Source organism: Oncorhynchus gorbuscha, linkage group LG01, assembly GCF_021184085.1.
Source record: "Oncorhynchus gorbuscha isolate QuinsamMale2020 ecotype Even-year linkage group LG01, OgorEven_v1.0, whole genome shotgun sequence".
Lineage (NCBI taxonomy): Eukaryota > Metazoa > Chordata > Actinopteri > Salmoniformes > Salmonidae > Oncorhynchus > Oncorhynchus gorbuscha.
Window position 1 is genome coordinate 73,140,332 of NC_060173.1, and position 288,358 is coordinate 73,428,689.

Consider the following 288,358-nt stretch of genomic DNA (forward strand, 5'->3'; position numbering starts at 1 on the left):
TAATTATTGTGTCAGGATCAAAGAATCCTCGTCAGGTCTGAGCTGTGCTGAGCCTGAGCTCTCAGATAAACGATATCAGGGTTATTTCTTCAGATGACTCCCCATACCCTCTCCATTCTTCTCCACCTTTCTGCTACTTTCCATTCCCTCCAAGTCAATATGAAGTGTTTAATTCCAAAATGCTTTATATCCATTAATAGAAACGGTGGTAATTAGCATTTATTGTTTAAAGAAATTATGAAAGAAATTGTTGTGTTTTTTCACTATCGTATCATGGCATGGGGTTGTTCAATGATAGACATAATTATTTCAAATCTAGCACTTGATGGATTCATTTCAGAGACAAATAATCATGTTTTTTTTGTTGCAAAATGCAATATATCCTCCTCGCACTCAGAGAAAAAAGTAGTAGTGTTTTACCCCGTCAAATGAAATAACTACATTTTGAATAAAGAACTCTACAGATGATGCATTTGTGACATCTGTATACAGTTGAAGTCGGAGGTTTACATCCACTTGGTTGGAGTTGTTTTTCAACCACTCCACAAATTTCTTGTTAACAAACTATAGTTTTGGCAAATTGGTTAGGACATCTACTTTGTGCATGACACAAGTCATTTTTCCAACAATTGTTTACAGACAGATTATTTCAATTATAATTCACAGTATCACAATTCCAGTGGGTCAGAAGTTTACATTCACTAAATTGACTGTGTTTTTAAACAGCTTGGAAATTCCAGAAAATTATGTCATGGCTTTAGAAGCTTCTGATAGGCTAATTGACATCATTTGAGTCAATTGGAGGTGGACCTGTGGATGTATTTCAAGGCCTACCTTCAAACTCAGTGCCTATTTGCTTGACATCATGGGAAAATCAAAAGAAATCAGCCAAGACCTCAGATTCTTTTTTTGTAGACATCCACAAGTCTGGTTCATCATTGGAAGCAATTTCCAAATGCCTGAAGGTACCACATTCATCTGTACAAACAATAGTATGCAAGTATAAACACCATGGGGCCACGCAGCCATCATACCGCTCAGGAAGGAGACGCCTTCTGTCTCCTAGAGATTAACGTACTTTGGTGCGAAAAGAGCTAATCAATCCCAGAACAACAGCAAAGGACCTTGTGAAGATGCTGGAGGAAACAGGTACAAAAGTATCTATATCCACAGTTAAACGAGTCCTATATCGACATAACCCGAAAGGCCGCTCAGCAAGGAAGAAGCCACTGCTCCAAAACCGCCATAAAAAATCCAGACTCCGGTTTGCAACTGCACATGGGGACAAAGATTGTACTTTTTGGAGAAACCCCCTCTGGTCTGAAAATAAAACTGTTTGGCCATAATGACCATCTTTATGTTTGGAGGAAAAAGGGGGAGGCTTGCAAGCCTGAAGAACACCAACCCAACCGTGAAGCATGGGGGTGGCAACATCATGTTGTGGGGGTGCTTTGCTGCAGGAGGTACTGGTGCACTTCACAAAATATATGGCATCATGAGGAAGGAAAATTATGTGGATATATTGAAGCAACATCTCAAGACCTCAGTTAGGAAGTTAAAGCTTGGTCGCAAATGTGTCTTCCAAATAGACAATGACCCCAAGCATGCTTCCAAAGTTGTGGCAAAATGGCTTAAGGACAACAAAGTCAAGGTATTGGAGTGTCCATCACAAAGCCCTGATCTCAATCCTTTAGAACATTTTTGGGCAGAACTGAATAAGCATGTGCGAGCAAGGATGCCTACAAACCTGACTCAGTTACACCAAGCTCTGTCAGGAGGAATGGGCCAAGATTGACCCAACTTATTGTGGGAAGCTCGTGGAAGGCTACCTGAAACGTTTGACCCAAGTTAAACATTTGAAAGGCATTGCTACTAAATACTAATTGAGTGTATGTTAACTTCTGACCCACTGGGAATATGATGAAAGAAATTAAAGCTGAAATAAATTATTCTCTCTCCTAATATTCTGACATTTCACATTCTTAAAATAAAGTGGTGATCCTAACTGACCAAAGACAGGGAATTTTAACCAGGATTAAATGTCAGGAACTGTGAAAAACTGAGTTTAACTGTATTTGGCTAAGGTGTATGTAAACTTCCGACTTCAACTGTATATAAATATATAAATACAGTAATATAAGATCTGTGTGTAAATTATTTAAATTACATTTTTGCCATTTAGCAGATGCTCTTTTTCTCCAGAGTGACATACAATAAGCGTGTTCATCTGTCTACACTCTTACAAAAAAGAGTTACAAAACGGTTCTTCGGCTGTCACAAAAGGGTTCTACCTGGGACCAGAAAGAGTTTTCCTATGAGGACAGCCAAAGAACCCTTTTAGCTTCTAGATACCACCTTATTTTCTAAGAGTCTAGGTGAGACAACCACATGTCACAGTCAAAGATATAGGATACAAACATTTCATTCCAGCTAAACAATGGATCTATAGTGTTTTAAAAACAACAACATTTTCATACACATCTAAAATCGATGAATAAAAAAATCTGAGAACAGTAATATTTTACACAGACATGAAGGTACCCATAAGCAATCATTTCTGATAAGAAAAAAGTGAAACCTCACTCAAACTCTCTCTCACACACACACACACACACACACACACACACACACACACACACACACACACACACACACACACACACACACACACACACACACACACACACACACACACACACACACACACACACACACACACACACACACACACACACACACACACACACAAGGTCGCTGGGAATCCTAACTAATGAATAACAGAAAGAGGGGTGGAGCTGGGAAGCAGAGGAGAGAGCAGGTCTGCGATGTGACTCGCCACATACATCAAGTCTGCTGAGCAGAAAATGGAAATGTGGGCCGTGAGTGAGTGTAGGTTGCTTCCATTGTCCCCTGGACGAAATCCAATGATTTATCATTTCTCTCAGGGGCATCGGTGCCCTCTCACACAATCATACACTGTTGTATAATTTATTGAAATGAAAGATTACACTGAATACGATGAGGACATTCCACAAAAGATCACTGATATTACATTATCGAGGCAAACATATTTAATTAGCTCAATTAGCCTTTGATGTCTCTGGACAAAACATTCTCAGACACAGGGGAAACAACCACAAAATCACAGGGCAAACTACCCCCCCTGGCCAGGTATAAATATTCAGTCCAGTCCCCATGTCCCAAACTTAATGTAGCAAGGCTAAGTCACTGTGGTCAGGGTCAATGTGGACATGATGGAGGAGGGGAACGCAAGAGTCCAGGAAGAACCAACACACCTCCCACACCATATACTCCCCTCCATATGTATTTGGAAGTGAATGGTGAATAATGTATTTTACAACCTATGTTGTGATAATTGCGTTGTTTGCTCTATCACCCACTCATTCATACACCACCGTGACATACAATAAGGCTGTGACAACAAAAAGACATCTGTCACACAGTGGCGGAATAAATTCAACTACACATAGGTTTGTTTCATTACAAACCCGGAAAGACTGACCTAGACTGACCAACTTGACACAACTCAACTGTGGGAAGCATTGGAGTCAACATGGGCCAGCATCCCTGTGTCCATGCCCTGACGACTTGAGGCTGTTCTGAAGGCAGAGGGTGCAACTCAATATTAGACAGCTTATTAGGTACGCCCATCTAGTACCGGGTTGGATCCCCCTTTACCTCCAGAACGGCCGGCCGGAATTCTTCGGAACATGGCTTCTACAAGTCAGAAACGTTCCACAGGGATGTTAGTCCATACTGAGGCGATGGTATCACACAGTTGCTGCAGATTGGACAGCGGAACACCACCGTTGACACGTACCGTTGACACCTGGCAGGCTGGGTCCATGGACTCATGCTGCTTACGCCAAATCCTGACTCTGCCATCAGCATGACACAACAGGAATTGGGATTCGTCAGATCATGCAGTGTTTTTCCATTCCTCTATCGTCCAACTCCAGCTTGTCCCCTGGAGTTGCTTCTTCATGTTTTTAGCTGATATGAGTGGAACCCGGTGTGGTCGTCTGCTGCAATAGCCATTCCGTGGAAAGGATCAATGAGTTGTGCGTTCCTATATGCCGTTCTGCACACAAACTGTTTGTGGCCCGCCTGTTAGCTTACAGGCTTCTTAAGTCTCCTTCAACCTCTCTCATCGACTATCTGTTTTCGCCCACAGGACTGCGGCTGACTGGATGTTTTTTGTTTGTCGCACCATTCTTGGGAATGGTCACCACCCTGACCAAGGCCCCTCTACCCCGATTGCTTAGTTTGGCTGGGCGGCCAGCTCTAGGAAGAGTCTTGGGAAACCCTATATACACTGTCATGCATGAAAAGCCCAGGAGGGTCGGCTATTTCTGAGATACTGTATTAGTTAACTATTTTGATATTGATTACCGCACTGTTGTCACGCCTTGGTCTTAGTATTTTGTGTCTTCTTTAATTATTTGTTCAGGCCAGGGTGTGACATGGGGTTATTGTATTGTTCGTATTGGGGTTTGTAGTATTTGGGATCGAGGCTGAGTAGGGGTGTTGTATAGGCTTGGCTGCCTGAGGCGGGTCTCAATCAGAGTCAGGTGATTCTTGTTGTCTCTGATTGGGAACCGTATTTAGGTAGCCTGGTTTCGCTTTGTATTTCGTGGGTGATTGTTCCTGTCTCTGTGTAGTGTTCACCAGATAGGCTGTAATAGGTTTCACGTTCCGTTTGTTGTTTTGTATTTTGTATATTACGTTATTTTCATGTATCGTCATTTCATTCATTAAAGAACATGAGTAACAACCACGCAGCATTTCGGTCCGACTCTCTTTCGACAAACGAAGAACGACGTTACAGAATCACCCACCACACACGGATTGAGTGGCAGTGGCGTGGTTACAGGCAGCGACAGCAGGAGCAGAAAAAGGAGGACGTTATGGACAGCAATGGCATGGAGTATACGACGTGGGAAGAAATAGACAGGTGGGCGGCCGACCCAGAGAGAGTGCAGGAGCCCGCCTGGGATTCGCTAGAGCAGTGCGAAGAGGGCTATAGGCGAATGGAGTCGAAAAGAAAGACACGGCGGTGCAGAGCAAAAACCAAAAGTAATGATATTAGACGGAAAAGGACCCTGGGCGCAGCCGGGAGAATATCGCAGCAGCACGGCGACACGGATGGAAGCCTGAAAAGCAGCCCCCAAAAATGATTGGGGGGGGGCTTAATGGGAGTATGGCTATGCCAGGTAGGAGACCTGCGCAAACTCCCTGTGCTCACCGGTGGGCTAGAGAGACCGGGCAGACACCGTGTTATGTTATGGAGCTGCAGGTGCATAGCCCGGTGCGGTTCATACCAGCCCTTCCTATTGGCCGGGCTAGAGTGGGCATCGAGCCAGGTAAGCTTGGGCAGGCTCGGTGCTCAAGAGCTCCAGAGCCTTCCTTCCCTCCTGCGCTACTGGAGTCTCCTGTCTGTTCAGCGCTATCAGAGCCTTCATTCCCTCCTGCGCTGTCGGAGTCTCCCGGCTGCCTGGAAAATGTAAATAAAATGTAAATATTTCCTTTAACATTCTGTGTTTTGTCCGTATTATTTTTTATCATTGAGGGATGTTAATAAATGCTTTATAAAGGCTTAATGGATGATCAAATATAAATGACATTACATTGACTGCATAGAATTCATGTACAGGGCATTCGGAAAGTATTCAGACCACTTGACGTTTTCCACATTTTGCTACGTTACAGCCTTATTCTGCCATGGATTAAATTGTCATCAATGTACAAACGATACCCCATAATGACAAAGCAAAAGCAAAAACAGGTTTTTAGAAATGTTTGCAAATGTATAAAAAATTGAAAACTGAAATATCACATTTACATAAGTATGTATACCCTTTACTCAGTACTTTGTTGAATCACCTTTGGCAGCGATTACAGCCTTGAGTCTTCTTGGGTATGACGCTACAAGCTTGGCACACCTGTATTTGGGGAGTTTATCCCATTCTTCTTTGCAGATCCTCTCAAGCTCTGTCAGGTTGGATGGGGAGAGTTGCTGCACAGCTATTTTCAGGTCTCTTCAGAAATGTTTGATCGGGTTCAAGTCTGGGCTCTGGCTTGGCCACTCAAGGACAAGTCTGATGTCCTGAGCACTCAGGAGTAGGCTTAATCAAGGATCTCTCTGTATTTTGCTCCATCCATCTTTCCATGAATCCTGACTAGTCTTCCGGTCCCTGCTGCTGAAAAACATCCCCATAGCATGATGCTGCCACCCCCATGCTTCACCGTAGGGATGGTGCCAGATTTCCTCCAGACATATCCTTGGTTTCATCAGAGCAGAGAATCTTGTTTCTTATTGGTCTGAGAGTCCTTTAGGTGCCTTTTGGCAAACTCCAAGTGGGCTGTCATGTGCCTTTTACTGAGGATTGGCTCCCATCTGGCTACTTTACCATAAAGGCTTGATTGGTGGGGTGCTGCAGAGATGATTGTCCTTCTGGAGCTCAGTCAGAGTGACCATCGGGTTCTTGGTCACCTCCCTGACCAAGGCTCTTCTACTCCGATTGTTCAGTTTGGCCGGGCGCCCAACTCTAGGAAGAGTCTTGGTGGTTCCAAACCTCTTCCTTTTCAGAATGATGGAGGCCCCTGTGTTCTTGGGGACCTTCAATGCTGCAGAAATGTTTTGGTAACCTTCCCCAGATCTGTGCCTCGACACAATCCTGTCTTGGAGCTTTATGGACAATTCCTTCGACCTCATGTCTTGGTTTTTGCTTGGACATGCACTGTCAACTGTGGGACCTTATATAGACAGGTGTGTGCCTTTCCAAATCATGTCCAATCAATTTAATTTACCACAGGTGGACTCCAATCAAGATGTAGAAACATCTCAAGGATGATCAATGGAAACAGGATGCACCTAAGCTCAATTTTGAGTCTCATAGCAAAGGGTCTGAATACTTTTTAATTTGCAAACATTTCAAACTATCTGTTTTTCGCTTTGTCTTTATGGGGTATTGTGTGTAGATTGACGAGGAAAAATGGTTATTCAATCGATTTTAGAATAAGGCTGTAACATAACAAAATGTGGAAAAAGTCAGGGGGTCTGAATACTTTCCAAATGCACTGTATAGACCGTTAATGTTGGTATTATAGATCAGTGTAGCAAACGGCAGTTAATTACCATGTAGTGCTTAGCTATAAATGCTTCATGAATGGGAAAAATAGACTTGACTTTACATTGACTGCATGGAATTCATACATAGACCCATCATGTGTGGGTTATAGACCAGTACGGCCATCTTAAATGTCGTGTGTAGGAGGGCTTGTTAATGAGTTACAAAACAGTTATGATATGACCCACAACTACATGATTTGATCTGTTAAATGTAACCTGAGGATTCATCCCTCTGGGGATCTTCATGAAGCATTGACCTTAGTGAGAAGAAGAAGTTAAGTCACAGGTGTATACTGGCCAGAGGGGGAAACGGGGCTGGTACAGGCTATATATCAGCATACATTTATTTTGACGTATTCACTAATACTGGTATGGCAGAAGCACTCTTTTGAGAACAGCCGTAATGATGACACTGCGCTGTCATTGTAATGATGCATCTATTAAGATAGACCTAAATATGTCCTCTTACATAGCATGACATGAATGTGCTACAGATATGCTTTGGATACATTTCATAAATCTTTAATATGCGGTTGGGACCTGTTATAACACATTCATAAAATGCCTATAGATGTGTAATGAATGCATTATGGAACATTTGATCTCATGAAACCTTCAAAGTCACTTCCTGGAGTAGCTCAAACTGCACATGTTATGTTTCTCTTGAACGTGCCGTCCTTGGTCAGCTCTCCCGCTATCTCTCTCAGAATGACCTTCTTGATCCAAATCAGTCAGGTTTCAAGACTAGTCATTCAACTGAGACTGCTCTTCTCTGTATCACGGAGGCGCTCCGCACCGCTAAAGCTAACTCTCTCTCCTCTGCTCTCATCCTTCTAGACCTATCGGCTGCCTTCGATACTGTGAACCATCAGATCCTCCTCTCCACCCTCTCCGAGTTGGGCATCTCCGGCGCGGCCCACGCTTGGATTGCGTCCTACCTGACAGGTCGCTCCTACCAGGTGGCGTGGCGAGAATCTGTCTCCTCACCACGCGCTCTCACCACTGGTGTCCCCCAGGGCTCTGTTCTAGGCCCTCTCCTATTCTCGCTATACACCAAGTCACTTGGCTCTGTCATAACCTCACATGGTCTCTCCTATCATTGCTATGCAGACGACACACAATTAATCTTCTCCTTTCCCCCTTCTGATGACCAGGTGGCGAATCGCATCTCTGCATGTCTGGCAGACATATCAGTGTGGATGACGGATCACCACCTCAAGCTGAACTTCGGCAAGACGGAGCTGCTCTTCCTCCCGGGAAGGACTGCCCGTTCCATGATCTCGCCATCACGGTTGACAACTCCATTGTGTCCTCCTCCCAGAGCGCTAAGAACCTTGGCGTGATCCTGGACAACAAACTGTCGTTCTCAACTAACATCAAGGCGGTGGCCCGTTCCTGTAGGTTCATGCTCTACAACATCCGCAGAGTACGACCCTGCCTCACACAGGAAGCGGCGCAGGTCCTAATCCAGGCACTTGTCATCTCCCGTCTGGATTACTGCAACTCGCTGTTGGCTGGGCTCCCTGCCTGTGCCATTAAACCCCTACAACTCATCCAGAACGCCGCAGCCCGTCTAGTGTTCAACCTTCCCAAGTTCTCTCACGTCACCCCGCTCCTCCGCTCTCTCCACTGGCTTCCAGTTGAAGCTCGCATCCGCTACAAGACCATGGTGCTTGCCTACGGAGCTGTGAGGGGAACGGCACCTCAGTACCTCCAGGCTCTGATCAGGCCCTACACCCAAATAAGGGCACTGCGTTCATCCACCTCTGGCCTGCTCGCCTCCCTACCACTGAGGAAGTACAGTTCCCGCTCAGCTCAGTCAAAACTGTTCGCTGCTCTGGCTCCCCAATGGTGGAACAAACTCCCTCATGACGCCAGGACAGCGGAGTCAATCACCACCTTCCGGAGACACCTGAAACCCCACCTCTTTAAGGAATACCTAGGATAGGATAAAGTAATCCTTCTCACCCCCCCTCCCTCCCCTTAAAATATTTAGATGCACTATTGTAAAGTGGTTGTTCCACTGGATGTCATAAGGTGAATGCACCAATTTGTAAGTCGCTCTGGATAAGAGCGTCTGCTAAATGACTTAAATGTAATGTAAATAACAACGAATAAATATCAAAGAATAACAACAAAAAATATCTAGTTAACAGAAGAAAGGAAGACAAAATAAGGATAAAAGAAGGACAGAAGAAAAAGGAAAAGAAAGAGGACAACAAAGTGAAACAGTCAGCACTTCTATTGCAACTTCGTATTTCGTCGTCCTAACGTAGTCTACACTGCTATCTGCCCAGCAGCTAGCCAGCTAGCAAACGTCCACCGTCTACCGAATAGCAGCACTGTAGAAACTATTACACTCAACTGAACGACTTGATTAGTGTAGTGTTAGCTAGCTACATAGTTGTCTTTGCTGTCTTCGTATCCAAGATAATTGTGTAGTTTAGAGCGTGTAGTCTTAGAGTGATTATCTTAATTTACCGAGGTTAGCTAGCCAGCTATTTGTCGTCCTTAACGTAGGAGACTCTGCTAGCTAGCCAACAGCTAGCCAACGTCTACTGAATAGAACTTCCGCACTCAACAACCCGGTCGCATTCCGCTTCGCTCCACAGGTAGTATCACATTTTTCATTTCATTTCTTTACAGCACAACGGTTTGATTTGTTTGATCGTAGCTAGCTACATAGCTAGCTACATAGCCGTCTGTGTATCAAAGATAATTGTGTAGTCTAGAGCGATTTTCTAGGTTAGCTAGCCAGCTATTGTCGTTCTTTTAACGCAACGTAACGTAATCAACACTGCTAGCTAGCCAGCTAGCCCCGAATAGCAGCACTGTAGAAACTATTACACTCAACGGAACGACTTGATTAGTGTAGTGTCAACAACGCAGCCACTGCCAGCTAGCCTACAAAGTCAACAACGCAGCCACTGCCAGCTAGCCTACTTCAGCAGTACTGTATCATTTTAATCATTTTAGTCAATAAGATTCTTGCTACGTAAGCTTAACTTTCTGAACATTCGAGACGTGTAGTCCACTTGTCATTCCAATCTCCTTGCATTAGCGTAGCCTCTTCTGTAGCCTGTCAACTATGTGTCTGTCTATCCCTGTTCTCTCCTCTCTGCACAGACCATACAAACGCTCCACACCGCGTGGCCGCTGCCACCCTAATCTGGTGGTCCCAGCGCGCACGACCCACGTGGAGTTCCAGGTCTCCGGTAGCCTCTGGAACTGCCGATCTGCGGCCAACAAGGCAGAGTTCATCTCAGCCTATGCCTCCCTCCAGTCCCTCGACTTCTTGGCACTGACAGAAACATGGATCACCACAGATAACACTGCTACTCCTACTGCTCTCTCTTCGTCTGCCCACGTGTTCTCGCACACCCCGAGAGCTTCTGGTCAGCGGGGTGGTGGCATCGGGATCCTTATCTCTCCCAAGTGGTCATTCTCTCTTTCTCCCCTTACCCATCTGTCTATCGGCTCCTTTGAATTTCATGCTGTCACAGTTACCAGCCCTTTCAAGCTTAACATCCTTATCATTTATCGCCCTCCAGGTCCCCTCGGAGAGTTCATCAATGAGCTTGATGCATTGATAAGCTCCTTTCCTGAGGACGGCTCACCTCTCACAGTTCTGGGCGACTTTAACCTCCCCACGTCTACCTTTGACTCATTCCTCTCTGCCTCCTTCTTTCCACTCCTCTCCTCTTTTGACCTCACCCTCTCACCTTCCCCCCTACTCACAAGGCAGGCAATACGCTCGACCTCATCTTTACTAGATGCTGTTCTTCCACTAACCTCATTGCAACTCCCCTCCAAGTCTCCGACCACTACCTTGTATCCTTTTCCCTCTCGCTCTCATCCAACACTTCCCACACTGCCCCTACTCGGATGGTATCGCGCCGTCCCAACCTTCGCTCTCTCTCCCCCGCTACTCTCTCCTCTTCCATCCTATCATCTCTTCCCTCTGCTCAAACCTTCTCCAACCTATCTCCTGATTCTGCCTCCTCAACCCTCCTCTCCTCCCTTTCTGCATCCTTTGACTCTCTATGTCCCCTATCTTCCAGGCCGGCTCGGTCCTCCCCTCCCGCTCCGTGGCTTGACGACTCATTGCGAGCTCACAGAACAGGGCTCCGGGCAGCCGAGCGGAAATGGAGGAAAACTCGCCTCCCTGCGGACCTGGCATCCTTTCGCTCCCTCCTCTCTACATTTTCCTCCTCTGTCTCTGCTGCTAAAACCACTTTCTACCACTCTAAATTTCAAGCATCTGCCTCTAACCCTAGGAAGCTCTTTGCCACCTTCTCCTCCCTCCTGAATCCTCCTCCCCCTCCCCCCTCCTCCCTCTCTGCAGATGACTTCGTCAACCATTTTGAAAAGAAGGTCGACGACATCCGATCCTCGTTTGCTAAGTCAAACGACACTGCTGGTTCTGCTCACACTGCCCTACCCTGTGCTCTGACCTCTTTCTCCCCTCTCTCTCCAGATGAAATCTCGTGTCTTGTGACGGCCGGCCGCCCAACAACCTGCCCGCTCGACCCTATCCCCTCCTCTCTTCTCCAGACCATTTCCGGAGACCTTCTCCCTTACCTCACCTCGCTCATCAACTTATCCCTGACCGCTGGCTACGTCCCTTCCATCTTCAAGAGAGCGAGAGTTGCACCCCTTCTGAAAAAACCTACACTCGATCCCTCCGATGTTAACAACTACAGACCAGTATCCCTTCTTTCTTTTCTCTCCAAAACTCTTGAACGTGCCGTCCTTGGTCAGCTCTCCCGCTATCTCTCTCAGAATGACCTTCTTGATCCAAATCAGTCAGGTTTCAAGACTAGTCATTCAACTGAGACTGCTCTTCTCTGTATCACGGAGGCGCTCCGCACCGCTAAAGCTAACTCTCTCTCCTCTGCGCTCATCCTTCTAGACCTATCGGCTGCCTTCGATACTGTGAACCATCAGATCCTCCTCTCCACTCTCTCCGAGTTGGGCATCTCTGGCGCGGCCCACGCTTGGATTGCGTCCTACCTGACAGGTCGCTCCTACCAGGTGGCGTGGCGAGAATCTGTCTCCTCACCACGCGCTCTCACCACTGGTGTCCCCCAGGGCTCTGTTCTTGGCCCTCTCCTATTCTCGCTATACACCAAGTCACTTGGCTCTGTCATAACCTCACATGGTCTCTCCTATCATTGCTATGCAGACGACACACAATTAATCTTCTCCTTTCCCCCTTCTGATGACCAGGTGGCGAATCGCATCTCTGCATGTCTGGCAGACATATCAGTGTGGATGACTGATCACCACCTCAAGCTGAACTTCGGCAAGACGGAGCTGCTCTTCCTCCCGGGGAAGGACTGCCCGTTCCATGATCTCGCCATCACGGTTGACAACTCCATTGTGTCCTCCTCCCAGAGCGCTAAGAACCTTGGCGTGATCCTGGACAACACCCTGTCGTTCTCAACTAACATCAAGGCGGTGGCCCGTTCCTGTAGGTTCATGCTCTACAACATCCGCAGATTACGACCCTGCCTCACACAGGAAGCGGCGCAGGTCCTAATCCAGGCACTTGTCATCTCCCGTCTGGATTACTGCAACTCGCTGTTGGCTGGGCTCCCTGCCTGTGCCATTAAACCCCTACAACTCATCCAGAACGCCGCAGCCCGTCTAGTGTTCAACCTTCCCAAGTTCTCTCACGTCACCCCGCTCCTCCGCTCTCTCCACTGGCTTCCAGTTGAAGCTCGCATCCGCTACAAGACCATGGTGCTTGCCTACGGAGCTGTGAGGGGAACGGCACCTCAGTACCTCCAGGCTCTGATCAGGCCCTACACCCAAATAAGGGCACTGCGTTCATCCACCTCTGGCCTGCTCGTCTCCCTACCACTGAGGAAGTACAGTTCCCGCTCAGCCCAGTCAAAACTGTTCGCTGCTCTGGCTCCCCAATGGTGGAACAAACTCCCTCACGACGCCAGGACAGCGGAGTCAATCACCACCTTCCGGAGACACCTGAAACCCCACCTCTTTAAGGAATACTTAGGATAGGATAAAGTAATCCTTCTCACCCCCCCCCCCCTTAAAATATTTAGATGCACTATTGTAAAGTGGCTGTTCCACTGGATGTCATAAGGTGAATGCACCAATTTGTAAGTCGCTCTGGATAAGAGCGTCTGCTAAATGACTTAAATGTAAATGTAAATGTAAAATGTAAATGTTTCCACGTGACATCATTTTAAAGGCCTTTGCAGACTGTGCGTCTTTTACGATTATCACGTCACATTGTTCGATGTTACCAAATACAAATCTTGATAACAACTTGGCCAGATTGTACGATTTGCTTCAGTTCTGTCGTCACATTCTGCGATTGGCTTGCGAGGCTACTTCAACTGCAGTGGTGTATTTGATCTGCGTATGTGCCAGCTCCAGCAGCGCAATCGTCAATTGATGCTTATGCTCTGGTGAAGTGTGTTTCGAAAAGCTGAACGTAGCAATGCATCTTAGAATTAGTTTTCACATACAAACCTTATATGTCCGAACTCAAATAGACTTCAGCAAAATATTTGTTTTATTTTGTTTGCTGATTTTGTGCATTTATCAAAATCCACCCAATCCCATCAGGAAGCCTGTTTTCAGATATGTCATCGAACTAATATATTCATCTGACTATTCACGGTAATAATATTATTGATCCGTCACAGGGATCGGCTCAGAACACCAGCCAACACTACACAATTAAGTCAAAACAAATGTTACACTCCCAGAACTTTGTCGGAGCCAATGACTGCACATAGTGGTACTTAGACCTTGTCACAACTGAATTGTTTACAACCTAAGAATTTGCAGACAACGTGGACATTTTGTCTGGGATGGCATAATCGTGCAACAAAACGGTTAAAATCATAGTCAGCAAAGGCCATAACTGACTTAATTTGGCTTCATTGAGTCTTCACACAGGAATCGTGTCACGTGATCGATGGCTTTGTCCATTCACATAAAACGCATGCAGCAAAAGGATACCCAGAGCTAAACTATTACCCTCCTTACACCAACTGCAGCTATGTTCCCTTCAATCGCTTGCTGATGGAAGAAATTGATGTTATATCAGAGACTTGGTCACACAGTTCAGGAGGGGTTTGGGGACACTAACAGCATTCCAACAAAACAAAAAACAGCCTTGATGACAAAGAAGTCAACCACAATGTTACCAATGTAAGTATAGGTTTTAGGTCAAGGATTATTTAACCCAAATTTCACTCCTAGCCACTGCTACCTTTGAGAGAGTAATTTTTAATTGATTTGATCAGATCCTAGTCCTAAATAATGGAGGACAGGAAGTTTCCTTTAGGCTACTCGTGTACACTGCCTTGGCTCGTCATTAGGCATGTTTTGATCGGCTTTCACATGCTCAGTAAGAATTTGATATTTGTGTTTTATATGATCCTGAAAATCATATCCCACACACCCACAACAAGTATTGATGCTGATTTTCATATCAATGTTTTTTTTTTTACCCTGTTGATTTTATTACAGGACAACATTGATTTGGAGTTGTTCTTTGGAGGAACCGAACGCAATTCAGAAACACACCTTTAGCTTCTCCACCGGCCACTGCAGGGGCTTCAAGGTCACACACACACACACACACACACACAGACACACAGACACACAGACACAGACAGACAGACAGACAGACAGACAGACAGACAGACAGACAGACAGACAAGACAAGACAGACAGACAGACATCATACACACCTAGTCGTCACAGCATCACCTTTTGATGGCCTTGCCTTACCTCCAGAGCTATTTGTAGGTAAAACATGAAAGTGGAAGGAAAGCCCATGTCCACTAATCCCGTTGAACCTTGAGATTGACAGACCGACTGACGACAGATTAACACCTAACAATACCGTCTCTCTTTACAATGTTCTATGTGAAAATATAGCGCTTGTTTTAGATCTTGCCGTGGTTTCTTCTCGGCGTGGGATGGTGCAGAAAGATAAGGGCTAGATGGGAGGCTGCTTGCTGATAAGGAGTCTGTGTGTTTCATGGGCTCAATACGTTCCACACAACAACAGTATACAACCACGCACACGTCGCAAAGAATGACACAACAACCGCGAAAGAAAGTAAACTATGGTCTCCTTTATTTATTTTTTGCTCATTTTAATATATCTATTTATCCGTTATTTTTCTACATACGAGTCCTTTAAAAGTATGTCGTCATGCTTTAGGTGCAGCTTCAGAGTGGGAGCACATGCAAGATGGTGGTCCGGGTACAGGTTGCACAGCGGACGTGGGGTGAGGAGGGTGGAGGAGTTCTCTGACCACCCGAGTGGACCACATAGGGACCACTTAACAGTCACCACGCGGTCAGGGCGGCCGACCGTCTTGACCAAACGACCGACGGGGGACTATAGACCACGGGGACCACTAGGTTATAGGGTTGCAGTTCAGCTTCTTGGAAATAGTTTCGACCTGTCCATTTTGGGGGACGGTTTGTGTCATGACATCATCGATTGACATCTTTAGTGCAGTCCAAAAAAATAAGGAACATACTATAGAGAAGCAGGCAGTCTTTAAAGAAAGTTTCAGACAGTCAGTTTATAAAGAGATTACGACAAGGGGGGGAAACAGAGGGGGAGGGGAGCCATTCTTTTTGCTCCCGTTCCTGGTTGGGCCTCATTAAAAGGGGCGTTGGGGGTTATATTGCTTGTGACCTTGATCCAGTTCTCTTGGCTGAGGCCTGCATCGTGGCATGGTTCCCCCTCTGTCGGTGGGGGTAGGGGGGACGTACATGATTCCGAACATACATTTGTATCACAAGGACACGGCAACACAGGACATTTGACTTTTGCTCTACAAGGACTAGCAAATCTCTGGCCGTTGCAGTGAAAGAACCTGACTAGCTTTTTTTAAAGAGTAAAGGACAAAAACAAATCAAATACATCCCAGCAGTTTCATGGGGGGGAGAACAAGAACTAGACAGTGAAGGAAGAATAGTTGCCCAGGCATCACATTTTTAACCAGTATTAATCCTATCCCCATCATTCCACAGCAATATAACATCAGAGAGGTTCACAATATTTACACCTTGGTAATCAACAGCTACAGATATACTGAAAGAGCCCGACAAGTAAGATTCCATCACGAAGCTGGAATTACAACAGAACACAAACCCATTGTTCTATACAAATCAAATAAATTGGTCAAATGAAAGTACAATAACTAAAACATTGTAATATTTTTTATCAGCAATTTGTGTGTGAGAAACACAGGTGTTAAAAAAATAATTCCCATTTAAAAAAAAAATTGTAGCTCAAAAGAAAATTGTGGGAAAACACAAGGACATAATCTTTGGTGAAGATTCCACAGCAATCTCTAATATCCTGTTATGACGTTTATCGAGCTGTGTCATGCGCACACACACACTCACCTCACTCTAGACATACACACACACACACTCACCTCACTCTAGACATACACACACACACTCACCTCACTCTAGACATACACACACACACACTCACCTCACTCTAGACATACACACACACACTCACCTCACTCTAGACATACACACACACACTCACCTCACTCTAGACATACACACACACACTCACCTCACTCTAGACATACACACACACACTCACCTCACTCTAGACATACACACACACACTCACCTCACTCTAGACATACACACACACACTCACCTCACTCTAGACATACACACACACACTCACCTCACTCTAGACATACACACACACACTCACCTCACTCTAGACATACACACACACACACACTCACCTCACTCTAGACATACACACACACACACTCACCTCACTCTAGACATACACACACACACACTCACCTCACTCTAGACATACACACACACACTCACCTCACTCTAGACATACACACACACACTCACCTCACTCTAGACATACACACACACACTCACCTCACTCTAGACATACACACACACACGACAGACACAATGCTGGGACTCAAACCAAACACCTCCCCCTGCTGTTTTGAACCAAATATATTGGATATAAAAATACACTAAGTAAAGAATATCTCATAATATCAATCCCTTTGCAGCGTATCGGTTCAAATTGTGGTTTGTCACTGGCCATCAAGTGCAGCGCACAACGTTCAATAATAAACAAATGTACAATGCTGATATTACAGGTATATGACCAAGTTGTCATTACTGGCATCCAGAGTTTATCACGTTGTAGAAATAGTTGAAATAGAAAAGATTAGCACACGGCAGACAGTGGAGAACAGGGCTTATAGAATACCCAGGTATATGGACCAATAGGACTTGGAGCGAGCATACACAGATTGGTCATTTGGTGGGTGGGTGGTACCAAACTCAACTTTGTAAAAACTCTCATGCGTTTCTTTGTGTTCCCTTGGAAGTTTACTCACACAATGAGCAATCAGCATTCGTGTTGCCTTTAAAGGCCCAGTGCAGTTTTTCCTGTGTTTTATATCATTGTGTACAACAGCTGATTAAACTAACACTAGAAAAGTGTGAAACAATGTTGATCAGTGTTATTTCCTGATAGTTGCTGGTTGAAAATACAATCTACACAGGATTTTTTAATCAGCAGGTTTGCATGGGTGGGAGTTTTGGCTTTCCAAGGTGACATCACATGCTGTAAATTGGTTAATAGACCAATAACAAAGAAAGTTCCACACCTCTCTGCCAATAACAGCTAGTTTACTCCCAGAAAGTCCAACAAAATTCTTGCTTTTTGTTTAAAAAAAAATCGTTACAGTAAGGTACTTAATTGTTACCCGGAAATGATTTGATATTGATGTAAAAACGGCTGCATTGGGCCTTTAAAAGGTGTTTAAATGATGACATAAGCTCTTCCCAGCTCTCTATGAATGACATGACATTTGGACTACTTTACACCTTCATAACAACCCCAGATTGACACAAGATGTGTTATGTCACCTTGCTTGTAATTGTGTTGCATGACCATGACATTTCAAACTGAGGTTGTTAACATAAGCATTTATAAATGCCCAGGGCATGGATGCATAATGTCCATGAGGCTCATGCTTATGAAGGTGTAATGTAGCTCCTATGCAGTGTCATTGATGGAAAGACTTCATTCCTGTCATTATTCAGTTACAGTGCAATCCTTCAATCCTCACACAAAAAAAAGAGTCAAAAGTTTCAATTCTAAAAACAAAGCCCCTCCCTCCCCAAAAACAAACACAAACAAAGAGAGAAAAAAGATTTGAAGCTGCCTGTGCAGAAATAAGATGCTGGCATTCAAAATTCACTCGAGGAGATCCTGGTGGTTCCCTGCCAAATCAGCTCTGCAGACCTCGGAGACAGTTCCCATGCAAAGCCATGGCTTAAGTCAATAAGAAAAAACGTGCAGCGCCTCCCCTAAACTCTCTAGGCCAAAGGACTCGAGGGGAATCATCAACAGCCTCCACCAGGGCCCCTGTTCAAGTATGGAATAGGAATGGGAATGGTTTCAATGACCAACATCGTCATCAAATAAATAAATAAGCGTAAAATGTTCACAAGAGAATATTTCAAATGAATGATGATTCAATGACTGTAACCACCATTTTGGATGAGTATTTAGCATCATGTCCTATGTGCTTTTAATACAGGGGCAAGAATGTAACAAAATAGGAAAAGAAAAGGTCAAATCTCACAATACGTAAAAAAATATACCATGAAGTCATACGGCATTTGGGTTTCCTAGTGAAATTACATTTAACTGAATGACAGAAATGGAATCAGGCCAATCATTGTACATTCTAGTTACAGAAGTACTTATTTAGTAACTACATGGTATATGGACAACCTCATGTAAAATCTTACAAAAAACTTTAAAAAACTAAAAAGGATTCCAGTTTAAAATACCATACATTTTTATTGCCATAAGGACATAAAAAGGTATTTGAATTTTATGTGGTTTAAAACAAACAGACAGACACAGCAAGTGATGACGTCACAGCGATGAGGAATGAGAGCAGAGTGATTGGGGTCGGAGGGAGGAGGCCAGAACCACGTGCATTATTTCTCATACACACACTCAGACAGACATACACACACACACACGCATGTTCGCACACACACACGCATGCACACGCACACACGTGAAGTCTCAGTGGCTGGTAGATTCGAAGAGCCTCTCTCAGGTCTAGAGAGGGGGGTTGGGGTGCGTTGGGTTGAGTGAAGAGGTTCCCCCCTAATCGCCCGATCAGGAGTTGAGGGAGAACTGGTCCTGCTCGATAGGCTTCTTCACCCAGGCCCCCAGGCCCGACTTGTGGAAGACCTTGATCAGCGTCTGCTTGGCGTTGTGGTACTCTACAGCCGCCTCCTTGGCGTCGTGGTACGAGCTGGGCTTGGACACCTTGATCCTCAGTGTGGATGACAACTGGCGTGGGGAGGGGAGCAAAACAGATGTTGAGATACACAGAAGACTACTTTGAATAGGATATTGAGGAGCAACTTGTACAGTGCATAAACGTACAACCACTTGATCTGTGCTTCAGCTGGTCTTAATGCTGCCCACACCCTCTGTGAGTAGTGCTGATCGTCATAAACACTAGTTCAAGGAGAGCCGTTGTGGTGTGTGTGTGTGTGTGTGTCGAACCATTCCGTACCTTGGAGTGCAGGCGAATAAAGCGGCTGTAGAGGGCGTGCTTGCAGAGGCGCGAGGCGCGCCCCATGTCGTCTTTGCCCGTGGTGGCGTTGATGACCTCCAGCGCCTGGTCGCCCACTGCCCAGTTCACGCTGAAGTTGGGCGCCTTGCCCGGCTGCCTCGCCTCTGCGTTGCTGATGCCTGGAATCACAGATAGCCACTCACTCAGCAGCTCTAACTCCACCTTCTAACAGTGAGCATGCAAGGCTGAGCCAATGGGATTCAATGACGAGCCCAGGCATTAACTCTGAAAGTTAACTCCCCTTTCTAAAAGCAAGCACGCAAGTCTAACCAACCGCAAACGTGACTCATGCCCACTTTATCCTTCTGAGAGCAAGGCATTCGCTCTGAATGAAAGCATATGACTCTTCAGGTTTTGGTGAAGGCTTCTCATCATGGTTAACCCGAGCCTTTGCTCCACAAGCGAGGGCACGACGGGTCAAAGTCGCGAGTCTTTGTACAGTCTTTGTTCTAGCAGCATCTGTCAGAGATAGCGTTAACAAAATACCCATCAAAACATGATGCTACAATGTCCACCTAGTGTGTTTGGGATAAAGCCTCTATTACAGTACATGTGCTCCTCCAAGCAGAGGCCTAGAGAGAAGATAGATTGGAGGCATAAATCCTTCTTTCAGTGGAGGGTGTTAAACGCCTCGGTTCCTTTCTCTTCTGCAGTGCACTGGGCTGCCTGGCTGTGGGGATTATGATTTAAAGGGCTAAATGCTGAGCGTCCACAGCGCAAAGCTCCTTCACGGCAAAACTCCCTAAAGCGGAAAAAAAGTTAATAACTCTCCCATTATCTCTTTACCTGCAGTTCAGGGAGTCATCGGAGGGGACAGAGAGGAGGAGGAAGAGGAGAGAGGGTAAGGTAGGCGGGAAGGAAGTTGAGCGCACCAGTCGGGACAGCTATTGCATTGTGTGAGATCTGGATGGAGATCAGGGCCATGTTCATTCAGGCACACCGTAGAAACACATTTCAAAGCACCGTGCAATGGAAAATAAAGGACAATATGCTGTTACCCTCACCCTGCCTTAGCCCCTAACCTGACAACAGGTGTAGGAGGTGGTTTGGACAGTGGGAGGGAAGTGGGAATGCACTTTATTTTAGCTGTATGTGCTATAGAACGCGTAGCCGGTTCCAAATGCCCCAAAACAACTTGACAAAGGGATATATAATGAAATATCACAAAGAAAAATCCCGGAGTCAAATAAACATTTTGAGAGTATCTAAACAGATCTGACCTTATTACAAATGGCTGCATGGATTCCACCGATTTGGCACAAAGGGCATGAAGTTATCCAAACTCACACAGGAAGGGTAAGTAAATGTCACCTCAGATGACAACTGCAGTGTTTCAATAAGACTACGGTAGGTGACCCATCTATGTGATTACCCACGGTCCTGCTGGGTATTTACCGCAGACATTTATACATGATTGGTGTTTACCCTTGTGCCTACTGTGGGTTTGCCCATGGAGTCACAGTGTCCGGTTGCATTGGTCTTCACAGAGAAAGCGTGAGGAAACAGACAAGAGGCCAACTAAGCCTCCTCCTAGCCACCTAAGCAAAGTGTTGAAAGTATTGGAGTGTTTGAACGTGCATGCGGTGGCACTTGAGGTAGTCTAGCGTGGTGTGTTCTTTGGCATGAGAGTCTACGCCCGTGTCATGGGCATTAACCACCAAACGGGTGAAAAACGGGGAGGGACTGAAACAGGAAGGGACGACCTTCGACTCGTTTTTTTTGTTTTCTGTGGCAAAGCGTTTTAAAACATGTTCTGTTGCGTCCCCCAAAATGAACACGACCCTGAGCGCATGAGAGAGTCTAGGCGCTAGAGTATTGGGGGCGGGGGGCAAAGAAGTAAAGGAGTCAAAGTGTAAAGGTGAAGGGTACTGACCGCTCAGTAGAGGCCTGTTGAGGCTGAACTGTTGGGGCAGGTCCTCGATGTCGGCGATGCGCTGGTACATAGCCCGGGAGAGGTGGTCGGCGTGGTACAGGCTGCCCAGGATGATGCTGGAGAAGTAGATGGGCTCCGTGAAGTAGCTCATCAGAGATCCCTGGATGCCCAGCACGTTCCATCTGCAGCAGAGGGACACACACGCATAAGTACACACACACACACACACACACACACACACACACATACACACATGCGTATGTACAAGTGCGCAAGCATAAAGACACAAAAACGTACTCGCACACAAATGCGCATCCACAGACACAAACACTTCTGCACAAACACACACATAGGGATGGCTCCTCTGACTCGGAACTATCCAATTGCATTTATTTCATCCTACATTCTATGTTGTTACATTAGCCGTCCCATCTTTCCCATACATTTCCTTCCACACGCTCTATGAAGCTATACCAATTGCCTTGGCGAGCGACGACTTCGAAGAGGACACACGCGGGCAGACCATTACCAGATGACAGAAACAAGACCCTGACAAACAGCTTTGATAACTGCCGCTCCTGCCTCCTTCTGACCCGAGGCAGTGTGTGTGTGAGAGTGTGTGTGTGTGTGTGTGTGTGAGAGTGTGTGAAATTAAGCCACCGACTAGAATCGCAGTCAAGACATGAGTCTCGGAGACCACTCGTTTTCCAGTAGCCCCCGGCATGGACGTCTTCCATATGCGAAGGGGGGGTTGATAGTTGGACTGTATCGTTACTGCTGTTCAGTCCATCCACCTCATTTGATTTACGTGATTTTGCCCCTTGTGATAGCAGCTAAACTCAGTGGCCATGGAGGCTTAATCAGACAAAACATACCACTGTTCTTGGTATACCACCACCTCTTTTCCAAAAACACGCATGCACACTTACACACACACCCCACTCCCCCACACACACACTCCCCCACCAACGCACCACACACACACACCCCACTCCCCCACCAACGCACCACACACACACACACACACACACACACACACACACACACACACACACACACACACACACACACACACACACACACACACACACACACACACACACACACACACACACACACACACACACACACACACACACACACACACACACACACACACACACTTCAGTGTTCTAAAGGGAGAGTGGCGATCAAGCTCAAGTGATTGGGGCATTTGAGGGCCTTCACAATCAGTTGCTTTATCAGAGAAAAAGCAACTCTGGAGAGTAACACTTCTAATGAGCCAGGAGCAGGAGGGAAGGAGCCGTAAACTAGACCTCCATCACCTTAGCGCCGCCGGGCAGGCCATGTAATCCAAGGAGAAAGGTGTAAAAAAAACACACTGAAATTGCAGGGCTAAGTCAAACAGCGCTAGTGCATTTAGGTAAATAGCCATCGCCGAGTCATTAATCATTCGTACAGGAAGAGATGGCAGGAGGGGCATTTTTTCTCCACCTCACCATTTAGTTGCAATGGTCAGGTTAGGAGAGGACCTGTTGTGTAGAGAACAAGTGTAGGGTAGTCTGTCCTGTGCTGTAAAGTGGTGACACTTTCTATGCCTTGCTCTAATCGGGCTATGAGCTAGGTTAGCTGTTAGTGCACATGCTACCTGTATACTGTCATCTCGAGTTACATAGTATAATAGCAAGGCCATTAATGCTCAAAAACATTAGGTGTGTGACATTCCTGTTGGAGGAAGGGACAAGGAGGGAGAGTTACGGAGTAGATTGCATCGTACATTAATGGGGAGGACAGTGGACAGTGAGCAGGGTCATGGGCTGACTGCGAAAACACCTGGGTTGGACCCCATCAGCTGCCCCTGATATAGCCTGAACCCAATAAGACTGGGCCTGAACAAAGTGGGATGTACAGGATAACTACTAGAAACTAAGTGCTATCACCTACAGTACCAGTCAAGAGTTTAGACACACCTAATCATGCCAGGGGTTTTCTTTATTTCAATTTTTTTTTTGTATTGTAGAATAATAGTGAAGACATCAAAACCATTAAATAATACATATGGAATCATGTAGTAACCAAAAAAAAGTGTTAAACAAATCAAAATAGATTTAATATTTGAGATTCTTCAAAGTAGCCACCCTTTGCCTTGATGACAGCTCTGCACACTTTTGGCATTCTCTCAACCAGCTTCATGAGGTACAGTAGTCACCTGGAATGCATTTCAATTAATAGGTGTGCCTTGTTAAGTCAATTTGTGGAATTACTTTCCTTCTTAATGTGTTCGCGTCAATCAGTTGTGTTGTGACATGGTAGGGGTGGTATACAGAAGATAGCCCTATTTGGTAAAAGACCAAGTCCATATTATGGCAAGAACAGTTCAAATAAGCAAAGAGAAATGACAGTCCATCATAACTTTAAAACATGAAGGTCAGTCAACTTTGAAAGTTTCTTCAAGTGCAGTCACAAAAACCATCATGCGCTATGATGAAACTGGTTCTCATGAGGCCCGCCACAGGAAAGGAAGACCCAGAGTTACCTCTGCTGCAGAGGATAAGTTCATTAAAGTTACCAGCCTCAGATTGCAGCCCAAATAAAGAGTTCAAATAACAGACACATTTCAAAATCAACTGTTCAGAGGAGACTGTGTGAATCAGGTCTTCACGAATTTCTGCAAAGAAACCACTACTAAAGGACACCAATAATAAGAAGAGACTTGCTTTGGCCAAGAAACACGAGCATTATACATTAGACTGGTGGAAATCTGTCCTTTGGTCTGAGGAATCCAAATTTGAGATTTTTGCTTCCAACCACCATGTCCTTGCGAGACGCAGAGTAGGTGAATGGATGATCTCCGCGTGTGTGGTTTCCAACGTGAAGCATGGAGGAGGAAGTGTGATGGTGTGTGTGGGGGGGCTTTGCTGGTGACATTGTCAGGGATTTATTTAGAATTCAAGGCACACTTTACCAGCATGGCTACCACAGCGTTCTGCAGCGATACGCCATCCCATCTGGTTTGCGCTTAGTGGGACTATCATTTGTTTTTCAACAGGACAATGACCCAAAACACAACTCCAGGCTGTGTAAGGGCTATTTTTATTTACTTAACTAGGCAAGTCAGTTCAGATCAAATTCTTATTTACAATGACGGCCTATATCGGCCAAACCCGAACGACGCGGTGCCAATTGTGCACCGCCCTATGGGACTCCCAATCACGGCCGGTTGTGATACAGCCTGGATTCAAACCAGGGTATCTGTAGTGACGCCTCTAGCACTGAAATGCAGTGCCTTAGACCGCTGTGCCACTCGTGGGCCCTATTTGACCAAGAAGGAGAGTGATGGAGTGCTGCATCAGATGACCTGGACTCCACAGTCACGTCGGGTGACTTGAGGTTGGGTGACTGTGGTTTGGGATTAGTTAGAACCGCAGAGAGAAGGAAAAGCAGCCAAAAAGTGCTCAGCATATGTGGGAACTCCTTCAAGACTGTTGGAAAATATTTCTTCATGCTGGTTGAGAGAATGACAAGAGTGTGAAAAGTTGTCATCAAGGCAAAGGGTGGCTACTTCGAAGAATCTCAAATCTAAAATATATTTGGATTTGTTTAACATATTTTTTGGTTACTACATTTGTGTTATTTCATAGTTGTGTTGTCTTCACTATTATTCTACAATGTAGAAAATAGTAAAAATAAAGAAAAACCCTTGAATAAGTAGGTGTGTCCAAACTTTTGACTGGTACTGTATAAAACAACTAACTGCTCTAGAAAACCAGGCCACTACACAACTCTGCAAATCCTCCATGAATCATTTGTACAATATTATTGTTGTACTTGGATGTAATGTCTGCACTCTATCATAGGCCAATCTAAACAAAACTCGCTGAAAACACACTAAATGATTGCAATTACAGAAGTACATCAATAACGAGTTTGACCAAACCGTTATTAATCAAGCATTAAGCTTTTCCTATCAATGATTTCTATGTACACTAGATGACTCTCAGAGGGCGCTGTTTTAAAGCCATCGTGCCTCCATCTTGACACATCCCCACCATCGTAAAAAAAATATTTTGGAAGCTATTTATTAATGTACCATTTGTTTTTGCCACTTTTATTCTATTACAGACACCTTAATGCATAATTATATTTATTATGTGAGCTAACATAAAAATAAAAGATTAAGAAATACATACAAATATTTTCCTTAAAGTATAATTTGTTGAAAGTACTAATGTTACTGTCTCCACTAAAACAAAAACATACTTAAATAATGTAATTTTGTCCTTGAAACATTTAATTGAAATACTGTAGAATTCCATTCAAAACCTGCTCCTTGGTTTTGTCTAGAAGCTATACAGCTTTTGTCAAAATGGACTTTTCGTAGCAGGATTCGGAGAACTTACACAGAAGGTTAGGAGAATTAACGTTGCCGGTAAGGATAATTAGGTTAACGTTAGGAAAAGGGTTAGGGTTATCGAAAATATAAAAATTATTAAACTTATGACGTCAAATTTGACAAAAGCTGTATGCGATGTAGGCATGACCCAACTTCTTCTGGGGAGTGCCAATACGGCCGAGAGGTGGCTTCAAAGCCTCTCACTGGCCATTACATAGAATCAGCAATACAGGGTTAATATACATCAGTGATTCATATGCATTAAAGAGGCAACGCTGAGTCTGCTATATGGGTGGAAGTGGCTGATAGATACTCTATGTCAATGCATGATATGTGTGCATGTGTTTGCTTGTGTGTGTGTAGGTGAAGTTCTTTGGGGTAGCGGGTAGATATGCCAGAGCCCGCTGTCACAGCATACTGAAGGAAGACGGAGTGTGTGTGTGTGTGTGTGTGTGTGTGTGTGTGTGTGTGTGTGTGTGTGTGTGTGTGTGTGTGTGTGAAGTTCTTTGGGGTAGCGGGTAGATATGCCAGAGCCCGCTGTCACAGCATACTGAAGGAAGACAGAGTGTGTGTGTGTGTGTGTGTGTGTGTGTGTGTGTGTGTGTGTGTGTGTGTGTGTGTGTGTGTGTGTGTGTGTGTAGGTGAAGTTCTTTGGGGTAGCGGATAGATATGCCAGAGCCCGCTGTCACAGCATACTGAAGGAAGAGAGTGTGTGTGTGTTTTATAAGTCTTGACACCTCTTTATCTGTCTATTTCCGTGACATTACCACGGCACACATTGGCAGACATCACCGTAACTTTATGGGTGAATCCGCACTAATATCGACTTAACGGACACCTTAACACAGACACCAATAGCCTGGTTATATACTGCAGCTGTATCTACCACAACAGCAGCTTACTGACTGTAAGGATTCCACTTCCAAGTGCAAATACTGGGCAAGAATTAGAGTCAAATTCAATATAAACTCTGTTCAATGTCCAATTAAATTGTTGAATTGAAACACACCACTTTTACGTGGTGTCTCACAATCTTGCCGGCTTTGGAGGAGGATATGTGAGGAAAAGGATACCAAAAAGGGCACACAAAGCCATGTTACCTTGCGATCTTGTCACTGCAGGACATGGTGAGCAGCCTCTCTCCCTGCAGCACCCCGTCCCATGTCTGGATGGTGTTGCTGGTCCTCACAGGGATGGTCCCCTCCCCAGACTCTATCTTGGTCCTCAGCTGGCCCCGTGCCTTCCGGTTGGGGTGGCGGTCTCCTTGGTCTGTGGGAGGGGGACAAGGAGAAGACAGATGGATGAATGGATTAACTCTAAACCAGTTTCTGTCAGTTTCTATATTTTCTTTGAAATGTATCACATAAAATCATGAATGCGGTCAATAAGCCATTAATGATCAGCACCAGCAATATATAAGCAATCCTGGCCGCCTGTACACTCTTAACACAGCAGATTTAATTTAATTTGACAATATAAAATGCATAAAATATTACACCAGGCAAAAGATGCATATACCAAAATTGTTGAGGATACATACACAAAAAAAGTCAAGATACTTGTTTCCATTGTGGTCTTCTAGGGCATGTGACACCAAATCATCTCGACAGTGCGAAGGGTACAAAAGACAATAACTTTAAATACAACGTCATTGTTATTAATCACAGCATTTCTACATGTTGGAAAGTAATTCAAAAGGCTAACAAGCCTAATCAATCCACTGGCTAATTGTACAAGGGTATTTCCTTTTGTGTTTTTGCGTATGCCGGGAAACAATGTGACAGAAGCATTTATATGTGACATATAAAGAGGGTGAGTAATCAGAGAGAGCGAGAGAGAGAGAGCGAGCGAGAGAGGGAGCGAGAGAGGGAGCGAGAGAGAGAGCGAGAGAGCGAGAGAGCGAGAGAGCGAGAGAGCGAGAGAGAGAGAGAGAGAGAGAGAGAGAGAGAGAGAGAGAGAGAGAGGGAGCGAGAGAGGGAGAGAGAGAGAGAGAGAGAGAGAGAGAGAGAGAGAGGAGAGAGAGGGAGAGAGAGAGAGGGAGAGAGAGAGAGAGAGAGAGAGAGAGGGAGAGAGAGGGAGAGAGAGAGAGGGAGAGAGAGAGAGAGAGAGAGAGAGAGAGAGAGAGAGAGAGAGAGAGAGAGAGAGAGAGAGAGAGAGAGAGAGAGAGAGAGAGAGAGAGAGAGAGAGAGAGAGAGAGAGAGAGGGAGCGAGAGAGAGAGAGAGAGAGAGAGAGAGAGAGAGAGAGAGAGAGAGAGAGAGAGAGAGAGAGAGAGAGAGAGAGGGAGCGAGAGAGGGAGAGAGAGAGGGAGAGAGAGAGAGAGAGAGAGAGAGAGAGAGAGAGAGAGAGAGAGAGAAAGAGAGGAAACATGAACAAATATTCACTAATTAATAGACTTGTTGAAATGGGTTTGTAATACGCATTTGGACATTCAAAATGAAATACTAATTAAATGAAACCAGGCATAAGAGGAAAACATACTGGAGTTAATTGAATAAAATAAACAAGCTCTGATATGGAATTCTCAACAAGCGTAAGATTAAATAAGAAAATGTGTCAGCCAGCTAAGTGAGGGGAATGGAGACTGAGCTGACGTGGGGGTTGATTGAGTCTGGCTGTCACATGGGACAAGGTCACTAAAGATGGCATGCCACCAAAACTAATGGGACGGCCCTATATGTACATGTTCACTTAGCGTCAAAATTTAAGCCATTGACATTATAAGCTTACAGTCATATGGAATCAATGAGTGAATCACAATAAGTCTTTAGCATTTAAGAGATAGTTCAGCAAATTGCATTCGGTTAAGAGCAAGAAGAGTATGGTCAGAAATGTTTTATTTTACTGCCTGTTCAGGAGCAGAACGACAGATTTGTACCTTGTCAGCTTGGGGATTTGAACTTGCAACCTTCCGTTCACTAGTCCAACGCTCTAACCACTAGGCTACCCTGCCGCCCGGGAAATAAAGTTAAGGGCAGAACGCATTCACATCGAAAAGCATTGTGCAGGCGCTGGATAGCCTGACATATGCACCTGATGAAGAAGGCAGGAATTATGCCATCATTGTACATTGTGGCACAGAAGGGTCAGCAAGAGGTTTGGTAACATCTACTACTGTCACAGGTAAGCGGGGAGGAGGGTGCACCTCGTACCTTCCATGCCGGCCTCATGCGGCGAGAAGATGCGTGCGTCTCCGCAGGGCGAGGTGCTGATGTAGAGGTGGAACTGGACGTTGTCCTTTAGCCGGTAGCCACGCTTGTCACAGCGCATGAAAATAGACTTCTGCTGCTCCTCCTTGTTGTTGCTAGGAGACAGAGGGTGAAAGGGGGGAGGGGTGCAAAGTGTTGTCAGTGGCTCCAAATGTCACAGAATATAAAAACAACTAAAAGAAATCAGCTTAACGCAAGAACAAAAAAGGAATGCCATGCTGCAAATGAAGTAGCATTTGCAACAGTGAACTCAATTTTACGACTAAATACAAATTCATCTTTTACTAGAACTTCATGATCCACTGAAGGCTTCAACAAACAAGACTAATCAAAATGAGAGCCATTTTGTGTGTTTGTGTTTTCAATGGCCAAACTTCTCACCTTAGGAAGTGCTCTAGCTGGGCGTAGAGGTACCGGATGAGCGAGCGGCGGGCGATAATCTCTGCGTGGCAGTCGTTGAGTGCCAGGCCGCGGTCGCTCATGTACTCGCCATTGATGCACTTGGTGCCCGTGGAGACGCAGATCACTTGGGCCTCTTTCACGTCTGTGCCTGGGGGTGGGGATCAGGGAGGTTCAAAGTTCACCTTTACATTCAATACAAAGCCATTTGTGTTTATTGTTTATACTTTTCTATCATTATTCCATTTCATTGACATTTTATTGTATTTTTGATAAGGGACATGTAGGTTTTTAGAAATATGTGCACGTGTGTACTCGTGAAATTACATTTTTTTGTAAATTGTATGGGGTAAATTAGGCTTACATAGCCAATGATAAACAGCAGCACCAGTCATGGACATGGACCCCTCAAAAGGAAGATTTTGATGTGCACCCTGATTGACAGGTGATGCTAAGAAGATGAATTTCCTCCCATCTACACACATTAGCCTCCTGCTGACAGTATGGCTGGGGTTTTATGGCCTGTACAAATCTAGTGGTGTACTGTTCGGCGGACACAGCAACGCTCCGAGGGTGGAGAACGGCAAGTTTTCCCATTAGGCGGAGTGATAAAGCGTACCTGTTGTCATGACAACTCCCGCCAGGACTTTCCGTCGCGCGTGGGGCGAGGTGAAGTTGTCCGTCAGCTCGCTGAACTTGTCCACCACCAGGCGAGAGACGGCGTCGGCGAGAACCTGCAGAGGTGAGACACGCAACACAACGAGCACAGGCTTCAGGTACAGGCTGCCTGTTTGGAAATAGTTTATCCTTCCCAAATCCTTAAACATCAAAGCTCTAACTTAAAGCTAAGACCAGCATCTAGGGGCAACTTCATCATATTCCACCACACGCACACATGCCAGAGTCAGCCATGTGGACTTACTAAGCAGAGTAGATATTATAGACCCTCAAGCACTAGTCTTCACCTGTCAGTGTATTCACATACACTATATACAAAAAAGTATGTGGAAACCTCTTGAATTAGTGGATTCGGCTTTGCTGACAGGTGTATAAAATCAAGCACACAGCCATGCAATCTCCACAGACAGACATTATTGAAAACTTTCAGTGACTTTTAACGTGGCACCCACCGTCATAGGCTGCCACCTTTCCAACAAGTCAGTTTAAAAAAAAATCTGCCGTGCTAGAGCTGCCTCCTCTGTCCTTGGTTGCAACACTCACTACCAAGTTCCAAACCAAATTCCAAACGTCAGCACAAGAACTGTTTGTCGGGAGCTTCATGAAATGGATTTCCATGGCCAGGCAGCATCACACAAGCCTAAGGCCACCATGTGCAATGCCAAGCATCGGCTGGAGTGGTGAAAAGCTTGCCGCCATTGGAGTCTAGAGCAGTGAAAAAGCGTTCTCTGAAGTGATGAATCACACGATCTGGCAGTCCGACAGACGAATCAGGTTTGGCAGATGACAGGAGAACGCTACCTGCCCCAATGCATAGTGCCAACTGTAAAGTTTGGTGGATGAGGAATAAAGGTCTGGGGCTGTTTTTCATGGTTCGGGCTAGGCCCCGGTGGAAAATTGGAGGGGAAATCTTAACACTACAACATGCAATGACATTCTGGACGATTCTGTGCTTCCAACCTTGTAGCAACAGTTTGGAGAAGGCCCTTTCCTCTTTCAGCATGACAATGCACCTGTGAACAAAGCCAGGTCCATACATAAATGGTTTGTTGACATCGATGTGGAAGAACTTGACTGGTCTGCACAGAGCCCTGACCTCAACCCCATCGAACACCTTTGGGATGAATTGGAAAGCCGACTGCGAGCCAGGCCTAATCGCCCAACATCAGTGCCCGACCTCACAAATGCTCTTGTAGCTGAATGGAAGCAAGTCCCTGCTTCAATGTTCCAACATCTAGTGGAAAGCCTTCCGAGAAGAGCGGAGGCTGTTTTAGCAGCAAAAGTGGGACCAACTCCATATTAATGCTCATGATTTTGGAATGAGATGTTCGACGAGCAGCTGTCTACATAGAATATTAAGAATATTAAGGATAGAAATGTGAGTTGTCCTCATTTGAGCCAAAAGTCTTATACAGTCGGCATATATAGAATCGAATCTCAGCAGGAACCTCGAATGGACTTAATGCATCTCTTTTCCTTGACAGTGGCCGTTCCTTTTGCTCGCTTTTATCCATTTACTAATACAGAGGAAAATGATTACAGCCAAGGAGAGGCGACGGCTGAATAGGCACAAATTAAAAAGATTAGTCCAAATATTACTTCCCCAGTACTTCAGAGTCACCCAGTTGGAGTGGGATAATTTGACTTCTGGGAATTGGTTGCAGGCAGCACTGAAACGCGTGGACGTCTGTGTTATCCGTTGTGGAACAAAACAGCCAGCCAAAAACAGTGAAACAATTCCATTCTGGCAATAAAAAAAGTACTCTATCACTCATGTTTTCCTGATTTTCCAATTAGCCCCCGTCCATATGGAGCGACCGCTTCAGCTGGGCTGAAGGTACATTTAATAAATATTAACCGACAGAGAATTAATAGACCAATTAGCGGGTGCAGCATCGTTGACACGAGCTGCCTGGGTTGAAGGAAGCAGACCGATGACAAGTGGAGGGAGAGTAAAGAAAGAAAGTGGGGGGGGACAATTGAAGCTGTTGACAGTGTGCCCCACAAGCTGCTTTCCTGTCCAGACGGCACTATCTCTGCACGCACTGGCACGACTTTGACAAGTCACTTCTGTGATGAAAAATCCCAAACCAATCCCCATCCTCACTCCCCAATTCATATACAACTGAACCAGCGCTAGGATATTGACAGCCTTTGGAAAGGGAGACCTTCTTTGAGCACCTTTACACCTGGGTTTACACTGCACCAAGCATTCCAAGTAGCAAAACTCAGTGTGGAGCCCTCAGTGTGAAAGTCGCAAAGTGGTTACGGAGCACACCTAGTGGAGTGCAAATCCAGCCTGAGGGAGGGCGTGGATCTAGATGCAGTCTGACTTCCAGCCACAACACCCCAATAAACCGTTACTGAGCCCTAGCCCTAACCACGGTCGTCATATTACATTTGAAGCACAATCACATTCGACATCGAAAGTGTTTCTCTTATACAAGAGTGTTAAAAACAACATCTTCAGAAACAGTGCTTTTATTTAGGCTAAACAAGTGATGTAAAACACGACTTAACTAAAATCATTGTATTTCAAGTTTCTTATGGAATTAACCCCAACTCTAAACTCTGAGAAGCCCTGACAGTGCTTCAACTTAAATAGGTCCCACATCTAGGTACGAAATAGCCTGGACAGTCAATATTGTATTTTTCCGACACAACTAAAAAAACTTAAAAAAAAGCGATGCTAAATGAGATAGAGGTGTTATCTCAGCTGCCGATTAGGGGAGCCCAATTAGGAGATGTGCAAATAGATGTCTCACATGTATACACAACCGTTTCACCACTGAAGCACCGCACATTTTCATATCCTGTCTCATCTTCTATCATCATCATGAATGTCAAATCCAGCGATGATTGGCAAGAGAACTGAACCTTCCAGTGGGGACTTTCATGAAGAGAATATTTCAAGATATGAGCTCGTAAAGGCATGCGACTGACACTGGGATTCTTTAGATTCGCTCGAACGCATTGCGATTAAAAAGGCTTCCAGATGTTGTCGTTTGTAATATCTAGAAAGGATATCTAACTGAAATCAACAAGAGAGGGATATTGTTAATTCCAGTAGTGAAAATACCTCTGTGTCCTCAGAGCTTTCAAACTACATAAGCCTATTGTACATTTTCCCAGTTTAAAGTATGACATAAGAACGATTCTCAAACACTGAAATTCACAGCAGATTGCTTTCTTTGACCAAAACATATCCAGATATTCCTAAATGTGTAATGCACTCCCATTAAAAAAAAATCCCAAATCACAACAGTGTTTGAGAAAGCCTTGCATAAGTGTTTTGGCTTCTGGGGAAGCTCTGATGCCTTTGCTCGGTGCCTGTCAGTGACTGCAGATTCTATGTTCTATGTCCTGTTTTAAAAGGGCCTTGACTGGGGGCAGAGTTGGCTTGTTCAGAGGGACCTAGGTTTGGGAACTTACCTGGGGTAGGTGGAGCTGCAGTCCCTCTCTGGGGATGGGCTGTCGGGAGGGTGTCTGGTCCAGCTGCATGTTGAAGAGGGCTGAGAGGGCTGCCTGGGCGGCCCGGGCCTTGGCCAGCTTCTTGTTTCGTCCAGAGCCCTCAAACTGCTGTGAGTCCACCGACACCTGCATGACAAAGTTCTTGGCGTGGCTCTCACCGCTCTCCGACACAAAGTCGTACTTGAGGCCCGGCCTCAGCTCGTTGAGGATCATGACGGGATTCTTTCCGCTCGAGTTTGAGGTGAAGGAGGAGGGAGGGGGCAACGGTGCCTGGGCAAGGTTAGCACCTGGCGTGGAGGGCAGGGGATACTCTCCCAGCGAGTTTAAGGAGCCGCTGCCATTGGATCCCAGGTAAAAGGAGTCCTCGGGTGGTGCGGGCGTCTCAAACCCATTGAAGAGCATGTCTGGGAAGTCGGCCTGATCGGATGTGAAGTCCGTGTTGACTGTCAGTGTCCGGCCCATAGCCAGGTGCGCCTCGGAGGCGTTGGGGAACTGGACAAAGGAGCGCAGGGCCTTTTCTGCCGCATTCAGCTTGGCCTTCTTCTTAGTCGGACCTGAGCCCTCGAACAGTTGACCGTTGACCTCAACGGTCATGACAAACACGGGAGCATGGACCGGACCTGTTTGAGACAGCAGCTTATACTGTAGCCCCGGCTTGATTTCATTCAGCTGCATAAGTGCATTTTTTGGTAGGACCGGGCCCGGTGTTTTCTTACGCTTCTTGGCCCGGAACTTGGACAGCGTGTGGCCATTGTTGCCCTCTTCTAGGGGACGCTTCCTGCTGCCCCCGCCACTGCCATTGGGGAGCTGCTCGCCTACAGCTGCCCCCTCTTTGGAGGAGACGTTGTCCAGGTTACGGTTTTCCTTAACGTCGGTGCTGCTCGAACCTGCGGTGCCCAGAAAGAGTAACTTACAACGCCTTCGTTGCAGGATCTTGTAAATGTAAAATTTATAGATTCCTATATCACTCTTTGGAACTGACCTGGTGATGTGTGTTATCGTTATTTGGTAGTGAGGCTTAACTGATAATGCATTTAACGCAAAGGATCAAACATATATCTTAAAGGAAAATCCATTTAGAAATGACATTTGAGAAAAATAGCCTGAAGCACATGTCATAAATATAAATTGTAATATTGATAGGACAGTACATTATTGGATGTTATAACATGGCAAGAGGGATTTCCATCTATACAATACATGCAATTATTACATCAATGGGGAAATCAGTGATGCGGAAATATTGTAAGAATCAGGCCAGCTTAACAACATAAACAGTGAGTTCCTCCCTCTACATAAGAGAGAACTATTTGCGTTTCCTGGCCTTTTTGTCAGGGAGGGTTTTGGTTAATATTTGTCAGTTTAGGGAGGGGTCAGGCGGAAAGATGTGGAAGAGTTGGGGTACGCACACACGCATATGCACACACTGATCTTTACTTTATGGGCAGATGTTTTGACCTGTTCTTTCTGCCTTAATGATAGATTGGCGCTATATCCTAGAGTGCTGAGCTAGTGCTTTAGCGCTCATTATAGTGGAATTGCAGCTGGAGAATATTGTAAGGAGCACACATCACCAGGTCCTGTTGGCAAAGCGGAGGGAATGTTGGCAAAATTTTCATTTATAACATCCTCCAGCAAAGGCTTGATAGGTTACTCCTTTCGGAACTCAGGGGAGAGAGAACCGGCAGTGCAAATGAAAGGGTTTAGTTGGAGGATGGAGGGTGCAGGGAAGAGTGCAAGGTGGAGTTTGGGTATCATAAGATGCAGGCAGAAAGGAAAGAAAAGGAGGGAGAAAGAAATAAAAACAGCAAGGAAAAAGGACACATTCCCGCAAAGGCCAACAAAGTCTGACGAGGATGGCAGGGTCCAACCTGAGATTTGGTGCCAGTATCAGAACGCTTTTAGATCCACTCATGTCATCTTTATACAACCTCATTTCTATGATATCTGTTACTCGCCTCTTGGGAACACAGAGCTCTACTTAAGAAAATCAAAGTATAAACCAAAATATATTATATTAATGCATTTTCAAACGAGATGAACTACATAAGAGGCTAAAGGTTTCTGAAATTGTGAGTCTCTGTCGGGGTTTCCGACGACTCCTGAACAACACAGAATCCTTAGCTTCTGACAGGTGGCGATGTTCGTCAAGTTTCTGCACACTAAAATGCATCCCAGAAACAAGACAAAACATAGCAATCCTGCTCTCACATGATTCCCAATTATCTTCTATATATAGACTAATATATATCCTCCTTATAATGTGTGCCACTCAAAATGCAATGTGTCCACATATGTGCGTTAATATATACAGTTGAAGTCGGAAGTTTACATACACCGTAGCCAAATACATGTATACTCTGTTTTTCACAATTCCTGACATTTAATCCTAGTAAAAATTCCCTATCTTAGGTAAGTTAGGATCATCACTTCATTTTAAGAATGTGAAATGTCAGAAAAATAGTAGAGAGAATGATTTACTTCAGCTTTTATTTCTTTCATCACATTCCCAGTGGGTCAGAAGTTAACATACACTCAATTAGTATTTGGTAGCATTGCCTTGAAATTGTTTAATAAGTTGGGTGAATTGTGACCCATTAAGTTGGGTGAATGTTGTCCCATTCCTCCTGACAGAGCTGGTGTAAATGAGTCAGGTTTGTAGGCCTCCTTGCTCAAACACACTTTTTCAGTTCTGCCCACACATTTTCTACAGGATTGAGGTCAGAGCTTTGTGATGGCCACTCCACTACCTTGACTTTGTTGTCCTTAAGTCATTTTGCCACAACTTTGGAAGTATGCTTGGGGTCATTGTCCATTTGGAAGACCCATTTGCGACCAAGCTTTAACTTCCTGACTGATGACTTGAGATGTTGCTTCAATACATCCACATAATTTTCCTACCTCATGATGCCATCTATTTTGTGAAGTGCACCAGTCCCTCCTGCAGCAAAGCAGACCCACAACATGATGCTGCCACCCCTTTTACTTCCAAACATAACGATGGTCATTATGGCCAAAAAGTTATATTTCTGTTTCATCAGACCAGAGGACATTTCTCCAAAAAGTACAATCTTTGTCCACATGTGCAGTTTCAAACCGTAGTCTGGATTTTTATGGCGGTTTTGGAGCAGTGGCTTCTTCCTTGCTGAGTGGCCTTTCAGGTTATGTCAATATAGGTCTCGTTTTACTGTGGATGTAGATATTTTTGTACCAGTTTTCTCCAGCATCTTCACAAGGTCCTTTGCTGTTGTTCTGGGATTGATTTGCACTTTTCGCACCAAAGTACGTTCATCTCTAGGAGACAGAAGGCGTCTCCTTCCTGAGCGGTATGACGGCAGCGTGGTCCCATGGTGTTTATACTTGCGTACTATTGTTTGTACAGATGAAGGTGGTACCTTCAGGCATTTGGAAATTGCTCCCAAGGATGAATCAGACTTGTGGAGGTCTACAACTGATTTCTTTTGATTTTCCCATGATGTCAAGCAAATAGGCACAGAGTTTGAAGGTAGACCTTGATATACATCCACAGGTACACCTCCAAATGACTCAAATTATGTCAATTAGCCTATCAGTAGCGTCTAAAGCCATGACATAATTTTCTGGAATTTTCCAAGCTGTTTAAAGGCACAGTCAACTTAGTGTATGTAAACTTCTGACCCATTGGAATTGTAATAGTTGCGAATTATAATTGAAATAATCTGTCTGTAAACAATTGTTGGAAAAATGATTTGTGTCATGCACAAAGTAGATGTCCTAACGGACTTGCCAAAACTATAGTTCGTAAACAAGACATTTTTGGAGTGGTTGAAAAACGAGTTTTAATGACTCCAATGTAAGTACATGCAAACTTCCGACTTCAACTATATATTAGTGTAACATGGATGTGTTTGCGTGGGAGGAGGTCTTGAAGTGGGGAGTATCATTGTCACATACAGAATACATACAGTACAGAATAATGGACTCTGGGTTAACCATGCACAAGCCAGGCAGGAAGGAATCTTAACAAGGGTGTGTGTGGGATGGTTGTGGAAACAAGTACAAAGGAGAATGACCAAAGGCATGAATACTGTAAAATGAAGAAGTGGCTTTTGCCATTTTCTAAAAAGAAGGGAATTTGATAGGAGCGGGTTGTGAAAATGATCACATGAAAATATAGCATGGAGAGGAGACATTCTCATCAATTTTGATGGATGGATTAATTTCAGAGAATTATTCAAAGAATAGTTCATAGTAAGATTGGCAGTGGTAAAAGGAGTGGTCATGGGATTACATGAAATTGCTGACTTGATGAGTCAATTAATATTTAATGACTTTTATTGCAGTATAGCTACAGAAGACTGAAGCGTCTCGTCGATTTCAGTGGAGTACTTTCATAATCTTTTTAGGCTTATGCCTCTCTCAATGTACAGTATCCTGAAAATGTCAGCGAGAATATCCATGGGTATGTTTGGAAGACTGTTTTTCAAACTGGCATGCAGCTGGTACGAATGTGAGCATAGACTGAGTATACAAAAATAGATGAACTGCTCTTGGTGTTCAAGTAAATGACACATTTCCATTGCTCAGAGAAATATTTCTGTGTACACGTAGCTATCTTGAAAGTGTCTCACAAGTCTGGAGATAAATAGTGCAACAGCAGTTCCAGAATCAGAACTCCATGAAATGTTCACCTCTGCCTCGAGTCAGTTGCTGGAGCTTTGGAAAAATGTCCCCTAAGAGTTGGATTGATATTGAACTTCATTGCATACCTGCTTATCAGGGGAAATCTAAATACGGAAATGGGTCGATTGTAATGAAGGATCTTAAGGTTACATTGTCAGAGGTCTTCAGCGTGAAACCGGTGAGTGACTACAATGGTAACCATCCATTTAATCATGGGATTAGGGCAGGCAGCCATTTTGTTCTGTCTGTTCAGAGTGGTGGGGATGTAGGGACACACTCTCTCAATTCATAGGCTTGGCTGCTGGAGCTCAGGGCTCAGATTCCTTCAAAAATGTCCAATTAAATTTGAATATGTGAGGGAGGCTGAAAGTTTTTAAGGGTGTGCATAGAGCAATATAAGTTGAATCCAAGGACATTTATTAAAGTTTTTGTGGTGGGAATATCGAGTTCTGCAGTTTTGTATATGCACTGTGTGTGTGTCCTTCGTGTGTGTGTGTCCTTTGTATGTGTGTGTGTCTAGGCAGGGGATCAGGTAAGGGAACAAATGGACAGCCAGACAGACAATTTGACAAAGAGACAGACAGACTCACTCATGTTCTCCTCTTCATCCACGTCCATGGTGAAGAGCTTCTGCTGGGCCCGGGGCTGCCGAGCTCCGGCTCCACCTGAGAACAACACGAGAGGAAGGGACGGCCAGTCAAACTCAACCTACTGTAGATGTCTCTACCACAACTAACACACGGGCCCATGTGCACACACAAACAAGTATAACTATAATAGAGGGGACCAAATGTTGGGGAAATGTCAGGGTCTCTTCCTTACGGGCAAGGGCTGCTGAAAGTGTATAAAAATCTAAATATTCATATGTACGTACACACACACACACACACACACACACACACACACACACACACACACACACACACACACACACACACACACACACACACACACACACACACACACACACACACACACACACACACACACACACACACACACACACACACACACACACGGTGTGTTGAGATGAAAATAACACAGCCAGGTTAAGCTTACGATGAGTGTATAAATATTCAGAGGTGGAAACTAATCTGGACGAGAGAGGAGAGGGGGCCCGGCTCGGTGCTGACAGGTCGTAATAGTCGGGAGCAGTCTATTGTGACTTTAATATCCGTCCGATTAGACCTCATTTCCAGCTGCCTGCCGGGAGATATACAGCTATTGACATGGACAGGCCTTTTAGTTGGGCGTGACACACACAGCCATTTATCCTCCAGTAGAAAATGCACTACAGTACACAGACAGTTGTACAGTACAGCAAAGCCAATGGATTTCTAGCCGAGCAGAATTGGGTTCATGCACTTGGTATTTGTGCGAGATGGTTCTCTGCAGGTGAATGCAGCTTCTGGCAATCAGTCATCAAGGAAAGACCTGGAATCTATACACAGATCTTTACTGAGATCATACTGAAATCTTTATGTCACTGATCAAGAATACGCAGTAGAACGGAAGGGTGACCTGTGAGCACTAAATATCTCAAGAGGAACATGATCTACTATCAGCAGTCATTATTTATTTCTATGAGGACATTCAAAAACGAAGAAAAACTACAATTTCAGAACCTTTTAAATAAATTGACGTAGCATTTGTTATAAGGTTGTTTATTAACAAATTTGATGATTTATTTTATTATATTAAATATATGACCAAAATATTACCACAAAGTTTACATCAATAAAATTTGGAAACAACCTTCCAATTCCAGTCTTACATGATGTAGTGTTGATCTTGAACATAGCCCCGATCCAGGCCCAGATGTGAACATCCAAGGGAGTGGTTAGTTTGTCTCTGGTCTAGAAAACAATGCTCTTTGTGAAAATCCCATTCTCTTATGGGAATTGTTTTCTTCTGTAACCTAGTTTGTTTTCCCCAAGTCCAACAAGTTTCCCCCAGTCCAACAAGTTTACCCCCAGTCCAACACGTTTCCCCCCCAGTCCAAAACGTTTCCCCCCAGTCCAACACGTTTCCCCCCAGTCCAACGAGTTTTCCCCCAGTCCAACAAGTTTCCCACGTCCAACAAGTTTCCCACGTCCAACAAGTTTCCCCCCAGTACAACAAGATTCCCCCCAGTACAAGTTTTCTCCAGTCCAATGTGCTAGTTGTCAGTCTTGGGGCATCTATGTAACCTAAGGGGGAAATTCTGTGTACCACACATTTAGAACAGTTGTCCTTCCATGGAACCACTTGGACTAGAACTTCAACGACTAGAAAATATCATAGAAGAGTTGATATTATCCATTTAGTCATTTTGAGTCAATACAAATGTTTCTTTTAAAATGACTCCGTATCTGACTTTTTCGGAATCGTTAGTTCGGCGGACTTCTGCGCTTGTGTATATTCACTACTTTACGTTTAGAGAACAAGTTACTGAGTCGAATGGTGCTTGTTAAATAAAGTTAGATCAAAGCTAAATCAATGTCTGCAAGATCACATAATGATAGTAGTCCACATAACAGAACCAAGTATAATAGCAAAGTATAACGTTATCGTAAGACAAAAACACCACTGCATTTCTCTCTCAATTGGCCAAAACTCAACATTGCGCGCAACTAGGCAAAATACACAGGGAGGCTATGCTACAGGTAACGCCTACTCTTAACATTCGCTCACTGTACATCATTCAATACAACACTGTAGGCTACAATGAAACAACCCTGTATCTCAAGAATATTTACAATGCATATCCCCATGAAACGGATTGAGATCAAATGGCTGCAGATGCTGCATGGACGTTTCACCAGTAAAACTTGAAGGATTATCAATCACGATTGAATGAGGTGCATTTTTGGCATTCTGTTACGTAGAAAACTATCATTATGTGATCTTGCAGACATTGATTCAGCTTTGATCTAACTTTATTAAATAAGCACCATTCACCCGAGTAGCCAGTTCTCCAAGAGTATACTATGAAATATACAAATACGCAGAACCTTGCACAGACACAGGCCTTTAAAATAACTCCCTCGTAGTCAAGAGGTGAGTGGAACCGGAAACACACATACGCACATGATCGGCAGTCTAAGATCACAGTCACTCTGAAATCACAGACAAGAACAGCTGAGAGACAAGAAAAGTGAAGCAGGTGTGCCGAAATCATGACGAACCCCGAGGAGAGAGAGCGAGCTGTGATGAAGTATGACAGGGAGAAGACTGTGCTGAATCTAGCTCTCTGCCTTGGTCCCATGCACCATTCCTCACAGCGGACGCTTTCTTAAGCTAAACTAAATGGCCTAATTAATCTTGGCTTATGGTGGGTGACAGCAAATGGGCTAGCACAAATATTACCCTATTAAAGAGTCATATTCCGCCCATAATTGAAAATGAAAAGGGGGGGGTTAGTTGGGGGGAGGGGAGTTAGTTGGGGGGGGGGGGGGGGGGGGGGGTCGTTTGTCTCAGGTAGCCTAGCCAAACTACAGCCACGTGTCCATCCTTCACCCAATGATCCCCCTTGCTTCCGGCACCTCCCCACCATCTATTCTATTCCACTCGAAGGTCTAAGCGCTAAATGCCTATTTGGATATTACAGGTTGGTAGATTTGCCCATTTAGGCTGGCTCGTGCACCCGTCGCTTTTGATTTGAGGTCGTGGAGCCGTCTCGCCTCTTGGCTCATGAATCGGTTAGCAGTCAAGAGATCGGAGCCAATCTACGAGCGGTGCATCTACAGCGTTCACAAAAACCTGGCTGTGGGAAAGGGAGGATGAAATTCAGTGGTGAGTTAGGGCTGTGTGATCACCAAGGCAGAACCAGAAGCCTGTCTGGTCAGTGGTCATTGAGACTCACTAACTAATTAGTCAACCTGCAGATGATCTGAGGGAAACGTCTGTTAGGACATTGGCAGCGCCTCTTCATGCCTCAGTAGCCAGCTGAAGGTTGCCAGGCCAGGGTAGCAGTGTGCTAACTGGTCAGCTCGGCCCTGGATAGAGCCAGTACTGGCACAGCTGTGTTTGCCCACAGTCAAATCACAGAGGCTGCATTTAACCAGCTGCTTTTCTTTCCGCTCCACACAGATCAGCGGCTATTAAAGCCATTGAAATAGAGAGGGGTATCCTGACCAGGTCTCAACTCCCATACCAGATTTAAACAGCAACTGCCCTTAAAAAGCAACAAATCCCTTTGAAAATGGCCCATGTGGCATCAATATAAGTCAGAAGCAGTTATTCTAGTGTCAAAACTGACTACAAAGTGTAAATAGGATGAATTTGGTCATAAAATTAGTCATCCATACGGCACAACGGGTAAATGAAAGTTGAGTTTTGATTTGATGATGTCCATTTTCCATTAACATGATGTGAACAGCTGCAGTGATTGGTCTCTATCCAATAGCATATATAGTGAGATAAACCTGCCCAGCAGCACAGACGTTTACACAAGACAACACGTCACACATTTTTTTACTTGAGAAATACAGCACCAAACAACCTTAGTTAGATGTAAAATTGTGCAACTAAAACATCCTCGGCAAAAACCACAAAATGAACTACAGATTTCTTAATTTATCTTAGATTCATTCTGGGTATTTTGAAAAAGTTAAATAGGCTTCGGTGTCTACAGTGTCTCATGGGGGACAAACATCATGAACCAAACGCGGAATCGGTCAGGAAACACACCTCCGAGACTGAAATCTTGTTTTTCTAATGAGCAACAAAAACACACACGTGCCAATCGGTGTTGTTCAGTGGCTCTTTTAAAGAGAGATTCCTTCCAAAGTTCTACAATTCAATGGAATGTTCTTTAGCATTCAAATTAGTGTCAGTAATTATCCTGTCATGTAAATGTTCCACTCTGGCTGTGGGAAATAAGGGAGGAGAGTCATTGATGCAATAATTGACGACACAACTAGAACTATTGCCATAACAATTTAGGTAAAGAACTATGTTAACGTCAGTGAAAATACCCTTCAGTCTCAACGCGAAAGATGTGCGGCTGACCAAGTAGATCCATTATGCAGTCGGGTTTGAGTTCTTGCGTTACATTGTGCTCCTCTTTGTTTTTAATCCTCATGCCCAAACGATACCCAATCCCACAAGTTGTGAATGTGGCTGGTTTCAGACGTATTTCAGAGTGGATGGTTGGGCCAAGGGAGGGAGAGAAAAGATGAGAAAACTCAAATTCAATCTCGACAGCGAGAGGGGAACTGAGGGAAATAAGGTGTTTTGATTTGTCTTTCAGCCTTCGCTCTCTCTGCGGTGGAGTGATAGCATGGCGCTTCCGTGGAGGGAGCCCCGGCCGCCTGAACAGACGAGAGGGTAAGGGGGGATGGAGAAGAGGGGTGGGAGGGAGCCCCGGCCGCCTGAACAGACGAGAGGGTAAGGGGGGATGGAGAAGAGGGGTGGGAGGGAGCCCCGGCCGCCTGAACAGACGAGAGGGTAAGGGGGGATGGAGAAGAGGGGTGGGAGGGAGCCCCGGCCGCCTGAACAGACGAGAGGGTAAGGGGGATGGAGAAGAGGGGTGGGAGGGAGTGAGGGAAGAGAAATAGAAAATGCAATCCTATTCCCGGTAAAAGAGAATCATTATCTCTCCTAAAACAGCGAGTGCAGGACTGGCCTGTCGCTGATAGAAAGTGGGAGGCAAACAGTCCAGCCAAACACTGATGGAGGTTGAGTGATGGGGGATTGAGAGGAGGAGTAACTTAATAGGAAGAGAGCATGAAGGCTGAGGTTCATGAAAAGAAGTTAATTTCTGTCCGGTAAAACCAACTTCCTTCATACCTTAAGGCAACAGGCAAAGAGGTCCAACAAGTTTGCAATTCACATCTACAGTACCATCCATAATGGAAAAAGCTAAATGTATACATTTATATGGGCATATTTACAGGAGAAAAAAAGGTCTGCAACCTGTAACCACAAAGCAGAACATTATTTACAGCCTTACAGGAGCATTGGCAGTGGCATAGGGGTAAATGGTCCAATGAAAGGGTGTTTTTTGATTGATCCACTGACAAGGTGATGGCTTGTGATTGGTCAACTGACAATTTGATTGTTTTTTATTGGTCCAATGACAGGAAAGCTCAGGTCAGGGGCTCTCTCCATGAAGCACCACATTGTAATTCACCCTAAATGGCTTGCTCTTTATTTTGATTGAGCAACGAGGCACATAGCACTTAGGTAACGCCACCGTTTACCTGGATTCCATCGCCTCTCTATCTAACTGTAATTTCCTGTAGGCTAAATCAAAACAACCTTTATGAGGAAAAAAAAACACAGAAGACAGAAGAAACTAGCAGAATTCTGACAAATGTCTCCAAACATAAGCCACTTTCAAAGATCCTGCTCTGCCACAGCTTTTTGTTGGAGAGGAGAATTCTTCTCTGAAGGCGGCAACGCGGCCTAGAGGTTAAGAGGATTGGGCCAGTAACTGAAAGGTCGCTTGTTTGCATCCCCGAGCCAACTAGGTGAAAAATCTGTTGATGTGCCCTAGAGCAAGGCACTTAACCCTAATTGCTCATGTAAGTCGCTCTGGATAATAGCATCTGCTAAATCACTCAAATGTAAGTGGACTTCTTGACGGGCTCCCCCAGGTGGTAAGGGTAGGCAACAAGACATCTGCCACACTGATCCTCATCACTGGGGCCCCTTAGGGGTGTGTACTTAGTCCCCTCCTGTACTCCCTGTTCACCCACGACTGCGTGGCCAAACAACACCATCATTAAGTTTGCTGACGACACAACAGTGGTAGGCTTGATCATGGTCCAAACACCATCATGGTCCAAACACATCAAGACAATCATGGTCCAAACACATCAAGACAGTCGTGAAGAGGGCACGACAAAACCTTTTCCCCCTCAGGAGACTGAAAAGATTTGGCATGGTCCCCAGATCCTCAAAAGGTTCTACAGCTGCACCATCGAGAGCATCCTGACCGGTTGCGTCACTGCCTGGTATGGCAACTGCTCGGCATCTGACCGTAAGGCGCTACAGAGGGTAGTGTGTACGGCCCAGTACATCACTGGGGCCAAGCTTCCTGCAATCCAGGACCTATATAATAGGTGGTGTCAGAGGAAAGCCCATAAAATTGTCAGAGACCCAAGTCATTCACTGTTTTCTCTGCTACCGTACAGCAAACGGTTCTGGAGCGCCAAGTCTAGAACCAAAAGGCTCCTTAACAGCTTCTACCACTAAGAAATAAGACTGCAGAACTATTAAGCAAATGGCCACCGACCCCCCCCCATTTGTTTTGTACACCGCTGCTACTCGCTGTTTATTATCTATGCATAGTACCTCAACTAACCTGTACCCCCGCACACTGACTCGGTACCGGTAACCCCTGTATATATTAGAGGTCGACCGATTATGATTTTTCAACGCCGATACCGAGTCCGATTATTGGAGGACCCCCCAAAAAAGCCGATACCGATTAATCGGCTGATTTAAAGAAAATGTATTTGTAATAATGACAATTACAACAATACGAATTAACACTTATTTTAACTTAGTATAATACATCAATGCAAATCAATTTAGCCTCAAATATATAATGAAACATGTTCAATTTGGTTTATATAATGCAAAACAAAGTGTTGGAGAAGAAAGTAAAAGTGCAATATGTGCCATGTAAAAAAGCTAACGTTTGAGTTCCTTGCTCAGAACATGACAACATATGAAAGTTGGTGGTTCCTTTTAACATGAGACCTCAATATTCCAAGGTAAGAGGTTTTAGGTTGTAGTTAATATAGTATTTATAGGACTATTTCTCTCTATACCATTTGTATGTCATATACATTTGACTATTGGATGTTCTTATAGTCACTTTAGTATTGCCAGTGTAACAGTATAGCTTCCGTCCCTCTCCTCACCCCTACCTGGGCTCGAACCAGGAACACATCGACAACAGCCACACTCGAAGCAGCGTTACCCATCGCTCCACAAAAGCCGCGGCCCTTGCAGAGCAAGGGGAATAACTACTAAGTCTCAGAGCGAGTGACCTTTGAAACGCTATTAGCGCGCACCCCGCAAACTAGCTAGCCATTTCACAACGGTTACACCAGCCATTTGGCTGATAGGCTTGAAGTCATAAACAGTGCTGTGCTTGCGAAGAGCTGCTGGCAAAACGCACGAAAGTGCTGTTTGAATGAATGCTTACGAGCCTGCTGCTGCCTTCCATCGCTCAATCAGACTGCTCTATCAAATATCTAATCGTAGACTTAATTATAACATAACACACAAAAATATGAGCCTTTGGTCATTAATATGGTAGAATCAGGAAACTATCATTTCGAAAACAAAACGTTTCTTATTTCAGTGAAATGTGGAACCGTTCGGTATTTTATCTAACGGGTGGCATCCCTAAGTCTAAATATTCTTGTTACATTGTACAACCTTCAATGTTATGTCATAATTACGTAAAATTCTGGCAAATTAGTTTGCAATGAGCCAGGCTGCCCAAACACTGCCCAAATACACTGACTCTGCGTGCAATGAACGCAAGAGAAGTGACACAATTTCACCTGGTTAATATCGCCTGCTAACCTGGATTTATTTTAGCTAAATATGCAGGTTTAAAAATATATACTTCTGTGTATTGATTTTAAGAAAAGGCATTGGCGTTTATGGTTAGGTACAGTCGTGCAACGATTGTGCTTTTTTCGCAAATGCGCTTTTGTTAAATCATCCCCCAGCGTTGCATCGATTATATGCAACGCAGGACACACTAGATAAACTAGTAATATCATCAACCATGTTTAGTTAACTAGTGATTATGATTGATTGATTATTTTTTATAAGATAAGTTTAATGCTAGCTAGCAACTTACCCGTGCTTCTACTGCCTTCTCGTAACAGGCAGGCTCCTCGTGGAGTGCAATGAGAGGCAGGTGGTTCGAGCGTTGGACTAGTTAACCATAAGGTTGCAAGATTGAATCCCAGAGCTGACAAGGTAAAAATCTGTAATTCTGCCCCTGAACAAGGCAGTTAACCCACTGTTCCTAGGCCATCATTGAAAATAAGAATGTGTTCTTAACTGACTTGCCTAGTTAAATAAAGATGTATAATTATTTATTTTTTAATCGGCGTCCAAAAATACAGATTTCCGATTGTTATGAAAACTTGAAATTGGCCCTAATTAATCGGCCATTCCGATTAATCGGTCGACCTCTAGTATATATATAGCCTTGTTATTGTTATGTTATTGTGTTTCTTTTTATTATTAGTTTATTTGATATTTTCTTAACTCTGTTGGTTAAGGGCTTGTAAGTAAGCATTTCATGGTAAGGTCTACACTTGTTGTATTCGGTGTATGTGACAAATGAAGTTTGATTTGAACTTTCATGTTTGCTGCATTTCACAGTTGTTTCCAGGTCGCTCCGCAGCAGAGAGACTTGACACCGCAGGGATCCTCTCTAACACACAGACAGAATTGGTCTTTGGCAGCTCTGGGTCTATCAAATACAGAAACTATTTTTTGATTTCATATTAACTGGGCAAGTCATTTAAAAACAAATTCTTATTTTCAATGATGGCCTAGGAACAGTGGCTTAACTGCCTTGTCTTAATTTTTTGGGGCTTTTTACCTTATCAGCTCGGGGATTCGATCTTGCAACCTTTCGGTTACTAGTCCAACGCTGTAACCACTAGGCTACCTGCCACCACAATGTGCAAACAAACATGCACACAAATGACAATGTTTACTGCACACCCGACCAGGCTAACGGAACAGGACAGAGACACAACGATACAGACTGCTCTACACAAACGTACCACTACCACATGTGAAAACCAGTAGAATACACTAGAGTACACTATTCAATCCAAATCTCTATCGGTGAGTTTCCGGTAATAAAGGGAAACAACTTTCTTCCCACAAGAAAGACATCCAAATGTGAGTTCTTACAGCAAAATAAAAATCTCAGGATAGAGGTTTGTGTTTTTAGAGCACCGCAATCTATGATTGAAATGCTTCTAGTAGACAGTGAAGCGCTAAAAGCAGGAGGTCCGCTTAGAAGATATGGAGGTGAAGAGGATTAGACTGCCTTTTATTGTGTTCTAGACTTTAATATTAGACAGTGGGCAGTACATCACCAGGGTGCTGATGTGGAGGACTTGGAGGTGGATAGATGGGGAGAGAGAGACAGACACAGACAGAGTATCAATATGAATTTTTTATTTGATGGTTTTATGTGAGATTGCCTTTCAGAGGGCCGCTGGAGTGGCGGGTCAGGAGAGAGAGCAGGTTAGAATGGGAGTGAAAAATATGGTGCGGGCGCACACACACACACACACACACACACACACACACACACACACACACACACACACACACACACACACACACACACACACACACACACACACACACACACACACACACACACACACACACACACACACACACACACACACACACACACACCTCTCTCTTATTAACACACACGCGCACCCTCCCCCTTTCAGTTTTATGAACTTTTCTCATGTGTTCTCATTCTAACACACACACACACACACACACACACACACACACACACACACACACACACACACACACACACACACACACACACACACACACACACACACACACACACACACACACACACACACACACACACACACACACACACACACACACACACACACACACACACACACACACACACACACCTCTCTTATTAACACACACGCGCACCCTCCCCCTTTCAGTTTTATAAACTTTTCTCATGTGTTCTCATTCTAACATACATACACACACACACACACACACACACACACACACACACACACACACCCTCTCTCTCTCCCTCCCCCCCTCTGCTTTCCTTCAGGTGTAGTCATAAATCAGCCGCGTGCGGGGACATGAAATCCCCCAGCCTGGCAGGCTGGGCCAGTAAATGGCCCCTCGCTACCTCCCAGAGTCCATCAAGGCAAGGACGAGTGACCGACCGCCCAGCACCTGCTGACACGCCGGGGACGATGACAGCCGCCACCCCGCTCCCCTTCCCTCCTGCCCACCTCACCTGTACCCAACCCTCACCTCCCCCTCATAACATCTCCTCACTTTTTTTTATAGACAAGATTTTCACCCTCCCCCCTTCAATCCCTCCCTATCCACGTCCAGCCCCCGCATCCATATACTCATTATTTGTCTGTCAGGCCAGCGGACCATTTAAGCTGTGAAATATGCGGATAGGTAGTGCTGAGCTGCTGGCAGAAGCCCTTGTAGCTAGCTGGTGGCTGAGCTGAGTGTTGATGCTCCGTCACCCTGGATGCTTCTGTAGCACAACTACACCTTTCTTTCCCACGCACAGACTAGAGCTCATCCACTGGATTCAAAATATACAGTAGATGGGTCCCTACTGTAAAAAGCTTGACAAAGCAGTGAAATGCTAGGGACGTGTAAACAGACTTGACAAAACAGTGAAATGCTAGGGACGTGTAAACAGACTTGACAAAACAGTTAAATGCTAGGGACGTGTAAACAGACTTGACAAAACAGTGAAATGCTAGGGACGTGTAAACAGACTTGACAAAACAGTGAAATGCTAGGGACGTGTAAACAGACTTGACAAAGCAGTGAAATGCTAGGGATGTGTAAACAGACTTGACAAAGCAGTGCGATACTAGGGATGTGTAAACAGACTTGACAAAGCAGTGAAATGCTAGGGATGTGTAAACAGACTTGACAAAGCAGTGAAATGCTAGGGATGTGTAAACAGACTTGACAAAGCAGTGAAATGCTAGGGACGTGTAAACAGACTTGACAAAGCAGTGAGGTACTAGAGGCAGCATGACACAGCCTTGGGAGGATGGGAAGTACACTTCATCTAGGAGTTAAGGTCCCCTTCCCTGGAGGTCACAGACTACCAAGAGCCACTGGGAGTCATGATTGAATGAGCCAGTCAGTGAGGGGGAAAGGGGGGGGAATGAAAAGAGAGAGAGAGCGAGAATATGAATCCATATGAGGGGGAGAGAGTGAGAAAGAGAATAAAAACAATATGAGGGAGAGAAAGTGAGAGAGAGAAAATAGACAGAACGGTGAGAGCAGTGTGGAGCAGAAGACAAGGGAGGCTGACAGGGAGCAAGAGGAAGAAATGAGAAGACAAGGGAGGCTGACAGGGAGCAAGAGGAAGAAATGAGAAGACAAGGGAGGCTGACAGGGAGCAAGAGGAAGAAATGAGAAGACAAGGGAGGCTGACAGGGAGCAAGAGGAAGAAATGAGAAGACAAGGGAGGCTGACAGGGAGCAAGAGGAAGAAATGAGAGTGAAAATGAGAAGAGAGAGCAAAAAAGGAGAGAGAAAGTCGACTGTGATGAATGGCTATAGGAAAGAGGGAACCGGGTGACGGGGTGGTCTGTCACCAATGCTCTCAGAGGGCCTAACACAGACAGATAGGTGCAGTGGTCAGTGCATGCATTCCATTCCAACCCAGACCATACCATAACTCTCCAGCTCCTCTCACCGAATTTATATTTGCGGTTTGAGCCCTTATAGTGTACTACTTTTGACCAGGAACTGTAGGGCTCTGGTTAAAACTAGTGTGCACTATATAATGAATATGGTGCCATTTGGGACATATCCCTGATGTTGATGGAGGATAGTTACAACAACAGATGCAAAAGACAAGAGGGCTTCTAAAAAATAGGATCTCTTTTCAGGTCATTCTGGTTCAACAGTTGAACTGGACATTCAAGGGAATTTTGCAATTGAGTTTACATTTTACAATTACACTTTGGGATTGACTGGGAAGGAAATGAATTTGACCCCGATTGTAAGGCTGCGTGAACATCCGGTCCGGTCTCCTCAGTCCTTACTATGGCACCTGGAGCAGGTTAGAACTGGAGTGGAGAGACCCTACAGTCTGGGTCAAAAGCTTGACATCAGGAGTACTTGAAATGCAGTCTTCCTTTCTAAAACCACAGCTGGAGAGAGACACAGACTGACATAGAGAGTTAATAGCCTAAAATGAACCAACCGTTCAAATGAATTAAGAAACTGTTGCACACTTCTAAAAATGCATCCTTACAAAAAGGGGCTTGGGTTAAGGTGGTAGACGTGGCAGGGGCGGCTGAATTTCAGAGAACATTTTAGAGGCCCCCATATTGGCGGTGTAGTGACATTTTTGCATTTTTAAGACAACTTCCTGCAATTTGACACATTTCTTTATGGATCTGAGAGAAATGTTTGCAGTTTTATAGCTAATTTCCAGCAATTCTACACTTTTTAGCATGTAGTTGAGATAAACATTTGCAGTTTTAAAGCTAATTTCCTGCATTTTGGCATGGCTAACGCTGTGTTCTTTTGCTCAAAATCTCTAGTCCTAAATGTGTTGTTTTTGGAAAGATCAATTCTCCATGAGTCAAACTTTTATTTTGGTGATTGTCAGTTATCAAAGATGTTATTAAATAATATCCATGATCTTTTATACATAGACACTACCTGTCAAAGGTTTTTAGAACACCTACTCATTCAAGGGTTTTTCTGTATGTTTACTATTTTCTACATTGTAGAAAAATAGTGAGAACATAAAAACTATGAAATAACACATGGAATCATGCTGTAACCAAAAAAGTGTTAAACAAATCAAAATATATTTTATATTTGAGATTCTTCAAATAGCCATCCTTTGTCTTAATGACAGATTTGCAAACGCTTGGCATTCTGTGCCTTCTTAAAAGTTAATTTGTGGAATTTCTTTCCTTCTTAATGCGTTTGAGCCAATCAGTTGTGTTGTGACAACGTAGGGGGATAAACAGAAGATAGCCCTATTTGGTAAAAGACCAAGTCCATATTATGGCAAGAACAGCTCAAATAAGCAAAGAGAAACGACCTTTGTCCCCATGTGCAGTTTCAAACCGTAGTCTGGCTTTTTATGGTGGTTCTGGAGCAGTGGCTTCTTCCTTGCTGAGCAGCCTTTCAGGTTATGTCGATATAGGACTCGTTTTACTGTGGATATAGATACTTTTGTACCGGTTTCCTCCAGCATCTTCATAAGGACCTTTGCTGTTGTTCTGGGATTGATTTGCACTTTTTGCACCAAAGTACGTTCATCTCTAAGAGACAGAATGCGTCTCCTTTCTTATCGGTATGACAGCTGCGTGGTCCCATGGTGTTTATACTTGCATACTATTGATAGATGAACGTGGTACCTCCAGGCGTTTGGAAATTGCTCCAAAGGATGAACCAGACATGTGGAGGTCTAAATTTTTCCCCCTGAGGTCTTGGCACTGAGTTTGAAGGTAGGCCTTGAAATACAACCGCAGGTACACCTCCAATTAACTCAAATGATGTCAATTAGCCTATCAGAAGCTTCTAAAGCCATGACATAATTGTCTGGAATTTACCAAGCTGTTTAAAGGCACAGTCAACTTAGTGTATGTAAAGTTCTGACTTCTGAAATGTGATACAGTAGATTATAAGTGAATTGTTGGAAAAATGACTTGTATCATGCACAAAGTAGATGTCCTAACCGACTTGCCAAAACTATAGTTTGTTAACAAGACATTTGTGGAGTGGTTGAAAAACTAACTTTAAAGACTCCAACCTAAGTGTATGTAAACTTCCGACTTCAACTGTATGTGATATTGGATAGGCATTAGGCAACGGCAATGTTTCTAGATTCTCTACAATGTATTTTCACATATCAAACCATGACAGATCAGTGATTACTTTGAGAAGGAAAGGAAGTTTTGAATAATTAGATGTGAACCAGACAGGGCGTTGTAATGTCCGAGCCCATCTTTTTTTCTTTGCTGTCCAGTTTCCTGGTGGCGGTACCCAGGTAATGCACCATAATGGGGTACACGTGTGGGGCCACCAGCGGCCTAATGGACTGGGGTCCTCGCGGACAGGGAGGCCTTTCTTTTTGCCTGATTGAAACTGATGGGCCGGGGAATGGGAGGAGAGGAGCGTGGCCGCCTAACATCGCCCCTGCCGTGCCCCCTTCACAGACACACACCGTGCCTCCACACAAATCTCCATCTCAGACTCCATTATTCATTTGGTTTCTTTAATACTGTACCCCCACGCAAATCTCCATCTCAGACTCCATTATTCAATTTGATTTTTCTAATGACCAATAACTGGTTGGAATTAGATTGCCAAGACCAATTTCACTTCAGTATGAGCAGACTTCTCCATGTCTTTAGGAGTCTCTGTTACAAGCTCGGGGTGCCAGCTGGATATTCGGATCTTACTAAGTGTCCCATAGAGACGGAGCAGAAATGAATACCCCTCATCATTCTCAGTGATGTAAGGATTTTTCTTTTAAAGGTTGAAAATTCAACACTGTAGCTACGTTTAGTTTTGCAACATTCCCATATGCAAGACAATGCAATAAGAGGATACCATTATTCAAACACGGGACAGAAGTAATAGTTGAGGGCAGAAAATAAACAGTACTGTATGATACCTCATAGGGATGCTTAGTCATCTGGCAAAACAGACATGGCTAAAATGTTGTCAGGTACCTCGCTCAAGAGGGTGTAATGCAGTATCAATCACTTCCCCGCATTTGTGGACTTGGCGTATGCCTTAAAGATTACACACCAGGGCTGTGGTGTAAATTATTATGTATTTATTTATTTTCACTTTTTTTTTTTTTTAACTATGCAAGTCAGTTAAGAACAATTTCTTATTTACAATGAAGGCCTACCAAAAGGCAAAAGGCCTCCTGCGGGGACGGGGGCTGGGATTCAAAAATAATCATAAATACAATAGAAAAATTACACAAAACACACATCACAAGCGAAACAACACAACACTATATAAAGAGAGATCTAGACAACAACATAGCAAGGCAGCAACACATGACAACACAGCATGGTAGCAACACAAAACATGGTACAAACATGATTGGGCACAGACAACAGCACAAAGGGCAAGAAGGTAGAGGCAACAATACATCACAGAAAGCAGCCACAACTGTCAGTAAGAGTGTCTATGATTGAGTCTTTGATTGAAGAGATCGAGATACAACTGTCCAGTTTGAGTGTTTGTTGCAGCTCGTTCCAGTCGCTAGCTGCAGCGAACTAAAAAGAGGACCGACCCAGGGATGTGTGTGCTTTAGGGACCTTTAACAGAATGTGAATGGCAGAATGGGTGCTGTACGTGGAGGATGAGGGCTGCAGTAGATCTCTCAAATAAGGGGAGTGAGGCCTAAGAGGTTTTTATAAATAAGCATCAACCAGTGGGTCTTGCGACGGGTACACAGAGATGACCAGTTTACAGAGGAGTATAGAGTGCAGTGATGTGTCCTATAAGGAGCATTGGAGAAAAACCAGACGGCCAAATAGTAAAGAACATCTAGCAGCTCGAGAGCACCCTTACCTGCCAATTTATAAATTATGTCTCCGTAATCTAGCATGGGTAGGATTGTCATCTGAATCAGGGTTAGTTTGGCAGCTGGGACGAAAGAGGATAAATTACAATAGAGGAAACCAAGTCTAGATGTAACTTTAGCCTGCAGCTTTGATATGTGCTGAGAGAAGGACAGTGCACTGTCTAGCCATACTCCCAAGTACTTGTATGAGGTGACTACCTCAAGCTCTAAGCCCTCAAGAGGTAGTAAACCCACTTGTGGGGAGAGGGGCATTCTTCTTCCCAAACCACATTACATTTGTTTTGGAGGTGTTCAGAACAAGGTTAAGGGTAGAGAAAGCTTGTTGGACAGGAAGAAAGCTTTGCTGTAGAACATGTATATTCAGATGATACAGTATAAAACTGTATTATCTGCTTATAAATGGATGAGAGAGCTTCCTACTGCCGGAGCCATGTTGTTGATGTAAATTGAGAAGAGCGTGGGGCCTAGGTTAGAGCCTTGGGGTACTCCCTGGGTGACAGGCGGAGGCTGAGACAGCAGATTTTTTGACGTTATATACTGCAATCTTTGAGAGAGGTAGATAGCAAACCAGGCCAAAGACCTCTCTGAGACACCAAGCCGGCCCACAAGAATGGAATGGTCTACCATATCAAAAGCTTTGCCGAGTCAATACAAATAGCAGCACGATATTGCTTAGAATCAAGGGCAATTGTAACCTTGAGGACTTTTAAGGCTGCAGTGACACATCCATAACCTGAACAGAAACCAGATTGCATACCAGAAAGAATAGTATAGACATAAAGAAAGCCAGTCAGTCAGTTGATTATTGACCATTTTTCCAACCCTTTTGATAAACAGGGCAAAATAGAAACAGGCCTATAACAGTTAGGATCAGCTTGATCGCTCCCTTTAAATAAATGAAGAAATGTGGCTGCCTTCCAAGCAATGTGAACCTCCCCAGAAAGGAGAGACAGGTTAAAAAGGTTGGAAATAGGCTTGGCGATAATAGGGGCAGCAACCTTAAAGAAGAAAGGGTCTAAACCATCTGACCCAGATGTTTTTTTGGGGGTCAAGTTTAAGGAGCTCCTTTAGCACCTTGGACTCAGTGACTGCCTGCAGGGAGAAACTTTGTAGTGGCGCAGGGGAAAAAGAGGGAGAGGCATCAGGGATAGTCGCATTAGAAGGGGTGGGAGATGAGGAAATGTTGGACGGGCAAGGAGGCATGGCTGAGTCAAATAGGAATCCTGACTTAATGAAGTGGTGAATAAAGAGCTCAGCCATGTGCTTCTTGTCAGTAACAACCACATCATCAACATTAAGGGACATGGGCAGCTGTGAGGAGGAGGGTTTATTCTTTAGTCTTTAGTCTTTAACCGTTTCCCAGAACATCTTGGGATTAGACCCACAGAGAGAGAACTGTTCCTTAAAGTAAGTCACTTTGGCCTTCCGGGTAGCCTGAGTTCACTTATTTCTCATTTGCCTGAACGAGAGCCAGTCAGCTTGAGTATGCGTGTGCCAAGCCTTTCACCAAATGCAATTCTTGAGGTGGAGTAACTCTGCAAGATCACGGTCGAACCAGGGGCTTAATAAACCTGTTTTTAATTCTCATTTTCTTATGGGGGTGTGTTTGTTAACAGTACTACTGAAAATATATTTTTTTTAAAGGTCCATGCGTCATCGACAGAGGGGGATCAAGCTGATTGCGATACCATTTTACAGAGGTCAGTTTATGAAGGAAGGCTTGCTCATGTCACGTCCTGGCCTTTGTATTTTGCGTTTTCGTTATTATTTTGGTTAGGCCAGGGTGTGACATCGGGATTTATGTGTTTTGTTTTGTCTGGGGTTGTTTGTAGTTATGGGATTGTGGCTAGAGTAGTACTCTAGGTAAGTCTATGGTTGCCTAGAGTGGTTCTCAATCAGAGGCAGGTGTTTATCTATGTCTCTGATTGGGAACCATATTTAAGCAGCCATATTCTTTAGGTCTCTTGTGGGTGATTGTTCCTGTCTCTGTGTTTGTGGCACCAGATAGGACTGGTTTGGTTTTGTCACATTTCTTGTTGTGTAGATTGTTGTATTTTCATCTTTATTAAAGATGTACAAAACCAACCACGCTGCATTTTGGTCCGCCTCTCTTTCACCAGAAGAAAACCGTTACAACTCATTAAAGATTTTTAGCAAGTGTCTATGGCAAATCAGGACAGGTCGTTTCATTGAGCAGCCATTATGAACGCATGCTGTAAAACAGTGATCACCAAGGTCATTACAGAAAACACCAGACTGATGATACCTATCAGGATTATTTGTGTGGATAACATCAAGGAGAGTAGCCTGTTCTGGGTGTTTGGAGTCATACCTTGTGGGATTGGTAATAATCTGAGAAAGATTTAGGGAGTCCCATTGCTTTAGGACTTGGTCAGGTGGTTTAAGCATGTCCCAGTTTAGGTCTCCTAGCAGGACAAATTCAGACTTAGTGTAAGGGGCCAGAAGAAAGTTTAGGGCAGGTAGGGTAGAGGCCGGTGCTGATGGAGGACGATAGCACCCAGCGACAGTTAACAAAGAGCTTTTTGAAAGTTTAATGCTTAAAACCAGGAAATCAAATTTTGGGGGACAGACTTGGTGGAGTCAACCAATCACTAAAGGTGATCCTTGGTAAAGATTGCCACTCCCCCACCTTTGGAAGATCTGTCTTGCCGAAAAAGGTTATAACCAGAAAGATTAACATCAGTATTCAAAACACTCTTCCTTAACCACGTCTCAGTAATAACCAACACATTTGGATTGGAGCTGTGAATCCACTCTGTCAATTGATCCATTTTTGATAATAAGCTTCTAGTGTTAACGTGCAGAAAGCCCAGGCTTTTACGGGAGCAGAAATCCGTGAAGCAGATATCAGAGCACAATTGGGGCTAGCAACCGTAGATGGGCCAGGGTGTACATGCACATTTCCAGATATCATCAACAGTAATACAATCAAGGCACGGCAGAGGACAGGGAGAGCTCTGCAGTGCTGATTTATGACATCTGAATGTTCATCAGATGGCAACAAGATCATATTGTACAGCAATTTCATCAGGTAACATGAATACAAAGCCGGCGAGAGGTACTAAGTACTTATGTAAAAATACTTTAAAGTACTACTTTACTAAAAGTAAAGTACTAAAAGTCGTTTTATCTGTACTTTACTTTAGCATTTATATGTTTGTCAACTTTTTATTTTGCTTCACTACATTCCTAAAAAAAGAATGTACATTTTCCCTGACACTCAAAAATACTCATTACATTTTGAATGCTTAGCAGGACAGGAAAACGGTCGAATTCATGCACTTATCGAGTGAACATCCCTGGTCATCCTTATTGCCTCTGATCTGGTGGACTCACTAAAGACACATGCTTGGTTTGTAAATATGTCTGTGTTGGAGTGTGACCCTGTCAATCGGTAAATAAAAGAAAGAAGAAAAGTAAATGGTGCCACCTGGTTTGCTTAATATGAAGAAATGATTTATACTTTTACTTTGATATTAAAGTACATTTAAAACCAAATACTTTTCTTTGGGTGACTCACTTTTACTTGAGTCATTTTCTATTAAGGTATCTTTACTTTTACTGAAGTATGACAATTGGGTACTTTTCCCACCACTGTCTAGGACACAGGCCAACAGAGCTAATATAGGCGGTTCAATAAAAACATACTATTTCTCTCCCTCTCTTTCTCCCTCCTCCCTCTCTCTTCAAGGGCGCTGAGTGGTCGCCGCCGTCCCTTTCGCCTTTTCAGAGGAACCTGTAAAATCTGTGTGACAGCTATGATTTATGATATACGCACTGTGTGCCTGTGGGGGCAGGTGTGTAAGGTCTGATAGTTCTCCTTAGTTCTCCACGGACCATAGCCAGAGGTATCAGAGGTCACTGTTCAGTGACCCCAGTCACACACAGGAGACACGGAGAGGGTGTGTGTGTGTGTGCCTAGGAGTGTGAGTTGGGCTGCATGACATGATGCAAGAATAAAAACCAGAAACTGGTCACAAAAAAGTTTACAACAAAGATGAACTAAGACATGCGCTGACAGTTGGTTAGAGGCAACGGGTCAGCTGCCGTGTGCATATGAGAGTGTGTATGAATGTGTGTATGAGAGTGTGTATGGCCTCATTCTCTCACATCGTATTTTGAAGTGCTGCGGGCTGACCTGCTGGTATCAGCATAGTCTCTGCCTCTCTCTCTCCAACTATCTATTTCCATTGCCCTCTCTCTTTGCCCCCCCCTCTTCCCATTTTCCTCGCCTCAATACCCCTGCTGCTCGCAATGTGCACTGTACTTCATATTCAAGGCCGTGTCAGGCAATCCAGTATCCTCACGTTGGTGCGCGCATGTTTTTTCCCCCCACATGTGTGTGTGTAAACATGCACTTTCTATTTGTGCAGATGCACATGTGTTTGGAACGGGGAGTGTGTGTGTGTGTGTGTGTGTGTGTGTGTGTGTGTGTGTGTGTGTGTGTGTGTGTGTGTGTGTGTGTGTGTGTGTGTGTGTGTGTGTGTGTGTGTGTGTGTGTGTGTGTGTGTGTGTGTGTGTGTGTGTGAGAGGGGGTAGAGAAGTGGAATTTCACACCTCCTGCCTCCGTTATTACCAGGTTATGAGTTAATGTTGATGGACAGTTGGGAGCGGAGAGGGTCTCACTCTGAAAGGTCACAGACAGATAAGGCTTGTCTTGACAGTAGAGCGGGAACAGGAGAGAGAACGGGAGAGAGGGAGAGTCTGCAGCACATTAAGGACAAGTGTGGGAGTGATGGGTGCAGGGTTACAGAGGGAGGGAGAGGTAGAAAAATTAATATAGGGAGGGAACAGAGAGACAGACAAAGAGTTGAGATGGATAAAGTGAGGTGGGAGCAAAGTAGAGAGGGAAGAGGGAGGGAAGAAAGGAAGACAACCAGACAAGTAAAGAATAGAGTTTCAGCTACCCCTTATACTTAAGCTCTTGTCCTCAAATTGTCACTAGTTGCTGTTAGTGTGCATATACGAATGAATGCAACACATAGCCATAGCATCATTATAGCCCTAGCAGCCATACAATGCTTGTAAATGAGTTATTGTACCATCCACACACATTATGCTACCTTGGGCTGGGAATTGCCAGGGACCTCACGATACGTATATGTAGTGCGATTCTCATGATTCTATATGTATAGCGATTTCAACGCTGTGATTTCATTGAGGTCATTGAGGGTCCAAACATAATTGCTCACCTCTGCTGCAGAGGGACAAGAGACATAAAAGTGACGAAAACAAATTGTCTCCCTATCTAAAAAGAAGATGGAGACAATCTATGAAGGAAAAACACTGGAATTTTGGTGCAGGTACAGCCAACTAGCGCAAAAATAATATTGCAATATCGTCAAAAGGATACGATATACCGTCAAAAATACCCCCCCCCCTCCCCCATCACTAATGCTGGCCCACGTCCATGGGAAATGAGGCATACTGTAGGTAGCGGCGTTGACACCTAAGAGCCGACCAACCCTCCTCAGAGTCACAGGAACGGCGTCCTCCCTGGCTGAACACACGTTAGCGCTGCTCCGGCAACACGGCTTCCTCCTCTATCACAGGCTGACAACCATTAGCCGAATGCTAATCGGGGCTAATTACACACGGTTCACTCCTAGACGGCGTGAGCCAGCTCATTTCTTATCATGACAGAGTGTTTGCATTGTGGGGCCCCCGGCGACGAGATTACGTTGACAAAAGGCAGTCGTCAACTTGGTGTCTTAATAAAAGTGCTTTGGCGTTTGGTTTTCAATGAATAAATGTCAAATAAGGTCTCTTTTCCGACTGTTGTTGTTGGATGCTGTTTGATGTTGTTCGATATTGTGTCTGCCGAGGCTGGAGCAGACTTTTCCTGCAGCAGCCAATTCGTTGCTGCTTTGTGACTGTATTGAGGTAGTTGCTGTCATTTGTGATTTCCAGACAGAAAATGGCACACTTTCCTGAATGCTTTGTTAATTCGCTGTCGTTGAGTGCAGTGCTTTGAGTGCAGTGGAAATCGGAAACCCTGTTAATCTAGCATGGAAGCCCTTTAAATCTATAATGCGTTTGCTTACTTCGATTCAAAGGCTCTATTCAGATCCTTTTTTCAATCTTAATATCCTTTCAAAAGCATTGGAGGTCTCTGATAGCTAACCTCGTTGTAATTTGCTGTTGTGGAGTAGGTGGGGTGTTGTATAAGAACTCTCACAGAAAAAGGGCTGAATGGTTTCTGGCTAACAGAACTGAATGAAACAGCCTGTTCTCCTAAGCAATGGATCCACAGTGTGGAGACACGGCATATCTCCCTCCCACTCCATCTCCAAAAGCTCATTTTGAAGATTCTGCAGGCTCTGCACAAAATCCTGGGTCCCATTTTCCATATTTCATATACGGACCATTGGAGAGGCATTGCCTTATGAGTGTCCTCCTCGCTACAACGTATTGTGGGGGCGATACATTGACGCTTCCTCTGTTGGAAAATGTGCTGTTGTGTGGTGTTCCTAGACTCAATTGAAAGTAGCCATGCGACTAAGTGGTTTGCAATGGATGAGGCCATTCACATGTCTATGTATCTGGTCAATGTCATTGACACACACCGATCAGCCAAAAAATATGAGCAAAAGGCACTGTTGATGTTTTCAATTCAGCAACTTTGCTTATCTTTGGGAAATGTGAATGAAGCTCACAGAAGAGTGCAAACACCTGACTGTTGCCTCCTCCATTAATGTAAGCCTCTGCGAGGCTAACTGGCTGGGTAGCTGGTCTGACAGACAGAAAGGCTGGGATAAGCCCAGGCCACGCCATCAGTTAGTGTTAACGTAGCGTAGCTGCTGATCACCAAGGAGGCAAACACAATGGCCTAACACTCTGGGGACTCATCATGGCTTCCGCTCACTGAGGGAATTTTTGCCAGCTGTGATGGGGTTAGTGGAATAGCATTACCCAAATGTCACCCTTAAGCCTTCTCCTCTCTGGGGTTAGTGCAAAGTGGCGCTGTCATTTCCGGAGCGATAACGAGGAAGAGATGGAGACGGACACCAGCGAAGCTGACAGACAAAAAGTCTGTCTTAAGTTTTGGTTGTTCGCGACTCGCGCGGCTAAAACGCAACTTCAGCAGTGGCGGGTTTACTCGGATGAACAGGCTCGGGTTTGACAATTCGCAGTGGGAGTGGGTGGGTGGGTGGGTGGGAGGCAGGCAGGCAGGAGTTGCGGGATATATCAAAGCAAATAGCTGACATCCCTAATACCGCTACTGAGAGGGAGCATCTAAAAAATTACTACTTCCCCGGCCTGTTGGGCTAATCCCTAGAGCAGGGGAGAAGCTTAGAGTCCCAGAGGAGCCAAGTCAGTCTACTTCACTTACAGAGAGAGAAGTCTCACTCACACACAGAGGTCTATCTTACTCTCCGAGACAGAGGAGGCTGCCTTATTCACAAAGAGAGGGTTCTGTATCACTCACAGGGATAGTCCTGTCTCACTCACAGAGATAGGCCTGTCTCACACACAGAGATAGGCCTGTCTCACACACAGAGATAGGCCTGTCTCACCCACAGAGATAGGCCTGTCTCACCCACAGAGATAGGCCTGTCTCACCCACAGAGAGATAGGCCTGTCTCACCCAAAGAGAGATAGGCCTGTCTCACCCAAAGAGAGATAGGCCTGTCTCACCCACAGAGAGATAGGCCTGTCTCACCCACAGAGAGATAGGCCTGTCTCACCCACAGAGAGATAGGCCTGTCTCACCCACAGAGAGATAGGCCTGTCTCACCCACAGAGAGATAGGCCTGTCTCACCCACAGAGAGATAGGCCTGTCTTACTTACAGAGAGGTCTGTCTCATTCCCAGATTGAGAGCTCGGTGTCATTCACACAGATTGGTCTTTCTTACTCACAGGTCTGTCTAACTACAGAGAGGTACGTCTTTCTCACAGAAAGGCCTCTCAGTAACAGAGCGATAAGTCTGTCTCACTCACAGAGTGTTGGGATTGGTTACTTGAAATTGAGAAAAAAAAATCTCAAAATCGTTTGTTTGACTGTTTGAGGGAGCAAGGCGAGCCACGCGCACTCTACCAAAGATAGGCTACTTACTAACTTAGGTTTGATCACTAGTTTCTCTTTCCATCTGTGGCGCTGCTTTCTTGTGCTAGTCTACAGGACTTATTCCACATTTTGTTGTCTTACAGCCTGAATTCAAAACGGATTACATTAGATTTATTTCTCACCCATCTACCCACAATACCCCATAATGACAAAGTGGCAACACGTTTTTATGAATTTTAACACATTTATTGAAAATTAAATACAGAAACATCTCATTGCAAAATAAATGCGTTGCAAAATAAATGTACGCATACATGTTATTCAATCATTTTATCCAAACTGTTTGCACGCGTCAATGAGCATCTGCGTAGCCAACACGGATGTTCTAGCTTTGTCTGAATCCTGGCTTAGGAAGGACACCAAAAATCCTGAAATTTACATCCCTAACTATAACTTTATCTGACAAGATAGAACTGCCAAAGGGGGTGGAGTTGCAATCTATTGCAGAGATAGCCTGCAGAGTTCTGTCCTGTCTGTGCCCAAGCAATCCGAGCTTCTTCTTTTAAAAATCCACATTTCCAGAAACAAGTCTCTCACTGTTGCTGCTTGATATAGACCCCGTTCTAGACCCCCCAGCTGTGCCCTGGACACCATATGTGAATTTAACTGTTAGGTGACTCTGGGATTTGCTTAACACCCCGGCCATCCTAAAATCTAAACTAGATGCCCTCAATCTCACACAAATTATCAAGGACCTTACCAGGTACAACCCAACATCCGTAACCATGGGCACCCTCTTAGATATCATCCAGATCAACTTGCCCTCTAAATACACCTCTGCTGTCTTCATCCAGGATCTCAGCAATCACTGCCTCATTGCCTGCATGCGTAATGGGTCCGCAGTCAAACGACCACCCCTCATCACTGTCAAACGCTTCCTAAAACACTTCCGCGAGCAGGTCTTTCTAATCGACCTGGCCCAGGTATCCTGGAAGGATATTGACCTCATCCCGTCAAAAGAGGATGCCTGGTTGCTCTTCAAAATAAATAAGCATGCCCAATTCAAATGTTGAACTAAGAACCCCGCCTTATATCAGCTCACCGGTCACCATAGCATCACCCACCCGTAGCACGCGCTCCAGCAGGTATATTGCACTGGTCATCTCCAAAGGCAACACTTCCTTTGGCCGCCTTTCCTTCCAGTTCTCTGCTGCCAATGACTGGAACGAATTGCAAAAATCTCTGAAGCTGGATTCTTACATCTCCCTCTCTAACTTTAAGCATCAGCTGACAGATCAGCTTACCGATCACTGTACCTGTACACAGCCAATCTGTAAATAGCGCACCCAACTACCTCATCCCCATATCTCTACTTGAATATCATCATCTACACATCTATCACTCCATTTTTAATGCTAAATTGTAATTATTTTCACCTCTTAGGCCTATTTATTGCCTACCTCCCTACTCTTCTACATTGGCACACACTGTACATAGATCTTTCTCATTTAAAAAAAAAATGTTTTACATTGTTTTATTTGTTACAGTTATTGACTGTACATTTGTTTATGTGTAACTCTGTGTGGTTGTTTTTGTCGCACTGCTTTGCTTTATCTTGGCCAGGTTGCAGTTGTAAATGAGAACTTGTTCTCAACTGGCCTACCTGGTTAAATAAAGGTGAAATAGATAAATAAAAATTACAAAATTGTAGTGGAACCACTGCTAGACCAAGAGACACTACTACAGGATGATTCAAAGTAAGTAATAAAAACAAAGGTAATTGTGCAATACACACACACACACACACACACACACACACACACACACACACACACACACACACACACACACACACACACACACACACACACACACACACACACACACACACACACACACACACACACACACACACACACACACACACGCACATCTCACACAAACTACAAAGAAAAGGTGGATACCTTGGCGCTCGCTGCGCTTCTTGCGCCTCCTCTTGAACCTCCTGCGGATGAGGCAGTAGTAGGAGCCCAGGCTCTGAGGGCCAGTGCTGAACAGGGCCATGCTGTTCTGTCCTTCACCGGCTACCACACTGCTCTCCTGCCCTGGAAACGCTCCCTACTGGCCCTCTAGATTCTAGCCATGTGGTGGAACGCTTACTACCCTCAACCTCCCGCTCGCAGTCTCTCTTTTTTCTTTCTTTCTTGGTTTCTGTCGCCCTCCACCTAGTTGAAGGGACGCAGATAGAAAGTGTGTGGGAGGGAAGTGGATGTTCTCAAAGGAGAGGACTGGTGCGGTTCCTCAGAGAGTTGTAGAACGTCACGAGGAGTTGGTCCTATATTTCTCTCTCGCTCTTTCTTTTCCACTCCTTCTCTCCAGGCAGAAGAGGCAGCTTGCTCCCGCCAGCTCGGTGCTTCTATAGCGTCTCACTGACACGTCACACTGTCCCTCAACCTATCACAGGCTGCCTCTGGCTCGTTGCCTGGCCTCTACCTGTTCACACACACATTGGACAAAACACATGCGCACTAACACATGTACTGTATGTGCACACGCACACAAGCACACACACACAAAGCCGGACAGACTCGCGTGCGCACTAGCATGCACACACACGGACAAACATGCATGCTTAAAATGTAGGCTACACACACACACTATCACACACTCAAACACAGTCACACTACTGTAAACACACTCATAAACGACTAACTACAAGTGATCTCATTTCTCAAAACACACACTCATGCAGTAAAACAGCTGAGCCCAAGGTACTTGTCCTGCAATAATAACACACCTTTTGAGGTGAAATATCTCACACGTCACGTGATGAGTGTATAAACTCTTAACAGGCGTAACTAAATAAGACAAGTCACAATACTGCAGCACAGGGCTCTACCTCCCTCTAGTGGGCATACGCCGTCACTACTCTGCTATTACGTCACTAAAGGCCAACTCAACGACACAAAATATTAGCAGTGTATAACAGCCGCACAAATGGCACATTCCGAGTTAGAATACAGGAGGACTTACTATAAAGACCATGTACGACACTGTCCTGGAATATGGTTGTACATGAATACGATTTTATCCTTCTGTCTAAAGCCTTACTATTACCCTTCCGTCTAAAGCCTTACTATTACCCTTCGGTCTAAAGCCTTATTATTACCCTTCTGTCTAAAGCCTTACTATTACCCTTCTGTCTAAAGCCTTACTATTACCCTTCTGTCTAAAGCCTTACTATTACCCTTCTGTCTAAAGCCTTACTGTTACCCTTCTGTCTAAAGCCTTACTGTTACCCTTCTGTCTAAAGCCTTACTGTTACCCTTCTGTCTAAAGCCTTACTGTTACCCTTCTGTCTAAAGCCTTACTATTACCCTTCTGTCTAAAGCCTTACTGTTACCCTTCTGTCTAAAGCCTTACTGTTACCCTTCTGTCTAAAGCCTTACTGTTACCCTTCTGTCTAAAGCCTTACTGTTACCCTTCTGTCTAAAGCCTTACTGTTACTCTTCTGTCTAAAGCCTTATTATTACCCTTCTGTCTAAAGCCTTACTGTTACCCTTCTGTCTAAAGCCTTACTGTTACCCTTCTGTCTAAAGCCTTACTGTTACCCTTCTGTCTAAAGCCTTACTGTTACCCTTCTGTCTAAAGCCTTACTGTTACCCTTCTGTCTAAAGCCTTACTATTACCCTTCTGTCTAAAGCCTTATTATTACCCTTCTGTCTAAAGCCTTATTATTACCCTTCTGTCTAAAGCCTTATTATTACCCTTCTGTCTAAAGCCTTACTGTTACCCTTATGTCTAAAGCCTTACTGTTACCCTTCTGTCTAAAGCCTTACTGTTACCTTTTACTGTTACCCTTCTGTCTAAAGCCTTACTGTTACCCTTCTGTCTAAAGCCTTACTATTACCTTTTACTGTTACCCTTCTGTCTAAAGCCTTACTATTACCCTTCTGTCTAAAGCCTTACTATTACCCTTCTGTCTAAAGCCTTATTATTACCCTTCTGTCTAAAGCCTTACTATTACCCTTCTGTCTAAAGCCTTACTATTACCCTTCTGTCCTAAAGCCTTACTATTACCCTTCTGTCTAAAGCCTTACTATTACCCTTCTGTCTAGGTGGTGGCGTCAAACTCGATCCACGGAGGGCCTCGTGTCTGCTGGTTTCTGCCTTTTCCTTTCAACTAAGACCTAGACCACCAGGCGAGGGGAGTTCCTTACTAAACAGTGACCTTAACTCATCAATCAAGAACGAAGGGAGGAGAGAAATCCCACAGATAATCTGGCCTCCGTGGAATGAGTTTGACACACGTGGTCTAAACCACACTAACCAGAGTCCACAAAGGAAACCACAAGATGACATGGGCCTTTATCTTGGTGCACAATGCCCCCCAGTGGAAGACATTGGTATTGCACGCCCACCCGCCCTCACTGGACACCAGAGGCTTTATGGTGCAGTATAAAGAATATGAGAAAATCCCAGGAAAATAACCAGAGCATCTGCAGGAGAAATGGAAGGGGAGAGAAATGGAAGGGGAGCCAGTTTTCAACCAACTTGCACTCATCTATTTACTGATTTCCCATCAGTAGGTATGAGTAGGGCTCAGACCAATGACCATGTGACCTGACTAGTATAAAACGGTGGGCCCTAAATATGACGGAAACACTGTCAGTGAGGGAGGCTGACAAAGTTGAAGAGAGTGTGTGTGAGAGAGAGAGGGAGGGAGGGAGGGAGGGAGAGAGAGAGAGAGAGAGAGAGGGAGGGAGGGAGGGAGGGAGGGAGGGAGGGAGAGAGCGAGAGAGCGAGGGAGGGAGGGAGGGAGGGAGGGAGAGAGAGGGAGGGGAGGGAGGTAGGGAGGGAGAGGGCGAGAGAGAGAGAGAGGGAGGGAGAGAGAGAGGGAGGAAGGGAGGGAGGGAGGGAGGGAGAGAGGGAGGGAGGGAGGAGGGAGGGAGAGTGGGAGGGAGGGAGAGAGGGAGAGTGGGAGGGAGAGAGGGAGGGGCGAGAGAGTAATTAGTTAAGACACCTGGTTTCCCTTTGTTGTCCGTTGTGTAGTGCTGGGCTCTCTGTGGTTCTTCTTAAGTGGCCTGGGAGAGAAAGGAGAGCACAGGTCAACGTACAGCTACAGTACACGTCATCACACACTGGTACCTGCTGACAGGCAAAACCCTCACAGGAAAACAAGAAGGATGTGAAGCACTAGTAGAATACAATGGCAGCATTTTGTAGAATGAAGAGGTCCTTTGGTAAAGGGGTTATTGGTCAGTCTTTTTATACATTTTTCACAACATGAAGAGTGCCTTGGTCTTTTGTGTTTTTGTTGTTGTCGACAACACACACCCTTGTAGGCTCGCACGCACACGCACACACACACGCACACGCACGCACGCACGCACGCACGCACGCACACACACACACACACACACACACACACACACACACACACACACACACACACACACACACACACACACACACACACACACACACACACACACACACACACACACACACACACACACACACACATTTGTGGACATCTCACAAAACAGATAAATTCATCCCAGGACACAGAGCCCATAAGTTTCTGTCCCAGTCATCCATCACATATCATCACTTCTTCCACCCATCCATCCACCTTTCCTCCCTCCATACCCTCGCTCCCTCCCTCCATACCCTCGCTCCCTACCTCCCTCCCCACCTCCCTCCCTCCATACCCTCGCTCCCTCCCTCCCTCTCTTTCTTCCTTGTGCTCCAGAAGTTATAGGCCAGACAGTAGTTGACAGCCGGCAGGTTGAGGAAGACACACAACACACCTCGTCACATAGAGCCGACAGCTTGAGAGAAGACACACAACACACCTCGTCACATAGAGCCGACAGCTTGAGAGAAGACACACAACACACCTCGTCACATAGAGCCGACAGCTTGAGAGAAGACACACAACACACCTCGTCACATAGAGCTGACAGCTTGAGAGAAGACACACAACACACCTCGTCACATAGAGGTGACAGCTTGAGAGAAGACACACAACACACCTCGTCACATAGAGGTGACAGCTTGAGAGAAGGCACACAACACACCTCGTCACATAGAGCCGACAGCTTGAGAGAAGACACACAACACACCTCGTCACATAGAGGTGACAGCTTGAGAGAAGGCACACAACACACCTCGTCACATAGAGCCGACAGCTTGAGAGAAGACACACAACACACCTCGTCACATAGAGCTGACAGCTTGAGAGAAGACACACAACACACCTCGTCACATAGAGCTGACAGCTTGAGAGAAGGAACACAACACACCTCGTCCCATAGAGCCGACAGCTTGAGAGAAGACACACAACACACCTCGTCACATAGAGCCGACAGCTTGAGAGAAGGCACACAACACACCTCGTCACATAGAGCCGACAGCTTGAGAGAAGGCACACAACACACCTCGTCACATAGAGCTGTCAGCTTGAGAGAAGACACAAAACACACCTCGTCACGTAGAGCTGACAGCTTGAGAGAAGCAGGCTGAAGATAACAACAGTTAAAATCTGTAGTAAAAGTCCACTGGAGTGGATAAAATAAGTTTACATTATGTGCAGAAAAACAGCTTGGACCAGCCAAAGCCATAAAGCTTTAAACTCTCTGATTACGAGAGTGGGGAAAAGATAAGAGTATCAGAGGGAGGAGAGGAAGAGAAGTAAGAGAGGAGGAGAAAAGATAAGAGTATCAGAGGGAGGAGAGGAAGAAAGAGAGGAGGGGAAAAGATAAGAGTATCAGAGTATCAGAGGAGAGGAAGAGAAGAAAGAGTGGAGGGGGAAAGATAAGAGTATCAGAGGGAGGAGAAGAAGAGAAGAAATAGAGGAGGGGGAAAGATAAGAGTATCAGAGGGAGGAGAGGAAGAGAAGAAAGAGAGGAGGGGGAAAGATAAGAGTATCAGAGGGAGGAGAGGAAGAGAAGAAAGAGAGGAGGGGAAAAGATAAGAGTATCAGAGGGAGGAGAGGAAGAGAAGAAAGAGAGGAGGGGGAAAGATAAGAGTATCAGAGGGAGGAGAGGAAGAGAAGAAATAGAGGAGGGGGAAAGATAAGAGTATCAGAGGGAGGAGAGGAAGAGAAGAAATAGAGGAGGGGAAAAGGAGAGAGGGAGATTGAGGTAGAAGAGAGAAAAAGAGAGATTGATAGAGAAATGAGCAAGGGAGTAGGGATGAGCAAGTCCATCTCTTTGACCGGAGGGGTCCTTTGAGGACACCACAGCCCTCTGCATCACTGCCCACTTCAAATTCCCATGGCTGTCTGTGGTACTCTGGCTCAGACCAACAGGCATGCGTTTAGATAGCTCTTCTATAAGACAAGCATGTGCCAGTTGGCGAGAGAGCGAGACAGATAGAGAGAGAGACAGAGAGAGAGAGAGAGAGAGAGACAGAGAGAGAGGGAGAGAGACAGAGAGAGAGAGAGAGAGACAGAGAGAGAGAGAGAGAGAGAGAGAGAGAGAGAGAGAGAGACAGAGAGAGAGAGAGAGAGAGAGAGAGAGAGAGAGAGAGAGAGAGAGAGAGAGAGAGAGAGAGAGAGAGAGAGAGAGAGAGAAATAGAGACAGCCTTTCCATCACACTACTGACAGTATATAGGCCAAGCACAACCACAGCTGGCCAAGTCTGACCGCGAACGGTCTTGAGAGCCAAGAGGAGAAGGAAGTGGTCTTGGTTGAGAAACGGTAAGGCGTCTCAGACTCTGAATGAAGCATGACCTTCAGATGGCTCTCCCTGTGGTTGCATAAGAATTATTTATAGAAAAATACAGCCTCTTTTTACAGGCTAACACTAGTCAAAGGCCAAACAACTGTTGTCACAATTTATATTTCTTAAACTCATACGGCATATCTGTTTACAGACAGTTAACTGAATAAACGTGGTTGAAATAAAAATGACCATTGTGGTAGTGGTACCAATTCCTAAAGTCAGAGTAATTTCCCCAAAACCTTTGAACATGTGTTTGGACCAAATTAAAGGCCACAAATAGGCTACAAACAAGACTGTGGTCTAAGCGGGAGTTCCCAGGCGTTATAGTACAGACTTTGTGTAGTATGTGGTCGCATGGCCCTGTTTACAACTGCCAGTGTTAGGAGGGCAAAACTCACGTGAAACTTTTAGAGCTATAAGCCATGCTATGGGGCACTTTTCCCAGTTGGACCAATTGTGTGCGCTCCAGCCAAAGGGAGCGATATTGAGTTGGCCCTCAACATAACTTGGTCTGAATGATGCATGAACTGAAGAGTGAAAGAATAGCTTCATCTTCAATATATGGGCTATGGAAAGGCTGGCCAATATCAAGGACGTCCACGGCAAGGATCAGGAGAAAGAGCTGAGAATAATTAGTCAACGAACCCGTAGTCTAATACACCAGTAGGGGGCAGCATTGGTCTTCATTCCCCAACAACTAAGGTCACGTTTAATTCATCACGAGTGATGGATATTCCACTGTACTGTAAATACAGTATCCCCCGTTATGGTTGAATCTAAACTGGTGTGAGAAAAATACAAAACGTGTCTCCAGTTGAATCTGAATAGAGCGCGAATAGAGCGCAGGAAGACAGTGTCATGCTCCAAATGAGTAGCCTACTTAGTGACCAGTCACCCAGAAGGGTCAGTGTGGTCAGAGAGGGGTGGGGGGGAGATACTTTACAGAGAGAGAGAGAGAGAGAGGGCTACATAGAAAGAGGTAGGAAGAGAGTGAGAGAGGTGTGTGAGTCTGGTTCACCATCGTTAGCATCATCATTTAGGACAGGCCACTGAGGCCAGGGAATGGGGGGGCACCACCGCCGTGCCATAGGGCTCGGGTCAGGGCACTCACCCGCTGAGGGGGGCAGGGGAAGAAGAGACGTGGTGGTGGTGGGTACATTATAATTGGGCAAGACCCAAATAAGGCAAAAAACATACTACCACCCCCGCACAGGACGAGTGACAGGGAGAGGGGGAGAGACGAGAGGGGGAGGCTGGAGACCAAACTTTGAAAATGCTATTGTTTTAGAGTTAGGACATGCAAATGTGTGTTTGAGAAAGAGACAGAGAAAGAAAATGAGAGAGAGAAATAAGACGAGAAATAGATGAGAGAAAGAAGATGATAAAGAGAAGGAAGATGAGAGAGAAATAAGATGAGAAATAGATGAGAGAAAGAAGATGAGAAAGAGAAGGAAGATGAGAGAGAAATAAGATGAGAAATAGATGAGAGAAAGAAGATGAGAAAGAGAAGGAAGATGAGAGAGATAGAAGATGAGAAATAGATGAGAGAAAGAAGATGAGAAAGAGAAGGAAGATGAAAGAGAGAGAAGGAAGGAATATGAGAGAGAGAAAGAAGATGAGAGAGAGAAAGAAGATGAGACAGAAATAATATGAGAGAGACAGCAAAAAACATATAGATGATCAAATACAAATCTTAGAATCAACTATTAAAGACTTCCAGAACCCACTGGATTCTCCAATTACCTTGAATGAACTACAGGACAAAATAAAAACCCTCCAACCCAAAAAAGCCTGTGGTGTTGATGGTATCCTCAATGAAATTATAAAATATACAGACAACAAAATCGAATTGACAATACTAAAACTCTTTAACATCATCCTTAGCTCTAGCATCTTCTCCAATATTTGGAACCTAGGACTGATCAATCACCCCAATCCACAAAGGTGGAGACAAAGACAAATTTGACCCCAATAACTACCGTGGGAAATGCATCAACAGCAACCTTGGGAAAATCCTCTACATTATCATGTACAAGCAGACTTGTACATTTCCTCAGTGAAAACAATGTACTGAGCAAATTATCGTACAACAGACCACATATTCACCCTGCACACCCTAATTGACAAACAAACAAACCAAAACAAAGGAAAAATCTTCTCATGCTTTGTTGATTTAAAAAAAAACTTTGATACAATTTGGCACGAGGGCCTGCAAAAACAAATTGATGGAAAGTGGTGTTGGGGGAAAAACATACAACATTAGAAAATCCATGTACACAAACAACAAGTGTGCGGTTAAAATAGGCAAAAAACACACATTTCTTCCTACAGGGCCGTGGGATGAGACAGGGATGCAGCTTAAGCTCCACCTTTTCTTCAACATATATATCAAAGAATTGGCGAGGGCACTAGAACAGTCTGCAGCACCCGACCTCACCCTATTAGAATCTGAAGTCAAATGTCTACTGTTTGCTGATGCTCTGGTTCTTCTGTAACCAACCAAGGAGGGCCTACAGCAGCAGCTAGATCTTCTGCACAGATAATGTCAGACCAGTGCCCTGACAGTAAATCTCAGTAAGACCAAAAATAATGGTGTTCCAAAAAAGGTCCAGTTGCCAGGACCACAAATACAAATTCCATCTAGACACCCTAGAGCACACAAAAAACGCCACAGGTAACTTCCACAAAGTTGTGAACCATCTGACATGGCAAGAAGGGAATGCTATGCCATCAAAAGGAACATAACATTTGAAATACCAATTAGGATCTGGTTAAAAATACTTGAATCACCAACCAAGAATTCACAAAATGGGACAAACACCAAATTGAGACACGGCATGCAGAATTCCTGCAAAAATATCCTCTGTGTACAACGTAAAACACAAAATAATGCATGCAGAGCAGAATTAGGCCGATACTCGCTAATTATCAAAATCCAGAAAAGAGCCGTTAAATTCTACAACCATCTAAACGGAAGCAATTCCCAAACCATAACAAAGCCATCACCTACAGAGAGATGAACCTAAGCAAGTCCCCTAAGCAAGTTGGTATTGGGGCTCTGTTCACAAACACAAACACACCCCACAGAGTCCCAGGACAGCAACAAAATTAGACCCAACCAAATCATGAGAAAACAAAAAGATAACTACTTGACACATTGGAAAGAATTAACAAAAAAACAGAGCAAAGTAGAATGCTATTTTAAACAGAGAGTACACAGCGGCAGAATACCTGACCACTGTGACTGACCCAAACTTAACCTGTTACTCCTACCCCCTACTTTTTAGAACATTCTGTTAAAAATCGCGCAACATTTCAGCGCCCCGCTGCTCATGCCAGGAATATAGTATATGCATATGATTAGTATGTGTGGATAGAAAACACTCAGACGTTTATAAAACTGGTTAAATCGCGGCTGTGACTATAACAGAACGTGCGTTTCATCGAAAAGCGCAGGAAAATCTGATCACTGAAAATATATATCCATCCGCCACTTCAACCCATTGATAAAGGCGAACCACAATAAATGGGGCTGAGGTTGCAATACCTACAGCTTCCACACGATGTCAACAGTCTTTGCCTAGGCTTTGTTTCTTGGTCAAACAAAGAAGAGACAAGCCATTTGTTCAAGTCTCCGACCGGATATTTTGGTTGAGATTTACCCGGACATTATTTCCAGACGGACAGCTAAAGAATATACTTAGCCTCGTGATCAATTTGATCGCTTATTAATGTTTACTAATACCTAAAGTTGCATTACAAAAGTATTTCGAAGTGTTTTGTGAAAGTTTATCGTCGACTTTTTTAATTAAAAAAAAAATGACGTTACGTTATAAGATGCTACTTTTTTCCCGTTTATCACACAGTCTTCATAGATCGATATCTAGGCTATATATGAACCGATTTAATCTGAAAAAAAGACCCAATAGTGATTATGGGACATCTAGGAGTGCCAACAAAGAAGATGGTCAAAGGTAATGAATGTTTTATATTTTATTTGTGCGGTTTGTGTAGCGCCGACTATGCTAATGATTTTGTTTACGTCCCCTGCGGGTCTTTTGGGGTGTTACATGCTATCAGATAATAGCTTCTCATGCTTTCGCCGAAAAGCATTTTAAAAATCTGACTTGTTGCCTGGATTCACAACGAGTGTAGCTTTAATTCAATACCCTGCATGTGTATTTTAATGAATGTTTGAGTTTTCACTAGTACTATTAGCATTTAGCGTAGCGCATTTGCATTTCCAGATGCCTAGATGGGACGCCTGCGTGTCAGGTAGGAGCAAGAGGTTAAGGAAAGCTTTGACTGTGTACAGACTTAGTGAGCATAGCCTTGCTATTGAGAAAGGCCACTGTAGACAGACATGGCTCTCAAGAGAAGACAGGCTATGTGCTTACTGCCCACAAAATGTGGAAACTGAGCTGCACTTCCTAATGTCCTGCCCAATGTATGACCATATTAGAGACACATATTTCCCTCAGATTACACTGATCCACAAAGAATTCGAAAACAAACCCGATTGTGATAAACTCCCATCTACTGGGTGAAATCCCACAGTGTGCCATCGCAGCAGCAATATGTGTGACCTGTTGCCACAAGAAAAGGGCAACCAGTGAAGAACAAACACCATTTTAAATACAACACATATTTATGTTTATTTATTTTCCCTTTTGTACTTGAACCATTTGCACATTGTTACAACACTGTATATATACATAATATGACATTTGAAATGTCTTTATTGTTTTGGAAATTCTGTGAGAATAGTGTTTACTGTTAATTTTTATTGTTTATTTCACTTTTGTATATTATCTATTTCACTTGCTTTGGCAATGTTAACATATGTTTCCCATGCCAATAAATCCCCTTGAATTGAATTGAGAGAGAAGGAAGATGAGAGAGAAAGAAATAAGACAAGAAAGAAATAAGATGAGAGAAAGTGAGAGACAAGAGACAGAAAGAGGAGAGAGGTAAGACAGAAACAGAGTTAAGGAGAGAGAAAGAGAGAGGGAGAGAGAGAGAGAGAGAGCAAGAGAGAGAGAGAGAGAGAGAGCGAGAGAGAGAGAGAGAGGGAGAGAGAGAGAGAGCAAGAGAGAGCGAGAGAGAGAGAGCAAGAGAGAGAGCGAGAGAGAGTGAGCAAGAGAGAGAGAGAGGGGAAGAGACTGCGTGACTGTGTAAGCAGTAGAGTTCAACCTCCCAGCCCAGTCAGTCCTCACTCGGCAGACAATTAGGCTACAGGCGCCACATCAGAGCAAACATGCATGAAGAGGGTCCTGACAAGCCCTCTCCTAGAGGTGGCTGGGCTTTTGCCAGTTCGAAAAAGGTCTGGTAGAACTTTGCCAAGCACTTCTTCACAATAATGATTTTTGTTATATTCCTCTGTTTGTTCTCGCCTATCATCATCGGGGCGGCAGGGTAGCCTAGTGGTTAGAGCGATGGACTAGTGACTGAAAGGTTGCAAGTTCAAATCCCCGAGCTGACAGGTTACAAATCTGTCATTCTGCTCCTGAACAGGCAGTTAACCCACTGTTCTTAGGCTTTCATTGAAAATAAGAACATGAACACCAGACAAGGATAGTAAAAACTAGGAAAATTGTGGGGACCCTGGCCCCACAAGGAAAACCTTTTTTGGGGGGTTAGGGTTGCAATTAGGGTTAGTAGTTAGGATTAGGTTTAAGGTTTTGGGGTTTAGGGAAAATTGGATTTTGAATGGGAATCAATTGTGTGGTCCCCTCAAGGATAGTTAAACAAACAAGAGCGTCTGCTAAATGACTTAAATGTAAAATGTAAATGTAATGTGTGTGTGTAAGTAACTCATCTTCTGTGGATGTTTCTCCTATTCTGATGTGTACATGTATACCTGTCCAGAAGGGGGCAGCATTGTCCTTATATTAAGCACACAGGCCTGGAGTCAATGTACCTCTGTAAATAATCCAACTGTGTGTGTGTGTGTGTGTGTGTGTGTGTGTGTGTGTGTGTGTGTGTGTGTGTGTGTGTGTGTGTGTGTGTGTGTGTGTGTGTGTGTGTGTGTGTGTGTGTGTGTGTGTGTGTGTGTGTGTGTGTGTGTGTGTGTGTGTGTGACCTTGAAGCCCCTGTGTGTGTGTGTGTACACCCATAATATGTGCGTGCCTGTGTACATCTTCCTGCATCTTTTCTTCCATCACATCCTTAAACCACTGAAATCCAGTTGAAGTAGACTCACACAGAGCCATGGATGTAGACTTGCTCCCTCACTACATGTCCAACAGCAGCGGCACATCGGATATTAAAAGTGATCTGTGTGAGCTCTTCTCAAATTTCCTCCATAGCGCGACAAACCTGCACCCGCGGGCCATGGGATAGCGCTCGACGCTAGTGCTGCCCAACGCAGTGCGAGTGCCCGAGCTCGAAATATTTAACACACTGCAGAGAGGTGAGGGGGAACGAGTACACACAGTGTCTTTCAGTAGAGAGAGAGGGAGAGGGAGTTCTCAGTGCCAACACCCACACTTGAGCATGTAGGGCGCACACATACACCTCATTTGAACTCTTTTTAAAATCCTGGGCAAAATCAGCACATTGCAATTATCCTCCATCAGCAGTCTTAAATGACCTGTATACTGGGGGTGAGAGCGGGACAATGAATTGAACTATTCAAGTCTATATAGTTGATCCTAAAAACGGTTTATCTGCCAGGGAACATGAACAACAAATACATTGCACCAGATGTAGCTACAAATGCACATCTGTAGTCTCCATCTGTCATTGGCTAGCAAAACAGTGCTGTGCTACTATTATATACAAACGACTGGGTGCGGACTGCGGAGTGATACCAATGATGTACTGTATATACGCTGAAATGAATATTCAAGGTTATGAATGTATGTGAATACGTATGTCTATGGATGGCGGTAGCACGGTGTCCTGTGATCAGCGTACACTCCTGTTGGCTATATTCCATTATCTGAACAAATGTTATTAGTATTCGATTATTTGGGAGAGTACTCATTTTTTTTAGGGAACAAAACGGCCTGTTTTTTTTAAAGGCTTTTGTCTAAAAATGAAATAAAATGATCTACGTGACATTGCTACATAGCCTACAAGGACCAACACAATGTTCTTTTTTAAAGTGCACCCCATAAAAAGACACACCGGTAGCCTACACACGGTTCACTAGTGTAGCTTGTTATTGCCGGTCAATCAAAGCGGCGGTACAGTCAAAGTCTCCGTGTGTAGCCAGCTATCTTAGCTAGCTACTGTCGCTAGCTAGCTACTTTACAACGATTTGACGCAGTGAATAAGACAGCTACTACCAGATGATATGGTAGATAACCTAAGGCAGAAACAAACTTGCGCGAGTCGTTTTGGCTACTTTCTCTCTCTCTCTCTGTGCCACACACAGACTTTCAGAGCAGATCGCAGCGCACCAGCGCTCTCTCGAATCGCGCAAGCAAGTCTCTGTTCCAATCTGCAGCAACTGTGTGATGATATTCACGTCAGCATGGGACAACATCCCGATGGAATGTTTCCAACACCTTATAGAATGCCCCGAAGAATTCAGGCTGTTCCGGAGGCAAAGGGGGCCCGACCCGGGACTAGATGGGTGTACCTAATAAACTAGCCGGTGTATATATTTATATTCCGGACTCTGACATTGCTCGTTATGACATTTCTTAATTTCTTTCTTTTCATTGTGTGTATTGTTTTGTATTGTCAGGTATTACTGCACTGCCGGAGCTAGAAACATAAGCTTTTTGCTGCCCCTTGCGATAACATCTGCAAAATATGTGTACGTGACCAATAACAATAGATTTGACTTCTTGGTCTGTCCTTGCGCTCAGCCCACCCTCCTAGCAGGCCCATACGGGAGCCAGCAGCCCGGTGTGAGGTGGGGTGGCACTGGGAGGAGTCCTCGTCCTTCTGCTCTGCTCTGCTGCCACGGCCTTTGAGGCTGTGCCCGCTGCTCCAGGGCAACACAACAGAACAATAGCCGCCTCCATCTGTCTACCCTCTGGTGACACACACACACACCACAACACACAGGGCCCAGACGGCTCTGGCAGACACACCAATAAGGAGAGAAGGGAAGGGGACTCCTCCCAGTGCCAACATCAGGAGCCACTGGGACTGCATCCACTGGGGAAGAGGGGTGTCAGAAGGTCGAATCTGGACTAGCAAAGACGTGGCTTTTACAATAAATCAGTGAGAACAACACTAACCAAGCTTTGATATAGAACAGTTAGATTTAGCTAAACCTGTTCGGCACAGGGGAGACCAGTGCAGAGTAGGAGAATGAAAGTAGCCCACAGTAGAACTAAGTCAGCACTTCTTCTCTTTAACAATATTCCCACCAGTTTTGGAATAGTCCCTTCTAACTGTGTCGTCGTTAGGAGCTCTCTTTGTCCTGCCTTAATGAATGGGGAGCACAGAAAGAGATATGATACTGGGATGAAGTGAGACACAAAGAGCAGTACACTGGCCAGCCACATTTCTATCAGCTAAATGTTTCACATGGCTGAACGCACCCCTGGTTACCCAGGCGGTAACCACTTCTGGAGTGTCTGATTGAAAGTCAAGGGGAGGGGGGATAAAATGGGAACCGCTGACTGAGGATTGGAGCTGTGCACCTCTGACCCTGGCCTAGTGTTAGCACCTGGGTTGGTTGGGGTCAATGCCATTTCAATTCAGTTGTTTGGAGGAAAAATTGCAAATAGAATTGGAATTGACCCCCACCTAATATGATTAGCACCCAGCTGGAAAGCTGCTCAGCGCGAGACAATTTGTATTTCTCCCCAAAATATCCATATGATTTGCTTAGGCTCACCTGCTGGGGTGGCAGATGTGTGTGTTGTGTGTTTTGGGTGGCGCCCCCTATCCTCTCACCTGGCACTGCTGGATCTCCCTGGGTCAGGCATCTGGCGAGCTGCACCCGGAGCAGGCACACCGGCAGTGCAACCTGTTCCGATCAGGATGGTTATGAGGGTCGTGTGCGTAACGTGCGTGTGTGCGTGGCGGTTGTGAGTGTGCGTGGCGGTTGTGAGTGTGCGTGGCGGTTGTGAGTGTGCGTGGCGGTTGTGAGTGTGCGTGGCGGTTGTGAGTCTGCGTGGCGGTAGTGAGTCTGCGTGGCGGTAGTGAGTGTGCGTGGCGGTAGTGAGTGTGCGTGGCGGTTGTGAGTGTGCGTGGCGGTTGTGAGTGTGCGTGGCGGTTGTGAGTGTGCGTGGCGGTTGTGAGTGTGCGTGGCGGTAGTGAGTGTGCGGGGCGGTAGTGAGTGTGCGTGGTGGTTGTGAGTGTGCGTGGCGGTTGTGAGTGTGCGTGGCGGTTGTGAGTGTGCGCGCGTGCAGTTGTGAATTTGAAAACGCATTAAACCATTTCACCTCAACTTTGTCAAAACGACTGTTCTATGATCCCTGTCCCAAACATCAACCAATAGAAATACATAACAATACTACTCAGCATCAACTGTCATACAGTACAAGAGAAGAGCAATTGAACTTCCACAGAGACAGACAGTAGTGGTTACAAAATCATGCCTATTGATTCATCTGGCCTTTTCAATCCAAGGCCGTCGGTGTAGGGTGAAGTTGCTCCTAGAAGCCGATCCTGGATCAGTTTGACATTTTCTCCACTAATGGTTAAAGTTAGGATTGAGCCTAGATTTGTACTTAGAGGAAACTTCACCCTGGAGCCCAGCCCCTTCGAACCTCCCATAAATACCCAGGGTAACAATACAAATCCTAGTTCTTGCAGGAGCTTGTGTTACATCAACTGTGTTTTGAAAGTAGGCCACCGCTGTGTGTTTGTGTGTGCGTGTCAGAAAAAGAAGAGTAGAAAGACTCAAATGAGGGCATAGAATTGGTTTACAAGGCAGGTGAAAGTAATCTGTGACTGAAGACTGACTCAGTCAAGCTTGACGTTTGACACTGTCAAATCCTTTCAAATACACAAATGCGCAGACAAACATGCACGCACACGCAAACACACACACAGTGATGTGACTATTCAGCCAGCAAAAACCTCCAACAAGAGCCATCCAGAGCAGTGATCAGAGGCTTTGAAAAGGCCATCCAGCATCAGTGATTAAGGTAATGGCAAGCTATAACACTGTCTCATTCACAGGACATACCGTAGGTTTCATTCTGAGCAGCTTCTGAAGTACCAGATCGTAAGTCCATAAACCCTAGCAATGCGGGTCTAGGCTTAAAGCTTTCCATTCTGCCATGTCTCCAATCTCTCTCTCTCTCATTCTTTTTCTCTCTCCACCCGCACACACAGTGCCAACCCAAACACGGCGTTTCCGTTTGGCAGGTGTGTGATTCTTGAGTGATGGGCGCTGGAGTAAAAAAGGGTCTCGCGGTGAAATGAAGGAGAGGTTGTGAATCTCCGTCTGTCTTTCTTCCTCTCTCCATAGATCACGTCTAAGGATCTCGCTGCTGTTCAAATGTGCACACACACGCACGCGCACACACACACGGATGCTTGGCCGTTGCGTTGGGTCCATCATCTGGCTCACCTGGCCTAGGGGCTGGGCTGCTATGGGCCAGTGAGCAAAGCCATCTGTCTATCTGCACGTGTCTTTGTATGCATTATGTTGGGTTGACCTGCCTGTACGCTTGTCTCTCTTTCTGGCTGGCTGTCTGTAGGCCTCCCTGCTTTCCTTCTGTCTCTGTGTGTCTTTTAGCGTCTGTGTGTGTGTGTGTGTGTGTGTGTGTGTGTGTGTGTGTGTGTGTGTGTGTGTGTGTGTGTGTGTGTGTGTGTGTGTGTGTGTGTGTGTGTGTGTGTGTGTGTGTGTGTGTGTGTGTGTGTGTGTACAAACACCACCTCTCACTGTAAGCTCCCACTCACCCCCAGCCCTGAGTGAATACATAACTCCCTGCACTCATCCTGTTAGTTTTTACTTTTTTAATCTCTCTCTCTTTCTCCCTCTCTCCTTCTAAAATATTTATAACTGTTGTGCTGCACAGGCAAGAAAAAGGCTTTTCTTTTGTAATATTTTTTTGGTGCTAAGCCAATCAAATGGCTTGGATCTGTTCTGCGAAGCCGGGTGCAATCCGGTTCTGTCATCTCATTCCTCTCCCCCCAAAAATAAACACTTATATAACAACAATATGATTACCAACGTGCCTCTGCTAAGGAAAATAGGTTTTGCAACAGTACCGTTTTAGCATTGGCCAGCGCTAGAGGATATAATGGAGAAATGACTCACTGTGTTTTGATAGAGAGCCCAGACAAGAGCAGGGGCCACTAATTCACAGTAGCGTGGACACACTTTCACTGAATGTTTAAAAAGCCATTGTATCTCCACGAATGTCTCGTTCAAGGTGACCAGTGGAAGACCGAAAGAGAGAGAGAGAGATAAAAGGAAAGAAAAGGAGAAAAACGAGAGACAAAACAAATTATAGGAAAAAAGACAATCTTACTCAAATCACCAAGTAGGATGAGGTTACCTCTAGGGACTGCTCTAAGGTCAGTTTTACATTCTCCAGGAGCCCTAGTTGGCAGACGACACAATAGTGATAGGCCTGATTACCATCAATAACGAGACAACAGGGAGGAGGTTGGGGCCCTGGGAAAATAACCTCTCACTCAACATCAACAAAACGAGCTGATCGTGGATTTCAGGAAACAGCAGAGGGAGCACGCCCCATCCACATTGACTGGACAGCAGTGGAGAAGGTAGAAAGTTCCTCAGAGTACACATCACTGACGGTCTGAAATGGTACACCCACACAGATAGTGTGGTGAAGAAGGTGCATTTACGCCTCGTCAACCCCGGGAGGCTGAAGAAATTTGGCTTGGCCCCTAAAACCCTCACAAACTTCTACAGATGCACAATTGAGAGCATCCTGTCGGGCTGTATCACCGCCTGGTATGGCAACTGCACCGCCCGCAACCACAAGGCTCTCCAGAGGGTGGCGAGATCTGCCCAATGCATCACCGGGGGAAAACTACCTGCCCTCCAGGACACCTACAGCACCCAATATCACAAGAAGGCCAAACAGATCATCAAGGACATCAACCACCCAAGCCACTGCCTGTTCACCCCGCTATCATCCAGAAGGTGAAGTCAGTACAGGTGCATCAAAGCTGGAATCGAGACACTGAAAACAGCTTCTATCTCAAGGCCATCAGACTGTTAAATAGCCATCACCCGGTTACGCAACCCTGCACCTTCGAGGCTGCTGCCCTATACACATAGACTTGGAATCCCTGGCCACTTTAATAATGGAATAATAGTCACTTTAATAATGTTTACATACTGCTTTACTCATCTCATATGTACAGAGCCTTCGGAAAGTATTCTGACCACTTGACTTTTCCCACATTTTGTTACGTTACGGACATATTCTTGAGGATAAAAAAAAAAAATCCTCAACAATCTTCACACAATACCCCATAATGACAAAGCGAAAACAAGGTTTTCTAAATGTTTGTACATTTATTAAAAATAAAAAACAGAAATAAGTTATTTACATAAGTATTCAGACCCTTTGGTATGAGACTCGAAGTTGAGTTCAGGTGCATCCTGAATAGTTAACGTTTCCAAATCAAATCAAAGTTTATTTGTCAAGTGCGTCGAATACAACAGTGAAATGCTTACTTACAGGCTCTAACCAACAGTGCAATTTCCAAGTAAAAAAAAAAAAAAAAACGTATTTGGTGAACAATAGGTAAGTTAAGAAATAAAAACAACAGTAAAAAGACAGTGAAAAATAACAGTAGTGTGACAGAGTGACTATGCATTTATGATAGTGGGTGGCGGGACACAATGCAGATAGCTCGGTTAGCCAATGCGCAGGGGCACCGGTTGGTTGGGCTAATTGAGGTAGCATGTACATGAATGTATAGTTCCATTGATCATCCTTGAGGTGTTTCTACAACTTGATTGGAGTCCACCTGTGGTAAATTCAATTGACTGAACATGATTTGGAATGGCACACACCTGTCTATATAAGGTCCCACAGTTGACAGTGCATATCAGAGCAAAAACCAAGCCATGAGGTCAAAGGAATTGTCTGTAGAGCTCCGAGACAGGATTGTGTCGAGGCACATACAGTGGGGCAAAAAAGTATTTAGTCAGCCACCAATTGTGCAAGTTCTCCCACTTAAAAAGATGAGAGAGGCCTGTAATTTTCATCATAGGTACACTTCAACTATGACAGACAAAATGAGATAAAAAAAAATAAAAAAAACAGAAAATCACATCTTAGGATTTTTAATAAATTTATTTGCAAATTATGGTGGAAAATAAGTATTTGGTCAATAACAAAAGTTTGTCATTATGGGATATTGTGTGTAGATTGATGAGGGAAAAAAACAATTTAATCAATTTTAGAATACAATGTGGGAAAAGGGAGGGGTCTGAATACTTTCCAAATGTACTGTATATACTGTATTCTATTCTACTGTATTTTAGTCAATGCCACTCCGACATTGCTCGATCTAATATTTATATATTTCTTAATTCCATTCTTTTACTTTTAGATTGTGTGTATTGTTGTGAATTGTTAGATACTACTGCACTGTTGGAGCTAGGAACACAAGCATTTCGCTACACCCGCAATAACAACTGCTAAATATGTGTATGGCACCAATACAATTTGATTTGATGTGAAGAGGTCCTTTGGAACCCTTGGAGATACCCTCTGATGTGGCACAAGGCATTGTGAGTAGATTATTTGCCTCTGTCGGACTGAGTGGCCTTCAATGGCAGCAAGTCTTGCCATCTCTCTCTCTCAGCCACACACACATACAAAGTCGAAACTGTTTCCACTCACACTTGAGAGAACGAAGGACATCTCTCTGACGACTCGCATGAGAAAGGCTACAAATCACTCAATGAGTCAAAGTATTGTGTTACGTTCAGGTCATTCTTCGTAACACCAAGTGCTTGTCGTTCTGTCGGAAAACCGACAAGACGGTCACGGCGATAGAGAACCACGCGTCGCCACATCACTGAACTGCTAAAAAAAACACAGCCCTCGCTACCCCACCTTTCAGTTCCATTCATAGTCAAGCAGGATTTGCAGTCACCCCACAGTGGCTTTTGAAGCTTACTCCCACACACACACACTCATTTATTCACACACATAACTCACATGGACACACGGCGTTGGGCACACAGACACACACAACAAAAACAGATAAACACACCCACTCACTTCCAAAACATTCACGTCTGACACCGTTTGTGTGATCCTTTGGAAAACAGCAGACACACACCAGGGATAACAAACATACTGTATGCACTTAAAGCGCTCGTTTGACCCTATATCTACACTGCTTTAGCGCTTTCATGCCTTGAAATCCCTAGTGCTCCTGGTAGAAGTTACCACGACAACACAGATCTGATCTAAGATCAGTTTACCTTAAGCAATTGCTTGGAACATGCAATACTGACCGTACACCAGTGAAACATGGAAACTTCGTCCTACTCTGAAATGCTGGGATTAAAAAAAGCAGCTGTTGTTTCCAATTGGCACGCATAAAAAGCTAATTAGAATTTAGGGAGAGGAAGGCCCGCTTAGGGGGAGAGGGGGAACTAGCTCACGCATGCACACACACAGAGACAGCTGACCCAAAGAGCGTGAACCTACGTAGAGGAGCTTTGCGCTGGAGTGTGAACCCTTGGCAGGTGTCTCTCAGAGTGTGGGCGTGTGTAGCGGCACAAAGGTCCCATCACAGTATCCCTGTGGAGATCGATCCAGTCTCACTGACCAGATACATCAACATGGGTGGCCCTGACAGGTGGATTACATCATCCTTGCTCATTTCAACAAGAGCCTATACACTCCCAGCTCATTATCAATACAGTCTTATACATAACCACATCGTATTGACAATAAACGGAGTGCTTTATGCAATACAGTACACTCCTCTCATACAAGTCTGCAGATTCCAATGTACGGCCTAGTAGGCTTGGGCGGTATTACTGTGTATACCGTATACCGGGGTATTTGGAAATAGCCACGGGATGGTTTTTTAAATACCGCCAATACCATTGAAACTGTTTTTTTGTTTGTTTTTCAATACATTTTCATATTTGTAGCAATTTTTTTATGTAAATACCTGTGTCAACTTGTGCAATATGTTCAAAGTTAAAGCTGATCGCCTTCTTCATTTCACCAGTCACATTATTTTACATGATGAAGCTTCCCGTAGTTCCCCAGAAACAGTTGACCCAGTCACATGTTTGTTAGTAAATAGCACAATGGGAGAAAGCGGGAGCAGTTGAGTCCATCTGTGTTACTGACAAGAGATTGCGTTCTATATTGAGAGGCAACAGTCTTTATTCTTCAATAGAATGATCAGAGACGTGCAACTATGGTTTTCACAGACAATACATTAGAGCAACACATTCGGCAGACAATAGCTTCATTTTCCATCAGGTGACGACAGAAGCGCAATGCTATTTTGGCAGATGAGTAAATGAGTTTACGATGACAAAGAAAGGTATTTTTTGTTGCAAAAAAAACAACAATGCGTGGCCATCATATTTCGAATGGGTATCATAGAAAAAACATAACCAGCTACATTTCCTAAATGTTTTGCTTAAAGACCTCTTGCATTTTACCGAGCTATACACAGAGAAGAATACTGGAGAAGAGTAGCAACACATCAGTCAAAGCGCTGTCTTTTAATAGAATGCCCGTTTGTGACTTCTCATCCGAGTGGAGAAGTGCATCTGAAGCACAACATTAGTTTGATGCTGAGCAGAAATTACAATAAGAAGCATTTTAGATCTGCGTTTACAAAACAGTACAGTATTTTGTTTTTTTTCCCCCGGGTGTGATGAACAAGGAATTCTGCATTAGGGCAACCCCTAATTTAAACTTGCTAATTATCTAAGTAAGTGGCTGAATTAATAAGATCACGGGGCATCATGTTGTTAACCTCTTCAACCTATAGGGGCGCTATTTCATTATTGGATAAAAAAACGTGCCCGTTTTAAGCGCAATATTTTGTCACAAAAAGATGCTCGACTATGCATATAATTGACAGCTTTGGAAAGAAAACACTCTGACGTTTCCAAAATGGCAAAGATATTATCTGTGAGTGCCCCAGAACTGATGCTACAGGCGAAACCAAGATGAAACTTCAAACAGGAAATGAACAGGATTTTTGAGGCTCTGTTTTCCAATGTCTCCTTATATATGGCTGTGAATGCGCCAGAAATGAGCCTGCCCTTTCTATCGTATTTGTAGGCATATCATTGGAAGATTGGCCGTAAAAGACTACATTTACCAGGTGTCCACCCGGTGTCCTTTGTTGAAATTGCTGCGTAATCTACAAGCTGCACGCAGTCATCCAGTGATTGAGAGGAGAGAGGAGACTTCCACGAACGATATATCATGACTTCACCCACCGCTGTAAGAGATATGTGAAAAACACCTTGAGGATTGATTCTAAACAACGTTTACCATGTTTCAGTCGATATTATGGAGTTAATTTGGAAAAAAGTTTGTCGTTTTGATGACTGAATTTTGGGGTTTTTTGGTAGCCAAACATGACGCAGAAAACGGAGCGATTTCTCCTGCACAAATAATCTTTCAGGAAAAACTGAACAGTTGCTATCTACCTGAGAGTCTCCTCATTGAAAACATCCGAAGTTCTTCAAAGGTAAATTATTTTATTTTAATGCTTTTCTGGTTTTTGTGAAAATGTTGCCTGCTGAATGCTAACGCTAAATGTTACGCTAAATGCTATGCTAGCTATCAATACTGTTACACAAATGCTTGTTTTGCTATGGTTGAGAAGCATATTTTTAAAATCTGAGATGACAGTGTTGTTAACAAAAGGCTAAGCTTGAGAGCTAGCATATTGATTTCATTTCATTTGCGATTTTCATGAATAGTTAACGTTGTGTTATGGTAATGAGCTTGAGGCTGTATTCACGATCCCGGATCCGCAACAGGTTAAGCTTTCTTTTTTTTCTTACCCTCTTTTCTCTCCAATTCTGTGGTATCCGATTGTTAGTAGTTACTATCTTGTCTCATCGCTACAACTCCCGTACGGGCTCGGGAGAGACGAAGGTCGAAAGCCATGCGTCCTCCGAAACACAACCCAACCAAGCCGCACTGCTTCTTAACAATTATCTGTACAGCCGCCACTGTAGCTGATTCCTTGAATTTCTTTATCCTCTCGTTCTGGGCCTGTCTTCTCCTCCCCCCTCTTCTCCTAGCAGAGCAGGCAGGCCAGTTGCCCTAGCGACTCCCAGACTCCACACAGGCACAGTGTGTACACAGCACCGTTCTTCCTCCAGACAAGCATGCGTCAAACTTTTGTTAATTTGCACAATGTCTCATGTTTACATTCGCTTGTAAATGTCCAAACTCAAAAATGACATTGGTAGCTCCTACCTATACATGTATAACTTTATGAGCTGGATTGCCTGTCTATACAATGCGTTTATTTTTGTTTGTGCACATTTAGCTAATTTAGATAGCAGCCTCCATGGAAGTGTGCTATTACTTGTGCAAATTTTGTTAGCATTCTGGTAATAGACATCCAATGTGCTTTTTTTGTAGTTTTGGCGCCCCCTTGTGTACTAAGCCGGTAATACTGTAAATGTGAGAGAGAAGGGTGGTATGATGATATGAACATCTGGATACTCTCCAACCCTACTGCCTAGTAGAGCAGAGGTAGGCTAGCAAATGCTAAAGGGCACTGTTAGCTTCCCTGAGGCTGTGTGGTGATAATCATTGACTTCACCCACCGCTGTAAACTATTTCACAATCTTCCTCGTACCACAACAGAGTGAGGGAGGATGCGGGAGACCACGAGAGAGAAAGAGAGACGGAGAAAATTAGACTAACTAATAGCTGACTAGGCGGTGGCGACGGAAGCAGCGGTAGCTTGTAAACAGGAGGCTTTGATTTGACGTGAACAGAGAATGAGGTCATGCTGCCGGGGCTAGTTTTTTTTATCCTAGCTGCTACAGTATGGCCCATCCGCTGGGAACAGCGCTTGGGTTAGCGTCAGCGGCTAATGTGCTTAGCGGGAGCTCCGGGCCATGCGGTGCCTCACCTGGTGCCCGCTCTCTCGCTTTCAACCTCTCTCTTTCTCTCTATGTATCGCCCCTTGAGACTCTACAGCAACAGTGTTGACTCGATAGAGGATGGAGGGAGTGGGGGGTGCATACACAAATAGAGGAGGACTGGTGCAGAGGAGAGGAAGACTGACAGCGAGGGAGAAATTTAGAGGGCAAGAGGGGCAAAAACACTAACACCAAGAAAGGGAAAAGGTACACTAAAGACAGGAGGATGTAGGAATAGCAAGCAATACGGAAGGTAGGGCACAGGGAGAGAGAGAGGGACGTTGAGCGAGCGAGGTAAATGAAAAATGGAAGGAGGAGACGTGAAATGGGGGGGGGACAAATAAAGAGGAGGAAAATGAGAGAGGGGAGTGACTGTGAGCATGAACACATGAGCGTGTTCGTCTAAGCCAAGTTTGTCTCAGCTGTGTTCCCATCCTTTTACAACGTGCTACACTCAAACTAAATTGCTTGAATTCTCTCAAAGCCTTCCTCCCGCTCTCTCTCAAGCGGCCACTTCGCAGTCTCCCTATAGCTCTTCCATACTCTCTAGTGCTGACAACATTAATATATGTTTGACTGGGAGGGAAAAAACTAACTCAACGTAAGTGGCAAATAACACACACATACACAGCCTGGCGTCTCTTATTAGCGCTGAGTGGGAATAAAGTGTAGGCGGCGTTTTGCAACAGAGAGACTATTCTGGGATGCGTTTGGGGCCCGCAGTAAAAATGGGAATCTGCCAGCAGTGTTAATTATGAAGCTGGTTGAGAGAATGCCAAGAGTGTGCAAAGCTGTCATCAAGGCAGAAGGTGACTACTTTGAAGAATCTAGAACATATATTTTGATTTGTTTAACATTTTTTGGGGTTACTACATGATTCCATACGTGTTATTTCATAGTTTTGATGTCTTCACTATAATTGGCTCTGATCCAAGATGGCGTAGCAGTGGGACGTGCGTTTGCCTCGTCCCGTGTAAATATTCTGTTTTTCATATTTTTTTTCAGATATATTTTAATCTCACTTTTCATCTACGAACGAAATATACTTTCCTGCAACCCGCCTCACCCAATTTTGGTACGGATCTGATATTTTTATTACTTATAACTGGAACCTCCATCAGAAGCTAGCCAGCTAACTAGCTACTAGCTATTAGTCATTGTTAGCCACTGCTAGTGGTCTTCACCTTTAGCTCGGACACCAGCGGCTTTAGCTCGGACAATACCTTCCAGTCTGCTCAGCGCGATATCAACCCAGAGCATATCGGACTGCTTTTCTCAACCACATCACCGGATTCCTGTCGCAAGCTCTGGACCATTACACCGGATCATCGCAGCTAGCTAGCTGCAACCGAGTGGCTATTGTTGGCTAATGCCTCTGTCCCGATGCAAGCACCAGTTAGCCTTGAGCTAGCCTCGAGCTAGGACCATCGCCCGGCTAGCCGACGAAGTATACCAGCTTCTTGGCCTGGACCCTTTATTGTCGACATGGAGCCCCGCTGATCCATCACGACTGGTCTGCCGACGCAATCGTCCAATGTGTTTCAACAGGCTTTTACGTTGCGATGTCGCCGAAGAACCATCTGCTAGCCACGGCACGCTAGCTTTCTGAACGCTGTGTCTCCAGCTCACCTAGCATAGTAGGGACTACCGAACGGCCCCCTTTTGTTTATCTGTCGGCCCCAGCCTCGAACTCAGGTCCTGTGTGTACCTAAGTGACCCGCCATTTACCTGTTGTTGTCTTCGCTCACCTGATCAACACCTGTGATTGCTTTATGCCTCTCTCTAATGTCAATATGCCTTGTCTACCGCTGTTTAAGTTATTATTATTTTATTTCACTGTAGAGCCCTCAGTCCTGCACAAAATGCCTTAGATAGCTCTTTTGTCACACACCCCACCCATGCAGACCTCACCTGGCTTAACTGGTGCCTCTAGAGATGCAAACTCTCTCATCGTCACTCAATGCCTAGATTTACCTCCACTGTACTCACATCCTACCATACCCTTGTCTGTACATTATGCACTGGATCTATTCTACCGTGCCCAGAAATCTGTTCCTTTTATTCTCTGTTCCCAACGCACTAGATGACCAGTTCTTATAGACTTTTGCCGTACCCTTATCCTACTCTTCCTCTGTTCCTATGGTGATGTAGAAGTTAACCCATGCCCTGTAGCCCCAGTACTACACCTATTTCCCAGGCGCTCTCATTTGTTGACTTCTGTAACGGTAAAAGCCTTGAATTCATGCATGTTAACATCAGAAGCCTAAGTTTGTTTTATTCACTGCTTTAGCACACTCCGTCAACTCTGATGTCCTAGCGGTTTTTGAAACCTGGCTTAGGAAGGCCACCAAAAATTCTGAAATTTCCATCCCAAACTACAACATTTTCTCCGTCAAGATAAAACTGCAAAAGGGGGCGGAGTTGCAATCTACTGTAGAGATAGCCTGCAGGGTTCTGTCATACTATCCAGGTCTGTGCCCAACCAGTTCGAGCTTCTACTTTTAAAAATCCACCTTTCCAGAAAAAAGTTGCTCACTGTTGCCACTTGTTATATAGACCCCCCTCAGCCCTCAGCTAAGCCCTGGACACCCTATGTGAATTGATTGCCCCCCCATCTATCTTCAGAGTTCGTACTGTTAGGTGACCTAAACTAGGATATGCTTAACACCCTGACCGTCCAACAATCTAAGCTAGATGTCCTCAATCTCACACAAATGATCAAGGAACCTACCAGATACAACCCTAAATCCATAATGGGTCCGCGGTCAAACGACCACCCCTCATCAGTGTCAAACGGCCCTTAAAACACTTCAGTGAGCAGGCATCTCAAATCGACCTGGCCTGGGTATCCTGGAAGGATATTGACCTCATCCCGTCAGTAGAGGATGCCTGGTGGTTCTTTAAAAGTGCTTTCCTCACCATCTAAAATAAGCAAGCCCCTTTCAAAAAAATGTAGAAGTAAGAACAGTTATAGTGCGTGGTTTACTCCAGACCTGTCTGCCCTTGACCAGCACAAAAACATCCTGTGGCGTTCTGCATTAGCATCGGATAGCCCCCGTGATATGCAACTTTTCAGGGAAGTTAGGAACAAATTGTAACGCCAGGGTAGTGGGTTCAATCCCCGGGACCACCCATACGTAGAATGTATGCACACATGACTGTAAGTCGCTTTGGATAAAAGCGTCTGCTAAATGGCATATATTATTATTATTATTAAATACACACAGGCAGTTAGGAAAGCTAAGGCTAGCTTTTTCAAACAGAAATTTGCCTCCTGTAGTACTAACTCCAAAAAGTTATGGGACACTAAAGTCCATGGAGAACAAGAGCACCTCCTCCCAGCTGCCCACTGCTCTGAGGCTAGGAAACACTGACACAACTAATAAATACACTATAATTGATAATTTCAAGAAGCATTTCTCTACGGCTGGCCTGCTTTCCACCTGGCTACCCCTACCCCGGTCAACTGCCCAGCAACTCGCCAAAACCCCCACCATTTCTCCTTTACCCAAATCCAGATAGCTGATGTTCTGAAAGAGCTGCAAAATCTGGACCCCTACAAATCGCCGGGCTAGAAAATCGCGACCCTCTCTTTCTAAAATTATCTGCCGAAATTGTTGCAATCCCTATTACTAGCCTGTTCAACCTCTCTTTCGTATCGTCTGAGATTCCCAAAGATTGGAAAGCTGCCGCAGTCAACCCCCTCTTCCAAGGGGGTGACACTCTAGACCCAAACTGCTACAGACCTATATCTATCCTACCCTGTCTTTCTAAGGTCTTCGAAAGCCAAGTTAACAAACAGATCACCGACCATTTCGAATCCCACCATACCTTCTCCGCTATGGAATCTGATTTCAGAGCTGGTCATGGGTGCACCTCAGCCACGTTCAAGGTCCTAAACGACATCATAACCGCCATCGATAAGAGACATTACTGGGCAGCCGTATTCATCGACCTGACCAAGACTCTGTCAATCACCACATTCTTATTGGCAGACTCGACAGCCTTGGTTTCTCAAATGATTGCCTCGCCTGGTTTATCAACTACTTCTCTGATAGAGTTCAGCGTGTCAAATCAGAGGGCCTGTTGTCCGGACCTCTGGCAGTCTCTATGGGGGTTCCACAGGGTTCAATCCTTGGGCCGACTCTCTTCTCTGCATACATCAATGATGTTGCTCTTGTTGCTGGTGATTCTTTGGTACACCTCTACGCAGACGACAACATTCTGTATACTACTGGTACGCTCTTTGGACATTGTGTTAACTAACCTGCAGACGAGCGTCAATGCCATACAACTCTTACTAAAACTGACCATCCTACCGATCCTCGACTTCGGTGATGTCATCTATAAAATAACCTCAAACACTCTACTCAACAAACTGGATGCAGTCTATCACAGTGCCATCCGTTTTGTCACCAAAGCCCCATACACTACCCACCATTGCGACCTGTACGCTCTCGTTGGTTGGCCCTCGCTTCATACTCGTCGCCAAACGAGTATGACTGGGCACCATAGCAACACACACACGTAGATATATATATATATATCACTGGTTGTTATATTGTAATTACTTCGCCAACATGGCCTATTTATTGCCTTAACTCCCTTATCTTAACTCATTTGCACTCATATAGACTTTTTGTTTTATTTTGTTCTACTGTATTATTGACTGTATGTTTTGTTTACTCCATGTGTAACTCTGTTGTTGTATGTGTCGAATTGCTATGCTTTATCTTGGCCAGGTCGCAGTTGCAAATGAGAACTTGTTCTCAACTGGCCTACCTGGTTAAATAAAGGTGAAATCATCATCATCTGCATATCTATCATTCCAGTGTTAATGCTAAATTGTAATTTTTTCGCCACTATGGCCTGTTTATTGCCTTACCTCCCTAATCGTACTACATTTGCACACACTGTATATAGATGTTTCTATTGTGTTATTGACTGTACGTTTGTTCATGTGTAACTGTGTTGTTTTTTGTCGCACTGCTTTGCTTTATCTTGGCCAGGTCGCAGTTGTAAATGAGAACTTGTTCTCAACTGGTCTACCTGGTTAAATAAAGGTTAAATAAATAAACAAATAAAACAATTCAACAATGTAGAAAAAAGTAAAAAATTAAGAAAAACACTTGAATGAGTGGGTGTCCAAACTTTTGACTGGTACTGTATATCTTTTTTTATTGAACACCCCCCACCCACCCGGTAATCTAAGCATATCTAAAAATCTATTGTGAAATAAAAACGCAGATAAATAAATACACCTTGCAGAGTACAAACATCAGAAATAATTTACAAATTATAGAGATCCATTCGTAGATGTACAGATCTGTTGGATTGTAGTTAAGAAACGTCTACCGCTGCTTTTCCCCCCCAGATGTCCAAAGTGGACAGCCTGGCCCTGTGAATCCTGGCTGTGGACAGTTCCATCAGATATCTTCCTTCAATTTGAAGAACCAATGCTGCAATGGTAACTGATGAGGTGGTATCCACCTTGGTACAATCATTTTCTTAGCAGCTGTGGTTCCTGCCAATCGCACTCTCCATTGGCGTTCAATTCAGATTCATCACAAACCGACATCACCATTGGATCTAATGGCAATATTTGGTACAGAGAATATATCGTTGACTTTCTACCAGAATTCAACCAGCCCCGGCACATTAAAACACTGGCGGATTTCCCGGAAGCTAAAGAGTCCATTCACGTATCTTTGAAAGTATAAATACCCTTCCTAGATCCACACAATTCCTTTTTACGCCCTATTGGAGAGTATGAATGGCATTTAAGATGAGATCTCGAATGCGTCTCTGTTGCTTTCCACACATTTACTGCGGAAACTATAATTGGTCCAAACAATAATTCACATTGATTTAGGAGTCAGCCCAGAAAATAATGCATATTGTATTCTTATTCGAGTTTGGAATGATAGGTGACTAACGGCGTTCTTCGTTTGTCGAAAGAGAGTCGGACCGAAATGCAGCATGGTGGTTACTCATGTCTTTAATGAAAACAAATGACGATACATGAAATAACTTAATAAATACAAAAACAACAAACGGAACGTGAAAACCTAATACAGCCTGTCTGGTGAACAACTACACAGAGACAGGAACAATCACCCACGAAATACACAGTGAAACCCAGGCTACCTAAATACGGTTCCCTATCAGAGACAACAAGAATCACCTGACTCTGATTGAGAACCGCCTCAGGCATCCAAGCCTAAACTAGACACACCCCTAATCAACCACAATCCCAATGCCTACAAAAAAAACAATGCGACAACACAATAAACCCATGTCACACCCTGGCCTGAACAAATACATAACGAAAACACAAAATACAATGACCAAGGCGTGACAGTGACGAAAGCCCACCTGATGATTTTGTTCTCTGTAGTGTTCCATATTTAATCTGCGGTCTGCAATAGTCTTTATGGCAGACTATTGGTCTAAACTTGACTCTATAGGAGGAGGCAGTGGTAACATGGAACTCATAAAATTGATACAAGGGATGAAATTCATTTTAATAATTGAGATTCTAGCATGCAGAGAAGTAGGCATAACTCACCATCTGTTTTATGTTTTTTTGGACCTTTTGAAAGGTGAAAAGTAGGTTCTTCCTGCAAATAGTGTAAATAGATTTGTGGCCATCACTTACTTAAGCATTGTCCTCCCCCTTGTATCAATTTGATGAGTTCCATGTTATCACTGCCTCCTCCTATAGAGTCAAGTTTAGACCAATAGTCTGCCATAAAGAGGTTCATTTTCAGGAAAAAAAGAGACCACAGATTAAAAATGGGGCACTACAGAGCTCCCGAGTGGCTGAGGCACTGCACCTCAGCACAAGAGGTGTCACTAAAGTCCCCGGTTCAAATCCAGGCTGAATCACACCCAGCTGTGATTGGGAGTCCCATAGGGTGGCGCACAATTGGTCCAGCGTTGTCCGGGTTAGGCCGTCATTGTAAATAAGAACGTGTTCTTAACTGACTTGCCTAGTTAAAGAGAAGGGGAAAAAAGCATCAGGTGGACTTTCCTGTTTTTTTCCCCCACCTACGATTCCAAATGTGTAAAGTGATCTGATGATCTGTTGTTGATTTGGCTTCTGTGACATTACGGATCCTTCCAGGGAAGGGACGCATGACACAGTCCTTTTTCAATACCTGCAGCAACCAGACCATGCGGCTAGATTATGGACCGGGAGTACCCACGGACAGATACTAATGGTCTGCCAGGGACAGATACTAATGGTCTTTCTCTTTCGCACACACAGACAAGCACAGTATGCACACACATAGGCAGAGACACACCCATAGGATCGTAACACACACATTCCAGGTGGCATTTTTATTGTATAGTGTGTACAGTCACTAATCTCTAGTCAATTGATTCATATCAGGTCCATCTCTGTTCTACTGGGAAAAAAACCTGGTGGGTCAAAACTAACTGACCGTTCAGACGGTGCGCGTAAACCAAATATACCCACCAGCAAGTATTAGCCATTTAAGCTAAATACTCTGGTGCCTAAGTGTCTGTGCAATAAGGGGGACATTGATGCCAACTAATACAATTAAGATCCATCATGACAAGAGCTTTTAGGTCAAGCATACTCCCGGGGGAAAAGTACGAAGACGAAACGCAAAGGTTGCAAATAGAGAATGACCAAGCAAAACATAGACGTAATTAAGGTGTAACGAACACACACACACTCCCAAACCACATGACATAACATTGCCACGGTCTGGTGTCTGAAATTGCTTGGTAATTGCAATTCCTTGTGCTCTTGAATGCTCGTGTCATGATGAAGTTTGTTCTTGAATGCTTTCTCCCCAGAGTCTGACTGCCTTTTATCCTGCGGAAACCCGCTGAGATTAAACAAAGGCATTCCGGCAGCAAAGCTTTCTGAATTCCCAATGGGAATAATAATAATAATAATGGATCATTTGCTACCGCCAGACACTTAACACTCTTTTGAAGGGGAGAGTGATATGTCTTCGGGAGGGTAAATAATCTTAGATGAGGACAATTTGACATGTTTGTTTCTTCAGTTGATCCCTTGGTTGAAGTTAGCGTTTTGGGGGAGTTATGTAAAGCATACAGCCCAATTATCCCAAACCATGTTTGTCTCAAGCCGACTACATAACATAAAATAATTTGCCTGCTTTGATTCGTTTTTTCTTTAGGGGTTGAGGGAGAGTGAGAGAAAACGTGTATCTGCACGTGTGTGTGTGCGCCCACATAAGGGTGTGGGTGCCTACTTGAGAGAAACAGAAGGCGAGCGGGGGACCGACCGACAAACCCGATCAAAACACTACCCGACACAATATAGCCTAATGTGGTTCAAATCAGAGAGTTTTTCATGTAAACACCACATGGTAACTCAAGCCAGTCAACAAAAACATACATTTTAGGAGACTGCTACTGTCACGAGAGTGCTGAGTTTAAAATGTAATACATCGTGTGCTCCCACGGTCTTAAGAAACAGATATAATTGACATCTATAACGTAATATTGGTCTGTGTTTGTCCAGCCTGTGCTTTCCTTTGAAACAGTTCAACCAGACATAAGTCAAATTCTCCCTATTGACTAATCAAGTGGTTTGTGGATGTAAAGAAGGGCACTGAGCCTGTATACAATCATTTTAGAATGAGGGGTGCTGTACTTCTGCTGGTGTTGCTGTACTGTCTGTTTGGGGTATGGGCTCAGGGAGAGAGTGGGAATGACAGTCATGGTTATGCCGCTACCCGAGACAAGCCACAAAGAGGTGACTGGCAAGACCCCCACCACCCCTGACATCTGGACTGAGCTGAGGGTGCTGAGAGACAAAGTGAACATCCTGGGTGCTGTCGCGGGTAGAAGAGAGAATGGAGCTGAGCGCCACTAACACTGAACTGCAGCTCCGGAAGAACAAGGTAGAGGAGAAAAAGAAACCGGGTTAAACAGCTGAGCTGTCCACCATGGATGACCAGCGTGACTGCCAGTGAGAGGGAGTTGGATGAGCAGAAAGGGGAGGTGACGACTCTTCGAGAGGAGCTGTGCGTCACCAAGACTGAACTGCAGCTCCAGAGGAACAAGGTGGAGGAGCTGGAGAGGGTGAGTGCAGACAGACCAAAGGATGCCTTTCTCTGCTAGTTTGACTGGTTCAGGAGCCGTAGGACCATTCAATACTGAAACCACCCTCGTCTACGGTACTGTCATTACAAACATTGGCACAGCCTGCGACTCACAGTTATCTTCACAGCACCACTCAAAGGAGTTTATACTACTTTAGATTCACCATCACTTATTTCCGCAGGTGTATTGTTGGGTGTATATGCAAGAATGACCAGAAAGTTACATTGAACTGAGAATTAAATGACGTAGATAATTTACACGTATCTAATGCACTAACTGTCGAGCTGGAGGTGGGAGATGTGGTCTACATGTGTCTTCCCAAAGGACAAGGGGCCTTTTGGTGATCATTGTAACCATAACACCTTTAGTGGCTTCCTGCTCTTCGCTGTGCGAATGGGAACGACTGTACCACAATCAAGTGAAGAGCCAAGGCTTTCTAGCTCCAGGAGGTTAGGGCTTTCTAGCTCCAGGAGGTTAGGGCTTTCTAGACCCAGGAGGTGAGGGCTTCCCAGGGCCCAAATGTTATTCTGCAACCCAATATGAAAACGGAATAAAAAAATATCATTGCAAAAAAATCTAAGAATAAGGTGGACAATTTTTTTTTGAACACTGTTGATCGTTTAATCACAAACATGATAAGAGTGGAATTTCTTATTTTCATCCACCTGATAACTTTTGATGTTTTCAAATGAACACCACCGATCTATCTGCAGACATGGTCTTTTTAACGGTTTAGTACGTTTGTTTTGTGAGCAGCAGATCATTTGTCTCGCTTTTCTTTCCATCCGTTGCACCATGTCATCGCTAGAACTGTTGACGTTGACGTTGCTTTTCTATGACCTGAATTGAAAACCACTGTGAAAACAAGATGACGCATCCCGTTGGGTTTACCCTGTCAATAAAACATTCAAACAATACAGTAAACCACATTGTTGTTTCGTACAATGAGCCCACCAGTCCCATACATCGCGGTGCCACTGGCTATACATCCTCCCCATAACCCCCCTTCCACACGCGAGCATCGAATGAATCCAATCCAACAGGGCTTGACCTTTACCATAATTGATGGTTTCATACCAAATAGCATAATCCAATAGCTTGTCTCAAACAAGCCTTTCTTGTATCAAACTGTACTTGTACAATGGGACATAAATACAGTTTAGTTTAGTAGTAGACAACACCCAGTGCACAAAAGACCCCGGGCAGAAATAAACAGTCACACACCACACGCTGTTTACACATGATCTGTATAGCAGAGTGGGAAACAAATGTGCAGTAATCAAACCTCCCTGCCACGTGGGCTCCCTCTCCGGCCTCTAGGTCATCAGGCTGCTCATTGTCCCGATACACATGTCACCATCGTCACGCACCCCGGCGCGTCATGACACTCACCTGGACTCCATCACCTCCTTGATTACCTGCCCTATATATGTCACTACCTTTGGTTCCTTCCCCAGGCGTCATTGTTTCTGTTCCAGTTTCATGTCTGTGTGTTGTTCTTGCGTTCTGCCTTGTGTTAGTATCGCGTTCTTGGTTGTTGTTGTTTTATTAAAACGTTTCACCTGCTTCCGACAGGTTCTCACCGCCCCATCATTACACTCCCAGTTCATATATGTCCTTACTGGACCGGGTGAGAACCTGTGGAGAAGGCGGGATGTGTTTGACTGTGTGTGTTAGCCAGGAGAGGATGTGTGTGTGGAGGTGTGCCCGCACGTGCGTGTTTTATCATCTCCTGTGGGAAACATAGCGTAGCCTCTTCTGTAGCCTGTCAACTATGTGTCTGTCTATCCCTGTTCTCTCCTCTCTGCACAGACCATACAAACGCTCCACACCGCGTGGCCGCTGCCACCCTAATCTGGTGGTCCCAGCGCGCACGACCCACGTGGAGTTCCAGGTCTCCGGTAGCCTCTGGAACTGCCGATCTGCAGCCAACAAGGCAGAGTTCATCTCAGCCTATGCCTCCCCTCCAGTCCCTCGACTTCTTGGCACTGACAGAAACATGGATCACCACAGATAACACTGCTACTCCTACTGCTCTCTCTTCGTCCGCCCACGTGTTCTCGCACACCCCGAGAGCTTCTGGTCAGCGGGGTGGTGGCATAGGGATCCTTATCTCTCCCATGTGGTCATTCTCTCTTTCTCCCCTTACCCATCTGTCTATCGCCTCCTTTGAATTTCATGCTGTCACAGTTACCAGCCCTTTCAAGCTTAACATCCTTATCATTTATCGCCCTCCAGGTCCCCTCGGAGAGTTCATCAATGAGCTTGATGCCTTGATAAGCTCCTTTCCTGAGGACGGCTCACCTCTCACAGTTCTGGGCGACTTTAACCTCCCCACGTCTACCTTTGACTCATTCCTCTCTGCCTCCTTCTTTCCACTCCTCTCCTCTTTTGACCTCACCCTCTCACCTTCCCCCCTACTCACAAGGCAGGCAATACGCTCGACCTCATCTTTACTAGATGCTGTTCTTCCACTAACCTCATTGCAACTCCCCTCCAAGTCTCCGACCACTACCTTGTATCCTTTTCCCTCTCGCTCTCATCCAACACTTCCCACACTGCCCCTACTCGGATGGTATCGCGCCGTCCCAACCTTCGCTCTCTCTCCCCCGCTACTCTCTCCTCTTCCATCCTATCATCTCTTCCCTCTGCTCAAACCTTCTCCAACCTATCTCCTGATTCTGCCTCCTCAACCCTCCTCTCCTCCCTTTCTGCATCCTTTGACTCTCTATGTCCCCTATCTTCCAGGCCGGCTCGGTCCTCCCCTCCCGCTCCGTGGCTTGACGACTCAATGCGAGCTCACAGAACAGGGCTCCGGAAGGCCGAGCGGAAATGGAGGAAAACTCGCCTCCCTGCGGACCTGGCATCCTTTCACTCCCTCCTCTCTACATTTTCCTCCTCTGTCTCTGCTGCTAAAGCCACTTTCTACCACTCTAAATTCCAAGCATCTGCCTCTAACCCTAGGAAGCTCTTTGCCACATTCTCCTCCCTCCTGAATCCTCCTCCCCCTCCCCCCTCCTCCCTCTCTGCAGATGACTTCGTCAACCATTTTGAAAAGAAGATCGACGACATCCGATCCTCGTTTGCTAAGTCAAACACCGCCGCTGGTTCTGCTCACACTGCCCTACCCTGTGCTCTGACCTCTTTCTCCCCTCTCTCTCCAGATGAAATCTCGCGTCTTGTGACGGCCGGCCGCCCAACAACCTGCCCGCTCGACCCTATCCCCTCCTCTCTTCTCCAGACCATTTCCGGAGACCTTCTCCCTTACCTCACCTCGCTCATCAACTTATCCCTGACCGCTGGCTACGTCCCTTCCGTCTTCAAGAGAGCGAGAGTTGCACCCCTTCTGAAAAAACCTACACTCGATCCCTCCGATGTCAACAACTACAGACCAGTATCCCTTCTTTCTTTTCTCTCCAAAACTCTTGAACGTGCCGTCCTTGGTCAGCTCTCCCGCTATCTCTCTCAGAATGACCTTCTTGATCCAAATCAGTCAGGTTTCAAGACTAGTCATTCAACTGAGACTGCTCTTCTCTGTATCACGGAGGCGCTCCGCACCGCTAAAGCTAACTCTCTCTCCTCTGCTCTCATCCTTCTAGACCTATCGGCTGCCTTCGATACTGTGAACCATCAGATCCTCCTCTCCACCCTCTCTGAGTTGGGCATCTCCGGCGCGGCCCACGCTTGGATTGCGTCCTACCTGACAGGTCGCTCCTACCAGGTGGCGTGGCGAGAATCTGTCTCCTCACCACGCGCTCTCACCACTGGTGTCCCCAGGGCTCTGTTCTAGGCCCTCTCCTATTCTCGCTATACACCAAGTCACTTGGCTCTGTCATAACCTCACATGGTCTCTCCTATCATTGCTATGCAGACGACACACAATTAATCTTCTCCTTTCCCCTTCTGATGACCAGGTGGCGAATCGCATCTCTGCATGTCTGGCAGACATATCAGTGTGGATGACGGATCACCACCTCAAGCTGAACTTCGGCAAGACGGAGCTGCTCTTCCTCCCGGGGAAGGACTGCCCGTTCCATGATCTCGCCATCACGGTTGACAACTCCATTGTGTCCTCCTCCCAGAGCACTAAGAACCTTGGCGTGATCCTGGACAACAAACTGTCGTTCTCAACTAACATCAAGGCGGTGGCCCGTTCCTGTAGGTTCATGCTCTACAACATCCGCAGAGTACGACCCTGCCTCACACAGGAAGCGGCGCAGGTCCTAATCCAGGCACTTGTCATCTCCCGCCTGGATTACTGCAACTCGCTGTTGGCTGGGCTCCCTGCCTGTGCCATTAAACCCCTACAACTCATCCAGAACGCCGCAGCCCGTCTAGTGTTCAACCTTCCCAAGTTCTCTCACGTCACCCCGCTCCTCCGCTCTCTCCACTGGCTTCCAGTTGAAGCTCGCATCCGCTACAAGACCATGGTGCTTGCCTACGGAGCTGTGAGGGGAACGGCACCTCAGTACCTCCAGGCTCTGATCAGGCCCTACACCCAAATAAGGGCACTGCGTTCATCCACCTCTGGCCTGCTCGCCTCCCTACCACTGAGGAAGTACAGTTCCCGCTCAGCTCAGTCAAAACTGTTCGCTGCTCTGGCTCCCCAATGGTGGAACAAACTCCCTCACGACGCCAGGACAGCGGAGTCAATCACCACCTTCCGGAGACACCTGAAACCCCACCTCTTTAAGGAATACCTAGGATAGGATAAAGTAATCCTTCTCACCCCCTCCCCCCTTAAAATATTTAGATGCACTATTGTAAAGTGGTTGTTCCACTGGATGTCATAAGGTGAATGCACCAATTTGTAAGTCGCTCTGGATAAGAGCGTCTGCTAAATGACTTAAATGTAATGTAATGTAAATGGAAACAATCTGCCATGATGACGGCTCACATTTCCCCCAAGCAAGATGCATGTGCAGCTCCAACTGAACAATAGAGAACACACAATGCTTTCGTGTTTAGATGACGAGAACAGCAACAACAAGTTGCATTGTTTCATTTTGATCGCATCTTTAAAGTGAAATCCTCTGTTCATAGCAGCAATCCCTTTAAAAAGTATGAACTGTGTACTATAAACAGAGCACGGCGTATGAATAATTCTCTCGCACACTTTGACACACACAACTTGGCGTGTGACAGCACTGTCTGGCCCCAAATCATCGTGTGGCTGTCTCTCTCGCAGTGCACGGCATACATCAGCCATTGAAGTGGCTTTTCGTCGGAACTCTTTTTCGTTTCCTCAGTCTCTCTTTTTATGTCTTTCTCCTTTACTTTCCCCGTTACTGTTTTTCTGTCCCAAACACACATTCGCTCTCCAACTTTCCCCTCTTCCAAATAACACTACCAAAATCTCACTCATAACAAAAAACACATGGATGTAACGATAAAATAATAAAGATGTATCCAAACCAGGGGTTAGCAGCTAAACGGCAAAACCCTGTACTAAACTATGTGTTCTCTGTTGTGCCACTGCCAATAAGTGACAGGTTTGGGATCAGCGTGAGACTTTAACACTGGGTAAAGAGAGCTGGCTGTGATGTGTATTGGCCTGACATGTGTTCCGCCAGAGACAGATTGCATTGGGCTGTCCCTGCTGAGCTCGGCCTTCTGCTGCCCTGGCTAGCCTGGCACTAGCTAGCAGTGGCTAGTGGCTAGAGCGTCCTTGCCTGCCCTTTCTTTCTGTTGGGGCGCCCGTTGGGACCTGATGCATGGTGACTGTTGATGTGGTGACTGGGCGCGGTGACCGTATGTAGAGACGAGAGGGGGTGGTGGGGTTTTGGGAGTGGGCTGAAAAGCTCTCTAGGGGAGAGATACCTGGAGTGGGAGAGTACACTTACTGTTAGTGTATACTGTACATCAGAGCAACTTCCAGTCCAAAAGGGCCAAAACACCATTGTTTTGTTTCTACCTCATAGTTAATTGCACTCACTTGGTGTCCCAGATCTGAATCAGGCCCTGATTAGAAGGAGAGGATGAAAAACCTGATTAAAAAAGAACAGAGACCAATTGGCATGTTACCCAGTATGGCCTTATCAGTGTATACCAGTGTTTAAGCCTACTCTCAAGAAGCTTGATCTTGCAAGCTAGACATTTAGCTAGCAAGTTAGCAAACCAAATGTATAGCTGGAGCCCTGGGCTGGAGAAAATGTATTGGGCACATAGTTACAGATAGTTAGATAGTTACTCTTATAGTAATAAGATATTTTAGCTGACAAACATTAGTAGTGAACTTCAAGTGTAACTTGATCACTTCTCTTGCGCTGCACAACAATGGATCGTCATGTTATAATTTGGGGACGTTATTGAAAATCATACCGTGGGTATTTCGATAATACCCCGGTATACGTTATACCACCCAGGTCTACTCACCAGCACAGTCAATTTCCTCTGAGAGTCGAGTTTCTTTAAACCAATGACATCCAAAGGTCAAAGGGTGTGAGGTAGCTCAATTGCACTTGACGCAATGGAGCAATTGAGTGCAGGAGGGCGCACGTCACAAACGGTAGGGAGCCAGGGACGTACCACACACACCACTGCCGCCGCGGTCAGCTGTGATCAATAAAGGAATGGAGTGGTGGTGCATGGGCAGTGGAAACTATCGTACGGTGCAGAGTGGGGGGAAAACCAGACCCAGACACCCCCCCCCCTATGGCAATTTAGGAGGGAGGGCAGATAAGGAATGTTTTGGGAGGTTGTTACCAACCGTCCCAATATACAACAGGCACAACATGACAGTCAAAACAACGCACATTGTCTGGGAGCTGTGATATGAATAGAAAAGAGACTCGATGACACCACACTGTGAAAATAAGAAGACAAAAGCCGCCGGGAAAAAAATACAAAAAGAGACACGCGCGCGCGCGCACACACACACACACACACACACACACACACACACACACACACACACACACACACACACACACACACACACACACACACACACACACACACACACACACACACACACACACACACACACACACACACACACACACACACACACACACACACACTGCTGTTTAAACACGATCAGTGTAGCAGAGTGGGAAACAAAATGTGCTTTGCCGTAATCGAACCTCCCAGTTCATATCTGTCTTTACTGGACCGGGTGAGGACCTGTGGAGAAGGTGGGATGTGTTTGACTGTGTGTGTTAGCCAGGAGAGGATGTGTGTGGAGGTTTGTGTTGGAGGTGTGCCCGCCCGTGCGTGTTTTATCTCCTGCGGGACACAATCTGCCATGATGACGGCTCACATTTTCCCCAAGCCAAAAGCTTGCCTGTACAGCTCCAGCTGATCAATAAAAATACACAAGGCTTTTATATATTTAGATGAAAAGAAGAGCAAAAAAAATAAAAAACGTTGCATTGCTTCATTTTTCATCCCATCTTAAAAGCTAATCATTGCACCAGCCACCAGCATCCCAATAGACAGACTGGGCACACGATGGACAGATACAGCACGGGAAATCCTTGTTCTGGTAGCTCGATTGCACTGGGCGCAATGGAGCAATTGAGTGCAGGGCGCAAGTCAAATGGTAGAGACACAGGACACACGCTGAGAAAAAAGAAATAGAGCTCCTAAGCAGAGTGGGGGGGAAATTGCCTACCCTAAGCAGTGGGGGAAACAACTATTAACAAATTGGACGTACCGTGAGACAGGGATGAGAGTTGGAAGTTACTTCTCTGGATTTCACTCTGCGTTGACTTCAAGAGTGAAGGGGGGGGAGAGTTAGAGTGAGAGTGAGAGAGTGTGAGAGAGTGAGAGAGTGTGAGAGTGTGAGAGTGAGAGAGTGAGAGAGTGAGAGAGTGAGAGAGTGAGAGTGTGAGAGAGTGAGAGTGTGAGAGAGTGAGAGAGTGAGAGAGTGAGAGAGAGAGAGAGAGAGAGAGAGAGAGAGAACATGGCAAGTTAGGATGAGCAAGCCTTGTATAACATCATTATACATTCAGTGCCTACATCACACTGCCTCACTGGGACGCATGCAAAGAAGTCTACATCCAACGGACCAGGAGGAGAGGTGTACTATAACAACTAGCAAATTCAGCGAATGTGCCTTTAAGACTACGGATCCAACTTTAAATTAGACAAGACTAATTGAATTAGTTTAAACGCCAATGGTTTCTCAGGTACATAGGTTACGTCCCAAACGGCACCCTATTCTCTACATAGTGCATTACTTTTGATGAGAGCCCTATGGTCCCTGGTCTAAAGCACTGCACAGAGTGTCATTTGCCATACTGTAGCAAACGGAGGTGTTTTTCACCAGCCGCTGTCAACATGTCAGAATGGGGTCTATTTCTGCATGCAGCACTAATGCTATTGAGTCGTTACACAGCCAAGGAGATTTCTACACCACCGGTGGTGAATGGGCTCGTTGGAAAATGAAGTGTGACCACCCAAACACACATTTATCCCCCCCACCACCCTCACAAACAAACAAACACACAAACAAACACGTGGTCTTGTCTCCTGGATATGACCTTAGTCTTTGGTTAACAAACCATAGGCAACCCAATTTGAGGAAGACAACGCTCTCTGATTATTGGCTGGTCACGCCAAACCCATTGGAATCCCCACCCAGTTTAAAAAAGGTGGAATCTCTCAACGGCAATGTCTATACCAAGACAAGTCCGTTATGTACTGCATCTCTATGGTTGACACGGTTTCCAAAATAAATGATAGTAAATGGCCTAGTCAAAGCCCAGACCTCAATTCAATTGAGAATCTGTGGTATGACTTAAATATTGCTTTACACCAGTGGAACCCATCCAAATTGAAGGAGCTGGAGTAGTTTTACCTTGAATGATGGGCAAAAATCCCAGTGGCTAGATGTGCCAACCTTATAGAGACATATCCCAAGAGACTTGCAGCTATAATTGCTGCAAACGGTGGCTTTACAAAGTATTGACTTCGGGGGGGTAAATAGTTATACACGTTCAGGTTTTATATTTTTGTGTCTTGTTTCTTGTTTGTTTCACAATTTAAAAAATGTTGCATCTTCAAAGTGGTAGGCATGTTGTGTAAATCAAATGATATATACCCCACAAAAACTATTTAAATTCCAGGTTGTAAGGCAACAAAATAGGAAAAATGCCAAGGGGGGTGAATACTTTCACAAGCCAATGTAGGTGCTTCTGTAGGTCCTCTTTGGTTGGGGAGAGAAGCACTAGATCATCAGCAAACACCAGACATTTGAGTCCAGTAGAGTGAGGTTGGGTGCTGCATACTGTTCTTGTGCCCTTGCCAATTCATTGATATACATGTTGAAGAGGGTGGGGCTCAAGCTGCATCCCTGTCTCACCCCACGGCCTTGAGGAAAGAAATCCGTGTGTTTATTATTTGTGTACATTGATTTTGTAATGTCATATGCTTTACCCCCAACACTGCTTTCTATCAATTTGTATAGCAAACCCTAATGCCAAATTGAGTCAAAAGCTTTTTTGAAATCAACAAAACAAAACATGACAAGAATTCGCTTTTGTTTTGTTTTATTTGTTTGTCAATCAGGGTGTGCAGGGTGTATACATGGTCTGTGGTACATTAAGAAAGAAGCCAATTTGACATTTGCTCAAGACATTGTTTTCACTGATTACATTTTGAAGTCTGCTGTTGATGATACTGCAGGGGATTGTTTTGAGATTGCTGCTGACGCTTATTCCACAGTAATGATTGGGGTCAAATTTGTTTCCAAAAAGCCAATTTGACATTTGCTCAGTACATTGTTTTCACTGAGGAAATGTACAAGTCTGCTTGTACATGATAATGTAGAGGATTTTCCCAAGGTTGCTGTTGATGCATTTCCCACGGTAGTTATTGTGTCATGTTTTGTCATATATTGTCATGTCTTGTCCCTGTGCTTTCTCTTCTATTCGTTTCCCCCTGCTGGTCTTATTAGGTTTCTTTCCCTCTCTCTTTCCCTCTCTTTCTCTATCGTTCCGTTCCTGCTCCCAGCTGTTCCTCATTCTCCTAACGACCTCGTTTACTCTTTCACACCTGTCCCCTATTTTGCCCTCTGATTATGTCTCTACTTCTCTCTTCGTTTCTGCTTCTGTCCTTGTCGGATCCTTGTTTGCTGTGCTGTGTTCTTGTTCCGTCCTGTCGTGTTTTTGCCTTCATCAGATGCTGCGTGTGAGCAGGTGTCTCTGTCAGCTACGGCCTGCGCCTACCCGAAGCGACCTGCAGTCTGTGGCCGCTTATCCTGTTATTCCCCTCTACTGACTAGAGGATTTCTGTTATTCCCTGTTTGGACATTTCCTGTTAAGGATTCAGGATGTTATTTTCTGTTTGGACTGGAATAAACTCTGTTTCTGTTAAGTCGCTTTTGGGTCCTCACTCACCTGCATAACAGAAGGATCCGACCAAGAATGGACCCAGCGACTACGGATCCTCGCAACTCAGCCGTCGAGATCCAGGGAGCGATGCTCGGCAGACACGAGCAGGAATTGTCTGCTGCTCGTCATGCCGTTGAGACCCTGGCCGCTCAGGTCTCCGACCTCTCAAGACAGTTTCACAATCTCAGTCTCGATCCACCAGCTACTTCCTGGGCTTCCGAGTCTCCGGAACCAAGAATTAATAACCCACGGTGTTACTCTGGGCAGCCCACTGAATGCCGCTCGTTTCTCACCCAGTGTGATATTGTGTTCTCTCTCCAGCCCAACACATACTCAAGGGGTAGAGCTCGTATCGCCTATGTCATATCTCTCCTTACTGGACGGGCTCGTGAGTGGGGCACGGCTATCTGGGAGGCAAGGGCTGAGTGTACTAACGAGTATCAGAACTTTAAAGAGGAGATGATACGGCTTTTTGATCGTTCAGTTTTTGGGAAGGAGGCTTCCAGGGCCCTGGCTTCCCTATGTCAAGGTGATCGATCCATAACGGATTACTCTATAGAGTTTCGCACTCTTGCTGCCTCCAGTGACTGGAACGAGCCGGCGTTGCTCGCTCGTTTTCTGGAGGGACTCCACGCTGAGTTTAAGGATGAGATTCTCTCCCGGGAGGTTCCTTCCAGCGTGGATTCTTTGATTGAACTCGCCATCCGCATAGAACGACGGGTAGATCTTCGTCACCGAGCTCGTGGAAGAGAGCTCGCGTTAACGGTGTCCCCCCCTCTCCGCATCACTACCATCTCCCCCCCACTGGCTCAGGTGTTGAGCCCATGCAGCTGGGAGGTATTCGCATCTCGACTAAGGAGAGGGAACGGAGAATCACCAACCGCCTCTGTCTCTATTGCGGTTCTGCTGGACATTTTGTCATTTCATGTCCAGTAAAAGCCAGAGCTCATCAGTAAGCGGAGGGCTACTGGTGAGCGCTACTACTCAGGTCTCTCCATCAAGATCCTGTACTACCTTGTCGGTCCATCTACGCTGGACCGGTTCGGCAGCTTCCTGCAGTGCCTTGATAGACTCTGGGGCTGAGGGCTGTTTTATGGACGAAGCATGGGCTCGGGAACATGACATTCCTCTCAGACAGTTAGGGGATCCCACGGCCATGTTCGCCTTGGATGGTAGTCCTCTCCCCAGTATATTATGTGAAACACTACCTTTAACCCTCACAGTATCTGGTAACCATAGTGAGACCATTTCTTTTTTGATTTTTCGTTCACCTTTTACACCTGTTGTTTTGGGTCATCCCTGGCTAGTGTGTCATAATCCTTCTATTTAATTGGTCTAGTAATTCTATCCTATCCTGGAACGTTTCTTGTCATGTGAAATGTTTAATGTCTGCTATCCCTCCTGTTTCTTCTGTCCCCTCTTCACAGGAGGAACCTGGTGATTTGACAGGGGTGCCGGAGGAATATCATGATCTGCGCACGGTCTTTAGTCGGTCCAGAGCCACCTCCCTTCCTCCTCACCGGTCGTATGATTGTAGTATTGATCTCCTTCCGGGGACCACTCCCCCCCGGGGTAGACTATACTCTCTGTCGGCTCCCGAACATAAGGCTCTCAAAGATTATCTCTCTGTTGCTCTCGACGCCGGTACCGTTGTGCCTTCTTCCTCTCCCGCCGGAGCGGGGAATTTTTTTGTTAAGAAGAAGGACGGTACCCTGCGCCCCTGCGTGGATTATCGAGGGCTGAATGACATAACGGTTAAGAATCGTTATCCGCTTCCCCTTATGTCGTCAGCCTTCGAGATTCTGCAGGGAGCCAGGTTCTTTACTAAGTTGGACCTTCGTAACGCTTACCATCTCGTGCGTATCAGGGAGGGGGACGAGTGGAAAACGGCGTTTAACACTCCGTTAGGGCATTTTGAATACCGGGTTCTGCCGTTCGGTCTCGCTAATGCTCCAGCTGTCTTTCAGGCATTAGTGAATGATGTACTGAGAGACATGCTGAACATCTTTGTTTTCGTTTACCTTGACGATATCCTGATTTTTTTCACCGTCACTCCAGATTCATGTTCAGCACGTTCGACGTGTTCTCCAGCGGCTTTTAGAGAATTGTCTTTATGTGAAGGCTGAGAAGTGCGCTTTTCATGTCTCCTCCGTCACATTTCTCGGTTCTGTTATTTCCGCTGAAGGCATTCAGATGGATCCCGCTAAGGTCCATGCTGTCAGCGATTGGCCCGTCCCTAAGTCACGTGTCGAGTTGCAGCGCTTTCTCGGTTTCCTGAATTTCTATCGGCGTTTCCTTCGTAATTTCGGTCAAGTGGCAGCTCCTCTCACAGCCCTTACTTCTGTCAAGACGTGCTTTAAGTGGTCTGTTTCCGCCCAGGGAGCTTTTGATCTCCTCAAGAAGCGTTTTACATCCGCTCCTATCCTTGTTACTCCTGACGTCACTAAACAATTCATTGTCGAGGTTGACGCGTCAGAGGTGGGCGTGGGAGCCATTCTGTCCCAGCGCTCCCATTCTGATGATAAGGTCCATCCTTGCGCGTATTTTTTTCATCGCCTGTCGCCGTCGGAAAGTAACTATGATGTGGGAAACCGCGAACTGCTTGCCATCCGCTTAGCCCTAGGCGAATGGCGACAGTGGTTGGAGGGGGCGACCGTTCCTTTTGTCGTTTGGACTGACCATAAGAACCTTGAGTACATCCGTTCTGCCAAACGACTCAATGCGCGTCAGGCTCGTTGGGCGTTGTTTTTCGCTCGTTTCGAGTTCATGATTTCTTATCGTCCGGGCTCTAAGAACACCAAGCCTGATGCTTTATCCCGTCTCTTCAGTTCTTTTGTAGCCTCTACCGACCCCGAGGGGATTCTCCCTGAAGGGCGTGTTGTCGGGTTGACTGTCTGGGGAATTGAGAGACAGGTAAAGCAAGCACTCACACTCCGTCGCCGCGCGCTTGTCCTAGTAACCTTCTTTTCGTTCCTGTTTCTACTCGTCTGGCCGTTCTTCAGTGGGCTCACTCTGCCAAGTTAGCTGGCCACCCCGGCGTTCGGGGTACGCTTGCTTCTATTCGCCAGCGGTTTTGGTGGCCTACTCAGGAGCGTGACACGCGCCGTTTCGTGGCTGCTTGTTCGGACTGCGCGCAGACTAAGTCAGGTAACTCTCCTCCTGCCGGTCGTCTCAGACCGCTTCCCATTCCTTCTCGACCATGGTCTCACATCGCCTTAGACTTTATTACCGGTCTGCCTTCGTCAGCGGGGAAGACTGTGATTCTAACGGTTGTCGATAGGTTCTCTAAGGCGGCTCATTTTATTCCCCTCGCTAAGCTTCCTTCCGCTAAAGAGACGGCACAAATCATCATTGAGAATGTGTTCAGAATTCATGGCCTTCCGTTAGACGCCGTTTCGGACAGAGGTCCGCAATTCACGTCTCAGTTTTGGAGGGAGTTTTGTCGTTTGATTGGTGCTTCCGTCAGTTTCTCTTCCGGTTTTCATCCCCAGTCTAACAGTCAAGCAGAACGGGCCAATCAGACTATTGGTCGCATCTTACGCAGTCTTTCTTTTCGAAACCCTGCGTCTTGGGCAGAACAGCTCCCCCTGGGCAGAATACGCTCACAACTCGCTTCCTTCGTCTGCGACCGGGCTATCTCCTTTTCAGAGTAGCCTTGGGTACCAGCCCCCTCTGTTCTCGTCCCAGCTCGCCGAGTCCAGCGTTCCCTCCGCTCAGGCTTTTGTCCAACGTTGTGAGCGCACCTGGAGGAGGGTCAGGTCTGCACTTTGCCGTTATAGGGCGCAGACTGTGAGAGCCGCCAATAAGCGTAGGACTAAGAGTCCTAGGTATTGTCGCGGTCAGAGAGTATGGCTTTCCACTCGTAACCTTCCCCTTACGACAGCTTCTCGCAAGTTGACCCCGCGGTTCATTGGTCCGTTCAGTATTTCTCAGGTCGTTAATCCTGTCGCAGTGCGACTTCTTCTTCCGCGACATCTTCGTCGCGTCCACCCAGTCTTCCATGTCTCCTGTGTCAAGCCTTTTCTTCGCGCCCCGTTCGTCTCCCCCCGTCCTTGTCGAGGGCGCACCTATCTACAGGGTCCGGAAGATTATGGACATGCGTTCTCGGGGACGTGGTCACCAGTACTTAGTGGATTGGGAGGGGTACGGTCCTGAGGAGAGGAGTTGGGTTCCATCTCGGGACGTGCTGGACCGTTCGTTGATCGATGATTTCCTCCGTTGCCGCCAGGGTTCCTCCTCGAGTGCGCCAGGAGGCGCTCGGTGAGTGGGGGGTACTGTCATGTTTTGTCATATATTGTCATGTCTTGTCCCTGTGCTTTCTCTTCTATTCGTTTCCCCCTGCTGGTCTTATTAGGTTTCTTTCCCTCTCTCTTTCCCTCTCTCTCTATCGTTCCGTTCCTGCTCCCAGCTTTCACACCTGTCCCCTATTTTGCCCTCTGATTATGTCTCTATTTCTCTCTTCGTTTCTGCTTCTGTCCTTGTCGGATCCTTGTTTGCTGTGCTGTGTTCTTGTTCCGTCCTGTCGTGTTTTTGCCTTCATCAGATGCTGCGTGTGAGCAGGGGTCTCTGTCAGCTACGGCCTGCGCCTACCCGAAGCGACCTGCAGTCTGTGGCCGCTTATCCTGTTATTCCCCTCTACTGACTAGAGGATTTCTGTTATTCCCCGTTTGGACATTTCCTGTTAAGGATTCAGGATTTGTTATTTTCTGTTTGGACTTGAATAAACTCTGTTTCTGTTAAGTCGCTTTTGGGTCCTCACTCACCTGCATAACATATTGGGGTCAAATTTGTCTTTGTCTCCACCTTTGTGGATTGGGGTGATCAGGCCTTGGTTACAAAGATTAGGGAAGATGCCAGAGCTGAGGATAATGTTGAAGAGTTTAAGAATAGCCCATTTTAATTTGTGGTCTGTATACTTTATCATTTCGTTTAGTACACCATCAACACCACAGGCTTTTTTGTGTTGGAGGGTTTATATTTTGTCCTGTACATTTTAGAATAAGGCTGTAACGTAACAAAATGTGGAAAAAGTCAAGGGGTCTGAATACTTTCCGAATGCACGGTATATGTTTTTACTCTTGGTTCCACTTCGTGTTGTTTTTGTTTACTCCAATTTTCAGAGAAGTGATTTGATTCTATGGATTCGCCAATCACAATGAGTTTTCTTTCTGTCATGCTGTTCCTACTTTTTTCTTTGAATATAAGCTACGGTTTTCTGGTTCTCTGTGTTTCTGGTTGGAAAGGTTACTCAATTCCTTTTGTAGGTTTTTACATTCTTCATCAAACCATTTCTCATTGTTGTTAGTCGTCTTAGATTTTCGGCTGGAAATAAAAATGGGATATGTTAGCTGATTTGATATGTTAGCCTTCTACTGCTAAGTTTACACCTTCACTATCGCAGGAAAACATTTTGTCCAGGAAGTTGTCTAAGAGGGAGTGGATTTGTTGCTGGCCAATTGTTTTTTGGTAGGTTTCTACACTTACCCTCCTTCCATCTATAGCATTTCTTAAGTTTGTTTGGCTTCGCTACTTCATATTTGATTTTTGCTCCTTTCAAGTAGATTGTGATTTTGCTGTGATCTGATAGTGGCATAAGTGTGTTGACTGTGAACATTGAGAGACTCTGGGTTGAGGTTGGTGATAAAGTAGTCTTCCGTACTAGTGTCAAGAGATGAGCTATAGAGTTACCTACAGTAGGAGTCCCCTCGAAACCTGCCATTGACTATGTACAGACCTGCAGGAGTTGTGATACGTTTTTGTTGGTTATGTTGTCGCAGTTGTGTCTAGGGTGGCATATGGGGGAGTGAATGCTGTCACCTCCAGTTGGATGTTTGTCCCCCTGTGTGCTGAGGGTGTCAGGTTCTTGTCCAGTTCAGGCATTTAGGTCACCACAGATTAGTACATGTCCCTAGGTCTGGAAATGATTGATCTCCCCTCTAGAATGGAGAAGCTGTCTGCATTACAGTATGGGGATTCTAGTGGGGGGGATATAGGTAGCACACAGGAGGAAATGTTTCTCTGTTGAGATATTTTCCATTTGAATTTCTAGCCAAATGTAAAATGTTTTGAATAATTTAATTGTCACACCCTGATCTGGTGCAACTGTCCTTGTGATGGTCTCCACCCCTCAAGGGGTCGCTTATTATCCCCGGTGTTTATGTCTCTGTGTTTCTTGTCTCTCTGTGCTAGTTCGTCTCGTTTGCCAAGTCAACCAGCATTTTCCTTGCTCTGTTTGATTCCTCCTGGTTTCGACCCGTGCCTTTCCTGACTCCGAACCTGCCGGCCTGACCACTCTGCCTGTTCTGACTACCAGCCTGCCTATCCCCCCTGTACTGTTTGGACTCTGACCTGGTTTCTGACCACTGCCTGGCCTGACCTCGAGACCGCCCTATCATCTGGTACGGTTTGGTCACTGACCTGGTTACTGAACCCCTGCCTGGCCTGATTTCGAGACTGCCCTATCGTCTGGTACCGTTTGGTCTCTGACCTGGTTACTGAACCCCTGCCTGGCCTGACCTCGAGACCGCCCTATCGTCTGGTACGGTTTGGTCTCTGACCTGGTTACTGAACCCCTGCCTGGCCTGACCTCGAGACTGCCCTATCGTCTGGTACTGTTTGGTCTCTGACCTGGTTTATGAACTCTCGCCTGTCCCCGACCTGCCTTTGCCTGCTCCCTTTGTTATAATAAATATCAGAGCTCAAACATTTGCCTCCTGTGTCTGCATTTGGGTCTCACCTTGTGAGTTAGGTCTGCTTTACACCAAATAGGTATACTCCCTGAGCCCCTTCCCTGTTTCAAACCTGGTAGTTTGGTGGATGTTCAGCTCTCTAATGTAGAGGGCAACCAGTGGGTCCATCTCCTCTGTACCATGTTTCTTGTAGGATGACACGGTCTGTATTTCTAACTTACTTGGTGAAGTCCAGGTTCCTTCTCTTTAGATTAAAGACAGATGCCCTCAGGCCTTGGATATCCCAGGATGAGATAGTGATGAGATAGTGAAGGCTTTGGGTGCCATAAAGTGTCCAATGTTGTCAGACCAGTCAGTGTGAGCAGAGCCTGCGGAGCATATGATACATGCCATTGGCTTGGGCTAGTGCAAGAGTGGGGGTTGGGCCTGTTTGCCTGCTCACGGCCTCCCTCCCTCACCATCTCTCTCTCTCCAGTCTGTCTCTCTCCAGTCAATTCAATTAGCTTTATAGGCATGGCGTAACAATGTACATATTGCCAAAGCTTACTTTTTACAATATTAACATAATTAATAATAATAATCAATATTATGTCGCGTCTTTGGCTATGCCGGATTAAGTGACATGACATGCTATTCTCCGTAATTACTTTTACCTGATTGAGCTAATCATGTAAATGTAATTAACAAGAGAGTCGGGGCACCACAAAATAAAATTTATAGAGCTGTTATCTTCCGAATAAACTCTTAAAGACCTAGTAATATTTTACATCAATAGCAGTCAATATTAATTGTCACCTTAATTCAGTCTCATCTGAAAGTTGTACATTCTTAGTTATCTGCAAGAACCCTGGCTAACAGTTTGAATCAGCAATACAAAATTGGGTTTAATTATTTATTAACCTGTAGTGACACCCCATCCCGTGAACAGGACCGTTGTCATCATCTGACACTAATTAGCATAACGCAACGGACATTACGCTTCCTAGAAAATCTTCCTATTCGTGAAAATCACAAGTGAAATATATTAGAACACAGCTTAGCCTTTTGTTAATCACCCTGTCATCTCAGATTTTCAAAATATGCTTTACAACCAACGCTAGACAAGCATTTGTGTAAGTTCACCACAACGCCAAAAAATATTCCAAATTAGCTCCATAATATCGACAGATACATGGCAAACGTTGTTTAGAATCATCCTCAAGGTGTTTTTCTAATATCTATTCGATAATATATCCGTCGGGACAATTCGTTTTTCACTAGGACCGATTGGAGTAATGGCTACCTCTGTATTTTACGCGAGAATCTCTCTCGGAGCCACCATGTGACCACTTACGCAATGTGGCCGCCTAAGGCTATTCTTCAACAGAAATGCGTATAACTAAGTCACAATGCTGTAGACACCTTGGGGAATACGTAGAAAGCGTAAGCTCGTTGATGGTACATTCACAGCTGAATAGGGAGTCATTGGAACACAGGGCTTTCAAAAGATGAGTCACTTCCGGATTGTATTTTTCTCAGGCTTTCGCCTGTAACATCAGTTCTGTTATACTCACAGACAATATCTTTACAGTTTTGGAAACGTTAGTGTTTTCTATCCAAAGCTGTCAATTATATGCATATTGTAGCATCTTTTCCTGGCAAAATATCCCGTTTAAAACGGGAACGTGTTTTGTTTTTCAAAAATGAAAATACTGCCCCCTAACACCAAGAGGTTAACTAAATACCTAACTAAATCACACAGAATTACACATACACATAATTAAATCATAACTTGATTACAAATTACGTCATAAAGGAAAACGTCCCTAGCGGGAGGAACAGATATGACAGCTTGTTACACAAAAGAAAGGGGTCTGGGTTGAGTGAAGGAGCGGGAAGACTGAGGAACAAAGGAGAAGCTGTGCTATCGTAAATACGGTATCTTATGCATTCTAAATTACCGCCCATTTGGAAAAGGAAAATGCAATAAATATTTACTCTGAGCTTCGGTAGGTTGGTGGTAGATGGAAGGCCGTGTTGCCAAACCGAGTCCTTTGAAGAATGTCTCTGGTTGTCAATTGGATAAGTTGGCTACGTAACGTCGTTGTGTGATAGACGGGATACTCTGTCTGTTCCTTCCTAACCCTCGTTTGCAGCGGCTGTTGCTAACTCAACGGCTAGGAGGTATCACTTTTGTAGTGAATAAGAGTTCAAAGTTCATACCATTCGCAACCAAAGCTCACGCTGATGTTGGCTTCGTTCTGTAGTTATTATCTGAACCATTCTGACATAGGACCGTCGTCCTACATCCTGGGAACAGGAAGTTATGTTGTCGTCAAGGCATTATATAGGAAGGGAGAAAAGGGATGTGTTTCATAGTTTACAACCCCGGTCTCTTCACGTGGGCGGGCCACTGAGCCCTATCTTGTGAAAACCCACATCTCACATTTTAAAAGCTAAAATCACATTTCATCCCATCACAAATAATTTCATATTCAAACATTTAAATTGAACAACAATTCCATGTGAATCCGATAACTCTGATGTGTAGACTTTCCACTGTAGAGTTTATGTCATCTTATCATTGATGAGAATGTCTCAGATGACAACCGAACTGACATCATATTCATTAAGTACCACCGCATATGTTCAATTGTTCGGATTACCAGAATATAGTTAATTTCCCCCCACCTACTGATGTTCCCAGAATCTCTATGTTAACCAAGGGTTTTGCAAATGTAATATCAGTAGGGTAGAGAGAGGAAAAGGGGGGGAAGAGGTATTTATGACTGTCATAAATCTACCCCCCAGGCCAACGTCATGACAATTATCAATGGGACAACATTAACAACAATAACCAAGCGTAAAAATAACCATACATTGAACAATACAAATAAGCATAAAGGACACCTGCAAGTTGGTTGGTCTGTCAGACACTGTACCTTATCTTATGGCAGGCAGCAATGTAGTGCGCTGCCAACCCACAGTGTCCTGACAGGGTAGCCTATCCTATTCGGAGACGTCTTTGAAACCTTGAATACGGGTTTCAAATTTAGGGAAATGAAACTCTAATTGTTTTCTATTTTGCTGTGGTGCAGTGGTTGCACAGCCCTTCCTCGACATGGATGTTTCCCTGTGTCCACCCTTCCCAATGGCAAGGCTGTGCTCACTGATCCTGTACTAAGGTTTATCTAAAGTTTTGATCCAGTCTCTTGCTCTCGCTCTCTCTTTCTAGGCTCTCAGTCTCTCTCTCCGGTCCCCCAGTCTCTCTCTCTAGTCTCTCCAGTCTCTCTCTCCGGTCCCCCAGTCTCTCTCTCTAGTCTCTCTCTCTAGTCTCTCTCTCTAGTCTCTCTCTCTAGTCTCTCTCTCTAGTCTCTCTCTCTAGTCTCTCTCTCTAGTCTCTCTCTCTAGTCTCTCTCTCTAGTCTCTCTCTCTAGTCTCTCTCTCTAGTCTCTCTCTCTAGTCTCTCTCTCTAGTCTCTCTCTCTAGTCTCTCTCTCTAGTCTCTCTCTCTAGTCTCTCTCTCTAGTCTCTCTCTCTAGTCTCTCTCTCTAGTCTCTCTCTCTAGTCTCTCTCTCTAGTCTCTCTCTCTAGTCTCTCTCTCTAGTCTCTGTCTCTAGTCTCTGTCTCCAGTCTCTGTCTCCAGTCTCTGTCTCCGGTCCCCCAGTCTCTCTCTCTAGTCTCTCTCTCTAGTCTCTGTCTCCAGTCTCCGGTCCCCCAGTCTCTGTCTCCAGTCTCTGTCTCCAGTCTCTGTCTCCAGTCTCTGTCTCCAGTCTCTGTCTCCAGTCTCTGTCTCCAGTCTCTGTCTCCAGTCTCTGTCTCCAGTCTCTGTCTCCAGTCTCTGTCTCCAGTCTCTGTCTCCAGTCTCTGTCTCCAGTCTCTGTCTCCAGTCTCTGTCTCCAGTCTCTGTCTCCAGTCTCTGTCTCCAGTCTCTGTCTCCAGTCTCTGTCTCCAGTCTCTGTCTCCAGTCTCTGTCTCCAGTCTCTGTCTCCAGTCTCTGTCTCCAGTCTCTGTCTCCAGTCTCTGTCTCCAGTCTCTGTCTCCAGTCTCTGTCTCCAGTCTCTGTCTCCAGTCTCTGTCTCCAGTCTCTGTCTCCAGTCTCTGTCTAGTCTGCCAGTCTCTCTCTCCAGTCCCTACAGTCTTTGTCTCTCTCTCTCCAGTCTCTCTCCTTGAAAATCTCTCTCGCTTCAGTCACTATCCTTCTCCCTCCAGTCTCTCTCTCTCTCTCTCTCTCCAGTCTCTCGCTCTCTCTCCAGTCTCTCGCTCTCTCTCCAGTCTCTCGCTCTCTCTCCAGTCTCTCGCTCTCTCTCCAGTCTCTCGCTCTCTCTCCAGTCTCTCGCTCTCTCTCCAGTCTCTCGCTCTCTCTCCAGTCTCTCGCTCTCTCTCCAGTCTCTCGCTCTCTCTCCAGTCTCGCTCTCTCTCCAGTCTCGCTCTCTCTCCAGTCTCGCTCTCTCTCCAGTCTCGCTCTCTCTAGTCTCTCTAGACTCTAGATGTTGCCAAAGAACGTTTCTAGATGTTGCCAAAGAACGTTTATCCTCTGCTGCAGAGGATAAATTAATTAGAGTTTACTGCACCTCGGATTGTAGCCCAAATAAATGCTTCAGAGTTCAAATAACAGACACATCTCAACATCAACTGTTCAGAGAAGACTGTGTGAATCAGGCCTTCATGGCCGAATTGCTGCAAAGAAACCACTACTAAAGGACACCAATAATAATAAGAGAAACACAAGAAACAAGCCAAGAAACACAAGCAATGGCCGTTAGACCGGTGGAAATCTGTCCTTTGATTTGATGTGTCCAAATGTGAGACTTGTGGTTCCAACCACCGTGTCTTTCTGAGATACAGAGTAGGTGAACAGGTGATATTCACATGTGTGGTTCCCACTGTGAAGCATGGAGGAGGAAGTGTTCATTTTTTTTATTTTACCTTTACTTAGCTAGGCAAGTCAGTTAACCTGTTACTCCTACCCCCTACTTTTTTGAACATTCTGTTAAAAATCGCGCAACATTTCAGCGCCCTGCTACTCATGCCAGGAATATAGTATATGCATATAATTAGTATGTGTGGATAGAAATCTCAGACGTTTATAAAACTGGTTAAATCACGGCTGTGACTATAACAGAACGTGCGTTTCATCGAAAAGTGCAGGAAAATCTGATCACTGAAAATGGGAAAATATATCCATGCGCCACTTCAACCCATTGTTAAACGTGAACCACATTAAATGGGGCCGAGGTTGCAATACCTACAGCTTCCACATGATGTCAACAGTCTTGTCATTTGCCTATGATTTGTTTCTTGGTCAAACAGACACGAGGTAGCGCAGTTCGTCCGGTCTCCGACCGGATATTTTGGTTGAGATTTACCCGGACATTATTTCCAGACGTACAGCTATAGAATATACATTGCCTCGTGATCAATTTGATCGCTTATTAACGTTTACTAATACCTAAAGTTGCATTACAAAAGTATTTCGAAGTGTTTTGTGAAAGTTTATCGTCAACTTTTTTAATTAAAAAAAAATGACGTTACGTTATAAAACGCTATTTTTTTTATTGATCACACAGTCTTCATAGATCGATATCTAGGCTATATATGGACCGATTTAATCGAAAAAAAGACCCAATAGTGATGTTTATGGGACATCTAGGAGTGCCAACAAAGAAGATGGTCAAAGGTAATGAATGTTTTATATTTTATTGTACGTTTTGTGTAGCGCCGACTATGCTAATTATTTTGTTTACGTCCCCTGCGGGTCTTTTGGGGTGTTACATGCTATCAGATAATAGCTTCTCATGCTTTCGCCGAAAAGCATTTTAAAAATCTGACTTGTTGCCTGGATTCACAACGAGTGTAGCTTTAATTCAGTACCCTGCATGTGTATTTTAATTAACGTTTGGGTTTTAACGAGTGCTATTAGCATTTAGCGTAGCGCATTTGCATTTCCAGATGTCTAGATGGGACGCCTGCATGTCGGGTAGGAGCAAGAGGTTAAGAACAAATTCTTATTTTAAATGACGGCCTAGGAACAGTGGGTTAACTGCCTGTTCAGGGGCAGAACGACAGATTTGTACCTTGTCGGCTCTGGGATTTGAACTTGCAACCTTCCGGTTACGCTCTAACCACTGGGCTTCCCTGCCACCCCAAGTGTGATGGTGTGATGGTGCTTTGCTGGTGACACTGTCAGTGATTTATTTAGAATTCAAGGCACACTTAACCAACACGGCTACCACAGCATTCTGCAGCGATACGCCATCCCATCTGGTTTGTGCTTAGTGGGACTATCATTTGTTTCTCAACAGGACATTGACCCAAAACATACTTCCAGGCTGTGTAAGAGATATTTGACCAAGGAGAGCGATGGAGTGCTGCATCGGATGACCTGGCCTCCACAATCACCTGACCTCAACCCAATTCAGATGGTTTGGGATGAGTTGGACCGCAGAGAGAAGGAAAAGCAGCCAACAAGTGCTCAACATATGTGGGACCTCCTTCAAGACAGTTGGTAAAGCATTCCTCATGAAGCTGGTTGAGAGAATGCCAAGAGTGTGCAAAGCTGCCATCAAGGCAAAGGGTGGCTACTTTGAAGAATCAAAAATATAAAATATGTTTTGATTTGATTTGTTTAAAACGTTTTTGGTTTCTACATGATTCCATAGGTGTTATTTCACACTTTTGATGTCTTCACTATTATTCTACAATGTAGAAAATAGTCAAAATAAAGAAAAAGTTACTGTATGTCAGTTTATCAATGTTTGATTTGTTTTCAAATTATTTGTGGGTCAGTGTAATCGGAGGGAAATATGTGTCTCTTATATGCTCATACATTGGGCAGGAGGTTAGGAAGTGCAGCTCAGTTTCCACCTCATTTTGTGGGCAGTGTGCACATAGCCTGTCTTCTCTTGAAAGCCAGGTCTGCCTACGGTGGCCTCTCTCAATAGCAAGGCTATGCTCACTGAGTCTGTACATAGTCAAAGGTTTCCTAAATTTTGGGACAGTCACAGTGGTCAGGTATTCTGCCTGTGTACTCTCTGTTTAGGGCAAAATAGCATTCCAGTTTGCTCTGTTGTTTTGGTAAATTCTTTCCATTGTGTGAAGTAATTATCTTTTTGTTTTCTCGTGATTTGATTGGGTCTAATTGTGTTGCTGTTGTGGGGCTCTGTGGGCTCTGTCTGCTTGTGTTTGTGAACAGAGCCCCAGGACCAGCTTGCTTCGGGGACTTTTCTCTGGGTTAATCTCTCTCCAGGTGATCTCATTGTTATTGAAGGTTTGGGAATCACTTCCTTGTAGGTGGTTGTAGAATTTAACATCTATTTTCTGGATTTTTATCTCTCTCCATGTGTGTGTGTGTGTGTGTGTGTGTGTGTGTGTGTGTGTGTGTGTGTGTGTGTGTGTGTGTGTGTGTGTGTGTGTGTGTGTGTGTGTGTGTGTGTGTGTGTGTGTGTGTGTGTGTGTGTGTGTGTGTGTGTGTGTGTGTACCCCCTGTCCTAATTATAGATTGCCCATTAATCAGCTAAAGCTGTAATTATAACAGTTCCAACATGTAATCTGATTGTGAAGAACGATAAGAATCCTGCTGTACTCCCCTGGTTGGGGAGAAAGGGAGGAGAAGAGAGAGGGGGGGGTGTGAAATTATTTGGTCTTCATTCTCTGTGGAGCACATTTCGATTGAAGACACACAAACAAACAGACGCGTGGCAATCTGATTTGATTTGGCAACGGCAGTGGTGCTGTGGGAAGGTGTGTGTGTGTGTGTGGTTAATCTATTTGAAGCGACAGAATTATGAGTTCAGCTCAGATGACATGCGGCCTACACATGTTGAATCAAAACGTCTTCCTTGTCCCCTCTCATCTGTGTGTGTGTGTGTGTGTGTGTGTGTGTGTGTGTGTGTGTGTGTGTGTGTGTGTGTGTGTGTGTGTGTGTGTGTGTGTGTGTGTGTGTGTGTTCAATCTATTCTGAGCTAAATAAAGAGGGGGTCTCTATCAAAAATCTATATCAACATCTACCACTCATGAAAACGGCTTTGTGGAGATTTCATGAGCGAGACAAAACAACAACAAAACATCACATAATTCTCCCGTCCGATTCACTGGAGCCACCGTGGCTAACCTGCGGAACGAGTGAACGAGCTGAGTGGATTTGACGAGCCAAGGGAAATACAAACAGTCCTCGGGCCAAACACAAAGGGCTAAACACATGATATTGATATTCGCGTCAGCTGTCCGATAATACACTCTTGCAGCAACGTTATTGACACCTTCGTCCAGTGCGGTTTTACAGTAATAAGCAGAGAGCAGAAAGACAAAAGGGAGGGTGGGAATAGAAAGAGTGAGGAAAAGAGGAAACTGGTCAGCAACTCTGACATTCCTAAGCAACCTAAAAAAGAAATAAAAAATCATGGTTGATGTGAATGACCTTGGTGTCTACACTTATAAACATAGGTGCTAGGATCAAATCACTATGAACTACTGCAGGCTACGGAGGAGCTAAATGTTCTGCTCTGCATGTGACTCGGCCACAGGCCCCTGTTGTCTTGTCTTGTCTTGTCTTGTCTTGTCTGTCTGTGCTTGAAGGTCTGAGTCAGCCAGCCTTAGACCACAATCACAACCAGGGTGTAGAGGGGGAAGAAGAGACTGTAGGAGGTGGAGAAGGAGAGAATGAGGGAGGGGTATGAGGGGATGGATTCAGAGGGGTTGGGTTAAATGCGGAAGACACATTTCAGTTGAACACATTCCGTTGGACAACTGACTAGGTATGGGATTTGAAGAGGGGATAGAGGGATGGAAGAGGGTGGGAAAAAGACCGGGGGATGGGGGTGACAAAGTGGTCTGGAGCTGCCAGTATGTGGGTGCCAGAGGCAGGAGTGGCAGGCTGGCTAGCCGTGTGCTCGGACGCCCTAGCAAGAGGTATGCCCTCTCACACAGATCTGGTTACACACGATCTACACATGCTGGCACACAGGCACACACACACACACACACACTTTACACATTTGCCACTATTCACAGACACAGGCAGCATGACAAACACACGTAATATTACAGTATACTGTAGGCCTACTGACACGAGGCCCTCACGTGAACATGCACCGGATCACACAGAGACACATACGTTACTAACACATGGGGTGTTATGCTAGTCCCAGCTGGAATGTGATCAGCCACAGAGCATTAAACCCGGCAGCCAGCTACACTCAAAGCCACCTGAGCTTCTTCTTGAAAATCAAATCAAATTTTATTTGTCACATACACATGGTTAGCAGATGTTAATGCGAGTATAGCGAAATGCTTGTGCTTCTAGTTCCGACAATGCAGTAATACCAACAAGTAATCTAACTAACAATTCCAAAACTACTGTCTTATACACAGTGTAAGGGGATAAAGAATATGTACATAAGGATATATGAATGAGTGATGGTACAGAGCAGCATAGGCAAGATACAGTAGATGGTATCGAGTACAGTATATATATATGAGATGAGTATGTAAACAAAGTGGCATAGTTAAAGTGGCTAGTGATACATGTATTACATAAGGATGCAGTCGATGATATAGAGTACAGTATATACGTATGCATATGAGATGAATAATGTAGGGTAAGTAACATTATATAAGGTAGCATTGTTTAAAGTGGCTAGTGATATATTTACATCATTTCCCATCAATTCCCATTGTTAAAGTGGCTGGAGTTGAGTCAGTGCCAGTGAAAAGTGTGTGTGCCAGTGCGCGTGCTTGTTCGTTGTGTGCGTGTCTGTGTGCGTGCTTGTTCGTGTGCGCGCTTAACCTCTGTTTGTGTGTGTGTGTGTGTCCGCGCGTCTGCACGTGTCCTAATCAGCCTGTCCCTTTTCAAGTTCAGTGTAGTTTATGAGGATCCCAGTTAGTTACTGCACATGCAGCTGCTACTCTTCCTGGGGTCCATAAGTATAGGGGCAAAATGGAGGAGCAATTCAGCAGGTCGGACACGAGGCGTATGTTGCAGGGGATTTTTAACGATCACGGATTACAAAATGAAAGCCAGTCACGTCACGGACACCAACGCCACCTTACTGGACGACCTAGACACCCTTTCCTCATGTTTCGAGCGTAACAACTCTGAGCTGCCTAGGAGAGCCCTAAAAGACAAATGAGGGCTATGTGTGTAGTTTAGAGTGTGTAGTCTTAGAGTGATTATCTTAATTTACCGGTTAGCTAGCCAGCTATTTGTCAACCTTAACGTAGGAGACTCTGCTAGCTAGCCAACAGCTAGCCAACGTCTACCGAATAGGACTCAACAACCCGGTCGCATTCACAGGTAGTATCACATTTTCATTTAATTTCATTACAGTACAACGGTTTGATTTGTTTGATCGTAGCTAGCTACATAGCTAGCTACATAGCAGTCTTTGTATCAAAGATAATTGTGTAGTCTAGAGCGATTTTATAGGTTAGCTAGCCAGCTATTGTCGTTCTTTTAACGCAACGTAACGTAAACAACACTGCTAGCTAGCCCCCGAATAGCAGCACTACAGAAACTATTACACTCAACGGAACGACTTGATTAGTGTAGTGTCAACAACGCAGCCACTGCCAGCTAGCCTACAAAGTCAACAACGCAGCCACTGCCAGCTAGCCTACTTCAGCAGTACTGTATCATTTTAATCATTTTAGTCAATAAGATTCTTGCTACGTAAGCTTAACTTTCTGAACATTCGAGACGTGTAGTCCACTTGTCATTCCAATCTCCTTTGCATTAGCGTAGCCTCTTCTGTAGCCTGTCAACTATGTGTCTGTCTATCCCTGTTCTCTCCTCTCTGCACAGACCATACAAACGCTCCACACCGCGTGGCCGCGGCCACCCTAATCTGGTGGTCCCAGCGCGCACGACCCACGTCGAGTTCCAGGTCTCTGGTAGCCTCGAACTGCCGATCTGCGGCCAACAAGGCAGAGTTCATCTCAGCCTATGCCTCCCTCCAGTCCCTCGACTTCTTGGCACTGATGGAAACATGGATCACCACAGACAACACTGCTACTCCTACTGCTCTCTCTTCGTCCGCCCACGTGTTCTCGCACACCCCGAGAGCTTCTGGTCAGCGGGGTGGTGGCACCGGGATCCTCATCTCTCCCAAGTGGTCATTCTCTCTTTCTCCCCTTACCCATCTGTCTATCGCCTCCTTTGAATTCCATGCTGTCACAGTTACCAGCCCTTTCAAGCTTAACATCCTTATCATTTATCGCCCTCCAGGTTCCCTCGGAGAGTTCATCAATGAGCTTGATGCCTTGATAAGCTCCTTTCCTGAGGACGGCTCACCTCTCACAGTGCTGGGCGACTTTAACCTCCCCACGACTACCTTTGACTCATTCCTCTCTGCCTCCTTCTTTCCACTCCTCTCCTCTTTTGACCTCACCCTCTCACCTTCCCCCCCTACTCACAAGGCAGGCAATACACTCGACCTCATCTTTACTAGATGCTGTTCTTCCACTAACCTCATTGCAACTCCCCTCCAAGTCTCCGACCACTACCTTGTATCCTTTTTCCTGTCGCTCTCATCCAACACCTCCCACACTGCCCCTACTCAGATGGTATCGCGCCGTCCCAACCTTCGCTCTCTCTCCCCCGCTACTCTCTCCTCTTCCATCCTATCATCTCTTCCCTCTGCTCAAACCTTCTCCAACCTATCTCCTGATTCTGCCTCCTCAACCCTCCTCTCCTCCCTTTCTGCATCTTTTGACTCTCTATGTCCCCTATCCTCCAGGCCGGCTCGGTCCTCCCCTCCCGCCCCGTGGCTCGACGACTCATTGCGAGCTCACAGAACAGGGCTCCGGGCAGCTGAGCGGAAATGGAGGAAAACTCGCCTCCCTGCGGACCTGGCATCCTTTCACTCCCTCCTCTCTACATTTTCCTCCTATGTCTCTGCTGCTAAAGCCATTTTCTACCACTCTAAATTCCAAGCATCTGCCTCTAACCCTAGGAAGCTCTTTGCCACCTTCTCCTCCCTCCTGAATCCTCCTCCCCCCCCCCTCCCTCTTTGCAGATGACTTCGTCAACCATTTTGAAAAGAAGGTCGACGACATCCGATCCTCGTTTGCTAAGTCAAACGGCACCGCTGGTTCTGCTCACACTGCCCTACCCTGTGCTCTGACCTCTTTCTCCCCTCTCTCTCCAGATGAAATCTCGCGTCTTGTGACGGCCGGCCGCCCAACAACCTGCCCGCTTGACCCTATCCCCTCCTCTCTTCTCCAGACCATTTCCGGAGACCTTCTCCCTTACCTCACCTCGCTCATCAACTCATCCCTGACCGCTGGCTACGTCCCTTCCGTCTTCAAGAGAGCGAGAGTTGCACCCCTTCTGAAAAATCCTACACTCGATCCCTCCAATGTCAACAACTATAGACCAGTATCCCTTCTTTCTTTTCTCTCCAAAACTCTTGAACGTGCCGTCCTTGGCCAGCTCTCCCGCTATCTCTCTCTGAATGACCTTCTTGATCCAAATCAGTCAGGTTTCAAGACTAGTCATTCAACTGAGACTGCTCTTCTCTGTATCACGGAGGCGCTCCGCACTGCTAAAGCTAACTCTCTCTCCTCTGCTCTCATTCTTCTAGACCTATCGGCTGCCTTCGATACTGTGAACCATCAGATCCTCCTCTCCACCCTCTCCGAGTTGGGCATCTCCGGCGCGGCCCACGCTTGGATTGCGTCCTACCTGACAGGTCGCTCCTACCAGGTGGCGTGGCGAGAATCTGTCTCCTCACCACGCGCTCTCACCACTGGTGTCCCCCAGGGCTCTGTTCTAGGCCCTCTCCTATTCTCGCTATACACCAAGTCACTTGGCTCTGTCATAACCTCACATGGTCTCTCCTATCATTGCTATGCAGACGACACACAATTAATCTTCTCCTTTCCCCCTTCTGATGACCAGGTGGCGAATCGCATCTCTGCATGTCTGGCAGACATATCAGTGTGGATGACGGATCACCACCTCAAGCTGAACCTCGGCAAGACGGAGCTGCTCTTCCTCCCGGGGGAAGGACTGCCCGTTCCATGATCTCGATGATCACGGTTGACAACTCCATTGTGTCCTCCTCCCAGAGCGCTAAGAACCTTGGCGTGATCCTGGACAACACCCTGTCGTTCTCAACTAACATCAAGGCGGTGGCCCGTTCCTGTAGGTTCATGCTCTACAACATCCGCAGAGTACGACCCTGCCTCACACAGGAAACGGCGCAGGTCCTAATCCAGGCACTTGTCATCTCCCGTCTGGATTACTGCAACTCGCTGTTGGCTGGGCTCCCTGCCTGTGCCATTAAACCCCTACAACTCATCCAGAACGCCGCAGCCCGTCTGGTGTTCAACCTTCCCAAGTTCTCTCACGTCACCCCGCTCTTCCGCTCTCTCCACTGGCTTCCAGTTGAAGCTCGCATCCGCTACAAGACCATGGTGCTTGCCTACGGAGCTGTGAGGGGAATGGCACCTCAGTACCTCCAGGCTCTGATCAGGCCCTACACCCAAACAAGGGCACTGCGTTCATCCACCTCTGGCCTGCTCGCCTCCCTACCACTGAGGAAGTACAGTTCCCGCTCAGCCCAGTCAAAACTGTTCGCTGCTCTGGCCCCCCAATGGTGGAACAAACTCCCTCACGACGCCAGGACAGCGGAGTCAATCACCACCTTCCAGAGACACCTGAAACCCCACCTCTTTAAGGAATACCTAGGATAGGATAAGTAATCCTTCTCACCCCCCCCTTTAAGATTTAGATGCACTATTGTAAAGTGACTGTTCTACTGGATGTCATAAGGTGAATGCACCCATCTGTAAGTCGCTCTGGATAAGAGCGTCTGCTAAATGACTTAAATGTAAATGTAAATGTAACCAGGCTGGGCACCGTGGAGACGGTGAAAAACTTCAAGTTCCTTTTGGTGTACACATCTCCAAGGAGATAAAATTGTCAATACACATGGACACCGTGCTGAAGAAGGCACATCGACTTTTCAAACTCTGGACGCTGAAGAAATTCGGCCTGTCCTCGAGTGTTCTCGAGTGTTCTGCCAGGCTGTATCACAGTGGCAACTCCACCGCCGCTGACCGCATGGTGCTACAGAGGGTGGTACACGTAGCCGATTGCACCATTGGGTGCTCACTGCCTGCCCTCCAGGACACCTACAACACCAGATGTCGCTGGAAGTCCAAGAAGATCATTAAGGACCTCAGCCACCAGAGCCACGGCCTGTTCTCCACGCTTCCATCACTCAGATGCGGGCAGTATAGGAGAATCATGGCACACATTTTTTTTATGTCCGACTGGCCAATAGCTTCTACCTCTAGACCATCATGCTGCTGAATGGCCACCGTTAGGCAGCTACCTGCTCCCCGGACTTCCAGAATAAGAGTTATACACTGGAAAGAGACAACAAAAATACTACACATATATACAGTGAGCTCCAATAGTATTGGGATAGTGACACATTTTTTGAACTCCAGCACTTTGGATTTGAAATGAAACAATGACTATGAGGTTAAAGTGCAGACTGTCAGGTTTGATTTGAGGGTATTTCCACCCATATCGAGTGAACAGTTTTGAAAGTACAGCACTTTTTGTACATGGTCTCTCCATTTTAAGGGGCCAAAACTATTTGGACAAATTCACTTTTATGTGTATTAAAGTATTTGGTATTTGGTCCGATATTAACAGCACGCAATGACTACATCAAGGTTGTGACTCTACAGACTTGTCGGATGCATTTGCTGTTTTTTTTGGTTGTGTTTCAGATTATTTTGATCGCCAAAATAAATTAATGGCATTTTTGGAGTCCCTTTTATTGTAAAGAACAATATGATTTGTTTCTTTACATTCATGTGGATGCTCCCATGATTTATGGAGAGTCCTGAATGAAACGTTACATAATGATGAGTGCGAAAGTTAGACAGACAAAATATCATACCTCGCACCACTACAATATCAGGGGAGGTTATGTTTGGGCGGTATGATATTTGTACGTCTGTCAGATTCGTAAATCAAGCACTGCTATAATACTCGAGCAAACATCTCCGAAGCAAAGTCCTAGAAGATGGTATCCGATCATCTTTCCCCGTTGAAATGGATTCCCACACTCTTAACTCCCCACGCGACTGCAGTTGACCAAGCCAAATACGAAGATGAAGCAGAGAACTAAAGAGTTCGCAAGTCAAAGCTCTTACATAAAGTCTGAGTCACTAGGCCTTATCCTGCTCTTCCTCTCCACTTAAGAAGAGAAACTGAAAACATATGTAGCGGAAAATGCCTGCATTTGGTCTGATATAATGCCTGGCTGGAATATAGAGAGAGTGTGAGTTAGCAAGGTGTGTGTGAGTGAGTTAGCAAGAGGGCTGTGAAAATGAATGAATGCGTCATATGAAAGCACGCACGCATGCACACACACACGCACACACACACCTTCCCTCTGTTCAAAACCTAAGCAGAGGGAACAGAGCCCAAGGTGAGACGGGTCTCGGTTCTAACGATTCCCCCAGCAGACTGCCTACAAATTAACGACAATCTTTACCATTGTCATAAATGAAATATCACCGCCCGCGCACTGCAAGACATCTTGTGAAGATTAATTCAGCAAAAAATGTTCTCTGCAGTGGGGGAAAAAAAATACAACTCATTTAAATAAAGAGAAGCGGTCCCATGAAGAATTGCCTCACCTTTTTCATCTTCCTCGCCATCCGTCAGTGCACACCTGGGGAGAGCACTGACTGGGCCAGTATGCACTGGCATACACATACAAACTTTATGCACAGAAATAGCTGGACCGTGTAGGACGGTCTCGGTCTGTCTATATGCCTGCCTGTCTGTCTGCCTGCTTATACGCCTGTCTCGCTCTCTGTCCTCCTATCTGTCCGCCTGTCTACTATGACTACATGCCACTACAGTACCTCCGTCAGCATTTGCCAGCATCCTGTGCACTGTCCCAGTTTGCTGAGCTTGCCTGTGGCGGGACTCATTGACTCACTGTGTTGACTAACCCAGTGTGTTGCAACTGTTTTGCCGATGCTGCAGTAAAGACTCATTACTGTAATGGAGGTGAAGGGGGGGGGGGTGACGGGGAGAGAAGGAGAAAGGACACCACAGGCCCTTTCCCTGCCACAATGAACATCAGCAGTGTGACCATCACACACCCCTCCCAGGCAATTTCTCTAAAAATCACGAGTCGCCACTAGTGGAATTCAGCATGAACGGTGCTGGCCCCGACGTCTGTCTGTATGCATGTGCCTATATCTTCCAGTGGAGATAGGTGAGGGAGAGAGAGAATGGAAGAAAGAGGCCACGGCAGAGAGAGATCACGCAGGTTTCCAGCCAGCAGAGCTCCTGATGGGGCTGAGGGAGATTTGCCACAGGACAATACAACATAATGACAATCTCTGCCCCTTAACGTTGCCAGCGTAACGCTGCCACAGCCACTGCCCCAGGAGCTTCTGAACGGACTGGGTGTTCAGTCAGCACTCTGCTCTCCCCCAGAGAGAGTGCAGACATCTCAGAGCCCAAGTTCCTCCTCTCTGGACAGTTCCTCCCTCGCAGCACAATGCTGAGAAAAAAAGGGTATTTTCTAAAGAGAAGAGGGTAGGGTGCCAAATGCCACCAGGCATCAACGACACCTCGGCCTGTAGTAGGCATCTGGTGCCTTGGAAGGTTAGACAAGGAAATACTAAGCAGAGAACCGACTCCATGGAAAAAAATGTGGAGGGAAAAGAGAATAATTCTCATCTTGATGATAGCTAAACTTAAAGCCCCATGGTCCTGTGTAGCTCAGTTGGTAGAGCATGGCGCTTGTAACGCCAGGGTAGTGGGTTCGATCCTCGGGACCACCCATACGTAGAATGTATGCACACATGACTGTAAGTCGCTTTGGATAAAAGCGTCTGCTAAATGGCATATATTATTATTATTATTATATTATATATTGTAATCAACCTAACAGGGTTTGGATTTCCACCAGGGGGAGAAAAATATGAATCTGGGCCCCCTACTAGTTGAGCATTCCAAAAATAGAAACTGGGTAGAGCAGGAATTGCTATCCTCTAAGACCGGAGAAAAAATATCAAAAATATTTTTCTGTTTGTCTAAACCGAGAGCACTGGATGACACAGGTTACCATCATTCGGTATAACGCACCGCTTTATGATACGCCGCTCATAGTTGCGCCGGTCATATGGACATTAGGGCTGACCCCATTTGGGGCTGACCCCAATTAGTCGACTGGTCGATTGTTTGGTCAATAGGCTGTTGGTCGGCTGGGATTTCTTTAGTCGAACAGTCGCAAATATATATTTTCTATGCCGGCACAAGACACCTGTCTGAGTCGCTCCTGTCTCAATGGACTAATCCATTGCGGAGGACATCACTGGCACTAAGACATGTGCTACTAAAATGTAAATGGTTATATTATGTAAAAAAACAAAAATGGCGCAACACTAATAAATATGATATTATTTTATAACAAATGCTCTTTTTTCCGAGATGGACAGCGGTCGCAGAGGCAGCAGCGGCGCGTAGAGACGAGGAAACAGCCTTAATTGTCTAAGAAAAGTGAGGAGAGAGGAAACCCCAACTTAATTAGGTCTTTAATCAATAGCCTAACTGTTAAATGTGCCTGGCTTTATAAATCATCCATATATATATATATATCTACAGAAATAAAACAGATCCCGTTTCTGTTGCCAGTTTAATAGCCTACTGATTCATTGAGCACCAAGCCTCACGCAACCTTAAAAATGTCGGCTAAAGCAATTTCACAAATTTCGTTTTTAATCTTCTCTATGCTGTAATAAAGGCTGGTAAGTGTTAGAACAGGTAATACTTGTGACTTATTTAGTGTTGTTCACACTGTTCCAAACGGGCAGAACATTTTTATTGTCATCTAAAAAGACAGCACCTGTTTGTCACACAAAAAATGCAATCTCCTTCTTATTGTCATTATTACAATTGTTATTATGATCGTCATTATAATAAAGTAATGTCATTATGGCTTCTTATAGTTGTAGCCTTGTATCACCACCATCGAGCTGAAGGCCTATAGTGCGCATCCTGTTTAGTCTTGAGACCGTAACTTTACTTGGGGCTATATTTCAATATATATTTCAATATATATTTCAATATAGGCCACTGATCAATCAATCATGTCATCACACAGCATACGAATCATTCATGCTTTGAAATGCAACCAAGCATTTTAGTTTTCAAATGAAATGACAAAGGGAGCTTTGGATAATTAGCCTGTGCAATAAACAACTGTTATGTTACAGTTATAATTTATTTAGTGTTGTTTATACTGTTCCAAATTGTTATAATAAAAATGAAGATAGTAATCTAACAGGGTCTGTTTGGCACAAAATATTCATGCAGCGCTTGCTCCTATACCCTCCTTGTTCTTGATCTCCAATAGTCAAATGACTTACACCTTATCAGAATTTCCCTTTCCCTCCTGAGAAACCAGTAAACATTCCCCCGTTTTGAGTATCTTTTTCACGTCCTCCGCATGCATTTTGCTGTCACGTGTTACGGGGTTTGTTATAACCAATTTATTGGTGTGATTATAATAGGCTTGCATACATGTTTCACAAAGAGAGCAAGGATTGAGGGAATGTTTTTCCTAAACAAATGAGGTATTTCGTTAACATAACTTTTCAGTCAGAGATACAAGTAAGAAACTAAATTGCTGTAATTATGTTGCAGCATCAGCACGGACGGCGCGATAATGACCTGCTGTGCTGTGGTGCCTGTTCGGTGCAACAGGGAGGAGAGAGAGACAATGCCAGTCACACAGGCACTTGCTGTCATTTTTTTTAACACAGCATGGCCATCGGGCTCCCTCTTGAGTAATTAGTGTGTCTTAATTATTTTATCAAACAGTGAGCTTAAAGCATCAGACAAGCTCAGTGCATATAGCTGATTTTATTCAAAACACATACATGCATCTATATATGGAAAAATACATGTTTTAAAATTTCAGCCAATATTTTTGGGGTAGCAAGGACAGCCCTAATGGACACCCTTCATTATTAAAGTATCAGGCATTGGTAACGCAACCCCTGTGTTGGCTATAGTGTTACCTTCACTAAGGCAGCCTTAGGAAAGCCTTTGTGTAACCTAACACAGGGATATGATATTCATATTGTCTGCCTTTTTACATATTAATGGGTCGTTGAAGGGGCTGGGTCCTGTTGCAGAGTGAAAGAGAGACGATTGTGGGTCCTTTTGTTGCCGATGTCAAGCCATGTCACTCAAAGGCCCGGAAAGAGCCACTGCAGCCCATGTCTTATACTGAGCAAACCCTAGCAGTTACAGGCAGTTACAGTCACACATTATTTGAAGATTGATATAATCTGCAGATCCTTCAAGTGATCTGCAAGCTTAAAGTAATCTCTCTCAGGAACGAGCTGGGTCAGGGTCGACAATTTGAGCATTCAAAGAAATCAAAATCCCACAATGTCTGAAGTCAAACAGCCTTCACAGGGCAGCCTTGGAGCAGTCACAGCAACCTTCCCCAATAAACAGTCCAACTAGTCTGAATTGTTTGTGGAGTATTCAAGAATAGCTCGTGTGCTAGAGAGCTTTTCACTTGGAGCTACATAAGGTTTGTGAAGTGAACTACACTCTGTTCACCTTACCGTGGTTCTGGGCGGTCAGCGGAGTGATGCAGATCTTGGATGAAGTTCCAAGGTCCTATGAACAGGTGTCAGAGCTCATGCCTGAAAGAGAGAAAATCAGTATGAGTATTATAATGACACTGTTCTTCCTGTAAAACAGAGATGTCAGTAAAGCTAGATAAAACAATACTGAGCCTTACAGGAAGTGTCTGAATTTCACAAACACCCATGCCAAGTGCAGAAGTATCCACTTGCCCAGATGCTCTGACCCCCCCCACTCCAGCAGTGTGAAAGGCAAGACCACCAACAACCAAATGTTCAAGTCAAGACACCACAAAATGATTGTCTGCCAAACATGTATGGGGGTCCATATTTATAACACCCAAAGAGACTGGAAAGTACCTGAAACAGGGGAGTGGTTGGAAACCAGTCAGGGACAAGATAGCTCCTTATGAGTAGGGCTACCTTAGCTATGAGTACATTGGATACTTGGCATCTGAACAAATCACAATCAAGCAGGGACTTGATCTGAAAGCAACCGGTGCCGTAAGGCAGTGCCAGGGCAGGTGGGGAGATGGGCATAGGAGACGAGCTTCAGCATGCCAACCGGAATGTTAGTCTGTTGATTACAGGAGTGAAACCATCTGTATTTTCAAGTACTGCAGTATCACGTCATGGCTATGCGTGTCACCTGCAGGGACTGGGGAGGTTGTCAGGATCAAAATTAAATATGAAAGGAGCAAAGCCCAGGTAAAAAGTTAAAGGAACATCTGTATCAATCAATCAATTCTTCAGTGAGACAATTACACAAATTGTAATACCAAAAGACACGCCAGAATGGCTTTCCAAGAGGTGTTGAGTCTGCTTACAAATCTGAGACAAGGTTTGAATATTGCTGCTCATCAATGATTCCCAACCAAATTTACTAAGCTTGAGCAATTTTGACAAAAACAATGGATACATGTTGCCCTAAGAGTTGTGCAGAGTTGGTAAGGGGTGGGGGTTACTTTTTCCTTCCGTTCCGTCCATATGACAGCTGCACCACGTGTCTGAAGCAGCCACTTTCCATCCACCGTGTCTTATGTCTTATGCCCAAGTGTGTGTGGAGGAGATGGAGGAGGGCCTCGGCATTCCAGTGCCTCACCAAGGTGCTCTTCCTGCCTTTCTGCACCGTCTGCTTGTGGTGGACAAACTCGCGTCCTCGGTGTGAGGGGAGTGATGCCGGCACAGCAGAAGATACTCCAGACATTGGCAACTTGATTTGATGCCACAGGGATCTTCATCGGGTCACTGTGCTCATAAGATCATGGCGAGCTTGAAAGTTTGGTCGATATCCTGTGGTTTGTCATGAGCCATTTTTTTTGCGTAATAAGGTTGTGGCATTGGCATCATGGTAAATTGCAACAACCCGACACGGTATGGCATGACAGGTATCATGTCATTAGTGGTAATGTCATTCAAGACACATAACTCACTGCATGGTTATGGTAATCCGTTATGAGGTTTTAGGACATTGTTTTGATTTATGGCCCTGTGCACCCCTGCCCCGGATGTCTTTGCTTCGTACCTCCATTCATAATAACAGAGGAAAAATTGGAGGGAACGCTACAGAGGATGGCAAATACATAGGATGACATCACCCTGGCTTAAAAACACATTCTAGAAATAGAGCAGCATATCCTGTCATTCACCAAGACTAGGGAACTAGTGACGCTACAGTTAAATTAAGCAACTCCCCAGACGCATCCACCTCACACGTTATCATATCCACACACACACACACGCTAGAACATATGCAAGAGAGGGACTGTGAGGTTAAATTTGGCATCGTATCCCACTGCTGATTGTGACAGAAATATCCACTCTCACGCACTCACACAAAACACACTGCACACGCAATACACTTGTAAATTCTACTCCCTATGGGGTATGATAATGCTCATCTGCATATTCATGTCGGCATTGTCACAAACATTTATAGGTAGGGCCCAGTGTACCCCTAGGGAGCAGCAGTGATCGCAGCGGTCGTGGGGGGTGCATTGCTACTAGCATTGACATGACATGCTAGCTGTTTCCATAGACTTCCAGTCATTGAGCCAACAACTATCCATTTAAAAGTGCGCCCCGGGAAGAAATCATATGTATTTTTGTATACATTTTCTGTGGGGTGGTTGCAGCAATTTAGCAGCGGTGGGGAAACACTGGGTAGGCCTATACAACCACACACACACACACACACACACACACACACACACACACACACACACACACACACACACACACACACACACACACACACACACACACACACACACACACACACACACACCCTCCAACTCTCAATTACAGCATTCATCTTCTCAACATGTATCCAAGCTACTGTAATTGGCCACATTTATCGGAATACAAATTCATGAAACCAATCATTTTTGATGAATGGCCCAGTTCGACTTGATGCATAATAGCCATTAGAGAAAAGCCTGGGCAAGTCATAATCCATCCACTGGGACAAAGGCGAGAGGAAATTGAGAAATAACTGACACAATCCTCTTATTTTCTGACTCAATGCGGCAGAGAGCAGCTTTGTAATCACTTCATTTTTCACGTCTCTGCACCTTCTCGGGAAAACGTTGATGGCCGCTGAAGAGCCCGGTGCACAAAATAAAGGGCCAGACAAAAGAGAAACAAGGGCTTGGCAGCCAGGCGGAAGCATCCATTACAACGGCTCGAGTTTCCAGTCTGTTCCTGTCAAAGGCGGGTGACAAAAGAGCGTGTTCAAGAGGGGAAGGGGGGGCTTGTCGACCGGGGGGTCGTCTGTGGGTGATACCTATGACGGGGTGTTCCTGTCTAGTCAAGAGGGAGCTTGTCGATTGGATAAAGACATCCAATGAAGATATTACAGGGAGGGAGATGAATGAATGGGGAAACGCTATAGAGTGAGGTACATTCTGACACCCAAGGTCAACGATGGCAAAAACACTTAGTGATAGTGAAGAATCTCCCACAGACGATTAAACTGTTCTGTAGCCTGGGTGACCATTTGTTTCTGATTGAAAAGTTGGTATTTTCTTAACAAGGCAACAAATGTAGCGATGTTAAATATAGACCGGTAACCAGGCTAGCTATCTTGTGACACAGGAGCAAAATTCCTCCTTGATGCAGCCAGAGGGAGAGACTGCTGCCAACATCTCAACTGACTGAAAGACAAACCCTTTATTTTTCAGCATCAGACCTGCCCAATTCTCACATTCTCACCTAATTCTCACATTGTTTAGGTATTTAATAGACCAAATTACAAAGTCTGTTAAATCTTCTTGCAATTTGTAGTCTGACATTTCAGATTTACATTAAATCATTTTTCAAAGTTCTTTAGATGTAGTGAACTACTTTTTCAAAGTACAGTGCACTCGGGAAAGTATTCAGACCCCTTCCCTTTTCCCACATTTTGTTACATTACAGCCTCATTTACCCTCATCAATCTACACACAATAACCCATAATGACAAAGCAAAAACAGGATCTTAGAATCTTTTGCAACTGTATTAAATATAAAAACACAGAAATACCTTATTTACATAAGTATTCAGACCCTTTGCTATGAGACTCGAAATTGAGCTCAGGTGCATCCTGTGTCCACTGATCATCCTTGAGATGTTTCTACAACTTAATTGGAGTCCATCTGTGGTAAATTCAATTGATTAGATGTGATTTGGAAAGGCACACACCTGTCTACATTTGAAGTCGGAAGTTTACATACACTTAGGTTGGAGTCATTAAAATTAGTTTTTCAACCACTCCACAAATGTTTTGTTAACAACTATAGTTTTGGCAAGTCGGTAAGGACATCTACTTTGTGCATGACACAAGTACTTTTCCCAACAATTGTTTACAGACAGATTATTTCACTTGTAATTCACTGCATCACAATCAGACGTTTACATACACTAAGTTGACTGTGCCTGTAAACAGCTTGGGAAATTCCAGAAAATGATGTCATAGCTTTAGAAACTTCTGATAAGCTAATTGACATAATTTGAGTCAATTGGAGATGTACCTGTGGATGTATTTCAAGGCCTACCTTCAAAGTTGTCAACGCTGTCAAAGGTGCTTCAACAAAGTACTGAGTAAAGGGTCTGAATACTTATATAAAAGTGATATTTTAGGTTTTTTTTAAATATACATTTGCAAAAGTTTCTACAAACTTGTTTTTGCTTTGTCACTATGGGGTATTGTGTGAAGATTAATGAGGGAAAATAACTATATAATCCATTTTAGAATAAGGCTGTAACGTAACAATATGTGGACAAACTCAAGGGGTCTGAATACTTTCCAAATGCACTGTATCTGTAGTTACGTAAACTACATGGGTAGCTTTAATAAGCTTTAGCGTAGCTTAACTTCTTCCAGTGTGAAGTAATTGGTAGCTTGGTTGTCATAGACGTGTGTATAGGTGCCAGGGTTGTCAGGCGCAGGAGAATCGAACTTGGTCAAATTGAGTAGTTTAATAACTTAAAAACACAGCTCCAAAACCATGACAATGAACAAAACAAAGCGGGTACGAGGACCCGTCGTGCACAAACATGATAAATGAACAACAAACGACCTCTGACAAGGACATGAGGGGAAAGAGGGTTAAATACACAATAGGTAATGAATGGGATTGGAACCAGGTGTGTAGGAAGACAAGACAAAACCAAAGAAAAATGAAAAATGGATCAATGATGGCTAGAAGACCGAACAAACAGAGGCATGGACTTCTGCAAAAGTCGGGACATTGGCACTATATTTTCAGAGTGGCTTCCTCAACACTGCAGCTAAGACAGGACACCTTGATTAAAATAAACATGTTTTCAAATCAAATTGTATTTGTCACATGCGCTGAATACAAGTGTAGACTTTACCGTGAAATGCTTACTTACAAGCCCTTTCCCAATAATGCAGTTAAAAAGTAAGAAATAGATAAAAGTGAAATAGTAACACAATAAAATAACAATAACGAGGCTATATACAGGTTTTATACAAGGAGTACCGGTACCGAGTCAGTATACTGGAGTACGAGGTAGTTGGGGGATTTTGTTTTTTATTATTGTTAAATTAAGTGAATTTACACAGAATTACAGTAACGCAATAAGATCATGGGTCCCCGAGCTGTACTACACAGAAATGCATAATTATGGATATAACTGTCATTCTCTTCATGGTGATGTATCCTGAATAGGTACACAAAGGTAGAAGTATGCAATATCACACGTTGCATATATGGGTATTATTATACACACTGGCTCCGCCCCCAAACAAGACCACATTTGGTTGGTCTGGACCTGACCAAATCTGAACCAATCCTAGACCAACGTGTAATCGTCTATGTTTTACAAGTTTAGACATCACAGCACAGCACATCACATCACACAGTAGAGTAGAGTAGAGTTCAGTACATTATACTGTATTTGAGTGTGCTCTACTGTACTGATCTATACTCTACTTTTCTTTACTGTCCTGATCTATAATCTACATTTCTTTAATGTACTCTACTGATCTATACTTTACTGTACTGATCTATTCTCTCATTTGTTAAATAAAAAAAAATAAAAAAAATGGTTTTACAGTACTCTACTGTGATTCACTGTACTGTATTGTGCTGTCCAAACTTGTGAAAGATACACATCAATGATTGGTTCAGATTTTGTCCGCCAATCATGTACGTCCATGTTTGGGCCAAATCAAGGCTGAAGCAGACCAAAAGTCAACGTCAGCAGATGCTGGTTACAGTAAATGGAAAGAGAGGGGACTCATTGGTAGGTGTTGTCAGTAAGAGCCGGGAGAGGTGACATTAACTGGAGAGAGAGAGAGAAGAGAGGCAGAGAGACAGAAGGAGGGGTTGTCCAGACTTTTTTCACACTTTTTTTGACCACCAGATGACAGAAAGAAAACTGTAATGAGCTGAACATAACAGTATGCCAGTGGAAGGGACTAACAGTAGAGAGACTGTAGCATGTGACCCAACTATGATTTCTCATTGTAGCCAATTCAATTACCGATTTGGCCACAGAATTACGAGTTAATCGCTTAATAATTCATTTAAAAAATTGTAAAGCAGCAAAAACACTAACTAATTTGTAGGTCTACCTTTACTATTAGTTCTGTGAACTTTCATTATCAGAAATTAGAAAAAAAACTTAGATATGTAGGTTTTTGGTAACAGAATCACAAGGCAATGCTTCTTAAACTTACAAAAGGCAAATACATTTATCCAAAGCTAAATATGTGTGAATATTAGTTGTCGATAATGGAGTTCAACATTATTGTGTTTCGATGCATTTCTAATACTTTAAGACGTTTTCTGGTAGATGTTTTCGAAGATACACTTCCATCTGTTTGACCAGAAATCAAATCCTTTACTTCTGCCTTTTAAGATGGGAAAATGGTTGAAAAATGAACACGTTGGGTCCACGTTGAACACGTTGGGTCCTCTAATGGAAATGAACATAAATAAGTTAACTAAAGCCTAAAGTCCATCGTGGGAAGCCAAACGGTGATAGCCAAAGACTGGAAGCAGCCAGTTTCGAGCGTAATGTTCAGACGAGCTGCATCGATTGTAAAGTATGACATTTGCACGTCCCAACTGCTTCGTTTGAGAAGTATGCCGTGACAAGGGTGTGTTCAAGCGCCAAGTGTAGTTGTTAGTGGAGCGGGAGAATGATCAGAATAGTTTCCACACGTACATGTAATTAACCCCCTTCCCTGAGTCTGCCAAAACTTTAGGCCGGATTCCTGTTGCTCAGACAAAGCCTCTTAAAATTCTCTCTTGCTTTCTTGCGGTGATACAGTCAGCGCAAAGTACACAGGAAATGACCACTCAATTTGCTCATCCACCCGGCCTGAAAAGAATCCCATGTGCATTAGCCAAAACCAAAAAGTTGTTGATATCCATGTGGCTCATCTCCTTGGGCCATGGGCCAGGAGGTACTGTAATAAGCAGACTCTCTGTAGCCTTGTCAAACAGACACAGTTAAGACATCACAGGTCTAATGAGAGTAGAGCCACAGTGTCAGCAGTGCCACAGACTACAGAAACCTCTTGCACATGCTAAAGCCAAGAAGCCAACACTGTTCATATGGGCAATGTTTAAAAAATAACACTTTTTTTTAAAAGGCTGTTTACAGCCCGGAAGAGCAACAAAAGTGCTGGAGAGACAACACTAGCAATTAGTTGCTTCAATTGCTGCAAAGAGAACTGGTCAGCAACCAACCACAATAATGTAACTGACCAATTTCAAACGCAGTTGGGAAGCACTATGCACTCAAAGTCAACTGTACATACCGCTAGACTGAACATCTAGCGCCAATGTTTATACTACAACCGCAAATATCCTGAATGGGGCATATAAAGGCTGCCCACTGTCAATCTCACCCAATGAAAGTGCTCTGCCCCCCCCCACCATCAGAGAGCTCCTATTGGCTTAGCAGTGGAAATGACTGACAGTGTGTGATAATCCCCACCCGCAGGGTTCTAAGGACACCCATCTCCAATCACTACCCTCATTATCTCTCCAACAGACCCAACACAGTTCATTATTAATGACTAGCCAGGGCATACACAGGTCGGGTCCTCCCGTTCATTCAAAGAGGGCTGGGAAACAGGTGGGACGACCAAGGAGGAAAATGGCAAAGAAGAGCAAGAACAGAGTCATCACTAGAACACAACACTGGTTATGTCCCAATAAGAAAAAATGTCAATAAAAAAGGAAAGTTATCGACAAGACAAGGTTCAATTCCCTAAGGTATTCAGGAGATTAATACCCATTTGAATGCAGGAACGTGTAGGATGCAGGACAATGCAGGAATGGCATTTCTCACACAATTCCCATTTTTCAATTAGGCCTGTTATATTGGAATTTCAACCTGTATGCATTTTGTATTCTAGTGGGAACCTATTAATGTGGGATGCAATTCTTGTGGGAGGCTTTCTTTAATCATGTTTCTCTCTGCCATGGTAGGATTTGCACTTGTCAAAGGACATTTAATTCAGCCTGCGCTTCAGCCTCAATCTCTCAGTACAATATGAGTGGATGAGACATACTCCTAATTGAAGGCTGCTTCAAATCAATAACCTGCTAACTAGCAAGAGACCTGAATTCCCTGAGCCAAGAGAGCTACGTCGAGATCACTTTGAAGAAATATGAATACAACTGGCTTAATTCTGGGGCTCAAACTGATTGGCTAGATGATGGTGATTGATGCTCTACGATAATCATTTCATGCTTCAGTGGTTGAAGCTTCATGTGATGCTTGGTGTTTAATAGAGCGTCGCTGGTACTAAATCCTCTCTTGTGTGGTCTCCATTTTGGAACGGAACCGAGTCGCAGCCTCGTGGTCCTGAGCGGTGATGATGGAGGCCTCACTCACACCTGCTAGATCACCAAGAGCCAATGACGGAGCAGAAGGAGAGAACAGAAACTCCAATCACAGGACTATATTGCCATTATCTGAGCACATACTGACACTAAGAGGACACTTGGGCATTTACCATAGGAGACAAAGTTGTATTTGTATATTTTACTCAAACTAAGTGGGATTTGTTATGTCAAAAAAGTATGGAGCATATTAAACCAGAACACTATGCCTTGTCAGGACACAGGAGGGTTGCAAACAAAGGACATCTCATTTGCTTATTTTTGATTGGTGGGAATTATTAAAAACATCCAGGAGGGACAAGCAGATGGAGAGGTAATTAGCTGTGTGTGTGTGTGTGTGTGTGTGTGTGTGTGTGTGTGTGTGTGTGTGTGTGTGTGTGTGTGTGTGTGTGTGTGTGTGTGTGTGTGTGTGTGTGTGTGTGTGTGTGTGTGTGTGTGTGTGTGTGTGTGTGTGTGTGTGTGTGTGTGTGTGTGTGTGTGTGTGTGTGTGTGTGTGTGTGTGTGTGTGTGTGTACTGACTAGTAATTTCCCTCTAATTTCACCTTCTCTCCTCTCCCTCCTATTTCTATCTCCATCATAAATAACCTTGTCTGTCACCTCCCAGTCGCCCCTTTAAGAGTGGGTGGGGGGAGGGGTTTCACTGCAACACCAAGCCCAACATAGGCCGGAACACGAGAGGAATGCATATTGTCAATCTGTAACATTCATTTTGCATCACCAGAATTTAATAAAACCTTAACTCATATTGAAAAAGAGAGCCTCCGCACGATAACCTCGGAGACCAAAACAGACCACCATTTTTAAGCCAGCAAATGACTGGTGGCAATGCAAAGAGGAGATTCTACCAAGTATTTTCTGAGGGGGGAACAGAATATAGGCTACTATATTATGATGTATGACTATCTGAAGTTACTAGTGGGGTGAAGATTAGGGCTTCATCTTTTCCCGGTATTTTGCAAATGTTCCATCCCGAGAAGAAATCACTTTTCTCCTGGGTAACCTGGTATTTGCCGGCAAAAGCGGAAGAGCCATTCAGAAGCATTATAAAGCACATTAATACATCTGGATTTGATTAGAGCTTTGATCAGCAAAAAACTAAAACAAAGCTGATGCTACATCAAATGCATTTACATTAACAACATTTAATGAGCTCAAGCCCAATAAAGCCCAAATGATTGTGCCGTTATCCAACACATATACGGTTTAGGCTACAGCACATTACGCACAACAGAAAAAAAGCCCACAGATGTCGCCAGCTATATGTTCTCTTGGGTAAATAAATTAAACTAGCTCCAGGAGGCGAATCTGTTTTAGTGTGAACTGTATTACTGTACTGTATTGTATTATACTGTATTATATGGACTGGAATTACCTACGTCACTCAAACCATGATAAAGCAGAAGAGAATATGTGATTCTGGTGCAGCACATGCAGCCTACATAGTTACAAGTATAGACTGGCGAATTTAATTTTAATTGTGAAATATAATAAGGCCTATTTGTATAAATAGTAGGTTGACCTTTCATAATATTACCCCTAATGTTATTAGCCTTTCTCTCTCTATTGTTGCTTCATTTCTTTCATAATTCACTTCAATGACATAATATAGGACTGGAATTAGATGCAGAAGGCTTTCACTTCTCTTCACGAAGACTGAATAGTTATGGGTCTGAATAAATACTGTAACTGCTATAGCCTACTGCCACTGCGTGTTCGCTCTTCTTTCAAACTACCTGCGAGTTCTATTGGCTGTTCTATTTAACAGCGGAAAATAGCTTGTGTCCCGCTTCGAATAGTCCTGCCTAACTCAGTTGCCGGTGAGTAAGGAGAATGGATATCACCGTGAGGCCAATGGTGACTTTAAAACAGTTCCAGAATTGAATGGTTGTGATAGGAAAAAACTGAGGGTGGATCAACAACATTGTAGTTACTTCACAGTACTAACCGAATTGACAGAGTGAAAGAATGAAGGAAGCCTGTACAGAATAAAAATATTCCAAAGCATCCTGTTAGTAGTAAGGCACTAAAGTAAAACTGCCAAAATGTCCTGAATACAAAGCGTTATGTTTGGGGCAAATCCAACATAACACTGAGTATTACTCTTCCTATTTTCAAGCGTGGTGGTGGCTGCATCATGGTATGGGTATGTTTGTCATTGGCAAGAACTAGGGAGTTTTTTATGATAAAAAAATCTATGCCAAGACATGAAAATGTCTGTCTAGCAATGACCAAAAACCAACTGGACAGAGCTTGAAGAATTTTAAATAGAATAACGTGCAAATATTGTACAAACCAGCTGTGCAATGCTCTTAGAGTCTTACCCAGAAAGACTCCCAGCTGTAATCGCTGTCAAAAGTAATTCTAGCTATATTGACCCAGGGGGTTAAATACATATCTAATCAGAATATATTAGTGTTTTATTTACAAACGTTTGAATTTTTCTTCCACTTTGTGACATTAGAGCATTTTGTGTCGATCTTTGACAAAAAAAATGTAACAACAAAATGTGGAAAAAGGAAAGATGTGTGAATGTTTTCTGAGGGCACTGTAGATTTTATTTTTTATTTCACCTTTATTTAACCAGGCAGGCTCGTTGAGAACAAGTTTTCATTTACAACTGCGACCTGGTCAAGATAAAGCAAAGCAGTGTGACACAAACTACAACACAGAGTTGCACATGGAATAAACAAGCGTACAGTCAATAACACAATAGAAAAAAGTAAGTCTATATACAGTGTGTGAAAATCGCATGAAGGAGGTAAGGCAATAAATAGGCCATAGTAGCGAAGTAATTACAATTCAGCAAATTAACACTGGAGTGATAAATGAGTAGAAATACTGGTGTGCAAAAGAGCAGAAAAGTAAATAAAAATCAATATGGGGATGAGGTAGGTAGATTGGATGGGCTATTTACAGATGGGCTATGTACCGCTGCAGCGATCGGTTAGCTGCTCATATACAGTGGGGAGAACACGTATTTGATACACTGCCGATTTTGCAGGTTTTCCTACTTAAAAAGTATGTAGAGGTCTGTAATTTTTTATCATAGGTACACTTCATCTGTGAGAGACGGAATCTAAAACAAATATCCAGAAAATCACAGTGTATGATTTTTAAGTAATTTGCATTTTATTGCATGACATAAGTATTTGATCACCTACCAACCAGTAAGAATTCCGGCTCTCACAGAACTGTTAGTTTTTCTTTAAGAAGCCCTCTTGTTCTCCACTCATTACCTATATTAACTGCACCTGTTTGAACTCGTTACCTGTATAAAAGACACATGTCCACACACTCGATCAAACAGACTCCAACCTCTCCACAATGGCCAAGGCAAGAGAGCTGTGTACGGACATCAGGGTTAAATTGTAGACCTGCACAAGGCTGGAATGGGCTACAGGACAATAGGCAAGTAACTTGGTGAGAAGGCAACAACTGTTGGCATCAATTATTACATTGATGTGGGGCATCAATGATCATGAGGAAGGTGAGGGATCAGCCCAGAACTACACGGCAGGACCTGGTCAATGACCTGAAGAGAGCTGGGACCACAGTCTCAAAGAAACCCATTAGTAACACACTACGCCGTCATGGATTAAAATCCTGCAGCGCAAAATCCCCCTGCTCAAGTTTGCCAATGACCGTCTGAATGATCCAGAGGAGGAATGGGAGAAGGTCATGTGGTCTGATGAGACAAAAATAGAGCTTTTTGGTCTAAACTCCACTCGCCGTGATTGGAGGAAGAAGAAGGATTAGTACAACCCCAAGAACACCATCCCAACCGTGAAGCATGGAGGTGGAAACATAATTCTTTGGGGATGCTTTTCTGCAAAGGGGACAGGACGACTGCACCATATTGAGGGGAGGACGGATGGGGCCATGTATCGCGAGATCTTGGCCAACAACCTCCCTCACCCAGTAAGAGCATTGAAGATGGGTCATGGCTGGGTTTTCCAGCATGACAACGACCTGAAACACACAGTGAAACACACAATGTGATTTTCTGGATTTTTGTTTTAGATTCTGTCTCTCACAGTTGAAGTGTACCTATGATAAAAAATGACAGACCTCTACATGCTTTGTAAGTATGAAAACCTGTAAAATCAGCAGTGTATCAAATACTTGTTCTCCCCACTGTATATTAATGAAGATTAGCATTACAGCCTTTTTTAGTACAAAAAGATCAAAGTGATGATAACGATGAAAGGATAAAATGATACTGTTGTGTAATCCTTTAATCATTATCATTCACTGATTTGTGATAATGATGACAATAGCCAAGATGCAACAGGCTGCGTGAGCTGATGACATTCAGAGGTTCTGTCTCGAAACTCAATTTTGAAAATCCACACTTCAGAGAACTGTCATTTTCATTCTCCCACCATCATGTCATTTCATATCTCACTCTCTCTCTCTCTCTCTCTATCACTCACGCACGCACGCACAGAGGGAAATCCTTGGTGTGAGAATGCCATAAATCAACAATAAAGGCCTCTTCCTGGAGAGTTGTGTTTCATGTAATCTTTTTGGCAGAATCAGAAGGCCTAACAAGCCCGGCCAGGTGCAACTCAGACTCAATCCCAATAACCCCCCTCCATTTTGCGCAACCCCGTGAGCCCCAACAAAGCTTTGTCGGAGTGGTATTCCAATTGAGCGAAACGTAGTGCCTTTTCAGCCCTCTCGTTGGCCCTCCAAACGAAGCGAATCGAGATGAAGACTTTCTATCGAGTGGTTCTCAAAAGTTGAACAGTTGCTTCAGGGAAGATGGCTGACAAAAATAATAGGAGGAAGGTAAACGTAGGTAATTATAACTTCATAATGAATCGTGCAAAAGTTAAGAGGAATATGTTAGTTCATGTAGAGAAACCTTTATGCATATTTATTGTCAAAGTTAATTTACGAAGATAGCTAGTCAAAAAGCTTGTTAAATAGCTAACTAAACATTTAGCTTGCAATTATGGGATTTTGACATTATGAACTGTAATTCATGTTGTTTAATGTTTTAGGGACTACTGAGCAAATCGGTCTGTCATCTCATGAAACCCAATGGATTTATTTATCCGTTATTTTACCAGGTAAGTTGACTGAGAACACATTCTCATTTGCATCAACGACATGGGGAATAGTTAGGGGAGAGGAGGGGGATGAATGAGACAATTGTAAACTGGGGATTATTAGGTGACCATGCTGGTTTGAGGGCCAGATTGGGAATTTAGCCAGGAAACCAGGGTTAACACCCCTACTCTTACGATAAGTGCCATGGGACCTTTAAAGACCTCAGAGAGTCAGGACACCCATTTAACATCCCATCCGAAAGACAGCACCCTACACAGGGCAGTGTCCCCAATCACTGCCCTGGGGTATTGGGATATTTGTTTAGACCAGAGGAAAGAGTTCCTCCTACTGGCCCTTCAACACCACTTCCAACAGCATCTGGTCTCCCATCCTGGGACTGACCAGGACCAACCCTGCTTAGCTTCAGAAGAAAGACAGCAGTGGTATGCAGGGTGGTATGCTGCTGGATGTAAAGGATCTAGCCAAAGCATTTACTTTGAATTATATGCATTTTTTATTATAAGCTTGCCTTGCTGTTCATAATTTGTTTTATTGTCAATCAGTTTTATAATTTGGGGGTGCTTATCTAGCCCATTTTCACTGTATGAAGTGGGTAACTTGTACTGGTGTCAAATGGAAATAAAAAATTGTGTTGCATATCCCACTCCCTGGAACAATTAGGGTTTATTCCGTTGCAAGGGCAGAACGACAGATTTTACCTAGTCGGCTCCTAACCGCCGGGCTACCTGCCGACCCTGCAACAAAATAACAGTGGAGAAAAAAAAGAGAAGACAAGGTAACAGTAGAGTAGAACAAGTCAATGAGAGGGTGGCTTAGAAAAAAAGAGAAGACAAGGTAACGGTAGAGTAGAACAAGTCAATGAGAGGGTGGCTCAGAAAAAAAAGGGAAGACAAGGTAACGGTAGAGTAGAACAAGTCAATGAGAGGGTGGCTCAGAAAAAAAAGGGAAGACAAGGTAACGGTAGAGTAGAACAAGTCAACGAGAGGGTGGCTCAGAAAAAAAGAGGAGAGAGAAAGATATGTGATGGAGACGTGGGGAAATGGGAAAAGAGGCGAGGGAGAGAGAGATCAGTCGGAACACAGGTGGCCACTGCGGTGTATAACAGTGCTTGTGTAATTTATTCAACTTGTCCCACCAATCAGAACCTATTTCCTACCAGGGACGAAGGCTGCTGCAGCACAGCTCTAGTGGATGTGGCCAGGGGAAAGAGAGTCCTTGGCAACACAAGCAAATGAGAGAGAAGGAAGAGAGAAGAGAAGAGAAGAGAAGAGAAGAGAAGAGAAGAGAGAGAGAGAGAGAGAGAGAGAGAGAGAGAGAGAGAGAGAGAGAGAGAGAGAGAGAGAGAGAGAGAGAGAGAGCAATGATGAGAGATCCAAGAGACAGAGAAATGTGACCCTCGCAGATGTAACATCCCAAACTCCCCACACACACATAAAAACACCCACCCCGGGCTGTTCGTTCCTTGTGCGTGTTTGTTTTCACGTGTGTGTGCCTGCATGCGTGTGGTGGGAGAGAAGTTAACAGCAGAGCAGGGAGCATCAGAGGCAGAGGCACCGTCTCAGAGAGTGTGTGCCCCCACTCAGGGAGAGACCATTCCCCAGCAGGGTGAGTGGGAACCAAGCATCATGACATCCAATCACACTCACAGACCTTCTATTCTCAGTGTCCCTCTGTGTGTACGTGTGCATTTTGAGTTGGGACTCAATGGTCCATAGATCTGTATAGGGTCCCATACAACTCTAAAGCGCGCCGGCTTGCGGAACTGTTTCGGAGTGGATCCAAAGAATGTAGACATTGGGTGTCTGTGTGTGGTCATTATGAGGCTGTGAGCATATCGCATGCGAGTGCTATTGTGTCCATTTCAGTTAGCGTGACTCTGCGTCTTTCTAGGACACCCTTTGTTATTGCTCCGTGCACTTGGCCGAGGCAGAACTTGCTTTAAAATAGACTTCACTTCATTTCGCTTCTGCTCAAGCCCTCCAAAACCAGTTCCACTCGTTTAACTCAGCCAAACCCATCAATCAAGTTGTCCATCAAATAGTGGAGAACTGTTTAAAAAGCCTCGTCTGCTCCTCTGGCCAGGAAAGTTTTCTTTTTTTTTTGATGTCAATACGGCCTTATTGATCGCTATAACAACGTGGAATTAAATATTGATCTACTACCCCTGTTTCGCAGCATTTCAACAATCCTCAAAATGCCCTTGTGGTCGCTAGTCTGTCTGTGGGAAAACGTGACCGCTCTAAAAGACTTTCAGGTGGCTGTGGAGGGGGCAGTCACGGTAGCTGTGCTTTGTGACTAGACACAGACCTCTTTAAAGACCTCTCTCTCTCTCTCTCTCACTGTTAACTCATCATATAGTAAATACTATTTACTGGACGATTTACTAAATAGGTATATATGAGGTCTTCGCAAAGTCGCCTAGAATAATGTTTTTCAATACAACACTGGTCCTGGAGAGCTAGGACCAGGGCTGCGGGTTTTTGGGGGCATAGAAAAGGCAGGAGGCAGAAAAAGGGGCAAGCATGAGTGGCCAAGAGAGGAGAGGAGATAAGAGAGAAGAAAATTGGTACTGGAACACCTTAAGATAGATGCATCTGCACATGTGTATGCGTGCACGTGTAGACACAGGGAAATTCTTCCCTCAAAGCGAGTGCAATGCGGTGGCTGACCGTTCCTGAGGCGTCAGCATTTCCCCCCCCCCTCTCGCTCTCTCTCTCTCCTCTCCATTTGACGGGCCTCCCTCTTAATCTTCCCCAGGCCGTCTACCTCCTCCCTCGCTCATGAAAGAAGGAAGGCAGCAGAGAGGACAAACTCCATCGATCCACATCCCATTCATTTAGTCGGAGGAGGAGAAAGAATCCCCTGTCCGGTGCTCTCTATCAAAGCCCATCACCAGGCTTCGTATTCGCTGTGTATTCTTCACTAGTTGATATGCAGCGTTGCCGTCAGGATACAGAGGGAACCGTGTACAGTACAATAACCAGGCAGAAATGAGCTAATAGTCCAGCTACACGCCAAGCCATTCGGAAGGTGAATTCAAATGAGATTTGAGTAGAGGGGCGCTTCACGTGAATGTTGGAGATTCCATTTCAGTGAATGTATTCAACTGTCAGTGATCCAAGCGAGGAACTGGGTTTATGGGTCTGTATTTCTGTTCCCCAATTCATTAACTCTGTCACGGTCGTCCTCCTCTTCATCTGAAGAGGAGAGGCGAGATGGATCGGAGGACCAAAATGCGGCGTGGTATGTGTTCATCGTGAATTTTAATAAAGAAAACACTGAACACTGAAACACACTATACAAAAAACAATAAACTAAATTACAACCGTGACGCTAATGCGAACTGCGCTGAAACAAGCAATCAACATAGACAATCACCCACAAACAAACAGTGCAACCCAGGCTACCTAAGTATGATTCTCAATCAGAGACAACTAATGACACCTGCCTCTGAATGATAACCATACAAGGCCGAAACATAGAAATCCCCAAATCATAGAAAAACAAACAGACTGCCCACCCCAACTCACACCCTGACCATCCTAAATAAAGGTCAGAACGTGACAAACTCTCAAAACCTGTCGAGTGATTCTTATAACACATTCACTCTCTCATACAAACAAAGGCACTTGTATAGACTATTTAATCAAAAGGAAATCCTAAAGTGAACTTTGAAAGCAGGGAATATGCTTTGAATTGACCCTTTTGCAATAATAAAGCCGAATTGACCGCCTCCCTGTTGCAATTTGAAAACTGAGGCTTTGCAAATACCAGAAGAACTCAAATAACTGAGGAGAAAAATTTGTCAATGTGGAATATTTCAGAAGGGAAAACATACGTTTGAGACACACTTGGTACTCTGTTCGTTCCAAAAGCATTTCGGGCCAAGTTCACGTTTCACAATTTGCAAAAAAATCCATTTCAATTGAGGGTGTGTACGTCACATACTGTACATAGAGTAAGCCTGTGTGTGTGTGTGTGTGTGTGTGTGTGTGTGTGTGTGTGTGTGTGTGTGTGTGTGTGTGTGTGTGTGTGTGTGTGTGTGTGTGTGTGTGTGTGTGTGTGTGTGTGTGTGTGTGTGTGTGTGTGTGTGTGTGTGTGTGTGTGTGCATGTATACACTTCACTAGCAAACAAACCTTGCATGGAGATTAAAGGACGGCTCCTCACAGCTCTGACCTAGCATGATTAGCAATGGCTTACGCAGATTTTTTTTAATCACGTGTGACTGATCAAAACAGTAGTGTCAAGAGGAAACCAGGTCTCCTTTTAAGACAGAGAGAGAGAGAGCGGGAGAAATGAGACCCAAGCATAGCAGCCATAGCCAAAGAGCGAGGGAGCAAAAGAATAACAAAAAGCAGTGAAAGTGCCAAGTACCTTCTCCACAGAGTTGAGAGCAGATGTCTTTTTTAAATGAACCAACGACTCATTCGAGTTGTTATGCGTTGATATTTTTCTAAATTCTTAAACCTACCAGGATTTCTGTTAGCAGGTCATTTTAGGCTCAATAAATCAATAAAAATGAAGTTGTCAAATCCATATAATAGAAGAGGAAGGGGACAAAAAAATACAAAATGGCATCCATCTAACTTGGAGGAGGAAATGATTGTCCAAAAACAAACTAAAGTAGGCTACTTTTCATCGTCTTCTCTTTACAAGAATAGTCTTTCGTTTTCGGAACTTTTTTTCCGCGATTGTATTTTTAAATATTGCGATATGTCTGGCTGGGTCTCTCTGCTTTTCACTGACAGACACAACTCAACAATCACCTATTTGGTATTTGCCATTCGCTCTCCCCAAATTGTCAGCCCTTCCAACTGTAGGCTATTTGATTTAAAACAATAAACCTTTTTTTAAAGAGCTAATGATCCTCTGTGGACAAAATCATGCTTTCTGGAGTAGTAGCCTATTTTGAATGATTTGATTTATTTCTGTATAGACGGGAAAAAGTTAATTATGCTATATTGTTTTGGCAATTTAATTTAGTTGACTGTGGGGAAAGCTTCACTTCCGCTAGCCTTATGGACGCGCCGCCTACGTACTGTACTCTAACATCTTCAAATTTGCGCATCGGAATTCGTTGCATGTTCTATTAAGATGAATGACCATAAACTAAATGTGATTTCTGTCATTCTGAGAACCGTGGGTGGATGCCCTAATCAGGTTACACAACCACTGCATATGGTTCCGGTAAGTGTCCGGTGAATTAAAATGGAAACTCTTTGTCCTCTGTTGTTTAGTGGTTTATTTTGTTTGCTGAAATTTAATAAAATGTTAAGCAAACACAACCACGGACTGTTTCGTTGTTGAGATTCAAATTGACACATGCGTATTGACTTGCCATCATAGAGCAACAGCAAACGGGGAAACAGTCGGTGGTCACATTTGATTTAATGTTTTACTAAAAAGTATCGATTTCACAAAAAAAGAAAGGCACGCAACAACAGAGGACAAACATAGATACATATTAAGTGTTTAGGAGTTTACACTTTTGAAGTATCAACGCATAGCGACTCAAAGGAGTCGGAAGTTCTTTTAAAATACTCTAGTCGATGCTCAGAGGTACTTGGCAATCCTACCCCCATGCATCCTTCCATGGAGCATTCTAAAATGCACCACGGCGCTAAAGTGTTGTCATCTCCGCCCGGCAACAGTCTCTCTGGAGAATGGCGTGGTTTGAGGCCATGTTGGTACGACACATGGAGGACGACTCAATCTGAATTAAGATTCAAACGAGTGGGGAGAGCCCAGAGTTTAAACAAATAGATCATTAAATCAATCAGTATCAATTAGCAAACCTGCAGAGACGCGAAGCCAGCAGCCAATATTCCCAATTTAATCATGTTTGCCTTAGAGCTATACATACATAACATAGGACAATACCCCCCCCCCCCCCCCTGTGCACAACCATGGAAAAATGTACTTGGAATTAGAACAAGTGCCTTGGAGGGCCTCTGGAATACACAGACATCTAGATTTTGCTATCCTTCTCTCCTGGTATGTGAATGTCTATTTGACCTTGAAAAGGATATGCTCAAAAAGCATTCTTACACTCAGGCAAAGGTACACTTGCTGGATTGTATTAATCGCAGCGTGAGTAGAACTGATATGAACAACATGCATATCCAGGACTGGCACTCGTAATGGACTGAATGGAAAATGTATCTCTATATAACATAAAAGCACAACTGGGTTCACAAGGGACATTCTTAAACCGCACATTTGTTAGGCTTGTGTGTAAGCTCACCCACCGTGGAAAACATTAAAAACCCTCCATGTCGCTCGCTCATGAATATTTCAAGATTTCATAAAGGGGGGGAAGCAAATTACACCCACAGATGCAGGCCTGTGATTGAATAATACATGTCAGTGCATCATTTCCCGCAATTTTAGGAATACCAAGGTTGAAATGAGAAATGTGTTGTGGTGTGAAAAAAAAAAAAATAGGGCAGGAAGATGTGCCAGTTACTGGCTCTTCTCCCCCTGGCTACAGCCCCACTGCATTGTCCTGGTTCACTGAGCAGGAGGAGAAGTTGTCTTTCAAGTCCCACATCAGCGAGAGCGAAGGTTCCATCAAAGTTGTGCCCCCCCCCCCCCCAAAAAACTCCATTATGATGGGGGTGGGGGACACCGCTATCCTGATTGCACTTGGGCAGGGGCAGGGGGGGGGGGAGGGGGGTGTATGTGAAGGCGACTGGAGAAGTGAGAGGCGGCTGACAGCTAACGCACTAAGTCTTGCCCACACTGTCACACGCACAACCCCTTGGCTGTCACAGTGCTGACCACTGCCACCAGCCCTATGGTCGTCAGTACAGTATCAGAACAAAAAAAGAGCATCACCTTTCACATCTCATTGCATGAACTAATGTGAAGCTAGTTTCCGGGTATATGGGAGATACTAGAACATGCCTCTATAAAAGTCAAGGTCAAAAGGATAAAGGTTGGTGGGGGGGTGTAACGTGCGGTCTATGTCCACACGGGTAAGCGTCAACCCAGAGCAGAAGATTAAACAGAGACAATAACACTTTTCAAGTTACTGTGGGGATGGAAATAAACTTCTCTCCAATCAGAAGCTTGAAGGATACGACGGCCCACTTATCTGGCCCATTCAGCAGCATGAGAGTCAAGCACGAAGAAGTGTCACACTCTGTGACAATGGGAGACAAATAACTGCTACAGAGCCATCAATCAAAGGATGATGTATTACTGTGTCTGACAGCTCCGTCATCACACACACACACACAAAATAAGCAGGTACACACACACACACACACACACACACACACACACACACACACACACACACACACACACACACACACACACACACACACACACACACACGCACACACACACACACACGCACACGCACACCATGAGTCTGAGCTCACTAACTAGCCGCTAAGCCACTTCATCTCTGCCCCAAAGTCATCAAACACTAGCAAAACTGTGCTGTGTGTCTTCATTGTCTGTGGTTGACTAACAACGCGAAAGGGACAGGAAAGTACCAGGCCTCAGAACAAAAGTAATTACTACTTTATCAAACATATATTTTCAATGTTTGACTTACTGCAGACGAATGAATAGATGTTTTCCAAAATTGTGTACTAATTGGACAACAAAACTGTAAGCTACTTTACCATGATGATTAGAGTGATTAAATCGGATGATTAGAGTGACTATGATGATTAGAATGACTATGATGGTTAGAGTGACTATGATGGTTAGAGTGACTATGATGGTTAGAGTGACTACGATGATTAGAGTGACAACGATGATTAGAGTGACTAAATTATGCAACAAAGAATCATGATGAATCGCCTTGTCAAGCAACAAGCCTGGGACTTCATCGCAATTGTGTGAAGTCATCATTCAGAGCATTCAAAAGCCTTTTACGCACAGCGTAAAAGTGGGAGCAGGATGACTCGGTCCACCCGGAGAGCTAAGTTGAGAGATACAGTACATGGTCTGAGGCATTGAAAGGACGTCAACCTTGCATCTCAGGAGTCATCCTCTGTGTGAGGCCTCCTTTCCCTTGACTCCTCAGCCAAAATGGGGCAATGCAATTAAGCAAAGGACAAATAGATGACAAACAACGTTTGAGATGGAAAAACTGAAGTCATCTTAATTCTGCCACGCCATCTCCGGTCAGCGAGAAACCCCCTAAAGGTTGATGACACTCATCATTTTGATGATCCTGGGATTGTTATTTAAAGTGAAACCCCTTTGCACCACATGTCAGACCCGGGTGAATTGAACCGCATAAGACACCAAGCCTGGGTGGCACTGCCAAGCGTTCAGGCTCTGACAGTCAGGCGCGATTTAGGGAGGGAGTTGGGTGCATCTGGGGCTTCTATTCAGCCAAATATCTAAGAGGGGGAACACAAGAAATCCAACAAAACGTGGAATCTTTTTGGTTTGCCCACAACATAAGAGCACACACAGGCTTTTCTGGCTGATTGGACCTCAGCAGTGATGGGGGAAGAAAAAGAGGGAGAATCACAACTATGGCACCCTTCTTGCATTTGGGGACCTTCCACTGGTGTTGCTAAACGCATTCAGCTTCTGATCAGAGGAGATCTGCCAAGACACATCGGATTCATTTGACATCTGCGCTAGAGCCCCCCCCCCCCTTCTCCAAGGGACTTTATTTGACTATTGTCAGAGAGTGGCTCTCTGAAGAAGTCAGGGTTCTCACACGTAGAACCCCAAGACCCCCCCAAGAGGAATACATCGGGCCCGTGTGCACACACATGCACACAAGACACACAGTAGACACATTTTCACACAAGCCTGCCATATCAGACAGATTACGACCCATCATCTTCTACATCTCACTGCTTGTTCGCTCTAATCCCGCTGAGACATTTCAGTCACTCCCATCCCAAACAAAACATGCAAATGCAGCCAAGCAGTGGCCTGGCAGTCCACAAAATATTCTCAGTGGAGAGGAAACAAAAGCTGATTTAATTTTGGGTTTGCACTGGGCAAAAAAATGTATATTGTTGATTTGTCATGTCCATACTGGTATCAGGGAAGGATACAGTTTACATAGAGGATACCTTTTGTAAGGAATTGCAATATGTTAAGAGATTGGTTGACTGACGACAAATTGTCGCTACATTTGGAACAAAACATAGATTGCGTAGGGCTGACAAGATAACGGTAAACTGTGCAGGCAAGGTGATTGAATCTAAAAACAAGTGTAACTTATCTCGGTGTGTCCCTTGATCAATCCCTTTCTGGAGACCCGACTGCTGAAAAATGTATTTCTGAAATGGCGAACAAATTGAAACGTTCATATCGTAACACGAGCTGTTTTAACATTGGAGTTAAGAAACTGCTGGTCTCAACCTTGATTCAGTGTCATTTTGATTATGCCTGCTCTACTTGGTATAGTGGGCTATCAAAAAAGCTGAAAAAGATCATGCAAAATAACATTATCAGGTATATGCTGAATGTTCCCCCTAGGACCCACATAGGGGTACAGGAGGGCTGGGAGGTGGGCTTGTTGCCTTTGAAGTCCAGAGTGGACAAACTTAAACTTAATCATATGTTTGACATCTTAAATGATCGTGCCCCAGGTTACATGAAAGAAACACTTTGAAATCCTCTATAACCAACACAGTTACAATTCCAGAGCTCGTGTTATGTATTGTAAAATCCCAAGAGTAAACAGTACTGCGAGGAGCACGTTTTCCTATACAGGCATTTGTCTACGGAATAGACAACAACAAAAAAGTATAAATAGCTTTAAAAAGCAGGCAACGGTGTTCATTTGGACAAGGTTGTCTAAGTAAGAGAAACTACTCCCCTTGATACACCTGACCAGCCGTAGGGTACACTATTTGAATGATAGGTATGATGTGCAATGAATAGATCGTTTTTTTTTTTTAAGGTCGAAATGGGAAATGAATATGGTTGAATTTTACGGTTAGGGAGAAGTGCAGTGAATAGTATTATACACAAAATGTAAAGCCAGAAGCCATAGCTAATTAGATTTGAGCTCTCCGTGGATACAGGGAAAGCAACACAGGGAGAGTGAAGCAACAGAAACAAACAGTTGTGTTGAACATGTTAGCATTTACTGGAATGCATTTAATGCTGTATGGTAACGTTCAGTTTGTCGGTAGCAATTATGCCATATAAAAGTATAATGATGCACTTACTCTTGCATTGAAGGCGACAACACAGCACAGGGAAACATACGATAATATGAAACAGGCCTAATGATAAACTATGGGACAGAAAACATAGATCCCTAGCTTTTGGGCTGTATAAAATATTGCTGTTAGGCTATGTACTAAGTACTATGCTACTTTTAGAGGTGTAGGCCATGTAATGCAGTGGGAGGCTGTGCAGTGGCTGCCGCAGGTCGCCGTCGGGAAGAGCAGGGCTCAGCCGACCTGACACCGCCTCATGCTCTCCGTCCGGGCACCCATTTCTCATGATCAGCGTGGGCATCACAAACAGGTCAGATGCTCTGCATACCCGAATGGGGACCTCTGTGATAAGAATGTATCTCTCTCACACGCCCACTTCCAGAGGCATTTTCAAACCTACTACAGAGTAGAGGTTGACCGATTCATCGGAATGGCCGATTAATTAGGGTCAATTTCAAGTTTTCATAACAATCGGAAATCTGTATTTTTGGGCGCCGATTTGCCGATTTTTTCTTTATTTAACTAGGCAAGTCAGCTAAGAACTCATTGTTATTTACAATGACGGCCTAGGAACGGTGGGTTAACTGCCTTGTTCAGGGGTAGAACGACAGATGTTTACCTTGTCAGCTCGGGGGACCCAAACTTGCAACCTTACAGTTAACTAGTCCAACGCAATAACGACCTGCCTCTCTCTCGTTGCACTCCACAAGGAGACTGGCTGTTACGCGAATGCAGTAAGCCAAGGTAAGTTGCTAGCTAGCATTAAACTTATCTTATAAAAAACAATCAATCATAATCACTAATTAACTACACATGGTTGATGATATTACTAGATATTTTCTAGCGTGTCCTGCGTTGCATATAATCTGACTGAGCATACAAGCCTACAAGTATCTGACTGAGCGGTGGTAGGCAGAAGCAGGCGCGTAAACAGTCATTCAAACAGCATTTTCGTGCATTTTGCCAGCAGCTCTTCGTTGTGCGTCAAGCATTGCGCTGTTTATGACTTCAAGCCTATCAACTCCCGAGATGAGGCTGGTGTAACCAAAGTGAAATGGCTAGCTAGTTAACACGCGCTAACTAGAGGGACGGAAGCTATGCAGTTTCACTGGCAATACTTTAGTGCCTATAAGAACATCCAATAGTCAAAGGTTAATAAAATACAAATGGTAGAGGGAAATAGTCCTATAATTCCTATAATTAACTAACTACAACCTAAAACTTCTTACCTGGGAATATTGAAGACTCATGTTTAAAGGAACCACCAGCTTTCATATGTCCTCATGTTCTGAGCAAGGAACTGAAACGTTAGCTTTCTTGCATCGCACATATTGCACTTTTACTTTCTTCTCCAACACTGTTTTTTGCATTATTTACTTGAGGCTAAATTGATTTTATTGATGTATTATATTAAGTTAAAATAAGTGTTCATTCAGTGTTGTTGTAATTGTCATTATTACAAATACATTTGAAAAGAAATTTGGTCCTCCAATCATTGGTATCGGCATTGAAAAATCATACTCTGTCGACCTCTACTACAGAGGTCCTGTTTACACTCACCATGAGGGTTATTCAAACCAAGCTCAGCAATCAAACAGGCAACTGGCAGCACTGTATTCACAACTACATAATAGTCCAAGTACAGCTGTAAATTGCCATTGATCTTATGAGTAAGCAGATCTATGGAGTGCGCTGAGGCCCAGCGTGGTGAGCTTGGCTGTGTATGGCACATAAAGATGCCTGCTGCTGGTTTTCGACAGGGAGAGTGCTTCCTCCTGAACAGCAGATGTTGCTAGTTGGATTCACAGCTCGCTGGTAAAGTAACCTCTAGAGTTCAACGCATCCCGTTTTAACCCTCCAACATCCAGACATTTTAAATGCATACAGCTGGATTTCAAATCGGTGCATATGTAATATACTCCCAAAGTATATGTTTTTTTTATAAACTGCCAAAGTTTCACTGGGTTTTAGCCAGGACCTTAAGTAGGGGCAATGTAAAAAATAAAATAAAAAGATAAGATCTGTAAGCAGTGTACACTGAAGTGAGCCCCGCGTCGGGCATCACGATCTCAGTTTAAGCCTGGCTTATGGCCCAAACAGCCTGAGTGATTCACAGCCCGGGACAAAAGGAGAGGATCGGCTTGGACTCCATTCTCTTAAAACCAGAGGAAACAAGAGGAGTCAGGGAGTACACCAGGTAAATCACTACGCCGGAGATACCAACCATATCCCAAGTAACACAGCTTCTGTGCTCATGCCAATTTGATCGTAGAGGGAATGGAACGGCAGAGAATCCTCTCAAGTGATTACCATGTTCCCTCGGTCAAAGGTTAATTGGAGATTTTGTGTGGGGGAGATGAGATTGGGAGTCTTTTTGGAGTAACACTTGAGCAAAATACTGTAATTCTAGTCTGCCTGTCAGTGCGAACATATCCATCACATGCAGTTTGCAATAGTGTGAAAACTCTATAAGGGACTCAAGATGGCGTTGGTTGTTGAAGTGTGACCCTTCAGTTGGTAACTGTCTGTTTGCCCTCCTCCGCGGGCATGTTAGGGTTCGTAGGATTCTGTGGTGCCAGCTGTGCCTGTGGAACACCCGCTTCCAGTCTCTCAGAGTAGCAGTTGTCAAGGCTGATGGACATAGTCAGCAGCAGACTACCCAAACAGCTCTCGTGTGCACACACACACAAATACAGAAAGAAAAACAGACACTAGGCGGTTCATATGACACCAGGGAGAACTTGTTTAAACTATGAGCACTTTTGCCGCATGTTTGTCTCCACGGATCGCAGCATGGAACTAACACATCATCCCTTTATTTGCCCACCACAGCGAGCACTGAATTATTACTGCGTAGCTAGTGCCACGGTAAGAAGCCTTGCCTCTCGACACTGCTGCAGAGTAGAGGCAGCAAGTAAGCTGCTGTTCACCCAGAGAAAAGAGATGCAGTCTACCTGTGTGGAAAAAGAGAATGATTTATCAAAGCAATGGACCTTCTCACCTGCTGGTTGGCTGATCCAGTCCAGGATTGACCTAGTCCATGCCCGTGAGAGAGACAATCCTCTTTTCCCTCACCGTTCTATAAATCACTTCACTAATTGTTGACTGACACATGTTGCATATTTGCTTTTGGCATCCTCTCGAAGGACACAAAAAGATATATGAAAAGACGCTAGGCAGTTAATCATAAACAAACTTGCGTAAGTCTGGAGAGCTGTGATAGCGTGGGTGGGCTAGCAAGTGTGAGAGGAGTGCCATGGTGAGGAGGAGGGATGGCGAGTGGGAGAAAAGGAGAGAGCTAAGCACTCAGCTTTAGCACAGCATCAGCACTGCGCATCTGTCATCAAGATCAAAGAGGTTCATATTTTTACCTCGCGAGGCCTTTTGTGCTGCCTTCTCCCTGGTAAGGATTTTCCACAAAAAAAAGGCCAAAATCCCATGCTCTCCTTCCTCCATCATCTCAAAACGGTTGTTTGGTACGAGATTAAAACAAGGTGTATAGGGCTGAACCTGAAGAGTTAACGTTTTAACGGGTCAACTTCTGTGGATGTGATGTGGATATCTGTACCGTCCCGCATCAACCACAAGCTCAATCAATATGGTGTGTAGAAAAAGGGTACAGTATCCACATTAATCTTTGGGTTTATCCCCTCTTGCAGCAATTAAGAAGCTAGAGAGCCGTTGCTAGTTTCGCTTTCTGTTCCGCCAAGTCCTCCAGGCGACACTTCTCTTCTCCTTAAACAAAGCGCCTTTGTGTTTCCAGCGTGCTCACACATGCCCCTGTCCAATTAAATCACCATCAGTTGGCCCATGTTCCCATATAATTTGAAGTGTCTAAACCTACGGGCCAATGGCGAGAGCGCAGTATCACTCAGTCAGTTTCACAGTAAATGGATGCTCTCTAAGCTCAACACAAAATAAGGTTTTAAACAAAAGAGGGAAATCTCAAGATCAATGGGAAATCTCCCCAAAATGGAGTGTTTGTTGATGCATTGGTGTTCTTCCTCTTGTTGTGTTGCCCTTCCCTTGACCTCAAACTAAGCCAAGTGGAGGACACGTGGAGAAAGCACTTCAAGCTTGAGGTAAAGGTCATTCCTCGAAGGACCCATTTTGCATTTACATTTACTGTAAAATGCTGGGCATCAAATACAGATGAGTGTTTTCCACTAGCGCTGGCTTTCAGCTATACCACCGATTAGTCATTTTCAACCAGCTACTTTTTCTACTTAAAGAAGTTTACCCAAAATCCCAAAACTCCCAATTTATTCCATACATTGAAACTAGTTCAATGGAGTTTGCCCTCTCCCCCTTTCTCTCTCTCTCTGTAGTGCTGTACTGAAACAGCAGCAAAAACGGGTCACGCGACTAGTGACGTTGCAGTGAATTCATGATTCAGAAATCCGTGAATTGTGTTTTATTGAAAACGCACGGCGAATGACACATTTTTGGCAAAAGTACTATTGGTTGAGTCGAGAAATGTGTACTTTTCCACCTAAAATATTTGTGATTATTTTATGTAATCGACTGCGACAGCAGTGGACATTGGTTACAACTGGGCATGTGCAACAGCGTAGGGGAGACCCTGCTATGCCCCAAATAATTGTGGTAACGATGAGTCGAAATCTTAGCCTATTGTTTTCTGGCACATTCGCGTATTTTCTTTCGCGTGCAGGGTCCAACATTAACCATGGCCCGGGGCAAGTAAACACATGTCTCGGGCCAGTGGATCTCGTCAGTCACTGGCCCAATAAGGCTAGTAATTTATCAACATATTTTTGCATTCCAGTTCAACATTTACCTGCTCTGTCACAGTCTACCATTGAAGACTACATGCGTAAATGTCAAACTATTTGTATTTGAGCGATATGACTGGCGTTTCATTCAAGCACCACAACGCTCCTGCAAGTCACAACTTCTCGAGCACTCGAGATGATGCCTTCACACAGCACACGCAAACTATCCAGAGCAAAACGAAGCGCCCATCGATCTACTCGCTGAGCTTTTTTATTTTAGGGAAAGTCATATACAAAAGTAAAAACTTTCAATAGTGAACATACTACCAATATGCTGGCTACTGTTGATAGTCTGCAAAAAGAAAGCTACAAAAAGACACCTAGCATTGCTTGCCTAACATAGCCATGTTGATATCTTTTTTGAAACGTTTGTCTTAAATGGCCAGCGTCCTAGTTTCAAATCTTCTCAAAATGACATGCTTTAGAAACAAAAAGGAATGCAATTAATACAATGAAATTCTAAAGAATAAATGATATTACACAGCTTTTTAATACATATCATCGTAACCAAATGTAGCCTATTGATAGCTTAATATAGAGAGAAAGCATGCCAACCTTTAGGCCCTGAATGATTTTTTATTTAACTAGGCAAGTCAGTTAAGAACAAATTATTATTTACAATGACAGCCTAGGAACAGTGTGTTAACTGCCTTGTTCAGGAGCAGCACACACAACGAGTTTTTACCTTGTCAGCTCAGGGATTCGATCTAGCAACTTTTCAGTTACTGGTCCAACACTCTAACCACTAGGCTAGGCTACCTGTAGCTTGAATGACCCCAATGCGTTTAAAAACTACACCATGTCCGGGCCAGTAGGATTTTTTTTTTTTTTGCATTGGCCCCTGGCGTGTTTTATACGCAGCCACGGAGTAGTGGCTATTTACTCCACTTTGATTGACGAACCGTAAGCTTGATGGGTTTATAAAAAGTGTTGAACTGGCGGAAAAAAAGTCGATCTCTTGTATCCTTTCCATTCATTAATCATACAGTGTAGTTATATGTCCATGGTACTGCATCGGGACAAGCGAACTAAAGGTCTCTTAGCACTAAACTAAAGGTCTCTTAAACTAAAGGTCCATTCGTACTTGCAAGACAGTGACTTCAAAGTGAGTGACTCGTCAGTAGCCTACCGAATCGTATTGGTAAGAGAGACATTCATTTGGCTTCCTGTAGATAAATTCAATGAATCCTCCTTAGAGCAGGAACAATAGGGAGGCCAAAAAATGTGACCTGATATATGAATATGTCCCAAATATGACCAAAGAAAATAGATTGAATATGTCAAGTGGAGAAACATTCATCCAGAGTCACAGTGAGAGCAGTACGTAAATCTCTCTCTCCACTCGGTGCCAATTTAATGTCATTGAGGCTCTTGGCCTTTTCCGAGGACAGGGAGCGGGACGACACACACACACACACAGCCACAGCCATCAGATGAGACACACACTCAGCCATCGGGACGAGGTCTGAGTTTACAAGTGTGCGCGCTCAGCCATTGTGCGTCAGCCAGACGACTTTAAAGGAGGAAGAATTTCATAAGCAAGGTCATGGAATGAATGGACTAACTGTAAGTCACTCTGCTAAATGACTACAATGTAAAAATGCAAATGGAATGGGAGAAAAAGACAGATGGGTGGAGGTTGAAAAAAGGCAAAAAGAGATTAAAAAAACAGACCGCAAAAGAAGAAGAGGGAAAGCAGATAAACAACAGAGGCGTGTCTATAGTCCCCCCCCCCCTCCCTCCCTCAGGCTCGCCGTGTCTTGTTCACGTTTCAATTACTAGCACTGACCTCCAGGACGTGTCCCTCTCCCTCCCCTGCATCCAGATGTTGTTCAGATAATTAAAGTCGGCCCCTTTTGTCTGCAGAGGTCACTCGGATAACATCTGCGCCGAGTGCAGCGGCGGCTAAAACAGAGTCTGGAGTCTCTGCGGTGGGACCTGGAGTGTGTGTGCCGCGAACAGACAGACACACGGGCAAACACACAGAAGGACATACACATGTACACACTTTGTAGATCCGCAAAAGGAGAGCCAACATACACCAACACACTCAATCTCACATGTGAGCACATACTTCCCAACACAGTTATTGTAAAAAAAAAACTCCTATGCATCTCAAGATAAGCATTAGTAGTCCTGACCACGAGAGAGCCCCAGTATGTATTCAGATATCCCTACTGATGCTACTGCCTTCCACCGCAGTCTACTGCATGAGCAGCCTGATAGCATGCCAGTGACATCAAACAGGCTAAAAACACCTCCTTCAGGAGGACAACATGCAGCTTCCTATGAATAAAAGAGCTGGTCTAAGCCGGGACATGCTTTGACGGGAAGACCGCATCCTAACAATGAAACCATGGATGAAAGATTGATTACAAGTCAAATCACCTTTATTTAACCAGGTAAGCTAGTTGAGAACAAGTTCTCATTTACAACTGTGAACCTGGCCAAGATAAAGCAAATCAGTGTGACACAGACAACAACACAGTTCCACATGGAATAAACTACCCCAAGTCCATTGTGGTGGATATGTTCACATATTTCAATCTCTTCACGGTGTGTTGATTTCTGTTGAAAATAAACCTAGGGAGGCAGATTATATGTAATAAAGAAACACTGTGTGGGTCTGAAGCTGCATCGTTAGCCTAGCAACGAGCGTAGCTCTCGCTGCGCGGCGACAGGGAATCATAAGAAGAGCCGTTTGGCTCGCTAATCCCAAACAAACAGCTAACTGTTAACAAAACTGCGGCGCCCAGTGTGTGTGTGTGTGTGTGTGTGTGTGTGTGTGTGTGTGTGTGTGTGTGTGTGTGTGTGTGTGTGTGTGTGTGTGACTACAGAAGCCTAGCCTCGCTGTCTTCACCACCACTCCCCAATGCCGTTTCTGTTCGATTGTGGCAACATCTATCTGGACCGTCAAGTTGTCTGATGGGGGAGAGCAGTGTCACCTCACCCCATTAAAAGATAATCATCTCGTTAAGGGCCTTATGTCTGATGTGGTTTGTATTCCAATACAAAGCCCTAAAAACATTCACGCGGTACGTTGTCCAGTGCCTCGACAGAGAGATTAGAAGTGAAAGAATTTCTAATACATCTCTGTTCAACTGCCCTCGTCGACATCTGTAACTGACGAGGAGGAACCTGATGGAAGCAGAGTTTGTGTCTGGTAGTTGTCCACTGGCAGGTTTTCCTTTCACCCTTTTGCTGTAATTCAGATAGGATTTCATTTCATTGTGATAAAACTGCTTAACGTTAAAATTGTATTACCAACCGTATTGCACTTATTATATTGTACTGTAATGTAGAACTACATTATGTCGTGTGAATAGTAGCCTACATGATGGACGTGTAACTGTGTTCTTGTGACGACGTCTTCTAAATTGTCCTCGCGGGGATTTAATATAGCGGTATTGTACTGTATTCAACTAACATCGCTGGGTAAAACAAATGCAGACACCGTACTTCCCCAGGGAGAAAGAAAAATGGAGTGAACTGCATTCCACATACACATTATTGCCTTGACTGGGAAACTCAGCTCCTTAATTAAAAAGGCCCTAATAGAATGGCCAGCACTGCGGATCGCACATTACAACGTGAGAGATCAGTGAAAGGTGCTAAAAACTCATGTATGCCTCTAGAACCGCAGACTTGATTTAGGCACAGCTTTCATTGCCACTAGGTCTGTGACAACGAAACCGTTGTCTAGAGAATCAAGTTCAGAGGCCCTGGTGGTGGACATGGAGAGGGGTGAGAGGGAGCCCTGGTCTGGTCTCCATGGAAGCGAAATCTGTAAGTTAAAGGAAGATGGTGTGAGGATGTATGAGAGACAGGGGGAAGGAGATGAAGGTGACACCAAAGGCTTTTGGGTCGATTAGGTCAGCACGGTCCATGTCTAGAGTAAAACCTTCACATAATGCAGTTCTTTTGGCCAAAGACTAATGTTTTTATTGATCTGGACAAAAGGTAGCGTACTATACAACATTGGGTGTCATTTGATAACAGATACAGTAAATGTGTCAAAGTAAAAGGTTATTTTCGGGGCTCAATGCCATTTAGAATAATGTCCCTTTCCTCTGAATGCCTAAGATCACTGCCAACAAGAGCAAACAACAAAGATGTTTGAAGCCATATTACACAACATTTAACATTTTACGTTACAATAGTTGTTAAATAATGCAGGCAAGCCTAACCCGAAGAATTCTATGACACCATGACAGCCAACCAAACAATAACCAGAGTTGTATGCCTTTGAGAGTCTCGGTGCCCTTTACAGCTGAAGAAGAGAATTGGAGGGCGGTGCAGCACGAGCTAAGGAAGCAACAACAGCATTTGTGAACCAAACTGGGCTTGGAGATTGACGTAACCTCGAAAACAAAGCCTCTTTCTGTAGCACACACACAAACCGGAGTGTACACGGGAGACCTATGGAAAGAGACGGAAGGAAGGGGTAAAACACGCCGACAAACCCCCCCGAAAACACTGAAGTCATCTCAGAGGTATAAATAGATTCAACATTTTCAGCCAGGCGGACAAGAGCAAATCGGTAGCAAAACAGGAACCGGCTGCTCGTCCACACTGCATTTCTCATTCTTCTGACAAGTTTTATTCTCCCCATTACATTATAACAGGCCGTTCAGAAACAGTATCTCCTCATTGTGACGTGACCTTGAGGATGGCAGAGAACGGGAGAGAGAGGGAGAGACGAATAAACTGAAGCGAGAGCACTTGAGAAGCAGCAGGCTTGACTATTACAATCAGAGACGGCTGTTTTGTCTTAGTCGTCAAATGTATTTACCTACACCATCAAATATGCACAAGTGACCTTCACCAGTAAGAACAACTGAGAAAATGGGAATTGACATGATGTAGGCTACTGATGATTTTAGATAAGGAAAAGCTATAAAGCATTCTTATGGTGTATATAAAATAAATGAGACCTATTGTATAACATTTCATAATGGAAAATGTTTTGTATTCTAATATTTCCACCCATAAATCTATGAGTCCCTTTATGGCTATAAATGGAATAAACTGGAAAAACAGCCACCCTCACCAAACATTAGGAGAAAATGACATTATCTGATGGCTGGTTATGATAAAATGCCTGCATTCCAACCACTTATAAAGTCATATGTTTGTAATTGTCCATTCAAAAGCACAGGGAGTACAGTCCTTCTGCATTTCACCTCAGGAATTGCAAACGGATGTCAGCCGACATGGGTTTAGGAATGTACTGCAAAAAAAAAAAAAGTTTTAACAACTACATCACCCAGATTTGGTAGTTACTACGAGGAATGACCAGAACCCTTTGCCCTATCAGCAATTAAACAATTAAATAATCAAAGGTCATATCTACACATGGCCGGCATGAAAATTGAATGAGATTTTATTGAGATAAATAGTCCGTTTTGATTAAATGTTTCTGAAAACCACAGCATTTAACGATGTTTCACAGTAACGCCATGGCTTCCCCCACAAACATCCAAAATGTGAGCATAGCAACACTAAACCATAAAGTTCCAGGGTGGAATGAATCCGACCTGTTTTAAAAACACGGATCAATTTAAAAATGTTCCCTCTGAGCGAACGAAGTGCTCACACATGCACTCCAGACCAGCATGCACCTGTCACACTCATTTTCAAGCAAACGCTGACGTTCTTTTTTGTTTTCTTTCTTCTCTCCAGTCGGTGCAGTGCTGTTAAATTTTTGGAGCGAATTCCCGACACACCTGACCCTGGGATTGCTCATCGCTATGAAAGCACTGGCTAAAAAGGTGCCAGCGTTCCTGACAAGGTGGCCATCAGGTGGAATTCCAACTATTCCATACACAGCAGTCTTTCTACTTTTAGTGGAAAGGATTTGAGCGATAGGGCTGGAACAATGACCATTTAACCGTGTAAATGATGGTTATGGATTTAGACTGTCATGAAAATAAAATAACTATCATTTTTTAGGGCACGAACAGCTGACTAAAGACAGTACGGCCAGATATTCATGCGGTTGGCAATTTGACTGGTAAACTTATGAGTACACTCCCCGCAGCGGCTGCCTGGTAATGTGATGCTACCATTTCCATTGTAATGTAGAACGTTCCTTCAAATTGTGTGTTCACTGATGTAGCTCATGCAATGTAATGTATTTTTTGTAATGTCAGTTGAGTTGAATCAACAAATCACAGCACATATTGCCGGTTACACTTCCTGCTTTGCTCCTATGGGTACAAGCGCAATGGCCGCCAGCCCATCCATTTTGCCATTATTGACTGGAATAGGGAAGCCCATTCTATTCATTCTATCTCTATGACAATAAATGCAGTCGGGAGCTGTGGAAAGCTGAAAATATGTGTCTAAATATATATTTATTTATTTTTGCTATTTGTGAGGTTGTTACGTGAATCGGGTTCATTTGGCTGGCCAATTACCATCATCCAAAAGTACATGACCGCCACAGCCCTAGTGAGTAATCCCCATGGCAACATTGAAACTCCCGCCTACATAACCAACCCGCCGCGTCCTTCCGCCCCTCTTCTTAACCCTTATACAGGGGGCACTCAACAGTCAGCCATACAGCACCGAAAATACTGTTTGCTTCTTCTCTCCCCTCTATATATAGCCATATCACCAAGGGCGTTACACAGAGCCATACAGTGTGTAGAGGAGGAAGAGTGCCGCCTTTTCATGTGTGACACAGTGAGTCATGACACCCGGCTGTGCGCGCAGGCAGCAACGGGTGTGCAGACGTGAGCAGTGTGGGGAGAGAGATCCAGCCCACTCCTGAGCTAGGCTACGCTTGAAGGAGGCTGTCATGGCTTTTTGGAAACTCAACAGAGGGGCTCACTCTCTCTCTCTCCATCTCATTCTCTCTTTCTTCGCTCTCTTCTTTCCCTACTCTCGCGTTCCCTCTCGATCCTCATCCCCTCTCTCCAATCCTGCTGCAGTTAAGAAATGAGTGTGCCATGACTGACGCAAGAACTGCGTTAAAAATGACAAGACCACAGGTCTAGACAGCAACAGAATTAGGCCTACAAGGAAAATGCTGCAAAACATCCTCCTGAATCACAGTGCCAAACACATAGCAAATTGACATCGGTGAGGCTCACAGAAGGATAGTGTAGCCCAGTGTTCCCTATGTACATGGATCAGCCAGACAAATAGAAAAAGCAGCCAGCCAGGATGACAGAACAAGCTTTATTTTGGTGGCCTCGGGTACATTCTAATGCCTTGATTCAATCCGAAATACATAGCTAAATTCTTTAATATTTTAACGAGTTAATTTAGTTGTATTGAGCAGAAAGACATGAATTTTCAATTAAAATGACTTAAAATGCCATATAAAGTCCAAATAAGAAGCCTGAAGGAGAAAAAAGATTACCAGAAACAAGCTCGGTTTACCCTTTTGTCCGTGGATTAATTGTCGGAATAGAGGACCTTGTGCATTTCAGGTAAAATAACAACCCAATGTTTATATCCCAGGACAAATTAACTACCAACAGCAAGATAGCTAGCTAAATTGCCATAAATGTTTGCTTATTTAAGTGTCCCCAAATAAATATAGTTAGTTCAGAGTTTGTTTTGATATTTCAACCTGTGTGTCTTTGATTGCGTCTGGTGTGGGGGGATAAAATCAACATGGCGCTCGCGGATGTTATTTTACTCCAATTAGGGGAGGGGTGGTAGGATTAGGGTGAAATAAAAAGAAGGAAATAAAGGAGGAAAACAATATTTAAAATATATATATGGAGGATTGTAAATGATGCAGACAATTACATTGATATGATCCACAATCTGCAATTTTAAAGCTGAACCAAAAAAATACAAAATAATAGTTGTGCAGTGACTGCTTGTCAGAATGCCTGTTTCTCTCCCTATGGCACTCACAACTTTGAATGCGCCCCGAAAGGCATATTTATGTCACACAGAACGCAAAACGATAAGCTTACTAGGTAAATAGGTAAACTAGTCTACTATGGGTTTTGTTGGCAGAGGAAAAGTAAACATTCTAGCCTATTCAAAGTAATTTTTTTATGTTCCATATTCTTTCAAATGAAAAGAAGCATAGTGAAGTTAAAAGTCAAAAATTAGTCCGGTACAATCCTTGCTCTGGGGACCATCTAAAAAGGACTGACCCTAAACTCTAAGCATAATGTGACAGTCAGAGATGAAACCCAGATGGATTCGAGTGGATAGACATTGGTATCCACTCATTGGAAGATTTTGTAAAAAAATATATATATATGTGTATAATGAGGACATATGCTGAGTGGAAAGATCGAGATGGTGAGTGGAGTGACTGTGCTGTATTAAAACGTGGGCAGACATCTGGCAGATAGTAAATTATATAGGGTAGAAATGGTAACAGTCAGTAGTGGCACTGTTTAGAGTGGACAGAAGACAGTCAGGCAGATAGCAGAGGGAAGAAGACCAGAATGTGATTGTGGCTTAGCCTGTTTGTGTACAGATTGGGATAATAACTAAATGACATACTGAGTGTGAGGATAGACAGATGAGCGGCAGATTACTGGACATAGAGATAACTGCTCTATGCATGGTTGTGTTGGAGAGATTAGATTGATGGATATGAACTGTATTACACACAGAGTGAGGATGACAGTGGACAGGCAGATTGCTATAGGTTGGACAGCACTGCCCCACATATGGCTAGGCATATGGTAGCGTACAATACTGTACAGACGGGAGGTTGACCAATGTATATGATAATGGACAGATAGTGTGGAGAGATGTGGATGATGGACAGTATGGGCAGTTAACTTCTTTGGGGTAGGGGGCAGTATTTTCACATCCGGATGAAAGGCGTTCCCAGAGTAAACTGCCTGCTACTCAGGCCCAGATGCTAGGATATGCATATCATTAGTAGATTTGGATAGAAAACACTCTGAAGTTTCTAAAACTGTTTGAACGATGTCTGTGAGTATAACAGATCTCATATGGCAGGCAAAAAACGGAGAGAAAACCAACCAGGAAGTGGGAAATCTGATGTTTGTAGGTTTTCAAGTCTTAGCCTATCCAATATACAATTTATGTGGGGTCATATTGCACTTCCTGAGGCTTTCACTAGACGTCAACAGTCTTTAGAACCTTGTTTCAGGCTTCTACTGTGAAGTGGGAGCGAATGACAGCTGAATGAGTCATGGATCTATCAGAAGGCCATGTGCTCAGTCAGGCGCGCGCCCGTGAGAGTTAGCTCTGTTCCCCTTCATTTCTAAAAACAAAGGAATTCTCCGGGTTGAAACATTATTGAAGAGTTATGATAAAAACATCCTAAAGATTGATTATATACATCGTTTGACATGTTTCTACGAACTGTAATATTACTTTTTTGACTTTGTTTGGACCTAGTGCCTGCGCATTTGGATTACTGTACTAAATGTGCGAACAAAAAGGAGGTATTTGGACATAAATGATGGACTTTATCGAACAAAACTAACATTTATTGTGGAACTGGGATTCCTGGGAGTGCATTCTGATGAAGATCATCAAAGGTAATGGAATATTTATAATGCTATTTCTGACTTTTGTTGACTCCATAACATGGCGGGTATCTGTATTGCTTGTTTTGGTCTCTGAGCACTGTACTCAGATTATTCCATGGTGTGCTTTTTCCGTAAAGCTATTTCTGTAAATTGACATGGCTCTCTGCACTTTCACCAGATGTTTTGGAGGTAAAACATAACAACGCGCCAATGTAAATAGAGATTTTTTGATATAAAAATGAACTTTATCAAACAAAACATACATGTATTGTGTAACATGAAGTCCTATGAGCGCCATCTGATGAAGCTCACCAAAGGTTAGTGATTCATTTTATCTCTATTTGTGCTTTTTGTGACTCCTCTCTTTAGCTGAAAAAATGGCTGTGTTTTTTTGTGACTAGGTACTGACCTAACATAATCGCATTGTATGCTTTTGTCGTAAAACTTTCTTGAAATCTGACACCGCGGTTGCATTAAGGAAAAGTATATCTTTAATTCCATGCATAACAGTTGTATTTTCATCAACATTTATGATGAGTATTTCTGTAAATTGACATAGCTCTCTGCACTTTTACCGGATGTTTTGGAGGCAAAACATAATGCACCAATGTAAACAGAGATTTTTGGATATAAATATGAACTTTAAAGAACAAAACATTTGTGCTTTTTGTGACTCCTCTCTTTGGCTGTAAAATGTTTTTTTTTGTGACTAGGTACTGCCCTAACATAATCGCATGGTATGCTTTTGTCGTAAAGCCTTTTTGAAATCGGACACTGTGGTGGGATTAACAACAAGTTTATCTTTAAAATGGTGTATAATACATGTATGTTTGAGGAATTTTAATTATGAGATTTCTGTTGTTTGAATTTGGCGCTCTTGCACTTTCACTGGATGTTGGTCAGGTGGGACGTTAGCGTCCCATGTACCCTAGAGAGGTTAATGTTTAGATATGGGATGTGATCTGAATTCCATACTGAATGAGGGGATGGTGGACAGGTGGACAGATTGACTGCTCAGTATAATTCACTGACTGATAGGTTGGGGAAGACAGACTGGGCTGTATTGGATGTAGGCAGATGCCAGGCAGGGTAGAGATGGACTACACATACATTCTAAGTGATTTCAATCTTTCTCCATTATGAATGTTTTATACTGTTCAACTAAACTTCAAGCAAAACACATTTCAGCACTATCATTTCTGCATTTACTGCACTCAATTGCAATGGTGGAAAAAGTACCTAATTGACATACTTGAGTAAAAGTAAAGATACCTTAATAGAAAATGACTAGTAAAAGTGAAAGTCCCCCAGTAAAATACTGCTTGAGTAAAAGTCTAAAAGTATTTGGTTTAAAATATACTTAAGTATCAAAAGTAAATGTAATTGATAAAATGTACTTAAGTATCAAAAGTAAAAATATAAATAACTTCAAATTCCTTATATTAAGCAAACCAGAAGGGACCATTTTCTTGTTTTTTTATTTTATTCACGGATAGCCAGGGGCACACTCCAACACTCACTCAGACATAATTTACAAACACAGCATTGGTCTTTATTCAGTCCTCCAGATCAGAGGTAGTAGATGACCAGGGAGGTTCTCTTGACAAGTGCGTGAATTGGACCATTTTCCTGTCCTGCTAAGCATTCAAAATGTAACAAGTACCTTTAGGTGTCATGGAAAATGCATGGAGTAAAAAGTATAGTACTTTCTTTAGGAATGTAGTAAAGTAAAAGTTGTCAACAAAAAAACTACGTAAGTAGTACTTTAAATAATTTTTACTTAAGTACTTTACACCACTGCTCAATTTAGATCATTTCCACAATGTCACGTAAGGCTGCACGATATGGGAAAATAATGTACAGTGCCTTGCAAAAGTATTCACCCCCCTTGGGGTTTTTTCCTATTTTGTTGCATTACAACCTGTAATTTAAATGTATTTTCATTTGGAATTCATGTAATGAACATACACAAAATAGTCCAAATTGGTGAAGTGAAATTAAAAAAAAATGTGTTTCAAAGAAATACAAATGTTAAAGTGGTGCGTGCATATGCATTTGCCCCCTCTGCTATGAAGCCCTTAAATAAGATCTGGTGCAACCAATTACCTTCAGAAGTCACGTAATTAGTTAGTTAAATTAAGTTCACTTGTGTACAATCTAAGTGTCACATGATCTGTCACATGATCTCAGTATATATACACCTGTTCTGAAAGGCCCCAGATTCTGCAACACCACTAAGCAAGGGGCACCACAAAGTAAGAGGCACCATGAAGAATAAAGAGCTTTCTAAACAGGTCTGGGAAAAAGTTGTGGAGAAGTACAGATCAGGGTTGGGTTCTAAAAAAATATCAGAAACTTTGAACATCACCACGGAGCACCGTTAAATCCATTATTAAGAAATGGAAAGAATATGGCACCACAACAAACCTGCAAAGAGAGGGCCGCCCACCAAAACTCCTGGACCAGGCCAAGGAGGGCATTAATCAGAGAGGCAACAAAGCGACCAAAGATAACCCTGAAGGAGCTGCAAAGCTCCACAGTGGAGATTGGAGTATCTGTCCATAGGACCACCTTAAGCCGTACACTCCACAGAGCTGGGCTTTACAGAAAAGTGGCCAGAAAAAATCCATTGCTTAAAGACAAAAATAAGCAGACACGTTTTGGTGTCCGCCAAAGGGCATGTGGGAGACTCCCCAAACATATAGAAGAAGGTACCCTGGTCAGATGAGATTAAAATTGATATTTTTGGCCATCAAAGAAAAAGCTGTCTGGCACAAACTCAACCCCTCTCATCATCCCGAGAACACAATCCCCATAGTGAAGCATAGTAGTGGCAGCATCATTCTGTGGGGATGATTTTCATCGACAAGGACTGGGAAACTGGTCAGAATTGAAGGAATGATGGATGGCGCTAAATACGGAAATTCTTGAAGGAAACCGGTTCCAGTCTTCCAGAGATTTGAGAGTGGGATGGAGGTTCCCCTTCCAGCAGGACGATGACCCTAAGCATACTGCTAAAGCAACACTTGAGTAGTTAAGTGGAACATTTACATGTCTTGGAATGTCCTAGTCAAAGCCCAGACCTCAATCCAATTGAGAATCTGTGGTATGACTTAAATATTTCTATACACCAGCGGAACCCATTCAACTTGAAGGATCTGGAGCAGTTTTGCCTTGAAGAATGCGCAAAAATCCCAGTGGCTAGATGTGCCAAGCTTATAGAGACATACCCTAAGAGACTTGCAGCTGTAATTGCTGCAAAAGGTGGCTCTACGAAGTATTGACTTTGGGGGGTGAATAGTTATGCACGCTCAAGTTCAGTTTTTTGTCTTGTTTCTTGTTTGTTTCACAATAAATAAAAAATGTTGCATCTTCAAGGTGGTAGGTGGTTCATGTTGTGTAAATCAAATTATTTAAAAAAACAAGAAAACAATTTTAATTCCAGGTTGGAAGGAAACAAAATGGGAAAAGTGCCAAGGAGGGTGAATACTTTCGCAAGCCGCTGTAGGACTTCTTTTTAACCAAATGTTGCAATTGCGATTTGACTTGCGAATTAGAGCAAAACTGTCGGAATCATGGAAATATATATGGAAACATATATTCTAATTCTATAGTTAGAATATAATAGTGGGCACTTTGCATACAGTGTTGTTTGAGATGACAATGAATTAAAATTTCAGGGAGGAGTTATTGTGATAGGGTAGGAACTAAAGTGTTGATACGCTTTTCCTTTGGCTACATTGCATGTTTTCTCTTACCTACTTCATGTAACTAACATATTCTTGCTTTGCATATTCCTCTTTGATTTAGAAGATACTGTTGCACAAACAACATGCTGATTTAGGAAAAGGCTGTATTAGCTAGCTACGTTTGCTCTTACTCAATACATTAATTAGCTAGCTAGCATTAGCGGCTAACAATTAGTGTTTCACAAGATTCAAGGCAACTTCCTAAGAAAAGACAAACTAGCTGTTTGCTGATGTAAGAAATACAAACTAATAGTGTCATTATAGAACGCTAGTGGATTTATATTAAGAAGCAAAGTGAAAACAGCATTGTTGTCATCAACATTGTTGCATGTGCTGCATTGACCATGCAGACTGAACGCAAGTGTCTCCTGGTTGAGGAACATCAAATGCACTCCTTGAGTGACAGGGGGCATGGCTAGGTCTGTGTGGAAAGTGGCACGGAGAGAAAGAGAGGAGAGAGATGACTGAAATCGTGAAGTAAACTATAAAAATTGACATTACCCATGGCGTATCACATTTAACAAACAAAACATTCAAATATAGGTATAGAAGGTAAAGTAAAAACCCAAACCTGTCCCTGCATCAATACCGGTATATCATAAAAGGTATACCGCCCAGCCCTACTACTGAGTGAGATAAACAGTGCAGTACTAAAAGAGGGAACATTGATATGGGGCACTGATTGTCTAGGCTAAGAATGTGGGAGATGTGTAGTACCAGTATGGCACATTGGGCAGACTGTATAGGGGAGGGATAATAAAATGTACTATGCTGTATAGAATGTGGGCACTAGGCAGACCGTAATCAGGAAGAGTGTGTAGAAGGGATGAAGCTGGTGGACTATATATAGTATGGCAGATGGCCCTGCTGTTGCCTCCTACTGAACAATGGCTCCCAGGGAATCAGCCATTGGCCAGTCTCAGAGTGGAGGACATGGCCAGATGCTCAGTGCAGTCCACAGTGCCTGCAGTGGACAGCACGGCCCGAGACAGTGAGAAGAGCAGACGCGGTAGAAGCGTATTGGTTTGTGAAGGAGAGAGGGAGACTAAACACAAGTCTTCGATAACTTGGATGAAAAACAAGAAATCTGGCCAGAATGTATGCTATGTAGCCAACTAATCAACAGATCCATATCAAACAGGCAATGCTCTACTAGTGTATTCACATCAATACAGAACTAATCTGATTCACAATTTGAAACCAAGCCAATCACATGACATTTTTCTATTTTTAGACATCCACTATGTTCAACATTTTCAGGATATTTCCCGGATGTCTGATCTCACACCAAAGCAAGGACTCGTTTTGGATGATTTAATTTAAAATAACAGACAAATGGATGGAGAATCAAATCTAACTTAAGTAGAATGGTTGCACAGAGGTTTTAGCAACCAAGGTTTCACTAAGGTGGAGCATCGTGTGTGGGCAGGCATGGATCCCTTTGAAACCGAACGCCCAGACACATGCAATGGAGCCGCGGATCAGTGCGCAGAGCCTTATGAAACATGAATAGAATGTTTTCACAGCTTCTCTATGATCCCTGCATTATTCATGGTCCTGGCTGCTCTTCTCATCGCAGATAGATGTACCGCCATATCATGACAACCCCTGTGTTAACAGGTTGACATGTACACGTGATGATGACGACGTCCTTGAGACAAGGCGCGTGTATGTGTGTGTGTGGTTCATCCCGGGATGTTATTTCCGTCTGCTCATAACTGGCTAGAAAGTGGCGCGGAAGCTGTGCCAACAGAAGTATCAGCCAACTATAGCCTTACCCTGATCAGTGGAGGCTGCTGAGGGGACGACTGCTCATAATAATGGCTGGAACGGCATCAAACACATGGAAACCATGTGCAAAACCACCAGGGGCAAATGGAAAGGTCAGATAGGTCAACGCTGAGTCATATGACCCCGGGATGGCAGTTGCCCTTTGGCACAGATCTAGGATCATCTTACCATCCCTAAACCCTGAACCTAAACCATTAGAGGGGGAAAGTGCAAAAACAATTGTATCCTACACCACTGACCAACCGGGCAAAAATACATAAGACAGAACAGAGAGGCCCAAGTCATAGCCATGACCGTATGAACTTTATAGCCTATATAGCATCATGAATAAAAAGAGGGACCATACCGTCTGAGATGTTTCCCTATGGCGGTTGGTATTGATTGCCTAACCTCCTGTCCCAGAGTCGTGGTGACCCGGGTATCACAGCCATTAACCGCTGACCGCCAAAGCCTGCGTCATTAAGCGGTGATGGTGGACATCACGGAGTTGGCCCTGAGCCAACAAACTTATGCAAAGCATATCAGCCCTGTGTGTTTGGGTGTGTGTGTGTGTCTCTCAGTTCATGTGGAAGGAGGGGTGAAAAGCAAAAGGGGCATCCACAAGGGCCCCAGTATTTCTTTGGGCAAATCATGGAGCCTCTGTTCACTCAGTAACCCAAAGTGGTAGTGTTACGATACCAAATTTGACTACGATACCAGAGTTTTCACTTCGATACCAGGTTTAGTATCATGATACTCAATTTAAAAAACACAGCGGAAAAAAAGAAAGCGCATTACAGAATAACCACTGAGCTTTCTTTTATTAAACATTGAACAATATGTTGAACTAAAATAACAAATAGAATGGAAGAAGTTTGGAGAAACCAAGACTCTTCCTAGATCTGGCCCCCCGGCCAAACTGAGCAATCGGGGGAGAAGGGCCCTGGTCAGGGATGTGACCAAGAACCCGACAGTCACTCTGACAGCGCTCCTCTGGGAAGATGGGAGAACCTTCCTGAAGGACAACCATATCTGCAGCACTCCACCAATCAGGCCTTTATGGTAGAGTGGCCAGACGAAAGCCACTCCTCAGTAAAAGTCACATGATAGCCTGCTTGAAGTTTGCCAAAAGGCACCTAAAGACTCTCAGACCATAAAAAACAAGATTTTCTGGTCTGATGAAACCAAGATTGAACTCTTTGGCCTGAATGCCAAGCTTCACGTCTGGAGGAAACCTGGCACCATCCCTACGGTGAAGCATGGTGGTGGCAGCATCATGCTGTGGGGATGTGTTTCAGAGGCAGGAACTGGGAGACTAGTCAGGATCGAGGGAAAGATGAACAGAGCAAAGTACAGAGAGATCCTTGATGCAAACCTGCTCCAGAGCGCTCAGGACCTCAGACTGGGGGTGATGGATCACCTTCAAGCAGGACAACAACCCTAAGCACACAGCCAAGACAAACGCAGGAGTGACTTCGGGACAAGTCTCTGAATGTCCTTGAGTAGCCCAGACCGAGCCCGGACATGAACTTGATCAAACATCTCTGGAGAGTCCTGAAAATAGCTGTGCAGCTACGCTCCCCATCCAACCTCACAGAGCTTGAGAGGGTCTGCAGAGAAGAATGGGACAAACTCCCCAAATACAGGTGTGCCAAGCTTGTAGCGTCATACCCAAGAAGAGTTTAGTTTAATCACTGCTAAAGCTGCTTCAACAAAGTACTGAGGAAAGGGTCTTAATACTTATGTAAATGTTATATTGCAGTTAAAAATGTGTAATACATGTGCAAACATTTCTAAAAACCTGCTTTTGCTTTGTCATTTTAGGGTATTGTGTGTAGATTGATGAGGGGGAAAACTATTGAATCCATTTTAGAATAACGCTGTAACGTAACAAAATGTGGAAAAGGTCAAGGGGTCTGAATACTTTCCGAATGCACTGTAGCTAGTCTGGAAAAAGTACAGAAGTTTCGTATAGCGTGCAGCACTACAGTGGCCCATCTGGCAACATAACACATCCTTCTGTGAAATCCCAGTGCTGGAAGACAACGGTTTAAATTGATTTGACCTGAACAAACTGTCTTTCATTTTCTAATAACAACATTCTAAATCCAACATTTTTACTTTCACACAATATGAGCACTTCGGTGAAAATGTAAGCCTATTAAACAGAAACCCACACCACATTAGTCCATAATATTTCAATGAAATAGTGGTAAAGGCTGATATTAGCCAGCCCCAACAGTCCTTGGCCTGGCTGTGGACTGGAGGGGTCTGGGTGGCAGTGGGATAGAGGGCTCTCGGTGGCGGTGACCCTGTGTGTATGTGTGCCCATGCACCATGATGTCACCGCGAGTAGCTGACACTAACCGGCTCTGGCGTGTGCGTTAGCCCTTTTCCATTTTGCGCTGAAGGTCCATCTCCAGTGGATGTTAGAGGTTACGAAACTGCTTGCAAAAAAAAATACATGTCCTCGCTATACTAATGTTCTAATCTCTGGAGGGCTTTCTCTTTGCATCTTGCTGAAAAACAATGATGCAACAGTAAGAGTCTCAACAACCAAATGTATTCAGCATGATTAATGGCTCCAACCTGCGGCTTCCTGCTCTGCAAAATTTGGTGACAGGGGTGATGGGGCAGCACTGATGCGCCCTCCGGGGAGCGCAGGATGTCTCAGTCACGCTAGCTAGCCGGGGTCTCGTCGATCCCAGCCTACCCCCACTGCTACTAGCCCCCCTTCCCCACTGACAACCCCCTCGAAAACATGTTCCTCCCTCCCTGGGCTACACACTGCCACACAATTAGACCACCCCTACACACACACACACACACACACACACACACACACACACCACCCCTCAACTACCAGAGACCCACTGAAAGGCCAATACTTCCAGCCCAGTAAATTCACTCCTCAAACGTATCTACCACATTTAATTTCCGTTTCATTCACCCCCACGTGCACCACACACAGCATGGCTCGTTATTCAGGTGAATTTGCCAGTGGCACGCTGGGGCCAGTGCCAACTGAAAGCTACTGGGGGGAAAACGGGTTGAGATCTGACGGGAAAGCGAATGATACAAGGTTGATACAGACATTGTCAAGTCAAAATCAAGTACTTTCAAGAACTTTTTCAAGCACTAAATTGTCATTTTCAAGGACCTACATTTTATATTTTAATTGTTGTAATAGACTATAAACTAAAAACTTACCCCAAAATGTATGTATTACCACTTTTAGAATAATTACTTTTTTTAATATGCCTACCAAATGGCATTATGCATTAACATTATTTTTACATTCGCAAATACACTACATGACCAAAGGTACGTGGACACCTGCTCATCTCATTCCAAAATCATTAGGCATTAATATGGAGTTGGTCTCCCCGCTGCTGCTATAACAGCCTTCATTCTTCTGGGAAGACTTTCCACGAGAAGTTGGAACATTGCTGCGGGGACTTGCTTCCATTCAGCCACAAGAGCATTAGTGAGGTCGGCCACTGATGTTGGGCGATTAGGCCTGGCTCGCAATTGGCGTTCCAATTCATCCCACAAATAATTTGGTTGTAATTGTAAATGTTGCAGGGTGGCCAACCATCCTCCAGGAGATTCCAGGAGAGCTACTGGGTGTACATTCTTTCTTCCTGCTCCAGAGGAATTTCCACCGAAATCTCCTTACCAAAACCCAGTTTACTTCAATCGACTTGGAATGGCATGGGTTGCTTAAAACAAATTAATGTCACACTATAACTGACTCAGCTACACCAAAACAGAGGCTTGCAGATATTAATAAATGGACAACAGACATAGCCTTTGCGATACAATGAGACAATGAGGCCCTGCCTTGCATTATTCATGTGCATCATACCCCTGTCCCCGCAGGAGGCCTTTTGGTAGTCTGTCAGTGTAAATAAGAATTTCTGACTAGCTTAAGTTAAATAAAGGTCAACAAAAATGATAATACATTAACTCATGAGCTGGGGGGAGCCTCTTAATTAATAAGGGCACAGATATATCTTTGCATGGTATACTGAAACATCTGTACTTTTTCAAAACCAGAACATGTCAACTATTTTCCTGTCTATCGTTGCAGCCGGTGTCCCCTATTGCGCAGGCGCACCGCACCGTGCCTTTGCCTGCTCCACTTACTCATTGCTGGAGCACTGGGAGTCTGGGCTACAACATGTTAACACATGCTGCGTCGAAGTTAACACACTTGAATAATGCAACATTGGCATGTTGAAATTGTTCATTACTGTTTGCAGACTAGAATACTTTTCAATGCATGAAGATAGCGTCCAGCTTTGTAGGCTAACTTTTCTTGCTAGCTTAACGTTACAGCTGAAGCTAGCACATTAAAGCAAAATATCCTGATTTCAAAGCTTATCACACAAAACGTTAAGTTACTTAATCGTATCTCCGTCATACAATTGTTTTTTAGTAAATGTACTTTTCTAGATTTATAAAGTATGCCTTGGATTGCTGTGGTGTCATTTAACAACAAAGGAACCGATTTAATAAATTAACTCGCTGCAGCCGGGATAGGACCAAGAGCTAGAGCGGAGAGTGATGGGGGAGGGAGGGAAGAGAGGCAGAGGAAGGGGCGCAAGTGACCTGCACACACGCAGCAGCCGGATCGGAGCAGGGGAGACCTAGCGGACAGCAGAACAGAGCAACACAGCTAAGCTCAGCCGAGCCGCCATACACAAACAGGGAAGTCGCTAAATCAACCAAAAATCGCCGAGGCAGCCTTAAAAAGTAGCTACATTTGTCACTATACTGTTTCACCGATAAAAGTCGCTCAATTGGCAAAACTTCCCTCATCAAACACAACTAAAATGTGGGCATGTGCATTGTCATGAATGACCTCATTACTGTGTTAAAGAGACAGCGCAAACTTTTAACAAATAAGAGATTGCTACTTATATGCAAATCAGTACAAGAAAAATAAGTCCCAAATGGAAGGGAAACAGATTGTCATCTTTAGCCCCATGAAATCAATGAATGAATCCACACACTCCTATTGAATATTTTTTTCATCTGTATTGTGAATTGGCCCAGGCTACATATGGATTTACTCAGTTTATGAATAGAGATTTACCGTTCAAATAAATTATTACCATTATATTGTTATGTAGTTAGATTGGTTTAAAAAAGTCTAATTAATTGTATAATTGATTAATTCATGCATACATGTCTGTCTCTGAAAAATGTTGACATCAAATTTAAAATGTAATGATATTGAAATGAAAAAGACACCCAACGATTGAACAGAGCAGTAGCTGAGTTGTCTGGATCAAGTGCCATTCTGTGACTTTGGCTAATACGTCTTTGCTATCGTTTTGGTATTGTTTTGGTATCAAGTATCGTGACGGTATCGAGTATCGTGACACACTGTACTAAACCCGGTATCGAAGTCAAAATTCTGGTATCGTGACAACACTAGCTCCAGCATATTTAATGGAATGTAATTCACATTATTGCTGGTAGCTTTCATGTCTCTGCAGGCCCATTTGATTCGAGGCCACCGTTGTGTCCCTGCACTGGTTCTCCTGAGGTGCCAAATTGAGTTTATGGTTGTCATAGTTATGAACACAGCAATCAAGTTATGTCAAGCCCAAGGCCTAAGTCATGTTCTGAAAACAGATCTTCAGAGAAAATTCTGAGTAGTAAAAGTGATCAAATATTGTTGTCCAATTCACATGGAATAGTTACACGGAACTGGCCTCCATATAAGTCAGGGTGAAAAGAAATACATTTCAGCCCCACAGGGGTGGGGAGTGGGGTGGGGTGTTTTTTGTCATATGCGAGACAGGAAGGTCATCCATAGCCTACTCACCAGGTCGATTGACAGGCCTCCTGTCATTATGGTTATGGCAAAATACCTCATGTACAAAAACCAACAAATCAAAGCAGCAATCATTATGGGTTCCAATCCAACTAGACACCTTCAAATGAGAAAATAGCAAACAGATGAGGGCAAAAAATGTACCCCTAAAAATACCCGATGTTGGGGTTTTTCTCTGCCCCTGGGTGAAACTGGTCTCATATTACTTTTTCAATACTAGAACATGAAAAATAGTTCAGTACTAGAATTCTTGTTGCTTTCGGTACTTCTGTCAAATGTGTCTCACGGATCAAGCCAGCCAATGTCCCCCTTATTATAACGCCCACTGTGCCTGCTCTGCTTACTCATTGCTAGCCTGCACTGGGAGTCTGGGCTGCATCATGTTAACTACCCACTCATGAAGCACAGAAGTTAACACACTCGACAGCATAGTAGAAATGTTGAAACTGTTAATTACTGTTCGCAAAACATAGTCCATACAGGCTTAGAACACTTTACACTGCTTCCAGCTTTGTAGGCCAACTTTCTGTGCCAGCTGACAGCTGAAGCTAACATGAATTAATTGCCTTACTACTTTGTTTGTGATGCAAACCATAATGAAAATATGCTAATTTCAAAGCTGATTGCAACTAAAAACTTTATTCATTCACTTCTTCACTCTCTCTCATGTCTCTCCCAAAGATTATCTATCGCCTCAGCAAACTGACTGTGCCCCGACAAGCAGCCCCCCCCCTCTTGCCTCGTGAATGACATGGTTGAAGAGACAGCTTGTTTAATAACAATGCGTGCTACTTCTATGCAAATGTTGTTGATCAGTACAATAAAATGCATGAGCTGGAGCACACCCAGAGAAAATTATTTAATGTTGAGGTGATGACTAACTGTGAATAAACTAAGTTATAAAAACAAAGAGATTCGCACACTCCATTTATACACTGCTCAAAAAAATAAAGGGAACACTTAAACAACACAATGTAACTCCAAGTTAATCACACTTCTGTGAAACCAAACTGTCCACTTAGGAAGCAACACGGATTGACAATAAATTTCACATGCTGTTGTGCAAATGGAATAGACAACCGGTGGAAATTATAGGCAATTAGCAAGACACCCCCAATAAAGGAGTGGTTCTGCAGGTGCTGACCACAGTCCACTTCTCAGTTCCTATGCTTCCTGGCTGATGTTTTGGTCACTTTTGAATGCTGGCGGTGCTTTCACTCTAGTGGTAGCATGAGACGGAGTCTACAACCCACACATGTGGCCCAGGTAGTGCAGCTCATCCAGGATGACACATCAATGCGAGCTGTGGCAAGAAGGTTTGCTGTGTCTGTCAGCGTAGTGTCCAGAGCATGGAGGCGCTACCAGGAGATAGGCCAGTACATCAGGAGACGTGGAGGAGGCCGTAGGAGGGCAACAACCCAGCAGCAGGACTGCTACCTCCGCCTTTGTGCAAGGAGGAGCAGGAGGAGCACTGCCAGAGCCCTGCAAAATGACCTCCAACAGGCCACAAATGTGTATGTGTCTGCTCAAACGGTCAGAAACAGACTCTATGAGGGTGGTATGAGGAAAACGCTCATCCAGAGGCGGCACTCCTAGTGCACGTGGACTCTAATGCAGTGAAACTTAAATCTGTTTTACTTAATTGTACCAGCATGTTAAATGTGCAACCAGAAGAAGAAAACAACTCTAGACCACCTTTACTGCACACACAGAGATGCGTACAAAGCTCTCCCTCACCCTCCATTTGGCTAAGCTGACCATAATTCTATTCTCCTGATTCCTGCTTACAGTAACTTTTAGCTTGCCGTCATGGGATAATCAAAATAAATCTGCCAAGACCTCAGAGAAAAAATGTAGACCTCCACAAGTCTGGTTCATCCTTGGGAGAAATTTCCAAACGCATGGTGTTTATACTTGTGTACGAATGTTTGCGTACAAACAATAGTGCGCAAGTATAAACACCATGGGACCACACAGCCGTCATAATGCTCAGGAAGGAGACGTGTTCCGTCTCCTAGAGATGAACCTACTTGTGCAAAAAGTGCAAATCAATACCTGAACAACAGCAAAGGACCTTGTGAAGATGCTGGAGGAAACAGGTACAAAGTATCTATATCCATAGTAAAACAAGTCCTATATCGACATAACCCGAAAGGCCGCTCAGCAAGGAAGAAGCCACTGCTCCAAACCCGCCATAAAAAAGCCAGACTAAGGTTTGCAACTGCACATGGGGACAAAGATTGTACTTTTTGGAGCAATGTCCTCTGGTCTAATGAAACAAAAATAAAACTTTGGCCATAATGACCATCATTATGTTTGGAGGAAAAAGGGGGAGGCTTTCAAGCCGAAGAACACCATCCCAACCGTGAAGCACAAGGGTGGCAGCATCATGTTGTGGGGGTGCTTTGCTGCAGGAGGCTGTTGCGGTGGCTGTTAATTTATCATCGAATCACAGCCCACTTCAACTTCCCCAAACGGGTGATGATTTAAGAAAAGCGCATTGCCAAAAAAAGCACAATCTTTGCACAAATGTACCTAACCATCAACATCAAAGCCTTTCTTAAAATCAATACACAGAAGTATATATTTTTAAACCTGCATATTTAGTTAAAAGACATTCATGTTAGCATGTTAACTAGGGAAATTGTGTCACTTCTCTTGCGTTCAGTGCAAGCTGAGTCAGGGTATATGCAACAGTTTGGGCCGCCTGGCTCGTTGCAAACTAATTTTCCAGAATTCGAATTAATTATGACGTAACATTGAAGGTTGTGCAATGTAACAGCAATATTTAGACTTAGGGTTGCCACCCGTTCGATAAAATACGGAATGGTTCCGTATTTCACTGACATAATAAACGTTTAGTTTCCGAAATTATAGTTTCTGGATTTGATCATATTTATGACCAAAGTCTTGTATTTCTGTGTTTATTATATTATAATTAAGTCTATGATTTTGATATTTGATAGGGCAGTCTGACTGAGCGGTGGTAGGCAGCAGCAGGCTCGTAATCATTCATTCAAACAGCAGCTCTTAGCAATGCTTGAGGCACAGCGCTGTTTATGACTTCAAGCCTATCAACTCCCGAGATTAGGCTGGCAATACTAAAGTGCCTATTAGATCATCCAATAGTCAAAGGTATATGAAATACAAATGTTAGAGAAAAATAGTCGACGCGTCATAATTCCTATAATAACTACAACCTAAAACGTCTTAACTGGGAATATTGAACCACCAGCTTTCATATGTTCTGAGCAAGGAACTTAGAAACATGAGCTTTTTTACATGGCACGCATTGCACTTTTACTTTCTTCCCCAACACTGTGTTTTTGCATTATTTAAACCAAATTGAGCATGTTTCATTATTTATTTAAGACAAAATAGATTTTATTTATGTATTATATTAAGTTTTAAAAAGTGATCATTGTTCATCCAGTATTGTTGTAATAAAAGACTCTTGAACACAAAATCATATGACTACCCAGACTATTTGCATTGCCCCCCCCCCTCTTTTACACCGCTGCTACTCTGTTGTTATCATCTATGCATAGTCACTTGAATAAATCTCGCTATTGTTATTTTACAGCTGCTCTTTAATTACTTGTTACTTTTATTTCTTATTCTTATCTGTATTTTTGAAAGTTTTTTTAAACTGCATTGTTGGTTAGGGGCTCGTAAGTAAGCATTTCACTGTAAGGTCTACTACACCTGTTGTATTCGCCGCATGTGACTAATAAAATTTGATTTAATTTTGTTTATTTGAGCAATATGAGATGGACGGAAGTTCCATGCAATAATGCTTTATATAAGTCTGTGCATTATCTTGAATTTGTTCTGGATTTGGGGACTGAAAAGACCCCTGGTGGCATATCTGGTGGGATAAATGTGTGTGTCAGAGTTGTGTGTGAATTGACTATGCAAACAATTTGGGATTTAACACAATGTTTCTTATAAAAAGCAGAAGTGATGCAGTCAGTCTCTCCTCAACTCTTAGCCAAGAGAGACTGGCATGCATACTATTTATATCAAACCACTGATTACAATTAAGAGCAAAATGTGCTGCTCTGTTCTGGGCCAGCTACAGCTTAACTAGGTCTTTCCTTGCAGCACTGGACCACATGACTGGACAATAATCAGGATTAGACTAAACTAGAGCCTGCAGAACTTGCTTTTTGTCAAAAAAGCAGAGCATCTCTTTATTATGGCTAAACCTCTCCCCATCTTTACAACCATTGAATCTATATGTTTCGACCATGACAGTTTGCAATTGAAGGGAACACCAAGTAATTTAGTCTCCTCAACTGGTTCAACAGCCACACCATTCATTACCAGATTCAGCTGAGATCTAGCGCTTAAGGAACGATTTGTACCAAATACAATGCTCTTAGTTTTAGAGATGTTCAGGACCCGTTTATTACTGGCCACCCATTCCAAAACAGACAGCAACTCTTTGTTAAAGGTTTCAGTGACTTCATTAGCTGTGGTTGCTGATGCATATATGGTGATGCGTATACCATCAGCATACATGGCCACACATGCTTTGTTTAATGCCAGTGGCAGGTCATTGGTAAAAATAGAAAAGAGTAAAGGGCTTAGAGAGCTGCCCTGCGGTACACAAACGTTACATGTTTGACATTAGAGAAGCTTCCATTAACCTCTTAAGCCTAGCCCTGTTTACTGCCCCAGTTGAAGCTCGCATCCGCTACAAGACCATGGTGCTTGCCTACGGAGCTGTGAGGGGAACGGCACCTCAGTACCTCCAGGCTCTGATCAGGCCCTACACCCAAACAAGGGCACTGCGTTCATCCACCTCTGGCCTGCTCGCCTCCCTACCACTGAGGAAGTACAGTTCCCGCTCAGCCCAGTCAAAACTGTTCGCTGCTCTGGCCCCCCCAATGGTGGAACAAACTCCCTCACGACGCCAGGACAGCGGAGTCAATCACCACCTTCCGGAGACACCTGAAACCCCACCTCTTTAAGGAATACCTAGGATAGGATAAGTAATCCTTCTCACCCCCCCCCCTTTAAGATTTAGATGCACTATTGTAAAGTGACTGTTCCACTGGATGTCATAAGGTGAATGCACCAATTTGTAAGTCGCTCTGGATAAGAGCGTCTGCTAAATGACTTAAATGTAAATGTCTAATGGAGGAATTGGGTACCCATATAAAACAGGATAAATTTGTCAAAAGTTGCTAATATATGCATATAAAAAATATTATAGAATAGAAAACTCTAAAGCTTCTAAAACCGTTTAAATTTTGTCTCTATGTAAAGCAGAAGTCTCAGGGCATGCATTCTCCCAAAATCTCTCTTGTCATGGAAAAAGTTGGCCCAACTTTGACGTCATCTTAAACGCCTTCCCAAACAACTACCGCTCTGGGAACAGTTCCTACGTGTTCAGCGCGAAGCCTGCTTTCAATGGGGCTTCTCATTGTGTGAATCGCGCGCTCACGAGACGTTGAGCGTGCCAAAAGGTCTCGGTCACGTGAAAAAAAAGGGTACGTTTATGCGCTCTCTGCTCCTGCTCTCCCTTTTCTTCAGGATCAATTACAAGACGTGTGTGTTTCACTTCGTCCTCACAATTGCTGTACACCTTTATAACATGTTAAAGCTTAATTATGAACATAGTTTGACAAGTTTACTCGACATATAATATAGAATTTCTACGTTTTGGTGCACATCCACTTGAATTTTGCCTACATTTCGACCGAAAAGTGGCTATTTTGAGAACCGAAAGACGCAGACTTGAAAACTAAACGCTCTTTTGGTAAGTATAATCCCTTCCAGGTCTTTTGATGGAAGAACAGCAAAGGTAAGGGAATATTTATGTGTTAATTTTCGGTTTCTGTCGACTCCAAGATAGAGGAGGCATAATGATACATTTGGAGCGCCGACTCCTAGTATAGCCTAGTAAACGCAAACTGTAACGTTAAAAATAAATGTAACACAGCGTTTGCATTTAGAAGAAGTGTATCTTCCTATACATATGTAAAACATGCATATTTAGTCAAAGTTTATGATGTGTATTCCTTGTTAGCTGACGTTATCTGCCGGAGCTATTTAATTTCTCCTGACATTTTAGTAGCATTTTTTGAAGGATGCGTCATTGTAAAACAGAGATTTATGGATATATATTGAAGATTATTGAAAAAAAAATGAATGTACTGTGTAACATGTTATATTACTGTCATCTGATAAAGATTTCAAAAGGTTAGTGAAATGATTTTTTTTTAATCCTGCGTTTGTTGATTGCATATTTTTTCCTACTTGGCTATGCTAATGAGCTATGTCTGCGGTGGTGGTTTGACATAAATATGTGCTATGTTTTCGCCGTAAAACATTTTAGAAATCTGACTTGTTGCCTGGATTCACAACGAGTGTAGCTTTAATTCAATACCCTGCATGTGTATTTTAATGAACGTTTGAGTTTTAACTAATACTATTAGCATTTAGCGTAGCGCATTTGCATTTCCAGAGCTCTAGATGGGACGCCTGTGTGCCAGGTAGAAGCAAGAGGTTAAAGAAAACCCTTTGAGTGATATTAGATAGATAGCTCTAAATCCACAATGGCAGAGGTTGAAAATCCATAGCACATACGTTTTCTACAACAGGTTATGGTCAATAATATCAAAGGCTGCACTGGCTTCCAGTTGAAGCTCGCATCCGCTACAAGACCATGGTGCTTGCCTACGGAGCTGTGAGGGGAACGGCACCTCAGTACCTCCAGGCTCTGATCAGGCCCTACACCCAAACAAGGGCACTGCGTTCATCCACCTCTGGCCTGCTCGCCTCCCTACCACTGAGGAAGTACAGCTCCCGCTCAGCCCAGTCAAAACTGTTCGCTGCCCTGGCCCCCCAATGGTGGAACAAACTCCCTCACGACGCCAGGACAGCGGAGTCAATCACCACCTTCCGGAGACACCTGAAACCCCACCTCTTTAAGGAATACCTAGGATAGGATAAGTAATCCCTCTCACCCCACCCCCCTAAGTTTTAGATGCACTATTGTTAAGTGACTGTCCCACTGGATGTCATAAGGTGAATGCACCAATTTGTAAGTCGCTCTGGATAAGAGCGTCTGCTAAATGACTTAAATGTAAATGTAAATGTAAATCTAACAGTACAGCTCGCACAATCTTCTTATTATCGATTTCTTTCAACCAATCATCAGTCAAATGTTTTCAGTGCAGTACATATTGAGTGCCCTTCTCTATAAGCATGCTGAAAGTCTGTTGTTAATTGTTTGCAGAGAAATAGCATTGTATTGGGTCAAATACTATTTTTCCAACAATTTGCTAAGAGCTGGCAGCAAGCTTATAGGTCTGCTGTTAGAACCAGTAAAGGCCACTTTTACCACTCTTGGGTAGCGGAATTACTTTGACTTCCCGCCAGGCCTGAGGACAAAGACTTTCCTCTATGCTCAGATTAAAAATATGACAGATATGAGTGGCTATAGAGTCAGCTACCATCCTCAGTAGCTTTCCATCTAAATTGTCAATGCCAGGAGGTTTGTCATTATTGATCGATAACCATACATTTTTCCACCTCTCCCACACTAACTTTACAAAATTCAAACTTGCAATGCTTTTCTTTCATTATTTGTTTTTTATGCATGAATACAATTGCTCACTGTTGGCATTTCCTGCCTAGGTTTGCCCACTTCATGGGGAAATCAAATTTTATTTGTCACATGTGCCGAATACAACAGGTGAAATGCTTAGATACAATGTTTACCCTGAGAGGTTGACTTACTCTCCGGCAACTGAGTTAGGAAGGACGCCTGTATCTTTGTAGGGACTAGGTGCATTGATACACCATCCAAATTGTAACTAACTGTAACTAACTTCACCATGCGTGAAACGTGTATTTTTCTATATATAGATACATCCTATGTGTTTTAATAAAATCAACTATATGCACTGAGCTTGTCTGATGCTTTAAGCGATATGTTTGTTAATTAAGACACAAATGACTAGACTGAATCAGACTTCAATTGATTTGATAGTGCCGGGCCTGGCTCAGACTTGCTGTGCTGTGTTTTTTTTAAAGACAGCAAGCGACTGTGTGACTAGCACACGTTGTTTCTCTCTCCTCCCTTCTGAAGCGACCACCACAAAATGTGTTTCTGAAGCTGCAATATACAATGCATTCGGAAAGAATTCAAACCCCTTGACTTTTTCAACATTTTGTTACATTACAGACTTATTCTGAAATAGTTTAAATAGTTCTTCCCCCCTGTCTACACACAATAACCCATAATTACAAAGCAAAAACAGGTGTACATTTCTTTGCAAATGTATTAAATATAAAAGACTGAAATATCACATTTACATAAGTATTCAGAACCTTTACTCAGTACTTTGTTGAAGCACTTTTGGAAGCGATTACAGCCTCGAGTCTTAGGAGTTCCTCCCATTCTCCTCTGCAGCTCTGTCAGGTTGGATGGGGAGTGTCGCTTCACAGCTATTTTCAGGTCTCTCCAGTGATGTTCGATCGGGTTCATGCCCGGGCTCTGGCTGGGCCACTCAAGGAGATTCAAACACTTGTACCAAAGCCACTCCTGCAGTGTCTTGGCTGTGTGCTTAGGGTCGTTGACCTGTTGGAAGGTGAACCTTTTCCCCAGTTAGAGGTCCTGAACACTGGAACAGATTTTCATCAAGGTTCTTTTTGTACTTTTCTCTGTTCATCTTTCCCTCGATCATGACTAGTCTCCTAGTCCCTGCCGCTGAAAAACATCCCCACCGCATGATGCTGCCACCACCATGCTTCACCATAGGGATGGAGTCAGGTTTCCTCCAGACGTGATGCTTGGCATTCTCATTGGACCAGAAAATCTTGTTTCTCATGGTCTGTGAGTCCTTTTGAGGCCTTTAGGCAAACTCTAAGTGGGTTGTCATGTGCCATTTTACTGAGGAATGGCTTCCGTCTGGACCAAGGCCCTTCTCCCCCGATTGCTCAGTTTGGCCGGGCGGCCAGCTCTAGGAAGAGTCTTGGTGTTTCCAAACTTCTTCCATTTAAGAATGATGGAGGCCACTGTTTTCTTGGGGACCTTCAATTCTTCCAAATTGTCTTGGTACCCTTCCCCAGATATGTGCCAACACAATCCTGTCTCGGCACTCTACAGACAATTCCTTCGACCTCATGGCTTGGTTTTTGCTTTGACATGCACTGTCAACTGTGGGACCTTATATAGACAGGTGTGTGCCTTTCCAAATCATTTCCAATCAATTGAATTTGAGCTCAATTTCGAGTCTCATAGCAAAGGGTCTGAAAACTGTAAATAAGGTATTTCAGTTTTTTATAAATTTGCACAAAAACAATTCTACTGTTTTCGATTTGTCATTGTGGGGTCTTTTTGTAGATTGATTTGATTTAATCAATTATAGAATAAGGCTGTAACGAAACAAAATGTGGAAAATTGGAAGGGGTCTGATTACTTTCCAAATACACTGTAATTACAGACATTTCTGACTGAAAAGTGATGTTACCGAAATCCCTAATTTGTTTTGGAAAAACATTCCTTGCTCTCTCTATGAGGCACATGTACGTAAGAAATAAACTCGAAACGGGAGAATGTTTATTGGTTGTTCAGGAGGTAAAGGGGAAGTCAGATGTGTGGAATACATTTGACTAGTCGTGGAAAATACTTGAGATCAAGAAAATGAAGGTAAGGAGCAAGGTCTGCATGCATATTATGTGTGCCAAACAGGTCATGTTAGATTACGATATAATTTTTCTGACCGTTTGGAACAATGTAAACAACACTAAATACATTATAAGCATACCAGTGTGTCTGTTATATATATATAAAATGTTTTTAAAGTAGTCATTATTACAGCAAAGACTAAAAACAGTTGCATTCATTTGTGAATGCAATCCCCAAAATGGAATCATTTACGCTAAATATTCAATGGTCACTTATTTTATTTTAAAACTAAAATGCTTGATTGCATTTCTAAACCTTGAAACACTTGTATGCTGTGTGATGACATGAACGAATAAATGATTGATTGATACAATGACCTATATAAGTATTGAAATATAGGCCTAAGTAAGTTACGGTATTAAGACTAATCAGGATGCAGCTCAGCTCTATGGTGGCTATACTAGGCTGCTATACTAAGCCTACTAATGGTAATGACATTGCTTTTATTATAATTATGATAATAATAATAGTAATAATAACAACAAGAAGGAGCTCAAGGAAAAAGGAGGGATATTATTATTAATATAATTTCTGACAATCTGCAACATTGTAAACAACACTAAATCAATTATAAATCATACCAGAGAGGCTGGTTTGTAAAGCTTTTATTACAGCATAGCAAAGGTTTTTTTTCAAATCAGAATTTGTGAAATTGTTTATCCGACATGTGGTTGCTGAAGTTTGGTGCTCATGGAATCAGTAGGCTATTAAAAAAGCAGTCAAATAGGCAACAGAAGCAGGATCTGTCTTATTTCTGTAGATATATATGGATGATTTATAAAGCCAGGCACATTTACCAGTTGTGCTATTGATTATAGACCTAATTAAGTTGGTTTTCTCTCCTCACTTGTCTTAGACAATTAAGGCAAGGGCTATTTTGTTGTCTGTCTCCTAACTCCGCCGCATTGTTCTCTACACCAATATGCTGGTTTTCTTTGCTATTATGAACTTAGCAACATGGTCTAGGAAAAGGCTTCAATTCAACAGCGCATTGATGTGTTTCAGAACCGCGGACAGCGACCACTATCCAACGTAGGAGAAAGCGCATTTGTTATAAAATAATATTTTTTATTTGTGTTGCACCATTGTTCTTACATATTATAAACATATACAATTTCAGTAGAACATGTCTCAGGGGCGGAAGCGTAGCCTAGTGGTTAGAGCGTTGGACGAGTAACCTTAGCTGACAAGGTACAAATCTGTCGTTCTGCCCCTGAACAGGCAGCTAACCCACTGTTCCTAGGCCGTCATTGAAAATAAGAATTTGTTCTTAACTGACTTGCCTAGTTAAATTTAAAAAATAAAAAAGACTGATGGACTGTGCCATCCCCACAGCCTCCACAATGGATCAGTCCACTCAGACAGGCATGAATCAGGCCTGATTGATTGATTTTGTCTTGTACACCATTATTATTATTTTTTTGCTACTGCTCGAATAAAAGGAATCTCGGTCGACCAACAGCCTATCGACCAAACAATCGACCAGTCGACTAAATGGGGTCAGCCCTAATTCAATGTCTGCTTTTTTTGTATTTTGAACCACCTACCAATATGTGCCCTTCTTTGCGAGGCATTGGAAACCTCCCTGGTCTTTGTAGTTCTTTATAGTGGAATCTGTGTTTGAAATTCACTGCTCAACTGAGGGACCTTACAGATAATTGTATGTGTGGGGTACATAGATTCAGTAGTCACTCAAGTGAATCCATGCAACTTATTATGTGACTTGTTAAGCACATTTTTACCCCAGAACATACATGTATTTTGGCTTGCCATAACAAAGGGTTTGAATACTTATTGACATTTCATTTTTTATTACACTGAATAGAAATAGAAATGTTTCATGAGCTGAAATAAAATCTCCCCAAAATGTTCCAAGCTTGTTTCTCTTGTATTTTGTGCAAATGTGTTAACATTCCTGTTAGTGAGAAATTCTCCTTTGCCAAGATAATCCATCCATCTGACAGGTGTGGCATATCAAGAAGCTGATTAAATGGCATGATCATTACACGGGTGCACCTTGTGCTGGGGGCAAAAATGTGCAGTTGTCACAACACAATGCCAGCTATGTTTCAGCATGACAGTGCCCCCGTGCACAAAGCGCGGTCCATACAGAAATGGTTTATTGAGATCGGTGTGGAAGAACTTGACCCAATCGAAGACCTTTGGGATGACTTCGAGCCAGACCTAATTGCCCAACATCAGTGGCCGACCTCACTAATGCTCTTGTGACTGAATGGAAGCAAGTCCCTGCAGCAATGTTCCAACATCTAGTAGAAAACCTTCTCAGAAGATTGGAGGCTATTATAGCAGCATAGGGGAGACCAACTCCATATAAATATCCACATATTTTTGTATATATAGATGTATGACCAAGGAAGACTCCACCCCAGCTACTGAAAGAAATTCTAGGGGAAACACTGCCATACTTTTTGGATATGTTACTTCATTTGTAACATTACGTGGTGATTTTAGAGGTGTCATCCCAGAGTGGTTGGAGAGGGGCGAGGGGAATTGTTTTTCCTAGGAACCAGAGTTTTTCCTGATCTGGTAGGCTACCTGAACCAGGGAAACCTCCGGACCCTAGTTTTAGGGTATGACATACTAATACATCACGGTTTTATATGGGCTATGGGCTAATTTTTTCAAATCAGGTCACGTTTGTTTTTTCTGGGATGAAAACATTAAAACACTGTTAAACTGCAGCAACCTTGAATGATATTTTAAAACTAAACTAACATGGGATCCTTTCCACATACAGAGACAACAACTGTGTTTGAACAACAGAACAGGGCTGAGCTTGCTTTATGCAGGGTTGCATTGTGTAGGCCATTGCATCAGTAATTAAAAAGTTACTCACCCAGTATGTCATCACTATTGTGTTGATTGATTAACTCTAGGCAATGTTGGATTGAAAAGGTTGGCTAGCCATCCGAAATTATAAACCAAATTTGATCACATTCACATTTTTTTCTTAACACAAATAAATACACGACCGCTTCGATTCCCCAGAAGGGGTCAACGGGCATAGGCTTCTCTAGACTAACTGCAGCTGTAGTTGTTATCAATAGGCTACAGTTGATCAGACTACAACAGATTCATTGTGCACGAGTTGACAAATCATCCCTCCCTCGTCCCTCTTTTCAACACTTTTGTGTCAATATTTTGTTCTTATTAAACCAAATCAAAAGTGCTGGGACAAATGCCAGCTTGCCACACGTATGCCTGCGTCCAGGCTGTGCTGATCTCTGCGATTTAAATCGCCACACAATTCTACAAATGAATAAACATGTCCTATATGTATGATCAACTATCTAGACATGTTCTGATAGTCTCAATATTTTTAGACAGTGTGTCAAAATGTCGATATACTATTGATTTTTTTTTTTTCATTTTATTGTGGCGGGAATGACGATACATAACTTCAAACACCCATTAGTACCAAATACAGTATTTAATTCAACAAGAACACCACACATTTCTTGAACCAATACTGTAGCCTATATTATAGGCTATACATTATTCGTTTACATCAAATGGTTGACCACAACAACGCCCAACCATGCTGTGATTTAACCTAAATAAGTGACCTTCTGAAAACCCATAAGGCAGGTTGTTCATGGGCTATAATAGCCTGGCACACAATTTAGCAACGTAACCTACCACATTTCAATTTGGTGCTTTCGTTTTATTCGGGGGAAACTTGGCTCCATTTTGAATCGTATCTAATTTTGTTCAAACGCCATGACTTTTCAAATGCTATCTATCACAGGTCAAAAACGGACCATGGCTTGGTAGCCTACTTCAAATACGAAATCTAGAGAAAATCGAATATTTTTCTCACCAAGCGAACTGTTCAACTGACAGCGCTCAACTGAACAACTAGTCATTCCGTCAACTAATCGTGTAGAGTTCCCCGCCAAAAGAACATTACAATGTATCCCTTTCATTAAACTGCGGCTCTGCACATGCGGTCTCCCTGGATCTTCGTTGTAGTACACTGTATATTCGCAACTAGCAGACACGACAGCCGAACACAACATGATAACGTCAGCTCAATGTAACTAAACAAGGTGCACATTTGTATTAAATAGGGGCGACTACATTTAAGGCAAGAGCCATGTTTGTACGCTGTCTACAAGAACATATTAAATAAACACACCCGGAACCCAAGCATACCATCCGTCACACCGAGAAGACGTCAATACTTACAGTAGTGTTGCAATTAAAAGGGAAGCTTTCAGTTCCATGAAAGAGGTGCTCGTCCTTCCTTCAATTTAAAAGCAAAGAGCGCCTCTTGTATGTTTTATGGGTTGCAGAATTAATTGGCTTGAAAGCGCCGCTCTTACAGTTGCATGCACACGCCGCAATACAGACAGACTATGCTATGTTCCTCTAGCGGTGTCAGTCCTCCGGCGCAAGCAATGGGAAGGATAGATAAACAGGACAGTGTGAATGCAGAAACACGTAATCGGATCTATCGGTCTGTCGTGCTGAACTGCGCATGTGCATCCCTGTCAAATGAATCGGACGCACAGGGTACGTTCGAGCGAATCATTTTTGTCAAGTCGGTGACCATTGTTCACCGCCTTTCAATGTGTGTTGCATTATGGGGATAAAATGTTCCGACTTGATCCTACATATCGACTGCATGCACTTAACAAACATCATGTGATCAAAGGTCATTAAGTGTTGACTACAGTAGACTGCAAGTTTCTGCAGTTGCTCTTCAGCAACTTCATCCTGCTGTCGGAGGCTCTATTGTGAAACAATTAGGGTATTTTTGTTTGACCCACGCGAACGTGACCAAAGATGTGACGAACAGGAACCAACTTTGCCGCAATTCATGTAGACCTATACCCACTGGGCACAGACGTAAATTCAACGTCTATTCCACGTTGGTGACGTGGAAAACAACGTTGATTCAACCATTGTGTGCCCAGTGGATACAGTGAATATATATATATATATATATATATATATACATGAATATATATATATACATGAATGTGATAGTAGAGGCTCTCTCTCACCAATTGATTGTACAATGTGCACAATAAATGTTTAGTTTGTAAGTGTGAGATATGAGATGTTTATTTCCACATTATATAGAACAACTTGGTAACACTTCCTTTAAGGGGTCCTTTTACAGTGTAATTACATGTGTAATTATTCTGTAACAAGTATTGTAGTTAACTCTAACAACTCTCAGGTTCAATGTAATAACAACATGCACCTGGTAGTAATTGCAGTTTGTAATTACAGAAGTGTAACATCAAACGCTTGTCACCATTCTAGTTACAAATGGGCAGGTTTCCACTAAATTCACAAAATTAGTGTTTTGCTTCTTCTCATTTGCATCAAATTCATTAACAACTGTGCGCTGGGTGTCTGAGAAATTGTAGTCTATGCCCAATAGGCTCCAATTACTTAACCATGAATTACTTAACCATGAATGTGTGTTGTTCAAAATATATCTAGCACTTGCCCCCAAAATAAAGCGGATAATCTGGTTGAACTTGGTTGAGTTTACGAAAACAGATTTAATACGAGTCTCATCCCAGATGAGGAATAAGTGTCATGCAGGTGAAAGAGGACCCAAAAGCGACTTGGCGAAAACAGAGTCTTTAATCCAGTAAAGTAAATACAAACAAAAAACACAACTTTCACTCGAAATGACGAGGACAAACTGGAGACTCGATCTTGAACAGCAGGTGAACAGCAGGTTGCCTCGGGAAGGCACTTGAACCAGACAGACTCAGACACCTGCTCACCACGCAGCATCTGAGGAAAACACGACACGACAGGGCGATACACAAACACAGCACGGTGAATTCTAGACAAGGAACCGACAGGACAGGAACGGAACACAAAGGAAGAAATAGGGACTCTAATCAGGGGAAAGGATCGGGAACAGGTGTGGGAAGACTAAATGATTGATTAGGGGAATAGGAACAGCTGGGAGCAGGAACGGAACGATAGAGAGAAGAGAGAGCGAGAGAGTGAGAGAGAGAGGGGGAGAGAGAGGGATAGAAAGAGGGAAAGAACCTAATAAGACCAGCAGAGGGAAACGAATAGAATGGGAAGCACAGGGACAAGACAAGATAATAAATGACAAAACATGACAGTACCCCCCACTCACCGAGCGCCTCCTGGCGCACTCGAGGAGGAATCCTGGCGGCAACGGAGGAAATCATCAATGAGTGAACGGTCCAGCACGTCCCGAGACGGAACCCAACTCCTCTCCTCAGGACCGTAACCCTCCCAATCCACTAAGTATTGGTGACCCCGTCCCCGAGAACGCATGTCCATGATCTTATGTACCTTGTAAATAGGTGCGCTCTCGACAAGGACGGGAGGGGGGAGGGAAGACGAACGGGGGTGCGAAGAAAGGGCTTGACACAGGAGACATGGAAGACAGGATGGACGCGACGAAGATGTCGCGGAAGAAGCAGTCGCACAGCGACAGGATTGACGACCTGGGAGACACGGAACGGACCAATGAACCGCGGAGTCAACTTACGAGAAGCTGTCGTAAGAGGAAGGTTGCGAGTGGAAAGCCACACTCTCTGGCCGCAACAATACCTTGGACTCTTAATCCTGCGTTTATTGGCGGCTCTCACAGTCTGTGCCCTGTAACGGCAAAGTGCAGACCTCACCCTCCTCCAGGTGCGCTCACAACGTTGGACAAACGCTTGAGCGGAGGGAACGCTGGACTCGGCAAGCTGGGATGAGAACAGAGGAGGCTGGTAACCCAGACTACTCTGAAACGGAGATAACCCGGTAGCAGACGAAGGAAGCGAATTGTGAGCGTATTCTGCCCAGGGGAGCTGTTCTGCCCAAGACGCAGGGTTTCTGAAAGAAAGGCTGCGTAGTATGCGACCAATCGTCTGATTGGCCCTCTCTGCTTGACCGTTAGACTGGGGATGAAACCCGGAAGAGAGACTGACGGACGCACCAATCAAACGACAGAACTCCCTCCAAAACTGTGACGTGAATTGCGGGCCTCTGTCTGAAACGGCGTCTAACGGGAGGCCATGAATTCTGAATACATTCTCGATAATGATTTGTGCCGTCTCCTTAGCGGAAGGAAGTTTAGCGAGGGGAATGAAATGTGCCGCCTTAGAGAACCTATCGACAACCGTAAGAATCACAGTCTTCCCCGCAGACAAAGGCAGACCGGTAATGAAGTCTAGGGCGATGTGAGACCATGGTCGAGAAGGAATGGGGAGCGGTCTGAGACGACCGGCAGGAGGAGAGTTACCCGACTTAGTCTGCGCGCAGTCCGAACAAGCAGCCACGAAACGGCGCGTGTCACGCTCCTGAGTCGGCCACCAAAAGCGCTGGCGAATAGACGCAAGAGTGCCTCGAACACCGGGATGACCAGCTAACTTGGCAGAGTGAGCCCACTGAAGAACAGCCAGACGAGTGGAAACAGGAACGAAAAGGAGGTTACTAGGACAAGCGTGCGGCGACGCAGTGTGCGTGAGTGCTTGCTTAACCTGTCTTTCAATTCCCCAGACTGTTAACCCGACAACACGCCCATAAGGAAGAATCCCCTCGGGATCAGTAGAAGCCACAGAAGAACTAAACAGACGGGATAAGGCATCAGGCTTGGTGTTCTTGCTACCCGGACGGTAAGAAATCACAAACTCGAAACGAGCGAAAAACAACGCCCAACGAGCTTGACGGGCATTAAGTCGTTTGGCAGAACGGATGTACTCAAGGTTCTTATGGTCTGTCCAAACGACAAAAGGAACGGTCGCCCCCTCCAACCACTGTCGCCATTCGCCTAGGGCTAAGCGGATGGCGAGCAGTTCACGGTTACCCACATCATAGTTGCGCTCAGATGGCGACAGGCGATGAGAAAAATAAGCGCAAGGATGAACCTTATCGTCAGACTGGAAGCGCTGGGATAGAATGGCTCCCACGCCTACCTCTGAAGCGTCAACCTCGACAATGAATTGTCTAGTGACGTCAGGAGTAACGAGGATAGGAGCGGACGTAAAACGTTCTTTTAGAAGATCAAAAGCTCCCTGGGCGGAACCGGACCACTTAAAACACGTCTTGACAGAAGTAAGAGCTGTGAGAGGGGCAGCAACTTGACCGAAATTACGAATGAAACGCCGATAGAAATTAGCGAAACCTAAAAAGCGCTGCAACTCGACACGTGACCTTGGAACGGGCCAATCACTGACAGCTTGGACCTTAGCGGAATCCATCTGAATGCCTTCAGCGGAAATAACGGAACCGAGAAAAGTAACGGAGGAGACATGAAAAGAGCACTTCTCAGACTTTACGTAGAGACAATTCTCTAAAAGGCGCTGTAGAACACGTCGAACGTGCTGAACATGAATCTCGAGTGACGGAGAAAAAATCAGGATATCGTCAAGATAGACAAAAACAAAGATGTTCAGCATGTCTCTCAGAACATCATTAACTAATGCCTGAAAAACAGCTGGCGCATTGGCGAGACCAAACGGCAGAACCCGGTACTCAAAATGCCCTAACGGAGTGTTAAACGCCGTTTTCCACTCGTCCCCCTCTCTGATGCGCACGAGATGGTAAGCGTTACGAAGGTCCAACTTAGTAAAGCACCTGGCTCCCTGCAGAATCTCGAAGGCTGATGACATAAGGGGAAGCGGATAACGATTCTTAACCGTTATGTCATTCAGCCCACGATAATCCACGCAGGGGCGCAGAGTACCGTCCTTCTTCTTAACAAAAAGAACCCCGCCCCGGCCGGAGAGGAAGAAGGCACTATGGTACCGGCGTCAAGAGACACAGACAAATAATCCTCGAGAGCCTTACGTTCGGGAGCCGACAGAGAGTATAGTCTACCCCGAGGAGGAGTGGTCCCCGGAAGGAGATCAATACTACAATCATACGACCGGTGAGGAGGAAGGGAGTTGGCTCGGGACCGACTGAAGACCGTGCGCAGATCATGATATTCCTCCGGCACTCCTGTCAAATCGCCAGGTTCCTCCTGAGAAGTAGGGACAGAAGAAACGGGAGGGATGGCAGACATTAAACACTTCACATGACAAGAAACGTTCCAGGATAGGATAGAATTACTAGACCAATTAATAGAAGGATTATGACATACTAGCCAGGGATGACCCAAAACAACAGGTGTAAACGGTGAACGAAAAATCAAAAAAGAAATAGTCTCACTGTGGTTACCAGATACTGTGAGGGTTAAAGGTAGTGTCTCAAATCTGATACTGGGAAGATGACTACCATCTAAGGCGAACATGGGCGTAGGCTTCTCTAACTCTCTGAAAGGAATGTCATGTTTCCGAACCCATGCTTCGTCCATGAAACAACCCTCAGCCCCAGAGTCTATCAAGGCACTACATGTAGCACCCGAACCGGTCCAGCGTAGATGGACCGACAAAGTAGTACAGGATCTTGATGGAGAGACTTGAGTAGTTGCGCTCACCTGTAGCCCTCCGCTTACAGATGAGCTCTGGCTTTTACTGGACATGAATTAACAAAATGTCCAGCAACTCCGCAATAGAGGCACAGGCGGTTGGTGATCCTCCGTTCCCTCTCCTTAGTCGAGATGCGAATCCCTCCCAGCTGCATGGGCTCAGACTCTGAGCCAGAGGAGGGAGATGGTTGCGATGCGGAGCAGGGAAACACCGCTGATGCGAGCTCTCTTCCACGAGCCCGGTGACGAAGATCTACCCGTCGTTCTATGCGGATGGCGAGAGCAATCAAAGAGTCCACATCTGAAGGAACCTCCCGGGAGAGAATCTCATCCTTAACCACTGCGTGGAGTCCCTCCAGAAAACGAGCGAGCAGCGCCGGCTCGTTCCACTCACTAGAGGCAGCAAGAGTGCGAAACTCAATAGAATAATCCGTTATGGACCGTTCACCTTGGCATAAGGAAGCCAGGGCCCTAGAAGCCTCCCTACCAAAAACTGAACGGTCAAAAACCCGAATCATCTCCTCTTTAAAGTTCTGGAACTTGTTAGAGCAATCAGCCCTTGCCTCCCAGATAGCTGTGCCCCATTCTCGAGCCCGGCCAGTAAGGAGTGAAATGACGTAAGCAACCCGAGCTCTCTCTCTAGAGTATGTGTTGGGTTGGAGAGAGAACACAATCTCACACTGCGTGAGAAAGGAGCGGCACTCAGTGGGCTGCCCGGAGTAGCAAGGTGGGTTATTAACCCTAGGTTCTGGAGGCTCGGCAGGCCAGGAAGTAACAGGTGGCACGAGACGTAGACTCTGGAACTGTCCAGAGAGGTCGGAAACCTGAGCGGCCAGGTTCTCCACGGCATGGCGAGCAGCAGACAATTCCTGCTCGTGTCTGCCGAGCATGGCTCCTTGGATCTCGACGGCAGTGTAACGAGCGTCTGAAGTCGCTGGGTCCATTCCTTGGTCGGTTCCTTCTGTCATGCAGGTGAAAGAGGACCCAAAAGCGACTTGGCGAAAACAGAGTCTTTAATCCAGTAAAGTAAATACAAACAAAAAACACAACTTTCACTCGAAATGACGAGGACAAACTGGAGACTCGATCTTGAACAGCAGGTGAACAGCAGGTTGCCTCGGGAAGGCACTTGAACCAGACAGACTCAGACACCTGCTCACCACGCAGCATCTGAGGAAAACACGACACGACAGGGCGATACACAAACACAGCACGGTGAATTCTAGACAAGGAACCGACAGGACAGGAACGGAACACAAAGGAAGAAATAGGGACTCTAATCAGGGGAAAGGATCGGGAACAGGTGTGGGAAGACTAAATGATTGATTAGGGGAATAGGAACAGCTGGGAGCAGGAACGGAACGATAGAGAGAAGAGAGAGCGAGAGAGTGAGAGAGGGAGGGGGAGAGAGAGGGATAGAAAGAGGGAAAGAACCTAATAAGACCAGCAGAGGGAAACGAATAGAATGGGAAGCACAGGGACAAGACAAGATAATAAATGACAAAACATGACAATAAGACACTATTTCAAAACACATGTATTGTTTGCCTAAGTACAATGTAATTACTAGTTGTTACGCAGGATTTAGCTAGTTAAAATTAAGTGTATTTTGAGGGGTACTTACTTGTAATTAATGTGTACTTATCCAGTACATTACCCTGCTTACAACCCGGCCCTCAATTTAACGCTTGTGGAAACGAGATCCAAGTGGGAGATTAAATACACTAGTACACCACAGAGTACCTGTAATATCTGCATACGTACAATTTAATTACTTGGTGTTACACAGGATTCCACTAGTTGTAATTATAGTCTACGATAGCCAGTGGAGGAAAAAGTACCGAATTATCATACTTGAGTAAAAGTAAAGATCATCAAAAATGACTGAAGTAAAAGTCACCAATAAAATACTCCTTGAGAAAAAGTCTAAAATTATTTGGTTTAAAATATACTTAATTATCAAGAGTAAAAGTATGAATTTCACATTCCTTATATAATTCCTTATATAAAGCAAACCAGATGGCACAATATTGTCGCATGCCAGGGTCACACTCCAACACTCAGACATAATTTACAAACAAAGCATTTGTCTTCAGTGAGTCCACCACATCAGATGAAGTAGGGATGACCAGAGATGTTCGCTTGATAACTGTGTGAATTGGACCATTTTCTTGTCCTGCTAAGCATTCAAAATGTAATGAGTACCTTTGGGTGTCAGGGAAAATATATTGAGTAAAAAGTACAGATACCCAAAAAACAACTTAAGAATTTAAAGTATTTTTAATTAAACATGCACTCTCAAACTTTTGTATAATTTCAGCCAGCAGGTTTGAAAGTGGTGCTCATGAGCAAAAAGTGGTCAATGTTTTTTGTGTACTACGTCATCAAATTGTATACTATGTTATCCATTTTGTATGATATGTTACATCATTCATTATTATATATTTTATGTGCAATTCATATATGTTATGAATCCTATTCGTACTATATGCTACAAATTTGTTGTGCTTAATATCCTGGAGTGCATCTTTAAGTACCGGTTCTTTAGTTTACACCACTGCTGATAGCATACCAACACACAATATTTCAGCCTGCACAAACCCTGGGACATGTGTTAGCCAACTGAGAACCGACCTCCTCATTGACACAACATTTTTTTTCACCTTTATTTAAACAGGTAAGCTAGTTGAGAAGTTCTCATTTACAACTGCGACCTGGTCAAGATAAAGCAAAGCAGTGTGGCACAAACAACAACACAGAATTACACATGGAATAAACAAGCGTGCAGTCAATAACACAATAGAAAAAAGAATGTCTATATACAGTGTGTGCAAATGGCGTGAGGAGGTAGGCAATAAATAGGCCGTAGTAGCGATGTAATTACAATTTAGCAGACTAACACTGAAGTGATAAACGAGCAGATGATTATATGCAAGTAGAAATCCTGGTGTGCAAAGGAGCAGAAAAGTAAATAAAAACTATATGGGGATGAGGTAGGTAGATTGGGTGGGCTATTTACAGATGGACTATGTACTGCTGCAACGATCGGTTAGCTGCACAGATAGCTGATGTTTAAAGTTAGCGAGGGAAATATAAGTCTCTAGTTTCAGCGATTTTTGCAATTTGTTCCAGTCACTGGCAGCAGAGAACTGGAAGGAAAAGCTTCAGCGATTTTTGCAATTCGTTACAGTCACTGGCAGCAGAGAACTGGAAGGAAATGCGGCCAAAGGAGGTGTTGGCGTTGGGGATGACCAGTGAGATATACCTGCTGGAGCATGTGTTACGGGTGGGTGTTGTTATCGTGACAAGTGAGCTGAGATAAGGCAGAGCTTTACCTAGCATAGACTTATAGATGACCTGGAGCCAGTGGGTTTGGCGACGAATATGTAGCGAGGGCCAGCCGACTAAGGCATACAGGTCGCAGTGGTGGGTGGTATAAGGGGATTTGGTAACAAAACGGATGACTGCATCCAGTTTGCTGAGTAAAGTATTGGAAGCTATTTTGTAGATGACATTGCCGAAGTTGAGGATCGGTTGGATAGTCAGTTTTACTAGGGTAAGTTTGGCGGCGTGAGTGAAGGAGGCTTTTTTGTGAAATAGAAAGCCGATTCTAAATTTGATTTTGGATTGGAGATGTTTAATATGAGTCTGGAAGGAGAGTTTACAGTCTAGCCAGACACCTCGGTATTTGTAGTTGTCCACATATTCTAGGTCAGAACCGTCCATGGTAGTGATGCTAGTCTGGCGGGCGGGAGTGGGCAGCGAACGGTTGAAAAGCATGCATTTGGTTTTACTAGCGTTTAAGAGCAGTTGGAGGCCACGGAAGGAGTGTTGTATGGCATCGAAGCTCGTTTGGAGGTTAGTTAACACAGTGTCCAAAGAAGGGCCAGATGTATACAGAATGGTGTCATCTGCATTAGAGGTGGATCAGGGAATAACCCGCAGCAAGAGCGACATCATTGATATATACAGAGAAAAATTTAGGCCTGGGAATTTAACCCTGTGGTACCCCCATAGAGACTGCGGACAACAGGCCCTATGATATGACACACTGGGCTCTGTCTGCCAAGTAGTTGGTGAACCAGGTGAGACAGTCATTTGAGAAACCAAGGTTATTGAGTCTGCCGATAAGAATACGGTGATTGACAGAGTCGAAAGCCCTGGTCAGGTCGATGAAGACGGCTGCACAGTAGTCTTTTGTCGATGGTGGTTATGATATTGTTTAGTACCTTGCGTGTGGCTGAGGTGCACCCGTGATCAGCTCGGAAACCGGATTGCACAGCGGAGAAGGTACGGTGGGATTCGAAATGGTCAGTGATCTGTTCATTAACTTGGCTTTCGAAGTCTTTAGAGAGGCAGGGCAGGATGGATATTGATCTATAACAGTTTGGGTCTAGAGTGTCACCCCATTTGAAGAGGGGGATGACCACGGCAGCTTTCCAATCTTTAGGGATCTCGGACGATACGAGGGAGAGGTTGAACAGACTGTAAATAGTGGTTGCAACAATGGAGGTGGATCATTTTGCTTAGATCTGCTTAGATCACCAGGTAGTACTGTAAGTTAACTTTGGTTGTTTTTTTGTACTACTTTAGCAAGCTGGCTAACGCACTGATGCTTCTCATTTCTCATTTAGCTCTTGATCCTGCTGCTCTTGAACCTGCTGCTCAAATAAAACATCTCTTAAATTGGCAAAATCTTAGATGGTGCTGCGTGTTATATGGCCCGAGTGTAACATGGTGATGTAGAACACCATGGTTGCTGATAGCAGCAAAGATTGTGACATTGCCACCTCGTTGACCAGGGACTTCAACAATGGCCCGCTGTCCAATCATGTTTCGGCCTCTCCTTCTCCTCTTTGTTAGATTGAAGTCTGCTTCATCGACAAAGATGAACTCATGGGGTCTGTCCAAGAATTCCAAGTCAAATATTGTCTGTGTAGAAATACAATATACTGTATGTAGGATTTTGTAAGTCGTACAGAGACAGTGCTATACTGTAGAGTACAATTAGGCTTCTGATTCACATACATTGTATGTACTAAAGAGTAACGTCATTCACATAGTATGTGTTAGTACTGTAGACAACCTGGATTACAGTAAATGTTTCTGAATGTACACTTACTTGCACATACTGAGCTCGCAGTTCTTTCACCCTTGGTGAGTTGCGCTCAAAAGGTACTCTGTATACTTGTTTCATTCGCATCCTGTTACGATGGAGGACACGGTCAATTGTGGAAATGCTCACACTGTCAATTCCCTGAAAGTGTGTGTTGTCTTGTATCACTTGTTCCTGGATTTCTCTGAGTCGTATTGCATTATCTTGAAGGACCATGCCAACTATGACGGCCTCTTGCTCCCGAGTGAATATAACTGTCCTTCCACCTGCATGTGGCAGCCTTGCAATTCTACAAAAAGTAGTTGTGCAGTTACAAAACATATTCATCCAGTGCAATACATACAGTGATTGACTTTACAAATGTCTATTGAAACAGCTGCATATAGTGTAGTATAGTACATTTGCAATTACAAAAATACAGTAGTATACTGTACCAGTTCTCTTCTCTGAATGTCCTTACTATGGTGGACACAGAAAATCGGCTCAAATTGGGTTGCACTCTCAGTCCTGCTTCCCTCATTGTCAGTCCATGAACAAGAACATGGTCAATAACTGTTGCTCGAATTTCATCAGATATTTCCACTCTTCGTCCTCCTCTTCCTCTTTCTTGCCCTCCTCCTACTCTTCCTCCTCCTCGTCGCCCACCTCGCATATGCACTCATCCTCGTCCTCTCACATTGTTTCTTCTATCCATTCTCAGACAGGAGGTGACTAATCCCAGTCCTCGCTGTGGATGACCACATCATCTATGTACGCCGCTGCATACTCTTGATGGGGCTGTAGAATGGCATCCATGAGGCGTTTGAAAGTTGCAGCGGCACCCTGCAGTCCGAAGGGCATCCTCACATACTGGAAAAGCCCCTCTGGGGTGGCGAAGGCAGTCTTTGGGCGATCCTCCGGAGCCACCAGCACTTGCCAATATCCCTTCATCAAATCCAGGGTGGTGATGAACTTGGCCTTTCCTAAGCGCTCCAAGAGTTCCTCCACGCGGGTCATGGGATACGCATCGAATGTAGAGATGGCGTTCACGCCCCTAAAGTCATTGCAGAGTCTCATACTACCATCAGATTTGGGGACCAGGACTATGGGGCTGGACCACTCACTTGTCGATGACTTGATCACGCCCATCCTCAACATCTCCCATAACTCTTTCTTAGCGATGACTTGGCGAGCCTCAGGAATCCTGTTAGGGCGGATATGCACCTTCTTGCCGGGTTAAGTGTGGATATGGTGGAACAGGACATCTGTTTGTCCTGGGAATGGAGAGAATATTCGACCGAAGTTCATAATCAGCTTGTCTAGCTGTCTTGACTGCTCCGGTAGGTGAGTTTGGCCACGGCGCACCTGTGGTAGAGCCTCCTCTTTTCCTTTGCCCTCCAGGGCCATCAAAGCCACCTCCTCCTCTCGTCCATGGTACGTCTTCAACAGGTTTATGTGATAGTTGGACCTTCTTCCTCCTGTCAGGTTGCTTGATGAGGTAATTGACCGGTGAGACCCTTTTCATTACCTCGTAGGGCCCCCTCCACTGCGCCAGCAAGCGATGTTCGGCCGCGGGCACGAGCACCATCACTTTCTCTCCCACGGTGAACTCACGGGGGGTCGCGGACTTATCATAGGCCCGGGCTTGGGTCCTTTGTGCCCTCATATGCTCCTTGACTATGGGCCACACTGCTGACAGGCGGTCTCTCATCAGGGTAACGTGTTCTATTGTGGATCGAAAGGGGCATGGTTGGGTCTCCCAGGTCTCCTTGGATCCCTCGACAGGGTCTGCCATAGAGCAATTCAAACGGAGAGAATCCAGTGGATGCCTGGGGTACTTCTCGCAGGGCAAACATTAAGTGTGGGAGAAGCATGTCCCAGATTTTGCCGTCTCGGGACACCACTCTTCTCAACATGCTTTTAATCGTTTTGTTCAACAACGACGAGACGGCCTACAGGGAGGAGGTGAGGGCCCTTGGAGTGTGGTGTCAGGAAAATAACCTCACACTCAACGTCAACAAAACTAAGGAGATGATTGTGGACTTCAGGAAACAGCAGAGGGAACACCCCCCTATCCACATCGATGGAACAGTAGTGGAGAGGGTAGCTAGTTTTAAGTTCCTCGGCATACACATCACAGACAAACTGAATTGGTCCACTCACACTGACAGCGTCGTGAAGAAGGCGCAGCAGCGCCTATTCAACCTCAGGAGGCTGAAAAAATTCGGCTTGTCACCAAAAGCACTCACAAACTTCTACAGATGCACAATCGAGAGCATCCTGGCGGGCTGTATCACCGCCTGGTACGGCAACTGCTCCGCCCTCAACCGTAAGGCACTCCAGAGGGTAGTGAGGACTGCACAACGCATCACCGGGGGCAAACTACCTGCCCTCCAGGACACCTACACCACCCGTTGTTACAGGAAGGCCATAAAGATCATCAAGGACATCAACCACCCGAACCACTGCCTGTTCACCCCGCTATCATCCAGAAGGCGAGGTCAGTACAGGTGCATCAAAGCTGGGACCGAGAGACTGAAAAACAGCTTCTATCTCAAGGCCATCAGACTGTTAAATAGCCACCACTAACATTGAGTGGCTGCTGCCAACACACTGTCATTGACACTGACCCAACTCCAGCCATTTTAATAATGGGAATTGATGGAAATGATGTAAATATATCACTAGCCACTTTAAACAATGCTACCTTATATAATGTTACTTACCCTACATTATTCATCTCATATGCATATGTATATACTGTACTCTACAACATCGACTGCATCCTTATGTAACACATGTATCACTAGCCACTTTAACTATGCCACTTTGTTTACTTTGTCTACACACTCATCTCATATGTATATACTGTACTCGATACCATCTACTGTATGCTGCTCTGTACCATCACTCATTCATATATCCTTATGTACATGTTCCTTATCCCCTTACACTGTGTATAAGACAGTAGTTTTTTTTGGAATTGTTAGTTAGATTACTTGTTGGTTATCACTGCATTGTCGGAACTAGAAGCACAAGCATTTCGCTACACTCGCATTAACATCTGCTAACCATGTGTATGTGACAAATAAAATTTGATTTGATTTGATTTGATTCAAGCGTTCACACAACCCGTCTGTTTGAGGGTGGAATATGCTTGTACGTATCTGTTGAACCTGATATAACCGACACAAGTCCTTCATCAACCGGGACATGAACGGGGTTCCCTGATCGGTTAAGATCGTCTTGGGGAGGCCCACACGAGACAACATTAGGAATAACTCCTTGGCAATTCCCTTTGACAACATGTTACGCAGGGGTATGGCCTCCGGGAACTTGGTAGCATAATCTATAACCACTAGGATGTACTCGTGTCCTCTGGCGGATTTTGGGAGGGGTCCTACGAGGTCCATAGCTATGCGTTCAAAGGGAGTCTCTATGATGGGGAGAGGAATCAAAGGGTTCCGTAGGTGTGGCCGTGGAGCTGTACGTTGACATTGATCACACGTCCTACAATACCTGGCCACATCCCGGGTGACCCGGGGCCAATAGAATCTCTGCATGATTCTGTCAATAGTCTTGTCTCGTGCCAGGTGTCCTCCTAGGACGTGGGAATGGGTTAACTGTATCCCTGTATGGTCTGGGCACCATTAGTAATTCCTGGTTTTCCCCCCTTCATCGTACGACCCAGTATAAGAGCCCGCCTGATTGCATAGTAAGGAAGAGGGGGCTCACCTGATCCGTCGACGTTCCTCACCATCTTCCTCATGTCCTCCCTTAGGTCTGGGTCTCTATGTGACTTTTCTACTTTTGGAGTGAGAATAGGCAGATTCACAGTGGGGTAATAGTGGGTGTCTCCATGGATACAGGATACGGCTACTTTGTCTGGTAGCAGTGTTGCGGAGGTCACCATCCGCTCCTCTACTAACGTAACCATACTTCCTGAATCGAGAATGGCTACCACATCTTGTCCTACGACTCGAACCGGAATCTCTGGGGCTGGGGCTATCTCTGCTAACCAACAGTGTTGATCCTTACCCCTCAAAACGGGATGTGTGGTGGTAGGCAGTGATGACTCCGTGAGCATGGGCTCATCCTTGCTAGGACATTGTGGGGCATAATGGTCGGAAAACTGACATTTATAACACCGACCATGCTGTGTGGTGTGTGACTTCTCCCACCTCCGGGGGGGGGGGCTTGGACGTAACGGTGGCAGACGCGCTGGGGTGAGTCGTGGTATGGCATTGGAAGACTCCTTCCGTTCCTCCTTGTCACTTTTTAACAACTCCCCTGTAGACCGGTTTGTTTCCGGTCTACAGGAATAAATGTCCGTTGGATTTTCATAGCCAAGCATTCAGAGGTAGAGACAGCATGAGATAGAGAGTAGAAAATAGCAGGTCTGGGTTTCATAGCCACAGGCAAAACAGCAAAAAAATGGGATCAACAGCATGACCAGGTGGACAGCCAGGAGTCGAGAGAGAGAGAGAGAGAGAGAGAGAGAGAGAGAGAGAGAGAGAGAGAGAGAGAGAGAGAGAGAGAGAGAGAGAGAGAGAGAGAGAGAGAGAGAGAGAGAGAAAGCGGAATTAAAGGGATCATACACGTAATACAGGAGAATTTCACCAGATAGGACAGACTGAACCTTGCCCCCCAGCACAGCACATTGACTATCGCAGCATAGATACTGGAGGCTGAGAGAGGGGGGACCAACCAGACAGGATATAACCCCACCCACTTTGCCAAAGCACAGCCCCCACACCACTTGAGGGATATTAACGGACCACCAAATTACTACTCTGAGACAAGGCTGAGTATAGCCCACAAAGATCTTCCTTATGTCTGAAACACTGACTTCCAGGGTTAGCAATTTTGGGGCTTCACCATGTTTCATTGAAATGTACAGCTGTGTGTCATCCGCAAAGCATTCCAAGTTGAAATTGTGTTTCTGAATGACATCAACAAGAAGTAGAATATATAGGGAAAACAATAGTGGTCCTAAAATGTAACTTTGAGGAACACCAAATCTTATAATTGATTTGTCTGAGGACAAACCATCCACAGAGATGAACTGATAAGAGCTAAACCAGGAAATAACTCTTCTGTGTAGACAAATTAAGGTTTCCAATCTCTCCAAAAGAATGTGGTGATCGATGGTGTCAAATACGAAACTAAGGTCTAGGAAATCGAGAACAGATGCAGAGCCTTGGTCTGATGCCATTAAAAGGTCATTTACCATCTTAACGAGTGCAGTCTCAGTACTTTGATGGGGTCTAAAACCAGACTGGAGCGTTTCGTATACATTATTTGTCTTCAAGAAGGCAGTGGGTTAAATCCTGTGTAACACTTAGTAAATACACTACCGGTCAAAAGTTTGTAAATACCTACTCATTCAAGGGTTTTTCATTATTTTTACAATTTAGTGAAGACATCAAAACTATGAAATTACACATGTGGAATCCCGTAGTAACCAAAAAAGTGTTAAACTAATCAAAATATATTTAATATTTGAGATTCTTCAAATAGCCACCCTTTGCTTTGATGACAGCTTTGAAGACTCTTGGCATTCTTTCAACAAGCTTACCCTGGATTGCTTTTCCAACAGTCTTGAAGGAGTTCCCACATATGCTGAGCACTTGTTGGCTGCTTTTCCTTCAATCTCTGGTTCGACTCATCCCAAACCATCTCAATTTGGTTGAGGTCAGGGGATTGTTGAGGCCAGGTCATCTGATGCAGCACTCCATCACCCTCCTTCTTGGTAAAATAACACAGCCTGGAGATGTGTTGGGTCATTGTCCTGTTGAAAAAAAATGATAGTCCCACTAAGCCCAAACCAGATGGGATGGTTAAGTGTGCCTTGAATTCTAAATAAATCAGATAGTGTCACCAGACAAGTACCCCCACACCATAACACCTCCTCCTCCATGCTTTACGGTGGGAAATACACATGCGGAGATCATCCGTTCACTCCCACTGCGTCTTACAAAGACACGGCGGTTGGAACCAAAAATCTCTAATTTGGACTCCAGACCAAAGGACACATTTCCACTGGACTATTGTCCATTGCTCGTGTTTCTTGGCCCAAGCAAGTTTTTTCTTCTTATTGCTGTCCTTTAGTAGTGGTTTCTTTGCAGCAATTCGACCATGAAGGACTGATTCACACAGTGTCTTCTGAACAGTTGATGTTGATGTGTCTGTTACTTGAACTCTGTGAAGCATTTATTTGGGCTGCAATATCTGAGGCTGGTAACTCTAATGAACTTATCTTCTGCAGCAGAGGTAACTCTGGGTCTTCCATTCCTGTGGCAGTCCTCATGAGAGCCAGTTTTATCATAGTGCTTGATAGTGTTTGCAACTGCACTTGAAGAAACTCAAAGTTTTTGACATTTTCCGTATTGACTGACCTTCATGTCTTAAAGTAATGATTATATTTGCTTAGTTGAGCTTTTTCTTGGACTTTTTCTTTTACCAAATAGGGCTACCTTCTGTATACCCCCCCCCCCCCACCTGAAATGCATTCCAGGTGACTACCTCATGAAGCTGGTTGAGAGAATGCCAAGAAATTGCAAAGCATCAAGAAAAAGGGTGGCTATTTGAAAACTTTTGGGGTTACTACATGATTCCATATGTGTTATTTCATAGTTTTGATGTCTTCATTTTTATTCTACAATGTAGTAAAAATAAAGAAAACCCGGTGGTGGAAATTCTAACCAAGTGAGAGAGACTATGTCATTTCTTCAAACAATCATCTTTATTTAATATCGATTTAATAAAACCAACACCTCTTTGGTCGCCTTTCCTTCCAGTTCTCTGCTGCCAATGAATGGAACGAATTGCAAGTTGTAGACTTATCTCCCTCTCTAACTTTAAGCATCAGCTGTCAGAGCAGGAATCATTGAAAAGTGAAAGACTAAAGTTACATACATGGGATGCTTTAGTGAATTTCAGAATGTCTGGAATAGAAAAGGCAGAAATAAAACAATTCAATAAACATTCGCAGCCAGTCATCCAAAACATAGCCCTATGCAGTCGTTAAATTCCTATACCTGTACACCGCCCATCTGTAAATAGCACACACCATCACGTTCTCCACGGTGTCTCCAGACTCTGTCACGTCTGTCACATGTGCTCAGTGTGAACCTGCTTTCATCTGTGAAGAGCACAGGGCGCCAGTGGCGAATTTGCCAATCTTGGTGTTCTCTGGCAAATGCCTAACATCCTGCACGGTGTTGGGCTGTAAGCACAACCCCCACCTTTGGACGTCGGGCCCGCATGGAGTCTGATTCTGACCGTTTGAGCAGACACATGTACATTTGTGGCCTGCTGGAGGTCATTTTACAGGGCTCTGGCAGTGCTCCTCCTTGCACAAAGGCGGAGGTAGCGGTCCTGCTGCTGGGTTGTTGCCCTCCTATGGCCTCCTCCACATCTCCTGATGTACTGGCCTGTCTCCTGGTAGTGCCTCCATGCTCTGGACACTACGCTGACAGACACAGAAAACCTTCTTGCCACAGCTCGCATTGATGTGTCATCCTGGATGAGCTGCACTACCTGAGTCACTTGTGTGGGTTGTAGACTCCGTCTCATGATACCACTAGAGTGAAAGCACCGCCAGCATTCAAAAATGACCAAAACATCAGCCAGGAAGCATAGGAACTGAGACGTGGTCTGTGGTTATCACCTGCAGAACCACTCCTTTATTGGGGGTGTCTTGCTAATTGCCTATAATTTCCACCTGTTGTCTATTCCATTTGCACAACAGCATATGACATTTATTGTCAATCAGTGTTGCTTCCTAAGTGGACAGTTTGATTTCACAGAAGTGTGATTGACTTGGAGTTACATTTTGTTGTTTAAGTGTTCCCTGAATTTTTTTTGAGCAGTGTATCTATATACACACAGTACTAGAATAATAGTGAAGATATCAAAACTATGAAATAACACATATGGAATCATGTAGTAACCAAAGAAATGCTAAACAAATCAAGATATATTTTAGTTTTTAGATTCTTCAAAGTACCCACACTTTGCTTTGGTGACAGATTTGCACACTCTTGGCATTCTCTCAACTAGCTTCAATAGGTAGTCACCTGGAATGCATTTCAATTAACTGGTGTGCCTTGTTAAAAGCATTGGTGTAAAGGACTTAAGTGAAAATACTTCAACCCTTTCACATGTACCATCACACGGGTGTGATCATTATACAGTGGTCCCTGAAGTATACGATCACACCCGTGTGATTAGAACACATATTTAGAACGGACAGTTTTTAATGACGCAACAATCAGCATTTGAGCTGCCCACACTTTTTTCAGAAACTATGTACACAAACACAGTCCTTACAAAGTTAAGTCCAGAATGTGAGCAGTTTATTTTTGCATGCAATGTTCAGATATTCACAGAAGTATCTATAGAATAACACAATCATCCAAACCGGACAAATGTAGGCTACATTTGACCTAGAGCTAACTGAGGAAATATTTTCTAACTCTCGGCTGACAGAAACTACAATATGAATTAGCTAATAGCAATTACTATTTATAATTATTCACATCACGGGTGAGCTCACCATTGATCGAAATAATTGAGTAAAACACTTTCTATAAATCAAAAGTAATCCGACAATGATTAGTTTATAGTATGCATGTTGAAGGGGTGTGTCATCTACCATTGTTCACATTCCACCATTCACTTCCTGAAGTCCTCAAAAAATGAGTGAACCCTTACTCACCTCATTTTGTTATAGCATCTTTGGTTCGACAGACATTGTATGTCAACAAACATGGCTCCACACAGCTGGAATTAGCTTAGCTCATCATAATCAGCACATCCTTCAAAAAAGTATTTTACACACATACTATGTGCCCTTTACAATCTATGCAAGAATCGGAATGCATGATTTATCACCAGTAATTCTGTGAATAAAACAGTAAATACAAAACATTTTCTTTATTTTTTATTGATACAAATGGCGCATGCAGGCAGTCAATCACGTAACCTCTCACTCCCACTCTGAGACATTCAGTGTTGTTGTTTATGTATGTAGCCAATGAGCTAAGCTGTAGCATTAGCAATGTCTTTCAAAAGGAGACAACTCACAAATGGGTCAATTCTGGAGAATTTAACAATTCTGACAATGGGTCTGAAAGTCAGGAATCAGATTGTGACAGTGAAAGTGAGGATCTGCCCCCCAGCCATTGAGAACCCTGAATCTGAGGACCCCTTTTGATGAGTCCCAGTCTTGAGTACAACACCCCTTTCCATTTCCATCTGAGGCAGAGTGCTTCAAATGGTTTCTGACAGAGGAGCTGGTGGGAGACATAGCAGAGACCAATCGCTATGCCTTGGAGCTACAGGAGAAGAGAGAGCCAGGAGTGGGGGGGACAACCACAATTAGTGAAATGTATACCTTCCTGGTGACAGTCCTTTTCATGGGGATAGTAAAGAAGAACTCACTAAGAGAATACTGGAGCACAGATCCTATGTTTGCAACTCCCTTCTTTGCCACCCTCTTTTCCCAACACTGCTTCCTAGTTCTGCTGCGATGACTTCATTTCATCAACAATGCTCCTGCCATCCTAAATGGCCCGTTATACAAAATTTGAAATGTCAACAGCTGGCAGTAAAGTGGCAGGACAAACAAGACATCCATGTCCTCTCCACTGTCCATACAGCAACCATGTCGGCCACAAGGAAGGTTGGACCCCCTGTTATGCAGGTGAATGAGGACCCAAAAGCGACTTGGCGAAAACAGAGTCTTTATTCCAGTAAAGGAAATAGGCAATACTCCTAGACAAATCGGAGCAGAAAACAAAACATAAAAAACTAATTCCACTCGTAGTGACGAGGACAGACTGGAGACTCGACCATAAACTGTAGGTTGCCTCGGGAAGGCACCGACCGTAGCAGACTCAGACACCCGCTCACACGCAGCATCTGAGGGAAACAAGACACGACAGGGCGAGACAAAGACACAGCACGGTGAACAATATACAAGGATCCGACGGGACAGAAACGGAAGACAAGGGGAGAAATAGGGACTCTAATCAGAGGGCAAGATACGGAACAGGTGTGAAAAGATTAGATGATTGATTAGGGGAATAGGAACAGCTGGGAGCAGGAACGGAACGATAGAGAGAGGAGAGAGAGGGAGGGAGAGAGAGAGGGATAGAAAAAGGGAACGAACCTAATAAGACCAGCAGGGGGAAACGAACAGAAGGGAAAGCAAAAATGACAACACAATATAAGACAAAACATGACACCCCCAGACTGGGAGAGAGAAAAATCTAACCAGACTGCGTGACTCAAACCAGACTCAAAATGGGGGCAGTGGATAAGGCAGACATGATAAACAGCTTTGTGGAATGCACTCAGAAAACAACCCAGTGGTATAAAAATATATGTTTAAATTTTTCCAGGGTAGCTTCAAAATACAACAAGCCAATACTTCTCTGACGCAATTAGCATTGTTTTCCAGAGCTAATAGAAGAATGTAGCTAGCTACCTCAGCATTGAGAATAACAACATAAAGGTTATGAAACGAGTAACGTTACCTCGCGTGTCCTCGATTATAAAGAATATACACAAAAATATTTTGCTACAGTAGAAAAGACATAACATGACATGCAGAAACTATTATAACGCACTTACTTTGATAGAAACACACACATTTCCAAAGTTATTATTGGTAACAAAAATATATCCCCTTTTTTTTCTGTCAAGTTTCCATCCAATACGTTGTGCATTTGATATACAAAATTGTGAAAGTGTTTTTGATAAGATATGAATGTGATTTTAGGAGTTATAACTTCCAATCATATCCTTTGCACGTTAAGTAGCCATGCCCCGAGGGAGGTCAGAAGAGCGTGTCAGCCTGATGGACCCATCCTTTTCGACCCGATTGCTTAAAAGGACTGGTTAAGAATTAATATTTTAGACCAGGAAAGATGGGGAGTCTAAAGTGGTTTAAATTCTGAATCTCAGAGACCAGGAAAGGTGAGGCGGTAGGTACATGTTTGAAATGGTTGGAACTTTGAACCCCAACACGAGGTGAATAAATAAACTCACCTTCCTTTAGACCAGAGAGATGGCGAGCTGCAGCTCATGTCCATCGTCGTCCGACTCCTGAATAATCTACACGAGGTGTAGGCGAGAAGTTAACCTCCCAGACAATCACTGAGACAGCTGAGGAAAGCAAATCTAAGAGCGACCATACTTGTCATGCAGGTGAAAGAGGACCCAAAAGCGACTTGGCGAAAACAGAGTCTTTAATCCAGTAAAGTAAATACAATCAAAAAAACACAACTTTCACTCGAAATGACGAGGACAAACTGGAGACTCGATCTTGAACAGCAGGTGAACAGCAGGTTGCCTCGGGAAGGCACCTGAACCAAACAGACTCAGACACCTGCTCACCACGCAGCATCTGAGGGAAACACGACACGACAGGGCGATACACAAACACAGCACGGTGAATTCTAGACAAGGAACCGACAGGGCAGAAACGGAAAACAAGAAGAGAAATAGGGACTCTAATCAGGGAAAAGGATCGGGAACAGGTGTGGGAAGACTAAATGATTGATTAGGGGAATAGGAACAGCTGGGAGCAGGAACGGAACGATAGAGAGAAGAGAGAGCGGGAGAGTGAGAGAGGGAGGGGGAGAGAGAGGGACAGAAAGAGGGAACGAACCCAACAAGACCAGCAGGGGAAACGAACAGAAGGGAAAGCACAAGGACAAGACAATATATGACAAAACATGACAGTACCCCCACTCACCGAGCGCCTCCTGGCGCACTCGAGGAGGAATCCTGGCGGCAACGGAGGAAATCATCAATGAGTGAACGGTCCAGCACGTCCCGAGACGGAACCCAACTCCTCTCCTCAGGACCGTAACCCTCCCAATCCACTAAGTATTGGTGACCCCGTCCCCGAAAACGCATGTCCATGATCTTATGTACCTTGTAAATAGGTGCGCTCTCGACAAGGACGGGAGGGGGGGAGGGAAGACGAACGGGGGTGCGAAGAAAGGGCTTGACACAGGAGACATGGAAGACAGGATGGACGCGACGAAGATGTCGCGGAAGAAGCAGTCGCACAGCGACAGGATTGACGACCTGGGAGACACGGAACGGACCAATGAACCGCGGAGTCAACTTACGAGAAGCTGTCGTAAGGGGAAGGTTGCAAGTGGAAAGCCACACTCTCTGGCCGCAACAATACCTTGGACTCTTAATCCTGCGTTTATTGGCGGCTCTCACAGTCTGTGCCCTGTAACGGCAAAGTGCAGACCTCACCCTCCTCCAGGTGCGCTCACAACGTTGGACAAACGCTTGAGCGGAGGGAACGCTGGACTCGGCAAGCTGGGATGAGAACAGAGGAGGCTGGTAACCCAGACTACTCTGAAACGGAGATAACCCGGTAGCAGACGAAGGAAGCGAATTGTGAGCGTATTCTGCCCAGGGGAGCTGTTCTGCCCAAGACGCAGGGTTTCTGAAAGAAAGGCTGCGTAGTATGCGACCAATCGTCTGATTGGCCCTCTCTGCTTGACCGTTAGACTGGGGATGAAACCCGGAAGAGAGACTGACGGACGCACCAATCAAACGACAGAACTCCCTCCAAAACTGTGACGTGAATTGCGGGCCTCTGTCTGAAACGGCGTCTAACGGGAGGCCATGAATTCTGAACACATTCTCGATAATGATTTGTGCCGTCTCCTTAGCGGAAGGAAGTTTAGCGAGGGGAATGAAATGTGCCGCCTTAGAGAACCTATCGACAACCGTAAGAATCACAGTCTTCCCCGCAGACAAAGGCAGACCGGTAATGAAGTCTAGGGCGATGTGAGACCATGGTCGAGAAGGAATGGGGAGCGGTCTGAGACGACCGGCAGGAGGAGAGTTACCCGACTTAGTCTGCGCGCAGTCCGAACAAGCCGCCACGAAACGGCGCGTGTCACGCTCCTGAGTCGGCCACCAAAAGCGCTGGCGAATAGACGCAAGAGTGCCTCGAACACCGGGATGACCAGCTAACTTGGCAGAGTGAGCCCACTGAAGAACAGCCAGACGAGTGGAAACAGGAACGAAAAGGAGGTTACTAGGACAAGCGCGCGGCGACGCAGTGTGCGTGAGTGCTTGCTTAACCTGTCTTTCAATTCCCCAGACTGTCAACCCGACAACACGCCCATAAGGAAGAATCCCCTCGGGATCAGTAGAAGCCACAGAAGAACTAAACAGACGGGATAAAGCATCAGGCTTGGTGTTCTTGCTACCCGGACGGTAAGAAATCACAAACTCGAAACGAGCGAAAAACAACGCCCAACGAGCTTGACGGGCATTAAGTCGTTTGGCAGAACGGATGTACTCAAGGTTCTTATGGTCTGTCCAAACGACAAAAGGAACGGTCGCCCCCTCCAACCACTGTCGCCATTCGCCTAGGGCTAAGCGGATGGCGAGCAGTTCACGGTTACCCACATCATAGTTGCGCTCAGATGGCGACAGGCGATGAGAAAAATAAGCGCAAGGATGAACCTTATCGTCAGACTGGAAGCGCTGGGATAGAATGGCTCCCACGCCTACCTCTGAAGCGTCAACCTCGACAATGAATTGTCTAGTGACGTCAGGAGTAACGAGGATAGGAGCGGACGTAAAACGTTCTTTTAGAAGATCAAAAGCTCCCTGGGCGGAACCGGACCACTTAAAACACGTCTTGACAGAAGTAAGAGCTGTGAGAGGGGCAGCAACTTGACCGAAATTACGAATGAAACGCCGATAGAAATTAGCAAAACCTAAAAAGCGCTGCAACTCGACACGTGACCTTGGAACGGGCCAATCACTGACAGCTTGGACCTTAGCGGAATCCATCTGAATGCCTTCAGCGGAAATAACGGAACCGAGAAAAGTAACGGAGGAGACATGAAAAGAGCACTTCTCAGCCTTTACGTAGAGACAATTCTCTAAAAGGCGCTGTAGAACACGTCGAACGTGCTGAACATGAATCTCGAGTGACAGTGAAAAAATCAGGATATCGTCAAGATAGACAAAAACAAAGATGTTCAGCATGTCTCTCAGAACATCATTAACTAATGCCTGAAAAACAGCTGGCGCATTGGCGAGACCAAACGGCAGAACCCGGTACTCAAAATGCCCTAACGGAGTGTTAAACGCCGTTTTCCACTCGTCCCCCTCTCTGATGCGCACGAGATGGTAAGCGTTACGAAGGTCCAACTTAGTAAAGCACCTGGCTCCCTGCAGAATCTCGAAGGCTGATGACATAAGGGGAAGCGGATAACGATTCTTAACCGTTATGTCATTCAGCCCTCGATAATCCACGCAGGGACGCAGAGTACCGTCCTTCTTCTTAACAAAAAGAACCCCGCCCCGGCCGGAGAGGAAGAAGGCACTATGGTACCGGCGTCAAGAGACACAGATAAATAATCCTCGAGAGCCTTACGTTCGGGAGCCGACAGAGAGTATAGTCTACCCCGAGGAGGAGTGGTCCCCGGAAGGAGATCAATACTACAATCATACGACCGGTGAGGAGGAAGGGAGTTGGCTCGGGACCGACTGAAGACCGTGCGCAGATCATGATATTCCTCCGGCACTCCTGTCAAATCGCCAGGTTCCTCCTGAGAAGTGGGGACAGAAGAAATGGGAGGGATGGCAGACATTAAGCACTTCACATGACAAGATACGTTCCAGGATAGGATAGAATTACAAGACCAATTAATAGAAGGATTATGACATACTAGCCAGGGATGACCCAAAACAACAGGTGTGAAAGGTGAACGAAAAATCAAAAAAGAAATAGTCTCACTGTGGTTACCAGATACTGTGAGAGTTAAAGGTAGTGTCTCAAATCTGATACTGGGAAGATGACTACCATCTAAGGCAAACATGGGCGTAGGCTTGTCTAACTGTCTGAAAGGAATGTTATGTTTCCGAACCCATGCTTCGTCCATGAAACAACCCTCAGCCCCAGAGTCAATCAAGGCACTGCATGTAGCACCCGAACCGGTCCAGCGTAGATGGACCGACATAGTAGTACAAGATCTAGATGAAGAGACCTGAGTAGTAGCGCTCACCAGTAGCCCTCCGCTTACTGATGGGCTCTGGCCTCTTACTGGACATGAATTAACAAAATGTCCATCAAATCCGCAATAGAGGCACAGGCGGTTGGTGATCCGCCGTTCCCTCTCCTTAGTCGAGATGCGAATCCCTCCCAGCTGCATGGGCTCAGTCTCAGAGCCAGAGGAGGGAGATGGTTGCGATGCGGAGCAGGGAAACACCGTTGATGCGAGCTCTCTTCCACGAGCCCGGTGACGAAGATCTACCCGTCGTTCTATGCGGATGGCGAGAGCAATCAAAGAGTCCACATCTGAAGGAACCTCCCGGGAGAGAATCTCATCCTTAACCACTGCGTGGAGTCCCTCCAGAAAACGAGCGAGCAGCGCCGGCTCGTTCCACTCACTAGAGGCAGCAAGAGTGCGAAACTCAATAGAATAATCCGTTATGGACCGTTCACCTTGGCATAGGGAAGCCAGGGCCCTAGAAGCCTCCCTACCAAAAACTGAACGGTCAAAAACCCGAATCATCTCCTCTTTAAAGTTCTGGTACTTGTTAGAGCAATCAGCCCTTGCCTCCCAGATAGCTGTGCCCCATTCTCGAGCCCGGCCAGTAAGGAGTGAAATGACGTAAGCAACCCGAGCTCTCTCTCTAGAGTATGTGTTGGGTTGGAGAGAGAACACAATCTCACACTGCGTGAGAAAGGAGCGGCACTCAGTGGGCTGCCCGGAGTAGCAAGGTGGGTTATTAACCCTAGGTTCTGGAGGCTCGGCAGGCCAGGAAGTAACAGGTGGCACGAGACGAAGACTCTGGAACTGTCCAGAGAGGTCGGAAACCCGAGCGGCCAGGTTCTCCACGGCATGGCGAGCAGCAGACAATTCCTGCTCGTGTCTGCCGAGCATGGCTCCTTGGATCTCGACGGCAGTGTTACGAGCGTCTGAAGTCGCTGGGTCCATTCCTTGGTCGGTTCCTTCTGTCATGCAGGTGAAAGAGGACCCAAAAGCGACTTGGCGAAAACAGAGTCTTTAATCCAGTAAAGTAAATACAATCAAAAAAACACAACTTTCACTCGAAATGACGAGGACAAACTGGAGACTCGATCTTGAACAGCAGGTGAACAGCAGGTTGCCTCGGGAAGGCACCTGAACCAAACAGACTCAGACACCTGCTCACCACGCAGCATCTGAGGGAAACACGACACGACAGGGCGATACACAAACACAGCACGGTGAATTCTAGACAAGGAACCGACAGGGCAGAAACGGAAAACAAGAAGAGAAATAGGGACTCTAATCAGGGAAAAGGATCGGGAACAGGTGTGGGAAGACTAAATGATTGATTAGGGGAATAGGAACAGCTGGGAGCAGGAACGGAACGATAGAGAGAAGAGAGAGCGGGAGAGTGAGAGAGGGAGGGGGAGAGAGAGGGACAGAAAGAGGGAACGAACCCAACAAGACCAGCAGGGGGAAACGAACAGAAGGGAAAGCACAAGGACAAGACAATATATGACAAAACATGACAATACTACTATGCTTCAAACCATCCCATCCTACTACGAGTCAAATAACACCATATTCTCTGACTATCATCACCAATGTGAACTGTCGACATGGCTGGCTAGCTTTCTTCCAGAGTGACCAACAGCAGAAGATGGGAAATGGGAGAACCCTTTCGAGCAATCAGAGCCATACAGCTTGCTGCTGAAAGGCCAACAACCTTCCTAAAGAGGGCTGGTTCCGTCCAAACAAAGGCACTCACACGTAAATACATTCATGATTACTTATTCCAAAAGGACGGCGGGGTCGTGTGCAAACTACAAGATTCATGTGAGAATAGTTCTGAAATGTATCGACAATGTGGGACAATGTCGTTGTGTAAAAAGTCACCATATTGTAAAAGTCCACTAGGGTCCTTTGTCTCATGTATTAAGTGTGTATGTTATCCTTCTATTATTTAGTTAGCTAGAAAATAAATAATTAAGCATTTTTGTAGTACTGAATCATGACTACGGCTGTTTTTTTGCAGATGGATGAGGTTATGACTGTTCAGTCATCAGATTAATGAAAGTAAAGTCACAACATTAGTATTTCAATAAAATATTTATGCATGCAAGGGTGAATGGCCGGTCTCATTAGCAACAGTCATCGAAATTGTTAAAATTCCAATAAATCCAACAGTTGAACAATGGATGAAGACACTCCAAAGGTTTAGAAGTTTTATAATCCATCAGATATTGAATTAATTACAGCACATAAAACATTTTACTGGCACAAATAATGAAGGTTCAGGGATTTTCAAAGTATGTGGCATCAGTTTCACAACGGAGCCTTCAACCGCAAGGGGTGCACTCCGAAACCACTCCGTTGTGGACGGTCCCCATTGAAATGAATGACATCCGGGGCAACAGAATGTTCAGATGTAATGTGAATGTGACATCAGGGTTCTTATTGATTCAACGGAACGACAATATATTCCATTGAGCCCATTTCAGTCATTACCGGGGCGTGTTTGACAAGTCATTACAAACATTTCCCGTGGTCGTAATGTTAACGGAAAAAACAGCAGGCACGCAAGAGTATGAAATTTGCAGGATTAAAATGAAAGCAAACAATCCTGCGAGACTCAAGTGACAAGTGGATTTTGCACCCTTTGGGTGGGCAGGGCATGCACGTTGCTAATCTAATAGATATTCAGTGAGAAATAGACAGATGCCAATTTGAATGTTATGCTCTTACAGTGGATATTTATTTTATTTTACCTTTAACTAGGCAAGTCAGTTAAGAACAAATTCTTATTTTCAATGACGGCCTAGGAACAGTGGGTTAACTGCCTGTTCAGGGGCAGAACGAGAGATCTGTAACCTTCCGGTTACTAGTTCAACGCTCTAACCACAAGGCTACCCTGCCACCCCTGCTTATACTAGCCTATTTGTGGTCTAAGAATATACTAAGTGTCATGTTTTGTCTTATATTGTCTTGTCATTATGCTTTCCCTTCTGTTCGTTTCCCCCTGCTGGTCTTATTAGGTTCGTTCCCTTTTTCTATCCCTCTCTCTCCCCCTCCCTCTCTCTCCTCTCTCTATCGTTCCGTTCCTGCTCCCAGCTGTTCCTATTCCCCTAATCAATCATCTAATCTTTCCACACCTGTTCCCTATCTTGTCCTCTGATTAGAGTCCCTATTTCTTCCCTTGTTTTCCGTTTCTGTCCTGTCGGATCCTTGTATATTGTTCACCGTGCTGTGTCTTTGTCTCGCCCTGTCGTGTCGTGTTTCCCTCAGATGCTGCGTGGTGAGCAGGTGTCTGAGTCTGCTACGGTCTGTGCCTTCCCGAGGCAACCTACAGTTTATGGTCGAGTCTCCAGTCTGACCTCGTCATTACGAGTGGAATTGTTTTTTATGCTTTGTTTACCGCTCCGATTTGTCTAGGAGTATTGCATATTTCCTTTACTGGAATAAAGACTCTGTTTTCGCCAAGTCGCTTTTGGGTCCTCATTCACCTGCATAACAGAAGGATTCGACCAAAGAATGGACCCAGCGACTACAGACGCTCGTAACACTGCCGTCGAGATCCAAGGAGCCATGCTCGGCAGACACGAGCAGGAATTGTCTGCTGCTCGTCATGCCGTGGAGAACCTGGCCGCTCAGGTTTCCGACCTCTCTGGACAGTTCCAGACTCTTCGTCTCGTGCCACCTGTTACTTCCTGGTCTGCCGAGCCTCCGGAACCTAGGGTTAATAACCCACCTTGTTACTCCGGGCAGCCCACGGAGTGCCGCTCCTTTCTCACCCAGTGTGATATTGTGTTCTCTCTCCAACCCAACACATACTCTAGAGAGAGAGCTCGGGTTGCTTACGTCATATCACTCCTTACTGGCCGGGCTCGAGAGTGGGGCACAGCTATCTGGGAGGCAAGGGCTGATTGTTCTAACAATTACCAGAACTTTAAAGAGGAGATGATTCGGGTTTTTGACCGTTCAGTTTTTGGTAGGGAGGCTTCTAGGGCCCTGGCTTCCCTATGCCAAGGTGATCGATCCATAACGGATTACTCTATAGAGTTTCGCACTCTTGCTGCCTCTAGTGACTGGAACGAGCCGGCGCTGCTCGCTCGTTTTCTGGAGGGACTCCACGCAGTGGTTAAAGATGAGATTCTCTCCCGGGAGGTTCCTTCCAGTGTGGACTCTTTGATTGCTCTCGCCATCCGCATAGAACGACGGGTAGATCTTCGTCACCAAGCTCGTGGAAGAGAGCTCGCGTTAACGGTGTTTCCCTGCTCCGCATCGCAACCATCTCCCTCCTCTGGCTCAGAGACTGAGCCCATGCAGCTGGGAGGTATTCGCATCTCGACTAAGGAGAGGGAACGGAGGATCACCAACCGCCTGTGCCTCTATTGCGGACTTGCTGGACATTTTGTCAATTCATGTCCAGTAAAAGCCAGAGCTCATCAGTAAGCGGAGGGCTACTGGTGAGCGCTACTACTCAGGTCTCTCCATCTAGATCCTGTACTACTATGTCGGTCCATCTACGCTGGACCGGTTCGGGTGCTACATGCAGTGCCTTGATAGACTCTGGGGCTGAGGGTTGTTTTATGGACGAAGCATGGGCTCGGAAACATGACATTCCTTTCAGACAGTTAGACAAGCCTACGCCCATGTTCGCCTTAGATGGTAGTCATCTCCCCAGTATCAGATATGAGACACTACCTTTAACCCTCACAGTATCTGGTAACCACAGTGAGACTATTTCTTTTTTGATTTTTCGTTCACCTTTTACACCTGTTGTTTTGGGTCATCCCTGGCTAGTATGTCATAATCCTTCTATTAATTGGTCTAGTAATTCTATCCTATCCTGGAACGTTTCTTGTCATGTGAAGTGTTTAATGTCTGCTATCCCTCCCGTTTCTTCTGTCCCCACTTCTCAGGAGGAACCTGGCGATTTGACAGGAGTGCCGGAGGAATATCATGATCTGCGCACGGTCTTCAGTCGGTCCCGAGCCAACTCCCTTCCTCCTCACCGGTCGTATGATTGTAGTATTGATCTCCTTCCGGGGACCACTCCTCCTCGGGGTAGACTATACTCTCTGTCGGCTCCCGAACGTAAGGCTCTCGAGGATTATTTGTCTGTGTCTCTTGACGCCGGTACCGTAGTGCCTTCTTCCTCTCCGGCCGGGGCGGGGGTTTTTTTTGTTAAGAAGAAGGACGGTACTCTGCGCCCCTGCGTGGATTATCGAGGGCTGAATGACATAACGGTTAAGAATCGTTATCCGCTTCCCCTTATGTCATCAGCCTTCGAGATTCTGCAGGGAGCCAGGTGCTTTACTAAGTTGGACCTTCGTAACGCTTACCATCTCGTGCGCATCAGAGAGGGGGACGAGTGGAAAACGGCGTTTAACACTCCGTTAGGGCATTTTGAGTACCGGGTTCTGCCGTTTGGTCTCGCCAATGCGCCAGCTGTTTTTCAGGCATTAGTTAATGATGTTCTGAGAGACATGCTGAACATCTTTGTTTTTGTCTACCTTGACGATATCCTGATTTTTTCACCGTCACTCGAGATTCATGTTCAGCACGTTCGACGTGTACTCCAGCGCCTTTTAGAGAATTGTCTCTACGTGAAGGCTGAGAAGTGCTCTTTTCATGTCTCCTCCGTTACTTTTCTCGGTTCTGTTATTTCCGCTGAAGGCATTCAGATGGATTCCGCAAAGGTCCAAGCTGTCAGTGAGTGGCCCGTTCCAAGGTCACGTGTCGAGTTGCAGCGCTTTCTAGGTTTCGCTAATTTCTATCGGCGTTTCATTCGTAATTTCGGTCAAGTTGCTGCCCCTCTCACAGCTCTTACTTCTGTCAAGACGTGTTTTAAGTGGTCCGGTTCCGCCCAGGGAGCTTTTGATCTTCTAAAAGAACGTTTTACGTCCGCTCCTATCCTCGTTACTCCTGACGTCACTAGACAATTCATTGTCGAGGTTGACGCTTCAGAGGTAGGCGTGGGAGCCATTCTATCCCAGCGCTTCCAGTCTGATGATAAGGTTCATCCTTGCGCTTATTTTTCTCATCGCCTGTCGCCATCTGAACGCAACTATGATGTGGGTAACCGCGAACTGCTCGCCATCCGCTTAGCCCTAGGCGAATGGCGACAGTGGTTGGAGGGCGACCGTTCCTTTTGTCGTTTGGACAGACCATAAGAACCTTGAGTACATCCGTTCTGCCAAACGACTTAATGCTCGTCAAGCTCGTTGGGCGTTGTTTTTCGCTCGTTTCGAGTTTGTGATTTCTTACCGTCCGGGTAGTAAGAACACCAAGCCTGATGCCTTATCCCGTCTTTTTAGTTCTTCTGTGGCTTCTACTGATCCCGAGGGGATTCTTCCTTATGGGCGTGTTGTCGGGTTGACAGTCTGGGGAATTGAAAGACAGGTTAAGCAAGCACTCACGCACACTGCGTCGCCGCGCGCTTGTCCTAGTAACCTTCTTTTCGTTCCTGTTTCTACTCGTCTGGCTGTTCTTCAGTGGGCTCACTCTGCCAAGTTAGCTGGTCATCCTGGCGTTCAAGGTACTCTTGCTTCTATTCGCCAGCGCTTCTGGTGGCCTACTCAGGAGCGTGACACGCGCCGTTTCGTGGCTGCTTGTTCGGACTGCGCGCAGACTAAGTCAGGTAACTCTCCTCCTGCCGGTCGTCTCAGACCGCTTCCCATTCCTTCTCGACCATGGTCTCACATCGCCCTAGACTTCATTACCGGTCTGCCTTTGTCTGCGGGGAAGACTGTGATTCTTACGGTTGTCGATAGGTTCTCTAAGGCGGCACATTTCATTCCCCTCGCTAAACTTCCTTCCGCTAAGGAGACGGCACAAATCATCATCGAGAATGTGTTCAGAATTCATGGCCTCCCGTTAGACGCCGTTTCAGACAGAGGCCCGCAATTCACGTCACAGTTTTGGAGGGAGTTCTGTCGTTTGATTGGTGCGTCCGTCAGTCTCTCTTCCGGGTTTCATCCCCAGTCTAACGGTCAAGCAGAGAGGGCCAATCAGACGATTGGTCGCATACTACGCAGCCTTTCTTTTAGAAACCCTGCGTCTTGGGCAGAACAGCTCCCCTGGGCAGAATACGCTCACAACTCGCTTCCTTCGTCTGCTACCGGGTTATCTCCGTTTCAGAGTAGTCTGGGTTACCAGCCTCCTCTGTTCTCATCCCAGCTTGCCGAGTCCAGCGTTCCCTCCGCTCAAGCGTTTGTCCAACGTTGTGAGCGCACCTGGAGAAGGGTGAGGTCTGCACTTTGCCGTTACAGGGCACAGACTGTGAGAGCCGCCAATAAACGTAGGATTAAGAGTCCTAGGTATTGTTGCGGCCAGAGAGTGTGGCTTTCCACTCGCAACCTTCCTCTTACGACAGCTTCTCGTAAGTTGACTCCACGGTTCATTGGTCCGTTCCGTGTCTCCCAGGTCGTCAATCCTGTCGCTGTGCGACTGCTTCTTCCGCGACATCTTCGTCGCGTCCATCCTGTCTTCCATGTCTCCTGTGTCAAGCCCTTTCTTCGCACCCCCGTTCGTCTTCCCTCCCCCCCTCCCGTCCTTGTCGAGAGCGCACCTATTTACAAGGTATGTAAGATCATGGACATGCGTTCTCGGGGACGGGGTCACCAATACTTAGTGGATTGGGAGGGTTACGGTCCTGAGGAGAGGAGTTGGGTTCCGTCTCGGGACGTGCTGGACCGTTCGCTGATTGATGATTTCCTCCGTTGCCGCCAGGATTCCTCCTCGAGTGCGCCAGGAGGCGCTCGGTGAGTGGGGGGGGTACTGTCATGTTTTGTCTTATATTGTCTTGTCATTATGCTTTCCCTTCTGTTCGTTTCCCCCTGCTGGTCTTATTAGGTTCGTTCCCTTTTTCTATCCCTCTCTCTCCCCCTCCCTCTCTCTCCTCTCTCTATCGTTCCGTTCCTGCTCCCAGCTGTTCCTATTCCCCTAATCAATCATCTAATCTTTCCACACCTGTTCCCTATCTTGTCCTCTGATTAGAGTCCCTATTTCTTCCCTTGTTTTCCGTTTCTGTCCTGTCGGATCCTTGTATATTGTTCACCGTGCTGTGTCTTTGTCTCGCCCTGTCGTGTCGTGTTTCCCTCAGATGCTGCGTGGTGAGCAGGTGTCTGAGTCTGCTACGGTCTGTGCCTTCCCGAGGCAACCTACAGTTTATGGTCGAGTCTCCAGTCTGTCCTCGTCATTACGAGTGGAATTGTTTTTTATGCTTTGTTTACCGCTCCGATTTGTCTAGGAGTATTGCATATTTCCTTTACTGGAATAAAGACTCTGTTTTCGCCATGTCGCTTTTGGGTCCTCATTCACCTGCATAACACTAAGCATGTAATACTTTTATGTTTCAGCATTTACTCCAATTCCTCTCCCCATAATGTCTATCTACACTGTGTAAGTACAACAATATTTTATTTAGTTGGGTTGTCAAGACAATATTGTTGAATTCAATGTTTCCTATTGTCTCTTTTATATTCATAATGGAATTTTCAGCAACTTTTCCATGAGAGTGCATTGGGCGATCATTACTTTTAAGGTAGCAAAGCCTGATAGGAATAACAGACACTCCAGTTTAGACAGTGATGTCACCTGCCAGCAGGGGTGCTTTGGCTACTGTATGGAGAAATAAATTTCATGACACGTGGCAGCCCACATACATTATATCTTACTGCTCGTGTGTGAGTCTGTGTGCTTGGCCTGTGTGTGTGTGTATGTGTGTGTGTGTGTGTGTGCGCGTGCGTGCGTGTAGCCATGTACATATTGAGCAGTGTAAGACCAATGTTAAGTCAGTGAGACATGAAAGGATTCTATATTATGCTCATACTAGATAAGAATTGATCCTTCACAGGATTCAACATGTTGTTACGGATGAAGGCTGAGGCTGGGGTCTCATACATGATAAATGAGGTGCAGTGGTAAAAAAAGAGGGACTTTACGAGAGTGCTAAAAGGTATAGGGCAGCTCATATAAAAGCTTAGGGGAAGATTAAACATGGCTGTATACTCGACTTTATGACAGTTCTTACCCTACAACAAGCATGGCAAATTATAGTATCTCATTTGTGAGCATCTACATTGGACATATTCATAAATAAGTGAATAGTTCGTGATTCCGGGATATCTACAGACTATAACCTAGAGCAGAGGAGGCTGGTGGGAGGGTCTATAGGAGGATGGGCTCATTGTAATAGGTGGAATGGAATAGTACCAAACACATCAAGAACTTGGAATCAACATGTTTTACTCCCTTCCATTGATTGTGTTCCAGCCATTACAATGAGCCTGTCCTCCCATAACTCCTTCCACCAGCCCCCTCTGGTCTATAGTGTATTATACTATAGTCTAGAATCTCCATGACAACTGCTTTGTAAATCATGTTCATGGGCTACTATCTGCCCAATATTATAATAATAATAATAATAATAATAATGCATTATATAGCACTTCTCAAGGACCCAAAGTTGCTTTACAAAAACAATAATAAATAATAAAATAAATGTATATATAAATAAAAACAAAATAAAATAATAAAAACAATGTATATACTTATATAAGCACTGATATGCTTAGAAAATAATATAGTTTTACGCCACCAAGGTGTATGATCCCATCTTTTGGCTGCAGATAAAAGTATTATTAATATTGCTAAGCAAAGTAAGAACTACTTTTTGATTGTGGACGTACTATGCTTTTTTTTATTGTCACAGCCCTAAGTGTTAGGGCTTTGACAATACCACTGTGGTAATATTTTTTCCATGGCAAAATCGAAAACACAAAGCAGACCGAACTCTTTGGTCCTTCAAATAACAGCTGTATGTAATATATTGTGTGCTATAGCTTGGGGGGAAAAAATGTGTGACTGGATGTCATGTTTGTCATTTATTATCATGTCTTGTCCCTGTGCTCCCCATGCTATTCGTTTCCCTCTGCTGGTCTTATTTGGTTCTTTCCCTCCTCCTATCCCTCTCTCTCCCCCTCCCTCTCTCACTCTCTCGCTCTCTCTTCTCTCTATCGTTCCGTTCCTGCTCCCAGCTGTTCCTATTCCCCTAATCATCATTTAGTCTTCCCACACCTGTTCCCGATCCTTTCCCCTGATTAGAGTCCCTATTTATTCCTTTGTGATCCGTTCCTGTCCCGTCGGTTCCTTGTTTTGTATTCACCATGCTGTGATTGTGTTTCGCCCTGTCCTGTCGTGTTTTTTTGCCTTCATCAGATGCTGCGTGTGAGCAGGTGGCTCTATCAACTACGGCCTGCGCCTACCCGAAGCGACCTGCAGTCTGTGGCCGCTTCTCTAGTTATTCCCCTCTACAGACTAGAGGATTTTTGTTATTCCCTGTTTGGATTTAAATAAACTCTGTTTCTGTTAAGTCGCTTTTGGGTCCTCTTTCACCTGCATGACAGAAGGAACCGACCAAGGAATGGACCCAGCGACTTCAGACGCTCGTTACACTGCCGTCGAGATCCAAGGAGCCATGCTCGGCAGACACGAGCAGGAATTGTCTGCTGCTCGCCATGCCGTGGAGAACCTGGCCGCTCAGGTTTCCGACCTCTCTGGACAGTTCCAGAGTCTACGTCTCGTGCCACCTGTTACTTCCTGGCCTGCCGAGCCTCCAGAACCTAGGGTTAATAACCCACCTTGCTACTCCGGGCAGCCCACTGAGTGCCGCTCCTTTCTCACGCAGTGTGAGATTGTGTTCTCTCTCCAACCCAACACATACTCTAGAGAGAGAGCTCGGGTTGCTTACGTCATTTCACTCCTTACTGGCCGGGCTCGAGAATGGGGCACAGCTATCTGGGAGGCAAGGGCTGATTGCTCTAACAAATTCCAGAACTTTAAAGAGGAGATGATTCGGGTTTTTGACCGTTCAGTTTTTGGTGGGGAGGCTTCTAGGGCCCTGGCTTCCTTATGCCAAGGTGAACGGTCCATAACGGATTATTCCATTGAGTTTCGCACTCTTGCTGCCTCTAGTGAGTGGAACGAGCCGGCGCTGCTCGCTCGTTTTCTGGAGGGACTCCACGCAGTGGTTAAGGATGAGATTCTCTCCCGGGAGGTTCCTTCAGATGTGGACTCTTTGATTGCTCTCGCCATCCGCATAGAACGACGGGTAGATCTTCGTCACCGGGCTCGTGGAAGAGAGCTCGCATCAACGGTGTTTCCCTGCTCCGCATCGCAACCATCTCCCTCCTCTGGCTTTGAGACTGAGCCCATGCAGCTGGGAGGGATTCGCATCTCGAATAAGGAGAGGGAACGGAGGATCACCAACCGCCTGTGCCTCTATTGCGGAGTTGCTGGACATTTTGTTAATTCATGTCCAGTAAAAGCCAGAGCTCATCTGTAAGCGGAGGGCTACAGGTGAGCGCAACTACTCAAGTCTCTCCATCAAGGTCCTGTACTACTTTGTCGGTCCACCTACGCTGGACCGGTTCGGGTGCTACATGTAGTGCCTTGATAGACTCTGGGGCTGAGGGTTGTTTCATGGCCGAAGCATGGGTTCGGAAACATGACATTCCTTTCAGAGAGTTAGATAAGCCTACGCCCATGTTCGCCTTAGATGGTAGTCATCTTCCCAGTATCAGATTTGAGACACTACCTTTAACCCTCACAGTATCTGGTAACCACAGTGAGACTATTTCTTTTTTGATTTTCCGTTCACCGTTTACACCTGTTGTTTTGGGTCATCCCTGGCTAGTATGTCATAATCCTTCTATTAATTGGTCTAGTAATTCTATCCTATCCTGGAACGTTTCTTGTCATGTGAAGTGTTTAATGTCTGCCATCCCTCCCGTTTCTTCTGTCCCTACTTCTCAGGAGGAACCTGGCGATTTGACAGGAGTGCCGGAGGAATATCATGATCTGCGCACGGTCTTCAGTCGGTCCCGAGCCAACTCCCTTCCTCCTCACCGGTCGTATGATTGTAGTATTGATCTCCTTCCGGGGACCACTCCTCCTCGAGGTAGACTATACTCTCTGTCGGCTCCCGAACGTAAGGCTCTCGAGGATTATTTGTCTGTGTCTCTTGACGCCGGTACCATAGTGCCTTCTTCTTCTCCGGCCGGGGCGGGGTTCTTTTTGTTAAGAAGAAGGACGGTACTCTGCGCCCTGCGTGGATTATCGAGGGCTGAATGACATAACGGTTAAGAATCGTTATCCGCTTCCCCTTATGTCATCAGCCTTCGAGATTCTGCAGGGAGCCAGGTGCTTTACTAAGTTGGACCTTCGTAACGCTTACCATCTCGTGCGCATCAGAGAGGGGGACGAGTGGAAAACGGTGTTTAACACTCCGTTAGGGCATTTTGAGTACCGGGTTCTGCCGTTCGGTCTCGCCAATGCGCCAGCTGTTTTTCAGGCATTAGTTAATGATGTTCTGAGAGACATGCTGAACATTTTTGTTTTTGTCTATCTTGACGATATCCTGATTTTTTCTCCGTCACTCGAGATTCATGTTCAGCACGTTCGACGTGTTCTACAGCGCCTTTTAGAGAATTGTCTCTACGTAAAGGCTGAGAAGTGCTCTTTTCATGTCTCCTCCGTTACTTTTCTCGGTTCCGTTATTTCCGCTGAAGGCATTCAGATGGATTCCGCTAAGGTCCAAGCTGTCAGTGATTGGCCCGTTCCAAGGTCACGTGTCGAGTTGCAGCGCTTTTTAGGTTTCGCTAATTTCTATCGGCGTTTCATTCGTAATTTCGGTCAAGTTGCTGCCCCTCTCACAGCTCTTACTTCTGTCAAGACGTGTTTTAAGTGGTCCGGTTCCGCCCAGGGAGCTTTTGATCTTCTAAAAGAACGTTTTACGTCCGCTCCTATCCTCGTTACTCCTGACGTCACTAGACAATTCATTGTCGAGGTTGACGCTTCAGAGGTAGGCGTGGGAGCCATTCTATCCCAGCGCTTCCAGTCTGACGATAAGGTTCATCCTTGCGCTTATTTTTCTCATCGCCTGTCGCCATCTGAGCGCAACTATGATGTGGGTAACCGTGAACTGCTCGCCATCCGCTTAGCCCTAGGCGAATGGCGACAGTGGTTGGAGGGGCGACCGTTCCTTTTGTCGTTTGGACAGACCATAAGAACCTTGAGTACATCCGTTCTGCCAAACGACTTAATGCCCGTCAAGCTCGTTGGGCGTTGTTTTTCGCTCGTTTCGAGTTTGTGATTTCTTACCGTCCGGGTAGCAAGAACACCAAGCCTGATGCCTTATCCCGTCTGTTTAGTTCTTCTGTGGCTTCTACTGATCCCGAGGGGATTCTTCCTTATGGGCGTGTTGTCGGGTTAACAGTCTGGGGAATTGAAAGACAGGTTAAGCAAGCACTCACGCACACTGCGTCGCCGCGTGCTTGTCCTAGTAACCTCCTTTTCGTTCCTGTTTCCACTCGTCTGGCTGTTCTTCAGTGGGCTCACTCTGCCAAGTTAGCTGGTCATCCCGGTGTTCGAGGCACTCTTGCGTCTATTCGCCAGCGCTTTTGGTGGCCGACTCAGGAGCGTGACACGCGCCGTTTCGTGGCTGCTTGTTCGGACTGCGCGCAGACTAAGTCGGGTAACTCTCCTCCTGCCGGTCGTCTCAGACCGCTCCCCATTCCTTCTCGACCATGGTCTCACATTGCCTTAGACTTCATTACCGGTCTGCCTTTGTCTGCGGGGAAGACTGTGATTCTGACGGTTGTCGATAGGTTCTCTAAGGCGGCACATTTCATTCCCCTCGCTAAACTTCCTTCCGCTAAGGAGACGGCACAAATCATTATTGAGAATGTATTCAGAATTCATGGCCTCCCGTTAGACGCCGTTTCAGACAGAGGCCCGCAATTCACGTCACAGTTTTGGAGGGAGTTCTGTCGTTTGATTGGTGCGTCCGTCAGTCTCTCTTCCGGGTTTCATCCCCAGTCTAACGGTCAAGCAGAGAGGGCCAATCAGACGATTGGTCGCATACTACGCAGCCTTTCTTTCAGAAACCCTGCGTCTTGGGCAGAACAGCTCCCTGGGCAGAATACGCTCACAATTCGCTTCCTTCGTCTGCTACCGGGTTATCTCCGTTTCAGAGTAGTCTGGGTTACCAGCCTCCTCTGTTCTCATCCCAGCTTGCCGAGTCCAGCGTTCCCTCCGCTCAAGCGTTTGTCCAACGTTGTGAGCGCACCTGGAGGAGGGTGAGGTCTGCACTTTGCCGTTACAGGGCACAGACGGTGAGAGCCGCCAATAAACGCAGGATTAAGAGTCCAAGGTATTGTTGCGGCCAGAGAGTGTGGCTTTCCACTCGCAACCTTCCTCTTACGACAGCTTCTCGTAAGTTGACTCCGCGGTTCATTGGTCCGTTCCGTGTCTCCCAGGTCGTCAATCCTGTCGCTGTGCGACTGCTTCTTCCGCGACATCTTCGTCGCGTCCATCCTGTCTTCCATGTCTCCTGTGTTAAGCCCTTTCTTCGCACCCCCGTTCGTCTTCCCTCCCCCCTCCCGTCCTTGTCGAGAGCGCACCTATTTACAAGGTACATAAGATCATGGACATGCGTTCTCGGGGACGGGGTCACCAATACCTAGTGGATTGGGAGGGTTACGGTCCTGAGGAGAGGAGTTGGGTTCCGTCTCGGGACGTGCTGGACCGTTCACTCATCGATGATTTCCTCCGTTGCCGCCAGGATTCCTCCTCGAGTGCGCCAGGAGGCGCTCGGTGAGTGGGGGGGTACTGTCATGTTTGTCATTTATTATCATGTCTTGTCCCTGTGCTCCCCATGCTATTCGTTTCCCTCTGCTGGTCTTATTTGGTTCTTTCCCTCCTCCTATCCCTCTCTCTCCCCCTCCCTCTCTCACTCTCTCGCTCTCTCTTCTCTCTATCGTTCCGTTCCTGCTCCCAGCTGTTCCTATTCCCCTAATCATCATTTAGTCTTCCCACACCTGTTCCCGATCCTTTCCCCTGATTAGAGTCCCTATTTATTCCTTTGTGATCCGTTCCTGTCCCGTCGGTTCCTTGTTTTGTATTCACCATGCTGTGATTGTGTTTCGCCCTGTCCTGTCGTGTTTTTTGCCTTCATCAGATGCTGCGTGTGAGCAGGTGGCTCTATCAACTACGGCCTGCGCCTACCCGAAAAGCGACCTGCAGTCTGTGGCCGCTTCTCTAGTTATTCCCCTCTACAGACTAGAGGATTTTTGTTATTCCCTGTTTGGATTTAAATAAACTCTGTTTCTGTTAAGTCGCTTTTGGGTCCTCTTTCACCTGCATGACACTGGATGAATGACAACATAATGATATTTGTTTCCAACATTATGGGTGTTTTCCTAAAGCTAACTCTGCTTAAGACTGGTAGCCGGACTAATGACAGAAGTGGCAATGAGTGGAATGTTAGCTAAAGACTGGTTCCCAGACTAACCAAAATGTTAACCTTTCTACTTTTAAACTCGAACAAAACAGAGATGCTTGTTCTAGGTCCCAAGAAACAAAGAGATCTTCTGTTGAATGACAATTAATCTTAATGGTTGTACAGTCGTCTCAAATAAAACTGTGAAGGACCTCGGCGTTACTCTGGACCCTGATCTCTCTTTTGAAGAACATATCAAGACCATTTCAAGGACAGTTTTTTTCCATCTACGTAACATTGCAAAAATCAGAAAGTTTCTGTCCAAAAATGATGCAGAAAAATTCATCCATGCTTTTGTCACTTCTAGGTTAGACTACTGCAATGCTCTACTTTCCGGCTACCCGGATAAAGCACTAAATAAACTTCAGTTAGTGCTCAATACGGCTGCTAGAATCCTGACTAGAACCAAAAAATTTGATCATATTACTCCAGTGCTTGCCTCTCTACACTGGCTTCCTGTCAAAGCAAGGGCTGATTTCAAGGTTTTACTGCTAACCTACAAAGCATTACATGGGCTTGCTCCTACCTATCTCTCTGATTTGGTCCTGCCGTACATACCTACACGTACGCTACGGTCACAAGACGCAGGCCTCCTAATTGTCCCTAGAATTTCTAAGCAAACAGCTGGAGGCAGGGCTTTCTCCTATAGAGCTCCATTTTTATGGAACGGTCTGCCTACCCATGTCAGAGACGCAAACTCAGTCTCAACCTTTAAGTCTTTACTGAAGACTCATCTCTTCAGTGGGTCATATGATCGAGTGTAGTCTGGCCCAGGAGCGGGAAGGTGAACGGAAAGGCTCTGGAGCAACGAACCGCCCTTGCTGTCTCTGCCTGGCCGGTTCCCCTCTTTCCACTGGGATTTGCCTCTAACCCTATAACAGGGGCAGAGTCACTGGCTTACTGGGGCTCTCGCATGCTGTCCCTGGAAGGGGTGCGTCACCTGAGTGGGTTGATTCACTGATGTGGTCATCCTGTCTGGGTTGGCGCCCCCCCTTGGGTTGTGCCGTGGCGGAGATCTTTGTGGGCTATACTCAGCCTTGCCTCAGGATGGTAAGTTGGTGGTTGAAGATATCCCTCTGGTGGTGTTGGGGCTGTGCTTTGGCAAAGTGGGTGGGGTTATATCCTTCCTGTTTGGCCCTGTCCGGGGGTGTCCTCGGATGGGGCCACAGTGTCTCCTGACCCCTCCTGTCTCAGCCTCCAGTATTTATGCTGCAGTAGTTTACGTGTCGGGGGGCTAGGGTCAGTTTGTTATATCTGTAGTACTTCTCCTGTCCTATTCGGTGTCCTGTGTGAATCTAAGTGTGCGTTCTCTAATTCTCCCCTTCTCTCTTTCTTTCTCTCTCTCGGAGGACCTGAGCCCTAGGACCATGCCCCAGGACTACCTGACATGATGACTCCTTGCTGTCCCCAGTCCACCTGGCCGTGCTGCAGTTTCAACTGTTCTGCCTTATTATTATTCGACCATGCTGGTCATTTATGAACGTTTGAACATCTTGGCCATGTTCTGTTATAATCTCCACCCGGCACAGCCAGAAGAGGACTGGCCACCCCACATAGCCTGGGTCCTCTCTAGGTTTCTTCCTAGGTTTTGGCCTTTCTAGGGAGTTTTTTCTAGCCACCGTGCTTCTACACCTGCATTGCTTCCTGTTTGGGGTTTTAGGCTGGGTTTCTGTACAGCACTTTGAGATATCAGCTGATGTACGAAGGGCTATATAAATAAATTTGATTTGATGTTTGTGTGTGTCCATTTCTCCCCATTAGACGTTGAGACATAGGGCTGAATTCAATTCGTATCGTGGAAGTATCGCGGAAGATCCACATTGAAATGTAAAGGCAATTGAGCTGACATATGCAGCGTTTACAGTGATTGCAGTCTTCGCAAATGTGTGAACATTGCCTTTAAATTGCAATCGCGCTATAACGCGGGTTGTCTGCGATACTTCTGCAATCCTTGAATCCAACAGATTGACATTTCTACATTATGGCCTGGGTTCAGAGTTTAAACCCTTTAAACATTGAGCAAGACCGAGACACAGAGAGACACACAGATAGATAGAGTCCATTGATTTGGCACAAATTTTGGTGTTCTGCACTCTCTGAAGTCTCCAACTCTTAATGGGCAAAGTAATAATTTTATTTATTTTTACACACAGGAGTCTCTCATTATTTTCGTGAACGTATGCTCTAGTCTTTCTTGAAATGATCTTCTACTGAAGCCGATTTCACACAAGTGCTTCATTCAGGCAAATGAGAAAGGACAAGTCCCTCACTGCTAAATACAGAACATAGCATTGAATAGGGCACTGTGACATCACATTTGCCAATATTGCAATCCATATTTGCAGATGCTAATTAAATCAGTGGGAAAATGAAATGTTCGTAAGGGAAGTTAATCTGATGTATTTTATTTTAATAATCTTGTACGTGAGAATATGAAATGTGCGTACTGTACTGTATGTATCCATTTCCCTATAAAAAGATCAAACTCTCCATGGACAGACTCCTCATCACCAATGGAAAAAAAATAGGTGGATCGGCGTTCATTTCATGGTGAGTAAATTAACATTCGGTTAAATTAACGTTGGATGCATTTCTCTGCAAAAGTGAGTCCTGTACAAAATTTAAAAGGTGTGTAAACAGCATTTACGTGAGTTTACCCTCCACTACACCATTGCTCACTACACATCCCTTTATGTGCATATGCACATAGATAGATATATAGATAGATTTATTGTCAGGGATGCAATCAAATGTTTTCTGTTTTACACAGACCTGAACATCATGACATTAGTCCATGAGTTTAGAGGTGCTGGTTGAGGTGTATTCCTACAGAGTGCTTCCAAGAACTGGGCTAGAGGTTTTAACCCCAAAGTAGGAGGCTGAGTTACTGAGTTAGATGACTTTGTGAACTCCATCCACACTATGACACTGCTCTTTCAATCCTTAATCCTCGTCCTAGATATATCACAGTGAACGAATCGATAGACACAGCCCTCCCCAAAACATCAGCACTACCGCTGCACTATTGATCCCCACTCACTCTCTCGCGCTCTCTTTCCCCATTTCTAACGGCTCACTGGACAATCTCAGTCATAGTCTGGATTCCACATTGTCCCTGGTGACACAAACATGTCAGAGAAGTCAGACAGAAGAATAAAAAGAGTCAATAACAGCACTTGACTGAGAATGTAAGTTCCCGAGTGAATGGATTCACAAGCATTTTCCATCACAATTACATTTGGCAATAATCATAACAGTCAAATTTAATCATTTGAAATATATTGTTTGTGACAGAATGTTTCCAGCATTAAAAGGTATGACAGGTTCCTTATAAAATACATTTTTGTCAGGAGGGGAAAGTAGCAATTTACAGTCTCTCTAGCAGTAGTGTTTATTTTAAGGCAGTAGATGCGTCCCAGTTCTAAGAGTTTCATAACGCTGTGACTGGAATTCTCCCTGCACTGGGAAGAGGAAAGACTGATGTATTCACATATCCGCTATGGTGGCCAAGTCCCCTATGGACTTGGTCATAAACTATCCTTGGCATTCATAAGAGACCTACATTGCAATTACTATAGCGCCACACCAGTCACTCGGATAATCTAAACACACACCTGTCCTGTTATGTACGTTCAAACATACACACATGCACACCCACACATGAACACACCACACACTCAGTTTTGTATTGCTATCCTTGTGGGGACAAAATAATTGATTCCCATCCAAAATACTTTTTTCCCTAACCTTGAACCATAAACCTAACCCCAAACACTAACCCTAAAACTTAATCTAACCCTAATTCCTAAACCTAACCCTAAAATTAAAACAAATCCTTGTGGGGAATGTCCCCACTTGTCTGAATGTTCCCTGCTTTATTATCCTTGTGCGCACACTGGACGCTCTGGCCGAGTAGGGTTGATCCGAGGATTCAATGGCTAGCTACTTCCAGACACAAATGAGACTGAGAGAACACCTCTCTGCCCATTTTACTTGTCCTAGCAAAGCTGGTTAGGCTGTTATGTTATTTACTGCGTTGGTGACTAACTGTGCTGCTGGCTACAATTTAATTACGCTTTTTTGCCGACAACGTTTACTGACATGGCCATATTCAACATGTGTTGAGCATTTGTAAATTCAGTTATTCTGCGGAGTGCTCTGAAATCGTAGTAGGTAGCCATAATGAACAATGTCCATTGAAACGCACAACGACTATACCACTTAGCTAAGAATGATGTGAATAATCAAGTCCATAAACGTTGGGTAGTTAGTTAATAATACTGACTGGCAAGTTCGATGTATTAGTAGCCAACTAACGTTAGGTAGCTAGCTAACATACCTGTACCTACTGCTGTAATGCTATGTAGTTCGTAAGGATAGCGTAGCTAACAAATTGTCAGCCAACATAACGTGTAACGTAACTTATTTGAAAAGTCATTACTTTATCACATTGCTCAACATTTTTCAGAATTAGTTAAAGCAATTAATTTGTATCCGCTTTCGGGACTTTCCGCCATTTTCTTCAAATTTGAAAATGTTGTGAAGCCACTCCGATTTTTGGAAGAGTTGCATTATGGGCCCTAAAAGCTCAGAAATATTGTCCACTGCATGCAGACTTCGTATTTTGGCAAATTTAGTACTACATCCGGGAACATTTGGCATACTATGCTCATACTATGACCAATATATACTATATACACAATTCACGTCACAAATCGTACGGTTAGTGCTATTTGTGTTAGTATGAGTATTTGAACAGAGCTAAAGTCTTAACACATGGAAAAGACCTTCATGACCCAGAATCCCTGTGATGAAATTAAAGAGCTGGAAGCACTCACATTTGCCAGATAGTTTGCCAGAGGTGGCATGAGGGTAATTGCCAAGAACCTTACCTACAGTCCTTTGTACAGTGATTGTGCAAGTAATTCTGTAGCTAGTAGTATTATTGGTTTCAAAACATTCACTATCAGTTTCACACATACAGAACTACCCAGAGTTAGCTAGTTAAAACCTGACAACAAAAAATGTGGAAACTGTAAATGTAAAGCGAACTAGCTACTAGTCAGGAGAAACTTAGTTGCTAACATTCGTTCTAACATACAAAAACGTTGATTCTTATTCATACACTTTTTACTTTAACTAACTTTTTCTCAACAGCAATTACTTTACCTGGTGCTATGAGTAATGATGGTGCTGCACAGTGCTTTTTCTCTCACACACTGCCACACTACTATTAACAACTGAGGGTGAGAACAAAGCAGTCAGTGGGGGCAGAGAAGTGACTCAAGTTCCAACAGCGGAGGCCTTTTCAAAATAAAACGTCCCAATATATATTTTATAATGTACTTATTTCATTTAACCTTTGTTTAACAAGGCAAATCCGTTAAGAACAAATTCTTATTTACGATGACGGCCTGCCAAAACGCAAAAGGCCTCCTGCGGGGACAGGGGCTGGGATTTAAAATAGAAATATAGGACAAAACACAGATCACGACAAGAGACAACACTACATAAAGAGAGACATAGCAAGGCAGCAACACAGCACGGTATCAACACAACATGGTAGCAGCACAAAATATGGTACAAACATTATTAGGTACCAACATTATTAGCACAGGCAACAGCACAAAGGGCAAGAAGAGACAACAATACATCACGCAAAGCAGTCACAACTGTCAGTAAGAGTGTCCATGATTGAGTCTTGAATGAAGAGATTGAGATAAACTGTCCAGTTTGAGTGTTTGTTGCAGCTTGTTCCAGTCGCTAGCTGCATCGAACTGAAAAGACGAGCAACCCATGGATGTGTGTGCTTTGGGGATCTTTAACAGAATGGGACTGGCAGAATGGGTATTGTATGTGGAGGATGAGCGCTGCAGTAGATATCTCAGATACGAGGAGTGAGGCCTAAGAGGGTTTTATAAATAAGCATCATCCAGTGGGTCTGTGATGCAGTGATGTATCCTATAAGGAGCAGTGATGCAAATCTGATGGCCGAATGGTAAAGAACATCTTGCTGCTCGAGAGCACCCTTACCTGCCGATCTATAAATGATGTCTCCGTAATCTAGCATGGGTAGGATGGTCATCTGAATCATGGTTAGTTTGGCAGCTGGGATGAAAGAGGAGCGATTACGATAGAGGAAACCAAGTCTAGATTTAACTTTATCAATCAAATTTGAATTAATCACATTTATTTATAAAGCCCTTCTTACATCAGCTGATGTCACAAAGTGCTGTACGGTTGCTAGAAAAAAACTCCCTAGAAAGGCCAGAACCTAGGAAGAAACCTAGCTATTTTTTAAATTTCACCTTTATTTAACCAGGTAGGCTAGTTGAGAACAAGTTCTCATTTACAACTGCGACCTGGCCAAGATAAAGCATAGCAGTGGGAAAAGACAGTTACACATGGAGTAAACAATTAACAAGTCAATAACATAGTAGAAAAAAAGAGGCTATATTCATTGTGTGCAAAAGGTATGAGGAGGTAGGCGAATAATTACAATTTTGCAGATTAACACTGGAGTGATAAATGATCAGATGGTCATGTACAGGTAGGTGGTGTGCAAAAGAGCAGAAAAATAAATAAATATAAACAGTATGGAGATGAGGTAGGTAAATTGGGTGGGCTATTTACCGATGGACTATGTACAGCGATCGGTTAGCTGCTCAGATAGCAGATGTTTGAAGTTGGTGAGGGAGATAAGTCTCCAATTTCAGCGATTTTTGCAATTCGTTCCAGTCACAGGCAGCAGAGAACTGGAACGAAAGGCAGCCAAATGAGGTGTTGGCTTTAGGGATGATCAGTGAGATACACCTGCTGGAGCTCGTGCTACGGGTGGTTGTTTCCATCGTGACCAGTGAACTGAGATAAGGCAGAGCTTTACCTAGCATGGACTTGTAGATGACCTGGAGCCAGTGTGTCTGGCGACGAATATGTAGCGAGGGCCAGCCGACTAGAGCATACAGGTCGCAGTGGTGGGTGGTATAAGGTGCTTTAATAACCAAACGGATGGCACTGTGATAAACTGCATCCAGTTTGCTGAGTAGAGTACTGGAAGCTATTTTGTAGATGACGTCGCCGAAGTCGAGGATCGGTAGGATAGTCAGTTTTACTAGGGTAAGTTTGGCGGCGTGAGTGAAGGAGGCTTTGTTGCGGAATAGAAAGCCAACTCTAGATTTGATTTTAGATTGGAGATGTTTGATATGAGTCTGGAAGGAGAGTTTAGTCTAGCCAGACACCTAGGTACTTATAGATGTCCACATATTCTAGGTCGGGACCATCCAGGGTGGTGATGCTAGTCGGGCGTGCAGGTGCAGGCAACGAACGGTTGAAAAGCATGCATTTGGTTTTACTAGCGTTTAAGAGCAGTTGGAGGCCACGGAAGGAGTGTTGTATGGCATTGAAGCTCGTTTGGAGATTAGTTAACACAGTGTCCAAAGAAGGGCCAGATGTATACATAATGGTGTCATCTGCGTAGAGGTGAATCAGGGAATCGCCCGCAGCAAGAGCAACATCATTGATATATACAGAGAAAAGAGTCTGCCTGAGAATTGAACCCTGTGGCACCCCCATAGAGACTGCAAGGGGACCGGACAACATGCCCTCCGATTTGACACACTGAACTCTGTCTGCAAAGTAGTTGGTGAACCAGGCAAGGCAGTCATTAGAAAAACCGAGGCTACTGAGTCTGCCAATAAGAATATGGTGATTGACAGAGTCGAAAGCCTTGGCCAGGTCGATGAAGACGGCTGCACAGTACTGTCTTTTATCGATGGCGGTTATGATATTGTTTAGTACCTTGAGTGTGGCTGAGGTGCACCCATGACCGGCTCAGAAACCAGATTGCACAGTGGAGAAGGGCCGGTGGGATTCGATATGGTCAGTGATCTGTTTGTTGACTTGGCTTTCGAAGACCTTAGGCAGGGCAGGATGGATATAGGTCTGTAAGAGTTTGGGGCCAGGGTGTCTCCCCTTCGAAGAGGGGGATGACTGCGGCAGCTTTCCAATGCTTGGGGATCTCAGACGATATGAAAGAGAGGTTGAACAGGCTGGTATAGGGGTTGCGACAATGGCAGTGGATAGTTTCAGAAATAGAGGGTCCAGATTGTCAAGCCCAGCTGATTTGTACGGGTCCAGGTTTTGCAGCTCTTTCAGAACATCTGCTATCTGGATTTGGGTAAAGGAGAAGCTGGAGAGGCTTGGGCGAGTATGTGCGAGGGGGGGGGGTGGAGCTGTTGGCCGAGGTTGGAGTAGCCAGGAGGAAGGCATGACCAGCCATTGAGAGATGCTTGAAGTTTTCGATAATCATGGATTTATCGTGGTGACCGTGTTACCTAGCCTCAGTGCAGTAGGCAGCTGGGAGGAGGTGCTCTTGTTCTCCATGGACTTTACAGTGTCCCAGAACGTTTTGGAGTTTGAGCTACAGGATGCAAATTTCTGCTTGAAGAAGCTGACCTTTGCTTTCCTGACTGACTGTGTGTATTGGTTCCTGACTGAACAGTTGCATATCGCGGGGACTATTCGATGCTATTGCAGTCCGCCACAGGATGTTTTTGTGCTGGTCGAGGGCAGTCAGGTCTGGAGTGAAACAAGGGCTATATCTGTTCTTAGTTCTGCATTTTTTGAACGGAGCATGCTTATCTAAAACTGACGGGATGAGGTCAATATCCTTCCAGGATTCCTGGGCCAGATTGATTAGAAAGGCCTGCTCGCAGAAGTGTTTTAGGGAGCGTTTGACAGTGATGAGGGGTGGTCGTTTGACTGCGGACCCGTAGTGGATACAGGCAATGAGGCAGTGATCGCTGAGATCCTGGTTGAAGACAGTGGAGGTGTATTTGGAGGGTCAGTTGGTCAGGATAACGTCTTTGAGGGTGCCCTTGTTTACAGATTTAGGGTTGTACCTGGTGGGTTCCTTGATGATTTGTGTGAGATTGAGGGTATCTAGCTTAGATTGTAGGACTGCCGGGGTGGTAAGCATATCCCAGTTTAGGTCACCTAACAGAACAATCTCTGAAGCTAGATGGGGGACTATCAATTCATAAATGATGTCCAGGGCACAGCTGGGAGCTGAGGGGGGTCGGTAGCAGGCGGCAACAGTGAGAGACTTATTTCTGGAGAGAGTAATTTTTAAAATTAGTAGTTCGAACTGTTTGGGTATGGACCTGGAAAGTATAACATTACTTTGTAGTAGACTGCAACTCCTCCCCCTTTGGCAGTTATATCTTGACGGAAAACGTAGTTGGGTATTGAAATCTCCGAATTTTTGGTGGCCTTCCTAAGCCAGGATTCAGACACGGCAAGGACATCAGGGTTAGCAGAGTGTGCTAAAGCAGTGAGTAAAACAAACTTAGGGAGGAAACTTCTGATGTTGACATGCATGAACCCAAGGCTTTTTCGATCACAGGAGTCAACAAATGAGGGTGCCTGGGGACATGCAGGGCCTGGGTTTACCTCCACATCACCCGCGGAACAGAGGAGGAGTAGTATGAGGGTGCGGCTAAATGCTATCAAAACTGGTCCCCTAGAGTGTTGGGGACAAAGAATAAAAGGAGCAGATTTCTGGGCATGGTAGAATATATTCAGGGCATAATGTGCAGACAGGGGTATGGTGGGGTGCGGTTACAGCGGATGTAAGCCCAGGCACTGGGTGATGATAAGAGAGGTTGTACCTCTGGACATGCTGGTTGTAATGGGTGAGGTCACCGCATGTGTGGGAGGGACAAAGGAGGAATCAGAGGTATGAAAAGTGGAACTAGGGGCTCCATTGTAAACTAAAACTATGATAACTAACCTGAACAGTATACAAGGCATATTGACATTTGAGAGAGACATACAGCGAGGCATACAGTAATCGCAGGTGTTGATTGGGAGAGCTAGCTAAAACAACAGGTGAGACAACAGCAGGTAAAATGGCGTTGACTAGGCAGAGAGGGTCAGATTAACTACACACAGAGCCTGAGTTTTCGGCTGGGGCCGACAGATAAAAACATAAACAAACAGAATGGAGTACCGTGATTAATGGACAGTCCAGCAGGCATCAGCTATGTAGCCAAGTGATCACAGTGTCCAGGGAGTATTATCCAGGCAAAAAAAAAACTGTCTGGCTTTGCAGAAGGTAAAAGCCACTAGCAGTGGCTAACAATGACTAAATAGCTTGTATCTAGTTAGCTGGTTAGCTTCTGGAGGTTCTTGAATGTGTTCTAAAATAAAAAATAATAGCGATTCCGTATCACATTGGGTGAGGCAGGTTACCGGAAGGTAAAATCGAATTAAAAATCGAAAAAAGATTGAAAATAAATATGGGTCCAGTGACTGGTTGGACTGCCTGGGGACACGGCGATTCAGACAGTTAGCAGGCCTGTGCTAACAAGCTAACAGTTAGTAGGCAGGGGCTAAACAAACTAGCAGTAAGCAGGCCGAATTAGCAAGCTAGCAGGTAGCAAGGCTAGAAAGTTAACCTTTGGGGGACGTCGCGATGGTGTTAAGTCGGTTTATGCCTCCATGCGGTGACGTCGATAGACCGGTCGTGGAATTAGCAGGGTTCCAAATAGCTCTAGGTAGCTAAGCAGGCCTAGCTGGTTAGCATAATGGGCCTTCAGCGGGTGTCGCGCCTGAGTCCTCGGGCAGATTATGTCGGTATTCCAGTCGTAGGGGATCTGCGGGGTTCCATGCCCCGTACCGGCTGTAGAAGGGGTCCGGATATTGTGGCCCAGGAGTATGCTTCGGTGTGAGCACAGGAGCTCTGGCCGGGCTAGCTTCAAGCTAAGTGTATGGAAACGCTAACCAGGAGTAGTCATCCGGGGTTGCGGTTAGATAGTCGTGAAGATCCAGATGAAAATGTTCCGTTTGTGGAAAATGTTCCGTTCCGGATAAAAATAATAGGTCCGTTATGCTCTGGTTAGAGTCGCGTTCTTCGAACTGGCGAGAGCTTTCCGAGCTAAAGGTTAGCTGATGACCGCTAGCAATGGTTTGCTGACTGATAGCTGGTAGTTAGCTGGCTAGCTTCAGTTGAGGGGTTCCAGATCCGAAGTAAATATAAATACTTTAGAAAAAAAGCAGATCCACGCTACATTGGGTGAGGCGGGTTGCAGGAGAGTATTTAGATGTTGAGGTTTAGCAAAATATTTGAAAAGATATGCGAAGAAAAATATGTAAAAAACGATATATACAAGGGACACAACGTCTGACTGCTACGCCATCTTGGAAGAAAGGGGTGGGCAGTCCTCTTCTGGCTATGCCGGGTGGAGATTATAACAGAACATGGCCAAGATGTTCAAATGTTCATAGATGACCAGCAGGGTCAAATAATAATAATCACAGTGGTTGTAGAGGATGCAACAGGTCAGCACCTCAGAAGTAAATTTCAGTTTGCTTTTCATAGCCGATTATTCAGAGTATTTCTACCACTCCTGCTGTCTCTAGAGAGTTGAAAACAGCAGGTCTGGGATAGGTAGAACGTCCCGTGAAGACGTCAGGGTTCCATAGCCGCAGGCAGAACAGTTGAAACTGGAGCAACAGCATGACCAGGTGAACTGGGGCAGTAAGGAGTCATCAGGCCAGGACATCCTGAGGCATGGTCCTAGGGCTCAGGTCCTCAGAGAGAAAGAAAGTAAGAAAGAGAGAATTATAGAAAGCATACTTACATTCACACAGGACACCAGAACACCAGATAGACAGGAGAAATATTCCAGATATAACAGACTGACCCTAGCCCCCCGGCATATAAACCATTGCAGCCTAAATACTGGAGGCAGAGACAGGAGAGGTCGGGAGACACTGTGGCCCCGTCCGACGATACCCCCGGACAGGGCCAAACAGGCAGGATATAACCCTCCCCAATTTGCCAAAGCACAGCCCACACACCACTAGAGGGACATCTTCAACCACCAACTTACAATCTTGAGACAAGGCTGAGTATAGCCCACAAAGATCTCCCCTACGGCACAACCCAAGGGGGAGGGGGGGAGACAACCCGGACAGGAAGACCACGTCAGTAACTCAACCCACTCTTGTGAGGCACCCCTCCAAGGGATGGCATTGCTTAAAAGCCAGTGACTCAGCCCCTGTAATAGGGGTTGAGGCAGAGAATCTCAGTGGAGAGAGGGGAACTGGCCAAGCAGAAACAACAAGGGCGGTTCGTTGCGCCAGTGCCTTTCCGTTCACCTTCACACTCCTGGGCCAGACTACACTCAAAGGACCTACTGAAGAGATGAGTCTTCAATAAAGACTTAAAAGGTTGAAACAGAGTCTGTCTCTCTCACATCTCTCACATGGATAGGCAGACCAATCCATAAAACCCTGCCTGCAGCTGATTGCTTATAAATTCTAGGTACAGTAAGGAGGCCTGCGTCTTGTGACCGTAGCGTATGTGTAGGTATGTACGGCAGGACCAAATTGGAAGATAGGTAGGAGCAAGCCCATGTATTGATTGTAGGTTAGCAGGAAAACCTTGAAATCAGCCCTTGCCTTAACAGGAACCCGTGTAGAGAGGCTAGCACTGGAGTAATATGATCAAATGTTTTGGTTCTAGTCAATATTCTAGCAGCAGTGTTTAGCACTAACTGAAGTTCATTTAGTGCTTTATCCAGGTAGCTGGAAAGTAGAGCATTGCAGTATTCGAACCTAGAAGTGACAGAAGCATGGATTAATTTTTCTGCACAATTTTTGGACAGAAAGTTGGATGGAAAAGAGCTGTCTTTGAAACAGTCTTGATATGTTCCTCTAAAGAGAAATCAGGGTCCAGAGTAACGCCGAGGTCCTTCAGTTTTATTTGAGACGACTGTACAACCATCAAGATTAATTGTCAGATTCAACAGAAGATCTTTGTTTCTTGGGACCTAGAATCTCTGTTTTGTCCGAATTTAAAAGTATAACATTTGTTGCCATCCACTTCCTTGTGTCTGAAACACAGTCTTCCAGGGAGGGAAATTTTGGGGCTTCACCATGTTTCATCGAAATGTACGGCTGTGTATCGTCTGCATAACAGTGAAAGTTAACATGTTTCCGAATGACATCACCAAGAGGTCAAATATATAGTGAAAACAATAGTGGTCGTAAAACGGAGCCTTGAGTAACACCAAAATTTACAGTTGATTTGTTAGAGGACAAACCATCCAGAGACAAACTGATATCTTTCCGACAGATAAGATCTAAACCAGGCCAGAACTTGTCCGTGTAGACCAATTTGGGTTTCCAATCTCTCCAAAAGATTGTGGTGATCGATGGTATCAAAAGCAGCACTAAGGTCTAGGAGCACGAGGACAGATGCAGAGCCTTTGTCTGACACCATTAAAAGGTAATTTACCACCTTCACAAGTGCAGTGTCAGGTGTCAGTGATATGATGGGGTCTAAAACAAGACTAAAGCATTTTGTATACATTGTTTGTCTCCAGGAAGGCAGTGAGTTGGTGAGCAACAGCTTTTTCAAAATGTTTTGAGAGGAATGGGAGATTTGATATAGGGGTTTATATTTTCTGGGTCAAGGTTTGGCCTTTTCAAGAGAGGTTTTATTACTGCCACTTTTAGTGAGTTTGGTACACATGGATAGAGAGCCATTTATTATGTTCAACATAGGAGGGCCAAGCACAGGAAGCAGATCTTTCAGTAGTTTAGTTGGAATAGGGTCCAGTATGCAGCTTGAAGGTTGAGGCCATGATTATTTTCATCAATGTGTCAAGAGATATCATTCAAAAAAACTTGAGCCTCTCCCTTGATCCTAGGTCCTGGCAGAGTTGTGCAGACCCAGTACAACTGAGCTTTGGAGGAATACGCAGATTTAAAAAGGAGTCCATAATTTGCTTTCTAATGATAATGACCTTTTCCTGAAAGATGTTCATGAAGTTATCACTGCTGAAGAGAAAGCCATCCTCTTGGGGAATGCTGCTTTTTAGTTTGCAAAGACAAGAACAATCCTACATTTATTTGATACTCAAGTAAGTTGGAAAATAGGATGATCGAGCAGCAGTTTATACTGTATTTTCTGTATACCAGGGAGCTAGTTTCTTATAACAAATGTTTTTAGTTTAGGGTTGAGACTGCATCTAGGGTATTGCTCAAGGTTAAATTGAGTTCCTCAGTTAGGTGGTTAGGTGATGTTTGTACTCTGATGTCCTTGGGTCGGTGGAGGTAGTCTGTAAGGGCGTCTAGGAATCTTTGGGTTGTCAGAATATAGCACAGCTTTTGATAATCCATGGTTGGGGTCTGAGCAGATTATTTGTTGGGATTGCAAACGTAATAACATGGTGGTCTGATAATGTTTTTCCTCATAGTCCAGGATTAAGATCCACAACAAAAGACGAAACAAGACGAACAAAAGATGGAAACGTCATTTCTTTTGGTAAATTGACATTTGCTATTGTAAATGTTAGCAACACCTCCGCCTTTGCGGGATACGCAGGGGATATGGTCACTAGTGTAACCATGAGGTGAGGCCTCATTTAACACAGTGAATTCAACTTTAGCCTGCAGCTTTGATATGTGCTGAGAGAAGGACAGTGTACCATCTAGCCATACTCCCAAGTACTTGTATGAGGTGACTACCTCAATCTCAAAACCCTCAGAGGCAGTAATCACACTTGTGGGGAGAGGGGCATTCTTACCAAACCACATGACCTTTGTTTTGGACATGTTCAGAACAAGGTTAACGGTAGAGAAGCTTGTTGGACACTAAGAAAGCTTTGTTGTAGAGCATTTAACACAAATGCTGGGGAGGGGCCAGCTGAGTATAAAACTGTATCTGATATAAATGGATGAATGCTTCCTAATGTCTGAGCTATGTTGTTGATGTAAATTGAGAAGAGCGTGGGGCCTAGGATCGAGCCTTGGGGTACTCCCTTGGTGAAAGGCAGTGGCGGAGAAAGCAGATGTTCTGATTTTATACACTGCACTCTTTGAGAGAGGTAGATAGCAAACCAGGCCAAAGACCTCTCAGATACACCAATACTCCATAGCCGGCCCACAAGAATGGAATGGTCTAACATATCAAAAGCTTTTGCCAAGTCAATAAAAATAGCAGCACAACATTGCTTAGAATCAAGGGCAATGGTGACATCATTAAGGAACTTTAAGGTTGCAGTGACATCCATAACCCGTGCGGAAATCAGATTGCATACCAGAAAGAATACTATCGACATCAAGAAAGCCAGTCAGTTGATTGACAATTTTTTCCAACACTTGATAAAACAGGGCAAAATAGATAAAGGCCTATAACATTTAGGATCAGCTTGATCTCCCCCTTTAAATAAAGGATGAACCGTGGCTGCCTTCCAAGCAATGGGAACCTTGCCAGAAAGGAGAGACAGGTTAAAAAGGTTGGAGATAGGCTTGGCGGTTATAGGCGCAGCAACCTTAAAGAAGAAAGGGTCTATTTTGGGATGAAATTTCAGGAGCTCCTATAGCACCTTGGACCCAGTAACTACCTGCAGGGAGAAACTTTGTAGCGGGGCAGGGGAAAAAGAGGGAGAAGCATCAGGGATAGTTATGTTAGAAGGGGTGGGAGATGAGGAAATGTTGGACGGGCAAGGAGGCATGGCTGAGTCAAACAGGAATCCTGACTTAATGAAGTGGTGATTAAAGAGCTCAGTTATGTGCTTCTTATCAGTAACAACCACATCATCAACATTAAGGGACATGGGCAGCTGTGAGGAGGAGGGTTTATTTTCCAGGTCTTTAACTGTTTTCCAGATTTTTGGGGGGGTTAGACCCGCAGAGAGAGAACTGCTCCTTGAAGTAACTAACTTTGGCCTTCCAGATAGCCTGAGTGCACTTATTTCTCATTTGCCTGAACGAGGGCCAGTCAGCTTGAGTATACGTGTGCCTAGCCTTTCACCAAATGAAATTCTGAGGTGGAGTAACTCTGCAAGATCACAGTTGAACCAGGGGCTGAACTTGTCTTTAATTCTCATTTTCTTTATGGTTGCTTGTTTGTTAACAATACCACAAAAAAAAGTCCAAGCGTCTTCTACAGAGGGGATCAAACTGATTCTATACCATTTTACAGAGGCCAGTTCATGAAGGAAGGCTTGCTCATTAAAGTTTCTTAGCAAGTGTCTATGACAAATGATCATAGACACTTGTGATCACTAAGGTCATTACAGAAAACACCAGACGGATACCTATCAGGATTATTTGTGAGGTTAACAGAGTAGCCTTTCCTGGGTGTTTGGAGAAAGATTTAGGGAGTCCCATTGATTTAGGACTTGGTCAGGTGTTTTAAGCATGTCGCAGTTTAGATCACCTAGCAGGACAGATTCAGACTTGGTGTAAGGGGCCAGGAGAGAGCTTAGGCAGGTAGGGTACAGGCCGGTGCCCTACCTGGCAACAGTCAAAGAGCCGTTTGAAAGTTTAATACTTAAAACCAGCAAATCAAATTGTTTGGGGACAGACTTGGTGAAGACAACCGAGCACTGAAGGTGATCCTTGGTAAAGATTGGCACTCCCAACTTTGGAAGATCTGTCTTGCCGAAAAAGGTTATAACCAGAAAGATTATCAGTATTCAAAACTCTTCCTTAACCACATCTCAGTAATGACCAACACATCTGGATTGGAGCTGTGAACCCACACTTTCAATTTATATATTTTAGGTAATAAGCTTCTAATGTTAACATGCAGAAAACGTAGGCTTTTACAAGAGCAGAAATCAGTGAAGCAGATGTCAGAGCACAAGTCAGAATTGGGGCTAGCAACAGGAGATGGGCCAGGGTGTACGTGCACATTTCCAGATATCATCAACAGTAATACAATCAAGGCACGGCATAGGACAGAGAGAGCTCTGCAGTGCTGATTTATGACATCTGAATGTGCATCAGATGGCAACAAGTTCCTATTGTACAGCAATTTCATCAGGTAACATGAATACAAAGCTGGCGAGAGGTGGTTAGAATTGGATGGGAGGCCAAAAGTCTGTAACCAATAGAAAAATCTGGTGACTCGTTTTCAAAATAAAAGTCTTGCAGAATTGTATTTATACCATTTTTATGGGGGCGGCAGGGTAGCCTAGTGGTTAGATTGTTGGACTAGTAACCGAAAGGTTGTAAGTTCAACTCCCCGAGCTGACAAGGCACAAATCTGTCGTTCTGCCCCTGAACAGGCAGTTAACCCACTGTTCCTAGGCCGTCATTGAAAATAAGAATTTGTTCTTAACTGACTTGCCTAGTAAAATAAAGGTTAAAAAAAATTAGGGGGGGACCATTTTACCTGCTTTTAACATTGGGGGAGGGCATATGCTCCTACGCCTTTGTGTGTGCGCATGTGTGTGCGAGAGAGAGATTTTCAGTTTAGTGGAGGGTTGAGGGTTGAGGGATGGGAGGAATATGTGCGTGTGTTGGTCAGAGGGCAGGAAGGGGGGGGGGGTTGTCTGGAAGAATCTGTGACGGAGGAACCGGAGCTGCCTCTTGGGCACATCCATGCCAAATACAAACCACCACCCTTAAACAGACATGCACGCATACACAATTCCCAGATCTTGGGTCTACTCTGTGATACAAAATGAATACGACGACATAGCCCTCTTCAGCTAGCTACACCAAGGGGACGTTAGGTAAAACCACCTCTGCCTGACTGCTTCTCACTTCTTCATTCAAATGAAGATGACACAAGTCCCTGGTGTGCCATGAAATAGCCTCTGCGAGCATTTCCAAGATTTTTGTAATAGCTGGAACAATAAGGGCCACTTCAGAAGGCAAAAGAAACTCTAAACCGCATTGCGACATCTTGGTAAACATTTGAATAATTTAGAGTAGGCAGGAGAACCAGAGAATCCACTCTGAATGACACGTTAACCCCAAGGGCCCAGAGAGAAAGCTTGACTAGAAACCCCTAGCTGTATCCAGGAACATCACCTAACCAAGGGGAAAAGACTGGAGACTTGCCATGGTTTGGGGCATGGGAGCTAACTAAAATGGTGAAGGGCCACACAACTTGCAAACATGCCAGTCTCCATTCTTATTTGGTCTCATATGTAGAGTCCAAATATTACCTCCTGTGTGTGTGTGTGTGTGTGTGTGTGTGTGTGTGTGTGTGTGTGTGTGTGTGTGTGTGTGTGTGTGTGTGTGTGTGTGTGTGTGTGTGTGTGTGTGTGTGTGTGTGTGTGTGTGTGTGTGTGTGTGTGTGTGTGCGTGTGTCTGAATTAATTTCTTGGGAAACAGATACCCCTGCCGAAGAAGACCTCAGTCTTGGTCAGGCTGAAGAAGGTCTTGTGCAGTGTGTGTGTGGTGTCAGCAAGCAAGTACTTATTCACTGGTGCATATTAGGCAGCACACCACTATAGTCATGGGCCCACTGTAAATAATAAAACAATAAGATGTTTTGTCACATACACCGGAAAGATGCAGTGAAATGTGTTGTTTTACAGGGTCAGCCATAGTAGGGCGGTGCCCCTGGAGCAAATGAGGGTTAAGTGCCTTGCTCAAATGAACGCATAATTATGGGCCACTAACTTTGTCAATGGCATGCCACTCTTGGGCCGCCGTAAGCTTATTGTGTATGCGTACAGTATGTGCATGTGTGTGCGCGTGTATGCGAGTGCTTATGTAGGGTGTAGGGACTAATCCACCAACTCTCTAGGCATGGTGTGATGAGGCATAGTCACTCACGATTCAGGACCAAGATCAATGGAAACATAACACCAGATAACACGATTGACCTGGTTTTGAAATAAACACCTCAGCTCCACTTCTATGGGATGTCTCAAATGGAGCTCATGATCAGTGCAAGACATTTTGGGAAGGGCTTCTCAAAGAGGATCCAAAACACTTCTCCAAGTTATCTTGCCCTGAGAGAATATGTGACTAAAATGATGCTTTTGCCACTTCATAAACGGTCCAGGTTCGACAAAAGCTCACCAGCCGAACAGCTGACGCATGGGGAATTAGAGCCCTTGTGATGTCTATCTAGTGGTTTGTCAGCCATATTGCCAAAATAACGTTTCAAATAGAGGGGAGGTGTGGGACGTCATTGTGGGCCAGTGGGGGAGACCAGGGCCAGTATCCACAAAGCATTTCAGAGTAGAACATTTGTCGTAGGTGCTGAGAATAGAGACATTTTACTCCTACTCTTATGGTTAAAAATAAAAGCTATGGATGAAGGCTCTTTAGTTGTTAGAATCCCACCTAGTCTACAGATATTTAAGAGTCCTCTTGAGCTGTCCTAACCAGTTACGAGTGACCAGCAGGTGTCTTGATAATAGAAAAGGGCAGCGAGTCACTGGTTCCTGCACCACATGCAATTGCTTTGGAGTTGTTCAAATAATGTTTTAGTATTTCTATATGGTCAATCCATAAATACTCTAGACCTACAATGCAACGATATCTATTTTGCTTTTGACAATGAATTCACAAGGCCTATTTCACGCGATACACTACATGACAAAAAGTATGTGGACACCTGCTCGTCAAACAGCTCCTAAAATCATTAGGCATTGATATGGAGTTGGTCCCCGTTTTGCTGCTAAAACATCCTCCACTCTTCTGGGAAGACTTTCCACTAGATGTTGGAGGGGACTTTCTTCTGTGTAGGCCATTCAAGTTCTTCCACACCAACCTCGAAAAGCCATTTCTGTATGGATATCACTTTGTGCACTGGGGCATTGTCATACTGAAACAGGAAAAGGCCTTCTCCAAACTGTTGCCACAAAGTTGGAAGCACAGAATTGTCTTAAGTCATTAAATGCGTTAAGATTTCCCTTCACTCGAACTAAAGGGCCCAGCCCGAACCATGAAAAATAGTGCTAGACCTTTATTCCACCAAACATTACAGTGGACGCTATACATTTAGGCAGGTAGCGTTCTTCTGGCATCTGCCAAACCCGGAATCGTTCACCAGATGGTGAAGCGTGATTCATCACTCCAGAGAACGTGTTTCACTGTTCCAGAACCCAATGGCTGCTTGTCAGCACAATAACTTCAGCACAATAATGAACAGTTATTGTGCTGACGTTGCTTCCAGAGGCAGTTTAGAACTCGGTGGTGAGTGTTGCCACTGAGGACAGACGGTCCCGTTCATTGAGATTGTGTGGCCTATCACTTCGCGGCTGAGCTGTCTAGACATTTCCACTTCACAATAACAGCACTTACAGTTGACCAGGGCTGATCTAGCAGGGCTGATCTAGCAGGGCAAATTTGACAAACTGACTTGTTGGAAAGTTGCCACGTTGAAGGTCACCGAGCTCTTCTGTAAAGCCATTCTACTGCCAATGTTTGTCTATGAAGCTTGCATGGCTGTGTGTTCAATTTTATACACCTGTCAGCAACGGGTATGGCTGAAATAGCTGAATCCACTAATTTGAAGGGTTGTCCACATATATATATATATATATAATGTAAACCAAAAATACTATGCTTATAAATAAACACGTTTTATTTCTCCGATTAATTACCTACATCATGTTATACCTTTGGAGCGCAATATCAAGTTGTTAAATGTATGGGCATGCCTATAAATTGGGCAATTGATGGCATCTAGGGCTTATATTAACTTTGATTGTGTTCGATGAAAATGATAGACCTTTCAAACAAGTTTGCAACTTTATACGTAACAAATGACTTGCTGCCTATTGTGCCAATGCGATTTAGAGTTGCTAAGCTGATGTGCCTGGCATAGAACATTTGCTCTCTCACAAGGCTACTGTTCAGAAGAGATAGCCAACTACACACCGAACACAACACTTAAAAATTAAGATGGAATTAATCCTGTGGCGGGCCAGACGCTAACAAGGTGCACGGTGTTTCCTCCGACACATTGGTGCGGCTGGCTTCCGGGTTGGATGCGCGCTGTGTTAAGAAGCAGTGCAGCTTGATTGGGTTGTGTTTCGGAGGACACATGGCTTTCGACCTTAGTCTCTCCCGAGCCCTTACGGAAGTTGTAGCGATGAGACAAGATCGTAGCTACTAACAATCAGATACCACGAAATTGGGGAGGAAAGGAAGTAAACCCCCCCCCCCCAAAAAAAGAAAAAATATGCAGATTCATGATTTTGACTGGCTGAGAAAAGCTGCCAGCCTATCTGTCTCGTCCTGACACGTTCATTACCATAGAACAGCTGGAGATTGAATTTCAATATTGAAACATTGTTGCAAATGTTGTAGAGACAGACAGAAACGTTATTACAAAACTCCGCTATTGAAAACCAAATGCTGGTTTTTACAGTGTAGATCATGTACATACTGTAAATTGCCTGGTGGAGCTGATGAGACAGTGGATTGCGCAGTGAGATGGAAGAGTAAATAGGCATTTCAACATCATGGATTTAGCCGGTGGTGATTTGTGGAATAGACACCGGCTGGAATGTGGTTTTAACCTATTAGCATCCAGCATTAGACACACCCGTTGTATAATCCTCATCCTTTGCAATAGTATAAATGAGCATCATCACTATCTTTCCTTTGCGATACTTCGAACTGTCGTGATTACCTACTGATATAAGCTTTTATGAGTTGATTTTACTCCTGGCTCAGAGCTTGTCTGAGCAGTGTCTTAATAACATCATCCTAAAACCAACTCTGAGCTGGGAGATTCGACAGGATTCCTAGGACCTTTGAGACACGTTGTGGATACGGCCACAGATGGAGGCTGGGGCATTTTGGACCAGGGCCCTCTGGAACGGTGGATGAAACAGCTTTGGGTTCTGTTGTGCTAATTCAGCCAACTAGATTAGCATAATTAGCAGTGTCATTGTTCTCTCTTCCTTTCCTCTTTAACTTGTACTCATTTGCTTCAAGTTCCATTCTTTATTCATGTTCCTTAGAACAAGCTGCCACTGTTGTTGGTGGGGTGTCCAATCGACTGAGACTTGGGAGGAGAAGCACAAGTACAACAGTACCAGTGGAGGCTGGTGACTTGAAAAAGGGAGGAGGATGGGACACACACGGTATGTATAGGCGCCGAACTCACGGAGACCACAAAGTGTGTTTCAAAAATGGTCAAAGACGAATTATTTTAACCTAAAGCATTTAATAAAGACATTTATAGTACACTATTATGGGGAATGGTAATGAGAGGGCTACTTACACCGTGTCGGAAAGGGATCACAGCAGTGATTGAATGAGGGTATGAGACATGAGTTGAGGTGTTCAGAGGCTTGACCAGTGCAGGACAGGATTTGACTGGGAAGACAAAAAAAACTATAAGACATCACACTACAGTTAGCTCTTTTGTCTAAGAATGAGTTAGTCTAAGCACGGAGTAAAATCATTGATGTGTATTAATGTGATTGTGTAAGTGATTGACTCTACATACAGTAATGAGAGAAAATTGTTGGGGTACTCAGTGCTTGGAGGGGAAACATTCAATGTGTCAGTGGATGAGTAAGCACATCAGAAGTGGCTTCTGACAACTGCAAAAGCAGACTGGTGTAGGTCCCAGAGTGGTTGAGCAGACTGAAAAATAGTCTTGTTTTCATCTGATACAGCATGTCAGATTTCCAATGTTTAGGTGTAGCCTAGGCTGTTGCAAAATTTATGTCATGCGTTTTTGCTTGTGTCTGTCCCGGAATGATTAGGTGTCATCATCTTTGCTAAATAAATACAGGAGGAAAGTGTAAAGCCTACCTGAGCGCATGCGAAAAAAATGCACTGCGTCAACCTCTCAATTTAATCTAACTTTTAATGGATAATGTGATGGAAGCTATCAAATCATTCGGAATTGTTTTCGACATGCCAGAAAAGACATTTGAAAGGTCCATATGTTCAGCAAGTAAAGCATTGTTACGTGCAATTACCTCTGCAAGCTCCTTGCAGTTGTCCTTGTTAATGGAACTTTCCCCCTCGCTGTGTCCTCTAAAAGAAAATTCTTGCATGCTCTGCTTTAGTTCTCATTTAGCTGAACGGTCAATGTTCTTCAGGTCACTGCACCCACTTTCGACCAAGGCTCAGACTTTCCAAAAAGCAGGTAAGGCCAGCAATACAGGCTGCCTGATCTGTTAACCAGCTATACTTTTTGTTACCGGTTGGTATTGAACGCCCTCATCTTTTCATCGCTCTTCATGAAACTGATTTCAGGCAGAGGTCGACCCTCGCTTTTAATTCACACCTTTTCCGTGTACCCCAGTGAATGAAAGGGGTTCTTCAACAAAATTCAACATTTTCAGCAGTGTTGACCTTTCTGGCAGAGAAAAACTGCACACTCATGCTGGTAGCTAGCTAGGTACCTTCTCCGTCTCCTGTAATTAGATTTTTTAAAAATGTAATATACAAAAAATGCTCAACTATCACTCTTCACTCATGATCTCTATCCAACAATGTCACCAAGCCTCTCAACACATAGAACCCCCATAATGCTATGTGGCACAATCCCAATACACTAGGTTCATTATCTGATCCAAATGCTATGATTGGATGTACAACATGTCAATTCATACTGCTAAAGCTTTGATTGGTTTGGAGGACATCCTCTGCTAACGGTCATAATTACCATGTATGTCTGTGGAAGGGGGTGAGGCCTACGAACCTCCTAGGTTTTGTATTGAAGTCAATGTAGCCAGAGGAGGATGGAAGCAATGTGCTTGTTTGTAGGTGACCAAATACTTATTTTCCACCATAATTTGCAAATAAATTCATAAAAAATCCTTCAATGTGATTTTCTGGATTTTTTCTCATTTTGTCTGTCATAGTTGAAGTGTACCTATGATGAAAATTACAGGCCTCTCATCTTTAAGTGGGAGAAATTGCACAATTGGTGGCTGACTAAATACTTTTTTCCCCACTGTATATGGCCAATATACCACGGCCATGGTATAGCCGTGGTATATTGGCCCTATACCACACCTCCTCGGGCCTTATTTCGTAATTATATAGAATATACAAGACTGTATAATATATGCACATGCATGAAAATATACTGTAAATAATATGCAGCATTTACCTACTCAGGCTGGATTCGATGCCATGTTTTAACCAGCACTATGCACTCCGTAGTACTGTCATTACCACAAAACCATCAAAATAAATTAATGAGTACAGGAGCTGTTAATGTGTGAGGCAACACCAACATACTGTACCTACATAAGCCTACCCAAACACCAGTGGAGGCTGGTGACTTGAAACGATTTAGGAGGATGGGAGACCCATGATATACAGTAGGTAGGATTTGACTGGGAAGACAATGACACAACACAGTTAAACGAAAGAGCTAAGAATTACTTATTCCAAGCAAGGAGTAAAATCACATTGATGTGTAATAATGTGATTGACTCTACATACAGAAATGAGAGAAAATGGACAGGGCTACTCACAGTGCTTGAAAAGGATGCATTTGATGTGCCAGTGGATGAGAGGGCACATGAGACATTGCTTCAGTTCATATCAGAGTGTTGACACCGGTAGTGGAGTGGTCATCCTCTCTTAAATCAGGGAACAGGAGGGGACTTAGCTGAAAGGAGTGGACCAAAGCACAGCGTGGAAAGTGTTCATGATTATTATTTTCAAAAAACACTCAAGCAAAATTACAAATATGAAAACGAAATGGAACAGTTCTGTCAGGTACAGACACTAAACAGAAAACAAGACCCCACAAAACTCAAAAGGAAAATGACAACTTATATATGATCCCCAATCAGAGACAACGATAAACAGCTGCCTCTGATTGGGAACCACACGCTGCAAAAAACAAAGAAATAGAACACATAGCACCCTGACCTAACCAAACATAGAGAATAATAAGGATTGCTAAGGTCAGGGTGTCACAGTAAATACAAATAGCAGATACATTCCATTACAGCAGCGACCATCATAGTTTTGGGCAACAAGTTTCTCCATGAGGTTAAACTCCAAATTCACAAAGTCAAACACAGACTACGCATCTCTCTCACTTGACACATCAAAGTAGCCCAATAAATGTTCCTGAATGCCCTGATCATCAAATACCCTTATCATCCACATAACTGATGATAACTGACAACTGCAAGCAACAGCTGATGTCTGTGGTTTCAACCATTTGCCATGCGAGAAAACGTGCTGTGTCAACCACTCTTTTAATGTCACTTTTAATGGATGATGCGATGGAAGCTATCAAATCATTCTGAATTGATTTCGACATTCCCAGAGAAGGTACAGCATGTTAATTACATTTACATTACATTTAAGTCATTTAGCAGACGCTCTTATCCAGAGCGACTTACAAATTGGTGCATTCACCTTATGACATCCAGTGGAACAACCACTTTACAATAGTGCATCTAAATATTTTAAGGGGGGAGGGGGGTGAGAAGGATTACTTTATCCTATCCTAGGTATTCCTTAAAGTGGTGGGGTTTCAGGTGTCTCCGGAAGGTGGTGATTGACTCCGCTGTCCTGGCGTCGTGAGGGAGTTTGTTCCACCATTGGGGAGCCAGAGCAGCGAACAGTTTTGACTGGGCTGAGCGGGAACTGTACTTCCTCAGTGGTAGAGAGGCGAGCAGGCCAGAGGTGGATGAACGCAGTGCCCTTATTTGGGTGTAGGGCCTGATCAGAGCCTGGAGGTACTGAGGTGCCGTTCCCCTCACAGCTCCATAGGCAAGCACCATGGACTTGTAGCGGATGCGAGCTTCAACTGGAAGCCAGTGGAGAGAGCGGAGGAGCGGGGTGACGTGAGAGAACTTGGGAAGGTTGAACACTAGACGGGCTGCGGCGTTCTGGATGAGTTGTAGGGGTTTAATGGCACAGGCAGGGAGCCCAGCCAACAGCGAGTTGCAGTAATCCAGACGGGAGATGACAAGTGCCTGGATTAGGACCTGCGCCGCTTCCTGTGTGAGGCAGGGTCGTACTCTGCGGATGTTGTAGAGCATGAACCTACAGGAACGGGCCACCGCCTTGATGTTAGTTGAGAACGACAGGGTGTTGTCCAGGATCACGCCAAGGTTCTTAGCGCTCTGGGAGGAGGACACAATGGAGTTGTCAACCGTGATGGCGAGATCATGGAACGGGCAGTCCTTCCCCGGGAGGAAGAGCAGCTCCGTCTTGCCGAAGTTCAGCTTGAGGTGGTGATCCGTCATCCACACTGATATGTCTAATTTAATGTGAAATTAGCTCCGCAAGATCCTTGTTATTTCCCTTGTTAGGGAAACTAACCATGCCCCCTAAAAGACAACTTTTACATGCCCCAAAATGCAGTAGTGTTGATTAACTGCTTGAGAACATCCCTGTTTCTTCTTACCTTCTCGTTGTGTTGCGCAGTTTGAATACGCTGACCTTAATCGATGTACCTTTTCCCCAGAAGCTTGAATCTGATGTGACCAGTGAAAGGGATTCTTCAACCAAAAATTACATTGTTGTTAGCATTAGCTATCCATTCTGGCAGAGAAAACCTCACTTTGGCATCTAGCAAGTGACTTGCTACTAAAGTTATCAAGGCAAATTGTAATAAATTGCACAAATTCAACACAAAATTAAAGTTCTATAAGCAAGAAAACAATATACAGTTGAAGTCGGAGGTTTACATACACCTTAGCCAACTACATTTAAACTCAGTTTTCACAATTTCTGACATTTAATCCTAGTAGAAATTCCTTGTCTTTGGTCAGTTAGGATCACCACTTCATTTTAAGAATGTGAAATGTCAGAATAATAGTAGAGAGAATGATTTATTTCAGTTTTGATTTCTTTCATCACATTCCCAGTGGGTCAGAAGTTCACATACACTCAATTAGTATTTGGTAGCATTGCCTTGAAATTGTTTAACTTAGGTCAAATGTTCCAGGTAGCCTTCCACAAGCTTCCCTCAATAATTTGGGTGGATTTTGGCCCATTCCTCCTGACTGAGCTGGTGTAACTGAGTCAGGTTTGTAGGCCTCCTTGCTCGGACATGCTTTTTCAGTTCTTCCCAAAATGTTTCTACAGGATTGAGGTCAGGGCTTTGTGATGGCCACTCCAATACCTTGACTTTGTTGTCCTTAAGCCATTTTGCCACAACTTTGGAAGTATGCCTGGGGTCATTATCCTTTTGGAAGAATCATTTGCGACCAAGCTTTAACTTCCTGACTGATGTCTTTGATGTTGCTTTAATATATCCACATAATTTTCCAGACTCATGATGCCATCTATTTTGTGAAGTGCACCTGTCCCTCCTGCAGCAAAGCACCCCCACAACATGATGCTTCCACCCCGGTGCTTCACGGTTGGGATGGTGTTCTTCGGCTTGCAAGACTTTTTTCCTGCAAACGTAACAATGGTCATTTTGGCCAAGCAGTTCTATTTTTGTTTCATCAGACCAGAGGACATTTCTCCAAAAAGTATGATTTTTGTCCCCATGTGCAGTTGCAAACCGTAGTCTGACTTTTTAATGGCAGTTTTGGAGCAGTGGCTTCTTCCTTGCTGAGCAGCCTTTCAGGTTATGTCGATATAGGACTCGTTTTACTGTGGATACAGATACTTTTGTACCTGTTTCCTCCAGCATCTTCACAAGGTCCTTTGCTGTTGTTCTGGGATTGATTTGCACTTTTCGCACCAAAGGACGTTCATCTCCTTCCTGAGCGGTATGACGGCTGCGTGGTCCCATGGTGTTTATACTTGCGTACTATTATTTGTACAGATGAACGTGGTACCTTCAGGCGTTTGGAAATTGCTCCCAAGGATCACCCAGACTTGTGGAGGTCTACAATCTTTCTATGAGGTCTTGGCTGATTTCTTTTGATTTTCCCATGATGTCAAGCAACGAGGCACTGAGATTGAAGGTAAGGCTTTGAAATACATCCCCAGGTACACCTCCATTTGACTCAAATTATGTCAATCAGAAGCTTCTAAAACCATGACATCATTTCATGGAATTTTCCAAGCTGTTTAAAGGCACAGTCAACTTAGTGTATGTAAACTTCTGACTCACTGGAATTGTGATACAGTGAATTATAAGTGAAATAGTCTGTCTGTAAAGAATTGTTGGACAAATGACTTGTGTCATGCACAAAGTAGATGTCCTAACCAACTTGCCAAAAACTATAGTTTGTTAACAAGAAATTGGTGGAGTGGTTGAATGACTCCAACATAAGTGTATGTAAACTTCCGACTTCAACTATATAATCTACATCTTCCGTCTCCTGTAGTTTGAAGAAACTAATTTCAATTGAATAATATTCCATAAATGCTCAACTCGCTATCACCAACTCACCAAACTTCTAAATGACACATGTAGCAATAGGTTCATTCTCTCTCCTTTGATTCCATGGATAGCATGTCAGTTCATACTGCAAAAACATTGGCTAATTGTTACAATTACTATGTAGGTCTAATGAACGGGGTGAGGAACAAGTTAATGTAGCCAGAGGAGGATGGAAAACAGCTGTCCTCTGATTTAACCATGGTGCTACCCTAGGGGGTGCTGTTGAGACTACTGTTGTCCTTTATTGCAAATTGTGTGTTTTAATCATGTGTTTTAATCATGTATTTGGTTACATTTGAACATTTAAAGTAGTTTTATCTAAAAATGAAATTGGAAATTCAATTCCTCCCCTTCCTCCTCTGACGTGCCTCCACTGCTAAACACATACACTCACATGCACACACACACACACACCCCTTCTGGGCCAACCTGTACCTACCTGTACGTACGTTTTTGTGTTGATGACACCCAAACTCACCCAATCATTATGTTACTAAACTGACAACAGTCATTATTATATAGCGCACATAATATCTTAAGATTTAAGATTGATTGTAAGAAAAAATACATAAAACAATTGCTTTTCTTGAACTAACACTCACATTTGTCTTTTCTTACAAGCAATGACTTTGCATATAGCTACTTTATTGAGAAGTATTGAGAATCAATGTACTTACTATGATTTTGATATGTGGTTGTCTCACCTAGCTATCTTAAGTTGAATGCACTACTGTAACATGCTGACCAAACCGGACGTGCACATGTTGATTTTGTACCCACACCAGACATGATCAGGACACGCAGGTTGAAATATCAAAACAAACTCTGAACCAATTATATTCATTTCGGGACAGGTCGAAAAGCATTAAACATTTGCTTGCTGCTGCTAGCTAATTTGTCCTGGTATATAAACATTGGATTGTTATTTGACCTGAAATGCACAAGGTCCTCTACTCCGACAATTAATCCATAGAAAAAAATGGTAAACCAAATTCCTTTCTCGTCATCTCTCCTCCTTCCTCAGGCTTCTTTGGACTTTACATGGTGGTTAGCAACCAACTTTACGGTGCATTACTACAACTGACTGGAGTGTGGACATCAGTTCATCTTTCAATCACCCACGTGGGTATATGCTCCTAAATGAGAAGATGGCACGTGGGTATATGCTCCTAAAAACCAATGGGGAGATGGGAGAGGCCGGACTTGCAGCGCATCTAGCATTACAAATAGAACCTATTTTTTTCTATTTTAACACCTAGCCATGCAGACGTTCGCTGAGGCGCGCGATTGAATAGCATGTATGTGTACATTTACTTTGCAAACCTTGCACACGAAACGCGAGCGGTGTGGTCAGCATGTAAGTCACTCTGGTTAAGAGCATCTGCTTACTGACTAAAATGTCAAATGTAGAAATAGCCTGTTGCAATCCTTTACGATGGTGTAATGCGAGCACTCATGTCAAGCCAGGCCCACACTAAGTCTATTGGACTTAAATTCCATCCACTTAAATTTTATGTAAAGCATTTAGATTTTAGCTTCTATATCAAAATATTCTATACTCTTTTAAAGTATGGTAAACCAACACAAAAAAAGACACTTCATCATTTCAAACCCTTCATTCTGGGTTGTACAATCCACTTAGTATGGTGATACTATAATCATAATGAAGGTTATACTTCTATTAACGGGAGTGAGTATCAAAAAAACACACATTCACAACAGATCTGTAGATTCAGAGATGAATAAATCTCTCAAAGTTAACAATTGTTTCCATATTTCTTTCCACACATGGGTTGGATTATGTGTTTCACTAACTGTCCCTGGGACATCAACTTAGTCAAAATATACAACCCAGTTGTTTAACAATTCTGCCAAGACCTTCAAAAGGTGGGCGATGGCTCATTAGCTCAGTGTTCCACATGATGTAAACAGGTTTTAGGGTTTAGATGACCTTATCCTCAACTTGTTAAAAGGAAACAACCTTCAATCATTACTCATCATCTGTATCTACAGGGAGAAATGGGGGCTCATCCAGAGTTGGCAGTTTCACCATCCTCTGGAGGAGCATAAAACATGATAGCTGCTGAAATCTTATCAGCAAGAGAAGCACAGATCACCTTACAGCATGTTAATAACATTTCACAGGGAAGAGAGAGAGAGAGAGAACACGTTATAACAGTTTCACACCAACCGTGCTAAGAATGAGATTGTTGCAAGGTGAGCCAAAGCTACGATCTAGTGGCTCTCCTCACATGTTTAGGACACAGATTTGTCTCTAGAAGCCTTGCCTTTCCAAATCATAATTATTGATGAATTATCCAACACAAATTTAGAATAATAGTCCTTAGTGCTTCATGTGGATTCTATCACTTTCATTTAAGACACTCACTTTTCTCATCACTTGTGGTAATGACAGATTGGTATCTCAATGCATTTTTAGTCTAAATGACTATACATTTTGCAGTGTGCAGACCTCCACAATCCTGATACCCAAAATAATTTTGGACAAGCCTAAATCAATTATGGGCACGGTTGACCACCCCCTTTCACGGCACTCACTCTTCATTTCCTGGCGTTTCCTCATGTTCTTCTTCAGAATGTGTTTCAGTTCGTCTTTTTAATGGCACATGTTCAAAGTGGATGGCCCTCTCACCTGAGAGTCCTGTTATTTACAGTCATTATGTATTTGTCCATTTTCCTACCAATATACCAGCAGCATGAGAGAAGTTTGGACTGGATCTCTCTCCATGCTCACTCCACATGGCCCAATGTCGCACTCCTGAGAGAAAAAGTATGAGAGAAAAGGCGGTTGATAGCTTCTGGATGCTGTGTACAGGTTGCTCGGACTCAGGTCTCACCGTAGAAGTGGTGAAGGACCATCCTGAATGCCATTCTTGACATTAATTCAGCCGGATAGAGGGGGTGTTGAGGATGTTTTCGGCCGAATTGTTCCGTCATGCATTTAGATACCATCTGTGGTCACCTTCACCATAACCTTGAGAAATGACAGACCAGAAAAACAGTTTAGTTTAGGACATTTGTAATTCAGGAAATCCGGACTTCTAAGACAAATGTCTTAGAGAATAAGAACACGTAGTTAACCCCCCCCCCCCCAAATTGGCTTATACTTCCCTATCATCTTGGCGATCTCACTACAGTTACGGGTCAGGGTGTCAGAGGCCTAATCCTTAGGGAGAAATCCCGACCATCCAGCAGACCCAGTCTGGTGAGATTTGTTATTAAAGTAAGACAAAAACAAAACAAAGAAACAACAACAGCCATACACATCTATCACTAGAGGTGGGGAATACTTCAATTCAAATTGGAATCCAAGCACTTTTAACTGCTCTCCTAATGCACCTGCCTCAGGAAGCCTTTCAAAGGGAGAAGTACAGAAACATTGATGAACATGGCAAAACAAATTGCTAGCGGACATTCCATCAGTCCCGGAAGAAAGAAAATAAACATGTTCTTAGTTTTCACTATGCTACATTTGAATCAGTCCTAAAAATTCTTAATAAAAAAAATGGAGTTTACTGCATCTTGGGTAGGAAGTCTTAATAAACCCATCTGTATACAGAATTATAGATGATACGGTGTCCCGTAAAGCTGAATTGGGCTCCTTCTAAAGTAAACACTTCTCTTGTAATCTTTATATTTTATACCTGTTGCATCAAGATACAATTCTGTACCAACTGTCCCTAATTTACCCACTGTGTCTCTCACAGCCTATTTGAGTTCAGTGTGTACTGGCTGCTGTCTATTGTTCCACGGGAAGGTTATCTTTAACCCAATCAACACATTACTTAAACACGAGAGCAGTGGACCAGGCCTATAATAAGTCTGGCCCCTGAGACAACAGGGAAACAGAAGCAGTCTCCATTTTGCCTACTCCCAAATTGGTTAAGAATGTCATCCTTTGGGAATCAACGAAAGCTCCATCGGGAGTACAATAAACTGTAGCCTTTTAAGTTTAGTTAACAGAAAATCATGTTCAACATTCATTGGTTCTATTTAACGGGGTTTGGGCTTTTCCAAAATGCATTACCAGGGTGGAGGAAGTCTTCTAAGCATTCATTAGTTCTAATGGTTAGGGGTAAGTCAAGTCCCATACAATGCTTTAACCTTATCTTACAAATGATCCATAAAGGGACCACTCTGAACAGAATACTTTTTGTCACCACTTACGTACGTGTGGGTTTGTCAGTTGTACATTCTCATTATTTTTCAATTCTTCCTTCATCAGATCATCATAATAACCCATTACACTCAGTATTATGTTACTTTATCTGGAGTAACCCATTATATATTTGTGTTCCATTACAAATTCCTCCTCTACACTAGTGTTCTACTCATACTGGGGTTTAGATATTTACACTACCTCTATTTAACAGCGTATTCGGAAATAGCTCTCTCTTCTTTCATATCTCCATACATAATCATGTTATTCATCAAACTCCCACTGACAAGACATGTTATCCTCATGTAATCTAAAGCCATGTTAATCTCAGAGACATGTTATCCTCGTGACTAATGAGACATGTTATCCTCGTGACTAATGAGACATGTTATCCTCATGTAATCTAAAGCCATGTTAATCTCAGAGACATGTTATCCTCATGTAATCTAAAGCCATGTTAATCTCAGAGACATGTTATCCTCGTGACTAATGAGACATGTTATCCTCGTGACTAATGAGACATGTTATCCTCGTGACTAATGAGACATGTTATCCTCGTGACTAATGAGACATGTTATCCTCGTGACTAATGAGACATGTTATCCTCGTGACTAATGAGACATGTTATCCTCGTGACTAATGAGACATGTTATCCTCGTGACTAATGAGACATGTTATCCTCGTGACTAATGAGACATGTTATCCTCGTGACTAATGAGACCTGTTATCCTCGTTATTAATAAGACCTGTTATCCTCTTTACTAACAAGACCTGTTATCCTCTGAGACATGTTACTTATCTGATTTCTGAGACATGTTATCCTTTACCTGTAGATCCAACGGTGGCGTTGGATAACGTTACAGATCAGCTCATGCAGAACTGGAAAACTCAGCTCACAGAACTGGAAAACTCAGCTCACAGAACTAGAAAACTCAGCTCACAGAACTGGAAAACTCAGCTCACAGAACTAGAAAACTCAGCTCACACAGAACTGGAAAACTCAGCTCACAGAACTAGAAAACTCAGCTCACAGAACTAGAAAACTCAGCTCACAGAACTGGAAAACTCAGCTCACAGAACTAGAAAACTCAGCTCACAGAACTAGAAAACTCAGCTCACACAGAACTGGTTGTGGCATTCATTCACTTCTTTCACACGTAAGCTAGTCCCCTGACAGCTCTCATCACTCAAGACTTAATGGCACGATTTCAATCCTCGTACTAAACACATTTCAATCAGCTTATTATCCATATTTCAATCTTAAAAGTAATCATTTCAATCAGCCACATTTCAATGAGCTTAATATGTCATATCTCACAATCACACAACTTTCACATCCACATTCACTTAGTGCTATTCCCAAACACACTCGGTAATCTTTTACATTACCACGTACATCGTCAACGATTCTCAACTTTCGTTACTTGTAATGCACATAAATAACACCCCGTACTCAAAAATACCTTGTGTTATTTTTTAGTGGCTGCAGACCACATAGACATTTCTTCTAAATGCCTACAGACAGCTGTCAGCGGGGCATTCCATGGTACCATTACGCCCTCGCACTAGTCTTCTCATTAAACTAGTGAATAGCCTTCTCTCTATAAGACTATAGGTACCTTTTAATGCATTACTCGGCTTGATCTTCTTTTTATCATAATTCATCAAATGTTTTTATACAAATTCATTTAAATGGACTTTCCAATTGACTCCCTCAATTGTTAGTGGATGATGTGTTTCTTCCTGGGCAGCTCACAGTAAGAGTCTGGTCTGGGTGGGTCCTCGTCCTATTTTGGTCAGACGGGAATTTCCCTCATGCTTCATAAAATGTGCCACCAGTTTTCCTCACAGATCCCCACTAGAAAGCTCCGCCGGCAGAATCAATCATTTTGTTTGCTGACGCCAAATTGTCGTGGAAATTCGTACACAGGGACACTCTAAGTCAATCTTAATGAATCATTGTTTATTGTCAGCACGCTGGAGAGGTTCCAACCAACCCAATGCACCATAGTACACATGTCAATCAGGAGCTCTCCTGGGCAGTCCCAGCAGTTGTCTTATATAGGGCTATACACAGACAAGTTATATTTGCATGATTTAGCATAATTAATTCATCATTACCGTTTTGCTTCATCCATGTGACCGAACAATACTGTTTCATAACATGTGGCAGACCAACACCTCATGAGGCTTCTTTCTCCATGCTGAGACCTTGAAACAGAGATATCTTTCGTTCGTTCTCAAAACAAGGTCTGGGCGTACTGCCAAATTGCAGCTACTGATAGTGAGGATTTCTACAGTCAGCCACTTGCATGAACACAGAAATTGGTTTATAGAACAGCACATGAATAGAACACAGAAAAGAGTTATAAGAAAAGCACAAACATTAACATTCCCATGACAGTCCTACAAGATGTATGAATAGGTACATCATCCAATTCGTATGCTATTGTACGACAGGGTAAATGTATGATACTATATGTCCTATAATTCGCATGATAGTGTACGACCGCTATTCCATTCATAATGTAACCTAACGTAATGTAATACATCATACTAAATGGAGTGTCACAGATTTAAGCTCAGTAATATGAATTGCCCTGAGACCACGTGGAAACTAAAGACTTCCCACATCACTATGGGAGTACAATAAAAGGCTCAGTCTTCATGGGAAAACATACCAGCTGGGAGGGTGTGTATGCCAGGGTGTGTATGCCAGGTGCATGGCTCAAACTCGACTACTTAGAAAAACAAGCTAGCTGTTGGAATGTCAGGAGCATCCTAGGTACAACTTCGTTCTTATGAGTTCCCACACCTCTGCACACCCGAGACCATGGTTGGCTTCTCAGGGCTGACAGGATGGATATTTGTCACTGTTATTTAATCATTTCTTTCTCATTTTATTTATATAGTTTCGTTGCATTGAGATAAAATCCCTTTTGCAAAGAGAGATGATTTCGATACCACCATCTCAGTAAAAATGTTACTAGCAATTATTATTTTGCGTTGCAGATTATTAATCTCCAAATGTACAATTCATATAACAAATTGATGTCCTAATGCCAAACTATTGAGGACATACTAAACATCATCATGGAACAGGGTTCATAGTTGAATGTAACTTTTAGACCTTTTCACCTGCTAGTGGTTTTGAAGGAAACGCTAAGTGAGACAACAAAGGTATCTGGCTTTCAGTAAAGAATTTATGGAAATCCTATTTTGTTGATGTCCAGTGCTATCAGTCTATCCCCACTGAGACCTTTAAAGTACTTGCACTACTTAAAGGCTTTAAAAACAACCATCAGTAGAAGGCATTGTGGGTAACAGTGGACAGCGTCTTAGCAGGAAATCCACAGATTATGTTCAAAACCACCCTACTATACATCCCAGGTCTCTGTGTTTAAACCCTGAGTAGTGCATAGAGCACAAACACTTCTGTTGAAATAAGGATGAGGATGCGAGCTTACACACGTTCAGACAAGCAAATTATAACATTAGCGCTCATCAACGACTATTTCCACTCTCTCTCATAGCATCTCATAGCATTCTCCAGTCTGTTGCTTCATCACACAGTGGATCCTGTGATCTTTGTATTAAATGCATTTGAGTATCTTTATTTGTAACCATTATATTTATTGCCATTGATGGCTCTGCAGGGCTCTATGACAGAGGCAACACAGACATCGGAATAGCAAAGGATCAATATGTGGAGCCATATATCTACACTAACATTTATTAAGGGATTGTATGGGCTTAAACACTACACACGTGTATTTGTACATGGCATGCTCATTACTATCAAACATCCACACACACAAATGCACGCACGCACCCCCCCACACACACCACCCCCACACACACACACACACACACACACCACCCCCACACACAATTGCCTGACACATTGTCTGGGAGAGTCGCGTAAATTGAGCCATTTTTTACATTGATTTTCATTTTCAATTTTTATTTAACTAAGCAAGTCGGTTAAAAACAAATTCTTATTTACAATGACGGCCAACACCGGCCAAACCCGGACGACACTGGGCCAATTGTGCACCGCCCTATGGGACTCCCAATCACAGCCGGTTGTCATACAGCCTGGATTCAAACCAGGGGGTCTGTAGTGACGCCTCTAGTACTGAGATACAGTGCCTTAGACCGCTGCGCCTAACTCAGGATCATCACTCGGGAAATATAGCATTCTTTCTAACAAAGATATCTACATATATTTCAGGATGTTGTGTATCCCTGGAAATAATTAAGGTAAACATAACAGTTTTGAATACATAGCTTGTCCAAAAAAAGTGGTCTCTTGGCATAACTTACTCCAGGTATGGGGTGTTGAGTATAGGGACATGGTAAGTGGGTAATGGTATCCTGTGACAGTTGGTAAAAATTGTCTGTCTTCGGTTGCAACACTCACTACTGAGTTCCAAACTGCCTTTGGAAGCAATGTCAGCAAAATAACTGTTCACCGGAAGTTTCATGAAATGTGTTTCCATGGCCGAGCTGCCGCAAACAAGCCTAAGAGAAACATGCGCAATGCCAAGCGTCGGCTGGAGTGGTGTAAAGCTCGCCGTCATTGGACTCTGGAGCAGTAGAAACACGTTCTCTGAATCATGCATCACCACCTGGCAGTCCGACGGATTCATTTGGGTTTGGAGAATGCCAGGAGAACGCTACCTACTCCAATGCATAGTGCCAACTGTAAAGTTTGGTGGAGGAGGACTGATGGTCTGTGGCTGTTTTTCATGGTTCGGGGTAGGCCCCTTAGTTCCAGTGAAGGAAAATCTTAACGCTACAAGCTCTCTGCATTTGAGGCTATTATATGCTCATGAAACTGGTCCATGAGAATCTTGATATGTTTAGCAAGCTCAGGCTCCATGTTATCAGTTACGACTTTGTGTGCCTCTGCTACTCTAACATAGCCTCTCATTGTCACAAGTACATATTAGTTTTCTTATTTTTTCAATTGACCTCTCCAGTGTCATTCAGTAAATGTTTTCATCCCTATAGCTACTGCTCAAATGGACTTCTTCCCTTCCCTCACTTTCTTGGCTGCTCTCTCAAGAACCTCAAGGGGCTTGTTTTAAGTTTGTCTACACAGGGCAGAATGATATCTGCAATAAAAATACACTATCTTGAGTTCATATGCATAATATTGCAAAGATACTATGCATAATATGCATAAAACTGACAAAATATAATCCGAATTTGTGTGGGTTATGGTGGCCGTTGGCTCAACTTACCCCATGGCAATTATTTTGACTATGTTAGACCACAGAGCTACAAAGATGCATTTTCATGCTAGGTTTAGGACCTCATATTTTCGAACCCCAACTGATGTATAAACAATCTTAAAACTATATACTTTGGTTTAGCTACAAGCACCATGAAACCTTTAACACAATAAATTAATTAATAAAAAAATAACTTTTTCCACATGGTGTCTTCCTTCACAGACTCCATGAAATGATAACCTCTTCCTAAATATTTAGCCACATGACTCATTTAGTGAATGGTTTCCTAGAAGCAAGGAGTGGCTCAGCTAACCCTTTGGCTCAACTTACTCCACTCTTCCCTTCAGACATAGTATCTATGTTCTCCGTGCCTACTTCAATTCAAGGTTAACCTCAGGAATGAGAACAATCTCTGAATGAATCCACTATGTTGGGGTGCGGGTAACCCAGGCATCTGCTGTGGTTGACTAAATCTCATAACGGTGCCTTTCCCCTCCCATTGAGGGGAAAGCTAAGGTTACAGCAACTGGGCTTGCAGACAAAGGGTTTTCTAGTAGTATGTCAATGGAGGAGTCTGAACTATGCTCGGGCTATTGCTAGCCCAGCGGGATAATTAGCCCAGCACAACACTGCTTAGCATGTGACATCATGCGATTAAAAAAAATGACGTAGCATACAAGAACTGGGAGGTGACAATCGCCGCCGAGGCCTTTGTCAGCTCCAGCGTAAATTGGACCTTGTGACTCCTAAACTCCCTCAACAGCTGCTCCCACTCCCTTCAAAAAGAGTCCAAAACACACATTGGCTTTTACAGTTCACAATAAACAACGAGGGAGAAAAGCTCTCGAGCCTGTCCCTGTGTTTTTGTGTTGTATCCCGGGAGACAGACGTAAACCAGACTACCAGAGTAGATGTGTCTCATATCAGAGAAGTACTAGACTCTACATACACTTTTTCTGGATGCTTTTAAACCCTAGGAACTGATATAGAATCAACTCTCTCTATCCAAGTTTTGAGATTATAAGAGGGAGAGGACTGTAAAGAAAGAAAGCGAGAGAGAGAAATAAAGATTTTTTATTGTGCATTCTGTATGTGCATTCATGTGTAAATCCAGTCGCACCAAGGTCTCAGACCACACAGAACCAGTTCATTAAATATAACAACCTAATTACAGCAGTCACTTGATAAAATGCATTCTGTAGCCCATGTGTTCTCTGTGTTTCGTAAACACCAGAGGGGAGACTTTTATGACTCTTTTAGCGAACTCTGATCTTCCACGTTAGATATGGCATTCATCTTTATGAGAAGCATTTGGTTTTATGTTGTGTGCCTGCTTTGGGGGTTAGTTACAGGCTGTTAGAGGAGCGTTTTGGAGTTTACAGATAGCCAAAACATTTTACGTACTCATATCCTGTCTTTCCCTTGAGAACGATGTCTAGAAAGAGGTCCACTTTATCTGTCTACTGTCCATTTGTCATGTGGAGAGCCAATGTGATTGCCAGATTAAATTATTTGTGTCTGGCTTTTGCAATTGTGTGTGTGTGTGTGTGTGTGTGTGTGTGTGTGTGTGTGTGTGTGTGTGTGTGTGTGTGTGTGTGTGTGTGTGTGTGTGTGTGTGTGTGTGTGTGTGTGTGTGTGTGTGTGTGTGTGTGTGTGTGTGTGTGTGTGTGTGTGTGTGTGTGTGTGTGTGTTTGCACAATGTGTTGGTGTTTCGGTATGTTTATCTCTGTCTATGTCTGTTTTTCTTCTGTGAGAGTGTGTGCCACATACCGTGCAACTGCATGTCTCCAGTGCAAACACTGGGGGAGGTGTGGTGTGTGTGATGGACTCCCAGCAGAGAATCTGGGAGCCCCCTGACTGTCTGTGAAACACATCTCGATGGGGATCCTAGCTGCCACGACATCCGCCTTCTCATCCTGTCGGTCAGTGTGCGTCTCCATGACAACTTCCCTGCTCTGTATACAGTTCCTCCCTACTTTGTCCAAGGGATCCCCATAGGGCACCCGTTAGGTGATGTTCACTGTTGTGTATTTTCTTATCTCTTACAGGAGGTTTGCCAGGGTTGCAATGGTGATGGAGGTCTCAGGTGCAGCTATATATTTTTTTTTAGGGCTCGGTTTCAATATAAAACGTAACAGCGGTTTTGGTTTCCATCCCATCAAGAGAGATGAAAACTGGATGACAGTTTGCTTTTTAACAATGGTTCAACAGAATGCAAAGTACCATCAAAGTACCTGCCAGGTCCTTTGAAACTCAATTGGAAGAGCAGGGCGCTTGCAATGCCAAGATTGTGGAGCCCCATTAGCCGACGTCAATGGCAACAGCTGGTCTTACTGGGGTCCGACACAACAAAAAATACATTACAGACTTTACAATTGACATACATTTAAAAACATTAACATGTAGTCTGTTCCTCTATCAGTTACACGTACATGCCAGTACATACACACAGCAAGGTCACATGGGGGAGAGGAATAGTGCCGTGAGATGTTGCTTTATTTGTTTTTTGAAACCAGGTTCGCTGTTCACTTGCGCTATATAAGATGGAAGGAAGTTCCATGCACTCATGTCTCTATATAATACTGTACGTTTACTGGGTAGTACATAATTGAATGAACAAATTAACAAAACAAGAAACCCAAACAGCGCACAGACATGAAACTGAGACAGAAACAATGACACCTGGGGAAGGAACCAAAGGGAGTGACATATATAGGGCAGGTAATCAAGGAGGTGATGAAGTCCAGGTGAGTCTGATGATGCGCAGGTGTGCGTAACGATCGTGACAGGTGTGCGCCATAACGAGCAGCCTGGGGACCTAGAGGCCGGAGAGGGAGCACACATGACAGTACTCCTTCCCTGACACGCGGCTCCAGCCGCAGGACGCTGATCAAGATGACGATCCCGGGGATTCGGAGCGGACCGGTCGCCTCCGGCTGAGGCGTGAATGCATGATGAGCCGGCTGAAACCTCCCCACTCACTAGCTGAGGCACGGGAGCCTATCGAGCCAGCTGAGGCCTCGGAGCCTATCGATCCCACTGAGGTATGGAAACCCATCGAGCCAGCTGAGGCAGGGAACCCAAAAAACCATCTGAGGCCTCCCAGGTAGATCCGGTTCGGACACCCGGACCAGACATCTCTCCAAAACAAAAACACAAAACAAAAATCACCTCCTGATGCTTCCCTTTGGTGAGGCATCATTCTGTAACGTGTGCACTGGGAGTCGGGAAGCAAGTTCAGGGAGTGGAGTGCATAATTGAATAAACAAATGAACAAAACAAGAAACACGAACAACACAGGCACCTGTCAGTCCGGTTGAGACGTGGAAGTATGGCAACCTAGAGCACCGGAGAGAGAGCATAAGTGACAATACCCCCTCCCTGGCGCATTCGGCTCCAGCCGCAGGACGCCAACCAAACGGACCATCCCGGGGATCCTTAACAGTTTAAAATCGAAGGTAAAACCAAGTAATTTAGTCTCCTCAACTTGTTCAACAGCCACACCATTCATTACCAGATTCAGCTGAGGTCTAGAATTTAAGGAATGATTTGTTCCAAATACAATGCTCTTCGATCAAGACCAATTTATTATTAGCCACCCATTCCAAAACAGACAGAAACTTTTAGTTAACGGTTACAGTGACTTCCCTTAGCTATGGTTGCTGATGCGTACAGTGCATTCGGAAAGTATTCAGACCCCTTGACTTTTTAAACATTTTGTTACATTACAGCCTTATTCTAAAATGGATTAAACCATTCCCCCCCTCATCAATCTACACACATTACCCCACAATGACAAAGTGAAAACAGGTTTTTAGAAATGTTAGCAAATTTATTTAAATTTTCCTCACCACGCGCTCTCACCACTGGTGTCCCCCAGGGCTCTCTTCTAGGCCCTCTCCTATTCTCACTATACACCAAGTCACTTGGCTCTGTCATAACCTCACATGGTCTCTCCTATCATTGCTATGCAGACGACACACAATTAATCTTCTCCTTTCCCCCTTCTGATGACCAGGTGGCGAATCGCATCTCTGCATGTCTGGCAGACATATCAGTGTGGATGACGGATCACCACCTCAAGCTGAACTTCGGCAAGACGGAGCTGCTCTTCCTCCCGGGGAAGGACTGCCCGTTCCATGATCTCGCCATCACGGTTGACAACTCCATTGTGTCCTCCTCCCAGAGTGCTAAGAACCTTGGCGTGATCCTGGACAACACCCTGTCGTTCTCAACTAACATCAAGGCGGTGGCCCGTTCCTGTAGGTTCATGCTCTACAACATCCGCAGAGTACGACCCTGCCTCACACAGGAAGCGGCGCAGGTCCTAATCCAGGCACTTGTCATCTCCCGTCTGGATTACTGCAACTCGCTGTTGGCTGGGCTCCCTGCCTGTACCATTAAACCCCTACAACTCATCCAGAACGCCGCAGCCCGTCTAGTGTTCAACCTTCCCAAGTTCTCTCACGTCACCCCGCTCCTCCGCTCTCTCCACTGGCTTCCAGTTGAAGCTCGCATCCGCTACAAGACCATGGTGCTTGCCTACGGAGCTGTGAGGGGAACGGCACCTCAGTACCTCCAGGCTCTGATCAGGCCCTACACCCAAATAAGGGCACTACGTTCATCCACCTCTAGCCTGTTCGCCTCCCTACCACTGAGGAAGTACAGTTCCCGCTCAGCCCAGTCAAAACTGTTCGCTGCTCTGGCTCCCCAATGGTGGAACAAACTCCCTCACGACGCCAGGACAGCGGAGTCAATCACCACCTTCCGGAGACACCTGAAACCCCACCTCTTTAAGGAATACCTAGGATAGGATAAAGTAATCCTTCTCACCCCCCCCCTTAAAATATTTAGATGCACTATTGTAAAGTGGCTGTTCCACTGGATGTCATAAGGTGAATGCACCAATTTGTAAGTCGCTCTGGATAAGAGCGTCTGCTAAATGACTTAAATGTAAATGTAAATTTAAAAAATGTAAAAGAGAAATACCTTATTTACATAAGTATTCAAACCCTTTGCTATGAGACTTGATATTGACCTCAGGTGCATCCTGTTTCAATTGGATTATTCTTGAAATGTTTCTACAACTTACTGGAGTCCACCTGTGGTCAATTAAATTTATTGGGCATGATTTGGAAAGGCACACACCTGTCTACATAAGGTCCCACAGTTGACAGTGCATGTCAAAGCAAAACCAAGCCATGAGGACGAATAATTGTCTGTAGAGCTCAGAGACAGGATTGTGTCAAGGCACAGATCAGGGCAAGGGTACAAAAAAATGTATGCGGCATTGAAGGTCACCAAGAACACAGTGGTCTCCATCATTCTTAAATGGAAGATGTTTGGAACCACCAAGACTCTTCCTAGAGCTGGCCACCTGGCCAAACTGAGCAATCGGGGGGGAAGGGCATTGGTCAGGGAGGTGACCAAGAACCCTGTGATCAATCTGACAGAGCTCTAGAGTTCCTCTGTGGAGATGGGAGAACCTTCCAGAAGGACAACCATCTCTGCAGCACTCCACCAATCAGGCCTTTATGGTAGAGTGGCCAGACAGCCCGCTTGGAGTTTGCGAAAAGGCACCTGAAGACTCTGACCATGAGAAACAAGATTCTCTGGTCTGATGAAACTAGATGGAACTCTTTGGTCTGCTAAGCGTCACATCTGGATGAAACCTAGCACCATCACTACGGTGAAGCATGGTGGTGGCAGCATCATGCTGTGGGGATGTTTTTCAGCAGCAGGGACTGGGAGACTAGTCAGGCTTGAGGGACAGATGAATGAAGCGAAGTCCAGAGAGATCCTTAATGAAAACCTGCTCCAGAGCGCTCAAGACCTCAGACTGGGGTGAAGGATCACCTTCCAACAGAACAACGACCCTAAGTACACAGTCAAGATAACGCAGGAGTGGCTTCGGGACAAGTCTCTGAATGCTTTGAGTGGCCCTGTCAGAGCCCGGACTAGAACCCAATTAAGCATCTCTGGAGAGACCTGAAAATAGCTGTGCAGCGACGCTCCCCATCTAACCTGACAGAGCGTGAGAGGATGTGCAGAGACGAGAAACTGGGGAGAAACTCCCCAAATACAGGTGTGCCAAGCATATAGCGCCATAGCCAAGAAGATTCAAGGCTGTAATTGCTGCCGAAGGTGCTTCAACAAAGTACTGAGTAGAGAGTCTGAATACTTAAGTAAATGTGATAGTTCCATTGTTTTTTTTCATACATTTGCAAAGAATTCTTAACCTGTTTTGCTTGTCATTATGGTGTGTTGTGTGTAGATTAATGAGGGGAAAAACATCATCCATTTTAGAATAAGGCTGTAACGTAACAAAATGTGGAAAAAGTCTAGGAGAATACTTTCTGAATGTACTGTATATGGTTGAATCATCAGCATACATGGCTACACATGCTTTGTTTAATGCCAGTGGCATATCATTGGTAATATGAAGAAGCTGATTAAACAGAATGATCATTACATGGGTGCACCTTGTGCTTGGGACAATGAAGGGCCACTCTAAAGCGTACAATTCCTATGCTGACTACAGGAAGAATTTGGCAGTACGTCTAACCGGCCTCTCAACCAAAGACTACATTTAACGACGCCAGCCCAGGACTTCCACACCCGGCTTCTTCACCTGCGGGATCGCCTGAGACCAGACACCCGAACAGCTGATGAAACTGTGGGTTTGCACAATAGCAGAATTTCTGCACAAACTGTCAGAAACCCATCTCAGGGAAGCTCATCATCCTCACCAGGGTCTTGACCTGAAGGCAGTTCGGCATCGTAACTGACTTCAGTGGGCAAATGCTCACCTTCGATGGCCACTGGCATGTTGGTGAAGTGTGTTCTTTACAGATAATTCCTGGTTTCAACTGTACAGGGTAGATTTGTATTTTTTACCTTTATTTAACTTGGCAAGTCAGTTAAGAACAAATTCTTATTTTCAATGACAGCCTAGGGACAGTGGGTTAACTGCCTTGTTCAGGGGCAGAACGACAGTTTTATCCTTGTCAGCTCGGGATTCAATCTTGCAACCTTTTGGTTACTAGTCCAACGTTCTAACCACTAGGCTACCTGCAGTATCTGTAACCAATAGATACCACAGGCAGATATGGCAGTATCTGTAACCAACAGATGCATATCTGTATTCCCAGTCATGTGAAATCCATAGACTAGGGTCTAATGAATTTATTTCAATTGACTGATCCTTGTATGAACTGTAACTCAGTAAAATCTTAGAAATTGTTGCATTTTGCGTGTTGTGTTCATATTTTTGATCAGTGTATATTATCACTGTGCCATCTCTGGCCATGTCATTGTCGTTGGACTAAATCTGTTTTCAGTGTAATAGACGGACCATTACAATTTGGTCGACTCCGAGTGCTGAGGGAACATTTTCATAAAAAGGGATGAGAAGTCTCAGAGGAGCACTCCTGTTTCAAGAGAAGGATGACTTGAGATCACTCTTGTAGGAGGGTGGGGAGGTGAGGGAGGGCTCAGAGACCTATAAGACCTGTATTGATTGAACCTGCTTCCGTAAAGCCCTCTGGTCGGTGGTTACATCTCCCTATCAGTGGCTGGCTGTCAGTCTGGCTGAGAATCAAGGTAGAGAGGGCTTTGAGAGAGCAGGGCCAAAATAAACAGAGTTAATCTCTATGAAGCAGCAGGGCCAAAACCTGTGGTGAAGGCTCTCCACAACAAAGAAGTCAACCTCCTATTCCCCACTCCTTACATCCAGCTATACACACAAACGGCACACAGCGAAGTCCAATTAAATATCAGGTTATCTTTCTCTCTTCCCCACTGACTTGATACCACATACATTGACCTTCAATATCAAGAAGACTGGATCCTTCTTCGTCAATAGACTATTTTGGGACAGCATCCACCAGAAAATAAAAACACCACTAGAAGAGTTTATCCCCATTTGGTTTGTTCTCTAGGGGATTGAGAATGTGGATACAGTTATTGACTTGTTTTCATATTTCCACAGCTCATTGACCCTGTAGTGATCCCCCAGGGTGTTTTCAATTTCTACTACAAATATAGGATCAGTTTCTCTTTCCACACATTCAATGCTTTGCCATGTCCCTTCTGACAGCGATGCTGTCAGGTACACTGGAGAAATTAATCTTAAGGGAATAATTCACTCCAAAACTATATTTGGGTATTTCCTTCATTATTCCACTGTTATTGTGCATGTCAATAATCCGGTTTTAAAGACATATGACTTACAAAATGCCAATTGTAACTTGCCAGATCATCATGATGCATCATATAGTTAACTTTTGCTGACATCCAAAACATCGTTAACCGGCGATAGCTGACAACCGCATAGCTGATGTTTTGGCGGTGTCGGAGGTGAAACTGCGCTGGAGCTGTCAAATCGGTGAGCAGTTGCTCTTATGATGATTGTCACGAAGCCACAGCCGTCCCACTGGGCACTGATGTCAGTTCAACGTCTAGTTTTGATTTCCATTTGGTTGAGTTGTCAACTAACGTGAATTCAACGTGAAATCGATCAAACGTTTCACCAGGTCATTGGATTTAGATTTGGGTGAAAAAAGACGACATGCCCTTACGTTAATTACTTTTTGTAAATCCAATTAGTTTCCCACGTTGATTCAACATCATCACATAGATGTTTTGGGTTGAAATGATGTGGAAACAACTTTGATTCAACCAGTTTTTGCCAAGTGGGGTTCTGCCAAGTGGGGTTCTACTTGCGTTCAGTTCAGAAAGAGAAAAATGTAGGCTATATGAAATAATGATGCTCAAATTGTAAATCATTAAACAAAATAAGGATGATTTAAGGATGATAAGGATCAGCCTGATTGAGATGTAGATTAAGTTTCACATTCCAGGGGTCAAACTTGTAAACAAGCCTCCATGGGATCTCTTTTAATGCGACTCCGTTCAGCCAATGGCAATGTCTGCTTTAGATATAATGTCAGGAGACACTTTTGGATTTGACAGCTCTAATACAGTTTCACCTCCGACACTGCCAAAACAACCACTATGCGGATGTGTCTAAAGCGAATCTGATTGAATCGAGCCCAAAGAGTTCTCTCCTGACATGACAATGATATGGTAAGAAGCTTCTGCATCGATGGATTCTCTACCTGTCTGGATTTCTCTTGGGTGAACGTTGACAATGGTAGTGACAGGAAGTCTAAATATGACAATAAACATCCTGATAACTGCAAATATGCGTCAGTGTGTCAGTCCTCTTTGACGGTTCTCTTTGAACAATGCCCCTCCCGTATCACCCAGACATTTTATTTTCGTCATCTCAGCTACAGGGGCTCTTTCCTAATATCCTGATTCCCTAACACTTTTTGTGGTGAGGCAGTCAACCACAGCAAGTGCAAAACACTTCCTAAAGCTTTCATCTGTAAGATCCACTTACAGTTACAATACCCAGAAACCCAAGTGTAATTACATGTCCGGAAATGTCTCCGATTACAGTTCTCCTATGGCCCATTAATAAACCAGCACATCAAAGTGTGATTGGGGCCCATTGTGATGGTTTGATAAAGGGGTCCAGAGTGAGGCAATATGTGTGAGAGAAGAAGACAGTGAACAAAACAGTCAATTAAGTCAACTCCACTGGCCTAACAAGTGGGACATTTGATTCCACTCCTTGATTTAGAGTGGGAGGAAGGGCTCAACAAGTGCTGTTTCCAAGACTCTCACCCCCCACCACCCACACATACCTTCAGGGCTGGGTTCAATTTGAATTGAAGACTGTCAATTCAGGAAGTAAACTGGAATTACAATAAACATTTGGGGAAAAAACTACATCTACATTCAATGACTTCAATGAAATGAGGAGTAGCAGCTATTCATATCCAAAGATTTTCAATTTTTGCATTTTTTATTCAAATTCACTACCTTCAATTCGAATTGAACCCAGCCCTGTTAATGTTCCTCACAGTCACACAAACATGGTTGACGTTGTGTATCTCCCAATGTGGCTGTTCTGGGGTCTCTCCTCAAGTGTGAGTCAGAGAACAGAATGGGGCTATGCCGAAGGAGGCACGGTGTGGGATGCGTCAGGGAGAGAGGCGTAACCCCTCGCCAGCGTCTGCCACAGAAAGGGAAAACAGCAATGCACCCTAAACCCCCTGCGTCACCGAAACCGCTACGCTGCTCCTTTCAAGGTGGAGCGATAAAGGCTTTTCCACCGTGTACAGAGACGCCCGGGCTTTGATGGTGGCCGTTTTGGTAGAGTGGTAAAGGCCAGGGGGATCACTATACCCTCATAGAAGCGTCACCTGCACACCTTCCTCCCGCATCGTGTGCCCTCACATAGACATCACAGGTGTTATGTTTTGTCTGGGTTTCTTCCCGGCTTTGATGGTGGCTGCCTCTCATAACATAACCAGGTGCGGGTGGTATGATGAAAGAGTGAGGCTACACTGTAAAAAAAAGTTTTAAAAAATAGAACGTCTCAAAACACCATGATTGTGTAATGAAACCATGAAAAGTTGTACACATAAACTGAGATCTGGTGCTTGGAGGGTGTATGAATGTAAACCCAATGTAAAGTGTGTGAATACAAAGAATGTGTTTTAAAATAGAAATGACATTAAAACTCTGAAACACCCAAAGTGGTTCTTCAACCTGAATATTGGTGTTTTTTTAAGACAGTGTTGTGAAAACAATCAATGGTTTAGAAATGCAAATGGTTTATAGCTTAAATATTGATTGATGATAAAGCGCTATGGAGAATCTCTTTTGTTGATTTCCTCTATTATTTGTTCAATGCTTTATTGAGACAGATTGGATACAGGAGGGGCAATGCGTTTGTACATTTCATTGGAGTTTTACCACTAAACCACTAAATAATTCTTGGGTGCATTAAAATAAAAAACAAAAAGCAACAACACATAGGCATACTTAATAAAAAAGGAATGCATGTCATGCAGAGCCTCTGGTCTATAGCGGTAACGCAACCGACCCCTCTCCCCCCTCAAGACTGGGATTCAATTCCCCACTCCAACCCTTTCAAACTGTTTCTCCCACCTATCTGTATCCCCTCTGTCATTTCATAAGTGTCAAAATATATTTTAAAGTACTTATGCAAGTCATTTCAATAATTTGTTAATTTCATGATTCTCAAAATGTAAGTACACTACATATACAAAATTATGTGGACAACCATTCAAATGAGTGGATTCGGCTATTTCAGCCACACCCGTTGCTGACAGATGTATGAAATCGAGCGCACTGCCATGCAATCTCCATAGACAAACATTGTCAGTAAGAATGGCCTTACTGAAGAACTCAGTAACTTTTAACGTAGCACTGTCATGGCATGCCACCTTTTCATCAAGTCAGTTTGTCAAATTTCTGCCCTGCTAGAGCTGCCCCGGTCAAATGTAAGTGCTGTTATTGAGAAGTGGAAGCTATTATAGCAGCAAATGGGGAACCAACTCCATATTTATGCCCATGATTTTGGAATGAGATGTTCGACGAGTAGGTGTCCACACACCTTTGGTTGTGTGGTGTATATTTCACGAGGATAACCAAAGAGAGTGAGAACTAACTGATTGTCTTGTTGAACATTAAGACACTTCAGAAAAATTACATCTAATTCTGCACTAAATGGGATTCAAAACATCATCATGGTGTTTATAAGATTTTAGAGGGAGGAAACAACTCCAAAAGAGAAGGTATCTAATTCTGCACGAAACAGGACTCAAAACACCAATAGTGTTTTCAATCTGTTTTCAAGGGTCTGGCAAGGTGTTGCAAAACCCTTGATTTAGTGGTGTTACAACACACCATATCAATCTTCAAAACATCTCAGGATGATGTGTTTCAATACTCCACCAAAGTTAAGGTTTTGTCTCCTTCAAGTTGGTGGCAGCTCAGTTGCCACTAGTTTTGGTGTTACAAAGCACTTAATTTGAAGAGTGTACTTGTTCATCAACAGCTTCCTCTCTTTTTTATACCCCAGTCAAATGAATACACCCATGAGCCCCCTGATGAAAGCTGATGAATAGCCAAAGCCACATTGTTCCCGTGCATTGTCTCCAAACAACCTCCTCTGCATTTCAAATACATGACAGTAACAGAACACAGGGCTTAGTTACATTGTAAATTGTGCATATCCCTGATTAAACTATAAGCTCTTTATAAATGTGTCTAATATCTCCACCTCCAGGCAACCACAGTCACGCCCAGTAAGTGCAATGTACTAATATGCTAAGCTGGCTGAACAGTGAACTCATAAAGAAGCATTTGCTTCATAGATGTACATATAAGGCAGTGGCCAAAGGCTGCTCATTAGTCTCCAACTCTCGATCACAGGTGCCATGGTTAACGGGGCAGAAACGGCTCACTACCAACCAGACTCAGTCAGCACAGTCTCTCTGTATACCTCACACATGGCTTCAGCATGTGTTGTACTCCCCCACCCTCATCCTGTTTTAGAAAACTATATCTCTACTCCCGCTCTCTCTCCCAGAAGTTATTCTCACAGGCTGACATGCCATTAGAGGTCAGTCCACGCCAGGGCTCCAAACGAGAAAAAAATGTTGGTAACACTAGGTAGCCTAGTGGTTAGAGTGTTGGGTCAGTAACCAAAAGGTTTCTGGAATGATTCCCAGAGCCGAC

General features: G+C 44.4%; 1 protein-coding gene across 5 annotated transcripts; it reads right to left on the minus strand.

The window, feature by feature from the left end:
* Positions 1-16,994: 16,994 nt before the first annotated feature.
* Positions 16,995-197,830, minus strand: adarb1b (adenosine deaminase RNA specific B1b). 5 transcript variants are annotated; one of them, XM_046359647.1, is made up of 13 exons: positions 197,558-197,830; positions 134,367-134,447; positions 105,394-105,448; positions 67,905-67,965; positions 39,113-39,187; positions 33,822-34,747; positions 30,331-30,445; positions 29,694-29,862; positions 29,256-29,407; positions 27,206-27,374; positions 21,713-21,894; positions 19,780-19,958; positions 16,995-19,550 (listed from the first exon to the last, which is right to left on the minus strand). In XM_046359647.1, the coding sequence occupies exons 5-13, from the start codon at positions 39,138-39,140 to the stop codon at positions 19,374-19,376; spliced, it is 2,097 nt and encodes a 698-aa protein (XP_046215603.1). In that variant the 5' UTR covers positions 39,141-39,187; positions 67,905-67,965; positions 105,394-105,448; positions 134,367-134,447; positions 197,558-197,830; the 3' UTR covers positions 16,995-19,373. The 5 variants fall into 5 exon arrangements, with proteins under 5 accessions (XP_046215603.1, XP_046215613.1, XP_046215594.1 ...); XM_046359657.1 differs by lacking the exon at positions 105,394-105,448; XM_046359638.1 differs by lacking the exons at positions 67,905-67,965; positions 105,394-105,448; positions 134,367-134,447; positions 197,558-197,830 and adding an exon at positions 64,846-67,568 and having other exon boundaries at positions 27,206-27,365.
* Between the last annotated feature and the right edge of the window lie 90,528 nt (positions 197,831-288,358).

Excerpts from the sequence above, each read along its gene's own strand:
- adarb1b (XM_046359619.1), bottom strand. The coding sequence starts at position 64,945 with ATGGCCCTGTTCAGCACTGGCCCTCAGAGCCTGGGCTCCTACTACTGC. Across the intron at positions 21,895-27,205 it reads TGCAGTGACAAGATCGCAAG|ATGGAACGTGCTGGGCATCC; the intron begins GTAACATGGCTT and ends CCTCTGCTGCAG. Across the intron at positions 19,959-21,712 it reads CAACAGGCCTCTACTGAGCG|GCATCAGCAACGCAGAGGCG; the intron begins GTCAGTACCCTT and ends CTGTGATTCCAG.